Source organism: Pinus tabuliformis, chromosome 4_1 (assembly GCF_031772625.1).
Source record: "Pinus tabuliformis cultivar Carrire ecotype Pingquan chromosome 4_1, CPIR1, whole genome shotgun sequence".
In the NCBI taxonomy this organism is placed as follows: Eukaryota; Viridiplantae; Streptophyta; class Pinopsida; order Pinales; family Pinaceae; genus Pinus; species Pinus tabuliformis.
The window spans coordinates 343,997,198-344,285,555 of NC_142303.1; the positions used below are offsets into that span (position 1 = coordinate 343,997,198).

At 37.8% G+C, this 288,358-nt stretch overlaps 3 protein-coding genes and 1 pseudogene across 8 annotated transcripts; all 4 read left to right on the forward strand.

Moving 5' to 3' along the window:
• Positions 1-32,834: 32,834 nt before the first annotated feature.
• Positions 32,835-227,732, forward strand: LOC149175677 (LEAF RUST 10 DISEASE-RESISTANCE LOCUS RECEPTOR-LIKE PROTEIN KINASE-like 1.2). 3 transcript variants are annotated; one of them, XM_089422926.1, is made up of 3 exons: positions 32,835-33,601; positions 226,376-226,471; positions 226,597-227,732. In XM_089422926.1, the coding sequence occupies exons 1-3, from the start codon at positions 32,869-32,871 to the stop codon at positions 227,616-227,618; spliced, it is 1,851 nt and encodes a 616-aa protein (XP_089279052.1). In that variant the 5' UTR covers positions 32,835-32,868; the 3' UTR covers positions 227,619-227,732. The 3 variants fall into 3 exon arrangements, with proteins under 3 accessions (XP_089279052.1, XP_089279053.1, XP_089279051.1); XM_089422927.1 differs by lacking the exon at positions 32,835-33,601 and adding an exon at positions 225,402-226,212 and having other exon boundaries at positions 226,382-226,471; positions 226,597-227,730; XM_089422925.1 differs by lacking the exon at positions 32,835-33,601 and adding an exon at positions 225,404-226,212 and having other exon boundaries at positions 226,597-227,729.
• Positions 33,851-35,311, forward strand: LOC149175678 (LEAF RUST 10 DISEASE-RESISTANCE LOCUS RECEPTOR-LIKE PROTEIN KINASE-like 1.1 pseudogene; annotated as a pseudogene). Its single transcript, XR_016258576.1, has 2 exons — positions 33,851-33,940; positions 34,068-35,311. The product of XR_016258576.1 is annotated as an LEAF RUST 10 DISEASE-RESISTANCE LOCUS RECEPTOR-LIKE PROTEIN KINASE-like 1.1 pseudogene (transcript).
• On the forward strand, positions 139,589-142,005 carry LOC149175679 (LEAF RUST 10 DISEASE-RESISTANCE LOCUS RECEPTOR-LIKE PROTEIN KINASE-like 1.2). 3 transcript variants are annotated; one of them, XM_089422923.1, is made up of 3 exons: positions 139,589-140,483; positions 140,653-140,703; positions 140,829-142,005. In XM_089422923.1, the coding sequence occupies exons 1-3, from the start codon at positions 139,748-139,750 to the stop codon at positions 141,848-141,850; spliced, it is 1,809 nt and encodes a 602-aa protein (XP_089279049.1). In that variant the 5' UTR covers positions 139,589-139,747; the 3' UTR covers positions 141,851-142,005. The 3 variants fall into 3 exon arrangements, with proteins under 3 accessions (XP_089279049.1, XP_089279050.1, XP_089279048.1); XM_089422922.1 differs by having other exon boundaries at positions 139,590-140,483; positions 140,647-140,703; positions 140,829-142,004; XM_089422924.1 differs by lacking the exon at positions 140,653-140,703.
• Positions 227,733-249,469: 21,737 nt separating the features above from the next.
• On the forward strand, positions 249,470-252,274 carry LOC149175680 (putative receptor-like protein kinase At5g20050). The gene is made up of 3 exons (XM_089419734.1): positions 249,470-250,296; positions 250,460-250,516; positions 250,787-252,274. Exons 1-3 carry the CDS (start codon positions 249,561-249,563, stop codon positions 251,908-251,910), a joined length of 1,917 nt encoding a protein of 638 aa, XP_089275860.1. The 5' UTR covers positions 249,470-249,560; the 3' UTR covers positions 251,911-252,274.
• Positions 252,275-288,358: the final 36,084 nt, after the last annotated feature.

Sequence of the window (288,358 nt, forward strand, 5' to 3'; positions counted from 1 at the left end):
CTCTCTTTTACTAAAGCAAACCTGTGTACAAATTTGTAAATGGTAACTTAAAACATCACAACTATTCTAGACTTCAATCATACCTAGATCATCACATTTACAGAATAAAGAATGTGCCAGTATTCAAATCTAGATTGTTCAAGATCAAAACACATAATGATAATACTTTTAAGCCTTTATAATCTCGGTCCATCAACCTTCATCAACCATATAGGTGCATCCTTGAATCAGATCAAGCAACCCATCAGAAGCTCATTCACCTGCATATATGATCCAACACTTCATAAGATATTCAAATCCCTTGCACACACCGGCCTAATGATCTTTACTCCTTATATAGTTTTAGGCATTTCTCAATACCATAGACCAAAACTACTTAAGACCAATACTTTGGACCAAATACCTCAGACCAATTACCTTGAGTCAAATACCTTGGACCAAAAGCTTTGGTTTTCCAAGATATACACACTTTTCCTTCGGTGAAAGTGCGTGTGTACACATACACTACTTTTGTTTAGTAAACCTGCATGTATACGCAGCTTGGACAAGGTGAACCTGCGTATACCTCTCGTTCTTCATTCTTTGGAGTCTGATATGTAATTCTTTTCTATTTGACCTGCTGCACTGTGATCTTTCATCTGAGTGAGTTTCCATCAAGGAAAACACCTGTATCATAATGCCAACAATCTCACCCTTTGTACTTGATGGCAACAACAATAGGAAGTCACTGTACCCCTTTGACATCAAGGGCAAAGGGTGGACCAAGATATTCTCCTCTTTTGATATACAGTATGATGTACATGCTCCCCCTGAGTACATGCTGAATTCTCTGATTGAGCTACCCCTTTGTACATGTGTAGATGCACTAAACCGTCCATGCTCCCCTTGAGCATATACAAAGTCTTCAAAAATATTTTTTTTCAAAAGAATAACATGACTCTATAAGCCAACTAAGTGAGTATGGCTTTCCTATCACCAATGACTCATGCATACATCAATCTCCCAACCATGTGGGGATATACCATATTTGACTCATCCACCCAACCAAGTGGGGATATACCAATTGTTTATACATGACAAAAATATAATTACATCATCCTTCCCATGCAAAGTCGGGATACAAATTACATCATTTGTCCAATAGGACTCATTCAAATATATGAGAAGACATATCACACCCTAGACTTTTTCATGACATAAGCAACAAAAAGGTATAAGTATCTATAGCCATAGCTGGATTCAGCAACCATAATGCCAACAATGCAGAATGCGAGTGAAGGCTAATGCTCCCCCTAAACTTGTGCTACTTGTGCATTGTTAATAAGTCAATGATCAAGGCATCTTTGTCAGTCAGATAAAAATTAATGAACAGGGCATATCAATAGACTGTAATCATCAACATTAGACAGAACACCCATATCAGAGCTTGCCCCACTGTTTTTCTTATCTGAAAATTATATATACGCTTCTCAACCCACAGAAACCCACGTGTGTAAACGACTATACTTCATGAAGCACGCATATAATAACCTTTCTCTAAAGAATTGGATTTAACAGTAGGATGATGTAGCAAGTACTCCTAGCTTCTGTCTGAGATATTCAAATGTGTCTTTAGGTAGTGGTTTAGTGAATATATCAACAACCTATTCTTTGGAGGTAACATACTCCAATTTGACCTTTTGTTCAAGCACTTGTTCACGTAGAAAATGGTATTTGATGGGTATGTGTTTGGTCTTAGAGTGCATGACTAGATTCTTTGAAATACTGATGGCACTTGTATTATCACATAGAATGGAGATGGGTGGAGTATATGTGATCTGGATGTCTTGCAAGTTTTGCATCATCCAAAGTAGTTGTGTGCAGAAATATGCAGCAGCCACATATTCTGCTTTAGCTGTAGATAAAGCAATTGAACTTTGCTTCTTGCTGAACCAAGACACTAACCTAGAACCCATATAGAATGCACCACCACTAGTGCTTTTTCTGTCATCAAAACTTCTTACCAAATCTGCATCTGTATATGCATCAAGAGTAAGATATGTATCTCTAGGATACCATAAACCAAAGTCCTGAGTTCCTTGAAGATATTTTAAAATTCTTTTGACTACCTGAAGGTGTGATTCCTTTGGATTTTCTTGGAATCTTCCAACTATTCCTATTGGATGCATGATGTCAGGTCGAGTACCTGTTAGATAAAGAAGACTGTCAATCATGGATCTGTAAGTTGGTTGATGTACTGCTGCTGATTCATCATTTGAGCTGAGACTGCATCCTATTACCATTAGGGTACATACAGGTTTAGAATCTTCCATTTTGTACCTTTTCAAGATCTGTTTGAGATCTTTGGTTTGTGAAAGAAAAATACCATCTTTATTTTGTTGAACTTGTAGAACAAGAAAATAGGTAAGTTCACCAAGCAAGGGAATTTCAAATTATTGCTACATTACTGAAGCAAAATTCCGACTCATGGATTCTTCATAGCTACCAAAAATGATATCATCAACATAAACAATAATAATTAGCAATTTATCAGTTTTAATCTTTGTATATAGATTGCTATCTGCTGAACTTTTTGTAAAACCTTGTTGGTGTAGATATTTGTCAAGATGATAATATGAGGCCCTTGGAGCCTATTTCAGACCATAGAGGGCCTTTTTAAGTCTACATACAAGTTTTGCACCATTTCCAAGAATGAATCCTTTTGGATGTTCAATATAAACTTCTTCTTCTAAATCTCCATTCAGGAAGGCTAATTTTACATCCATTTGATATACTTTGAATTCCTAAAAGCTAGAAAGAGCAAGAAACATTCTTATGGCTTCAAGTCTAGAAACGGGTGCAAAAGTTTCTTCAAAATCTATACCTTCTTGTTGAGCATACCCTTTACAAACAAGTCTGGCCTTGTTTCTAATGACTTCTCCATTTTCATTCAACTTGTTTTTGAATATCCATTTTGTTCCTGTAATATTTTTATCATGAGGTCTAGGAACTAATTCCCAAGTATCATTCTTTTCAATTTGCTCAAGTTCTTCATCCATGGACTTGACCCAACATTCATCTTTACATGCTTCATTTACATTTTTAGGTTCAGTGGAGGATAGTAATGCTAGATAGCTTGAGGTCCCTGTAATAGTTCTTCGTGTCTGTAAACCTGCCTCTTTTTCCCCTAAAATTTGAGTTTCTGGATGATTTTTCTGAACATACCTAGACAAAGTCTTTTCTTCTATCATTATCTCTTTTTTGATGCTTCATTGGTTTCTTCTTCAATATCATTTTGATTTGATGTGGGAAAATAGTCCCTATCTTCTTCATTGTCATAATATTATATTTTTATATGTTTAGGATTTTTGCATGCTTCATCAACTATAACATCAACTCTTTCAACAATTTTTCCAAGTGTTTTATTATAACATTTATATCCTTTACTTCTGGAAGAATAACCAAGAAGAATACCTTCATCTGCTCTAGGTTAAAACTTACCAAGTTTTTCATCAATCCTTTTGACAAAACATTTTCTTCCAAAAAATTTAAAGTATTTTAGAGTAGGAGTCTTACCATACCAAATTTCATGTGGAGTTTGAGTGTTCTTTACTTGAACATTTGCTTGGTTGAGAATAGTTATGGTAGTGAATGTAGCTTCACCCCAGAAGGTTGCAGGAATTCCAAATTCATTTAGCATAGCTCAAACCATTTGTTGAACTGTTCTGTTCATTCTTTCAACCACACCATTTTGCCGAGGAGTCCTTGCAGTGGAGAATTTCCTTTTTATTCCATGTTGTTCACAAAAGTCAAATAATTCATCTGAGGTAAATTCCCCTTCTCTATTAGATCTGAGACATTTGATTTTTCGTTCTGATTCATTTTCAGCCAAAGCTTTGAAGGCTTGGAAATTTTCAAATGCTTCATCTTTATGCTTTAGAAGACCTATCCAACACATTCTGGAAAACTCATCACTGAACAAAATAAAGTATTCTTCTCCACGAGGTGACTTTTTCCTTGATGGTCCACATGAATTGGTATGGACAAGTTCAAGAGGCTTACTAGCTTACCCTTCTTTTTCCATGAAGTGAGCTCTGGTTTGCTTACCGATTTGACATGGTTTGCATATTGTATTTTCAAGGATGCTAATATCTGGAAGATCACAAACAACCTTGAATCTGCATGCTTTTCTTATTTGAGAAAAGCTTAGATGCCCCAATCTTCTATGCCACAACTAGTTTTCATCATTTTTGCTTAGATAACATTGTTATTGTCCTCCCTTGAGTATGTATAAGTTGTTTGGAGTTCTTGTACCTTTGATCACGGTATCTCTTGTATCAAGCTCACGAACAACACATCTGTTTGATCGAAACACCACTTCATTTCCTTGATCACACATTTGACTGACTTAATAGGTTATGCTTTAAACCAACTACAAACATAACATTTCTAGCTTTAACCTTTTCTTTCAAGGAAACAGAGCCTTTACCTTTTATGATAGCAGGAGTGTCTTTTCCAAATGAGATATTCTTTCCCTTTTCTAAGGCATTATAAGAGTGAAGTTTTTCTTTGTCACCTATTATGTGTTTTGAGCATCCACTATCGATGTACCACTGATTTTCTTGTCCTTCTGCATACAAGGCTATACCACATCTTTCTGTTTGAGATTCTTTCCTTCTCCATATCTTGGGATTTAATGGAGTTTGCTCCTTTTGAGATGTTTTCCAAAATTTTCTCCTACATTCAGATTCTTCATGACCAAAGTTGTTACAGATTCAGCATTCTATTTCATTTTCAAGAAGAGAAAAGTTATTATAAGAAATTTTCTTGATCCCTGTTACATTCCTTTGATTTCGTTCTTCTCTAGTCATGATGGTTTTGTAAGCAACACATTGAGCAGCTTTGTGTCCGAAATTATGACATTTAAAACATTGCCCATTAAAGAAGTTCCTACAATTATCGAATCTATTGACCTGGTGATTGTAGTTTCTATTGATATTCATCTTTGGAGCAAACTAAGTATGATTTACCTAAGGTTAGTTGTGGCTTCTATTAATCCTTGGAGCAAATTGAGCCTGATTTACCTAGTGATTTGCTTTATGCCTTTGCTAACGATTGTCATACTGCTCACTGGTCTTTGTTGCATCAAGATAGCTTTTGGTGGAGGTTTATGGCTTTTGTGATTGAGATGCTTGTTCAGTATATCCAAGACCTATCTTTATCAGAGGAGAACGCTGAAATTTGATAATTTCGTTCAAGGTTTCTAATCCTTTAGAAAATCTAAGATTGAGAGATTTCATTTTCTCAAGATCCTTTCTTAGACCCACAATTTCACATTCTAGTTTTTCATTGTGTTTTTCCTTTTCAGCAAGTTGTTATGTCAAGGTATCTATAATCATATTCTTTTCTTCTAAACAGATTTTGAGTTTAGACATTTCTTCATGAACGTATTCCTCTTCTAAAGCATCCCAAAAATTATCATCATCATAAGCCATGAGAAGTCTATAATATTGTCCAATTTCATCTTCATCACTATTAGATAAACCATCACTATCTTCATCAGTATAGTAGCTTCTTTTACTCACAACTTGTTTTCTATTCCCTTTTGCATATTCCTTTCCTTTTTCAAATTTTTCTTTATGAGGACATCTGGCAGCATAATGACCGACTATGGCACAAGAAAACATTTGAAGGGTAACTTACCTCTAAACCTTCCAGAACCCCATTAAAGCTTTTTGACAAAGTTTACCTCATCTTCATCTTCTTAAATATGTCCTGATTCATTGTGTTCTTCCTTTTGTCTTGCTAAAGCGTTGAATGCGGCTTCTCTCATATCTGATGGTCCTTATTTTCTCATCTCAAAGGCTATTAAGATTCCTTGAAGCCACGTCATAGTGATACTCTGCAGATCCTATTTTTCTTCTATGGCAGACACTTTGGATTCAAATTTAGTAGACAAGGATCTCAAAACTTTCTCAACTAGGGTAAATTCCTTAATTTCTTCACCAGATTCTTCATACAATTGACAACTTCATCTATTCATAGGAAGTAACTAGCTATACTTTCATCACTATGCATCTTAAGAGTTTCATACTGAATTCTGAGAGTTTGAAGCTTAGCATGTTTTACCTGAGAGTCTCCTTTGTAGCTTAGAATGATTTTGTCCCATATTTATTTGGCTAATTTGAGTTGCATGACTTTGACAAACTCTGATTGTGACAGACTTCCCAATAAAGTATTGACATCTTTGGCATTGGTTTCATATTGCTTTTTACCCGCCGTATCTATAGGAATTGTTGTTGGCAATGTATATCCTCCTTCCACAATTTCCCAGACATCCATTCCAAGTGATTGTAGATAGGCTATGGTTCTTATTTTCCAATAAGCAAAGTCGCTCCCATCGAAGATTGGCGGTCTGATGGATCCCATGCTTTCTTGATTATTCATAATGATGGATCTCCCTTCAAGCGATCAAGATTCTTCTGAAGGACCTGCTCTGATACAAATTGTTGGAAATAATACTGAGAGGGGGGTGAACTAGTATTATCAAATCAATAATTTTATCTCCCAAACAAATTTATATACGCAACTTCAGTGAAGTGAACTAGCATGTACATGCGACTGTGCTTAAAGAAACCAGCGTATATGTAGATAACTTGTAATTTAGATAGTTTATCATGTGTTGAGTTTAAACCAATATATCAAAGATTTATTAGACAGTGCAGTAAAAGAAAAATAAAGCATCACACATAAGCAACACACATGAACACCAAGATTTAAGGTGGAAACCCAATGTGGGTAAAAACCACCTGATGCTGTCATCTTTGTCTTCTTTTAATAATAAGAAAATATATTTACAATCTTGTGTTAGTGTAGACTCATACTAGTACGTAGGCTCCCACTTGCAGAAGGCTACAACCTTCTCTCGTTCTCCAGCTATTTCTAGAAGGGAGCTACAACCCCCTAGCTCTTGTACTAGCCAATATGTTTACTAGTACGTAGGGGCCACGCTACAGAAAAATTCATTCTTCCACCAGGGACCACGGTTCATGAATTCTCATACTGGATACTCCTGGAACACAACACCATAACCTGAAGGCCACGTTTCATCCAATTTTCATAATGGCCTCATCAACAACATTGAAACTCCGAAAATCATAACTACAATAAAACCATCACATACATCTGCATCAACCAATCACTGAAACTAAATAATCACTTTGTGAATCAACCACAACTGAATCAATCAATCACTGACAACCCATCATCACTAAAGCAAATCGCAATCAACCAATCTAATCATTCAGAACACTGTCACTAAAATACAGTCACTAGAACACAAAGCAGAACCCAGAACTCTGCAACAACAAATAGAAACAACTAAAACTTTAAAAATCATACTTCATAAGGTATACGCTGCTTCCATGTGTCGAACAAGCATGTATAAGCACTTTTATCAAGGGGATCCAACTTACAGATCTACAAATTCCAATTTATGATGTATACGCTACTTTGATATGCTGAACCAGCGTGTATACACTGTTTTACTAAAGTGAACCTGCATACAGATCTGTAAATGTGAACTTAAAGCATCACAACTATTCCATAGTTCAGTCATACCCATATCATCACATTTACAGAATAAAACATGGGCTAGTATTCAGATCTAGATTGTTCAAGATCAAACCACTTAATGATAATACTTTTAACCCTTTATGATTGTGGTCCATCAACCCTCATCAGCCATATAGGTGCATCCTTGAACCAAATCAAGCAAACCATCAGAAGCTCATTAACCTGCATATATGATCCAACACTTCATAAGATATTCAAATCCCTTTCATACACTGGCCTAATGATCTTCTCCTCCTTATATAGTTTTAGGCCTTCCTCAATACCATGGACCAAAACTACTTAGGACTAATACCTTAGACCAAATACCTCGGACCAATTACCTTGGGTCAAATTCCTTGGACCAAGAAATACCTTGGACCAAAAGCTTCAATTTTCCAAGATATACGCACTTTTCGCTCTTTGAAAGTGCGTGTGTATGTATACACTACTTTTGTTCAGTAAACCTGTGTGTATACGCAGCTTGGACAAGGTGAAACTACGTATACCTCTCTTTCTTCATTCTTTGGAGTCTGATCTGCAATTCTTTGCTATTTGACCTACTGCACTGTGATCTTTCATCTGAGTGAGTTGCCATCAAGGGCAACACCTGTATCATAATGCCAACAGGGGTCAATATTCTGCCCCAAAATAAATAAGTGTCGATGGATAGTTCTATTTGAATAAATAAATAAAGGAGAAAGAAGAGAAAGGCTTCCTATGCAGAGAGGTGAAGAAAGAAACTCCACCGGGGCATTAACCAGGCTCATTGGAAATGAAGCAATGTTTGTGTTCCTGCATGATTCCATCGGGGTATTGTTTAGGTCTATTGGTAGCGGAGCAACACAAAAGATGAAAAACTATACTCTAAAATCTTAAGCTCACTAGGTAAACTACCCTTCCCAATCTTTCAACTATGGTTGCATTGTTTGTTTTCTATTGCAAGGATGGACGTTGTACTGACAAATGAATCGACCATCGTATGATTTATTTAAATTTATGCAAAACCACTTGTTACTACTAGTATAGTTAAGATATTATGAATTTAATCCTTACAACCAAATAAATAGGGTTTTTATAGGTAACGCTATATGCCCCATATTCCCCCCTCCCCTCTTTCATTTAGAATATTCCAAAATTAATATCAATAGGCATACATAATGAACTCTAAAAAATCTTATTAGATGTAGATGTGAATCATTCCCAGTGTTCTTGATGCACATTAATATGGTTTCGTTACAATTTCTCGAAACAAATCCATTATAATAATAGGTAAATCTATTTTTCTCCCTTTTTCTTTTTCTCCCCTTTATGGCTACCATGAATTGGTTTCTATTATTCTCCTAGGGGTTTGTCAGTAATTGAATTGAGAGATAAATCTCTTCATTCCACAATAAGTTGTTTCATTGGAGGGTCTACACTTATAGTGAGACTATTCTTGGTATATTATTTGAAGAACACAAAACCTCCTCCTGACAACGTTCTTCGTAGACATTTGAGTGAACTGAAAATGGGAAATTTACAATTTATATTCTTTCTAATACAATTTATCTACTAGTCCCTTTGATATATATATATATATATATATATATATATATATATATATATATATATATATATATATATATATATATATATATATATATATATATATATATATATATATATATATATATATATATATATATGTATTGTTGGGCGCGAGGTCCCCCAAGGGACGTTTTGGGGCTTAAAGCCCATATTTTGATTAAATCCGATGTAAAGACTCCGCGTCTTGTAGGCGCGGAACGCGAGCTTGTGAATGAGTCATAGGGTTGTTCACCCTCATTTTTGTAATGTAATGTCAGCTTTAGAGATCTACCCATGGTCTGCGGACCATGGGATTGTATAAATAGAGCGAGGCTCTAAGTTGTAAATAACCGAAGAAATGATGATGGAATAGAAGCATAGCAGAAGATCTAAGTGTAGAGTCGAGTCTTTGGGTCATAGAGTAGAAGGCTCTGTAGCTGAGTGCGCAAAGCCCTATTAGTCTGCAGCTGAGTGCGCGAACCCCTATATCTGAGTGCGCAGGGCAAGTCGAGTCTGTAACCATTAGAGAATCAATAAAGAGAAGTTCCATATTATTTCTATGTATCTTTTTCCTATTTTATGCATTGAATGTATTGGGTATAACTTTCCATTTCACTGTTTATATGGTGTGTGAACTTATATGATTGTGTTGATTAGGTGATTATAAGATAAAGTATATGTTTACACGAAGTTAACTAACAGTTATAAGAAGATAAGTAAGATATGTGGTGTAACTTGGGGAAATATCACAGATCGCCGCCTTAGTAGTGTGAAAGCACCTCAACCCTTGGTTAGGGTTCCACAAAGGCGATTAAAATAGATCACGAAGGCCTCATAGGTTAGGGCAGTGCACGAAGTGACCTATGAAAAGCGATTCATAGTTGGACTAAATCGGCCCCTCAGATATCTCAAGGTTGTAGAAACTTGGTTCCAACATCCCCCCATATTGCTTCAGGTGAGACCTCAGTTCGCGCTTCACATGCTGTTGCCAAAGTGCCAATAGTGTAGGGATTTGTTTGGCTAATTAACTTCGAACCTGGGTCAGGCCCCATAGAGCTAAAAAATGGTTCCATTGCTGGGACTGGAATCTGCATAGAGATGTCTGATGTCATATCATTGGAATCCAACTAAGAAGGAAATTTCAAGTTGGTTGGACAAAAGAATTCACAAATTTGTGCCACAGGAGAACAGGAATCTGTGACTGACAAAAGAAGAATGGTTAGACTGCTACCTGTACACAAAGATCCACGAGATCTTCTTCGAATATTTCCCTACTGAGCTATATGAGTGGATCGTGAAGCTAGCAAATAGCTAAGGAAGGTGGAAACTCGATGATACTATTGTGTGGACCATAGAGGTGGTGTGTAGATTGGAAGTATCAGAAGATAAGATCATGTGCATTGTTGATCATTGGCTCAATCAGATTATAGGAGGATTCATCACTGAATTCGCGGTAGACACTTCAGTCAGCTATAGCGAGGTAGAGCGACCCTTTCTGAAAGGACCGTGAGATAAGCACGTAAAATCTCTACATAGTTGGATTAAAATGCTATTGTGCAAAAAGAGGATTATGTAATTACATTGATTTTTTGGGCTACGAGAAGTGGAAAAACCTACAGGAATGAAGGAAGTAAGGGATAAGAGAATAGACCTTTTGTTTCACCTCCGCGAGGGGACGAGGAAGAGTTTGCGAGGGTCTATCCACAAAATGCGATCCATTTGATAAGGTAGAGGATTCTACGCATACCTCCCCCACCCACATGCCACTAGCTTCACCACCAGCACCTCCATCTTCACCTGTACCACCTCTTCCACCGCCGTTATTCAGTATGGCAAGCACGATAAAGTTGCTTGTGTTCAAGGGATTGGGAAATGAAGATCCGGACCAGTTTTGGTTCATTGTAAAAACTGTATGGGAAGTGCAGGGAGTTACAGATGATAATATCAGGAAAGAAACACTAGTTAGCACCTTGCAGGATTGCGCGCTGACCTGGTATATTAATCATTCTAATGACAATCCGAATGCACGAATCACAGATATCCAAATTGCGCTAAATAAGGAATTTAGCCGGTCGAAGTCAGAAGTGTACTTGATCATTAGGTTCAAGGAGATCATGATGCTACTAGGCGAGACTCCTTGGGAGTTGGATTAAAGGATGAAGTGCATTATTCGTGAAGCTAATATGAATCTAACTAATGGACAACACTGTGAATGGTTTGTAGTGTCGCTAACACCACATTTGAGGAGTGCATTGTCAGAGCAAAATTTAATGACTCATGCAAGGGCCTTAGAGATCGCGATGATACTATATGAGACCCCAATGTAGGATCCTAACTTGGGAGTTCAGTAGATCCACACGCAGTTGAAAAGCTTATGCCTTGAGATGCAGAGTCTGAAATAGGATAGCATAGCTCGAACAGAAGTGCACAAAGAAGTGTGGTGCATAAAATGCAAGGGTCAGGGTCATGATAAGGACCACTGCCCGATGTTTGCAAATTACCTCGCGGGAGGAGGACCAATGTCATTAATACCGAAAGTGCAAGCAGGACCTAGCGTGGCACCTACTTTGTGGTGCGTGATTTTTCAAATAGGTGGAAAGCATGCCACAGACAACTGCCATTTGTTACAAAAGTACACACAAAATTTGCAATAATTGTTCTGTAATTTTTGTAGATCGGGTGGACATGATGAGCGCACTTGTATAATCTATTACTGATGATGGATATTAATCCCACCTACAAAGTTCAAGCTGAAACATGTCCCCTAGACCAGAACGTAGGAGAAACGCGAGCAAGATTTTAGTGGCGCGGATAGGGCCGAGGTGGAGGAGGACCTGGAAGAGGCCTTGGCCAACTGATATGCTACAATTGTGGATGGCCAGGACATTATGCCCATGATTGTATGAACCCAAGGAATCCATCACGTCTATATTGTACCTGTTTGATCATGAGATAGAGGATTGTCCTACGCTGATAGATAGGATATGCGACAAGGGAGCGCTACCACCTCCCCCGACTCAGAACATGTAGATGATGAGGTCTGAGGCACGCAAGGAAGACCCTAATGTGAACATTGTGCTCCGAAGTGGGATCACAATGGGAGATGATAAGGGAAAACAACCAAAAGATAGTACTTGGGTTCGCAAAGCTCCGACAAAAGAAGAAAAGTTTGATTTGGAGCGCACTCGAGAAACCTTTATGGAAGCTAAGAAGAGCTTCACTGATGCCTCCACTTTAGGAAGAAAAGATAGAACAGAGTCAGAGATGGGCCCATCTATGCTTATGATGTTCCTAGAAACATGCATGAATCTCCTACGCAATAGTAAGGTTGTAAAAGGATTGCAGGAACTCATTAACAGATGTGTTGGCACTGCACCAGGAGAACCGCGCATAGTTCGAAAGATTGGAAAGCATAAGACGAGGACGGGGAGAGAAATGAGGCTAACTGCGTAGATTGGAGAATATGAGATGGACCAAGTGATTTTGGACTTAGGATCGGACGTGAACTTCTTGCCGAAGTAGACATGGGAGTGCATGGGAGGCATACACTGCAGTGGTCTCCTATTCAGTTGCGAATGGCAAACCAACAAAATATAATACCCCTGGGGCGATTGCAGGGAATGACCGAGGATATTGAGGGAGCAAGTGGGCTAGAAGAATTTGAGGTGATAGAGATTGTTGATGGCAACAATCCTTAACTCATGCTCTTAGGAAGTGATTGGGCCACTAACATGAATGGGGTGATTAATCTGAAGAAGCACAAGATGATTTTTGAGAAGAAGTCTCTATGCATCATTATACCCTTGGACCCTACTGAGGGATCGCACTATAAAGAACCGGTGTGCGACTATGAAAGTGACAACAATTTGGATTGCATCTACAAGATAACTGTGTGCGAGCAAGATAGGGTAAATCCCACCACGGACGGATGGATCTCATGGGATCATGAAAGCTCCTGTACGACGGATTTGAATAAGGAGATAAAGTGATGGTACAACCAGTTACACGAGGTAACCACACCTAATTGCAATATGATGTTAAGATCACTACACTGCGTATCGACAGAAGTGAGAGATCTGCCTACTTATGATGGGTTAAGTGAGGTAGATGCCTTCTTGGATGGATTTGAAAGGGAGGTGCCAGAAAAACAATGTTTCTAGGCCTTGAATTGGGTACTACGCACTACGCCTTCAAGGTGGTGGGATACGCACAAAGGAAGCTTTGAAGACTGGCGCACATGTAGGAGGATGATGCACACATAGTTTGGAAAGCCTAGGGTGTGATTGGTCAATAAATACAATGTGCGGGATGGTTTGCATGCGCATCTGTACAGGTTGGTACAGGCAAGTGGCAAACAACCTGCACGGATGCACATGAACTTCGTGTTGGGAAATACAGTCAATACGAATGTGTTGGAGGGGAAAATTTGTAAAAGGCTCCTCGAGTTGCAATGACAGAGTGTGGAGAGAACAATCATGCAAAAGGTTATCGATGTGGAAGCATTTAACAAAGTGTGCAAAGTGTTGAACAACGTATGTAGTGCACAACGAAATGATTGGGACCTGCACATACCAATGGTTTTATGGGCTTATAGGAAAACGTGTGAGAAGCTGATGGGACAAACACCTTCTAAGCTGGTGTATGGAGTGAACACTGTAATGCCAATGGAGTATATCATGCCTAGTTCGTGCATAGCAGCGCCCATGGATATGATGGATTGAAAAACCTTGGAAGAAGGGATCGCACAGTTGGAAGAGCTCAAAGAAGAACGCTTGGGACCTGATGAAGAGATCCAGCACACTGGTCTTAAGCTCCAAGAAATCATGAATGAAGAGCTCAGTTGAAGTAGAAAAGCGCCTTGGAGAGAGCAGAAGTCCAAAATCTTGAGGAAGAAATAAAGAGGGACTTTCTTGATTAAAAAACCATGGTGATAGAACAGGATGAGCATGATTACATTGACAAACTTGGGGACTACCTCCGATATTTTATCAGTTTAATGCATTGGATGGGACCCTATGTTATTAATGAAATCACAAATGGTGGCACGGTGCAATTGGGAAAACTAAATGGCGAACTCTTCCCTGGAAAACTAAATGGTATTTGGTTGAAGCTGTATACAGGTGGCCCAGTTACCTGACCAGCTGTGGGAAGCATAGTCTTAGCACCTCAGGCAGCTAAAAGGATGCGCGGGACTATAAACTACTCTGCCAGAGAGCTGCGTGATGACAAGACTGTGTGCAGGAGTGAAGTATCACAAGGTCCGCGACAGCGCAAGGGTAGCTACGCTGCCACACAGGTTGGCTAGAAAGTGACCGTTGTAAGCACTATTCATGATGTAATGCTTGGTTTGAGATCAAATGGAGTGGGCAAAAAGCATTTAAGGAAGACTTTATAGGCTATATTTGGGAAAATCTACCGCCAAGGGAACATTAATGGACCGGATTTGGGGGGAACAGTCGAAATGAAATTAAAAAGGAATTAAAAATTGCAAAGGGCTACCCAGTAAACAACACTTGGCCATTTGAGAATTTAGCTCTCGTGCACCTAGAAATTTCTGAATGCAAACTTGTTTGACCTGTTGGATTTGAAGGCATTGTTTGAGCACCTACTTGAGCAGTTGAGAGATTCGTGGAACAATAAGATGGCAGCATCTCAAGAAGCCAGGGATATCGAAGAGATGACCACTGAATAGGCCGTGCAGGCCATGATAGTAAGAGATTCCCCTGAGGATGTCAGGATAGTTGTGGAAATCCCTAAATAACTGCGCATGTTGAGACCCAAGAAAGATAAGCATCCCATGGTTCTAGTGCCTGTGTCCCCTAGAAACCCGCTGTGAACTAAACTGACCATGGAAGAAAAGGGGAAAGCGGTTAATCTGGAAATTGATGAGGAAGAGGAATACCTTGACGACATCGTGATAGAAGAGGAGGAAGATGAAGACATGGAGGTGGAAACCGAGGGTGTGGACCCTCTAAGCCGACTTCTCGCATATGTTCCTCTACAGAAGGGGAAAGCAAAGGTGCCTAAGGACCTAGATGAGAGCAAGAGCTCTCTACAGACTTCACTGCTACCTGATGATATCGTTTTTGAGGGAGCGCACTTGGGATAGGTGCTGGGTCTAAAGTTTGAATACTGGGATCTCACAGACCACTCGAAATTCCCACACTCGGCAACTGCACAGCTCATGTGGCCAAAGAAAAACACTGCAGTGGGATTCCTAGAGTTGGAGACGCACAAGTGGTTGCGCGGAGTATAGGAAGTAGTGTTGTTAACCCTACTCTGGGTGTCGCATTACCATCACGCCCCAGTAACTATATTTTTCATCAGGTTTTTGCTCTGCCTGGTGCAGGATGGGTGATTGTGGTTAGAAGATCCCATCCCCATCACGGACCACGTAATTCATAGAATTACCTGACTCCCTTGCAAGGGGGAGGACCCAACGGATATTTCAGAGGGTAAGAGCATCGATTTAGCCATCGCAGAGGCCATGAAGAAAAAATTCAAGTAGGAGAAGAAGAAGAGGGGGTACGTGATCTCTAGTATCAATGATAATGCAGTCAGAGTTGTGACCGAGATACTGGCTGGCAAGCTTATGTGGAAGTGTTGCGCGGATGATGTTGAAAATGGCAACAAGAAATGCTAAAAATAACATTGCTATAAATAAAATTTCAGGATATACTCCAACTCTATTGGAAATACCAAAAAATAGAAATGTTATAAATAACATTTCAGGATAGATTTCAAATTTAATTAGTCCTTGAATTAAAATTGAGAATCAAAATTCGAATCTAGTCTCAAAAGATGTTTGAAAAATGATTAATTAATTCATATTGAGTTAATTAGTTGGAGAAAATCAAACATGAAGTCTATGTGGAGACATGCAACAATTATCCATTTGATTGAGGAAGTTATCCCTTAATTGTGATAAGGATGAGTTGTAATTAGTTAGCTCAGTTAACTGAGTTAAGTCCAGTTAAATTAGTTCCAAACAGTCGGAGGAACTAATTGTGAGTTTAGTTAGTTAATTCATGCATGCATGTAACTAGTGTTCTCCAGATAACTAAGCATTCTCTCATAAATAACTCATGCATGTCAGTTCAGAGAAAGACCTAGTTGAGATTAAAGGAAGGGACAATGTACTATGAGTTGCAGGAATATTCCATTGAGGATATCTCTTGCATGTAGAAGGAATCAACTCCTTCAGGATTACGCAGTTATTTCAGAGGTAAAAGTAGTGTGTGAGGGATTATTACACACAGGTGGCAGCTTGAGGACCCATGAGAAACTGCACAAGGAAATAGGAGGCTTGGAGGGCTGGAGGAAGGCATATGTGTTGTCTATTATGTCTATGAGCAACAGTGAGGGATTGTACTAAGAGCTAGATAGATTGATAGGTAAAGCTTTGTGTAATCCTGAGATATTTCCACTTGTATGATAATACTGATAGCGAGGTTTTTAGCTGAGGCTTTCCCTAGAGTATTATTTTGTGTTCATGTGTGATTGATTTCTTCTTCATATGTTATATGTGTTCTATTTTATCTTGCTCAAAATCGATTAAGCTTCCGCAAGTTTTTTTGCAGAAGTATATCAAGTATTTTGCTTTAGTATATTGCATTATCAGGTGATCTACAATGAGAGTTTCTACATGGTATCGAAGAAAAGGTGATCAAAGCAGAGAACATTATACAAAGAAGGGAGAAGTTTGAATTTTGAAGTTCTTGATTACAGAAATCAAATTCTTATCACATCTCAAAGTTCACAAATGGCGTTCAATGGTTTGAGACTCGAGTATGCCCTAGATGGCAGCATGAATTATATAGCTTGGAAGGATCGCATGGAAGAGGTATTAGAGGAAAATGGTTTGAAAGACTTTATTGATCAAGAAGTCCCCAAGCTAGCAGCAGCTAATGCCCAAGAATTGGCAGAATGGAAGAAATTGTGGCTAGAGCGAGGAGGATTCTTCTATAGGGAGTTTGAGACAATATTGTCTCGAGTCTCCATGAGAAGGAGACACCGTTTTCAATGTGGAAGACATTGAAGGATCTATATCAGAACAACAAAAATTAGAGGAAGCTGATGCTGAAAGACAAGCTTCGCAAAATCAAGTGTGAAAAGGGTGACACGATCTCTACATATCTGAACAAGCTCACCACCTGCAGGGATGAGCTTGGAAGTGTAGGAATCAGGACAACCAATGATGATCTGGTGAGTCTTACTCTCCTCGGTCTTCCTAAGAGCTAGCATAGCTACCAAGACTCAGTGAATGGAAGAGAGAAACTGCCAGATTGGGAACAACTGTGGTCAGATCTGATGCAAGAGGAGATCAGGAGAAGCACCAGAGACGGTTCTTCATCCAAGGAGGATGAAGACAATCTAGCCTTATCCAATAAGGCAAGGAAAGGGAAGGAGAAGGATTCTCATCCCAAATTGATTTCTTCTCATGGTGGGAAGAGGATTGACAAACCTAAAGTGTGATGCTTTAATTGTCATGAGGTGGGCCATTATGGAACTAATTGTCCATTGAAGAAATCCAAGAAGGGATCCTTGAAAGGATCTGAAGGTGAGGCACTGGCCTCTCAGTTCGAATTGGATTTTACCCTCATCGCATGCATGGTTGCATCGATGATGGGTTTTGGTTCGTCTCTTCACAGTGGAGCCTCATTCCACATGACCGTCAATAAGAGTTTGTTCAGTAACTTGGAGGAGAAATACCTCCAGATGTGCATAGAGATGGGTAATGATGAAAGGTATAGTGTTTCAAGAGTGGGAATTATTTCTTTTCAGAGGGAGCATGGAGATCGCATCACCTTGATAGATGTGAAGTATGTGCCAGGACTGAATATGAACTTGGTATCGATCGCGAGGTTGGAGGACAAAGGCTATGATGTAGTCTTCAGTAACGAAAAGGTTTTCCTTAGACACATCAGCACGGGAAAGATGAAACAGATTGGTGTGCTAGCGAAGAACCTGTATGCTCTTGAGGTTCAAGATGCATGCAAAGCCTTGAGGAACAAGGCAAAGGTTAGAGACTTGGTGGTTGAGAGAGAGAGAATAAATTACCTCTCAACATGTAGCCCCAGAAGAAGTCTCAGACAATTGTGGAGGAGCCACAATTGGAGATGCCAAGAGGAGATCGAGTGGAGGCATTCACTCATGCAGAGACCTCCAGTAGGGGGAAATTTCAAGCCAAGTGGGCAGAGGGATCACATGCAGCCATACCTCCAGGTGTGAGGTGGGGCGATGTGAAGTGATAGTCCTAAGAAGGCTAAAATAGGGGCAGGATCCTTGAGGTAACCAGCCTCTTTGATTAGACCTTGCTATGGGAGCCCTGATAAGGAGTAGTAGGACTAGATGAGTGGGTAGAGACGGATGTGGATGGAGCAGAAGAAAGAGCTACAGTGCAAGAGTTCCAAGACAACACATAGCTAGCATGCTGCAGTAATGTGAGAGGCACAGGAGTGTTGCACCGGTGCAGGATGGCACAGAGAGGTGTGCAATGGTGCAAGATGTAGGGATTTCTTGCAGTAGAGTAGAGGTAAGATAGGGAGCACTTGTCAGCAGCAGAGAGAGCTTCAACATCACAGGGTGTTTCTAACCCAACGGGGAGGTAAATTGGGAGATCAGTTACTTACTTCTTAGTATCTGAGTTGCAGTGCAGTAGTGGTCAGCACGATGCAACATGATGAGAGGAGTTCCAGTGTGGATGCAGTGCTAGGAGACAAGACCAGCAACACCACAGATGCAGCAAGAGGAATCAATGTGATTGATGCAGTCAAAGATCAAAGTGTCAAAGACTAGAGCAGTTAGATACTGAAGAGCACAAAGGTGCACAGTTTTTAGTCGACAGAGGCAATAGCAGTCAGAGACTTTGATGACAGAGGCATCATTCTGATTCAGGATGGATATTTTTTGTGTTCCTAGAGTTGTTGGAGCAACAACACTTAAGAGAAGTGTTGCAGGCAAAACATTCCAAAGGTTTAGGATCGGGTTCGAGTTGAATTCCTTTCTTGTTGAGAGGGAGTGCTGAAAATGGCAACAAGAAATGCTAAAAATATCATTGCTAAAAATAACATTTCAGGATATACTCCAACTCTATTGGAAATAGCAAAAAAATAGAATTGCTAAAAATATAAGTGCTATAAATAGCATTTTGGGATAGATTTTAATTTTAATTAGTCCCTGAATTAAAATTGAGAATTAAAATTCGAATTTGGTCTCAACAGTTATTTGAAAAATGATCAGTTAATTCATCTTGAGTTAATTAGTTGGAGAAAATTAAACATGAAGTCTATGTGAAGACATGCAACAATTATCCCTTTGATTGAGGAAGCTATCCCTTAATTAAGGAGATAAGGATGAGTTGTATTTGAGTTGTAATTAGTTAGCTTAGTTAAATGATTTAAGTCCAGTTAAATTAGTTCCAAACAGTTGGAGGAACTAATTGTGAGTTCAGTCAGTTAATGCATGCATGCATGCAACTAGTGTTCTCCAGATAACTAAATATTCTCTCATAAATAACTCATGCATGTCAGTTTAGAGAAAGACCCAATTGAGATTAAAGGAAGGGAGAGTCTATTATCAGTTCCAGGAATATTCCATTGAGGATATCTCTTGCATCCAGAAGGAATCAACTCCTTCAGGATTGTGCAACTATTTCAGAGATCAGAGCAGTGTGTGAGGGATTATTACACACAGGTGGTAGCTTGAGGACCCAGGAGAAACTGCACAAGGAAATAGGAGGCTTGGAGGACTAAAGGAAGGCATATGTGTTGTCTATTCTGTCTATGAGCAGAAATGAGGGATTGTACTAAGAGCTGGATAGATTGAGAGCTAAGGTTTTGTGTAATCCTAAGATATTTCCACTTGTATGATAATACAGATATCGGGGTTTTTAGCTAAGGCTTTCCCTAGAGTATTCTTCTGTATTCATATGTGATTGATTTCTTCTTCATCTGTTATATGTGTTCTATTTGATCATGCTCAAAATTGATTAAGCTTCCACAAGTTTGTTTGTAAAAGTAGATCAAGTATTTTGCTTTAGCATATTGCATTATCAGGTGATCTACAGTGAGAATTTCTACAGATGAGGTGCATGCGCCAGTGGTAGCACTTGTCGTGCAATGCACAGAGGGGGTCCACTTTAACTAGTTAGAGTACTTGTGCAAGGAGTTCAAGGAAAATTGTTGTGAGGCACAGGAATAGGGGAAGACTTTGCACTATGCATGGCTCCTGCTGTCCATAGTGCTAGTGGCTTGGGAATTGCCTAAGGATAGCCTGTTCCCCATGACTGCGAAGGATCTTCTGAAGGCAGCAAAGTACACTTCACTATGGGAAACCAAAGATGCACAAAGGATCTAAGACAGTAAGATATTCTGGGTGTTCATGGAGATGAACATCAGAATGGAGATTAATTGCAAGCTGTTGTTATTGGCCACTATCTATAATAGTCTACAAGGCTTCATGGAGTTCAAGGTGGACTTCCATCACGTATATATCAAGGTGCGCAAGGACCCCACAAAGAAATGGAATGAGCTCCCTTACCTAGCCATGGATGATGTTATCTTCATCCTGATGGAGTTGTCGCTGCCGGAGTGGCACACTCCAGCTAGCTCCACGTTGGAATTAGAGAAGTATGCTACACAAAGGAAGAAGGGGGAGGCAAAACAGCGGATGGCACAGTTGGGAGAGAAGAGAAGAAATGAAGCAGCAGCGAAGGCGTAGGAGGCGCAGGATGCTGCAAAGGCAGCAACAGAACAACAACATGCATCAGAGAAGGAGCACGAGGACTAGAAGTCACCCTCGCCTAAATAGGAGCTCGAAACAAAGGAAGGTTGCACCAATCCATAGACAACATCCACTTAGCTGAAGCGGCAGTGCCCGAGAGAGCAGGTGGGGCAATGAATGAATTTCAAAGCCTCCAAGACTTCTTTCGACCCGATCACCCTTACTGAGGGGGGTCTACATGATATAGGGGAGACGGTGTGTGACGTCACCATGGAGGCCCTCCAGTAGTTCGTGGAGGAAAATCAGGTGGTTTTGGGGGTCCTCTAGACACAAATACAGGAGTTGTAGGTGTGCACTCCTCAAGTTAGTACTCTATCGACTAACCTCGCAGTAGGCACGACCGCAACTGAGAAAATGTTGTGCGCCCGCATGACCAACACTATAGTGCTACCAGAGGGGGCACTAGTTATAGAAAATGAGACCGATAGGCCTACGGTCAGTGCACTAAAGGGAGTTGGGATCAACATGGATGCGCTCCCTCGAGAGACGCTTTATTCTTTGCAAGACAAAGTGACTACAGAACTACGAGCTAGGGAGGGCCGCGCTCTCCAGGTGATTAGCAAACAAAGAATTAACATGGAACAACTGAGCTTGCAGCGTGACGAGGTAGTGGCACAAAACTGGCAGATTGTGCAGGTGGTTGAAGAAGCTTGCGAGATGGTCCTTGAATTGGCCATCCCAATAGAGGCACCAGTAGAGGCACGCATCTAGAGGCTAGCAACATGGGTGCGTGAGGTGAAGGAAGAGATGGGTAAGGTTTAGTTTGAGCTAAACCTTCAGATAGTTGAGCTGTAGTTGAAGGCTCCACCAGAGGTGATGGAACGATGTGCCAACACCATTATAATCAGAATAGAGGAGATCTGCAGTGCAGTGAAGGATTGCACCAAATTATTTGAAGAGTTGTTTCAGGTCCTCACCACTGTGCAGGAGGACTTGAACATACAATTCTTAGAAACAGAGGTGCATGAGTTGCAGCAAAAGTATGATGACATAAAAGGGACAGAGCAGACGGTGGCACTTATGTAGAGGCTCGCGCAGATGCAACAGGAAAAAGTGCTCAAAGAGCAGGTAGCCGCGGCGCGACATAAGAAAGTGGTTTTGAAGGGGTGCATCCAACCATGGATCGATGAGGCCTTCGTCATTACAACCTCGTTCAAAGCCTAGCTCACACAAATGCGAGGGACACAAGAGCAGATGCAGGGAAGAAGTTCAGGTACCACGGTCTCTGAACAACACATCCAAGAGGTATAGCAGGAAGCAGCTCAGTGTGTTGTTGACCTTGGAGCGGTCCGGGCAGAGTTGGGAGGTCTCCACGTAAAGATCTTCACACCGGCAGAGTGACTCAAGGGCGAGTCATGATGTTTGTGTTGGGGGCTTGTTGGGCACGAGATCCCCCAAGGGAAGTTTTGGGGGTTAAAGCCCAGATTTTGACTAAATCTGATGTAAAGACTCCACGCCTTATGGGCGCAAAGTGCCACCTTGTGAATGAGTCATAGGGTTGTCCTCCCTCATTTTTGTAATGTAATGTCAGCTTTAGAGATCTACCCATGGTCCGCAGACAATGGGATTGTATAAATAGAGTGAGGCTCTAAGTTGTAAATAACTGAAGAAATGATGATGGAATAGAAGCATAACAGAAGATCTAAGTGTAGAGTCAAGTCTTTGGGTCGTAAAGTAGGAGAAGGCTCTGCAACTAAGTGTGCAGAGGCCTAGTAGTTCGCAACTGAGTGCGCGAACCCCTGCAACTGAGTGTGCAGGGTGAGTCAAGTCTATAACAATTGGAGAAGTAATAAAGAGAAGTTTCATAATATTTTTGTGTATCTTTTTCATGTTTTGTGCATTGAATGTATTGGGTATAGTTTGCAATTTCACTATTTATTTGGCATGCGAACTTATATGATTGTGTTGATTAAGTGAATATAAGATAAAATATCTCTTTACTCGAAGTTAACTAATATGTATAAGAAGATAATTAAGATCTATGGTGTAACTTTGGGAAATAATGCAGATCGCTACCTTAGCAGTGCGAAAACACCTCAGCCCTTGGTTAGGGCTACACGAAGGCGATTATAACAGATCGCGAAGGCCTCGCAGGTCAGGGAAGTGCACGAAGTGACCTGCACAAAGCCATTCACAGTTGGACTAAATCGACAGCTCAGATATCTCAAGGGTGTAGAAACTTGGTTCTAACATCCCCCCTTACTGCTTCGGGTGAGACCTCAGTTTGTGCTCCGCGAGCTATTTTGGAAAGGGCTAGTAGTGTACGGATTTTTTTGGCTAATCAACTTCGAACATGGGTCAAGCCCCATCAAGCCAATATATATATATATATATATATATATATATATATATATATATATATATATATATATATATATATATATTTTTACCATATTATTATGATATGTCTCTTTTGTCTCCACAAAATTTCACTATTTGAATCTTCCTAGAAAGGACATTGTAGTGAAAATAAAAGGATGAATCATTTGAGACTAATTTCAGAATTAGCCACTAACCCTAACTTCCATAGCTCATATCTCCTAAATTATAATGAAATGAAACTTGAAATTTATAACATGTATACTATTGACAGTGCTAGACCCGCAAACATTCAGGGGAGCTCCCCCGTATGAAGTTGCAACTAGACCTCACACCATTTGGTGTAGGATTCCCATCCAGTATGATGGCCCGATTGCCATTATCTTAAATATTTTCCTTAACTCTTGATTTTCAGCACATGAGAGTGGTTTTCTTTGTCTTCGAACAATAAGGATCGCGTGCTTATTGTTGCTTGTGTCAAGTTTCTTTCACTGCAGAGGGAGAGGGTGAGATTTAGTCTCAAGTTGAAAGGGAATAGTCCCAACTCTTTCAGAGACACACAACATAGAAGGACATGTGCAACTTCCAGCGGAGTAGTCCACAATAAAGAGGAAGTTAGAATACACAAGGTGAATGGATAGCACGTAAAACACCTAACAGAATAGTCCACATGAGTCTGATGGTCATTATAACTATTTTATGAAAATGAATCTATCGAGTGTCTGGAGGAATAGTCTACATGGGTGATACAATGTTGAAAATTGATACAATACATTTCTAATAGCATATGTACTAGAACAACCAAAATAGTTCAATTGTCTTAATACAGGTTAAAGAAATATTCATAACAAGCATTGAAAAAATATTCTTACAAATGAATACAATACATGTGTGAAAATGTGTTGGCCTATTAACAGGCTTCTGAATTAATCAAAAGTTCCAAAGCACATATGTACACCATTACATCACTAGCCCCGATAGTGGGGTGTTGCAGCCACTTCTCGCTCCCCAAAGAAAAGACTAGAGACTCTCAAGGCTATGTGGGAGGAGGTAAGGTGAAAAATCATTTTGCATGTACAAATGAGGGGTATATAGCCAAGGGTGAAACTAACCCTTATGACTTTTCGACTTCCCTCATGCCTGTTTGGCTTACATGACTCTTCAAATTTACATGTGGGTCTCTTGGACTTCCACATTACATTACATTGATTACAACAATATGGCCCATAGTAGTGATGTGGCTAAGATGACTCATAACAAGACTTGACAAGACAATGTTGGTAAGTTCATGTTGATGGTGTTGTCCATGTCGAGCCGCGATGCTGTTGCGTGATGGGTGTGATCTTGGTATATAATGGCTTCACCTCTACATGGCGAGGTGTGTGGAGTCTTCAATGGTCTTGTTGTTCACTTAATGTTGCACTGACATGTATCTCATTCGCTTCTACTTGGCATGTTTTATGTGTCCATCCGTTTGCAAACAAGTCTCCTAGCATGAGCTCCTTGTTCATCCCGTTCATCATCGCACCATGTATCATCCATGTACTTGTATTTGTGATCACTCATGAAAATATGACATAAAATTGAGAAATATCTTAGTCTACCATGATCCATCATATTTCGTTTTTGAGTGCAGGTGACAGGAGAGAGGACAAGACTCTGAAACTGCACATAGAACATTTCAGGCTGAGATTCAGGCTCCAAGGCACTGTCAAGGAGAATTTTGTAGAGTCCACTGGGAGGATTAGATGAGAAGTTCGAAACAACAGTGAGCATTTGCGAGATCTGGCTTGGCTGGAGGGCAGAGCTACACAAATTTTCAAGGGAGAAAACTGACAGTGAAAACTGTATAGATTCTCCAAGGAGGTTGGCAGCAGGCTGTGGGAGCTTCTTGGCCAAAACTACATAGACTAGGATGTTGGCGTGCAGGTCATGTCTACATAGTTTTTGGGCTCGGCAAGGTGTCGAGCAGTTGGAGGACAACCCAAGAAAACTGCGCAGTTTTCAGGAGGAGCAGCAGGTTAGCTCATAGGGGCACGAGATGATAGAACTGCACAAATTCCAGGGACAATGCAATGACAAGAACTGGGTGCCTGTACTTCATGTTTTTGCAATTTCTTCAGTTAACGGCGATAGACATGCTGGCGGCTCCTACACATTTTTTTGGAGGAGTGAAGCCTAGGATCACTACCTGGTCAAACTCTCTGGTTGACTAGCCAGAGACTTGATAGATTTTCTTACGGGAAGCACAGATTGACATGGCTTGCTAAGCAACTTCTGTGCTATTCTGGGTGACAGTTAGTTGGGTTGATTCCATGATTTCGTAGGGAAGAATGCCTGGGCCGCAACCTCAAGCTCTGTGCAATTCTGGGCAGCAGTACATGATCACTAAGGAATGAGATTGTGTAGTGAAGCTCAGTGGAGTTCCGGTTGATGGAGGGCAGTTCGTTTGACAAACTTTTTGAAAAATGGCTAAGTGTGTGATCCAATGAACTCATGAATACATGACCTTGTGAACACACACTCAACTTGACTCAACGACAAGAAATCTCAAACCAACAAGACAACATATGCTGAGTGCGATTCACTGTGAGACTGTCTAATGGTGAAAGTGACACATCTGACACTTTGTATAGACCTTCGGACGACTGTGATGACACTTGCACGACAGCTCTTACAACATCGTGTGTGAGTGCGATAGGTGTTTACATAGTGAATACAACTCAAACATAGACCTTCAACATCACTAGAAAAATTTCGCAAGCATGACATAGTAGTCAACATGCCGAAGATGACAGTTGGTCAATCGAGCGAAAAGAAAGCAAGACATGTAGATGAAACATGTGAGATGACTTTTTTGTGTTTGTGCACATGCATGTTACAGAGGATAGGATGATATGACAACGAAAAAAAGTCCTTCAAACTCAACTAAGAGGTGTTCTTCGAAAGGTGTTCTTTACTTACCATACTTACCCTCAAGATGATCATGCATCTGGCAAAGTTTGCATGTGGTCCTAATATTTTCCATTACTTGTTCCCTTGGTCCTTCTCCTCAAATCTTTAGGAGTTATCTCAACATGTCACCTTTTCCTGTAGTCATAGGGCGATAGATCGACATGGTTTCAATGGGAAGTGACTACTACCACGATGAGGCCATGGGAGGCCTCTCTGCACAGTTTCTGCATGCAAGACCGATAGGACAACATGGAAAACACTGCACTGTTTTGAGTCACATGACATTGTTGCGAGCTGGGTGTCCTCGGAGGACACCTCTATCCAGTTTCTGAATGGAGGGAAGCTGGAGCACTCTGCGCATTTATGGAGAGAAGTGTTGGTTGCCTTACTACTCAACACATTTCTGGAGAGTAATTTTGGCTAGGGTCTCAGCGAGATGTGGCATTTTATTAGGCAACGGAGGAAGCTTGATGTTTGTAGAAGAAAAGTGCAAAGTTCCAGGAAGCAGAATGAGGCTAGGTTGCTTGGGAAATGGCTAAGTGTGAGATGAGTGACATAGATGTAAACAGTGATAGGACTTGATTGTTACCACACGTGAACACTTAATGACACAACATAGACCATCCAGAATGCATAAGACATACTCACTTGATGCAACAACCTTCATGACAAGAGTGCGTAAAGTGAGTGTGAAACATGTCTATGTGATGACAACCACTCATACAGACACAATTCCCTTGAAGCAAAACAACATCCCCTTTGCATGACAAACAATGACCCCTATGCCCAAGATGACACATGCTTTATAAAGATGTGAACATGAACAACTCTTAAGGTCAAGGAGGGGAGCTTGAAATCATCAGTTTACCAACAAGTGACCAAGGATGATCGATCATAGGATCCCAGGCAGGCTCCAAAATTTGCATGTGAGTTAAAATTTTGGAGGGTGGTTGTAGCCGCTACAACATGTACATTGATATTTATACTAAATTTTCTCAAACTTTTATCTATCTAAATATTCCCAAAAGACTTATAACAAAAATTTCAATTTGGCTTATTTCAAACTACTTTTAGGACCATATACAAACCCTAATTTCAATAGGATATATCGTTGAAATTATAGTGTAACATAATGTGAAATTTTTACTATGTTTACATAGATATTTTTCCTCAAACTTCTCAAAATTTATATGACATAAGATCATCAAAAGAAATTTATAGTGAAAAATTCAAGATGACTTAATTGAAGTAGAAAAACCTTACTATAGGACCATAGCTCTGATAGCAAATGTTATGAACCATACACCTTAAAAAATATAAAAAGTCAAGGAATATAATGAAATTTGAGGGGGAAACTTTCTTTTACAATTGATTCAATATAGAAAACAAGATATAATCCTGTGATACTATGCCTCCTTGGTATATTTAAAGGAGGCGAGGGGTATAGTTATAATGAAAGGGTGCAACGAAAGATTCTAGCTAAATTACTACTATAACAGATAAAAGAATTATGAATGTCTATTAGGGCCTTAATATATGATAATATCCCTAAAATAAAGAAAAAGTTAACCACACACTATAGTCAACATTGTTAGCCAATCCAGATCAAATTCAACCACACACTATAGTCAGTCATAGTTAATCATATTTAACCAAACTCAACATACAATCAATAATAGTTAACCATTAACAAACAACCATAGTTAACCTATTGCAAGATGCAAACTACTAAACACCAACAAACACACACAATAATAAGCAAATGAGAAATAAAATTAAAACCCACAACCCCTAACACTCAATAGGGGAATTTTTAGGTCTAAAATGGGCATCCTAAGGAACATAATAAAATAATATAACATTTATGAATATTTAAAGAAAAAGAAATAAACTATCTTTTTAATTGTATTTTTGGCTTATTTTCCCTATAGGTTTACTCAAATATCAAGTTTAGAAACCTGTTAGATGCAGAATTGAATTCCATATCCAACGAGCACCCACTTCGCATACTTCTGAGTAGACCCACATTGAAAAAATGAAAATACATGGAAAAAGTGTGTTCAATTATTTTCTTGCATTTTCAATTTTTTTTTTTTTAATGTAGATCTACTGAAAAGTATGCAGAGTGGGTTCTTGTTGATGTGGAATTGAATTCTGTATCCAATTGATGTATACACTTGACATTTGAGTAAACATATAAGGAGATAAGCTAAAAATACAATTACAAAAAAAAAAAAATTCTTCTTTCCCTCCAAAATATTTTCCCCAAGGATACCATCATCATCTTGAATCATATTAGTTCTTTTAAAGTTCATTTTGTCAGTACACTTTTGTTTTGAGGCCCATTTTTTACCTCAAAATTCCCCTAATGACCACAATCCATATTAGAGACATAGTACACCCAGAATGTGAACCACATTACCTATACACCACTATAGAGTCACCAAGACCAAGCACTCTTCCAAAAGAAAAATAATAAAAGGGCAATGAAAATAAGTTGAATAATTATTGAACACCATTTCAAAGTTGAAGTAGTAGGTTCATTTACCTCAATTAATGTTACATACTTTTTATGGACCTCAAAACTAGGCACATGAACCACCTCTACAATTCTTAATATTTTTTTGTTAAAAAACAAGATCCAGAGGTGGGAAAAAAGAAAGAATGAATTTTCTCTAGTGAGAAGATGGAAAGACATACCATTTCAAAGGAAACTAGAATTACTGTTTATCTTCTAAAAAAAGTATATAAGCCACCTCACCAATCCTTCAAATGTCAACAACTCTTACACTCTTAGGAAATCATTAAGCCCAGACCCACAGAGTGAAGATAAATAATAGAAATAAAATGGAACCATAAAAGTGAAAACATATCACAAATATAAATTAGTAATAGTTGGAAGGAATTTTCCACATAGGTAGACACAAGTGTATTGAAGGATGGGCAATAAAAAATAAAAGGATATTAATCCTTAAAAGGATTCCATTAATGTGATCAAGCTACGACTTAAGGTGATAACTTAAGAGAAACATATTTTGAGAAAAATCCAAATTTGAGATCAAGAAACCCACTACTCGAGGATTGGTTATAGACCACCCCACCTATATAGTACACCACTTCAACTCATAAACAATGTTATCTCACCACTACACCGTGGTATCACATGTCAATTTTTAAGCTTAAATAATTTATAGTTATTTTAGTATGTGGTATTGATAAATTATGATGTTGGCCAATGGTATTGTAGCAAGTCCTATTAACATGTTACGAATTTTCATGGTATAATAAGAATGGATCCCAGAATGTCATCTCACCACCTGTGCTATCACATGCCAAATTTTAAGCTAAAATGAATTATGGTTTATTGAGTATATGGTACTGATAAACCATGATATTGGCCCATGTTATTCTATGAAATCCTCTTAAAATGTTAGAATTTTCATGGAAAAATAAGAATGAATATCTATAGTTAAGATCTAGAGCAACCGTCTAAATAAAATGTCTAGTAAATGTTGATAGTCATGAATTCATTATAAGCATCACAACAGTTACTTCAGAATACATCTCACATTTTCCCCATATATATATATATATAACTTTATTTTAAATTATTATTATGAATTATAAAGAGAATTAATATATGAGTTAAACAAATTTCTTAACCATGGATATTCACCCCCAATTTAAAATGGAAATTATTAACTTGTAAATAGTTTTTGTTACAATATCGCTGGTTATCAATGCCACATACCCAATAAACATGTGTTGATATGGCATTTTCTTGAGATAAATTAACTAAAAAGTCATAACTAACTTGGAAATAAATCTTAAAACTTGATTATGAATAATATTATGAATATTTCAACATATTCATGGAGATTCAATCTCTACCATCCCGTCAAGGTCTATTCTTAAATAAGAATGTCTATCGACATAATTAGTAATAATAACAATAATGATAATTTAAAATAGAGTTATAATTTAATTAATTTTTACTTTTTTTTTTTTTAAATTGGGTATATAAAATGTATAATAAAATAAGTGTTTTTATCATGGATTTATATCTATCTAAATTTATCAAAGATGATATTTCACTTAACCTATTAGTTTCAATGAATCGATGGAGCTTTGCAACATCTCTCCATTGTGGTAGCTAAGGTTTGGCCCTATTCGACCACTTTCATTCTTTCATCCTCCCATGGCTTCCTTCATCGATGGCAACAACCCCCTTCTGTAGCGACATATCTGTTAGTTTTTTTTTTTTTTTTTATTCGAGGTTTGGATCTTCGATGGCTCCCATGGCAGTAGGAAATTTGAAACAGTCCTCTACTTTGAGTAAAGGTATTCTCTCTTTTAAACATGCGGTTAACTCTAGATCATGTTCTCTTCCTCTTGTTTAGGCATTAGATGAATCCTTTGTGATCATAATTCCGTTTGGGGTTGAAGTAATCAAAGAAGCAATGTGCTTTTCAAAAAGAGTTTTATATTGTAGATTAAATGGCCCAAGCTTCATTTAGGTGATTTTCATTAGTGGATCTCATAGAATTGGAAACTCTTTCTTTTTTATGATCTTATTATTTACATTCTCGCTAGTGATTTTATGTGTGGTGATTTTTAAAGAGTTAGAAAACAGGAACGCTTTCTTTAATAATGGTCCCTTTTTTTGCGAAGCATAATGAGTTTTATGTAGTCATGGTCTCCCTCCTTAGACCCTCTTATAACCATAATTTGTTCTTCTCCAGTCTGCATCATACTCCTAAATCTGCCCATGCATCTTTGGAATCTCTCTTTACTTAAGGAAATTGGGGATGCAATTGGAGTCTTCCATTGTCAAAACCTAGAAACAAAAGATTATCTCAACCCCACATATGCCCAGATCTGTGTGGAGATGGATTTTAGAAAGGGATTTTTAGTATAAGTGAATTGTCAAAGCCTAGAAACAAAAGATTATCTCAACCCCACATATGTCGAGATCTGTGTGGAGATGGATTTTAGAAAGGGCTTTTTAGTATAAGTGAATTTGACTAACATAGATTATTTGAGGGTTCAAAAACCCTCTTTAGGTGTTGAGCGTGTTATGAGACAAGGCATATAGTGAAAAACTACCCTAGAACCATGAAAAACAACAATACACAGATAGCCCAGAAAAATAATTTGAAGCCCAAATGGTGCGTAGGCGCTTAGAGAAAGCACTATACAATTTATAAGGAAGAAGATTCCTAGGATAAGGCAGAGGATACACAAGAGGAAAAATATGAGCGAGAAGATTCAGAAGTAATTAAAACTCCACCAGACCTAGAAGACGAACTGCTCAATGGAGCCCTAAGAATAATGTTTTATACCGTGTTTCTCATAAAGTAAGACTTAACAAGTAACTTCCTGGGCTGACCAAACATATGAGGAAGAGTCATTAAGAAGGCAAAATGACTAAGTTGCTAGTAAAGATCATCACCAAGCTAAAAATATCTCACCAAAGAAAACAAGAAGCCAGTGAAAATTAAAGTGACAAATAGTTAAAAATAGAATGCAAATATATTTGGATCTTAAAGGTATTTTGGAAAATACTTCCATACAATAAAAACAAATTTTCTGTACTGTAAGGTTCTCGATTGGCAATTTGCATTGAACTTGTATACTAAAAAAATCTCAAATCCGGATGCCGGTTCTTTTAATATAAACTATAAAATATCCATTTTTATTATTAAAAAAAAAAAGTATTTATCAAAATTTATCCAGAGTAACTAATCTACCCTCTCTTTTATCTAAAGGTTTCATGTATAGACTTGAATAAGGAAGCCTTTTCTCCTGTTTTACCAAAATCTTATTTCTTTCTTTCTCATCTGCACTCTTTTCGCTCTTTAGTCTTTCGTTTATTTACTCTGTTTTTCAGTCCAAATAGCTTATAATGTCTACATCCATGTGGTATGCAGCTACTTTTCAACATTTTGATTTTTCGGTTCTAACTTAGACTTTTCAAATTCTGCTTATTTCCACGCTCCCAATAGTCATATACATGGAATGAGCTAGCTCTACGGATATTTATACTTTTCCACATTTGTGTGGACGACATGGCCGGAAATACCATTCTCAAATTTGTGTGGATTGGTTATCGTGTCAGCCTACCATCTCTGTTATATTCACTCGTGACTCATGATCACGAAGTTGCCAGTCACGGAGACTTCTGTTGCAGACCTCAAAGACTTCGCCGTCTGTGAATTAAGGGTGGATTGATTATCGTGTGAGTCTACCATCTCTGCTCTATTCACTCATAACTCCATGATCATGAAGTTGCCACATTCACGGAAACTGGTGTTGCCGACCCTTGCCGTGATGTTAATTTTCCACAAGTATTTTCAATAACAATTGTCTTTGTGTCGGAAATTTCCGAATCTGTCCCGCCGTGTGATGCCTTATCTTACCCCTCCTTTACGGCATCAAATGGTGATTTATGGGCCACGGAGATACTTGGGGATGCTGTTGACGGGGAAGCAATGGAACTAAATTAGATTATTTGATGTTTATGCTAAAAACTAATTTAAAGTATTGATTCTTTCAATTTAATACACGTTCTTGAATTACAATAGCTACGCTTCAATGTCGCTCATTCTGTTGCAGTTGGGGGATCATTTTTTTCTTTCCAACGCTTATTCGATGCCTATCATCTCGTCTTCTCCTCGTGGAATTGTCTGTTCATTTCATCACCTTCTGCCTTCCATACCTCAACACCTCTTCTTCCTTATCGTTATTGTCGGATGTGCCTCTCTATTCCCCTGCTCCTTAAGCTTGGACGCGCAATATCAGTATTGCCGAAATAATAGTAAATGTGGGATTTTCAAGATACGGTATCCTTTCGGTGCAGGAAATCGTGGATGCGGCCTCCGTAGCTTCCAGATCAACTGTATCCAGAACTCAACTTCTGTTATCCGGATTCGTGGCCGGAATTACACAATAGAAGGGCACATCACTCCCAAGACATTAGTTATTACCAGAGGTCAGGATTGTCAACTTTTGAAGAATCATAGCATTAATAATCCTATAGTGTCTTCAGAATTTGCAGACACGGTCTTCAAATTAAAGGCTGCTGAGAACCTGACTCTATACGTCTACAAGTGTAAGGAACAGGATCAACTACATCTCCCGAAATGTAATGCTACTGTCTTTTACTCGTACGAGAAGGCCAATTTGACCTCGGCGTGTTCTATGTTACAAGTACCAGTTTATGGGGCATTAATACAACCCGTTGCAGTTCTCAAAAATAAAAGTTGTAGGTCCTGTGAAGCAAGTCATGGGATATGTGGTTACAACACTTCCGTTTCAACTGTGGCTTCGCCCTTCGTTTGCTATTGCAAGGATGGACCCAGTACTGACAAATGCCCTGGCCATGGTATTCTTTATTTTAAATTTACACAAAATAGTATAGTTAAGATGTTATGAATTTACCTTTGCTATTTTTTTTAGAAAGAAAAATCAGAATATATTATATTGAGAAAATATAAAAATCTTGGGTACAAAGAAGACCCTTTGCTATATGTAACGCTATATGACCCATCTTCCTCCACGTGATTATTAGAATATTTCAAAATTAATATCAATAGTTGTACATAGTGAACTCGAAACAATCTTATTAGATGTACTGTGTACATGTGAATCCTTCCCGGTATTCCTGATGCACGTTAATATGGTTGCGTTACAGGTCCTCGAAACAAAGGCATTATAATAATAGGTAAATCTATTATTTCTTCCTTTTCTGTTTCTCCCCTTTGTCGCTGCCGTGAATTGATTTCTGTTATTCTCTTATAAGGGGTTTGCCGATAATTGCATTGATAGATCAAACTCTTCATTCACCGCAGGTTGCTTCATTGGAGGAGCTGCGCTTACGGCGGGAATGTTCTTGGTATATTATCTGAACAATAGAAAACCTCCTCCCGACGTCGTTCTTCCTAGAGATTTGAGTGAGCTAGAAATGGGCACTTTACCAATATTCTCTTACGAAGAACTTCGTCGGACTACAAATTGCTTCCACAAGGACAACGAACTTGGCGTTGGAGGGTTCGGGTCGGTCTATCTCGGTAAACTTTGGGGCGGAAGACTTGTGGCCGTAAAGAGACTTTATCAGGACAACTCTAGGAGATTCGAGCAGTTCATCCATGAGGTGAAGATATTTTCAACCTTGAACCATCCACACGTCGTTCGTCTTTATGGCTGCACTCCTCTAGACAGTCCAGAGCTGCTGCTCGTATACGAATTTATCCCAAATGGCACCCTGGCCGATCATCTTCATGGCGATCACAAAAATCCCACAGGATTGCCATGGAATACTCGCTTCAAGATTGCTACTCAAACTGCCAAGACCTTGGCTTTCCTTCATGCCCTTGATCCGCCTATATTACACAGAGATGTAAAAACCTCGAATATTCTCTTGGACGAGAATTCAGATATCAAATTGGGTGATTTTGGGCTTTGCAGGATTGTGCCTGTAGATGCCTCACATGTCACTACGATCCCACAAGGCACACCAGGATATGTTGACCCAGAGTACTATCAGTGCTATCGGCTGACGGAGAAATCCGATGTCTACAGCTTCGGGGTCGTTTTGCTGGAGATTATATCTGCTAAACAAGCGATGGACATAAATCGGAAGAGAGGGGAAATCAACCTTGCTAACTTGGCGATAACGAAGATTCAAGAGGGGGCCTTGAATGAACTAGCCGATTCGCAGCTGGAGATTGAGGTAAATCAAGAGGTGCAGATAATGGTAAGCGCAGTTGCAGAGCTGGCCTTCAGATGCGTGGCGTCAGAGAGGGATGACCGGCCGGATATGGAGGAAGTTGTCGTTCGGCTTGAGGAAATCGGGCATTCGTGTGGTAGATCAACTGATCTAGGTGCACAACATCAATTGGAATCCTTTCCGAACATGAAAGAGCCAAACACAGCTCCATTGCTTCCCATCTCTGTGCAAGACAAGTGACCGAGGATAAGCTCCACTCCCAATAACAGTGCATAAATTTCTCAGTAGTTTAATCTGCATAAAATTCTCAGTAGATTTTAGTCTGCAACTTTGTCTTTGCTTAAAATTCAGTCTTACGGATATAACTCCCTGGTCTAACTCTCGCATTTAATTATGACTGGTTTTGTATTTCATAATGTTTTATCGAGTTTTCTTATATCAGATGTCAAAAAAAACACACACATCCACATTTATATTTTCTTTTAAATATTCTGATTAAAATAAAAAAATAAAATAGCTTAACTTTTTCAAACGAATTTTTTTTACAATTTTATAATTTATAAAATTTTAAAGTAATAAAGAAAAGGTTCTTTAAAGATAATTTGAATTTACCTTTTCTTGGCAAACTTCGACAAAGTTATGTTCAATATATGAAACCGATGTGACCGCTCCAGCCCTGTACTTCTCAAATGTGAGAAACAAATTGACCATGGGAGGAATCCATTTACGCATCTAATACCTGTGAAACCCATTTAGAACTCTCATGAAAGTGGAAATATTTTTTTTTATATTTTATCTTATTGAATTTGTCAATATAAATATATTTAGACTATAATTTGAAATAATAAAGTTATTTTGTTTTTTTCTTGTTTTTTAAGAAACCAGTAATTTTGTATTAATCTAATTGGAAATAGGCTAGCACGTTTACATTCAAAGATCACACCTCTTTAGAAGTGTTCCAAAATTGTTACTGCATATTCTAAAGTATAGCTCTAACTGTATTGATCTTGTAATGTTTCCAAAAGACTCCGTTGATTACAACAAAATGACAAAGCATTTATGTAAACAGACAATAAACAAGATGCTACCCGTTGCCTCCAATCTCCTCACGAAGGTTTCCTTCCTATGGAGCTTGGTCATTATCCTCTTGGAGAGAGGGTTCTGCTTCCCCTCCTTGCTCTTCGTCAACCTACATGACAGCCTGATCACCAGGAAGAGATGCTTCGATAAGCCAAAAACCCTCTTTCATAACCCCCACTATGGCTATTTCCACCATTAATTCTATCTGGCCAACTTTAGAACTAAGATTTTCCAACTTGGTGGCCAAATTGTCAACCGAGGACTAGAGTCAATCTATCCCCTCCCGGATCCGTGAAAGCTGGTTGGAGACCAATGTGAAATGGGAACGGGTCTCTTGAAAAATTTGTTCCCCTACCTTGTCGACCAGAGTCGACATCTCATCTTTAATTGATGCCATATGTTCCTCAGTAAAAGCGATATTACCGTTTCTATTAGATGATGCCATTCTGCAAATTGCCCGACCTTGAATTCAAATCATTAGCTCTTGATATATCCCTTAATATACTTGTATTGATCAGTGTCGCCTATTGTATACATCCTTTCACATTGGATGCTAACATCTCGTCTCTTATCAAACTCGGCTCAAAGCTCCATTCCAATCACTGTCACTCTGCCCACATTGATATGTCTGTCAAATTATTGAGTCCCTGCTCTTTGTTGAGTCCCTCCTCTTCCATCCATGATGCTAGGTCCCGTACGCCTTTGTTTTCGCTGGCCAGAAGGGTTGATGGAACCTGATCTTTCCACAGATGGACGTGTCTTTCGTTCCATGACTGCCAACTTAGATGATCTAGTAGAACAGGTGATGCGGTTTTACATAACTTCCAGATCTTTGAGCTTTGTCCTTCCCAAATCTCTTTCTCCGGTCTAAGCAGCCTATTCTTAGGAAAATATCTTAGAACAAATGCTTTCTTCCACCACTCTTTTGAGTTAGAGAGGATTCACCAAACCAACTTTGCACCCAAGGATAAGTTCATATATTCAGAGTATTTTATGGCTCATCCTTCTAATCTTTTTGGTAACCTGACGATATACCAATTGACCAGATACAAGCAACTATGACTATTTTTTCCGCCTGCCATATCAATTTTCTGATCATGATACCTATGTTGTGAATAGCATTCTTTGCGGGGAAATAAGCCCGGAACCTATATATACAGGGAGAGAGGACAAAACTGAGTTAATAAGAACGACTTTCCCTGCCACATTCAACCAGTGAGCTCCCCACGATTGGATTCTTTTTTTAATGTTTTGAAGTACCACTTCCCAATCCTCCCCATTTGAGAGGCCTAAAGAAATAGGAATATCGAGGTATGTGAATGATTTCTAGTCCTTAATTACAAGAAATCCCAAAATACGAGATATTTCTTACATAGGGACCTCAAAGCAATTACAATGATACAATCTATCAATTGACTTTTCCTTTTATTTACTAGCCCACCTGACAGTAGCAAATAGGTATCCATAATTTTTTTGAACTACTAGGCTATAATCTTAGAGGCTCCACCAAGTAGAACAGTGTCATCTGCAAACTGAGAGTGGTTAATATCTTTGAAATTCCTCGCGATACTCAAGCATGGAAGATGCCCATCCTATCTAGATGCTTCCAGATTTTTCGGCTAATAATTTCCGCCATGATTATGTATAGCAAGGGAGATGTTTGAGATTTTTATGGTAAAATCCAAAAAATACACAAATAAAAACTCAACACATAGGCAATGCTTTGTTTCTCTCTCCACAAGATCTTTTGCACAGGGAAGTTTTAAAAAAAAAAAAACTTGACAACAGAGTATTACATACCCAGAAAAAGATTTCTATTCATTAAAATAAAATGCCTCATACATATTGGGATTCATCAAAAATACATTCAACAAAACTCTCTCTCCACCTGTGCTGGAAAATTTCCCATTTTCTTTTACTGCTGTAAAAAGATTTTACACAAACTGTTGTAAAAATAACTTACATATGCAACTCCAAAAAACTCATACTCCCCACAGTGCTGTGCATATATCCACCTTTTAAAAATCAACAATACAATAAAAATTTCATGCTGCTCCCCGCATTCTTTAGCTGCTGCTAGCTTCTATTTCATCCATGTGCAAAGTATTACCGCAACAAAAAATAACAGAGCACGTTTTTCACTTGGCTCGTAATATGAAAAACTTAAAACAAAACATTATGTACTGTCGTGGGTTTTAGGACATGTTCACAATATACATATGGTCAACGCTTTAAAAAAAATATAATATGTATGCCTTACAAAAAAAATACGTAATATGCATATGCCGACATGTTCACAATATACATATGGTCAACGCTTTAAAAAAAATATAATATGTATGCCTTACAAAAAAATACGTAATATGCATATGCCCCCATACCTCCAGTGTAATTAAAATTATTGTTCTACCAAAAACTTACGAACCACAATAACTATGCATTGAATGATTTTACGGCGGTCAACTCAAACTTCAATTCACTCCAGGCAAAGTCATTAATGCTGGCTCGAATGCAACTTTGAAGCAATCGACGGCTGAGAATGATGAACCTCAACGGATGGCTGTGGAGGATTTCGGGAGGCCTTTTGTGCTGATCGTTAGGCTCCGAAATGTCAGATCTGCTAACGTATATAGAGGACCACGTGGTTGAGTATAATTGTATCGGGCTCGATTATACGGAAACTACTTTGTGACCAAAAGCGGTCCGATATGCTCTGGTGGTTTTGCTGAAGCGGTTTTGGCAAATTAAATGTTGCACGTTAATTTCCTTAATGCTGCTGCATGGGTCCACTGATGTGCGGTTGAAATTACATTTTCAACGCTCCCCTTTAATTTCAACTGCTGGGCATTCAGTCATACCCAGACACTTCCTCAAAAATTCAAAGCTTTTCTAATCCAATGGCTTTGTCAAAATGTTTGCTACCTGTTCTTGAGTCCTGCAATGTTCTGGGATAATTTCTCCATTGTTCACCAATTCTCTGATGTAGTGAAACCTTGTATCAATGTGTTTCGTTCTCTTATGAAACACTGAATTCTTTGACAATGCAATAGCTGAGCTATTGTCACAAAAAATCACTGTCGCTTTTTCCCGCTCTTGGCCTAAGCTCCTCAACATTCTTCTCATCCTAACTGCTTGACATGCTGCTGCTGTAGCTGCCACATATTCAGCCTCTGTTGTAGACAATGCTACAATAGACTGCTTCTTAGAAGCCCATGAAATGGCTCCTGAACCCATGTGAAAAACATAACCGGAAGTGCTTTTCCGATCATATACACTTCCAGCCCAATCACTATCAGTGTATCCAATTAAATCTGAACTTTCTGAGACACTATATAATATGCCAAACATTTTGGTACCTTTGACATACCTCAAAATTCTTTTTGCTGCCTGCCAATGTGCCTCCTTTGGCCTCTCCATGAATCTGGAAATTAAACTAACAACAAACATAATGTCAGGCCTAGTTGTTAAATACATAAGGCTGCCAACAATACTCTTGTACAAACTAGGATCAAAATCCTTGCTGCTGTCCTCTCCACTGAGTTTTAATCCCATTACTGTGGGAGTGATCGCAGCTTTGCATTCTTGCATATTAAATCTGCCCAACACTTGATTTACATATCTAGCTTGTGAGATAAAAATTCCTTTTTCATTTTGATCTACTTCTATGCCTAAGAAGTATATCAAGAAACCCATGTCAGTAATTTCAAATTTCTCTTTCATGACTGATTTAAAATTCTTAATGAGCTGATCATCATTACCTGTGAAAATAACATCATCAACATATAAGACAACAATTAAAATTTTACCATCTTTTTCTTTGATGTAGACTGTGGGTTCTCCCTCACATTTTTCAAATTCATTATCCAATAGATAGGAATCTATCCTGCTGTACCATGCTCTTGGCGCTTGCTTTAGCCCATAAAGAGATTTATTCAATTTGCACACTTTGTGCTCTTCACCTTTCTTCTCATAGCCTAGAGGTTGTTCAATGTAGACCTCTTCCATTAACACTCCATTTAAGAATGTTGACTTCACGTCCATTTGGTAAACTTTCCACTTGTTTTGAGCTGCTATGGACAACACTGCTCTCACGGTTTCCATTCTTGCAACCGGTGCGAAAGTCTCCTCATAATCTCTCCCATACTGCTGCTTGTACCCTTTGACAACCAGCCTTGCCTTGTGTCTTTCTATTTTACCTTCAGCATTGCTCTTGGTCTTGTAAACCCATTTCACTCCATTGACTTCTTTGCCTTTTGGTAGCTCCACCAAATCCCATGTTTTGTTTCTCTCTATGGCATTCATCTCCTCATCCATAGCTTCTATCCATTTCTTATCTTTAATTGCATCTTCGAAATGAATAGGATCATCAACATGACAATACAAGGCAAATAAGGAATTCATTCCTTCATCATAAATGTCACTTAGATTTCTAAACTTCTTACCTCATTCATTTGGTGTACAAATGCTTGAAGATGCACTTGAATTTCCTCCTTATGATGTGCGTAGAGAAGCACTTTCATTTATCCTCAATGGTGTCCCTTGCTATCCTTGTGTTGGAACTGCTGTTTGGGGATGCATTTCAGCCACCTCCTCATCATCTTCATCATGAGACAAACAGTTGTTAACATTCACTGTTTTCTCTATGCTTCCATCCCAAGCTTCCTCCTCAATGAATTGAACATCTCTTATGACAAAAAACTTCTTGGTAGATGGGATATACAACCTGTAAGATTTGGATTCCTCACTGTATCCAATGAAAATACATTTCTCCCCTTTGCTGTCCAACTTCCTCCTTAGCTGATTTGGTATGTGTGTATAGGCCACACATCCAAAAACCTTCATGTGGGTGACTCCTTGCTTTATCCCACTCCATGCTTCTTCCGGCACTTTGTTCATGACTGCTTTTGTAGGACACCTGTTCAAGATGTAAACTGCACAATTTACAGCTTCAGCCCAATAATCATTTGGCAAATGCTTTGCCTTCAGCATGCTCCTCGCCATATCCATGATGGTCCTGTTCTTCCTTTCAGCAACTCCATTTTGCTGTGGGGTGTACCTAGCTGTAAATTGTTTGTGAATTCCATTTTCTCTACAAAATCGTAGGAATTCCTTGGAGATATACTCACCTCGTCTATCAGTTCTCAGAACTTTTATATGTAGCCCGCTTTGGTTCTCCCCAAGTGCTTTGAAATTTCGGAATTTTTCAAACACTTCACTTTTGTTTTTAAGAAAATATACCTAGGTTTTTCTTGTAAAGTCATCAATGAATGTTAGGAAATATTGGCTGCCTGCTAATGATAGATCTTGCATCGGTCCACATAAATCTGAGTGGATGATCTCTAAGGGTGCTTTTGCCCTTATGCTTTTCCCTGATGGAAAACATTCTCTATGTTGTTTACCCAATATGCAACCTTCACAGACACTGTCTGGTTTCTCTATCAATGGTAATCCTCTTACCATTCCTTTTCTGTTTAACAAGTTTAGACCTCCAAAATTGAGATGTCCAAATCTCAAGTGCCACAACCAATTTTCATCCTTTGGCACGCTTTGGAAAGCCTCTTGGGTGACTGCTGCAATTTCTCCTTTGTTTTTCCAATCTGCCCTTATTCTAAGAGGGAACATCCTGTTCCTTGTCATCTTCACTTCAGCAATGCATCATTTGCTGGGTGCTATATCCGTGATGGTGCATACATCATTTTCAAAGAAAACATTGTAACCCTTTTGAACAAGTTGTCCAATACTCAAGAGGTTACATCTCATTCCAGGGACATAGTAGACATCTGCTATGGTTTTCTTTTCTCCTTGCTTTGTAAATATTTTTACCTCTCCTTTTCCCATAACAGAAATTTTGCTATCAGTTCCTAGTGTGACTTCTGATTTCACATTTTTATCTATGGCAGAAAAGAAGGCTATGTTTCCTGTCATATGGTTGCTGCAACCTGAGTCTAAAAACCATATGTCTTCACTGTTTGTTTCAGCCATGTTACAAGCTAACAACACATTATCTTGGCTGATGTTTTCTCTAGTGACATTTGCATTTTGTCTATTACTTATATCATGTTGCTTCTTCCTACATTCACTGGCATAATGCCCATATTTTTTACAATAATAGCATTGGACATTGGATTTTTCATACTTTTGTCCTTGAGCATGATGTTTTCCTCTTTGGTGGTTGCTGCCTTGGCCTTGGTTCTGATTTGGATTGCTGCCTCTTCCTTGAGCATTTGCTGGACTGTTCCTTCCACCTCTATTCTGGCTTCTACCTCTTCCTCTCTTGTTTCCTCTGCCTTGACCTCTTCCTCTTCCAAAGGACATCTGGGTCTTGAAGGCTTGCTCTAGAGATGAGTTTTCATTTCTACTCAACCTCTGCTCATGTGTTATCAGTGATGCATGAAGCTCATCAAATGAAAAGTTTGAGAGATCCTTTGTCTCTTCTATGGTGGTGACAATCACATCAAACTTTGAGGGTAGGACCCTCAATAATTTCTCCACAATCCTCCTTTCTTCAACGGTTTCTCCATGAGTCCTTATCTGTGTGACCAGACCAATTACATGTGTGAAAAATGAGTCAATGATGTCTGACTCCTTCATGCTCAGATTTTCAAAATCTCTCCTCAGCGACTGTAGTTTTGTTGTCTTTACTTTCTCCATGCCTTGATAGGCAGTTTTTAGGGTTTGCCATGCTTCATTGCATGCCTTAGCTGCTGCTATCCTTGGAAACACACTCTGGTCCACTGCTTGATACAACAATACAATGACTTTTGCATCCTTCTTCTTATTGCTCTTCAACAGATCTCTCTCTCCCTGAGTTAAGTCGTTAAATTGATTTTCATCTGCTGGTTCTTCAAACCCATTTTCAACAAGTTCCCATAGATCTTGTGAGACAAACAGGCTCTCATGGTTATGGCCTAGTAGTCATAGTTTTTCCCATTAAACTGTGGGAGTTGGGTATTAAACATACCCATACTAATGCTGGTGCTAGCCATTCCTTGCATCCTCAACTATGCTTTAAATTCTTGACTGTGTATTTTAAAACACTGACTGTTTCAGCAGTAACAAAAAGAAAACTTTGAGGAATACCTGAATCTTTTGCCTGAGACTTCACTTTGCTGGAGAAGATTTACTGCTGCAACAAAAGACTCCTCCCTTCAGCTTCTTGAACACCTTCAAAGAGCCTAAACCTGCTCTGATACCACTGTTGGGGATTTTTCTGGTAAAATCCCAAAAACACACAAATAAAACTCAACACAGAGGCAATGCTCTGTTTCTCTCTCCACAGGATCTTTTGCGCAGGGAAGTTTAAAAAAAAAAAAATCTTGAGAACAGAGTATTACATACCTAGAAAAAGATTTCTATTCATTAAGACAAAATGCCTGATACATATTCATCCTCTTTGCTGAGAGGGATTCACCAAAAATACATTCAACAAAACTCTGTCTCCACCTGAAAAATTTACACTGCTGGAAAAATTCCCATTTTCTTTTACTGCTGTAAAAATATTTTACACAAACTGCTGTAAAAATAACTTACATATGCAACTCCGAAAAAATCATACTCCCCGCACTGCTGTGCATATATCCACCTTTTAAAAATCAACAATACAATAAAACTTTCATGTTGCTCCCCGCATTCTTTAGCTGCTGCTAGCTTCTATTTCATCCATGTGCAAAGTATTACCACAACAAAAAATAACAGAGCACGTTTTTCACTTGGCTCGTAATATGAAAAACTTAAAACAAAACATTATGTACTGTCGTGGGTTTTACGACATGTTCACAATATACATATGGTCAACGCTTTAAAAAAAATATAATATGTATGCCTTACAAAAAAAATACGTAATATGCATATGCGCCCATACCTCCAGTGTAATTAAAATTATTGTTCTACCAAAAACTTATGAACCACAATAACTATGCATTGAATGATTTTACGGCGGTCAAATCAAACTTCAATTCACTCCACGCAAAGTCATTAATGCTGGCTCGAATGCAACTTTGAAACAATCGACGGCGGAGAACGATGAACCTAAACGGACGGTTGTGGAGGATTTCGGGAGGCCTTTTGTGCTGATCGTTAGGCTCCGAAATGTCAGATCTGCTGACGTATATAGAGGACCACGTGGCTGAGTATAATTGTATCGGGCTCGATTATACGGAAACTACTTTGTGACCAAAAGTGGTCCGATATGCTCTAGTGGTTTTGCTGAAGCGGTTTTGGCAAATTAAATGTTGCACGTTAATTTCCTTAATGTTGTTGCATGGGTCCATTGATGTGCGGTTGAAATTACATTTTCAACAGGAGAGACATGATAACCTAGCCATAGACCTCTTGAAGCAGAGAAAAAATTTGCAGGTCTCCCATTAACCAAGGGGGAGATCCAAGGAGCCTCAATGCAAGCCTTAATCCACTGGATAAATTCTTGAGAAAACCCCAATTTTTTGAGAAAAACAAAAAGGAAAGAGTGAATTACCCAGTGAAATGCGTTGGCCATATCCAACTTGATAACCATGACTTCTTCACCTGCTTCTTTACTTGAACGAATAGCTTCCTAAACCAGTATGATGTAATTGAAAATATTCCACCACTACATGATGCCCCCTTGATTGTCAGACATGAAAGAGGGTAGCAACTTTTTTAGATGACTAGCAATTATTTTTGTTACTATTTTGTAGGCAAAGTTGCAAAGAGAGATTAGATGGAAAGCGAGAAGTTGACAGGGTTCGACTCCTTCAGAATGAGGGTTAGGAAGGAGGAATTATTTCCTCCTCCCAACTTATTTTGTATTCTTGAATGATTGAGAATGCGAAGGAGATCCTTTAATTTGATAAACAACCAAAACAGTCAGAAAAAGTTGATTGAGTAACTATCAGGGACGGGGACCTTTTCAGAATCTAGCAACCATATTTATTCACAGACTTCATCCTCTTCAATCTCCTTAACAAGATTATGATTTGAGAGAGGTGAGATCAGCTTAGGAATAACCCCAAGAAACTCATTTGTGTGATCTACGAGTATCTGTTATGCATCATATATCATTTTATAATGGATATATGCTTCCTTCCTTAATGTGTTCAAACGAGTTGACTCTCGACCTACCCTCTCGTGTAATATCCTTTATTATATTTCTTGATTCCCTTACATTTTCCTGCATATGGAATAACGAGGTGTTCGAGTCTCCAACCTTTAACCACAAGCTATGGGATTTTAGGCACGAAAGATTTCCTTCCTACCTGCTTGCGGAGAATATTTGTCGAGTTAACTCTGTTTCTTTTTACAAATTCCTTTCCTCAACTAGGGCATCCTCAATTGATTTGTAATGATCTTTTAGTTTTTGAACCAGAACTTGCCTCCTTTATCACAGAGGTTGGTAAGAGTCCTTCAACCATTTTATGAGGGCTTGTTTTAGATTTCTAAGTTTCGATTCCCAAACAAATGTTTGGGATCCTTGCATTAGAGAGATCCAATATGACTTAATCTGATCGGTTACTCCCTATTCTTGAATCGAAGCTACATTAATGAAAAAGGAATTGGACTAAGATTTTTCATCTTTTCCAGCTGCAACACTATTGGATGATGATCAGAATCACCTTGAGCCCTGATAGAAAATCTAGCCCTTTTAGGAGGCAACCACTACTAATTAAGAATCTATTTAATTGGGCAGTGATATGACTGTCCCTCGATCTCCAATGCGACCAAGTATACTTTCCAACTTGTGAGATTACATAAAAAAAATATCCCAATCAACAATTAGGTCCTCCATTATATCCCTAAAGGGATCTTGAACAATATTTCCTCCTCTTTTTTTAGCAGAACTCAAAATGTTATTAAAATCGCCTCCTACGACGCAATTCATATGCAGATATTTACTTTTAAGTTCCTAAAGAGAATCCCATAATTATTCTTTGTGCTATATGGAACAGGGGCATAAATAATAATGTATGGGATCAATTCCCCTTTTCCCTTGCACTCGAGTAGAGCCATAATCTAGAACTGATATTTTAAACTTTCCATGAGGGAGAAATGTTTATCTAACCAATAGATTCACAGTCGTCATGAAGCCCCCCTTAAGAGTTGATCCAACCTAGAGATTCCTTTTAAAATACATTCACTCCTTTGCAAACTTGCTTTTCATCCAAATTGGTTTCTTGAAGATAAAGAATCTAAGGGATTTCTTGTTTTACCGTATCTTTTAGTGCTAGGGATTTTTTAGGGCTCCCCAAACCACTTATATTCCAACATAAAATTTTCATTTAGAATTAGGGTTTTGAGAGACCCCACCTTTAACTCCTCAGCCTTTCCCTTCTTTCCATTTTAAAGCATTGATTATTAAGGGTTGTTTCCCAAACTTTTTATTTTTTTCTAGTTCTCTCTCCCTTACATTTTTTGGTTTTCCTGAACCTCTTTTCATTGTTCCTTCTATCTTGTGACCACTTCCGCCATGAAAGATTCTAGGCCATATGATAGGTGACAACCCTCAATTTCCTCTGTTACACTAGAAGGAGGATTATGAGGCTAAGTCGAACTTTAAGATGTTTGCGGAGATTTTTCTCTAAGAGGCTCAGAAGACTTTTAAGGATGGATTTCCTCATTAATCTCCCCTTCTTTTGACTCCTCATACTCTTCTTCATTCTTTATTTCTTCATCATTCCTGGGAAGATTTGGATATGCAGGAATGGTTTCATCATGATTACTAAGGACATTGAAATGGCTTGAGGAAGTGGAGGCTGAATTATTACTTCGAATATCTTGGGGCTTTTGAGCTGGTCCCTTCCCTCGGATCCCTCCTTTCTTTTGCATTTGTGATTGGTCCTCCTGAGGAATAGATTGATCGGGAGCTTTATTGCTTGGGATCTTGGAGAAATCCCTCATGAGGTGACCATATTCATGGCAATTCCAACACATGAACGAGATATGTTCATAGTTCAGGGTCTGCCTATGCTTCTATTCTCCCAGGGTTATATTGATCTCCGTTGGGAGCCCTTTCTTAAGATCTATATCGACATAGATCTTCGAACAGGAAAATTATGAACCTTTAGGTTCTACTTTACCACACTACAAGGAAAATAGCTTCTAGCGGAGGTTATAACAAAGGTTTTTAGTTTTATAAAATTGGAAAAAATTGCCAAAAAAATCCACTAAAACTTCTGTTTGTGGGAACAGATGTTTTATAAGAGCTTATATCTTTGTGTGATTTATGGAACGATAAGCCTTGGTGCACTACTTATAGAAAAGTATCAGAATTTATACATACTTAAAAGAAATGAGGCATTTAACTTAAAGAGAACCGGAACGTGAAACGTATACCACCCTAGTGCTTACAACAAAAAAATTCTCGGCGTGTTCAACACAAAGAGCATTGAACTTTGAAATATATACCGTGCGAATGCTTATATAAAAAAATGCCTGATAGTTCTTTGATGAAGGAACGACTCTAGGGCATGCAAAAAATAATTGCAGTTCCAGTGCTTTCTCTTAAACATGCAGCACTTGAACATCTTGTTTACATAAACGCACCGACGCATTTTTTATATAGAGTGTCCAATGCTATTAATTTTAATAGTGCACCGGGAATGGAAATAATATTGTGTAGAACTCAGGGGTGTTAATTCTATGAAAGTGTTGATGCATTAAGAATTACAATGCACCGGGGCATTAATAAAAAACAATATACGTGCTTGAATACCTTAAAGCCCCAATGCTATTATTTTCTAAAAAGACACTGACTATGCTGAAAGATGACGTCATAGTACTTTTATTTAAGATAAAGCATGAGTGCGTTTTTATGTTATGGATGCACCAATGTTTTATATGAGATTTTCTCTTTTTTGGAGACATCGACTTGTGACAGTGAAATTATTGTAATGTTTTAAATTCATTATTCATTGAGAAATCGACATATATATTATAAACTTATTCATATAAATTAATATTTGATTAGTGAATTTGTATATGATGTTTGGATTGCATTGTTATATTATCATATTTCACGTCTCTTCATTATAATATTTAATCATCCATATATTTAATCAATGGTGTAATATTTGACAATGACATTGGATAACACAACGTTATAGGCCATTTTGTCACATCTGGTCAATAGGCCTACAAAATAGATCAATCAAGATCCATTAACACCTTGTCATCTTCCCTACACAAAGCCCTAAGCACGACTCTCTCAATCCATGAGTTCCTAACCTTTATTGCTTCATTCTAGGGCTTTTAAGGGCAAGCACACCCTAGCCCTTTGGAGACATACGTTCAGCAACAGATTGCTCAGTTATGCACCTACTCTGATTAGAGCAGGCTTTTTCTTGTTGGGGGTGCCCTCATTCTAGAAATTTGGGAAAAATAAAAAGAATCCCAAAGATTCCTCTTCCAGAAGCTTCCACGAGTTGTTAAAATCAATTAACATGGATAAGAACTTCAAATCCTATATTCCTACCTTGGAGTTTTCACCTATTATCCCTTGAGCTCATCCTCCCATCAAGAGTGGATCTTAAGCCTAGATTGGTAAATGGAAAAGAATTTCTAAACTACCATCCTCTCCTATATATTTAATACCGTCCACAGAATAGGAGTTGGATTTTAAATAATAATCATACCCTTATGTTGTTGCTTTGATCATAAGAGAGTTATCATTCCCATGTATTATGGTGTCTTTAAGGTGTACATTGTGGCAAGGAAGGAAAAATCAACTCAGGAGGATCTCTACAAGATCAGCTTCCACTTTTGGTTGTAAACTCTCTCCCATTCATATTAATACAAAGATTATACCATTTTCCTACATGTGCTATGTTATGCTTATGTACACATGTTTCAATGCTATGTTGATCCATTGAATAGAATGATTGGATAATGCTACATAGATGTCGTAGATCTTTGGCTTGTGTTGTTTGTTTATGCAGGTTCTAATTATAGTGATCAGAGCTATGGTTGGAGCTTACAAGATAAGGGGATAGAAGAGTTTGTGACGAATCACAAAGAAGCATTTTTCCATTCTCTAATTCTTCTAAGGAAAAATTTATAGTCTTTGATTTTTGTTGGGCCTTGAAATTGTTATTCACTTCCATTACATTTTCACCTATATTTCCATATTCTCACCTTCACTCCACCTCTATTTCATTACATTTACCTCCATTTTATTACATTTACCTTACTATTATCATTATTGGGTCACATTTATGTCTTTCCAAACATTATTAATTCTTAGCATTGTTAAGTGAATTTATGATTAAAAATTAGAAAATAATGTGCATATGTTTATACCTAACAAGTGGGGTGAGATTGTTGACATGTGTAGGTCAAAAGGAAGCTTCTAAAATAACCTTATGTGGCCTCCAAAAACCAAATTCGAATTTGAGTGGAGAAGATCATGGGATCATAAGGATATGTATCTCATTTCCTATTTGTATTGAAACTCTAAGAAGACATGTGTCTTTATCATTTTTTATTTTGATTGTAACTCTAGAGATATAGGGAGAGATTTATGGACTCTCATTAATGAGATAGCTTCTCATCTTTTTGTATAAATAAGGGAATTTTTCTCTTATCATTGGGATATGAAAAGTTGGGGAAATTATTTTGTTTTGAATATAGAATTTGGATTTGGCACCATACTCATGAGCGATGTTCACTTTGATTTGGTTACGCTTGTATTTGGAGCCTCTCAAATTTCCATCCCTCATGATTTTGGATTGGCCATCTATAATGTGTGAGATTTATTGTTTTTCATAGATTGAGATTTATTGTTTTTCATAGATTAAGATTTATTTATTTCATATATTTTCCTATGTGAGAGGTTAAGCGTGATTGTTTTTATTTTCTTTCATATTTAGAGGTTAAGAATTATTGTTTTTTCTTTCATTTCATATCATGTGGTTTTGATTATTCATTTCATAGGATCCTGATTTGATAATACACACATGATCCCTTACAGTAGATTTCATTTCATGCAATTTCATTTTTGAAAAGAGTGGTGTGATTTTCTATTCCCACAAGTGTGGTAGATTAAGACTTCAATTCCTGCAAGTGTGGTAGATTAAGATTTCAATTCCTGAAAGTGTGATAGATTAATATTTCAATTCCAAACACTGTACTATAATTTCCATTGAATTGATTGTTGAATTAAATTAGGTGAATTTGGTTTGTCATTATTTGGTTTAGTAGTTAGATTAATCTAAATTGGAAGTTAATTTCTAGCATATATAGTGCACGCATGCTTCGCAAGTTTTACGAAACCACCGGGTTGACAATTAAATAATAGGTAATTAATTTGCCTCAACATTTTGGCATCATTTCCAGGAAAGTGTGCATAGGAACTAGCTTTCAGTTTAGAGTATATTTTATTTGTTTTTGCTTTTACTAACCATTTATGGACAAAGGGTCTAGAATGCAGCCCAAAGACTACATTGAGGAATGGTATCTGTTATCACCCGAAGAAACTCTCTTAGGTTGTATCTCGGAGATGCTCGGGAACATTACAAAACTCAACAAAAATGTTGGAAGTGAGTGGATGAATGGAAGAGATGATGCATATTCAAGCCAGATAACCACTTCTACTATGCTTAACCCTAGACATTGGTGAACACCCCCAGACTACAAGGCTTTAGACCACCAATTACTCACAGTTTGAGGATTAAGTGGACATGGAGAATACTGACCACACCAGTAGATGCACAAGACCATGTGATGGTCGGCTGCAACCAGTAAAGAGGTCTGTAAATCTATTTCCTAATGCACAGACAGGATGACATCTCTCTGGCATTAAACTAACAAAAACCTGCATACAAATTCAATGATACATAATAGATTCTAACACAGAGGTGGGATGACAACCCATCTAATGCTAAACATCAAGAGCACATGAAAAATGCATAACAGGCACAACCTGGAACAGAGAAGAAGTGGAAAGTGAGCAATTAACAACAAAAGAATCTTGCATTAGCTGCAAATGAAGACCAGATGCTGCAGGTATCACAGTAGTTACAGTCTCTAGAAGTTGAACCTTACATCAAAACAATATCCTCAACCTCATTACCTCTTGCTTCTGGGTATATATAGAGGTTGATTACAAAATTGCTTTGCATAACCTATGCGTGGAGGGGTCATAACTTACCACCAACCACATTTACTATCAAGAATGGGCCTCTGCTACAATCTCAATATCTTAATGAAAAAAATCGACCTTTTCTGGTGCTCTGCAGTCCTCCTCTGAGAAGGTGGCGTAAAATATGGAACATGCTCCATCATTGATAAATGCTTGAATTGCTCGAGAGTGTACTTTTTGTCCTTCGGCCATTTTGGCTTTTAAATGCGGTTGCTGAGGATTTATTACACAGGGTACAGGTAGCTGGCCTCCTTCCTTCTTTGGCAGCAAAGAGCAGTCGGGAGTGATACAGACACTTTGACGGGAGCAGACCGAACATAAGAACCTATCTCAATCGTCGGATCGCACAGATTAACTGTGTAGATCACTAGATGCGTGTTGGGAGTTAGCAGACAGGTGAATGTGGGCCATCGGATCTGGACACAGCAGATCCGACGGTTGACGGAAGCAGAAGACGCACGGAGATTAACATGCGAGAAAATGGTTTGGTGGCGGGAAGCGGTTTTATCGCACCACCTATCGGAGGAGGCGGTATCTGTATGTGATGGAGTGATCCTGTAATATTACGATGCGTGGCAGACGAAAACTGCCGCCCCCACTGGTTAACACGTATGCAGGTTGCGCGATCGGGGCTTGCGACTACCGTTAGATCTTGCGATGGACGTGATCAACGGTGGGGAAGTGAACGATGCTTAGCGCGCGAGAAAAAGGCGGCAAAGGGTTATGGAGGGGTGGGTCACATGGGCGCGGGCTCATACGTTGAGCACCCGGGGCTTAAAGAAAAGGGGCTATGCAAAGTTTATAAAGACAAAACAAAGGCAGCGGGGTAAAGGAATTAAGCGGGGAATAGGGAAAGGCGAGGGATGAAGAGGTTTATGAAAGAATCAGAGACAACGAAGGTTAAGAGGGTGTGAGGAAACTGAAGGAGAAGGAGGAGAACGACTGCTGCAAGCTCCCTTCTCAGCACAAACCAACCACTAGTCCTGAAGTTGACCTTTAAGCACTGAAGTTTATAGTAGAGCTAACAGTATCAAAAAGCGATTACGCCACAATATTCATCAATTCTTCAAGAGATCTTTGCAAAAAATTGAAAGGTCAAGTCGATTTTGCATATCCTTACAAACAATCAAGTACATTTTTCAAGTTTGGATATGAGCATTTCAAAATTATAATATGTAAATGGCTTGATTGGAAGCATAAATATACTTAAAAAAAAATAGTTTCTAGATAGATAGGAAAAATAAAAATAAATTTTTATAGTTTTTAGCATAAACTTGATGTTTCGTGGTGCAGTAAGAACCACCCATCTACTATCCCTTAGCAGGAAATATTTGCAATAAAACAAATGATTGAGAACAAGAAGCGCAAGCAAAGATCAGGAATGATAATTTAAGGTATGAGATCAATCCTTTTCATTTTATTTTTGCAAAATTTACAAAGGAATCGATTGATAAAATCTTGACTATGCTAACAAAATAAAAATAAAAAAATTCTCAAGTATGCTCTCCTTATGCACTTCGTGTGACCTTGAGGATAAAAAAAAATTGTTTTGTTAGTATATCGTAAAAATTATTTAGCTACAGAATGCAATTTTGCAGCAAATTTCTGTTTTCATGATTTGATTTAATTTAATTTGATTTTTCAATAAACTTATATATATATATATATATATATATATATATATATATATATATATTCCAAATGCATTTTCTTTATTAATAGATTGTTTTGTTTAAATGAAATATATATGTATATATTTTTAATTTAAGAAAAATGTAACATATATAATTTAAAAAAAAAACATTTAAAAAAAAATGTTGGTCAACATTATGAAAAAGCTCAAAGCATAAAATAGAATGAGATTAAAACTCTGAATGAATAAGCTGGAAACAACATTTAAATGGCCTTGTTTTGTGTGCTAGTCGGGCTTTGGCCTTCAAATTCACATCAACATGTAAATTCGTTCCTAACGCTCTTGCAATTGTGATGAAAATATGCTGGGATAAAATCAACTGAATTATTCAAAATGATCATTGGTTTTGATGTTCCTCAGTATATACTACTTACAGGCTTTGCTGTGAAGGTTGTTTCTCTAGTATGAAACACAAACACCTAGCTTGGATTCTATTGCATTTGCCTTAGCACATGCGATTTTTCTTGTTACTTCATAGGTTCCAATTGCAATGGATCTTGTGTTACCAAGTTTCATAAGGCTTACATATTTACTGTTCCAAAATATATTCCATATTCAAAGAGTGCTGAAGCCTGAACATCAAGTGTATTTACTGGCTCTAGAAAGGCATTAATGTGCATGCACATAGGTTGGATTGAACTAAGCAAGAAGCTCGTGATAATCATCTCTCTGCACAACAAAGAGATCATCAACAATGTTCTCAGATAGAAGAGCGTAGAATAAGGAAGACGCTGCAGTTGAAGAAGCAGAGAGGAAAGCCAAGGGAGAAGAGAAATTTGCTCAGAAACTACAACGAAACTGGAGGCATAATTGTTTAACAAATCCAAAATTGATTTTTGCAGAAAATGTAATTGTGAGAAAGCGTAACTCTCTTGAAACTTGATTTTAAAATGAATTTTCTGAGAAAATCAGGGCAAATATGAAAAAATGGGAAATGGGTTTTTCCCAAAACTGGATTAGTTTAATAACCCAGAAACTGTTTCCTTAGATTCCTAACCGTTCGGGAGAAAATCGTGGTTCTTCGAGACCCTGTTGGTGGCTCCACGAAGGAAAAATGGATTGCAAAGACAAAAACAAGATTTGCTGGTAGTGGAGGATATCTATACAACCATCAGTCCAAATGGAACATCTATCAATGCCTCAAGTGCATAAGATTTCAACTGTTTTGATGTTTGAACAGGTTCTGTGCAAAAAATCAGGGAATGGGCCAAGCGGATGATTGAGGAATGATTTAAAAATAAAAATCCTCCTATCCAGCTGTTTGAATTCTGCAGGAAGACTCTTTATGGTTTTGCCAGTTCACGAATCAATCAACAGAAATCAATATATGGCTGGCGATGATATGAGCAAAAGAGGAATAATTCAAAGGAAGATTTTACATTTAGAGGAATCATTGAAAACAATTCAATTTGACAGATTGAATAATGGCTTGCAAAATATTTGAAAGATTATTTAGATGATTTTTGAACATTTGGCATTAAAAAAATTATAATATTGTTCTTTGTGATGCGAATCGTTTTACTGAGCACAGTGCATGAAGTCATCTGACAACAGGGAGTTAATTTATTTTTTATGGTTATTTCTTAAAAATGGATTGTTATCTATATCCTGAATTGGATTGAATATAACACTTTTGATTTTCCTTAGTCTGTGCATTTGACATTTTTTGTAAGAATAAAAAAGGAACTGATCATTTCTTTTTGAACACACTTATGTTCTTTATGTCAAGTTTTTTTTGCAGGTTTGGGATGATCAAATGATCATTGAAGAAAACTAATTGTGCGCACAACGGTTCTTCAAAGGACCAATTCCATGAGAAACATAAGAACAAGTCCATCTCCATATCCATCAAAACCATTACCTTTCCTCCCTTTTGAATTATAAATCCAACCAAGCAATTCAAAGCAAGCCACAATCATTTTTCCCAGCAAGAGTCAGTTGTTCATTTTCCTTTATTCACATACACTTCCCATTACTTTTTGTCTACTCCTGACCCACAAATAAAAGAAAGAAGCTCACTGACATGCTTATTGCCCATTGTCATTATTATTTTCCATTGTAATCCTCCATTTTCATTTTTCCTTTCCTATCCTTTTCATTTCGCAAATAAACCCTGCTTCAATGCAAATTGTTGAGCCCATAGTCCTTTGAGTCTAAAATACTTGCAAAAAAAAACATCTTGAGGCCTGCATGCCTTAATGGCAAGTTCTCATGCCAATGAACAATGGGAATACATCAACGTCCCTTATTCATCGAATCTTCTAGGTACTCGACAACAACAAAATTATTCGTACCTAGCAAGATGTGTTTGGGCATCTTGACTCTCATTGTAATCAATGGTGAGAGTTCTCGTGTTGACTAGTGGCATCCATTAATGGCCACTAAGTCAACAATTTCCTGTTATGTTTGACATTAGAACATCTATTTACATAGCAGGAATTGTGCCAATGAGTTTTGAAGACATGAAGACTATCATTTTCAGCATTTTGGAGCAAATGTAGAAGACATCCAACTATGGAATCAGCTAACAGCTGTAGAATCAAATAACAACTGCGGAATCAGATGTCAGCAGCAGAATGAGAACCATTCCGCAACAGATTCAGCAAGTTTTAATAAAAACAATAAAAAATCATCTTGACTCTTTTCTCCATAATTTGTCCAACCACTTGAAGAAGATTATGATCAAAATTTCGCAGCCACCACACATGCAGCTCATCCATTTTTAAAAGGGTAAGTTAAGGTACGTCATTTTCTAACTTTTTACCATAGAATTCCTTGAAAATATAGAATGATATTTTTTGGAAAAAACACTCATTTTCCTCATATCATAAAATTGTCAACACCGTCAGTTGTGGTGGGGGGGGGGGGGGGGAGGGGAATACATTCATATTCATATTTTTCCATGTTCATTTCACATTCAGAAGCCCACATACTTTCAAAATCATATTAACTATTACATTATTATTATGAGCATACAATGGGTTTTCAAAAGTACTTCAAAAGATAATTGAATACAAACAAAATCAAGGTTGTCACATAAGAGTCAATCATGATGCAATTCAATAAAGATATACTTTTCAACAATAATCAAATTATCATTATGCAAAGTTAAAAGATAAAAAATGAATGCAACAACAAAATATGGTTGTATCACAAGAACCAACCATGTTGCAATTCAACTAAACGATTTTGCAGAAGTATGAAATTATCAAATGATATCATGCAAAGTTAAGCCAAATCTCAAGGATTAAAAATAATTAATGTAATAGATTGCATGAGAACATGCAATAGCTTCAGTTGGGGGGTATGTTGGGCCTTGAAATTGTCATTCACTTCTATTACATTTTTACTTATATTTCCATATTGTCACCTTCACTCCACCTCTATTTCATTACATTTACCTTACCATTATCATTATTGGGTCACATTTACGTTTTTCAAACTTTATTAATTCTTAGCATTTTTAAGTGAATTTATGATTAAAAAATAGAAAATAATGTGCATATGCTTATACCTAACAAGTGGGATGAGATTTTCGACATGTGTAGGTTAAAAGGAAGCTTCTAAAAGACCCTTAAGTGGCCTCCCAAAACCAAATTCGAATTTGAGTGGAGAAGATCATGGGATCATAAGGATATGTGTCTCATTTCCTATTTGTATTGAAATTCTAAGAAGACATGTGTCTTTATCATTTCCTATTTTGATTGTAACTCTAGAGATATAGGGAGAGATTCATGGACTCTCATTAATGAGATAGCTTCTCATCTTTTTGTATAAATAGGGGAAGTTTTCTCCTATCATTGGGATGTGAAAAGTTGCGGAAATGATTTTGTTTTGAATATAGAATTTGGATTTGGTACCATACTCATGAGTGATGTTCACTTTGATTTGGTTATGCTTGTATTTGGAGCCTCTCAACTTTTCATCGCTCAGGCTTTTGGATTGGCCATCTATAATGTTTGAGATTTATTGTTTTTCATAGATTGAGATTTATTGTTTTTCATAGATTAAGATTTATTTCTTTCATAACTTTTCCTGTGTGAGAGGTTAAGAGTGATTGTTTTTATTTTCTTTCATATCTAGAGGTTAAGAATTATTGTTTTTGCTTTCATTTCATATTATGTGGTTTTGATTATTCATTTCATAGGATCCTGATTTGATAATTCACACATGATACCTTAGAGTAGATTTCATTTTTGAAAAGAGTGGTGCGCTTTTCTATTTCCGCAAGTGTGGTAGATTAAGACTTCAATTCCTGCAAGTGTGGTAGATTAAGATTTCAATTCCTACAAGTGTGATAGATTAAGATGTCAATTCCAAACACTGTAATATAATTTCCTTTGAATTGATTGGTGAATTAGAATAGGTGAATTTGGTTAGTCATTATTTGGTTTAGTAGTTAGATTTATCTAAATTGGAAGTTAATTTCTAGCATATATAGTGCACACATGCTTCGTAAGTTTTACGAAACCCCCGTGTTGACAATTAAATGATAGGTAATTAATTTGCCTCAACACTTTCTATTGTTCTAGGCTAAGCCACTAGGTCTAGGGAATATAATTCTATCTGTAGTCGTAGATTCCGTATGACAAATCGACAACCATATTGGGGATCGATTCATTCCCTTAGTGGTTTCCTCCACTTTTTCCCTTATTACACCTCTTGAACAAACCTCCTGTGCCTCAATCAACTTGAATTGAGCCTAGGAAGACCTCCCAATGAGTTGCATTTATTTTTTTGTGTCAGAAAATCTCGTTTCATTGATCAGCTCACCCCCTGGCCTATCGATAGAGAGTTGTTGAGCACCATGGCCTTCTTTGCACCTACATTGTAGAGAACTTGTAGCCTCTTTGAACCTACACTGATCCCTATTTCATGCAAAAATTCCTTTTCATGCTTTTCTCTCTGATTGACTGAATTCTAATTGGTCCTCCTTGTTTCCCTGAGTGTGTTTAGCCCTCTCAGAAGCCTTCATATTGTTTTATTTTTGTTTTGAGTGCCTTTCATAAGAATTTATCTAGGTTTTACTTTCTTATTGCCATTAGGTCATTAGCAAATTGATTGATTGATCATTGGATTGGTTGAAAGAATTGGTGTTTCAGTCATCATTATAAAAAGTGGTTTTTAGAAGTGATTAGGTGGATAACTTAGTTTTAATCTGAATATTAAGTGGAATTAAAAAGAGAAATCTTATGCATTATGCATTACATCTAGGGTTTTGTGAGTGAAAATTGTAGTTAGAAAGAATTGCATTAGGGGAACTTCTTAACAATCTTGTTTGTTGCATCTTGTATGTTGCATATTCTTTATTCTCTTCCCTCCCAATATAGATTTTCATTGAAATCAAAAGTTTCATTTTATCATGCTAGTTTGCATTTTAGGATATTCAGGTGAAATTCGTGGTGAGCTCTTGAAAACTGAAAATTAAATCAAGATAAACTTTAATTTTACTGAATTAACCTAAGGAGCATTTGTAACATTAATGCAAACATCTAGAGGTCTAGGCTAGAGACATGTTTCAATGTCTATAAACATAGGAGTTGTCGTTTTTTACAAGCGTTGCATTCTGGGGGTGATATCTCGTTCCACATATGTTAGTGTATCCGATCATTCTTCATGTACCTTCTAGTATATTGGATGACGCTCCACACATGAAAAGTATATCAGAATTCTCTCATTGTACAGTTACGCATTAGACATCACTAACACAAACTTTACTTACATATACCGCCGAGTACTTTTTGGAAGTCCACCATAGTTTTCTATCCTCGCCATAGGTAACCAAGTCAGTTGCCTTATACACTAGATACACTGAACACAATATTTGGGGATATTTCATGCCCGTACGTAAATCTTTGGTTCTCCAAGGTTGTTTATTACAGTTCGTCGTTGCTTGGTAAATCTATATGCCTCTTTTTCCCTCTTTGATTTATTTTTTGTGTTAATTGTTAAAATTTATCAATCCAACGTGGAAGAACAAAGCCCTTTACCCCATCATTAACGTAGAGTGCGAAATAAGCCTCCTCTTCCACTAGAGGCAACTCCTGGTTGTCGTCAGAAGCATAAGAAAATGAAAACTATGAAATATGGTACTTCATGGGCTATTACTTCTTGTCCTCCATCTAAGAAAGAGTCACCAATATCGCATTTTCCTGTGAGTAGAGAGCCCGAGATTACCTCTCAATTTGTTGGTGCCTCACACATAGTTGAAAGTAAAACACCTAAAATATCTTTACCTGAGGTTATTGAACTTGAATTTCCCGAGTCAGAGACAACTCAACCTAATGTTATACAACCTGAGGTACCTCATCCATCTACACCTATCACTTCAAGACCTTCTCATTCTCTTCCACTGTCTCAGACATAACCCCAAACTATATATAGTGAACCCGACGATGAATCCCTTCCACCTGGCCTTATAAATATTGAAGAGATTCCACAGGAAGAGCCTCAACCCTCCTCTCCCATTCGATCAAGGAATAATTTTTATGAGGCCCATCCTTTTATGTCTCTGCATACTCTATTTTAGACTCATTTGTTTGATTATTTTCCTTTCAAATTACCTTTGAGTTTCCCTTGGCAGTCATCTTTGGGATTAACCATGAATGAGGCTGTTATGGTTTCCCAGCATGTATCTTCTACCATGGCTGAGACAACTCAAGTTATAACCCCATCTATGTTTGTAACAACACTAAAGGCACATTTGTATGGTGGCCCGTCTATCTTTCCTAGCTACCAATCCTTATTTGGTACCTTCCCTGGTGGAGCATCTAGTCCATGGACCTCTCCCATGACATCTACATTTGGAATTCCATATGGAACTCCATTAATGAGAGCTACATAGTCTTCTCCTCTTCCACCATATACACCTACAGTTCAATAGTAGAGTAGCCCTTATGTTAGTACACATGGTCATTTACAACAACCCAATCCATCTCCCATTGGGAACCCTCCTCTTGGGGGAAAGTTTCCTTTGTATTTCCCTCCTATTTCCGCTGAGGGGAAACCTATTATAGGTTCATTTCCATCTCCTTAAGTTAGTGCTCAGCCTCAAATGGGACCTCCCTATACAGGAATGGATACTAATGTTTGGAAACCTACTTTTCCTATTCAACCCAGTTCAGTTGTGGCTTCATTTTTAGCCTCTGAACATGTTCCATATACCCCTAATATTTATATTCAGAAATCCATGTCTGAACCTATTCAAACTCAAATAAATGTAAGCCAAACTTTAAAGGTTGTACCTTTAACTCAACCCATTCTACCGGTATCTGGCGCATCTCAAGCCATGTATAACCAACCTCTTGAAGGTAAATTACAATCATAACTATTTGGGCATGCCATTCCTTAAGCGCAGATGGGTCATAATATGTATTGTATAGCACATGAACAACCACAAACGAATCCACCTTATGTTGGGATTGTTAACACTCAGGTTGTCCCTTGGATCCTTTAAGGGATACAGCCGACGTAACCACAAACCAATCTTTGGGCTGCAGGTCCTAGCCTACCTGCAGTCAGAGAGGGCTCTCTCTTTATGGTTTAACTTTTTTTTTGGGTTGATTTTAGGCTAGTTATGGTGTACAAGGGTTTTGTTTTGATTTTGGTGGGAAGGAGATGTTTTCAAGTAGAGTTGGGATGCATATTGTGAGAATTTCAAACCATTGGGCATGGAGTCATGGATTAGGGCTTGCTGTTGCGTTTTCTTGGTCACAAGAGGAATATAGAGCAGGATAGCTACACATGGAACAATATTAAGCTGGAATAAAGATGGAATGAAGGTCAGAAATGAAAGACAACTAAGAATCTTTCATTAGCTAACATAGAGGGAAGGTGGATGCAAGTTTGTCTAGGAGCAGTAAAGAATTCCTAAAAAACAGTCATATATGAAAGAAACAGGGTAAATATGAGCATTTAAGTATGCATATTCATAACCATTTCTGAGGAAAACATATAGAAATAACAAGAACTGAGCATAAGGTGCAGTCAAGCAAAACCTAAGCTATTCTTTTTTCTTGCTATTCAGATGGTAACACAATTGTGCATGAAAATAATAAAACTGTAAACAGAGGTAGAAAAACTTATTGAGCCATGTAGTAGCACAGGAATTCCACAGTCACTCTTTAACCATTAATAACACAACAGTCATTTCTTCATCCAAAGCATTCCAACAGTCTTTGATTACAGAGCTTCTCAAAAATACAGCACAAGTCCAGCATGAGGAATATCAGCCAACCAACCCTTTAAACAAAGAATTAGGGTGGTTTATATAGGGAAAATATCTAAAAATATCTATTACAGCAGACCTAAAACAGGTCTGAGGGAAATAACTTCTTTAACCTAATTTTTATCCTGAATTTAATGCAAAAAAATATCTTTGAGCTGCGCTGGAGGCAGTGGAATCAAAATGAGTTAATATGGTGTCCTTTTGGCTCTGTTCTATTCATTTAGCCATAACTATGCTTTGGGTTTTGATCCCCTGCTCTTGAGTGGTTTTGATGTGCATTAACTGTGATTTGAGAGCCTTAAATGGCTTCACCGCTTTCTTTGACTTTGCTTTGGGGGTCTTTAATGTTCACCTGCTTTAGTATTACTGATCTAATACTCTTTTCCGCTTCACTGATACTCTTTTAATTTAATCTGGGCTTCGTCTTTCCTCTGATACTATTTCACAATTGAATCGGACCGTTTTCTCTCCCTTGATGTGTTTGAAACTATCAAATCACCCCTTCTCTGCCCTTTCAAGGAAAAAATGGCTACTGCAAATGCTTTTTGTGGCCTCTGGAATGATATCGGCGCTGGCCGATTTGAATATGAATATAAATGAAGAAATCCTGTCAAACTGCGCATTTTCGGGTTTTGCAGGTAGCCGAGCCATGAGAGGCCCTCCATTTTGACCAATTTTTCTTATAAGCACTAATCGTGCATCAAAAACTGCCTCAGTTTTTCATTTTGGGCATCCTTCACTGCGATTTCGCCCTTCGTGCCTTTTTTTGGTGATGACGTCAGCATGACGTTAGCGGTGGGTCCCGGTACGGTAGTGACATCGCAGTATGGTAGGGTGATGTAGTGGCAGTGACACATAACAGTGGGGGGTTGACACAGAGGTGACGTGGCACTGACCTGGTGCTGTCGTCAGGGGAGGAGAGAAAAAAGGCGGTTTGTGGTTTCATCGGACCGCCTTCTGTACGAGAGTGGTAATTGTCAGAGCCCGCCCGATGCAATAAAAGGTGGACATGCGTCCTTCTATATGACGGCAAAACTGCAAGGCTATCGGATGCTAACTGTCGAGTGACGGGGCAGCTTCGAAATCGCCGAGAGCCATCGGATCTGGGAGGGCGGATCGGAGGGCTGACAGAGCACAGAGCTAGCGACAGGTTTTTGCGTGGGGCCCGCTAGAATATTCGAATAATTTATACAATGCCATGGGGGTTTAGACTTTGGGTTTGTGGGTTTTTTGCGGGTTTTACATAGTTTGTGCGCCGGGGGTATAGTTTAATCAAAACATTTAAACCAAACCCGAAAATGTGAGCGCGAGAGGGTAAAAATGATGAAATGTTATGGGTAAAGGGGTGAGGAAAGAGGTTATTAACTTTAACTGAATGTTAAGTTAATCCCAGGGTTAGGAAGTGGAAGGCTAATGCTAAGCCCCAAATGAACTCAACATTTCCTCAAACAGATGTTATAGAGCTATAGTACCAGGGGATGGGAATATGTACATAGGGGAGTTATTTAGTGCTTTTAGTAAGGGGAAGGGGAAATAGATAGGGATTTACATAATAATGTTAGAAGTTAATATGGATTTGTGAGGTGAAGTGTAGGGGGCAGGCTAAGTTTGTGAACTGAAACTTAGACATAGGAAATGAATGGACTATGGAGAAGTGATTTTTACACAAGAAATGTGGCTTCTTTTCAATGAAGAAAGTCAAAGCTTGATTTAGTATTTTACAAAAATGAAGTGATAACAGGACTGGTTGGGCAGATCCCAAGGTCCTCAAGGGGATGTTAGTGAGTGATTTGGATATTTAGAAGAAGGGGGAACTAGACATGCCTCGCTTGAGCTCATCCAAAGGGAAATTGCCTTGTACTTGTGATCTGAAATAGATATAACATTTGAAAACATGAAATGGATCACATAGCTTGATTCTGCAACCACAAAACTACTTACCCAGCCTACTTACCTAGCATTTTTTCTTCTTTTTGCATGAGTGCACTTGGACTTGTAGACCCTGATTATCCCTTTTTTTTTTTTGACTGCCCTCCTATCTGAACGTACCCTTATATCATCTAGGGGCTCAGATTAAGCTGTTGAGCACCCTTGTTTCTCTAGCTATCTACAAATCTGCCAAGATTAAGCTGTTTGGACAGATATTCATTCTCTATATTCTACAACAAGAAATTGAAACCTAGGGAAGCAAAGATTAAGCTGTTTGAACTTCCCTTAACTGAAAAACTCATCAAAATGGATTAACTCATCAAAATTTGGAATACAGCAGTGGCATTTAGACTGGCACAATTTCATGGCCTCTTCTTTGGCCTCTGTAGCAAATATGGAACGTTGCAGCATGCAAAGTATGACATATTTGGCATGTAAAAATGTCGATCATGAAAGATGAATACCTGGTACAACAGGAGGCTAATAGTGGCTCCACTTGGGGATGGATTTTCCTTGTGAAAAGTCAAGAAAGGCAGGTCAGAATGCCTTAGTCTTCAACTGTTGTTGTACTCTGAAAACTTCCCTTCGCTGGCTGCTTTATTTAGATATATGACAACAGACTTGAAGAGCTTAGGGCCTTCACTTCGGGCTTCAACTGCAACAAGCTTGCCATCTAAACAAAAAATACCAAAATCCTACCTACTTACACTAATCAGCCTTCTATTTGCTGGTTAGGTAAAATGACACAGCCAGTGCAACCACTTAAGCAATTGTAGAAAGAAACGAACTGCTTGACTAACAGTCGGTGAAATCAGAAACATTATTCGGTCATGTGCCCCCATGATCAAAATTGTGACATATAAAGGCCACTGCTGATATACTTGGCCCTCATAGAGAAAACATGTTAAAGATTTTGAGCTGAGAAGATCCTCCATGTAATCTGCTACAGGATCAACAAAAGCATCATGTGGGATAGTTTCTTCTGGGCCTTCTTGGTCTGATGGAACAGCTGTATCCTTAGTAACAAACCCTGCAACCAATACTTCAGTCTTTGTCTTGAAAGCAAGATTATCCTCAATCTGTAAGTCAGAAGGTAGTACAATTTCCTCATGACTTGGAGAAGGAAGATTTTGGAAGAATTCTTTAGGATCACGAAAATCAAATGACTGAATTTGAGAATGCACAAGTTGAATTTCATTTTCATGTTCTTCCACAACTAAATCAAGAAAATACATTTTGATTTGAGGCTATTGTATTGCTTTGACCTTTAACAACACCAATCTAAAAAAAATTTCATCAAGCTCATATTCAGATAACAGCTTCCTGAATTCATCTAAAGCTCGAGCTATTGCAAGATCTTCCACACACCCGGTCATCCTGTCTGACTATTAAATCTTTGAATATGGACTATTTGGTTGTAGAATTGATTCTATTTCTCTTTCGGGTTCGCTCCTCCAGTGGAGTCTTGTTTGAAAAGATGATGTGGAGTCACCAGGTGGATGATTTATCTTTTGGTGTGTCTGATCCCTGTCCACCATCACAGATCAGATCTAAACATGAAAAAGTTCTGAAGAAAAAGAGCACTTTCTTCAAAAAACAAGATTTCCTCTTTGGAGCAACCTTCCAGGTTGTTTCTTGGATTTTTCTGAGAATGTCCCCAACGGAGTCGCCATTATGTTAACACTCAGGTTGTCCCTTGGCTCCTTTAAGGGATACGACCGAGGTAAGCACAAACCAATCTTTGGGCTGCAGGTCCTAGCCTACCTACAGTCAGAGAGGGTTCTCTCTTTATGATTTAACTTTGTTTTGGGTTGATTTTAGGCTAGTTATGGTGTACAAGGGTTTTGTTTTGATTTTGGTGGGAAGGAGATGTTTTCAAGCATAGTTGGGATGCATATTGTGAGAATTTCAAACCATTGGGCATGGAGTCATGGATTAGAGCTTGTTGTTGCGTTTTCTTGGTCACAAGAGGAATATAGAGCAAGATAGCTACACATGGAACAATATCAGGCTGGAATAAAGATGGAATGAAGGTCAGAAATGAAAGGCAACTAAGAATCTTTCATTAGCTAAAATAGAGGGAAGGTGGATGAAAGTTTTTCTAGGAGCAGTAAAGAATTCCTAAAAACCAGTCATACATGAAAGAAACAGGGTAAATATGATCATTTAGGTATGCATATTCATAACCATTTCTGAAAAAGACATATAGAAATAACAAGAATTTAGCATAAGGTGCAGTCAAGCAAAACCTAAGCTATTATTTTTCTTGCTATTTAGATGGTAACACAATTGTGCATGAAAATAATAAAACTGTAAACAGAGGTAGAAAAACTTATTGAGCCATGTAGTAGCACAGGAATTCCACAGTCACTCTTTAACCATTAATAACACAACAGTCATTTCTTCATCCAAAGCATTCCAGCAGTCTTTGATTATAAAGCTTCTAAAAAACACAGCGCAAGTCCAGCATGAGGAATATCAGCCAACCAAGCCTTTAAACAATGAATTAGGGTGGTTTATATAGGGAAAACATCTAAAAATATTTATTACAGCAGACCTAAAACAGGTCTGAGGGAAATAACTTCTTTAACCTAATTTTTGTCCTGAATTTAATGCAGAAAAATATCTTTGAGCTGCGATGGAGGCAGCGAAATCAAAATGAGTTAATATGGTGTCCTTTTGGCTCTGTGCTGTTCATTTAGCCATAACTGTGCTTTGGGTTTTGATCCCCTGCTCTTGAGTGGTTTTGATGTGCATTAGCTGTGATTTGAGAGCCTTAAATGGCTTCACTGCTTTCTTTGACTTTGCTTTGGGGGTCTTTAATGTTCACCTGCTTTGGTATTGCTGATCTGATACTCTTTTCCGCTTCACTGATAGTCTTTTAATTTAATCTGGGCTTCGTCTTTCCTCTGATACACTTTCACAATTGAATTGGGCCGTTTTCTCTCCCTTGATGTGTTTGAAACTGTCAAATCTCCCCTTCTCCGCCCTTTCAAGGAAAAAGATGGCTGCTGCAAATGCTTTTCGTGGCCTCTGGAATGATAACGGCACTGGCCGATTTGAATATGAATATAAATGAAGAAATCCTGTCAAATTGCGCATTTTCAGGTTTTGCAGGTAGCCGAGCCATGAGAGACCCTCCATTTTGACCAATTTTTCTTATAAGCGCTAATTGCGCATCAAAAACTGCCTCAGTTTTTCATTCTGGGCATCCTTCGTTGCAATTTCGCCCTTCGTGCCTTTTTTCGATGATGACGTCAACATGACATTAGCAGTGGGTCCCGGTACGGCAGTGATGTGGTAGGGTGATGTCAGCAGGGTGACGTGGCAGTACAGTAGGGTGATGTAGTGGCAGTGACACGTAGCAATGGGGGGTCGACGCAGAGGTGACGTGGCGCTGACCTGTTGCTGTTGTCAGGGGAGGAGAGACAGAAGGCGGTTTGTGGTTTCATCGGACCACCTTCTGTACGAGAGCGGTAATTGTCAGAGCCCGCCAGATGCAATAAAAAGCTGACACGCATCCTTCTGTACGATGGAAAAACCTCCAGGGTATCAGATGCTAACTGTCGAGTGACGGGGCGGCTCCGAAATCGTCGAGAGCCGTCGGATCTGGGAGGGCAGATCGGAGAGCTGACGGAGCACGGAGCTGGCGGCAAGTTTGTGCGAGGGGCCCGCTGGAATATTCGAATAATTTATACAATGCCGCGGGGGGTTTAGACTTTGGGTTTGTTGGTTTTTTGCGGGTTTTACATAGTTTGTGCACCGGGGGTATAGTTTAATCAAAACATTTAAACCAAACCAGAAAATGTGAGCGCGAGAGGGTAAAAATGATGAAATGTTATGGGTAAAGGGGTGAGGAAAGAGGTTATTAACTTTAACCGAATGTTAAGTTAATCCCAGGGTTAGGATGCAAAAGGCTAATGCTAATCCCCAAATGAACTCAGAATTTCCCCAAACAGATGTTATAGAGCTATTGTGCCAGGGGATGGGAATATGTACATAGGGGAGTTATTTAGTGCTTTTAGTAAGGGGAAGGGGAAATAGATAGGGATTTACATAATAATGTTAGAAGTTAATATGGATTTGTGAGGTGAAGTGTAGGGGGCAGGCTAAGTTTGTGAACTGAAACTTAGACATAGGAAATGAATGGACTATGGAGAAGTGATTTTTACACAAGAAATGTGGCTTCTTTTCACTGAAGAAAGTCAAAGCTTGACTTAGTATTTTACAAAAATGAAGTGATAACAGGACTGGTTGGGCAGATCCCAAGGTCCTCAAGGGGATGTTAGTTAGTGATTTGGAGATTTAGAAGAAGGGGGAATTAGACATGCCTCTCTTGAGCTCCTCCAAAGGGAAATTGCCTTGTACTTGTGATCTGAAATAGATATAACATTTGAAAACATGAAATGGATCACATAGCTTGATTCTGCAACCACAAAACTACTTACCCAGCCTACTTACCTAACATTTTTTCTTCTTTTTGCATGGGTGCACTTGGACTTGCAGACCCTGATTATCCTTTTTTTTTTTTACTGCCCTCCTATCTGAACGTACCCTTATATCATCCAGGGGCTCAGATTAAGCTGTTTAGCACCCTCGTTTCTCTAGCTATCTACAAATCTGCCAAGATTAAGCTATTTGGACAGATATTCATTCTCTATATTCTACAACAAGAAATTGAAACCTAGGGAAGCCAAGATTAAGCTGTTTGGACTTCCCTTAACTGAAAATCTCATCAAAATGGATTAACTCATCAAAATTTGGAATACAACAGTGGCATTTAGACTGGCACACTTTCATGGCCTCTTCTTTGGCCTCTGTAGCAAATATGAAACGTTGCAGCATGCAAAGTATGACATATTTGGCATGTAAAAATGTCGATCATGAAAGATGAATACCTTCTGCAGCAGGAGGCTAACAGGGATGATGAAAAATCCCATAGTGAAACCATATCCACTGTATCAAGGTACCCCTTAGATACCTTACGGTTAACAGGTCCAAACTCAGTCGTTTCAACCCTTGCAAGGATATCCTGGAGTTGGACAACAGGGTTATGTATACACTGGATATCAAAATGATCCTTATCTCAGGACACAGATACCTATTGCTGAAGCCATCCCATATTATCTAGGATATCCTTCACTGGACCATAACAAGAATTTTCCATTCGTGGCGACTCTCGAATTGTTATATTTGATCAGGCTCACCAATGATCCCATTACTCATTCTCCTTGGTGGCTAATTATTCCAAGCAAGTTTCCTTTTGATATTCCTAAATTTAATGGAAATATTAGAGAAGACCCATCCATGCACATAATGATTTATCATTTGTGATGTTCTTCGAACTCCTTAAATGATGATTATGTTTATTTTCTTCTTTTCCAAAGTACACTCACTAGTACGAAAATTAAATGGTACATATAATTACCTTGAGCTTCATTTCATAACTTTAGCACCTTGGCTACTACATGCCTAACACATTTGTAGCTACCCATCAGATATGAGACTGGAACAAAACTCTTAACCAATTTCAAATAGAATAAAGAAATTCACATCTCTGATCATATTCTTTAGTGGCGATGTTGACATCATTTGGTTAAGAATTTCATTCCTAACTAATTGTTAGCTAAATGGTTATTTAAGTCTTCGTTACCGTCTATCACAGAAGACATAGACAAAGGTGGAGTCGTATTCGAAGAACAGGTGATCATTCGAGCCCAGTATTTGGATCTCATTTATACCCAATATGGCATGTAATATGATACGATACAAGATGATCTGCGACTGTTAGGGCCTTCGTTTAAATTTTGAAAAGGTTTTGACCAATTTTGACTAACCAAGGGACGAGAAGGAAACGGTGGTAGCAACGATTAGTTGGCGGAACAAGCAGTTGCGCAAGAGTTGCAGCAAGGTGGTAGCGGAAGGCAAAGGCAGTCGAGGGGCGAGAAGGTGCAGAAGTAGCCGAGGGGAAGAACTGGCAGTCCAAGTAACAAAGAAGGGATATAAAAGGAGAAGACTAGGAAAGGAGTGGCGTTAGATTCGAAAAGGTTAAGGAAAGGCAAAAAGGATCCTTGTTGCGGCTGACGGAGAGAAGATCGCAGGAGCTGAGAAGTCATGGTCCATGAAGATGCACAATCCCCGCGGACTTGAATCGGGTATTTCATGTAATTGTTTACGGAGGAAGCCGAGTGATGTTGTAATGGTGATTGTTATGATTAATATAAATATATGCTAAGATCAGTTGTGGTTTGTTATGTATCAGGGCCCTGTGTATAAGGGATCTTAAATTGTTTTGAATGACTTAACCATTGCATGTAATTGATAGTTCATGTGATATCATGAGCATGTTTTTACCTCTGTGTTTTATAAAATGTACTCATGTATTTGATTTAATGCAAATCAGTTAAGACTTCCATGAATCCATACTGAACCCTTCTCCCTTTTGGTCGTGGTGCACCTCGAGTGAGACTCCTTGCCCTTTGGGATAAGGTGAAAATTTCAGTGTTATCCTAGACTACAACGGACCATTGTTGGCCTCCTATGCTCGAACCCAGGGTCTTCCCTCTAATGACTCCCATGAGCCAACAAATGGTTCTATTGCCGGGACCAGAAGGTACATGAACTCGTTTAGACTATGGTGTTGAGGATATTTAAAAGAGAGATCAGGGATTGGTGGAACCATCGGGTAGATCAGTTTGTAGCGAAGCAGGCCACCCATAGAAGTCAACCAATCAGTAAGGTAAGTGAGGAAATTTTATATGATGATGACACTAATGATCAGTATGAAATTTTCTGGTGTAAGTTCTCGGAGGATCTGTACAATTGATTAAGAAGGTTGAAGGAACAGACTCAACCAGGTGCATTGGTGAAAGCTTTCTGAAGCTGGACCTCAGCGGATGTCGCCTTGCTGAAATAGTTGGATAATGATCTGACCAGAGCAGTCGGCTTTTGGGTAAGGACTATGGTGGAGGGCTACGTATTTGAGTTTTCCGCAGAGAGTTACCAGTCATTTTCAAAAGCAGAAGCTGTGTTTGGCTCGGGACTGAGAGGTGAGTTGATGAGGGAAGTCTCGATGTGGATCAAGATGTTTATGGTGGAAGAAGTATTATTGTCTTTGCCTGTTGCAGGGATGGAAGTGTAAATCCCCGGTACCGAGGGGAGACATGGAGGGGGGAATGCTTCCGGTTGAGGGATAGGGATGTTGTTGAAGGGATGGATGTTGAAGAACTGAAGAAAGCAAGAGATGTTAGGGCAGAGAGAAGGGCACTGCTAGCAGATAAGTGGCAGGCGAGAGTGATTTAGACTCTAGTGAGGAAAAGGATGGGGCCCCACCAAGCAGGAGCAGTGAAGGAAGAGGGAAGAGTTGGGGAAATGGGGATGGACCTTCCCTGTAGGTTTCAGAATCTGTATCGCTAGTACAAGTTGCGACAGATGGATCGCAAGAGAAGAGGCCACATGGGCATGAAGAAGGAAGGATGAGGTTATTCAGTGAAGAGGAAGCATCCATTAAGAGTCAGCAGCAATACCCCCAAGATGTAGGTAGCGTTTCCCCTGATCTTCCTCTAGTACTTTATCACAATCCAGAGGAATTTATTATTAGCCTAGCTAAGGTAGTGCGAGTATATAGCACGTGGGAGAAATATCGAGTCCAATTCAACATTGGGAGTGGCACAGGAGCCAGTAATATCAATAACTTAGGATTACAGGGATCCCAGTAGTCGAGGAGCAAAGGGTTCATGTTGATAGTGCCTACTCAGATAAATATGGCGGGATCTTTTACGAGATATCCTGAATTTGCAAGAAGACGTAATAGGATGTAGAGCAGTTTTCGTATCTCTGCGAAGCTATTTGGAGGGCCCGTCAGAATCTAGACAATGTAACGGCAGAAGAATTCTAAACCACGCTGAGGGAAAGTGCTCTGTGCTGGTTTATAAGTGGGTGGAGCAAAATCAGAACCCCACGGTAGATGACGTGAAGAGAGGATTTATGCAGGAGTTCAAGGTACCACAGATGGATTAGCAAGGGCTGTCGTAAATTTGGGAGATTAAGCAGAAGGAAGGAGAGACGGGTTGTGAGCTTATGCAAAGGTTTAACGATGCCATTTCCAAGTTGAGTTACACTCTGGACCCAAACCACCAGTGGGACTAGTTCATTAAGGCACTATTTCCTTTCACCAGAACGCCACTAACATAACAAAAGATAGGAACCCTCTAGGATGCATTGGAAGAAGCATCACGCATAGAAGCTATGGAGGGATACCCGCATGAGTACAAGGGGGGCAAGCCTACAAGACCCATCGATTTTAGGGCTTCAGAACCAGATTGCAACCTTGACGGAGAAATTGAAAGATCTTCATCTAGTGCGTCCAGCTAGACCCAACGTTTGGTGCACCCACTGCATGGTGGAGGGGCACATTGTGACAGAATGTCCAAGGGAGTAGGGGATTAATCATACAGGTGGGGTTGCAGTGTCGTCAGGAGCCCAACCGACTGTTGGTGTTGCGGCGGTGGGAGCACAAGGGGCCTTCCCAGGGAGGAATACTCAGGACTTTTGTGAAGTCTATAGAGCATATGGATACCTACCATGGATGTGCCCCATTTTGCAAAATAAATCTAACGTCCCCAATAATATTTATTGTGAGTTTTGCACATCAACAGCACATCACACCAATCAGTACCGAGCACTGGATGCTCTAACAGAAAGGCTAGACAGATCCACATTCAGGATCAATGAATCAAACCCCGGGGGACGAGGAGGAAATGGGCGAGGGGGAAGAACAGGAGGAAGAGGGCCTATGAGGTGTTACTACTGCGATCAGGAAGGGCATGTTTCCAAAGAATCTCCACTGCCAAGGAGACCCTAGTGCTCGAAATGTCGAATTAATACCCATGAAATGCAGGATTGTCCAGAACTCATTACAAAGTGGGAAGAAAGGACTAGATAGAGAGGGTACAACTTGGTGAATGTTGAACTCCAAATTGATGACGACCTCCCTACAACCAATATTAATATAGTCACAAGGGGAGGGAAGAAGACAGGGGAGGATTGCTACACGGAGGACACCCCTTAATCCTTAAAGCGACATCTCCATAGAAGGGGTATTAGCCTGAATGCCAAAAGAAGTACTATCAGGAGGCAACTAAGCTGTTTGAAGGGATGACCACAGAGAAGGATACTAAAAAACTGCGGAACCACATGCCTGATCACCCCCAGCTGATTGGAGAATGGTTTAAACCGTTCTTAAAAATTGTTGAGGATGAGGATATGTTGAAGGAATTGAGAAAAAGTGTAAAGGTTTTGGTATCCATGGAGGAAGAGGAAGTGGATTGACCAAGCACATGGTTGCTAGAGAAGGCTTCCAGAAGAGTGAAACGGAACAAGAGAAGAAGCGGCAAGGAGTTCTGAATCAATGCACAAGTAGCAGGATTCCAGATAAGGGACACCATGTTAGACTTGGGGTCGGATGTAAACATCCTACCTAGGAAAACTTGGGAGGCAATGGGGAAGCCTCAATTAAAATACTCGTCAATTCAACTAAGAATGGAAATTCAGTAATGCATACTGCAAATTGGGAGATTGGAAAATGTAGAGGTTGATGTGGCGGGGGTGAAGACGCACATAGAATTTGAGGTGATTGGCATCATACCCGGCACTCCTGGGGATTGATTGGGCATATGAGAACTACGCGGTGATAAACCTGAAGAAAGAACTGATTATTTTCAAAGAAGACAGGTTAAGGGTGATCCAACCATTAGACCCCTACCAAGGGCCCAGGTTCACAAAACTAGCAGATGACAGGGATGAGCCAGGAGAGTTAGACCAACTATACGAGCTCACAGCAAGGAAGAGGGAGGACTACATCAACCCCGTGGTAGGAGGATAAGTAAGTCGGTGAAGTATCCAAAGCTCGGAAGCCAGCTCAGAAGCTACATGGGAGGCATGGGAACAGGGGGGATACGAATCGACCACTAGACGGTGTTCGATGATAAGCCGAGTAAATTGAGGAGAAATGGAGATAGATGACTACCCGAGGTACCATGGCCTTGAGCTAGTGGACACTTTCTTAGATAGAGTAGACCAGAAAGTAACAGAGGATCACAGGATCTCCTATCGAAGTATCGACCTCATGGCAACTCTGGAAAGATGGTGGAGAATGCATTACAATACAATGAAAGACTAGCCAAGCATCAAATAAACCATGAAGGAAAGGTTTTCCCGGGATGAAGATCAACCACAGGATAAGGAAAAATGCAAGGGATATTCAAGCCCCAAGGAGCACATCAAGGATTTCTTGGTCAATTGGAAAAATAGAGGAATTCCAAGGGATCGGTGGGTACATGCATTTATACATACCCTTATACCTGTTCCTTGAGTGTGGTATGTCCAAGAGGAGCTCCGTGGGGAGATAGCAGATTGGGATACCATGGAGGCACAATTTGTTAGCAACTTCTCATTCCAAGGGGACAAGGCACAAGTGACAGGGACGCTCCAAGCAATAAAGGGTGTTTTGTTCACATGGAGTCGTTGGGTGAAGGAGGGCTCGACGAAAGTTTTCTGCAGTATTTGTATGCGATAGAGCTGCCAGGATATGCACTGTGTGATAGGGTAGACACAGGACCAGATGATGATGATGGAATGGAGGGATTGAGACATCTAGCCTTCGAGGAAACGGAAGGGGAGAGGGATATCCAGGAGAGCCCCCTAACGGAAGGTGCTCACCTTCTACCAATGAAGCTGAGGAAGCAGAATGTTGGGTCAAAGGATAAACCTAATATTGCATCCATGGGAGATTACTGGGACAAACAAGCCACCATGGAAATTTTCAACCTATTGATGATGGTGGTGGTTAATGTCCACTGAGACCAAATTGGTCTATCGGACCTATAATTTTCTTAGTTCTTAATTGTCTGGCTTCTCTTCTTTCTTGGCGAGATTGGTGATATAGCTTTCTTTTTTTTCTCTACGGTCTTCCAACTTCCTTTATCTTGCATCTCCTTCATCTCTTCTGGTTCTTGGGACATTTGTGTCTTAGCTTCACGATCTGTTGTGTTCGTCCTTTTGAAGATAGTCAGAGAAGAAGTTTGGTCTGGGAGATCTGCTTTGTTGTTAAATGAAGATTTATTTTGTGTGGTATTCAAATCCTCATAACTATTTCTTGAGGGGTTGTCGAGTTCACTTTTTTGCTGTTGGGCGAGGCTTCCCCTGCTTGTCTTGAGAGTTGTTTATTTCTTGCCCGATTTCTTTCAATTCCGAGTTTTCTAGAGAGTATTCTTCCTTGATGACAGTGTAATGTTCTTTTTATGCTCCTTCCCACCATGTAGATCTGTGGTGATTCTTTCTAGAAAAAAATTTCAAGGACTCTTTTGGGCAATATTTGGCTAGATGGTCTGTCTCAAAGCAGGATTGACACCTAAAGAGGACACTTTCATAATCGAGTTTCTGGTTCCACACATAGTCTTTACTTGTTAGGTTTATTTTAGTTGGGAATCCAGTGTTGAAGTCCATTTCCACACGGATGCGTGCATAGGTGGTTCTAGCATATTCCTCTATTTTTGGGCACCTACAGTAAAATTTCCCAATTGCATTTCCAATGGCTTTTAGCGAGGAGAAATTCGAGAGATGCAAGGGTAGATTTGACAATATCACCCAAACTGGTGCTGAGGTTATGACCATTGTTTAGGGATCGAATGATGGGTTCCATAGCTTCATGAATAGGCTTGAGTTTTCCCAAAACCAAGGGCCGGAATATAGAATGCATTGTCTCATTTTAGGGTTTTCAAAATATACTATAAAGAAACCCCTAGCACAGGGGTAGATATTAATTTCATTAGAAATGATAGGCTTCCATACCTCTGAGATCCATCTGTGGAGAGCTGTCAGTCGTGGCCAAAAACCATTGAACCAGCAAATTAGGGCACTTTCAGAAAACTTCACAGCCTCATCGAGTGAGGCCTGGACCACCTAAACAGTGGGAGCTAGGGCTTCACTAACGATATGGGCAGGACCTTTCCCCCTAGAGGTGGACAGAATTGAGCCAGAAACTATCTTTGTGAAGCTGGGAGCCATCTGGATCGAGGCCGGTCGATGATTCCCAAGCTTATGTATGCCTTGTACAAGTTTGTTGAGGGTTTGATTTGAAGAAGAAATCCAGGAATCTACGATACCATCGGCTCTGGCGTGATGGTTATTAGGCGGCTTTGCAGTGCTTTCCTCCAGATTCGATGTTGGGATTCGATGCAGGGATATTGCATGAATATCAAGACCTGTTCCAAGCTTCAGTGCCAGAAATGAAGGGAATAAAAGGAAACCTTGGAGAAATGAAAATTGTCTTGAGACTCGATGCTCGACCGGTAAAACATAGACCATACAGATTAAACCCAAGGGTGAAAGAGAAAGTTAAGAGGGAAATTGAAAAAATATTGCAGGAAAGAATCATATTCCCTGTGGATGAAGTTGAATGGATAAGTCCGATAGTTATTCAGAACAAGAAGGCCGCAACTGAAATTAGAGTATGTGTCGACTACAGGGGCCTGAACAACATATGTGTGCATGACCCATTTCGCATGTCCTTTAGTGATGAGGTCCTAGACAATGTTGTGGGGAATGAAGCATATTCATTCACAGATGGTTTCTCAGGTTACCACCAAGTTATAATATCTGAAGAAGATAAGAGGAAAACAACATTCACTACGTAGTGGGGGTCATATGCCTACAATGTCATTCCATTCGGACTGAAGAATGCACCAGCAGTCTTCTCGAGAATTGTCATAGCCGCATTCAAAGATTATATTCATAAGTTCCTAGAAGTTTACATGGATGATTGGACAATATATAGTCTGTTGAAAAAACACACCAGCCTATTGAGAATAATGTTTGAAAGATGCAGACAATTGCAGATCTCTTTAAACCTCAAGAAATGTATCTTCGTGGTCCCTTTTGGAAATCTGCTAGGGCATATCATCTGCAAGGATGGAATACGTGTAGACCCTGCAAAGGTTGCAACAATTATCCACATGGAACCACCGCGCAACGTCAAACAACTAAGAGCAACTCTGGGGCACATGGGGTACTACAGGCGATTTATCAGAAATTACGCATCCATCATAGCTCCATTGGAGAAATTACTGAAGAAAACAGAGGAGTTCATTTGGACTATGGAATGCCAGACAACCCTGAATAACTTAAAAGAGAGAATAGTAAGCGCCCCTATATTGGTGTATCCTGACTGGAATAAAATATTCCACATGCACATTGATGCGTCAAGAATAGCACTGGGAACCGTATTAGCATAGCTAGGGAAGAAGCCCCGACAATGGTTTACTCTCTCCAAAATTTCAGACACTACTTACTGGGCGCGCCATTCAAATTTTTCACAGACCATTCTGCACTCAAGTATTTAGTAAACAAGACAGTGCTAGAGGGGAGAATATGCCGATGGTTGTTGTTGTTCCAAGAATTCATGTTTGAAGTAGTGGTAAAGCCCAACAGACTCAATGTGGGACCAGACCACTTGTCGTGGCTGGAAATAGGGGAAAATGAAGGAGCAGTAGATGATCGGTTGCCTGATGCCAATTTATTCAAAGCAAAGGCAATTCTGGACCACCTGGAAGAAATCGCCTCATTCTTAACAACTGGTCACTACCCAGCAGAATACATACCAACACAGAGATGACACTTAGTAGTTAGGGCATAAGATTACCAGCTGATTGCAGGACACCTTTATAAGATGGGCTTAGATCAAATACTGAGGAACCATGTCCTTCGTCATGAAAGGAATGATGATTTATGGGAGTGCCATGCAGGGGTCATAGGAAGTCGTGTAGGAGGGAAGGCCACCACAAGAAAGCTACCCCATGCAGGACTGTGGTGGCTGACTATCCATAAGGATTCTAAAGAATTTTCCAAGACATGCGACATTTGTCAAAGGGTTGAAAAGCCATCGAGATGTGATGAGCTACCTCTACATCTGATCCACACAATGAAAATATTTAATAAGTGGGTGGTAGACTTCATTGGACCCATTTCTCCACCAGCGAGACATTCACGAGCAAGGTACATCATAACACCAATGGAATACCTCCCATGGTGGGCAGAGGCAGCACTCGTAATGGACTGCACAACAGAAACAATGGCAAGGTTCATATTTGAGAACATCATTTCATGGTTTGGATGCCCGAGGAGTCTCACAAGCGACCAAGGCACGCATTTCCTATATATATATATATAGGTGGCAAATATCAATAAGGTTGTGACAAAGTTTTCTCTTACCGCAACCCATTTGTGGTTGGGGGGGGAGAAGTAGTGTCAGTGGGCACACAAGTATTCCCCGTCAGCAGAGTCAGTGGGTGGGTAGCAACACTAGATACACATGTAATCCCAGTCTGTAGAGTCAGTGGCCACATACGTAATCCTAATCAGCAGAATACACATAGGCATGCACTTTTTCCAACATTTATGACCACACAGATACCCGTCCCGTCCGCTGTACCAGTAGTCATTTCCTGATTAAGTAACTAAATAAGTAGCTGTCAGAGGAGCTGCAATATCTTTTTCCATTAAGCATAAAGTTAGTTAATAAATAAACACATCATGGAAAAATAAATACGTCATGCATCCCACTTTGTACCTTCGAGTCCACGTCAGGGTTGTCATGTCTAAGTCGGCCGGCGGCCGCAAAGTCTAGCCAAAACGCATGGGAAGATTGATGGAGTAATTAGTTATTAAGGCCTCATCAGTCAGGGAACGTCATGTTAGGACTGGCTACTTAAGTCACAGAAGGATGAAGGGAATTCCAGAATTCCAATTGCAAACAATACAAGAGTTACAAGTTCACTTTCAAGAACAAGAGAAGAGACAGAAAACCAGGAAGCCTCTAGTGTAGATAGTTTATCACAGGAGAAAGGAGATGGACAAACGACTTGTATCAGTTCCATAGGACGCATTGGATGCATGAATTGAAGCAGTCGACAATTTATATGGCAAGTATGACAAGGCGAACCTAATAGATATTGACTTCAAAGACTGTTTCCAACTCCCAGCAATGAAGATAGAAGTTTACACATGGGATTTCCTAAAGGAGGATGACACTATGTCCTCCAGGGTCAGGGAATAATTCGAGGGATTATAGAGATCAACAATCCTCCCTTTGAGGAGCCTGTAGAAATTCCCACTGTAGATCAACAGATTATGCAATATACTAAAACACAATACAAGATCTACTTCTACAACAATTTGTGGAAGATTAATTGAATTGAGAAAGATCAAGAGAACACATATAACTGAGAATGAGAAATCAATCACACATAACACAGAAGAAATAACCCGGGGAAAGCCTCAGCCTAAAACCACAATCTATGTATTATCATACAAGTGGAAAATAGTCATAGAATTACACAAAGCCTTAGCTTGGAAGCCAACCAGGTCTCAGTATAATCCCTCTGCTACTCATAGATAGTCAAAGGCCTCTCACAAACCTTATCCTCTGCCCTCCAAGCCTCCTATTTCCTTGCATAATTTTTCTTGGGGTCGAGTGCTTCCACACATGTGAATTCCCACCTCACACTGCTCACCTGGCCCAGTAGTAACTGCGCAATCCTGAAGGAGATAAATCATTCTGCATCGATGAGTTCCCTTTATAGGAAAAATCCGTCCAACTGATAGTACGCTGTCCCTCCTCTGATCTCAATTGGGTCTCTGTCTAAACTGACATGCATGAGTTATTTATGAGAGAATATTTAGTTATCTAAAGTGCAACAGTTACATGCATGCAAGCATTAACTAACAAAACTTACAATAATTCAACAAACTGTTTGAATTAATCTAACTGGATTTAACTCAGTTAACTGAGTCAACTTATTACAACTCATCCTTATCTCTTTAACTGATGGATAAATTCCTCAATCAGTGGAGAAATGGTTGCATGTCTTCACATAGACTTCATGTTTGATTTTATCCAACTAATTAACTCAAGATGAATTAATTAATTATTTTTCAAACAACTAGTGAGACTAAATCCAAATTTTAATTCTTAATTTTAATTCAGGGACTAATTAAAATTGGAATATATCCTGAAATGCTATTTATAGAAATGCTATTTTTAGCACTTCCATTTTTCATTCCTTGTTTCTATGTCCAACACTAGTACCCAAACTACTATTTATAGCAATGCTATTTTTAACACTTCTATTTTTAGCATTCCTTGTTGCCATTTTCAACACTCCCTCTCAACAAGAAAGGCATTCAACTCGAACCCGATCCTGAACCATTGGAATGTTCTGCATGCAACACTTCTCCCAAGTTTTATTGTTCCAGCAACTCTAGAAACAAAAAATCTCGCAACTGACCTCTCTGTTGGGCTAGAAACATACTCTGATGTTGAAGCTCCCTCTACTACTGATAAGTGCTCCGTCTCTGACCTCTGATCTGCTACAACATCTCCATGCATCTCACGCTGTTGCACACCCCTCTGTGCCATCTTACACTGGTGCAACACTCCTGTGCCTCTCGCATTACTATAGCCTGCTAGCTCTACACAGTCTTGGGACTCCTGCAATGTAGCTCTCTCTGCCGCTCCATCCACATCTGCCTCTACCCACACAGCCAGTCCTGCTACTCCTCGTCGAAGCTCCCGTAGCAAGGTTGAATCAAAGAGGTTGGGTACTTCAAGGATCCTACCCCTATTCCAGCCTTCTTGGGATGGTCACTCCACATCATCCCACCTCCGACCTAGAGGTATGGATGCATGTGATCCCTCTACCCACTTGGCTCGAACTTTCCCCCTACTGGAGGTCTTTGCATGAGTGGATGCCTCCACTCTATCTCCTCTCATCTTCCCTAGTTGTGGCTGCTCCACAACCTCCTAAAGGTGCTTCACCAATCGTGGCACCTCCACAATCGTCTGAGACTTGTCCTGTGGCTGCATGTTGAGAGGTAATGTACTCTCCCTCTCATCCAACAAGTCTCCATCAGTTGCCTTGCTCCTCAAGGCTTTGCATGCATCTTGAACCTCAAGAGCATACAGGTTCTTGACTCTTGAACTGATATGCTTCACCTGTTTTGTGGTGATGTGTCGAAGGAAAACCTTTCCCTTACTGAAGACTACATCATAGCCTCTGTCTTCTAGCATTGCGATCGACACCAAATTTTTCTTCAGTCTTGGTACATACTTGACATCGGTCTAGGTAATGTGAGCTCCATGCTCCCTCTGAAAAACAATTGTGCCTACACCTGAGACACTATACTTTTCATCATTACCCATTGCGATCGGCATTTAGAGATCCTTCTCCTCCAAGGTACTGAACAAACTCTTGTCGCCGGTCATGTGGAAAGAAGCTCCACTGTCAAGAAACCAACCACTTCCCGCCATGGATGAAACCATACATGTGAAAAGTGTGAAATCCAACTCGAACTATGAGGCTAGTGCTTCACCTTCTGATCCTTCCACGAATCCATTCTTGGATTTCCTCAGTGGACAATTTGTAGCAAAATGGCCCACTTCATGACAATGAAAGCATCCCACTTTCGATTTGTCAAAATTCTTCCTACTATGGGAAGAACTCAATTTGGGATGAGAATCCTTCTCCTTCCCTTTCTTTGAATTACTCGCTAAGGCACAGTTTTCTTCATCCTCCTTGGATGAAGAAGATCCATCTCTGGTGCTTCTCCGTATCTCCTCCTGCATCAAATTTAACCAAAGTCGTTCCTAATCTGGCAGTTTTTCTCTTCCATTAACTAAGTCTTGGTAGCTATGCCAGCTCTTAGGAAGACTGAGGAGTGCAAGACTCACCATGTCATCATTAGCGGTCGTGATCCCTACACTTCCAAGCTCATCCCTGCAGGTGGTGAGCTTGTTCAGATATGTAGAGATCATGTCGCCCTTTTCACACTTGATCTTACGAAGCTTGTCTTTCAGTGCCAGCTTCCTCCAGTCATTGTTATTCTAATATAGAACTTTCAATGTTTTCCACATCGAAAATGGTGTCTCCTTCCCATGGAGGCTCGAGACAACGTGGTTTTGAACTCCCTCCAGGAGGATTCTCCTTGCACTAGCCACACATTTCTTCCATTCCTCCAGTTGAGTAGCATCAGTTAGCTTGGGGAATTCTTGATCAATGAAGTCCTTTAGACCATTATCCTTTAATACTACATCCATGCGATCCTTCTAGGCTAAATAATTCAAGTTGCCATCAAGGGCATTCTCGAGTCTTAAACCACTGAATGCCATCAGTGAAATTGAGATGTGATAAGAACTCGATTTCTATATTCAGGAACCACAAACTTCGAACATCTCCTTCCTGTATACTATTCTTCGCCTTGATCACCTTTGCTCTAATACCATGTAGAAATTCCCACTGTAGATCAATAGATTATGCAATATACTAAAACACAATACAAGATCTACTTCTACAACACTTTGCGGAAGCTTAATCGAATTGAGCAAGATCAAGAAAACACATATAACTGAGAATGAGAAATCAATCACACATAACACAGAAGAAATAACCCGTGGAAAGCCTCAGCCTAAAACCTGAATCTCTGTATTATGATACAAGTGGAAAATAGTCACAGAATTACACAAATCCTTAGCTTGGAATCCAACTAGCTCTCAATATAATCCCTCTACTTCTCATAGATGGTCAAAGGTTTCTCACAAACCTTCTCCTCTGCCTTCCAAGCCTCATATTTCCTTGCGCAATTTTTCTTGGGGTCCAGTGCTTCCACACATGTGAATTCCCACCTCACACTGCTCACTTGGCCCAGTAGTAACTGTGTAATCCTGAAGGAGATAAATCCTTTTGCATAGATGAGTTTCCTTTATAGGAAAAATCCATCCAACTGATAGTACATTGTCCCTCCTCTGATCTCAACTGGGTCTTTGTTTGAACTGGCATACATGAGTTATTTATGAGAGAATATTCAGTTATTTGAAGTGTAATAGTTACATGCATGCAAGAATTAACTAACTGAACTTACATTAATTCAATAAACTATTTGAATTAATCTAACTGGACTTAACTCAGTTAACTTATCCAACTAGTTACAACTCAATATTACAACTCATCCTTATCTCTTTAACTGATGGATAAATTCCTCAATCAATGGAGAAATTTTTGCATGTTTTCACATAGACTTCATGTTTGATTTTATCCAACTAATTAACTCAATATGAATTAATTAATTATTTTTCAAACAACTGCTGAGACTAAATTCGAATTTTAATTCAGGGACTAATTAAAATTGGAATATATCCTGAATTGCTATTTATAGCAATGCTATTTTTAGCACTTCCATTTTTCATTCCTTGTTGCTATGTCCAACATTGGTACCCGAAGTGATATTTATAGCAATGCTATTTTTAGCACTTCTATTTTTAGCATTTCTTGTTGCCATTTTCAACAGAGCCTACCTGTGTTCGACACTCAATTCATCACAATGCAATGTACCAAGCTACTAGTGAGCAGGATGCATGGAGGTTCATTGTTGTTGGATAGGGAGTACCCTATCCATGTGGAATATATCAGTCAACTCACAGGACTAGCCAAGGGTGGAAATGCAGTTAGCACTGCATTCCAGGTAGGGGCGAAGCGGGGCAAGAAGCAGAGTGAAGACAACATTTATGCTAGATATGGGATTGAAAGGGGTGAGAGAGGAGCGAAGGTAGATAAGATCAATAAGGATGACATTAGATTTTCATGTTACCTCATTGTAGGCAAAACGATGAGGCACTTCACAAAGAAAAAATGCACCTTAGATGCCATCTCAATTGTGGAACATTGTTGCCGAGGGGAGGTGCTCAAATGGTCTGCCTATGTTCTCAACGAGTTGTTTGAGGCATGTGAGGATGTATACAAAAGGGGTATTAGGTTTGTGTTTGGATATCTATTGATGTCGCTGGCAATGTGGAAATGGATGCCACTGAAGGAGAGGCAAATAACACCCATCCTTGAGGGACAACCAATTGCGCTCTGGTATGACCCCTGGAAGGCATCAGGAGACCCCAACACAAAGGAGATCAACAAGATAGCCTTCAGGGACCGGTATGAGCAAATGTTGGCCACTGTCATGTCAACAGAAAGGATACTGAAGGCTCTGTTAGACGAGTTCTCAGAAGAACTTTGGTTTGGCGCATCCCATGCGCATACATACCTACGGCCAAGGTGCACCCATCCTCAAATGTTTAAGGTGAGACCTCTGAGGTTTGTCCTAACTAAGGAAGCACTACACATAGAAGTGGGCTCATGGCCAGGAGTGGCCTGTGAGATAAAATAAGGCAAGAATAAGTACCTCTTTGGAGTGCTGAATCCATAGGGACAAGGTGAAGATTGGGCCGAGAGTAGTAGGAAGTGGCCAGCCAAGGACAAAATCGAGCCAGTGGTGCTCCAGATCGAAGAAAGGATGTTTGAGCTCCGATGAGCAATTGCTAGCTTCGAGTCGGGTGAGAGCAACTACCCTGCCATATTTTAGGGCTCCACCATGTTTACATCGATCATCACAACATTTATGGCCATGAAGCTCCCAAAAGGAGTAGCACAAACCCTCTCTTAGCCCCAGGTCCCCAAGTCCAAGAAGAAAAGAGTCACCCAAATCGCAATTTTCAAGAAACCGAAAGTTAATCTGCCAGCTACCATCATTGCCCTCACTGTGGAGGTCGAGGAATCAATCCCCGTAACCACCATCATTGAAGAGATCCCCAACACCACCTCCACCATATTACACCAGTCGCGGGAGTCATCCCCACACACCACGTCAACCTCCATGACTTTATCTGAAACCCTTCAGCCTGGCCGGCAAGGGACAACTGTGGAAGCAGAATTCTTGTCAGCAGGGAAGACAGAGGGCACCTCTCATACCATCGGTAACCTACAGAACTCACCAAATTCCTAATGCTTGGGTTGGACCTGCCAAAAGGGGGAAAATTGGATTCTACTCTATAGGGGGAAGGGTTGAGCCATACCTGCCACCCTTCCCCATAAGTCTCACAGTCCATCTGATTCCTAGCATCATTCCACCCACTCCATAGTTCACCTGCCATCACAGCAAGCACATTCACCCGCCTCCAATTCCGACAAATCCATCACTAGCGGCCTACCCCTACAGCAGCAGTTCCTAGACCCTAACACAATGTTGGCCGAGATGCTCCCGCACTGGTCGTCGGCCCAATTGTTTTAATTTATTAAACAGGCAACACACAGAGCTGAAAGGCTCCGTGAAGACCTGGCCCAGGAGTATGAACGGCAAGCAAAGTAGTTGTAGATGGTGACTAACGAGCGTGATCACCTGTGGAAAACTAATGCTGGATTGCAAACCCCGATCAACCAAGTCACACAATGGTTCAGATCACTATGGCCGACCATCACCGAGGCGGATGTCGAAGTACCAACAGAAATGGTTAATTGTACACTGGTCAGCTACTGCGACCACATCCAGGTGGCATACTCGTGCCTGGTAGCCAACAATGCTAAGATTAAGAGAAAATTGGAGACAATGAGATCTGCATTACTGGATCTAGTAGCAATTTACGCAAGGACGGTTGAGGGGCAGGTCAAGGAGATGGAAGCCAAGAAGCATGCTTTATCTGACACCCTCATCGACGGTTATGCCCTAATAAACAATGTCCATGACTATTCTAGCAGTCTGGCACTGAAGAACCACTTGGTCGACCCCCTCAGGGAGTAAATATAGACTCTATTTGCCAGCATGAAAGAGTGCACAGACCCCGCCCAAATGTAGCAAATAAACGATCACATGGATACCCTCTAGGCTCAGGTTGATAGTATAGAGGACGAGTTTGCATAGACGAAGAAGATCATTATGGATCTGCAGCCACTGGTCTGAATGGAGGTGTTACTTCTGAAGGAGCTGAATGACTCCAGCGGGCAACAATGGAGTGACATCGAAATCCAACGGCCAACTAAACTGACGTCACACTCAGCCGAAGTGTTTACTTAGGCCTCCGATGAAATTCTCGCCCGATGGGACACCATCGTTCAAAATTACACAATGTTCAGGCAGCAGACGATGGCCTCTGTCTCGGATTTGGAGCCTTCGTTTGGAATGCGGGAACCACAGGAGCGAGAAGGTGCAAAAAAATCATATTCCACCCCACAAGCAATGATCAAAGCAGAAGAAGCACCTGCACAGAAAATGGTAGAACCAATGTAGGAAATAGTGCATCCACCACCTGCAGGATCAACAGGACCGATAGAGGATGAAATGACTTGACTCAGGGACGAGTTAAGGAATTGTGGTCGGGCCCTGTTGGGGCCTTCATTTAAAATTTTAAAAGGTTTTGACCAATTTTGACTAACCAAGGGATAAGAAGGAAATGGGTGGCAGCAACGGTTGGTTGGCAGAGCAAGCAGTTGCACAAGAGTTGCGGCAAAGTGGCAGTGGAAGGCAAAGGCAGCTGAGGGGCGGTAAGCTGCAGAAGAAACCGAGGGGAAGAACTGGCAGTCTGAGTAATAGAGAAGGGATATAAAAGGAGAAGACCAGGAAAGGAGCGAGGTTAGATTCGGCAAGGTTAAGGAAAGGCTAAAAGGATCCTTGTTGCGACTGACAGAGAGAAGATCGAAGGAGCTGAGAAGTCATGGTTTGTGAAGCTACATAATACCCATGGAACTGATCCGAGTATTTCATGTAATTGTTTACGATGGAAGCTGAGTGATGTTGTAATTGTTAATTGTTATGATTAATATAAAGATTTGCTAAGATCAGTTGCGGTTTGTTATGTATCAGGGCCCTGTGTATAAGGGATCTTAAATTTTTTTGAATGACTTAACCATTGCATGTAATTGACAGTTCGCGTGATATCATGAGCATGTTGTTACCTCTGTGTTTTATATAATGTACTCATGTATTTGATCGAATGCAATTCGGTTAAGACTTCCATGACTCCATACTAAACCCTTCTCCCTTTTGGTCGCAGCACACCTTGGGTGAGACTCCTTGCCCTTTGGGGTAAGGTGAAAATTGCAGCGTTGTCCTAGACTATAGTGGACCATTGTTGGCCTCCTGTGCCCGAACTTAGGGTCTTCCCCCTGATGACTCCCATGAGCCAACAACGACCTACTGATATTGTTTCTCAAACTCCTAGTAAATAGTCACATGATTTCAATGGCGTGATTGGTGGTACCATCTAGGAGTCGACGAGTAAACCATATGGTTCAACTCTTGTTTTCATTAATCAAATCCCTCCTTCCACTCCTACGGCCTCTAGTTCTAACATCAATGTCGTTCAATAACCTAAAGGAAAATCTTCGCAAACCGGAAATAAGAAGGAATGCAAAGGGAAGAAGAAGGAATACAATGCTCTACAAGATAAACAAAAAAATCAGTCTCCTAAAGAGAAGAGGAAACCTCATTACCCATGTCTAATCTATAATGAGGAGCATTTCACTCGTGATTTTCCACACTTGGCCGAGGCGAATCAATTCCTTAAATTGTTCACTACACGTGCTGTGTTGACAGACACATTTCCAAATCAAGAGACCAATTTGGTTGTCTGGGACACTACTTCCTCTAGCTCGGTTTTTATGCTTTCCTATACTAAGTTTAAAAATGATATTTTGGTGGCTACCCAAAGTAAGGAGTATGATAATACGAATTCTTTGAACAATCAAGCTACTAATCAACCTACCAATTTGACCACATCTCTATCACACTCTACTCCAAATGTCGGCCCTACTGAATTAATGATTAAGCCTCCCATGGTTGTTATCCACAAATTGACATTCAACCCTCATGCAAGAGCTGCTCAAAATTATAACATACTTGAGGACCTGGCTTAGTATCCATCAGCTATGTCAACTCTTGAGGTGTTGGAAAATTTCCCCACCCAATAAAAGGCTTTTCTCTCAACAATTGGATGTATTTATCCTTCAGATTCCAAGCTAGTAGTCTTTAACCATGAGAACCATACACCTTGACTTCCAAATCAATTATCTTGCATGATCCAGTTTGTTGTTCGTGGTAAGAATATTCACAATTCCACTGTGGATGAAGCTGCCTCAACCTGTATTATGTCCATGTCTTGTTGGAAGGCTATTGGTTCTCCCTAATTAATCGAATCACCAATTACTTTGAAAGCTTTTGATGGAAGAACTTATAAACGATGTGGAATTTTTAATTCTCTATAGGTAGAATTATGTGGAAAGACTGTATTAGTAGAAGTTTAAGTTATCGATGGACCTCTATATTATAATATTTTACAGGGTCATACATGGGTCTATTCCATGGCTACGATTGTTTCCACATATTTTCGAATGATCGATTTTCCTCATAAAGGTGGTATCATAGCCATCGATTAACTCAATTTCATTGTCGTTGATTATTAAGTTACTGGAAGTGTCCCTCTGGTGGGGGAAACTCTTCACCTATATCAATGTGTTGGAGTTGGATTGCTTAAGGATTCCTTTCTCATGGGAATATTTCTGCTTCCTCCTACCCCACTTCCCGACAAATCTACTGCGGTTTCCTATATTAATATGATATCTTCATTTATTGCTCCAGTTGATCCATGGGTAGTACCAAATCAATCTAATATCGATAGCTTTGGTGACTGCATGCCAGTCACCCTTGTTGAGCTAGATTATGAAGCCATCCATTCGACTTACGTGACTTATTCTGATCCTTCTTCTTCGATCAATTGGGTTGATCTTTCTTTAGATTATGGTACATCATCTGGTTCTTTCTCTCGTATATTTTCTACCAATGAGAGAAACATGGATATCATGATTCTGGATGATGTACCATGGGATGATCATCATCATCATTCCTCCATGTCATATTACTTCGAATTAAGAATTAAGCTTACTATGTCCTCACAACTATTATATCATAGATAATTGTTTCAACAGAGCTTTGTTGAATCAAGAATCTCTAAGTTATTTGTATTTCAATTTAGGAACCTAAAACCATTAAATTCAGTATTTAAAATTTTTATTTGAAACATTCATCTAATTTACTTTCTATCTAAAATAAGCTACAATGAAATGACTAGCTAAAATGTTCCTATATTTATAATTTAGGAACCTCAAACCCTTACAAATTCATTATTTAAAACATTCATCTAATTTACCTTCCATCTAAAATAAGTCACAATGAAATGATTAGTTAAAATGTTACTATATTTATACTTGGGGAAACAATTTCTTCATAGTATACCTTTTCCAGACATTAATATATGTTGGGAACAGAAAAATATTTTTATCTATCAACATAATTTAACATTAAAAATCTCTTTATGGCCATTATATTTTATGAGTAGAGATAATATTAAATGTAACCGAGTCACGATTTTTTTCTTGCACATCTTTTGGCTTGATGAAATATTTCTATAGAGATTTTCCTTTGTATTTGTCAAATGTGGTAGCTGAAAATACCTACATATTAGCAAAAATAAAAATAAAATTTATGTCCTCAATACATTACACAACTTGTTCCCATGATACTTTAGATCAACCCTTCAATTTTGTGGGTAATTCATCGTTGCAAACATCATACGTCATGTTATTGTATCACTTTTATATCTATTCTTGGCCTTCCCAGTTAGAGAGGAATGGTATTTTCTCATCTGCAACAACATCTCTATTAATCACAATTGATTTTGAAGCAAGGGCATCTAGTAATGAATATACTTTAGGCTTTCACTATAGCAGCCAAACATATACACATTGTTTTTTTCATCAAAATTACCTCTCTTTTTCTTAGGAATATTTTCTAAAAAATGAAAATGTAATCATGAAAATGTTTTTTCATCAAAATTAGCTCTCTTTTTTTAGGAATATTTTCTAAAGAAATGAAAATGTAATCATGAAAACGACTTACACAAGATTTTCAACCTTACTAGAACTCCTTAAGAGTGATATTTTTCATTTTTTTACAAAGAAATTTGTTATGAAAGTAGGCCACGATATTTACTTCTCCTTACATAGTATTGATATGGTACGTTCTACTTGGGAAAGCCCTATTTCCAACCCTATTGCATAGTAAATGCGGCCTGACATGGGGCCGATATAACACGCTGCTATTTTTTTCTCTCTCATCACCGCATGACGTGTTATATCGTGTTATATCGGCCCCATGTCAGGCCGCATTTACTATGAAATAGGGTTGGAAATAGGGCTTTCCTTCTACTTGTGCGACATTCACATTTCCATCACCATAATTATCCTATTCCTCCTTTCCATGACTCCATTTTTTTATTGAGTGAAATGAGTGGTATACTTTTTATTTGAAAATTCCAAACATAAGAGGTATTTCCATAATCCTCGAGCTTACGTGGATTGCAATGTACCACAAATAACAAAGGACAAAAATCCATGAGAGATTGATCATTAAATTTGATAGTAACAATGAAACACATCCAATTACATTTTCATGTGAAAATAATTAAGCAACAATGTTTTTTTCAAATTAACATTGAGATGTTGCAATATTTTTTTGTTGTTATGGACCTTAAATATTTTATTAGCATACTTTCAAGACACTTTCAAGAGTAATTTTCTTTCAAAATAATGTTTAGATGTTGCAATATTTGGTTGTTTTTGTGGACCTTAAATATTGTATTTCCATACTTTCGAGACACTTTCAAGAGTAATGTTCTTTCAAATTAACATTCAAATGTTGCAATGTTTGGTTGTTGTTGTGGACCTTAAATATTGTATTTCCACACTTTTGAGACACTTTCAAGAGTAATTATCTTTGAAATGTTTATATGTGAGATTATTTCGATCCTCTTGTGATAAATTTAATATAGAATATATTAAATGTTAGAAAACTAGAAAGAAAAGAAATGAATTGAATTAACCAGTAGCTCACAGGTGAGCACGCTGCACCTAGAGGCTGAACAAACTTGAGCATACACACTCTCATCAATTAACCAAAGATGATTCAATAAATACATAAAAAAGGAATAAGGTGGTCAGAACAAACTCCTAAAACCTAGGAACTAATCCTAACTTAAGGAGTTACATTACAACGACGTAACCATTTCTCCATTAATACAATATAATATTAATTATTTTCAACTCTCCCCCTTAATGGAGAAAGGATTATCCTGAAGTCATAACACCCCCCCTACATAATACAAACTTCACTTTCCCAAGAGGCTTTGTAAAAATATCAGCCACATTGACACACGTTTTACAGTATTCAATAAAAATTTGTTTTGACTGGACTTTTTCTCCAACAACGTGAAACTAAGTATCTATGTGTTTCATTTTGTTATGAAACAATGGGTTTTTCGCCAACCTAATGGAACTTTGGCTGTCACATTTGATGATGGTCGCTTCTTTCTACTCTTCTCCTACATCATGGAGAAGCCTCCTCAACTAGATAGCTTCACATGTCGTTGCGCATACTACTTGGTACTCGTCTTTAGTTAAATATAAAGACATAGTGCTCTGCTTTCTACTACTCCATGCTATGACCCCAGATCCAACACTAAATGCATAACCTGTGATAGATCGTCGATCATCCAGGTTACTTGCCCAATCAGAGTCCGAAAAACTTGCTAAAGTAACATCAGATGTATCAGTGTATAAAATACCATAATCACAGGTAGCATGAAGATACCTTATTACACTTTTTGCTGCTACCCAATGAATTTCAATAGGTTTAGACATAAACTGGGTCAACACACTAACATAGGATGCTAAGTCTAGTCTAGTTGTAGTCAGATATATCAGACTACCAACTAGTTTTGTGTACAAAGTAGCATCCACCTCCTTAGAGCCATCGTCTCTGCACAATTTCAGGTTCTGTTGCAAAAGTACTGATGTTGTCTTACATTGTTCCATTCTAGAATTTCTAAGAAGACCTCTAACATACTTCCCTTAAGGAAAGTCTTCTCATAGTCTCTCCACACTTCCAAACCTAGACAATAATGTAAATTTTTGTGGTCTTTCATTTCAAAAACATGTGACATCTGCAATTTGATTTCTTTGATTAATGCATATGCATTACCTATTATAATCATGTCATCCACATACAGGGAAATCTAAATTATCTTCCCCTGTTCATCATACATGGTATATAGATTTGGATCATTCTTACTCCTATGAAAACCGGGCTGTAAGAAAAATGAATCAATCTTCTCGTACCAAGATCTCGGTTCCTGCTTTAAACCATAAAGGGCCTTTTTCAATCTACAAACTAAATGCTCTTGCCCTTGCTTAACAAACCCTTAAGCCTGCATTAAATAATCCTCTTCCTTTAAATCACCATTCAAAAATGCAGACTTAACATATCTGGTCTAGCTTCCACTTATGCTTTGTAGCTATGAAAATTAGCATTCTAATAGTATTCAGTTTGGCTACAAGAGCAAAGGTTTCTTCATAGTCAATTCCCTCTTTCTATTAATAACCCTTTTCTACCAGTCTAGTTTTAAACTGTTCTATACTCCCATCTACATTAAATTTAGGTTTGTAACGCCACTTGTAACCTATGGGTATTTTTCCTTCAAGAAATTCAACTAGTTTGCAAATATTATTTCTAATAATAGATTCAAAATTCTTCATTCATTATAGCCCTCCACTCATGAGATTGACTACCTTCTTTATAATTTGTGGGCTCTATAACATTTAAAATATTTGACATTAAATCATAGTCTTTCAATCTGGCTAGTAGTTGAGTCTACATACCTAATCTTCTTGGTAAGGGATTCACCTCAAATTTGTCTGCTTCAAACCTTAGTGGGCTTGACTTACTGATTACATCACCTGCTTCTTCCTCTTTCTGTTGTTTTTGTTGCTACTGCTAATTGTCCTCACTGTTTTCTTCCATGAACAATGGAATGTGCCACTCTTCAAGGTTGTTCTCCTTATTTCCTTCCTCAGCCTGCTCATGAAATAACACATCTCAACTGGAAAAATCTTTGAGTCAAAGGATTAAACAACTTATAAGCTTTAAACTCAGTGTCGTATCCTACAAAAATTCATTTCATGGCCTTATGGTCTAACTTCATCCTATCATCCTTGGGAATATGGGCAAAGGCTTTTGACCCAAAAACCCTTAAATGATTCACTGCAAGCTTATATCCATAAAATGCTTCAAAATGAGTTTTAAAATTGAGACATTTAGTTGGAATCCTATTTTTCAAGTATATTACAATGTTGATGGCTTCAGCCCAAAAAACCATTGGATAGACCCTTACCTTGAAGCATACTTTGTGCACACTCCACAAGGGCTCTATTCTTTCATTATGCAACTCCATTTTGCTGCGGAGTGTGAAGTACTATGAACTGTTGAATAATCCTATGATTCCTGGAAAATTTCATGAGCTCTCCAAAATTGTATTCTACCCTTTGATCAGAGCAGAGAATCTTAATGAATTTCCCTATCTGCTTCTCCACCATATTCTTAAATTCTTAAAGCATTGAAATGTCTGACCCTTTGTTCAGATAAACTATACCCAGAAGAATCTAGTGCAACCATCAATAAAGAGTAGAAAATAATATGCAGCACCTAGTGTTATAGACATTTTTGTGCCCTACAACTCCAAGCATGAAATGTCCATAAACCAAGGGCTCCTAAGTCCCTAAAAGTGTTTTTCTAACCCCTAAAGGAACAAGGTCAACAGATTATAGCTTCTCCCAGAAGTTCTCCACCAGAAACTGCTCACAATAAGTCAAAACAGGATCATTTCAGCTGCTCCACTGGCTAGGTGCGTTGCATTGCACCTAAATACACTGTGAGGGTGCGTTGCATTTCAAAAGTCCCTTCTGTGGGGTGCGATGGGCGAGAAATGACAAATGGAAGTGTCATTCCACGAGGTGGAGAGACAATGGAAGCTTCCAGAATCTTCTCCTGTGACACTTGCCTCACTGAATTCGACCAAGGATGAGTAAGAGGCCTTCAGTCTCCAAGTGGAAGCAAGAAATGACAGAGAGAAGACACTAATCAAATCACAAACTGACTCATCCTCCTTACACATATCTATATATGGATCCCTCATCTCAGAGATCCAGAGGCTGGAATTTTGCATATTGTAAGGAATTATTGTTGGTTTTTGAAACAAACATCAGAGTATTGGGTGATCTATGCTTTGTTTGAGGTGAAGAGGGGCTTCTTTGCTGGGAGGTTGATGGTGGGTCAGGACCCACCGATTGTAACTCCTCCTGGATCTTTTCTTGTTTATCAATAAAAACTATTTGAGTTTTTCCTCCATGCTTTTGTATCATTGATGCTTGTTACATTTGTATGGTTAACTTAAATATGATCCTAAGTTGTTTATGAATATAGATCCACATCTTTGTATAGTGTTCTTCTTCTGTGATCTTATAGGTACTTTGTGAAGCTGGGCAAGTAAGGGAGCAGGTAGCTGGAGACTGTCAAAGAAGAGAGGGATTGGATCAAAGGATTAGCGCAAGACACATGTTGGTTCTTTCTATTCCTCTCTATCTATAGTTCATAAAGGAAATACAAAAGTAGTTTTTCTCTGTTTGTTTCTAAGGCAACTGTCACACCTTAGTGGGATAGAGCAGTTCTAAATAGACACTTTTCCCTGTAACACTTAGCAACCTATTCTGCATAGGTCTACATATATCTGTATGCACAAGCTCCAGAATATCTCTTTTCTTCCTATAAGCATTCAAAGGAAACTCTTCCCTATGCATTTTCCCTAATGCACATCCATCACAATCTAAATGAACATTATGAAAAGTAGGAAAGCCATTAATCATACCTTTTCTTTGTAGCAACATGAAACCTTATAGGTTAAGATGACCAAATCTATGATTCCAAAGATTCTCGATTGTAAATCCTGTTGAAGCTAGAGCTTGGTGTGGCATGCTCTTTACGTTCCACCTATACAGGCCTCCCACATGCACTCCTAATGCAATTGGTTCCTTCTTGTTGTCCTTTATGACACAATATGTTCTGAAGAATTCGACTTGTAGGTCTTGATCTGCCATCATTGAAGCAAAGATAAATTTCTTGATCCCGGGTACGTACATCACATTTTTAATATATATGATATTACCATCAGGCAACATCACTAGAATATCACTGTACCCTTTAATATGATAACCTCTGTCATCACCTAGATAAATGTTAGCTCCACAAGTAGTTTCTTCAAAATTTTCGAACAAATGTCTATTACTTGTCATATGTGATGACATACTTGAATCTACGAACCATGTTTCAGCCTCATCCTCCTCAATAGCTAAAAGAGAATAATAAACTACAAATAATCGAAGACCGTGACGGTGACCTTCATCGGCAAAGTTCCCTGTGTGATTTCTCTATTTAATTATAGCCTCCTTTGTCTGCCTCTTAAAACAAAAATTAGCTAAATGACCAATTTTCCCACAATAAAAACATTTAATGTCATATTTGTTACCATTGCTACTCAGAGACATACCTCTAAATGGTATCTTCTAAAAAACACCACAGCCTTTCTGTCCCTGTTGTTGTTTCCCTTTATGTGGCTTCTTCCTTGCCATAGGAGCAATATCGTCACTTTGTGGTCTCAAATTCTGTCAAACTTTTCTTCCTGTATCATGATTCCTTTTAGCTCTTCAAATGCATGGGTTTTGACACTTGCAGAAAAGCCTGTGACGAACATATGGTATTCATCCTTCATCTTGTTCAATGTCATCGCGATAAGATTGGAATTAGACACTTTCTCCTCGATGTCACCCAATATTTCCTTTAGGTCCTTGACCCATGCAATGAATCTTACAATAGATTCATTCTTCTCCATCCTCATGGAAAGCAACTTGCCTTTGAGTGACAAGACGTGATTGGTTTTCTGTGTCTGGTAAAGGTTCTTGAGTTTAGTCCATATCTCATTGGATGATTTACAGTCTTCGATATGTTGGATAATGTTATCTTTAACATGCATCTTCAATAAGACTTTCATCTTATTCTCCCTTTTATCCCAATCATGTATTAGTGTTTCGTACCACCTGCTGAAATGGTCGTCTTCTGCTCATCGTCGTTGTCGATCGACCATGCATTGGATCCCTCAAGCAACGTCTGTAGGTTGAATTTCCAATTGGTATAATTGGTTCCCATCGAGTTTGTTAATCTGGTTGAGATAAGCTTCGGTGAAATTGTTCATTTTTGACTGATCGGATTCCAGACGCCCGATCTTCCATCGATTCTAACGAAGTGAACAATTACAAGCTACATTTTAAAAACAAATCTCAACACATACTAGATCTTTTGAGTCGATCAGAGATCTTCCACCAATCTACCACGATCTCTGTGTCTGCAACTCATATCCATCACTCAACTAGTAAGATCTCATGCATAGAACCATAAAACACATCAGCGCTCCTTCACACTAAAAAATAACAATTTTTGGGCGTGATGATCAAAATTGCTCTAAGGAAAGGCTGATCATCGTGGGTTTGACCCAGAAATCTGCAATGACCATGGCTTCTGTTACGCCAAAATTTTGATGATCGCCTTGTGCTCAGTTGGAGATACGCTGAGACTTGTGAGAAAGAAAATTTCTCCTACGAGTAAGGTATGTCACTCCCGACCACCTAGACCTCGAAACTGTGAGCACTAAGGCTCCTATGTTGCCACTAGGGGCATTGTAGCCATGAAGGCTCTATAGCCACTAGGTCCCTAATGTAGCCAATAAGGTTTTGTAAGTAAATGAGGCTCACTAGATCTCCACTTTGATACCATGTTAGGAAACTGAGAAGAAAATAAATGAATTGAATTAACCAGCAACTCACAGGTGAGCAAGCTGCACCTGGAGGCTGCACAAACTGGAGCATACACACTCTCATCAATTAACCAAAGATGATTCAATAAATACATCACAAAGGAATAGGGAGGTGAGAAAAAAATCCTACAACCTAGGAACTAATCATAACTTAAGGAGTTACGTTACAACCATGTAACCATTTTTCCATTAATGCAAAAAAATATAAATTATTTTCAACTTTAAATTAATTTTCACATGTAGAACCTCTACTGATAAATTCAAGATGGTTTTGAAAATGTCTCATTTTCTAAGAATTCATATTTACAAAGACAAATATTTTAGCGAGTATATGTATGTTTTGATGTGTTTCTTCTGTGCTATGGATAATGGCATCTTACTTGTCATTATCATGTGACTTTTTACTTTTGTTTTGATTCTCCCCATGTATGTGATTGTGGGGTCATCAACATTAATGCATTTGATTAAAAATTTTGGTGTTTGTTTGTGAGGTGATTATAGGGTCATCAACATTAACACATTTGTTTAATAATTTTGGGGTTAGTTTGTCAAGATCTTCGTAACAATGATTGTTAGTGAATTTTTAATGAATCTAAATCAAATATTAATTTAATTTTAACCTGGATTGAATTGAATTAGTCACCAGTCAAATATAATTATATTGTGGAAGATAACATTTTTATTTTTGCTACTCAGCCTTGTTCCCCATTTTATTAGGCACTATGTTTCTTTAATCTAAGTTTATCTAGGGTTTCGTTGCATTTATCTAGAGAAATAATTCTTTGATGATTTGAACTGAAGTTTTTAAGATTTGAGTTGTGTTTGTAGATACATATAATAAACATTTATGAATTCAAATTTGTAGATTAATTTAAGAAAAAGGTCCAAAATTTAAAAAGTCACCCAACAACAACAATGATTTCTCTTTCACTCAAACTGGGCTACATTTACATTTACATCAAGTAACATATCACATTTTTCTTCATCTATGTTGACCATTTCTTTGTAATATGTGGTGCAAATACTAGTTTTATATTATAATAATAAAATAATATTGTTTTATAAATTTAAGGGAACCATTATATTGATATACAACTAACATCCATATTTTATGTATAAGCCTTCATATAGGCTAAAACATAAGGGTTGTCTAGTTTATTTGAAATAGAAATGAAGTTTGATAAAAGATTAATTTAATTGAATGTATATGTCAATCGAAATACCATGGTATAAATCCATTTTACACATAATTTTTCATAATAATTTCACCTTCACTCATTTTGATAAGTGATACCAAATATCCATAACCGACCACCGACCACTTGTCTTAGGGATTTCATGCATTGATCTACATGCTCGCATGAAGTGGTGGTCCATGTAAACGCATTGATTTACATGCTCACATGAAGCGTTGGTCCATATCCATGCATGGAACTACATGCTCGTAGCAAGTGTTGGACAAGTGCACAAAAGTAATGGAAATGTATACCAATACATGGCCATGTTCCTAACAAGGCTGGGAATTAAGAAGGCATACACTATTGGAAGAATGTTGGGAAGAATGCAGGGGATGAATGTTTCAAATACATTGACTAGAGGATAAGTTTCCAAATATGCTCTACGAATGTTTGTAGGTACAAATTTAGGAGCTAGGAATGCTAGTGGGCATTGCAAATTTGAACACCGATAATGTACCTTCTTTCAAATTGTTATCTTAGTGTATTCAAACCTCAATGACCCTATGGTTATAATTCTCTAACTATTGTAACGGAGTTGAGATGATAAGATCATCTCTTGAGTTCCTTAAGAAAGGGAAAATGAATAAATGAATAGGAACAATGTGATTTTTGTGTAGTAATTGAGTATTCCTCCAAACTCTTAGGTTTTCCAGTTTTATGTTCAAAACTTTCCATTGACCTTTCCATAGTAATGTTGTGTTGTAGATTCTATTTCTTTGATTTGATACTAATTGTTACAAGATTTGGGAAGATTTTGGGAAGATACAATTTAAGGTGATAACTTAAGAAAAATACTTTTTGACTCAAATCCAAATTTGAGATTAAGAAACCCACCATCTGAGGACCAGTTATAGACCACCCCTCCTGTGTAGTCCAATACTTCAACCCATAAAAAATGTCATCTCACTACCACAACCTAATATCATATGTCAAATTTTAAGTTCAAATGAATTATAAAATTTGAATATGTGGCATTGATAAACCATAATATTGGCCCATAGTATTGTAGAAAAACATATTCACATGTTTAGAATTTTCATACTATAATAAGAATGAATCTAGCAATGTCATGTCAAATATTAGCGAATTATGGCCTTTTGAGTATATGATATTGATAAAGCATGATTTTGGTATTGTTACAAAAACTATTAAAACGTTAATAATTTTCATGGTAAAATAAGAATGAATAAAGACTTTTGTAACCATATAAGCTAAATACCTTGTAAATGCCAATAGGCATGAGTTCATGATAAGAATTACAACACTTACCTTGATATATTTCACATTGTCCACATTACTAAAAAAATCATAAAAAATAACTAAATCATAACTTTATTTTAAGTTATTATTATTAACTATAAAAACAATTAATATGAGTTAAACAAAATTCTTAACCATGGCTATTCACTCTTACTTTACACTTTTAAATAGTTTTTGTTACAATACTATGGCTTATCAATGCCACATACCCAATATGACATGCGTTGAGATGACATTTTCTTTAATTAGTTAATTTGAGATAAATTAATTAAAAGTGCATAACTAATTTGGACATAACTATTAACCCTTGATTGTGAGTATTATTATGAATATTTAAACATATTCCATGGAGATTAAATCTTTACCATCCATATAATTAAATTAAAAATTTGAAAAGTCTATTATGAAATAAACATGCCTATTAACATAATTGATAATAAAAATAATATGAAATAAAATTCTAATTGTTGAGGCTTCAAATTTGATTAGAAAACCATGGAGGCTTCTCCATTTTGTAAGAATTTTTTGTAAATTCAGTTTAAAGTTGTAAAGCTTCAAGATTTTGGGTGCTCTAAGCATTTTTCATAGCATTAAATCCATTTCCACCCTCAAAATTAGTTTCAACCCTCCTACCAGGTTCTTTGGAAAAAATATTACCAGATTCCAGCCAATTATGACTATGGTGGCCATTATAATTCAATCAATTTCTATTTATTATTATCTTATTTTTTAAATTTTGACAAAGTAAAATATACATAAAATAAATTTATTATGGATTAACATATATCTAATTATATCCACTTTTCACTGCATATAATAAATCTCTTTTTTCTAAAAGTTTCATCTATAGACTTGAATAAGGAAGCCTTTTCTCACGGTTTACCAAAATCTTATTTCTTTCTTTCTAAGCTGCACTCTTTTCGCTGTTTAGTCTTTGGTTTACAGGACAAACAGCTTATGATGTCTACATCCATGTGGCGTGCAGCTACTTTTCAACATTTTGATATTCGATTGAGGAAACGTGACTCTTACGTCCTAACTTAGACTTTTCATATTTTGAATATTTGGACGTATTAGCAAAGTCTACCGATATTTATACTTCGAATACTGTAATCTACATTTATGTGGATGAGAAATCCAGAGGCCCGGAAATACCATTCGACCATTCATATCTATGAATTGAACGTTGTATTGGTTATCGTTTCGGCCTACCATCTCTGTTAAATTCACTGGCGACTCCATGATCACCAAGTCGTTGCATTCACGGAAACTGCTGTTCCCGACCTCAAAGTCTTCACCTTGATGTTAATTTTCCAAAAGAATTATCAATAATAATTGTCTTCGTGCTAAAAATTTCCGAATCCGTCCCGCCGTGTGAGCCCCCCGAAATGCATATACTTGGACGGGGAAGGTAAATTATTTGATGTTTTGCTAAAAAGTAATTTAAAGTCTGCACTTGATTCCTTCAATTTAAGAGACGTTCTTGAATTATTTAAGAATTACTATCATCTAAGAATACCTAGCTCACTCTGTTGTAGTTCCTGATCATTTTTGTCTTCCGAACGCGTATTCGATGCCTATCATCTCTTTTTCTGCTCATCGAATCATCTGTTCATCTCAATGCCTTCTTCCTTTGTTGGAAATTTCAAGTGATTTCAAACTCAAAAGCCCAGAGAAAAATGATCGTATACCACTGTTGGAGATTTTTCTGTCAAAATCCCAACAACAATATCACAGAACACATAGACAATGCTATGTTTGTCACACATAGAATATTTAACACAACGGAATGTTTTAAAAAAATTATTTGTAGCTGACAGGAATTACACAGGAACATTTGAGTTGAACACAAAAATTACTCTGTCCCTCCTTTTAAAAGGATTTACACTGCATTACAAAAAAAACTTTTGTCTCTGCGAAAGAGATCAACACACTGCTGTGTGGAAATTACACATCTATTTTCTGCGTTCTATTTTTACTTCGCACTACTGTGCATTACAATACAATTTACACTGGTGTGTATATTTTAATAAGCACTGCTGCGTTCTTCCTACTTCTCTCCTCAACACACAAAAAAACATTACATCTATATATATATGACAACGGAAAGAACTTACTTCACGTTTTCACTTCCCATGTCTCCGTAAAAGAAATAATAAAAATTAAATGGTTTTACCAACCTTTTCTTGTGCCCATACTCCAGGTGAAATAAAATTAAAATCCTTACCAAAACTTACCAACCCACAATAAATTGCATTTACTGTTCTACTCACATTTACTGGCGGTAAAGAAACTTTTACTTCACGTCAAATTCATTTGGTGCAGGCCTGTACTCAACCGTTGACTTCAATTGGATCGCATCGCAGAATCACAATCGGCAGCCATCGAAGCAAAACCTTAAAACACATATGGTGTGATCTGCGATATGCGATCGCATCGCATCGCAATCACAGAAAACACAGCACATAACAGAGGGTGACAGTGTGAGTTTGTGATTTGCGATATGCGATAGATCGCATCGCAAATCAAATAAACCTACAGTTGAAATTATTATTTCAACACTCCCCTTTAATTTCAACTGTTGGGTATTCAATCATACCCAAACATTTCCTCAAAAATTCAAAATTTTTCTGTCCCAAAGGTTTGGTCAAAATGTCCGCAACCTGTTCTTGAGTGCTGCAATGTTTTAAGACAATTTCTCCATTGTTCACCAATTCTCTGATGTAATAGAACTTTGTATCAATGTGTTTCGTTCGCTTGTGAAACACATAATTATTGGACAACGCAATAGCAGAACTATTGTCGCAGAAAATCACTGTTGTTGTTGCCTGCTCTTGGCATATACTTCTTAACAGTCTCCTCATCCAAACCGCTTGACACGTTGCTGCTGTAGCTGCCACGTACTCTGCTTCTGCTGTAGACAACGCCATAATTGGCTGTTTCTTGGAAGCCCATGAAATTGCTCCTGAACCCATGTGAAAAAGATAACCGGATGTGCTTTTCCGATCATCCACACTTCCAGCCCAATCGCTATCTGTGTAGCCAACTAAATCTGAACTTTCTGAGAAGGTATATAAAATGCCAAATCTTTTTGTACCTTTGACATACCTCAGAATTCTTTTTGCTGCCTGCCAATGTGCCTCTTTTAGCCTCTCCATGAATTTGGAAATCAAACTAACAGCAAACATTATGTCAGGCCTAGTTGCAGTTAAATACATAAGTCTGCCAACTATGCTCTTATATAAGCTAGGATCAAAATCCTTGCTGCTATCCTCTTTGCTAAGTTTTAATCCCATTACCGTGGGAGTGTTTGTTGCTTTGCATTCTTGCATATTAAATCTGCTCAACACTTCATTTACATATTTTGCTTGTGAGATAGAAATTCCATTTTCATTTTGATCTACTTCTATTCCTAAGAAGTATCTCAGCAAACCCATGTCAGTCATTTCAAATTCCTCTTTCATGACTGATTTGAAGTTTTCAATGAGGTAGTCATCATTACCTGTAAAAATTACATCATCAACATACAAGACAACAGTTAAGATCTTACCATCCTTTTCTTTGATGTAGACGGTGGGTTCTACCTCACATTTGTCAAATTCATTTTCTAGGAGATATGAATCTATCCTACTATACCACGCTCTTGCGCTTGCTTCAGCCCATAAAGAGCTTTCTTCAATCTGCAAACTTTGTGTTCTTGGTCTTTCTTCTCATAGCCTAGTGGCTGTTCAATGTAAACCTCCTCCTTTAACACTCCATTTAGGAATTCCGACTTCACATCCATTTGGTAGACTTTCCATTTGTTTTGTGCTGTTATGGACAACACTGCTCTCACGGTTTCCATTCTTGCAACCGGTGCGAAAGTCTCCTCATAATCTCTCCCATATTGCTGCTTGTATCCCTTGACAACTAGACTTTCCTTGTGTCTTTCAATTTTGCCTTCAGCGTTGCACTTGGTCTTATAGACCAATTTAACTCCAATAACTTCTTTACCTTTTGGTAGCTCAACCAAATCCCATGTCTTGTTTCTTTCTATGGCATTGATCTCCTCATCCATAGCTTCTATCTATTTCTTATCTTTAATTGTATCTTCGAAATGAATAGGATCATCAACATGAAAATACAAGGCAAATAAGGAATTCATTCCTTCATTATAAATGTCACTTAAATTTATAAACTTCTTACCTCTTTCACTTGGTGTGCAAGTGCTTGAAGATGCACTTGAATTTCCTCCTTGTGGTGTGCTTGGAGAAGCACTCTCATTTCTTCTTAAAGGTGTTCCTTACTGTCCTTGTGTTGGCGTTGCTGTTTGGGGATGTATTTCAGCCATCTCTTCATCATCTTCATCATGAGACAAACAGTTTTTAACATTCACTGTTTTCTCTATGCTTCCATCCCAAGCTTCCTCCTCAATAAATTGAACATCTCTACTCACAAAAAACTTCTTGGTGGATGGGATATACAACCTGTAAGCTTTGGATTCCTCACTGTATCCAATGAAGATACATTTCTCCCCTTTGCTGTCCAACTTCCTCCTTAGCTGATCTGGAATGTGTGCATAAGCCAGACATCCAAGAACTTTCATGTGGGTGATTCCTTGCTTTCTCCCACTCCACGCTTCTTCCGGCACTTTGTTCATCACAACTTTTGTAGGACACTTATTCAAGATATATACTGCACAGTTTACGGCTTCAGCCCAATAATCATTTGTCAAATGCTTGGTCTTCAACATGCTCATCACCATATCCATGATGGTCCTGTTTTTCCTTTCAGCAACTGCATTTTGCTGCGGAGTGTACCTTGCTGTAAATTGCTTGTGAATTCCATTTTCCCTGCAAAACCATAGGAATTCCTTGGAAATATACTCACCTCCTCTATCTGTTCTCAAAACTTTGATGCGCAACCCACTTTGATTTTCGACAAGTGCTTTGAAATTTCGGAATTTTTCAAACACTTCACTTTTATTCTTCAAGAAATAAACCCAAGTTTTTCTTGTAAAATCATCAATGAATGTTAGAAAATATTGGCTTCCTGCTAAAGATGGATTTTGCATCGGTCCACACAAATTTGAGTGGACAATTTCTAAGGGTGCTTTTGCCCTTATGCTTTTCCCGCCTGGAAAACTTTCTCTGTCTTATTTCCCCAAAATGCAACCTTCACAAAAGCTGTTCGATTTCTCTATCAATGGTAAACCTCTTACCATTCCTTTTCTGCTCAACAAATTAAGACCTCCAAAGTTGAGATGTTCAAATCTCAAGTGCCACAACCAATTTTCATCCTTTGGTTGGCTTTGGAAAACCTCTTGGGAAACTGCTGCAATTACTTCTTTGTTTTTCAAATCTGCTCTTATTCTGAGAGGGAACATTCTGTTCCTCGTAATCTTCACTTCAACAATGCATCTTTTGCTGGGTGCTCTGTCCATGATGGTGCATACATCATTCACAAAAAAAACATTGTAACCCTTTTGAACAAGCTGTCCAATACTCAAGAGGTTACATCTCATTCCAGGAACATAATAGACATCTGCTATGGTTTTCTTTTCACCTTGCTTTGTAAATATTTTAACTTCTCCTTTTCCCATAACAGAAATTTTGCTATCAGTTCCAAGTGTGACTTGTGACTTCACACTTTGATCTAGAGCAGAAAGCAGGGCTATGTTTCTTGTCATATGGTTACTACAACCGGAGTCTAGAAACCATATATCTTCTCTATTTGTCTCAACCATGTTACAAGCTAACAATACATTATCTTGGCTGATATTTTCTCTAGTATATTTGCACTAGATCTATTATTCAAATCATGCTGCTTCTTCCTACATTCACTGGCATAATGCCCATATTTTTTACAGTGTTAACATTGGACATTGGATTTTTCATACCTTTGTTCTTGAGCATGATGTTGTCCACTTTGTTTGCTGCTGCCTTGGCCTTGATTCTGATTTGGATTGCTGCCTCTTCCTTGAGCATTTTCTGGATTGTTCCTTCCTCCTCTATTCTGGCTTCTGCCTCTTCCTCTCTTGTTTCCTCTGCCTTGACCTCTTCCTATTCCAAAGGTCATCTGGGTCTTGGAGGCTTGCTCTAGAGATGAGTTTTCATTTCTACTCAACCTCTTCTCATGTGTTATCAGTGATGCATGAAGCTCATCAACTGAGAAATTTGTGAGATCATTTGTCTCTTCTATGGTGGTGACAATCACATGGAACCTTGAGGGTAGGCACCTCAATAGTTTCTCCACAATCCTCCTTTCTTCAAGAACATCTCCATGAGTTCTTATCTGTGTGACCAGACCAATTACGTGTGTGAAGAATGAGTCAATATTGTCTGACTCCTTCATGCACAGATTCTCAAAATCTTTCCTCAGCAACTGTAGTTTTTCTATCTTCACTCTCTCCATGCCTTGATAGGCTGTTTTAAGAGTTTTCCATGTTTCTTTGGATGTCTTAGCTGCTGCTAACCTTGAAAACACGCTTCCATGCACTGCTTGATACAAGAAGAAGAGGGATTTTGAGTCCTTCTTCTTGTAGCTCTTTAATAGATCCTTCTCTCCCTGAGTTAATGCATTAAACTCATTTTCATCTGCTGGTTGTTCAAAACCATCCTCAACTATTTCCCATAAGTCTTGGAAGAAAACAAGGATTTCATTGTTATTGCCCAATAGTCATAGTTTTTTCCATCAAATAGTGGGAGCTGCATACCCATGCTATTGCTGGTGCTGGTGCCAACGATTTTTGCACTACTTGACTATGCTTCACATACTTCACTGTGTATTTAAAATAACAGACTATCTTCAATAGCAACAAAAAAAAACTTGAGAAATACCTTGGATTCTTTTTGCCTGATTCTTCACACTGCGAGAGAAGTTGTTGCAGTAAGAATCCTTCTTTCATCTTCTTTGAACTCTTCAAAGAGCCTAGACCAGCTGTGATACCAGTTGTTGGAAATTTCAGGTGATTTCAAACTCAAAAGACCAAAGAACAACACTCTGATACCACTGTTGGAGATTTTTCTGTCAAAATCCAAAAAACAATATCACAGAACACAGAGACAATGCTCTGTTTGTCACACACAAAATATTTAACACAGCGGAAACTTAAAAAAAAAAATATTTGCAGCTGACAGGAATTACACAGGAACATTTGAGTTCAACAAAAAAATTACTCTGTCCCTCATTTTAAAAGGATTTACACTGCATTACAACAAAAACTTCTGTCTCTGCGAAAGAGATCAACGCACTGTTGTCTGGAAATTGCACATCTATTTTCTCATGCTGTTGCGTTCTATTTTTACTTCGCACTGCTGTGCATTACAATACAATTTACACTGCTGTGTATATTTTCATACGCACTGCTGCGTTCTTCCTACTTCTCTCCTCAACACAAAAAAAACATATATATATATATATATATATATATATATATATATGACAACAGAAAGAACTTACTTCACGTTTTCACTTCCCATGTCTCCGTAAAAGAAATAATAAAAATTAAATGGTTTTACCAACCTTTTCTTGTGCCCATATTCCCACTGAAATAAAATTAAAATCGTTACCAAAAATTACCAACCCACAGTAAATTGCATTTACTGTTCTACTGACATTTACTGGCGATAAAGAAACTTTTACTTCACGTCAAATTCATTTGGTGCAGGCCTGTACTCAACCGTTGACTTCAATTGGATCGCATCGCAGAATCACAATCGGCAGTCATCGAAGCAGACCCTTAAAACACATATGGTGCGATCTGCGATATGCGATCAGATCACATCGCAACATCACAATCACAGAAAACACAACACATAACGGAGGGTGACAATGTGAGTTTGCGATTTGAAATATGCGATAGATCGCATCGCAAATCAAATAAACCTGCAGTTGAAATTATTATTTCAACATCATTCACTGCCTCAATACCTCTTCTTCCTTATCGCTACTCTCGACTGTGCCTCTCTATTCCCCTGCTCCTTAAGCTTGGACGCGCAATATTATTATTTTCAAAATAATAGTAAATGCGGGACTGCACATCTACATTATCCTTTTGGTGTAGGAAGCCATGGATGCAGCCACCCTAGCTTCCAGATCAACTGTGTGTGGAACTCTAGTTTTGTTATCCCGATTCGTGGCCAGAATTACACAATACTAATGTTTCTCCCTCCTATACTAGTTATTACCAGAGTTCAGAATTGTCAATTCTTGAATGATAGCAAAAATAGTTGGATACAGTCTTTAGAATTTGCAGGCACGGTCTTCACATTTAAGGCTACAGTGAACCTTGCCCTATACGTGTACAAATGTAAGGAACAAGATCACTTATCTCTCGTGAAATGTAATGCTAGTAGTAGTGTCTATTACTCGAACAAGAAGGAGAATTCGGCTTCGGCGTGTTCTATGGAACAAGTACCAGTTTATGCGGTAGTAATACAACCAGTTGCAGTTCGACTCCAACATGAAAGTTGTACATCATGTCAGGCGAGTGATGGAATATGCGGTTACAACACTTCGGTTTCAACTGCGCCTCCTCTGTTTGTTTGCTATCGCAACCATGGACCCCGTACTGACAAATGCCCTGGTCATGGTATGCTTTATCTTAAATTTCCGCAAAACCACTTACAACTGCTAGTTTAGTTAAAGTGTTATGAATTTAAGGTGTTATAGGGTTCATCTTCATTCCCGTCATTTTAAAGATTTCAACATTAATATCAATAGATGTACATCTGAACTAGAAGCAATCTTATTAGATACAAATATGAATCCTTCTAGCTATGGTCCTCGAAACAAAGCAGATATGAATTTTTCTAGTAATGGTCCTCGAAACAAAGCCATTAAAATAATAGGTAAATTTATTATTTCTTCCTCTTCTGTTTCTCCGCTTTATCGCTACCGATAATTGGTTTCTGTTATTCTCTTGGGCATTTGCCGATAATTGCATTGATAGATCAATATCTTCGTTCCACCGCAGGTGGCTTCATTGGAGGAGCTGCACTTACAGCGGGACTGTTCATGGCGTATCATCTGAAGAACCGAAAACATGCTCCTGACGACGTTCTTCCTAGACATTTTAGTGAGGTCGAAATGGGCGATTTACCAATATTTTCTTACGAAGAACTTCGTCAGAATACAAATTGCTTCCACAAGGAGAACGAACTTGGCGTTGGAGGGTTCGGATCGGACTATCTCGGTAAACTTTGGGGCGGAAGACTTGTGGCTGTAAAGAGGCTTTATCAAGATAACTTTAGGAGACTGCAGCAGTTCATCCACCAGGTGAAGATATTTTCGACCTTGAACCATCCACACTTGGTTCGTCTTTATGGTTGCACTCCTCTAGATAGTCCAGAGCTGCTGCTCGTATACGAATTTATCTCAAATGACACCCTAGCCGATCATCTTCATGGCGATCGCAGAAATCCCGAGGGATTGCCATGGAATACTCGCTTGAAGATTGCTACTCAGACTACCGAGACGTTGGCTTTCCTTCACGCCCTTGATCCGCCGATATTACACAGAGACGTAAAAACCTCTAATATTCTCTTGGACGAGAATTCGGATATCAAATTGTGTGATTTTGGCCTTTGTAGGATTGTCCCTGTAGAATCTAGATGCCTCACATGTCACTACGATCCCACAAGGCACACCAGGGTATGTTGACCCAGAGTACTATCAGTGCTATAAGCTGACAGAGAAATCTGATGTCTACAGCTTCGGGGTCATTTTGTTGGAGATTATCTCTGCCAAACTAGAAATGGACATTAATCAGAATAGAGGGGAAATCAACCTTGCTAACATGGCGGTAACGAAGATTCAAGAGGGAGCCTTGAATGAACTAGTGGATCCTCAACTGGAGATTGAAGTAAATCAAGAGGTGAAAATAATGGTAACCGTGGTTGCAGAACTGGCCTTCACATGCGTGGCGTCAGAGAGGGATGACCAGCCGGATATGGAGGAAGTTGTTACTCAGCTTGAGGAAATCAGGCATTCTTGGCATTGTTAAAATTCGCATAAAAATATTTTTTCCCTTCAAATATTTTGTTTTTTTCAATATTTAGATATTTAATTCAATGCTTCGCATCTTCTTTTCACGAGCACGTTTCATGAGTGGTTGTCGTAAAGCATGTACAAACGACTTGATGTAACACGTGGTGATCCCTTTCTCAAAAAGCCAATGCTAAATTTAAACACAAAATCTCCAATTAACAAGATAATGATATTGTGCCTTGTGCCTGATTGCGGATCCAAGAGTTGCTTTTCCTTATTCACTAATTCATTTGCCTCTGCAGTGTTTGAAGGAAACAATGCAACAAGGATTGTTTAGGTCACTACAACAAGATGTGATGGTTATGGTTGGAAAGTGAATTTTTTATTTTTTGAAATTCGATAACTCATTTTCTAGCCATTATAACTCATTTTTTAACAATGATGTCTGAGTTCATATATGACAAGGGTATGGGATGGGGATGCATTAGTACATAAGAAATAGTAGACCGGAGAATAACATAGTAGGGCTTATTGATACACTGAAGAACATGAATATGTTGAATTTTACACCTTGAAAAACATGAACATGGTAGGGGCTATTGATACAGTGAAAAACGAATCTTACACCCTCAAAACATTACACAGAAACACCTAATAAAAGAATCTTGAAAACACAAATCAAGAATTTCACACTGAATTATAGTTTTCATTGACAATTCAACAACCTAAAGCATATGGGATATTGATATTTTGGATATTTATTTTAATTTTTATTGTCAATTCAACAATCTAACACATATGGGATATTGATATTTGTTGTGATTGTGTATTTTGGTAGTCTAAAATGTGTTTTTGAATGCACAAATGAAGTCAAAATCCCGAAAATCTCTTGGGGCACTTGGATTACACAGATTTCATAGATAAAACTTAAAATTCCATGAAATCCCTCGAGGATTTCATGCAAAATCGATTAGAAATTATATCTAAAAAAGGTAAAAATGTCAAAAAATTATGCTACACTAAATAAAAGAGATAAGAACCAACAAAAATGACTAACACATTGTTTGGGAATAGAAAATGCCCACAATGACAATAATCACCCAAAGAATCCTAGTAACAGAAAACAAATGAATTGTAATGAGTCATCAAATCATAGAAAATATTCCAAATTGAGTATTCAACCAACGAGAATTATATACCAAAAAATTCACAATTATCATTAATAATTGTGAATCAACAGATTTAGTATAAATATAGTAATCACCATAGCTTCACGCATAATAAATATAGGGATCTGGATTTGGATTTGTTTCATTTGCAGGACAAGGAACTAATATTTCCATTACATAAAATTGCAGCAAATATTGATATAAAGATTCAATAACAATTGTTCTCTGTGTCAAAGTGCCCTTTCAATTCCCTATGAAAATTCTTATTTGCCCAAGGATGAAGAGACTGATCTGACTACACCGAGACACAAAGAAATGACATACTAGGCATTAATGCTATAGATGGTTTTGAAATCTCTATCATCGTAATTGCAATAATCCTCACCATGCACACTCTCTTCCTCATCACTCAAAATAATTGCATCTTCATTCCATCACATTCTCTCTCTTTTTATGTTTTCATTTCTCGGTGAACCATCCTATTCCATAGATTTTGACTACGTTTGCAAGGACCATTCTATTTCATTTTTTCCATTTTGTTGCCCCTTTCTACTAAATCATAAATCATTTAGTACATAAATACAAACAAAATTAAAAGGAATAATGAAATGATACATGAATAGGATATGAAGTTAATCTTTGAATAAATAAACTCATAAATATATATGTTATACATGAATGTTTACAAAATCAAATAGATAGCCATGAATTCTGAGACATTCTTCGTAGACATTTGAGTGAACTAAAAATGGGAAATTTACAATTTAAATTTTTTCTAATACAATTTATCTACTAGTCCCTTTGAATATATATATATATATATATATATATATATATATATATATATATATATATATATTGTTGGGCGCAGGATCCCCCAAGGGAAGTTTTGGGGCTTAAAGCCTAGATTTTGACTAAATCCGATGTAAAGACTCTACGTCTTGTAGGCACGGAACGCGAGCTTGTGAATGATTCATAGGGTTGTCCGCCCTCATTTTTGTAATGTAATGTCGGCTTTAGAGATATACTGATTGTAGAAATAGAGTGAGGCTCTAAGTTGTAAATAATCGAAGAAACGATGATGGAATAGAAGCATAGTAGAAGATCTAAGTGTAGAGTCGAGTCTTTGGGTCATAGAGTAGGAGAAGGCTCTGTAGCTGAGTGCGCAGAGGCCTAGTAGCCTGCAGCTGAGTACACGAACAATGTGCAGGGCGAGTCAAGTATGTAACCATTGGAGAATTAATAAAGAGAAGTTCCATATTATTTATGTGTATCTTTTTCCTATTTTATGCATTGAATGTATTGGGTATAACTTGCAATTTCACTGTTTATATGGTGTGTGAACTTATATGATTGTGTTGATTAGGTGAATATAAGATAAAGTATATCTTTATGCAAAGTTAACTAATAGTTATAAGAAGATAAGTAAGATATGTGGTGTAACTTGGGGAAATAATGCAGATCGCTGCCTTAGCAGCGTGAAAGCACCTCAGCCCTTGGTTAGGGTTGTGCGAAGGTGATTAAAACAGATCGCGAATGCATCACATGTCAGGGTAGTGCACGAAGTGACCTATGCGAAGCCATTCACAGTTGGACTAAATCAACCCCTTAGACATACCAAGGTTGAGGCAACTTGGTTCCAACATCCCCCCATACTGCGTCGAGTGAGACCTCAGTCTGCGCTCTGCGGGCTGTTGCCAAAAGGGTCAGTAGTGTAGGGATTTGTTTGGCTAATTAACTTCGAACCTGGGTCAGCCACCATCAAGCCAACAAATGGTTCCATTGGCGGGACTAGAATCTGCATAGAGATGTGTGATGTCATATCATTGGAATCCAACTAAGAAGGAAATTGCAAGTTGGTTGGATAGAATAATTAAAAAATTTGCGCCACAGGAGAACAGGAATCCATGATTGACCAAAGAAGAGTGGTTAGGCTACTACTTGTACATAAATATCCATGAGATCTTCTTTGCATATTTCCCTACTGAGCTATACGAGTGGATCGTGAAGCTAGCAGATAGCCAAGGAAGGTGGAAAATCGATGGTACTCTTGTGTGGACCCTAGAGGTGGTGCATAGATTGGAAGTGTCAAAAGATAAGATCATGTGCATTGTTGATCATTGGCTCAGTCAGATTATAGGAGGATTCATCACTGAATTCACGGTAGACAATTCAGCCAGCTATAGCGAGGCAGAGCGACGCTTTCTCAAAGGACTGTGAGGTAAGTACATAAAGTCCATGCATACTTGGATTAAAATTCTATTGTGTTAAAAGCAAATTATGCAGTTACATTGATGTTCTGGGCTACGAGAAGTGAAAAACCTATAGGAATGAAGGAAGTAAGGGACCAGAGAATAGCCCTTTGGTTTCACCTCCGTGAGGGGATGAGGAAGAGTTTGTAAGGGTCTCTCCACAAAATGTGATCCATTTGATAAGGAAGAGGATTCTTCACATACCTCCCCCACCCACACCACCACTAGCTTCACCACCATCACCTCCATCTTCACCTGTACCACCTCTGCCACCACCCTGATTCAGTATGGAAAGCACGATAAAGTTGCCTATGTTCAAGGGATTGGGAAATGAAGATCCAGACCAGTTTTGGTTCATTATAAACGTTGTATGGGAAGTGCAAGGAGTTACAGATGATAATATCAAGAAAGAAACACTAGTTAGCACCCTGCAGGATTGTGCGCTGACTTGGTATATTAATCATTCGAATGACAATTCGAATACGGGAATCGCGGATATCCAAATTGCGCTAAATAAGGAATTTAGGAGGCCGAAGTCAGAAGTGTACTCAATCATTAGGTTCAAGGAGATCAGGATGCTACCAGGCGAGACTCCTTGGGAGCTGGATCAGAGGTTGAACTGGATGATTCACGAAGCTAATATGAATATGATAGATGGACAACACCGTGAATGGTTTTTTAGCATCGCTAACACCACATTTGAGGAGTGTGTTGTTAGAGCAGAAGTTAGCGACTCTCGCAGAGGCCTTAGAGATCACGATGATACTACATGAGACCCTAATGCAAGATCCTAACTTGGGAGTTTAGTAGATCCACATATAGTTGAAAAACTTATGCCTTGAGATGCAGAGTCTGAAACAGGATAGGACAGCTCGAACAGAAGTGCACAAAGAAGTTTGGTGTGTAAAATGCAAGGGTTAGGGTCATGACAAGGATCACTGCTCGGTGTTTGAAAATAACCTCACGAGAGGAGGACCGATGTCATTAATAGCGGAAGTGCAAGTAGGACCTAGTGCGGCACCTACTTTTTGGTGCGTGATTTGTGAAATAGGTGGAAAGCATGCTACAGACAACTGCCATTTATTACAAAAGTACCCACAGAATTTGCAACAATTGTTTTGTAATTTTTGTAGATCGGGTGGACACGATGAGTGCACTTGTCGAAACTATGAGTTGATGATGGATAGTACTCCCACCTACAGAATTCAAGCCGAAGCATGTCCCCTAGACCAGAATGCAGGAGCGACGTGAGTAGGATTTCAATGGCGCGAACAGGGCTGAGGTGGAGGAGGACCTGGAAGAGGCCTCGGACAACTGATATGCTACAATTGCGGATGGCCAAGACATTATGCCTGCAATTGTACAAACCCAAGGAATCCATCGCATCTATACTATACCTTGTTGATCATGAGACAGAGGATTGTCCTACGCTGATAGCTAGGATATGTGACAAGGGAGCGCTACCACCTCCCCTGACTCAGAACCTGTAGATGATGAGGTCTAAGCCACACGAACAAGACCCTAATGTGAAAATTATGCTCCAAAGTGGGATCACAATGGGAGATGATAAGGGAAAATATACAAAAGATAGTACTTGGGTTCACAAAGCTCTGACGAAAGAAGCATAGTTTGATTTGGAGCATGCTCAAGAAACCTTTATGGAAGCTAAGAAGAGCTTCACCGATGCCTCCACTTTAGGAAGGAAAGATAGACTGGAGCCGGAGATGGGCCCATCTATGCTTATGATGTTCCTGGAAACATGCATGAATCTGCTACGTGACAGTAAGGTTGTAAAAGGATTGCAGGAACTCATTAACAGATGCGTTGGGATTGCGCCAGGAGAACCACGTGTAGTTTAGAAGATTGGAAAGCATAAGACGAGGACGGGGAGAGAAATGAGGCTAATTGTGCAAATTGGAGAATATGAGATGGACCAAGTGATTTTGGATTTAGGATCGGACATGAACGTCTTGCCAAAGTAGACATAAGAGCGCATGGGGAGGCCTACACTGCAGTGGTCTCCTATTCAGTTGCGAATGGCAAACCAATAGAATGTAATACCCTCGAGGTGATTGTAGGGAATCACTAAGGATATTGAGGGAGTGAGCATGCTAGCAAAATTTGAGGTGATAGAGATTTTTGATGACAACAATCCTTAAACCGTGCTCTTAGGAACTGGTTGGACCACTAACATGAATGGGGTGATTAATCTGAAGAAGTACAAGATGATTTTTGAGAAGAAGTCTCTATGCATCGTTATACCCTTGGACCCTGCTGAGGGATCACGTTATACAGAGCCGGCGTGACTATGAAAGTGACAACAATTTGGATTGCATCTACAAGATAACTGTGTGCGAGCAAGACAGGGTAAATCCCACCACGGACGGATGAATCTCATGGGAACGTGAAAGCTCCTATACGTCGAATTCGGATAAGGATATAGAGTGATGGTATAACCAGTTACACAAGGTAACCACACTTAATTGCAACATGATGTTAAGATCACTAGACTGCGTATCGATAGAATTGAGAAATCTACCTACTTATGATGGGTTATGCAAGGTAGATGCCTTCTTGGATGGATTTGAAAGGGAGGTTCCAGAAAAACAATATGTCCAAGCCTTGAATTGGGTACTACGTGCTATGTCTGCAAGGTGGTGGGTTATGCACAAAGGAAGCTTTGAAGACTGGCGCGCATGTAGGAGGATGATGTGCACATAGTTTGGAAAGCCTAGGGTGTGATTCGTCGATAAATACAATGTGTGGGATGGTCTGCATGCGCATCTGTCCAGGTTGGTATAGGTAGGTGGCAAACAACCTCCACGGATGCACATGAACTTCGTGTTGGGAAATACGGTCAATAAGAATGTGTTGGGGGGGAAAATGTGTAAACGGCTCCTCGAGTTGCAATGACAGAGTGTGGAGAGAACAATTGCGCAAAAGGTTATCCACGTGGAAGAATCTAACGAAGTGTGCAAAGTGTTGAACAAGGTATGTAGTGCATAGTGAAGTGATTGGGACTTGCACATACCAGTGGTTTTATGGGCTTATAGGACAACGTGCAAGAAACTAATGGGACAAACGCCTTCTGGGTTGGCCTATGGAGTGAACACTATAATGCCAATGGAGTATATCATGCCTAGTCTGCGGATAGTAGCGCCCCTGGATATGATGGATCGCGGAGCCTTGGAAGAAGGGATCACGCAGTTGCAAGAGCTCGAAGAAGAACGGTTGGGACCTGATGAAGAGATCCAGTATGGTGATCTTAGGCTCCAATAACTCATGAATGAAAGATCTCAGTTGAAGTAGAAAAGCACCCTAGCAAAAGCAGAAGTCTAAAATCTTGAGGAAGAAATAAAGAAGGACTTTCTTGATTAAAAAACCATGGCGATAGAATAGGATGAGCATGATTACATTGACAAACTTGGGGACTACCGCCGAGATTTTATCTATTTAATGCATTGGATGGGACCATATGTTATTAAGGAAATCACTGATGGTGGCAGAGTGCAGTTGAGCAAACTGAATGGCGAACTCTTCCCAGGAAAACTAAACAGTAGTTGGCTAAATCTATATACAGGTGGCCCCGCCACCTGACTAGCTGTGGGAAGCATAGTCTTAGCACCTCGGGCAGCTGAAAGGATGTCTTGGACTATAAACTACTCTACTAGACAGCTATACGATGACAGGACTGCGCGTAGGAGCGAAGTATCACAACGTCCGCGACAACACAAGGTAGCTACGCTGCCACAAAGGCTGGCTAGAAAGTGACCGTTATAGCAACTATTCATGATGTGATGCTTGGTTTGAGATCAAATGGAGTGGGCCGCAAGCATTTAAGGCAGACTTTTTGTGCCATATTTGGGAAAATCTGCCGCCAAGGGAACATTAATGGACCATATTTGGGGGGAAAAATCGAAATCAAATTCAAAAGGAACTATAAATTGCAAAGGGCTGCCCAGCAAACAACACTTGGCCATTTGAGAATTTAGCTCTCATGCACTCAAAAAATTCTGAACCCAAACCTGTATGACCTGTTGGAGTTGAATGCGTTGTTTGAGCACCTACCTGAGTAGTTGAGAGATTCGTGGAACGGCAAGATGGCAACATCTCAAGAAGCCAGGGATATCAGATAGATGACCGCTGAAGAGGCTGTGCAGGCCATGACAGTAGGAGATGCCCCTGAGAGCACCGGGATAGTCATGGAAATCCCTAAATAACTGCACATGTTGAGACCCAAGAAAGATAAGCAACCCATGGTTCTGGTGCCCATGTCCCCTCGAAACCTGTTGCGAACTAAATTGACCATGGAAGAAAAGGGGAAAGCAATCAATCTGGAAACTGATGAGGAGGAGGAATACCTTGACAACATCTTGATAGAAGAGGAGGAAGATGAAGACATGGAGGTGGGAACCGAGGGCACGGACCCTCTGAGCAGACTTCTAGTGTATGTTCCTCTGCGGAAGGGGAAAGCAAAGGTGCCTAAGGACCTAGATGAGAGCAAGAGCTCTCTACAAACTTCACTGCTACTTGATGATATCGTTTTTGAAGAAGCACACTTGGGATAGGTGCCAGGTCTAAAGTTTGAAGACTAGGATCTCATGGACCATGCAAAATTCCCACACTTAGCAACCGCACAACTCATGCGGTCAAAGAAAAACACTGGAGTGGGAGTCCTAGAGTTGGAGACACACAAGTGGTTGTGTGAAGTATAGAAAGTAGTGTTGTTAACCCTGCTTTGGGTGCCGCATTACCATCACGCCCCAATAACTATATTTGTCATCAGGCAGTTGCTCTGGCTAGTGTAGGATGGGTGCTTGTGGTTGGAGGATCCCATCCCCATCACGGACCATGTAATTCATAAACTTATCCGACTCCCTTGCAAGGGGGAGGACCCAACGGATATTTCAGAGGGTAAGAGCACCAATTTGCCCATCGTGGAGGCCATGAAGAAAAAATTCAAGCAGGAGAAGAAGAATAGGGGGTATGTGATCTCTAGTACCAACGATAATACAGTCAGAGTTGTGACCCAGATACTAGCTGGCAAGGTTATGTGGAAGTGTTGCACAGATGATGTTGAAAATGGCAACAAGAAATGCTAAAAATAGCATTGCTATAAATAACATTTCAGGATATACTTCAACTCTGTTGGAAATAGCAAAAAATAGAAATGCTAAAAGTAGCATTCTATAAATAGCATTTTGGGATAGATTCAAATTTAATTAGTCCTTGAATTAAAGTTGAGAATTAAAATTCGAATTTAATCTCAAAATATGTTTGAAAAATGATTAATTGGTTCATCTTGAGTTAATTAGTTGGAGAAAATCAAACATGAAGACTATGTGAAGATATGCAACAGTTATCCCTTTGATTGAAGAAGTTATCCCTTAATCGAAATAAGGATGAGTTGTATTTGAGTTGTAATTAGTTAGCTCAGTTAACTGAGTTAAGTCCAGTTAATTTAGTTCCAAACAGTTGGAGGAACTAATTGAGAGTTTAGTCAGTTAATGCATGTATGCATGTAACTAGTTTTCTCCAGATACCTGAGTATTCTCTCATAAATAACTCATGCATGTTAGTTCAGAGAAAGACCTAGTTGAGATTAAAGGAAGGGACAATGTACTATCAATTGCAGGAATATTCCATTGAGGATATCTCTTGCATGTAGAAGGAATCAACTCCTTCAGGATTGCGTAGCTATTTCAGAGGTCAGAGCAGTGTGTGAGGGATTATTATACACAGGTGGCAGCTTGACGACCCAGGGAAACTGCGCAAGGAAATAGGAGGCTTGGAGGGCGTAAGGAAGGCATATGTGTTGTCTATTCTGTCTATGAGCAACAGTGAGGGATTGTACTAAGAGCTGGATAGCTTGACAAGTAAAGCTTTGTGTAATCTTGAAATATTTCTACTTGTATGATAATACTGATAGCGGGGTTTTTAGCTAAGGTTTTCCCCAGAGTATTCTTCTGTGTTCATGTGTGATTGAATTCTTCTTCATCTGTTATATGTTCTCTACTTGATCTTGCTAAAAATTCATTAAGCTTCCGCAAGTTTGTTTATAGAAGTAGATCAAGCATTTTTCTTTAGTATATTTCATTATCAGGTGATCTACAGTGAGAGTTTCTACATGGTATTGAAGCAAAGGCGATCAAAGCAGAGAACATTATATAAATAAGGGAGAAGTTTGAAGTTTGAAGTTCTTGATTATAGAAATCGAATTCTTATCACATCTCAAAGTTCACCAATGGCGTTCAATGGTTTGAGACTCGAGTATGCCCTAGATGGAAGCTCAAATTATATAGCCTGGAAGGATTTCATGGAAGTGGTATTAGAGGACAATGATTTGAAGGAATTCATTTATCAAGAATTCCCCAAGCTAGTAGCATCTAATACCCAAGAATTGATGGAATGGAAGAAATTGTGGCTAGAGCGAGGAGGATTCTTCTAGAGGGAGTTCGAGACCATATTGTCTCGAGTATCCATGGGAAGGAGACACCATTTTCAATTTGGAAGACATTGAAGGATCTATATCAGAACAACAACAATTACAGGATTCTAGCACTGAAAGACAAGCTTTGGAAAATCAAGTGTGAAAAGGGCAACATGATCTCTACATATCTGAACAAGCTCACCACCTGCAGGGATGAGCTTGGAAGTGTAGGAATCACGGCATCCAATGATGATCTAGTGAGTCTTGATCTCTTCGGTCGTCCTAGGAGATGGCATAGCTACCAAGGCTCAGTGAATGGAAGAGAGAAACTACCAAATTGGGAATGACTGTGGTCAGATCTGATGCAAGAGAAGATCAGGAGAAGCACCAGAGACTCCATCCAAGGAGGATGAAGAAAATATAGCCTTAGCCAGTAAGGTAAGGAAAGGGAAGGAGAAGGATTCTCATCCCAAATCGAGTTCTTCTCATGGTGGGAAGAATATTGACAAACGTAAAGTGTGATGCTTTATGTCATGAGGTGGGCCATTATGGAACTAATTGTCCATTGAAGAAATCCAAGAAGGCATCCTCGGAAGGATCTGAGGGTGAGGCATTGGCCTCTCAATTCAAATTGGATTTTACCCTCATCGCAAGCATGGTTTCATCAATGATGGGTTTTGGTTGGTTTCTTGATAGTGGAGCCTCATTCCACATGACCGGTGATAAGATTTTGTTCAGTAACTTGGAGGAGAAAGACCTCCAGATGTGCATAGAGATGGGTAATGATGAATGTTATAGTGTTTCAGGAGTGGGAACGATTTCTTTTCAGAGGGAGCATGGAGATCGCATCACCTTGACAGATGTGAAGTATGTGCCAGGACTGAAGAAGAACTTGGTATCGATAGCGATGTTGGAGAACAAAGGCTATGATGTAGTCTTCAGTAAGGGAAAGGTTTTCCTTAGACACATCACCATGGGAAAGATGAAACAGATTGGTGTGCTAGCCAAGAACCTATATGCTCTTGAGGTTCAAGATGCATGCAAAGCCTTGAGGAGAAAGGAAAAGGTTAGAGACTTGGTGGTTGAGAGGGACAGTAAATTACCTCTCAACATGTAGCCCCAGAAGAAGTCTCAGACAATTGTGGAGGAGCCACAATTGGAGATGCTGAGAGGAGATCGAGTGGAGGCATTCACTCATGTAGATACCTCCAGTAGGGGAAAATTTGGAGCCAAGTGGGTAGAGGGATCACATGCAACCATACCTCCAGGTGTGAGGTGGGGCGATGTGAAGTGATAGTCTAAGAAGGCTGAAATAGGGGCTAGATCCTTGAGGTACCCACCCTCTTTGATTAGACCTTGTTATGGGAGCCCTAATGAGGAGTACCAGGACTAGATGAGTGGGTAGAGACAGATGTGGATGGAGTGGAAGAGAGAGCTACAGTGCAGGAGTTCGAAGATAGCATAGAGCTAGCATGCTGCAGCAATACGAGAGGCACAAAAGTGTTGCACTGGTGCAGGATGGCACAGAGAGGTGTGAAACGGTGCGAGATGTAGGGATTTCTTGCAGTAGCATAGAGGTCAGAGAGGGAGCACTTGTTAGTAGCAGAGAGAGCTTCAACATCACAGGGTGTTTCTAGCCCAACAGGGAGGTCAATTGGGAGATCAGTTACTTACTTCTCAGTAACTTAGTTGCAGTGCAACAATGGGTAGCACGATGCAACATGATGAGAGGAGGTGCAACATGGATGCAGTGCTGGGAGACAAGACCAGCAACACCATGGATGCAGCAGGAGGAATCAGTGTGATTGATGCAATCAAAGATCAAAGTGGAAGAGACTAGAGCAGTGAGATACTGAAGAGCACAGAGGTGCACAGTTTTTAGTCGATAGAGGCAATAACATTCAGAGACTTTGATGACAGAGGCATCATTCTGATTTCGGTTGGATATTTTTTGTGTTCCTAGAGTTGTTGGAGCAAGAACACTTAAGAGAAGTGTTGCATGCAAAACATTCCAAAGGTTCAGGATCGGGTTCGAGTTGAATTCCTTTCTTGTTGAGAGGGAGTGTTGAAAATGGCAACAAGAAATGCTAAAAATAGCATTGCTATAAAAAGCATTTCAGGATATACTCCAACTCTGTTGGAAATAGCAAAAAATAGAAATGCTAAAAATAGCATTTCTATAAATAGCATTTTGGGATAGATTCTAATTTTAATTAGTCCCTGAATTAAAATTTGAATTTGGTCTCAACAGCTGTTTGAAAAATGATTAATTAATTCATCTTGAGTTAATTAGTTGGAGAAAATCAAGCATGAAGTCTATGTGAGGACATGCAACAATTATCCCTTTGATTGAGGAAGCTATCCCTTAATTAAGGAGATAAGGATGAGTTGTATTTGAGTTGTAATTAGTTAGCTCAGTTAAATGATTTAAGTCTAGTTAAATTAGTTCCAAACAATTTGAGAAACTAATTGTGAGTTCAGTCAGTTAATGCATGCATGCATGTAACTAGTATTCTCTAGATAACTAAATATTCTCTCATAAATAACTCATGCATGTCAGTTCAAAGAATGACCTAGTTGAGATTAAAGGAAGGGAGAGTGTACTATCAGTTGTAGGAAAATTCCATTGAGGATATCTCTAGCATGCAGAAGGAATCTACTCGTTCAGGATTGCGCAACTATTTCAGAGATCAGAGCAATGTGTGAGGGATTATTACACACAGGTGGCAGCTTGAGGACCCAGGAGAAACTGTGTAAGGAAATAGGAGGTTTGGAGGACTGAAGGAAGGCATATGTGTTGTCTATTCTGCCTATGAGCAGCAGTGAGGGATTGTATTGAGAGTTGGATAGCTTGAGAGCTAAAGTTTTGTGTAATCCTGAGATATTTCCACTTGTATGATAATACAGATATCGAGGTTTTTAGCTGAGGCTTTCCCCGGAGTATTCTTCTGCGTTCATATGTGATTGATTTCTTCTTCATCTATTACATGTGTTCTATTTGATCTTGCTCAAAATCAATTAAGCTTTCAAAAGTTTGTTTGTAGAATTAGATCAAGTATTTTGCTTTAGTATATTGCATTATCAAGTGATCTACAGTGAGAATTTCTACAAATGAGGTGCCTACGCCGGTGGTAACACTTGTCGTGAAATGCACAGAGGGGGTCCACTTTAACTAGTTGGAGTACTTGTGCAAGGAGTTCCAATAAAATTTTTGTGAGGCACAGGAACAGGGGAAGACTTTCCACTATGCATGGCTCCTACTATCCATAGTGCTAGTGGCTTGGGAATTGCCTAAGGATAGCCATTCCCCACGATTGCGAAGGATCTTCTGGAGGTAGCAAAGTACACTTTGCTGTGGGAAACCAAAGATGCGCAGAGGATCTAAGACAATAAGATATTCTGGGTGTTCATGGATATGAACATCAGAATGGCGATTAACCGCAAGCTGCTATTATCGCCCATAGTCTATAATAGTCTACAAAGCTTCATAGAGTTCAAGGCAGACTTCCATCACGTATATATGAGGGTGCCTAAGGACCCTGCGAAGAAATGGAATGAGCTCCCTTACTTGGCCACGGATGATGTTATATTCATCGTGATGGATTTGTCGCCACCAGAGTGGCACACTCTAGCCAGCTCCACATTGGAATTGGAGAAGTCTGCTACATAAAGGAAGAAGGAAGAGGCAAACAAGTGGATGGCACAGTTGGCAGAGAAGAGAAGAAATGAGGCAGCAACAAGGAAGGCGCAGGAGGCGCAGGATGTTGCGAAGGCAACAACAGAACAACAATAGGCAGCAGAGAAGGAGCATGAGGACTAGAAGTCACCCTCGCCTAAACAGGAGCTCAAAACAAAGGAAGGTTGCACCGACCCACAGATAGCATCCACTCAGCTGAAGCGGTAGTGCCTCAAAGAGCAGGTGGGTAATGAAAGAAGTCCAAAGCCACCAAGACTTCGTTCAACCTGATCATTCTCACTGAGGGGGATCTACATGATATAGGGGAGATGGTGTGTGACGTCACCATGGAGGCCCTCCAGCAATTCACAGAGGAAAATCTGGTTGTATTGGGGGCCCTCCAAACACAGATACAGGAGTTGCAAATGTGCACTCCTCAGGCTAGTACTCTATCGACTAGCCTCGTAGTAGGCACGGCCGCAACTGAGGAAATGTTGTGTGCCCGCATGACCAACACTATAGTGTTGCTAGAGGGGGCACTAGTTATAGAAAATGAGGCCGACAGGCCTACGGTAAGTGCGCTAAAGGGAGTTGGGATCAACATGGATGCACTCCCTTGGGAGAAGCTCTATGCTCTGTAAGGCAGAGTGACTGCATAACTATGGGCCAAGGAGGACCGCGTGCTCCAGGTGATTAGCAAACAAAGAATTAACATGGAACAACTGAGCTTGTATCGTGACGAGGTAGTGGCGCAGAACTGGCAGATTGTGCAGGTGGTTGAAAAAGCCTGCTATATGGTCCCTAAACTGGCCACCATAGAGGCACCAGCAGAGGCAGGCATCCGGAGGCTAGCAACAGGGGTGCGCAAGGTGAAGGAAGAGATGGATAAGGTTTAGTTTGAGCTAAACCTTCAGATAGCTGAGTTGCAGTTGAAGGCTCCACCAAAGGTGAGGGAACAATGCGCCAGCACCATTATAATCAGAATAGAGGAGATCCACAGTGTAGTGAAGGATTGCACCAAATTATTTGAAGAGTCCTTTGAGGTCCTCACCACTCTACAGGAGGACTCGAACATACAATTCTTAGAAACAGAGGTGCTTGAGCTGCAGCAAAAGTATGATGACATAAAAGGGACCGGGAAGATAGTGGAGCTTACGCAGAGGCTCGTGCAGATGCAACATGCGAAAGCGCTCAAAGAGTAGGTAGACACAACACGACATAAGGAAGTGGTTTTGAAGGGGCACGTCCAACCATGGATCGATGAGGCCTTCATCATTATAGCCTCCATCGAAGCCTAGCTCGCATAAATGCAGGGGACATGAGAGCAGATGCAGGGAAGAAGTTCAGGTACCACGGTCTCTGAACGGTGCATCCAGGAGGTACAACATGAAGTCATTCAGTGTGTTGTCGACCTTGGAGTAGTTCAGGCAGAGTTGGGAGGTCTCTGCGTAAATATCTTCACACCAACAGAGTGACTCGAGCGCAAGTCACGATGTTTGTGTTGGGGGCCTGTTGGGCACGGGATCCCCCAAGGGAGGTTTTGGGGGTTAAAGCCCAAATTTTGACTACATCTGATGTAAAGACTCCACGTCTTGTGGGCGCAAAGCGCCAGCTTGTGAATGAGTCATAGGGTTGTCTGCCCTCATTTTTGTAATGTAATGTCATCTTTACAGATCTACCAATGGTCCGCGGACGATGGGATTGTATAAATAGAGTGAGGCTCTAAGTTGTAAATAACCAAAGAAATGATGATGGAATAGAAGCATAGCAGAAGATCTAAGTGTAGAGTCGAGTCTTTGGGTTGTAGAGCAGGATAAGGCTCTGCAGCTGAGTGTGCAGAGGCCTAGTAGTCCGTAACTGAGTGCACAGATCCCTGTAGCTGAGTGCGCAGGGTGAGTCGAGTCTATAACCGTTGGAGAAGTAATAAAGAGAAGTTTCATATTACTTTTTTGTATCTTTTTCATGTTTTTTGCATTGAATGTATTTGTATAACTTGCAATTTCACTATTTATATGGCATGCGAAATTATATGATTGTGTTGATTAAATGAATATAAGATAAATTATTTGTTTACGCAAAGTTAACTAATAGTTAGAAGAAGATAAGTAAGATCTTTGGTGTAACTTGGGGAAATAGCACAAATCACTACCTTAGCAGTGCAAAAATACCTCATCCCTTGGTTAGGGCTACGTGAAGGCGATTATAACAGATCATGAAGGCCTCGCAGGTCAGGGAAGTGCACAAAGTGACTTGCGCGAAGCCATTCACAGTTGGACTGAATCGACCCCTCAGACATCTCAAGGGTGCAAAAACTTGGTTCCAGCATCCACCATACTGCTTTGGGTGAGACCTCAGTCTGCACTCTGCGAGCTGTTTCAGAAAGGGCTAGTAGTGTACGGATTTGTTTGGCTAATTAAGTTTGAACTTGGGTCAGGCCCCATCAAGCCATATATATATATATATATATATATATATATATATATATATATATATATATATATATATATATATATATATATATATATAATTTTTACCATATTATTACGCTATGTCTCCTCTGTCTCCACAAAATTTCACTATTTGAATCTTCCTAGAAAGGAAATTGTAGTGAAAATAAAAGGATGACTCATTTGAGACTAATTTTAGAATTAGCCACTAACCCTAACTTCCATAACTCATATCTCCTAATTATAATGAAACGAAACTTGAAATTTAGATCATGTGTACTATTGACAGTGCTAGACCTGCAAACATTCAGGGATCTCCCCGGTATGAAGTCGCAACTAGACCTCACACTGTTTGGTGTAGGATTCCCATCCAGTATGATGGCCCGATTGCCATTATCTTAAATATTTTCCTTAGCTCTTTCTTTTCATCACATGAGAGTGGTTTTCTTTGTCTTCTAACAATGAGATCATGTGCTTAGTGTTGCTTGTGTCAAGGTTCTTTCACTGCAGAGGGAGAGAGTGAGAGTTAGTCTCAAGTTGAAAGGGAATAGTCCCAACTTTTTCAGAGACACACAAAACAAAAGCACATGCACAATTTCCAGTAGGGTAGTCCACATTGAAGAGGAAGTCACAAAACACAAGGTGAATGGATAGCACATACAACACGCAACGAAATAGTCCACATGAGTCCAATGGTCGTTATAACTATTTTATGAAAATGAATTTGTTGAGTGTCTGGAGGAATAGTCCACATGGATGATACAACGTTGAAAATTGATACAACACATTTCTAATAGCATATGTACTAGAACAACCAAAATAGTTCAATTGTCTTAATACAGGTTAAAGAAATATTCATAATAAGCATTGAAAAATATTCTTACAAATGAATACAATACATGTGTGAAAACATGTTGGCCTATTAACAGGCTTCTGAATTAATCAAAAGTTCCAAAACACATATGTACACCATTACATCACTAACCCTGATAGTGGGGTGTTGCGGCCACTTCTCGCTCCCCAAGGAAAAGACTAGAGACTCTCAAGGCTATGTTGGAGGAGCCAAGGTGAAAAATCCCTTTACATGTACAAATGAGGGGTATATAGCCAAGGGTGAAACTGACCCTTGTGACTTTTCGACTTCCCTCATGACTGTTTGACTTACATGACTCTTCAAATTTACATGTGGGTATCTTGGACTTCCACATTACATTACATTGATTACAACAATATGGCCATACTAGTGATGTGGCCAAGTTGACTCATAACATCACTCGACAAGACAATGTTGGTAAGTTCATGTTGATGGTGGTATCCATGTCGAGCTGCAGTGTTGTTGCGTGATGGGTGTGATCTTGGTATATAATGGCTTCACCTATCCATGGCGAGGTGTCTAGAGTCTTCAATGGTCTTGGTGTTCACTCAATGTTGCACCGACATGTATCTCATTCGCTGCTACTTGGCATGCTTTATGTGTCCATCCGTTCGCAAACAAGTCTCCTAGCGTGCGCTCCTTGTTCATCCCTTTTGTCATCGCACCATGTCTCATCCATGTACTTGTATCTACGATCACTCATGAAAAGATGACATAAAATTGAGAAATATCCTAGTCTACCATGATCCATCATATTTTGTTTCTAGGTGCAGGTGACTGGGAGATAGGACAAGACTTTGAAACTGCACATAACACATTTCAGGCCGAGATGTAGGCTCTAGGGCACTGTCAAGGAGAATTTTACAGAGGCCACTGGGAGGCTTAGATGAGAATTTCGGAACAACAGTGACCATTTGCGGGATCTAGCTCTGTTGGAGGGCAGAACTACACAAATTTTCAAGGGAGAAAACTGACAGTGAAAACTATGTAGATTCTCCAGGGAGGTTAGCAGTGGGCTATGAGAGCTTCTTGGCCAAAACTACATAGACTGGGAGGCTAGCCTACAGGTCATGTTTACATAGTTTTTGGGCTCAGTGAGGTGTCGATTATTTGGAGGACAACCCAAGAAAACTATGCAGTTTTTAGGAGGAGCAACAAGTTAGCTAATAGGGGCACTAAATGATAGAACTTCACAAATTTTAGGGACAATGCAGTGACAGGAATTGGGTGTTTGTCCTTCATGTCTGTGAAATTTCTTCAATCAACGGTGGCAGGCATGCTGGCAAATCCTACGCATTTTTTGGAGGAGTGAAGCCTAGGATCACTGCCTAGTCAAACTTTCTGGTTTACTAGTGAGAGACTTGATAGATTTTCTTACGGGAAGCACAGATTGACATGGCTTGCTAAGCAACTTCTGCACTAATTTGGGTGACAGTTAGTTGAGTTGATTCTAGGATTGCATATGGAAGAATGCCTGGGACACAACCTCAAGCTCTATGCAATTTTGGGCAATAGCACATGATCACTAAGGGTTGAGACTGTGTAGTGCAGCTCAGTGGAGTTCCAACTGATGGAGGGCAGTTCGTTTGAAAAACTTTTTGAAAAATGGTTGTGTGTGATCCAATGAACTCATGAATACATGACCTTGCAAACACACACTCAACTTGACTCAACAACAAGAAACCTCAAACCAACAAGACAACATATGCTGAGTGTGATTCACTGCGGGATTGTCTAATGGTGAAAGTGACACATCTAACACTTCAGATAGACCTTCGGATGACTCCGATGAAACTTGCGCGAAAGCTCTTACAACATTGTGTGTGAGTGCGATAGGTGTTTACATAACGAACACAACTCAAACAAAGACTTTCAACATCACCAGAAAAAGTTCGCAAGCATGACATAGTAATCAACATGCCAAAGATGACAATTGGTCAATCGAGCGAAAAGAAACATGTAGATGAAACACGTAAGATGACTTTTTTGTGTTTGTGTGCATGCATGTTACTGAGGATAGGATGATATGACAACGAAAAAAAGTCCTGCAAACTCAACTAAGAGGTGTTCTTCGAAAGGTGTTCTTTACTTACCATACTTACCCTCAAGATGATCATGCATCTGGCAAAGTTTGCATGCGGTCCTAATATTTTCCATTACTTGATCCCATGGTCCTTCTCCTCAAATCCTTAGGAGTGATCTCAACATGTCACATTTTCCTATAGTCATTGGGCGATGGATCGGCATGGTTTCAGTTGGAAGTGACTACTGCCACGACAAGGCCATGGGAGGCCTCTTTGCACAGTTTCTGCATGCAAGACCGAGAGGACAACATGGAAAACACTGCTTAGTTTTCAGTCACATGATATTGTTGCGAGATGGGTATCCTCAGAGGACACCTTTGTCCAGTTTCTGAATGGAGGGAAGCTGGAGCACTCTACGCATTTATGGAGAGCAGTGTTGGCTACCTTACTACTCAACACATTTCTAGAGAGTAATGCTGGCTGGGGTCTTGGCGGGATGTGGCATTTTAGTAGGCAAGGGAGGAAGCTTGATGTTTGTAGAAGAAAAGTGCAAAGTTTTGGGAAGCAGAATGAAGCTAGGTTACTTGGGAAATGGCTAAGTGTAAGATGAGTGACATAGATGTAAACAATGATAAGACTTGATTGTGATCACACACGAACACTTAGTGACACAACATAGACCATCCAGAATCCATAAGGCATACTTCACTTGATACAACAACCTTCATGACAAGAGTGCGTAAAGTGAGTGTGAAACATGTCTATGTGATGAAAACTACTCATACACACACAATTCCCTTGAAGCAAAACAACATTCCCTTTGCATGACAAACAATGACCCCTATGCCCAAGATGACACATTCTCCATAAAAATGTGAACATGAACAACTCTTAAGGTCATGGAGGGGAGCTTGAAATCATCAGCTTGCCAACAAGTGACCAAGGATGATCGATCATAGGATCCAAGGCAGGCTCCAAAATTTTCATGCGAGTTAAAATTTTGGACAGTGGTTGTAGCCGCTACAACATGTACATAGACATTTATACTAAATTTTCTCAAACTTTTATCTATCTAAATATTCCCAAAAGACTTATAACAAAAATTTCAATTTGGCTTATTTCAAACTAATTTTAGGACCATATACAAATCCTAACTTCCATAGGGTATATCGTTGAAATTATAGTGTAACATAATGTGAAATTTTTACTATCTTTACATAGATATTTTTCCTCAAACTTCTCAAAATTTATATGACATAAGATCATCAAAAGAAATTTATAGTGAAAAATTCAAGATGACTTAATTGAAGTAGAAAAACCTTACTATAGGACCATAGATCTGATACCAAATGTTATAAACCATACACCTTAAATAATATAAAAAGTCAAGGAATATAATGAAATTCGAGGGGGAAACTTTCTTTTACAATTGATTCAATATAGAAAACAAGATATAATCCTATGATACTACGCCTCCTTGGTATATTTATAGGAGGCAAGGGGTATAGTTATAATGAAAGGGTGCAACGAAAGATTCTAGCCAAATTACTACTATAACAAATAAAATAATTATGAATGTCTATTAGGGCCTTAATATATGATAATATCCCTAAAATAAAGAAAACATTAACAACACACTATAGTCAACATTGTTAGCCAATCCAAATCAAATTCAACCACATACTATAGTCAGTCATAGTTAATCATATTTAACCAAAATCAACATATAAACAATAATAGTTAGCCATTAACAAACGACCATAGTTAACCTATTGCAAGATGCAAACTACCAAACACCAACAAAAACACACAATAAAAAGCAAATGAGAAATAAAATTAAAACCCACAACCCCTAAAACTCATTAGGGGAATTTTCAGGTCTAAAATGAGCATCCTAAGGAACATAATAAAATAATATAAGATTTATGAATATTTAAAGAAAAAGAAATAAACTATCTTTTTAATTATATTTTTGGCTTATTTCCCTATAGGTTTAGTCAAATGTCAAGTTTAGACACCTGTTAGATGCATAATTGAATTCCATATCCAACGAGCACCCACTTCGCAAACTTCTGAGTAGACCCACATGGAAAAGGTGTGTTCAATTTTTTTCCTGCATTTTCCATTTTTTTTTCTTTTTTTTTTTTTTTTTTTTATGTAGATATGCTGAAAAGTATGCAGAGTGGGTTCTTGTTGGATATGGAATTGAATTCTGTATCCAATGGATGTATACACTTGACATTTGAGTAAACATATAAAGAGATAAGTTAAAAAGACAATTAAAAAAAAAAACAATTTTCTTCTTTTCCCTCCAAAATATTTTCCCCAAGGATGCCATCATCATCTTGAATCCTATTAGTTATTTTAAAGTTCATTTTGTCTGTACAATTTTGTTTTGAGGCCCATGTTTTACCTCAAAATTCCCCTAATGACCACAATCCATATTAGAGACATAGTATACCCAAAATGTGAACCACATTCTCACTAATATTTGGAACTACGACAACCTATACACCACTATAGAGTCGCCAAAACCAAGCACTGTTCCAAAAGAAAAATAATAAAAGGGCAATGAAAATAAGTTGAATAATTATTGAACACCATTTCAAAGTTGAAGTAGTAGGTTCGTTTACCTCAATTAATGTTACATATTTTTTATGGACCTCAAAACTACGCACATTAACTAACTCTACCATTCTTAACATTTTTTTTTTTTTTTTTTGTTAAAAATCATGATTTAGATGTGGGAAAAAGAAAGAATGAAGTTTCTCTAATGGGAAGATGGAAAGACATACCATTTCAAAGGAAACTAGAATTATTTTTAGAAAGTATATAAGCCACCTCACCAATCCTTCAAATGTCAACAACTCTTACACTCTTAGGAAATCATTAAGCCCAAACCCACAGAGTGAAGATAAATAATAGAAATAAAATGTAACCATAAAAGTGAAAACATATCACAACTCTAAATTAGTAATAGTTGGAAGGAATTTTCCACATAGGTAGACACAAGTGTATGGAAGGATGGGCAATAAAAAATAAAAGGATATTAATCCTTAAAAGGATTTCATTAATGTGATCAAGCTACGACTTAAGGTGATAACTTAATAGAAACATATTTTGAGAAAAATCTAAATTTGAGATCAAGAAACCCACTACTAGAGGATTGGTTATAGACCACCCCACCTATATAGTACACCATTTCAACTCATAAACAATGCTATCTCACCACTACACCATGGTATCACATGTCAATTTTTAAGCTTAAATAATTTATAGTTATTTTAGTATGTGGAATTGATAAATTATGATGTTGGCCGATGGTATTGTAGCAAGTCCTATTAATATGTTACGACTTTTCATGGTATAATAAGAATGGATCCCAGAATGTCATCTCACCACCATACCGTGCTATCACATGCCAAATTTTAAGCTAAAATGAATTATGGTTTATTGAGTATATGGTACTGATAAACCATGATATTGGCCCATGTTATTCTATGAAATCCTCTTAAAATGTTAAGAATTTTCATGGAAAAATAAAAATGAATCCCTATAGTTAAGAGCTAGAGAAATTGTCTAAATTAAATTTCTAGTAAATGTTGATAGTCATCAATCCATTATAAGCATCACAACAGTTACTTCAGAATACATCTCACATTTTCCACATTAATATATATATATATATATATATATATATATATATATATTTATTTTAAATTATTATTATGAATTATAAAGAGAATTAATAATATATATATATATATATATATATATATAATAAATGATAGCTTTATTTTAAATTATTATTATTAATTATAAAGAAAATTAATATATGAGTTAGACAAATTTATTAATCATGGATATTCACACCCAATTTAAAATGGAAATTATCAACATGTAAATAGTTTTTGTTACAATATTGTTGGTTATCAATGCCACATACCCAATAAACATGTGTTGATATGGCATTTTCTTGAGATAAATTAACTAAAAGGACATAACTAACTTGAAAATAAATCTTAACACTTGATTATGAATATTTCAACATATTCATGGAGATTCAATCTCTACCATCGTGTCAAGCTCTATTCTTAAATAAGAATGTCTATCGACATAATTAGTAATAATAACAATAATAATAATTTAAAATAAAATTGTAATTTAATTAATTTTTACTTTTCTTTTATTTTTTAAATTGGATACGTAAAATGTATAATAAAATAAATGTTTTTATCATGAGTTTATATCTATCTAAATTTATCAAAGATGATATTTCACTTAACCTATTAGTTTGAGTGAATCGAACGAGCTTTGCAACATCTCTCCATTGTTGTATCTAAGGTTCGGCCCTATTCGACCACTTTCATTCTTTCATCCTCCCATGGCTTCCTTCATCGATGGAAACAACCCCCCTTTGACAGATCTGTTAGTTTTTTTTATTCCAGGTTCGGATCTTCGATCGCTCCGATGATAGTAGGAAATTTGAAAACATCCGCTACTTTGAGTAAAGGTATTCTCTCTTTTAAACATGCGGTTAACTCTAGATCATGTTCTCTTCCTCTCGTTTAGGCATTACATGAATTCTTTGTTATCATAATTTCGTTTGGGGCTGAAGTAATCAAAGAAGCAATGTGCTTTTCGAAAAGAGTTTTAGTTTGTATATTAAATGGCCCAAGCATAATTTAGGTGATCTTCATTAGTGGATCTCATAGAATTGGAAACCTTTTCTTTTCTATGATCTTATTATTTACATTCTCGCTAGTGATTTTTTGTGTGGTGATTTTTGAAGAGTTAGAAAACAGGAACACTTTCTTTAATAATTGTCTATTTTTTGGGAAGCATAACGAGTTTTATGTAGTCATGGTCTTCCTCCTTAGACCCTCTTATAATTATAATTTCTTCTTCTCAACCCCACATATGCCCAGATCTGTGTGGAGATGGATTTTAGAAAGGGATTTTTATTATCGGTGAATTGTGAAAGCCTAGAAACAAAAGATTATCTCAACCCCATATATGTCCAAATTTATGTGGAAATGGATTTTAGAAAGGGCTTTTTAGTATAAGTGAATTTGACTAACCTAGATTATTTGTGGGTTCAAAAACTGGATTACGAGGATATCCTCTTTAGGTGCTGAGCGTGTTATGAGACAAGGCATACAGTGAAAAGCTACCCTATAGCCATGAAAAACGACAATACACAGATAGCCAAGAAAAATAACTTGAAGCTATAGCCATGAAAAACGGCAATACACAGATAGCCCAAAAAAATAATTTGAAGCCCAAATGGTGCGTAGGCACTTAGAGAGAGCACTATACAATTTATAAGGAAGAAGATTCCTAGGATAAGGCAGAGGATACACCAGAGGAAAAATATGAGCGAGAAAATTCAGGTCATTAAAACTCCACTAGACCTAGAAGACGAACGACTCAATGGAGCCCTAAGAATAATGTTTTATAACGTGTTTCTCAGAAAGTAAGACTTAACAAGTAATTTCTTAGGCTGACCAAACATATGAGGAAGAGTCATTAAGAAGGCAAAATGACTAAGTTGATCATCACCAAGCGAAAAATATCTCATCAAAGAAAACGAGAAGCCAGTGAAAATTAAAGTGACAAATAGTTAAAAATAGAATGAAAATGTATTTGGATCTTAAAGCTATTTTGGAAAATATTTGTGTGAAATAGAAACAAATTTTCTGTACTGTAAGGTTCTCGATTGCCAATTTGCATTGAACTTGTATGCTAAAAAAATCTCAAATCCTCAAGCTCTCTTTTAAAAGGTATTAGGCCAGATGCCGGTTCTTTTATTATAAACTATAAAATATCCTTTTTTATTATTAAAAAAGGTATTTATCAAAATTTATCCACAGTAACTAATCTACCCTCTATTTTATTGAAATGTTTCATGTATAGACTTGAATAAGGAAGTCTTTTCTCCTGTTTTACCAAAATCTTATTTCTTTCTTTCTAATCTGCGTTGTTTTCGCTATTTAGTATTTGGTTTATTTACTTTGCTTTTCAGTCCAAACAGCAGATTATTTCTACATCCACGTGCTATGCAGCTAGTTTTCAACATTTGGATTTTTCGGTTCTAACATAGACTTTTCAAATTCTGTTTATTTCTACGCTCCCAATAGTCATATACATGGAATGAGCTAGCTCTACGGATATTTATACTTTTCCACATTTGTGTGGACGACATGGCCGGAAATACCATTCTCAAATTTGTGTGGATTGGTTATCGTGTCAGCCTACCATCTCTGTTATATTCACTCGTGACTCATGATCACGAAGTTGCCAGTCAAGGAGACTTCTGTTGCAGACCTCAAAGACTTCGCCATCTGTGACTTCAAGGGTGGATTGATTATCGTGTCAGTCTACCATCTGTGCTCTATTCACTCATGACTCCATGATCATGAAGTTGCCACATTCACGGAAACTGGTGTTGCCGACCTTCGCCGTGATGTTAATTTTCCACAAATATTTTCAATAACAATTGTCTGTGTCGGAAATTTCCTAATCTATCCTGCCGTGTGATGCCTTATCTTACCCCTCCTTTACGGCATCAAATGGTGATTTATGGGCCACAGACAAGCCCATGAAACACAGATACTTGGGGATGCTGTTGACCGGGAAGCGATGGAACTAAATTAAATTATTTGATGTTTATGCTAAAAACTAATTTAAAGTATTGATTCTTTCAATTTAATTGACGTTCTTGAATTATTTAACAATAGCTACGCTTCAATGTCGCTCATTCTGTTGCAGTTGGGGGATCATTTTTTTCTTCCCAACGCTTATTCGATGCCTATCATCTCATCTTCTCCTCGTGGAATTGTTTGTTCAGTTCATCACCTTCTGCCTTCCCTACCTCAACACCTCTTCTTCCTTATCGTTACTGTCGGCTGTGCCTCTCTATTCCCCTGCTCCTTCAGCTTGGACGCGCAATATCAGTATTGCCGAAATAATAGTAAATGTGGGACTTTCAAGATACGGTATCCTTTCGGTGCAGGAAATCGTGGCTCTGTCATTACCTAGATAAATGTTAGCTCCCCAAGTAGTTTTTTCAAAATTTTCGAACCAATGTCTATTACTTGATGATGCCCCTGAATCTACGAACCATGTTTCGGCCTCATCCTCCTCAATAGCTAAAAGAGCATAATCAACTACAAATAATCGAAGATCGTGACTGTGATCTTCATCGGCAAATTGCCCTATGTGATTTCTTATAGCCTCCTTTGTCTGTCTCTTAAAACAAATTTTCCCACAATAAAAACATTTAATGTCATATTTGTTACCATTGTTACTCACAGACATACCTCTAAATGGTATCTTTTAAAAAACGCCACAACCTTTTTGTCCCTGTTGTTGTTTCCCTTTTTATGGCTTCTTCTTTGCCATCGAAGCAAGATCGTTACTTTTTGTGCTCTCAAATTTTGTCGCACTTTTCTTCCTGTATCAAGATTCCTTTTAGCTCTTCAAATGCATGGGTTTTGACACTTGCAGAAAAGCTTGTGATGAACATATGGTATTCATCCTTCATCTCGTTCAATGTAATTGTGATAAGATCGGAATTAGACACTTTCTCCTCAATGTCACCCAATATGTCCTTTTGGTCATTGCCCCATGCAATGAATCTTGCAACAGATTCATTCTTCTCCATCGTCATGGAAAACAACTTGCCCTTGAGTGACAAGACGTGATTGGTGTTCTGTGTCTAGTAAAGGTTCTTGAGTGTAGTCCATATTTCACTGGATGATTTACAGTCTTCGATATGTGGGATAATGTTGTCTTTAACATGCATCTTCAATAAGACTTTCATCTTATTCTCCCTTTTATCCCAATCATGTATTAATGTTTCCGTACCACCTGCTGAAATGTTTGGCTTCTGCTCATCGTCGTTGTTGATCGACCATGCAATGGATCCCTCAAGCAATGTTTGTAGCTTGAATTTCCAATTGGTATAGTTGGTCCCATCAAGTTTGTTAGTCTCATTGAGATAAGCTTCGATGAAATAGTTCATTTTTGCCTGATCGAATTCCACATCCCCGATCTTCCGTCGATTCTAACCAAGTGAACAATTACAAGCTACATTAAAAAAAAAATCTCAACACATACCAGATCTTTTGAATCGATCACAGATCTTCCACCAATCTATAATGATCTCTGTGTCTGCAAGTCAGATCCACCACTCAACTGGCAAGATCTCATGCATAAAATCATAAAAACACATCAGCGCTCCTTCACACTAAAAACGACAATTTTTGGGTGCGATGATGAAAATTGCTCTAAGGAAAGGTTGATCATTGTGGGTTTGACCCAGAAATCCACGATGACCATGGCTTCTGTTACGCCAAAATTTTGATGATCACCTTGTGTTCAGTTGGAGATACACTGAGACTTGTGAGAAAGAAAATTTCTCCTGCGAGTAAGGTATGTCAATCCTGACCACATAGGCCCCGAAACTGTGAGCACTGAGGCTTCTATGTTGCCACTGGGGCACTATAGCCATGAAGGCTCTATAGCCATTAGGTCCCTAATGTAGCTAATAAGGCTCTGTAGGTAAATGAGGCTCACTAGATCTCCGCTTTGATACCATGTTAGAAATCTGAAAAGAAAATAATTGAATTGAATTAACCAGCAGCGCACAGGTGAGCAAGCTACAACTGGAGGCTGCACAAATGGGAGCATACACACTCTCATCAATTAACCAAAGATAATTCAATAAATACATCATAAAGGAATGGGGAGGTGAGAAAAAAATCCTACAACCTAGCAATTAATCATAACTTAAGGAGTTACGTTACAACCATGTAACCATTTCTCCATTAATACAAAAAAATATAAATTACTTTCAGCTTTAAATTAATTTTCACATGTAGAACCTCTAGTGATAAATGTAACCATTTTTCCATTAATACAAAAAAATATAAATTACTTTCAGCTTTAAATTAATTTTCACATGTAGAACCTCTAGTGATAAATTCAAGATGGCTTTGGAAATGCCTCATTTTCTAAGAATTCATATTTACAAAGACAATATTTTAGCGAGTATATGTATGTTTTGATGTGTTTCTTCTATGTTGGATAATGACATCTTACTTGTCATTATCATGTAACTTTTTCTCTTGTTTTGATTCTCCCCATGTGATGTGATTGTGGGGCCATCAACATTAACACATTTGATTAAAAATTTTGGTGTTTGTTTGTGAGGTGATTATAGGGTCATCAACATTAACACATTTGTTTAATAATTTTGGGGTTCGTTTGTCAAGATCTTCATAACAAGGATTGTTAGTGAATTTTTAATGAATCTAAATCAAATATTAATTTAATTTTAACCTGGATTGAATTGAATTAGTCACCAGTCACATTTAATTATATTGTGCAAGATAACATTTTTATTTTTGCCACTGAGCCTTGTTCCCCATTTTATTAGGCACTATGTTTCTTTAATATAAGTTTCTCTAGGGTTTCGTTGCATTTATCTAGAGAAATAATTCTTTGATGATTTGAACTGAAGTTTTTAAGATTTGAGTTGTGTTTGTAGATACATATAATAAACATTTATGAATTCAAATTTGTAGATTAATTTAAGAAAAAGGTCCAAAAATAAAAAAGTTACCCAACAACAACAATGATTTCTCTTTCACTCAAACTGGGCTACATTTACATTTACATCAAGTGACATATCACATTTTTCTTCATCTATGTCAACCATTTCTTTGCGATATGTGGTGCAATTACTAGTTATATATTATAATAATAAAATAATATTTTTTTATAAATTTAAGGAAACCATTATATTGATATACAACTAACATACATATTTTATGTATAAGCCTTTATATAGGCTAAAATATAAGGGTTGTCTAGTTTATTTGAAATAGAAATGAAGTTTTATAAAAGATTAATTTAATTGAATGTATATGTCAATGGAAATACCATGGTATAAATCCATTTTATACATAATTTTTCATAAGGATTTCAGCTTTACCCATTTTGATAAGTGATACCAAACATCCATAACCCACCACTTGTCTTAGGGATTTCATGCATTGATCTACATGCTTTCATGAAGTTTTGGTCCATGTAAATGCATTGATTTACATGCTCACATGAAGTGTTGGTCCATATCCATGCATGGAACTACATGCTCGCAGCAAGTGTTGGACAAGTGCACAAAGGTAATGGAAATGTATACTAATACATGGCTATGTTCCTAACAAGGTTGGGAATTAAGAAGGCATACACTATTGGAAGAATGGAGGCGATGAATGTTTCAAATACATTGATTAGAGGAGAAGTTTCCAAATATGCTCTAAGAATGTTTGTAGGTACAAATTTAGGAGCTAGGAATGCTAGTGGGCATTGCAAATTTGAACACCAATAATGTACCTTCTTTCTAATTGTTATCTTAGTGTATTCAAACCTCAATAGCCCTATGGTTATAATGCTCTAATTATTGTAACAGAGTTGAGATGACAAGATCATCTCTTGAGTTCCTTAAGAAACGGAAAATGAATAGGAACAATGTGATTGTTGTGTAGTAATTGTGTATTCCTCCAAACTTTTAGGTTTTCCAGTTTTATGTTCAAAACTTTCCATTGAGCTTTCCATATTAATGTTTTGTTGTAGATTCTATTTCTTTGATTTGATACTAATTGCTCCAAGATTTGAGAAGATTTTGGGAAGATACAATTAAAGGTGATAACTTAAGCAAAATACTTTTTGACTCAAATCCAAATTTGAGATTAAGAAACCCACCACCTGAGGACTGGTTATAGACCACCCCACCTGTGTAGTACACTACTTCAACCCATACATAATGTCATCTCACTACCACAACCTAATATCACGCATCAAATTTTAAGTTCAAATGAATTATAGAATTTGAATATGTGGCTTTGATAAACCATGATATTGGCCCATGGTATTGTAGCAAAACCTACTCACATATTAAGAATTTTCATACTATAATAAGAATGAATCTAGCGATGTCATGTCAAATATTAGCAAACTATGGCCTTATGGCCTTTTGAGTATATGATATTGATAAAGCATGATTTTGGTATTGTTACAAAGACTATTAAAAGGTTAATAATTTTCACGGTAAAATAAGAATGAATAAGAACTATTGTAACCATATAAGCTAAATAGCTTGTAAATGCCAATAGGCATGAGTTCATGATAAGAATTACAACACTTACCTTGATATATTTCACATTGTCCACATTATTAAAAAATCATAAAAAATAACTAAATCATAACTTTATTTATTATTATTAACTATAAAAACAATTAATATGAGTTAAACAAAATTCTTAACCATGGATATTCACTCTTACTTTACACTTTTAAATAGTTTTTGTTACAATACTATGGCCTGTCAATGCCACATACCCAATATGACATGTGTTGAGATGACATTTTCTTTAATTAGTTAATTTAAGATAAATTAATTAAAAGTGCATAACTAATTTGGACATAACTATTAACCCTTGATTGTGAGTATTATTATGAATATTTAGATATATTCCATGGAGATTAAATCTTTACCATCCATATAATTAAATTAAAATTTTGAAAAGGCTATTATGAAATAAACATGCCTATTAACATAATTAATAATAAAAATAATCTGAAATAAAATTCTAATTGTCGAGGCTTCAAATTTGCTCAGAAAACTGTGGAGGCCTCGCTATTTTGTAAGAATTTTTTTTAAATTTAGTTTAGAGTTGTAAAGCTTCAAGATTTTGGGAGCCTTAACCATTTTTCATGGCGTTAAATCCATTTCCACCCTCAAAACTAGTTTCAACACTCCTACCAAGTTCTTTGGAAAAAAAAATTACCAAATTCCAGCCAATTATGACTATGGTGCCCATTATAATTTAGTCAATTTTTATTTATTTTTTTATTATAAATTTTGACAAAGTAAAATATATCATAAATAAAATAAATTTATTATGGATTAATATATATCTAATTATATCCACTTTTTACTGCATATAACAAATCTCTTTTTTCTAAATATTTCAAAGGAAGCCTTTTCTCATGGTTTACCAAAATCCTATTTCTTTCTTTCTAATCTGCACTCTTTTCGCCGTTTAGTCTTTGGTTTATTTACTTTGTTTTTACAGGACAAACAGGTTATGATGTCTACATCGAAACGTGATTCCTACGTCCTAACTTAGACTTCTCACATTTGGAATATTTGTACGTATTAGCAAAGTCTACCGATATTTGTACTTCGAATCCTCTTATCCACATTTATGTGGATGACAAAGCGGGAGGCCCTAAAATACCATTCTACCATTCATATCTATGAATTGAAGGCTGTATTGGTTATCGTGTCGGCCAACTATCCCTGTTATATTCACTGGCGACTCACCAAGTCGTTACATTCACGGAAACTGCTGTTGTCGACCTCAACGTCTTCGTCTTGATGTTAATTTTCCAAAAAATATTATCAATAATAATTGTCTTCGTGCCAAAAATTTCCGAATCCGTCCCGCCGTGTGAGCCCCCCGAAATGCATATACTTGGACGGGGAAGGGACAGGAGAAGCGATGGAACTAGATTAAATTATTTGATGTTTTGCTAAAAAGTAATTTAAAGTCTGAACTTGATTCCTTCAATTTAAGAGACGTTCTTGAATTATTTAAGAATTACTATCATCTAAGAATACCTAGTTCACTCTGTTACAGTTCGTGATCATTTTTGTCTTCCGAACGCGTATTCGATGCCTATCATCTCGTTTTCTGCTCATGGAATCATCTGTTCATCTCAACGCCTTCTTCATTCACTGCCTCAATACCTCTTCTTCCTTATCGCTACTCTCGGCTGTGCCTCTCTATTCCCCTGCTCCTTAAGCTTGAACGCGCAATATCAGTATTGTCGAAATAATAGTAAATGCGGGACTGCGCATATATATTATCCATTCGGTGTAGGAAACCGTGGATGCGGCGACCCTAGCTTCCAGATCAACTGTGTGCAGAACAGTTTTGTTATCCCGATTCGTGACCGGAATTACACATTACTAACAGCGCTTCTGCCTGGTACTACATTAGTTATTACCGGAGGCCAGAATTGTCAATTCTTGAATGACAGCAAAAATAGTCGGATACAGTCTTCAGAATTTGTAGGCACGGGCTTCACATTTAAGGCTACAGTGAACCTTACCCTATACGTGTACAAATGTAAGGAACAGGATCACTTATCTCTCCCGAAATGTAATGCTAGTAGTCGTGTCTATTACTCGTACGAGAAGGAGAATTCGACTTCGGCGTGTTCTCTGGAACAAGTACCAGTTTATGCGGTACTAATACAACTAGTTGCAGTTCGATTCCAACATGAAAGCTGTACGTCATGTGAGGCGAGTGATGGAATATGCGGTTACAACACTTCGGTTTTAACTGCGCCTCCGTTCGTTTGCTATTGCAAGGATGGACCCCGTACTCACAAATGCCCCAGCCATGGTATGCTTTATCTTAAATTTCCGCAAAACCACTTACAACCGCTAGTTTAGTTGAAGTGTTCTGAATTTAAGGTGTTATAGGGCTCATCTTCATTCCCGTCATTTTAAAGATTTCAACATTAATATCAATAGATGTACATCTGAACTGGAAGCAATGTTATTAGATGCAGATATGAATTCTTCCAGTAATGGTCCTCGAAACAAAGCCATTAAAATAATAGGTAAATTTATTATTTCTTCCTCTTTTGTTTCTCCGCTTTATCGCTACCCAGAATTGGCTTCTGTTATTCTCTTGGGCATTTGCCGATAATCGCATTGATAGATCAATATCTTCATTCCACCGCAGGTGGCTTCATTGGAGGAGCTGCGCTTACAGCGGGACTGTTCATGGCGTATCATCTGAAGAACCGAAAACCTGCTCCTGACGGCGTTCTCTCTAGACATTTGAGTGAGGTCGAAATGGGTGATTTACCAATATTTTCTTACGAAGAACTTCGTCGGACTACAAATTGCTTCCACAAGGAGAACGAACTTGGCGTTGGAGGGTTCGGGTCGGTCTATCTCGGTAAACTTTGGGGCGGAAGACTTGTGGCTGTAAAGAGGCTTTATCAAGATAACTCTAGGGGACTGCAGCAGTTCATCCACGAGGTGAAGATATTTTCGACCTTGAACCATCCACACTTGGTTCGTCTTTATGGCTGCACTCCTCTAGACAGTCCAGAGCTGCTGCTCGTATACGAATTTATCTCAAATGGCACCCTGGCCGATCATCTTCATGGCGATCGCAGAAGTCCCGAGGGATTGCCATGGAATACTCGCTTGAAGATTGCTACTCAGACTGCCGAGACGTTGGCTTTCCTTCACGCCCTTCATCCGCCTATATTACACAGAGATGTAAAAACCTCTAATATTCTCTTGGACGAGAATTCGGATATCAAATTGTGTGATTTTGGCCTTTGCAGGGTTGTGCCTGTAGATGCCTCACATGTCACTACGATCCCACAGGGCACACCAGGGTATGTTGACCCAGAGTACTATCAGTGCTATAAGCTGACAGAGAAATCTGATGTCTACAGCTTCGGGGTCGTTTTGCTGGAGATTATCTCTGCCAAACTAGCCATGGACATAAATCGAAATAGAGGGGAAATCAACCTTGCTAACTTGGCGGTAACGAAGATTCAGGAGGGAGCCTTGAATGAACTAGTGGATCCTCAGCTGGAGATTGAAGTAAATCAAGAGGTGAAAATAATGGTAACCGCGGTTGCAGAACTGGCCTTCAGATGCGTGGCGTCAGAGAGGGATGACCGGCCGGATATGGAGGAAGTTGTTGCTCAGCTTGAGGAAATCAGGCATTCTTGTGGTGGTTAGCTCATCAACATGAGCTGGAATCCTTTTCGAACATCAAAGAGCCTAATCACTGGTTTTGTATTTCTTTCACTGGTTTTGTATTTCATAATGCTGTCGTTTTAAAAAATAAATATTAAATTGAATATTTAGAAAATTATAAAATAATTTGTTTACTGATCACTGGTTTTGTATTTCATAATGATGGTTTTGTATTTCATAATGATTTAGGTTTTAAAAAAATATTTATTAAATGAAATATTTTGAAATTAGAAAATAAATTTTTATTTGAAAATTAGAAAATATGTTTTTTTTTCTTGATAGAAATTATTATTTTTAATTGGTTGATGACTGTTTTAAATTTAAATAGGAGATATAAAGATAAGTAAATAGGTTTATATTTAATCTCAAAGATAATTTATGTTTTGACTTGTTGTTTATAGATAGTCAATTATAAAAATGAATTATTTTTTTTAAGAATCCACTAAATAAATTGAATGAAGAGTAAAAAGACTTATTGTTGTCAACTTGAGAATAAATATCAAGTAAATGTTAATTTTATCTCTAACTTTAATTTATTTATATTTTATTTTTAATAAATATAATTTTGTAAGAAATTTCTAACACATAATTTTGTAATGATAAAAACATAAAATAACAATTAAAGCATAAAATAATGATACCAATTAATGTATTAAATTTAAGTTGTACTTTAGTTTAGTTTTTAGCATTTCTTCTCTCAATATTAAGATTAATCTTTAAAAAAAACTTTTGGTTTAGTTATTATTTATTGAATATAAATATTATTATAAAATATTTTTAATATAAAAAATAAAAATAAATTTTTTATTTTTTATTTTTAATATTAAACATTATAAAAGGAAATAATCAACCCAAATAAAATTTTCATTTGACAAATTTGAAAAATCAATCACTATAAAATAATTATAAATATTTATTAATAGTACCTCAAGGCTTTACCACTTCACACTCTTGTTCACCGTTTAAAAAAAATTAAAAAATTACAGACTTGCTCCAAAGTGAATATTTAAGCAGATTGCAACACAATGTTCATAAGCTTCAACAGCAAGATACAAGGGATACCTGCTATTTCAACTTTTAACCCTTTTTATATCCTGCACATTACATCATCCAACTTCGTCAAAAGGCAATAGGTGGTTCAAATGGAACATGTCACCAACTAAATTCCAGATCGGTGAAAAGATAACACAATCATCAAGAAAGGTAACGCTTCCGATGGGCATATAAGATACAGATCAAATTCCTATTTGTATATGTATTTTCTCATAAAGAAAAAATTGTGACAGGTGGTGATCGAACTTCAATACATACCTCACCAGAAAAACTCTTATTGTTTATAGTATGGTACATTTGAAATAGACAACTATGAAATTTGCAGGGAAATATCTTTTTTCTCGGAATGTTTGGAATGTTCCATTTGATTTTTTCTTTAATATTTGGATACTGTTTCCATGGCCAAGAAAACTTTTATGGTTTATGGTAGCGTGCATTTAAAATAGAGAACTATGAAATTCGCATAAAAATATTTTTTCCTTCAAATATTTTGTTTTTTTCAATATTTAGATATTTAATTCCATGCTTTGCATCTTCTTTTCACGAGCGCATTTCATGAGCAGTTGTTGTAAAACATGTACAAATGACTTGATGTAACACGTGGTGATCCCTTTCTCAAAAAACCAATGCTAAAATTAAACACAAAATCTCCAATTAACAAGATAATTGTATTGTGCGTGACTGCGGATCCAAGATTTGCTTTCTCCTTATTTACTGATTCATTTGCCTCTGCAGTGTTTGAAGGAAACAATGCAACAAGGATTGTTTGAGTCACTACAGCTAGATGTGATGGTTATGGTTGTAAAGCGAATTTTTTCATTTTCTAACGATCATAACTCATTTTCTAACAATGATGTCTGAGTTCATATATCACAAGGGGATGGGGATGGGGATGGGGATGCACTAGTGCATAACAAATGGTAGACTGGAGAATAACATAGTAGTGATTAATTATATACTAAGAACATGAACATGTTGAATCTTAGGGCTTATTGATACACTGAAGAACATGAACATGTTGAATCTTACACCCTCCACCGATGTATGGGAGAAAAACATGAACACATGTTGAATGTAGGGCTTAATTATATACTACGAACATGAACATGTTGAATCTTAGGGCTTATTGATACACTGAAGAACATGAACATGTTGAATCTTACACCCTCCATCGATGTATGGGAGAAAAGCATGAACACATATTGAATGTAGGGCTTATTGATACATTGAAGAACATGAACATTTTGAATCTTAGGGCTTATTGATACACTAAAGAACATGAACATGTTGAATCTTACACCCTCCACCGATCTATGGGAGAAAAACATGAACACATGTTGAATATTGTTGAATCTTACACCCTCCACTGATCTATGGGAGAAAAACATGAACACATGTTGAATATTGCACCCTCCGCCGATGTATGGGAGAAAAACATGAACATGTTGAATCTTACACCCTCCATAAACACCTAATAAAAGAATCTTGAAAACACAACTCAAGAATTTGATACTGAATTATAATTTTCATTGACAATTCAACAACCTAAAGCATATGGGATATTGATTTTTTGGATATTTATTTTAATTTTTATTGTCAATTCAACAATCTAACACATATGGGATATTGATATTTGTTGTGATTGTGTTTCTTGGTAGTCTAAAATGTGTTTTTGAATGCACAAATGAAGTCAAAATCTCGAAAAACTCTTAGGGAACTTGGATTATGCAGATTTCATAGATCAAACTTAAAATTCGATGAAATCCTCGAGGGATTCCATGCAAAATCAATTAGAAAATATATCTAAAAAAGGTAAAAATGTCAAAAAATTATGCTACACTAAATAAAAGAGATAAGAACCAACAAAAATGACTAACACATTGCCTGGAATAGAAAATGCCAATAATGACGATAATCACCCAAAGAATCCTAGTAACATAAAACAGATGAATTGTAATGAGTCATAAAATCATAGAAAATATTCCAAATTGAGCATTCAACCAACAAGAATTATATACCAAAAAATTCACAATTATCATTAATAATTGTGAATCCACAAATTTAGTATAAACATAGTAATCACCATAGCTTCATGCATAATAAATATAGGGATCTGGATTTGGATTTGTTTCATTTGCAGGAAAAGGAACTAATATTTCCATTACATAAAATTGCAGCAAATATTGATACAAATATTCAATAATGAGTGTTCTCTGTGTCAAAGTTCCCTTTCGATTCCCTATGAAAATTCTTATTTGCCCAAGGATGAAGAGACTAATCTGACTACACCGAGACACTAGGAAACGACATACTTGGCATTAATTCTATAGATGGTTTCGAAGTCTCTATCATCGTAATTGCAATCATCCTCACCATGCACACTCTCTTCCAAATCACTCATAATAATTTCATCTTCATTCCATCACATTCTCTCTCTTCAATCATCCTCACCACGCACACTCTCTTCCTCATCACTCAGAATAATTTCATCTTCATTCCATCACATTCTCTCTCTTTTTATGTTTCTGTTTCTCGATGAACCATCCTATTCCTTAGATTTTGACTATGTTTGCAAGGATTATTCTATTTCATTTTTTCCATTTTGTTGCCCCTTTCTACTAAATCATAAATCATTTAGTACATAAATACAAACAAAATTAAAAGGAATAATGAAATGATACATGAATAGGATATGAAGTTAATCTTTGAATAAATAAACCCATAAACATATATGTTATACATGAATGTTTACAAAATCAAATAGATAACCATGAATTCTCAAAAATTTTCACTATTGTGATGCATCTTCAGACTTAATTCTCATACATACCAAATATATACATGAAAATGTTAAAAATAAATATTTAAGAAAATCAAATAGATAACAACTCAAAAAAGTCATTAAATATAGAAAACAAAGAAATAGACAATTTTTAGATTATTTTTGTTGAGTTGAGATAAAATGTTCCATGAATAGATGAGAGAATGCCTTACCTTGGGCAGTGTTTGAATGAACCTCCTAGGGCTTGAAGAAGAGTTGTGTTGTCGATCCCCAACTTTGGCAAATATTCAACAAGAGAGGCCATTATTTTTTGTCTTGCAAAGCGTTCATATGATCCACTATATCAACTATTTGATGTTTACTCTCTTTGGCCGTGCAGTAACAATAGTACCAATAAGTGTTTAAAAGTATCATAATGACATTATGACATAATTTTGAGATCTTTGATAGAGGATTTGGCCTTATAATTTCATAATAATGTGTTGATTTAGAGGAAAATTTTCATGTAGCAAGATATAATCTTTGCTAGATGATTAATGGTCATATCACTCCATATGAAGTATGACATCAACAATTTCTTACACAATGTGGAATTTGATAAATGCATAAGAGAAGAAGTCAAAATATACAATGTAGGCATTGTGGTCAATTTTGAAGATGCCTTAGGAAGATATAGAAAACAATTTCATCCATGGAGTGGTAATAGTAACAACAAACTACTTATATGATGTATCAAGTGCTTTTATTTACATGGTTTCACCTATGGGACATTTTTTGTGCTATGTATAAGATCAATGATATAAGACGTTAATTTCTTCAAGTACATGGTCATGCACCTCCAATTTTGTTATTTTTATTGTATATTCCATCTATGGATTGAATTATTTATATTTTATTCTCTTTCGAGAGTTGTGGTTTCATATATGAAGTCTCTAGCAACTCTGGTCAACAAACACAAGTAGCAGCTCCAACTATATCAACATTCAACCTTTTCGTACAATGATAATATTTGCAATATGCTCAAAGTATCAAACACTGGCAACATAAAATCATGCATCAACTGGTTCTTGCTTATACACTTATTATCACCAACAACTTGATTTAATCTCTTATCATCCTTAGCAACATACTCAAGGGCTACAAATATACAACTCCCGAGGTTTCATTCCTTGTAATGCAAACATTGTCTTGTAATACTAGACTTGGCAGCCGAAGTCAATTATCAACAAACAATACAAAACATTACCAACAACAATACTTTGTTGCTGATGATAATTTGTTGTCACAGGATTAATATAGACAACTATAATGATGACGTTCTCATTCAATGCACGACATTCACATAGTGTTTGATCTCATTAGCTCATTCGATCCACATGTGAATATATTTTCTAATTGTACTCCATCCAATCTCTTGATAATTCCACACGCACTCCATATGAATTGACTCCTTACACATTCTATGTAGAGGGGTCTAGTGCATAGATCACTCGATCTCAGATGCTCAGGAGTATCAACTTGTAAACTCACTTTTTTCTTAGATTTATTCCAGTCACTGTTAGCCTTAGACATTTCCTCATAAATAAGGTCTCTAACTATTTTATTAGCTAATTCTTCTTCCCTTAAGATAAAACTTAAAAGACCCTTAAAAGTGAACCTTTAAGTAGGGATAACATAGGCCTTAAATGGCCCTACTTCTCCTTGTATAAGGTTATCATAAAGGAAATTTGACCTCTTATGGATGGCCTTAATTGACCCAAATATTTTTGGCTTCCAAAAATATTTATTATGATTAATATAGTGCAGGATTTCCTTTAGATAAAGCTCTTATTGGCCTAAAAGACAAACATATTTTTTTTTCCTTAGACAAACCTCAACAACCTTGGTTTTGCTTCAAGAAAGCCTTCAACTAAAGTTAGATATTATGCCTCAGGAACTCGGTGTAGTTTGCTACCAAATTCCATTGAATCAACCTCTATCTTGCCCTTAAAAATGCATAAGGTGTGGCCTTATTCTGCCTTAGTATGACCCAAAACAACCTTAGGAAGGGCCTCAAAATAGGTCAATTTTGTCCTTTAGAGGAGGCCAAGAAAAAATTAGAAGACAGGCTCTGCCTCCAAGCTTTACCCTCAAGAGGGATCTGAAATTCACCCCCAGTCATAGGCCAAAACATGCCTTAGACAAACATCCCTTAGACAATGTTGAAGTATGCTAAGAAAATCTGCCCTAGAACTCATCTTAGTCCCAGTGAAAAACCAAAACAAAAGAATAAACAACAATGGCCAAAAATACCTTAGGAACTCAACCTACTCCTTAGATAATCGTTCTGCCCTCGCCTCAACCATCTTTGCGAACTCTTGATGTGTGATCTAATGGAACTTGCAACACATGGAGAGAAAATTAAGGAGAGATATTTTGAACAAGTATAGAATTTTTATATTAAATGAGACAATTGTGGCCAGTATTTATAATTCTGAAATGTATCTATAAATTTCATGGATCTTACTCATAAATATTTGAAGAAAAATAATAATCACCTAAAAGCTTACTTATGGTGCATAAATTCCATATAGAATTATTCTATTGTAATAATAAAATATGTTTTGAAGGACTTATAAGTCATCTACTACATCCGCTGAAAAAATTCAATATTCACTCAAAAAATGCTACTAGTGATTGTATAAAAGCTTGACATAATTTTGAAAACAAATATAAAGGAAGAAGAAGAATTTATTACAAGAAGAAAAACAACAATTTTTTCATTTAGATATAATTTGTCTTCAATATCTATCCCAAACTCTATTCGTCTCAGTAGTATTTGCACAATATCTTATGAAAAGGCCAACAAAATTGTCATTGGAAATTATGATATTGATAAATTATGTTGAAAAACCTTGAAAGCATGCTTTACAATTTCTTTGTCTCCATGATTTTCAATAATTGAAGCTAGTTTGTTTGTTACAATATAAAAAGGCTTTAGGCACAGTATTGTTAACACGTTGGGATCCCAAACTCATCCCCACAATAGATTCAGGTCTGGTAGTCCAACAATTGATAAGCTTCCCTTGAACGAATTGGCACAGCTGATTGGAATGTTGTGATTGCATCCTCAAAGGCATGTTTCTTATTGTTCATAAATGAAGGGTTGTCTCCATTGCTACTCATTTCTTTAACGTGGAGGTGGTGGAAATAACAACAATATGGGCAGGAAAATTGATGGTATTATTCATATTGGCTTCTTCCTTGGTTCCTTAAGACCGATTTCACATTTGGTAACCCGTAGACAAAATTGAATGGGCCCTGAGGGATGTTAGAAATATTTAGGAAATTTAATTTTCGCGGAGGGGCAAAAGTCTTTGACTTTCGCAAAGCTACTTTCACGTAGCTATCTTCGCGCACCGCAAAGCTGATTTCGCGCAGCTATCTTCGCACACTGCGAAGCTATTTCACAGACTTCAGTTTCATGCACTGCGAAGCTTTTTCAGAGACTTATGAATAATATTTACTCACGGAAAAAATGACAAAGTAGGTTTGGAGCATCACAATAAAGACTTAGTATTATATTCTAAAACATGAAAATGCATTCACATGAGGCTGCAGCTCATTCACTAAGTAAAAACTAAAATTTCATGAACACAGTAGAATACTGTAACAATTGTTTTCACGCACCTACGAAAATTTTCTCCACCATTTTCTCCCTAGAGACTTGTGCTCTTCTTCTCCAACTCTCTTACTCTCTCACATATTACAAAAATACTTTTACATTCATATATAACTCAACATACAATTTTACATTTAATTCATGACAGAGAAAATTAATATGATGTTGTTGTTGAGTGTGATCAGAATTGTGTAGGTGTTTCTATAGTGTGGGCAATATTTGTTGAATAAATGCTTGTCCATATCTATTTACCAAAGTAAATTGACTGCTTCAAATTGCTTGCTGTGTTTCAGAATGGTTCATGCCTGGCTTCAGTCCTTCAATCTTCAAACAGAGACACAACCTGCAAAAATACGTCTAAAAAGTATGGTTGCTGTCAGGTTGTTTATTGCGGTGATTGGGATTATTATTTCCAACACTCCCCCTTAATCACAATTGTTGCCATTAACAATTCCAAAACAGTTTATGAGATAAGCAAAACTTTCACATGCCAATGGCTTTGTGAAAATATCAACAAATTGTTCCTGTGACCTGCTGTGCTGCAGCACAATTTCATCATTGTTAATAAACTCTCTAATAAAATGATATTTAGCATCAATATGCTTGGTCCTCTTGTGGAAGACAGAATTCTTTGACAATGCAATTGCTGAGGTGTTACCGCGCCCTCTTGGCCATGACGAATATCCCTCAACATCCTTCTCATCCAAACTACCTGACACGATGTTGTTGTTGCTATGACATATTCAACTTCTGTTGTTGACAGTGACACTATTGGCTGCTTCTTGGAGGCCCATGAAATGGCTCCAGAACACAAATGAAAAGCATATCCTGACGTGCTCTTTATGTCATCAACATTACCTTCCCAATCAGTGTGAGTGTAACCAACTAGCTTGAAATCCCTTGTTGTTGTGTACAAAATTCCATATTGTTTTCTCCCATTAACATACCCTAGAATCCGTTTCGCTGCTTGCCAATGTGTCTCCTTCGGTGTCTCCATGAACCTTGACACCAAACTTACTGCATACATTATATCCGGCCTAGTGGCGATCAAATACATCAAGCTGCTTATCATGCTTTTGTATAATGTCGGATTGACATTGCTGCTGCAATCTTCTTTGCTCAAATTCAACCTATGACAGTTGCAGTTGCTACGGACTTGCTATTTTGTATTTTAAACCTCTGCAAAATTTCTGCCGCATACTTTTCTTGAGAGATAAAAATCCATTTTCTATTTGCTTCACTTCTATGCCCAAAAAATATCTTAACAATCCCAAGTCAGTCATTTCAAATTCACTCTTCATGACTTGTTTGAAATCAGCGATGAGGAAATCATCACTGCCTGTAAAAATCAAATCATCTACATATAAGACGACAATGAGAATCTTACCTTCACTCTCTTTGATGTAGAGAGTAGGCTCACCATCACATTTGTCGAAACCATTGTCCAACAAGTAAGCATCTATCCTGTTGTACCATGGGCACGGTGCTTGCTTCGATCCATAAAGAGCTTTCCTCAATTGATACACTTTGTCTTCTTGGCCTTCAATCTCATAACCAAGCGGTTGTGTGACATACACTTCCTCTTTCAGCACTTCATTCAAGAATGATGATTTTACATCCATTTGATACACTCTCCATTTGTGTTGCATGACAATCACCACAACTACGGGCATTGTCGCGTGACTAGCATGAATGTCTCTACGCAATCTATTTCATGTTGCTGCTTATATCCTTTGACAACTAGCCTTGCTTTGTGCCTTTCAATATTTCCCTCAATGTTGCTTTTGATCTTATAGACCCACTTCACTCCAATAACATGTTTTCCTTTTGGAAGGATCACTAACTCCCATGTGTCATTCCTTTCTATTGCTTCTATTTCTTCCTCCATTGCTGCAACCCATTTTTCTTCTTTGACTACATCTTCAAGGTGGATTGGGTAATCTACATGAAAAAATGATGCAAATAAGGAATTCAGACCTGTGCTACTATCAAATTCATCTTGCTCATAAATTTCATTTAAATTTTTGAACTTGGTCTTCTTGTTCTTGCTGAAGATGGGCTTGACATGTAACATAGTGTCGTGCTTCGTGGTGTGCTTGGGGAAGCACTTGCTTGGCTGCGCGAAACTATCCTATTATTTGTTGATGGCATTTCTTGCTGCCTACTTTGCTGCGCTTGAATAGGAGTAGAGGGAGTCACTGTTGAGGAATTAATTGTTGATGTTAATTCCTCTATGTCCTCATGTGGTATACATGCTTTGATATTGATTGTCTTCTCTAAGCTTCCATCCCATGCTTCCTCTTCTATAAACTACACATCTCTGCTGATTATGAATTTCTTGGTTAATGGATTGTAGAGTTTGTATGCCTTGGATTCATCACTGTATCCAACAAATATGCATTTCTCCCCCTTTCTATCCAACTTCTTTCTCAACTCATCTGGGACATGTGCATAAGCCACACATCCAAAAACTCTCATGTGAGTGACACTATGTTTTCTTGCACTCCATGCTTCTTCAGGAACTATGTTTTGGACACTTTTGGTTGGACATCTATTCAATATATACGCTGCACAAGCGATAGCTTCAACCCGATAATCATTTGGCAAATGCTTTGACTTCAACATACTCCATGCCATCTCCATAATGGTCCTATTCTTCCTTTTTTCCACACCATTTTGCTGCGGTGTATATCTTGTTTTAAATTTCTTGCAAATTCCATGCCCCCTGAAAAATCGAAGGAAGTCATTTGAGATGTATTCTCTACTTTGTCAATCCTAAGGACTTTGATATAGTGTCCACTTTGCTTTTCAACAAGAACCTTGTATTGGCAAAAGCACTCAAACAATTCACTTTTATGTTTTAGGAGAAAGACCCATGTCTTCCTTGTGTAGTCATCTATGAAGGTCAATACATAGTGGTTGCCACCAATTGATAGTGTCTGCATTGGTCCACATAAATCTGAGTGGACAATCTCCAAAGGTGCCTTTTCCCTCATTGACTTTCCTGTTGGAAATGTCTCTCTATGTTGCTTGCCCAAGATACATCCTTCACATATGTTGTATGGTTTTTCTATGAGTGGTAAACCCTTCACCATGTCTTTCCTATGCGGCAAATTTAAACCTCCAAATTTGAGATTTCCAAATCTCAAGTGCCATAACCATTTTTCATCTTTTACCTCTGCTTGAAAGTTTACTTGCGTGACAGTTGCCTCTTTTCTTCCATCTTCTTGTGAGTTGATAGATAGTTGTTCTTGTGCACCTTCTATCTGCAAATCTCATATTATTTTTTGGGGAAACATTCTATTGTTTGTGACCTGAACCATTGCAATCAATTGTCTTCTTGGAGGCCTATCCAAAATTGTGCACACATCATTTTTGAAGAAGACATTGTAGCCTTTCTTCATGAGTTTTCCAACGCTCATGAGATTATGTTTCAAACTGGGGACAAAGTAAACATCTGAGATGTATTTCTTCTCCCCCTTATTTGTTAGGATATTAACTCTTCCTTTTCCCATGACAGAGACTATGCTTTCAATCGCTAATGTCACTTTAGATTTCACACTTTCATCTAGATCAGAAAACATTTCTATGTTTCCTATCATGTGGTTGCTACACCCTGAATCTAGATACTATATATCACTCTATTTTTCTTGTGCTACATTACAGGCTAAAAAGATGCTATCATGGTTCTGATTTTCTCTTGTGAAATTTACACTTAGTTTGTTACTAATGTCATATTGCTTCTTTCTACATTCATTTGCATAATGACCATACTTCTTACAGTAATGACATTGGACTTGAGATTTATCATACCTCTGACCTTGTGCTTGATTTTGATTTGGGCCTTGAATTGGATTTTGATTGCCGCCTCTTCCATTTGAGCTTGAAGGTCTGCTTCTTCCACCTCTGTGTGGGCTTCTTCCTCTTCCTCTAGCATATGATCTTCCTCTGCCTCGACCTACCAAATGATACTTGTGTCTTGAAGGCATGCTCCAATGAGGAGCTTGCTGCTCTATTTAGTCTATGTTCATGAGGAATCAATGATGCATTAAGCTCATCCACTGAGAACTGTGAGAGATCCTTTGTCTCTTCTATGGCTGCAACAATGGCCTCAAACCTTGCTAGCAAACTTCTCAAAACCTTCTCAAATATTCTTCTTTCCTCGAGTGTCTCACCATGAGACCTGATTTGAGTAACCAACTGTTTTAGGGAAAACTAGTGTCGATTCGAACTGCTAGTCCCAATAAGACAGGTAGCTATCTTAGAAACAGACAATTAAAGCTTTTCAAGAGTTCCTTTAAGTGTGATAGATGGAAGAGAAGAGAAAAGGACCAACCTGGATCTTCCGCTTTGATCCTAGCTTGATTTCTCCTTTCCTTGATAGAATTTTCCACTCTTCTCCTACTTGTCCCGCTTGAAAGAGTACCTGTAGAGTTAAAGTAACAACAAACTATCAAAGCATCTCTATCTAAAACATCATAAACAATGCAAAATAAGAAACACATTTACCATACACTTGCATTTATAAACAATAAGATTCACAAATACGAAATCATATGGAGGAAAACTCAAAGAACTTTATTAATAGTAATGTAAGAGAGGATTACAACCCAGCTGTCTGATCTAGCATCATCCTCCTAGTTGTAGAAGCCCTCTTCACCTCATGAACAAGCAAATCACCCAACAATGCAATGTCTCTTCTCACCAACAAACCAACAACACTTCCTTACAAAATACAAAATTCTAGCCTCTAGATCTCTCAGATGAGGGATCCATTTATATATGTCTTACAAGGGTGTGAGTCAGCTCTGGGTTTTTGATTAGTGTCATTCCACTGATAGTTCTTGGTTCCACTTGGAGATTTCATGATCTCTTACTCATCCCTGGGCGAATTCAGAGAGGCAAGTGTCACAGGAGAAGTTTATGGAAGATTCCATGATCATCCACCTTGCAAACTGTCTCTGCCATTTGTCTATTCTCGCTCATCGCACCCTAGATAAGGCCATTTGAGTATGCATCACACCTGGCCAGTTAAGCGATCAGTATGCATCGCACCTTGCCCATGGAGCAGTGTGTATGGTCCAATTTTGGCCAGTTCTGAGCAGTGTTTTAGGTGAAACTTCTGGGAAATGATGTAATCAGTTGACCATGATCCTTTAGGGTGTGAAACAACACTTTTAGGGACTTAAGGAGCCCTTAGTTTATGGACATATGAGTTTGGGGTTGTAGTGCCCAAATATGTCTGTAACAACTGCCCCCTAAAGCATGAGGTCATAAATCTTTTGATGTCGGGTGAAATGTTTTATTCATGAGGATCCGAGGTATTCAAACTGGAAGGTGACCTGTATAAGATACAATCCAATGCATCATCATCATATTATTTTCATGATCTAGTTGAGGCGGGCATTCCCATGCTCAGATTTATAAATTAATTTTCATGTACATAGGACAGGAAATTATCTGTTGTTGCAGACTATTGATTGTTCGCATGAAGGGTCATCTTTCCTGGCTTAGATGACTATCTGTGCAACTTTTGTGTAAAATTGATGTCATTATTTTCCTAAATATATCACAGACCTAATGGATGAAACTAGATCCGAGGTCTTCAAAACATGTCCAATCTTCGCCCGATGTACAAGTCGATCCATGTGAAAAGATGTTCTAAAGTCGAACATGGAAAGACATCGTCTGATTACCAGCCAATGATGTAAGTTGTTAACAGATGCGAGAGGAATTACTGATAATGACGATGACCCTCAAGGTACTATAGTACAATTCACATGGTGTGAGTATATGAGCCGATGTCGAACACCACGCAAAGTCTTTCGGTCGAAGGTCATTGATGTAAACCTATCGTTGGAAGTGAAACTTGCCACTAAGGCATGCAAGCTTCAAAGTACTGAAAGGGTTGTTTCTAAGTCAACTTCTTGGATAATGAGTTGATGTCGACAAGAAGTTACCTACCGTAGGAGGGCCTTGATGTATCCCACATCTACGACGCGAAACAGAGCAAATGATTTTTGTGGAGGTGAAAATGATATGATGATATGAGGTTCACGAATGGCGGTCAAGAAAAATGAAGCGTGGATGTAATGCAGTGGATGAGGTGTTTGCTGGATGGTGAATTATCTGAATGATTTCTCTTGAACATATTGGCGACACTAATATGGACTGGTAGCTTTAACCCCATGGATGGCATGGTGGACCAATGGTGACGATGAACAGAAAAACCCAACCCAACTCAATCACGGTGATGGAGTGAAAGTGTCATGTTCAAGAGCGAGTTGCAACCAATAGAGTTCTTCAAGTTTTCTTCCCATTTTTCCCTAGTCATTGCTGACCAGTAGCTCTTTATTTTTGACAAGCTTGAAGAGGATAACATATGCTTGGTCTATAGTTTTCCCTTCGAGCAAACATGTCGCTTTGTGTTTAGCGAGCCTAGCGTCAGTGAGACTCGTTCTTATCTAGATGGACGAATTTTTTGCTGTTGTTTTAACGAGTTTAATGACAAAGATAACTCGGTCCTTTTCTTGTTTAGAGAGTCTGAAAATGGATGAAAAGGAGACTCCAACAGTATTTTTTCATGGCATAATCCCTTAAGTCTGAAAAAGTGTAAAATAATACGAAAGGGATGACTTTTCGATAGCTTTAACGAGCCGAAAAAGACAAGCGCTCGATATTTTTGTTCAGTAATCCCTCAAGTCCAAAAAGATTAAAATATATTAGAGGGATATCGTTCCCCTTATTTTAACGGGTTGGGAAGGCTAATAGCTCGACAATCTTTTTATATTTAATGAGTCTAAAAAGAGTTTAAAAGAGGCTCATTTTTGAGGAATGAGTGATATTTTTGGGTAGCAGTTAGTTCCAGGTAAGTTTGGAACTTCCCAAAACATGGCAGTGTGAAGAGGGTGGCAATCAGAATCACTCGTCGCAAATGTTCCTCAAAAGGTGAACAATCAAGTGGAAGCTTATGGTCAGCCGAATGAAATGGAGGTGACGGAAGGAACACAACCAAAGTTCACAAAGGGAAGATAGCAAAGCAATCACAAAGGTTATTTACCAAAGGCTGGTATGTTTTTTAATGAGCGTGAACCTTGTGCCAACACGTGCTCAGTGCAGGTTGATTTTTTAACGAGCTTGAACCTTGCGAGAACATTGCTCTTACCAGTCTTTTGATAATGTCTCTTGGTAGATTTATTTTTTAATGAGCTTGATCACTACTATAACATGTGCTCATGACCTTTTTATGTAAGCTAGAAATGACCGAGCTACAAGGTTAAAGGGTTAAGAACCTACAAACTAAGAAAATCAAAGGTTGTTTTTCACTTGCATGCAAAGGTTTTCATGCCCCCAGGTCTTTCAGTAAAAGGAGAGTTTCCAGGTTATCAAATGGAAGTCCTTGCGGTTAGGCAAGATCATTTCTGTTGGGAGACAAAAACTCTTCCTTTGCGATGTCCATCGAAATAGACAAAGGTGATTGTTGTGAGCTTCTAATCACATAACATACGAAGATGAATGTTGTGAGCTTCGAAATTGTACAAAGGAAATAATTACATTAGATTGATCACGTAACCTATACGGGAATGTTATTGGGTCTAAGTATTATGACCTTTCATGAAAATATCTCTTTTCCTTTGGATTCGCCTGCCGAAGCAGACTAGGGTGCATGCCCCCTAATCTTCATCACACTCACCGAAATACTCGTGGTAATTAGGTGGACAGGATGAAGATGGAAGAGACATTGTTGATGTGAAGAGACCATTTAGGGATGATGGTTGATTTATAGCTGTGTTTGAACCAGGAAATGAAAGTTGGTCGACAAGTTGCACCAGTCTGCCCTCATGTGGAAAACACATTACTCGAAAGAATGTGGAAATAATGGCTTCCATGCTATATATATAATCACATCCAAGGAGTAGTGTTTGGTCAATTTAGTGTGTCCTAAATTGCTAATTAAAATGTCAATTCAGGATTTGTAAACTGATGAGTGAGCTGTACTATATGTACAAGATAACCATTTTCTTAGTCTTTTATCGTTTTTGAGTTTTTTTTTAGTTTTTTTTTGGGTTTATCTTCTATGGATTCCCTAGTGTGTGATGGCGAAATTGAAAGTTAAGTATGGATGGTAATGGTGATTTCTACAATGATTTTCCAAACTTAAAAGTTTTCAAAAAGAAAGTTCCAAAATGACTGTAATGAAATCAATTCTCAAAATGAAGTAAATGTACCAAAACAGTGAACTAGTGACAATGGCCCAGTATCCTTACCACTATATGAAAAAGAAAGTAAAAACTAAACTTAAAGCAACTCAGAGACTGAAAGCAAAGCAAACTAAATCACACTACTTCAACCCCCGTTCTGACCCTTCACCTTTCGACTCACTCCGTCTATAGGAAGTAATCATAAACAAGTTGAGTAATATGATATCTAAATTGCAGGAAATGAAATTGCATAAAAGGAAACTAAGATTTAACTACTCATTCATATTTCAACTCTTGAAAATGACATAAGTAATCCAATCTCTAACTTGCAGGAAAGCAAACTAAATCATACTACAATAAGTAATATTATGATTCCTTACTAATAGAGTCACTTGACTATAGAAAGGAAATCATAAACAGATGAGTAATATGATGTCTAAGTAGCAGAAAAGTAAATAAGCAAAACACAACTTGAAAAATGACAGTGCTGGAATTAAACTCAGGAAATGAAAATCAGCAGAAAGGACAAGATGATCTCATGTCAGTAGTTATCAAAAATATGTAAATCTACCGAGGCTACCTACAAAAACCTATAAAAGAAGCACTGATCAGCTAATAGTTATAAAAGAAAACATAAAGGAAATATGGACAACAATGAACATCAGAACAACGCAATATATATACAAGCAATGATTTAAAAAAAAACAGTAAATGAAAGCAAGTAAGAAACTATACAAAGCTTTGGTGTACAGGGGCCCTCTGCAACCTCGGCCAGTCAATCACTTAGTCACAAATCAGATTCAGGAATGCTGTCTTCTCATGTATTTAAAGTGCAGTAATAAAACAAAGTGAAGCACAGTACAGTGGGCTGATAACAACAGTCGAGATTACATTTCAAAAACTAACTATCTAGTGTATATCAACGCGTTATTTATAAGTAAAGGTGCTGCAACTAATTCCTAGATTTTATGCTGCCAAGAGACACATAAATCTCCTTGACCTGAGATCTAGCGTGATGGTCATCATGATAGTTGAATCCATGGAGTGGTGGCTGCTCGATTCAGTTCACGGGCCGCTCTATAGGTGTGCCAGTACCTCCGGAAACTAAGGAGCGTGCCACGCAAACCTTCACGTGGGCAAAACAGAGTCGTGCCACCGCAAAACTCCTCATTTGGCCCTTCCTTTGACCGTCGTTGACCACGACCGTTTATGAGTGATTTGGATGAACTGAGGGGACACACTCCATGTACATGTCACTTGCACCTTACCCATGTGGCTGGTTTCTCCATTGGACACCTGTAGCATAGCTTTTAACAAAATGGTTACAGAAACTTGGGCTGGCCGCGGAAAGTGACAAGTTTCCGCAGCTGCTTGAACAAAAATCTAAATCAAACAATAGTCATAAACATAGTTAGGAAACCATTTCATAAGCTCTTTTTAGACTAATATGCAACGATTTGACAGCTTGGTGGATGAAGTAAATGGAAAAAGAAGGCTGAAAGGGTATATAGGGAAGTGCAGGTTTGGGACTCAACATACCCCCACTGTGAAGGTGTTGCATGTCCTCATGCAACCAAAATTTAGTCACTTCTCTCTAATCCATATGTTCTGATGCTTTTGCTAGGAAATCTAGCCCTCTTTTCTTCTTCTTTGGTGCTACCACCATTCTTGGTTTCCTTATTAGACATCTGAACTTGAGATTGATCAATGCTCTGCTCAACTTTTTGCACTTTTTCTTCAGTTTCTTGTTTTTCTTTTGCCATAGTCCTAAATGGAGCATAGTGTTATCATGAATAATTTTATCTACTTTGCTCTGCTCTTTGAGTGCTTCATTTTCCTGCTTGATATGCCTGTTTAGGACCTCTAATTCAAATACCTCCTGTTTTAAGGACTGAACTTGTGCATCTAGTGGCAGAGTGGTACTTGGACCTGCAGCTGATTTTTCTAATGATTCCAAGTAGTCATATACTTCCTGTTGATTGGGATCTACTTCAGGTGTCTTTCTTGGACTGAGTTCAAAATCTGGTGGAGGAGGAGGACTGCTCTCTAGCTCTGGCCGAGAAGGGCTTTCATCATGTGGAGGACTGGTTTCAATGCTTGACTGAGGACGTGGTGGACTACGGCCAGCTAGAGTTTTCTCAGGTGTCTCTCTACTAGGGAAAATTTTAAGAACCCCCCCTAAATTTATAAATATAATAAATGGGCGAATCTCCATGGTATATAGGAAAAATGGAAGGCGATTTTATCAATAATATAATATGTATATATAATTTTTTGGCGAATCTCTCACCAGGCATGGCGAATATTTTACTCAATTATAAAATCTTCTAAGATCTTGGCGAGTCTTTCACTAAATAATAAAACTTTGTAAAGTCCTAGTGAATCTTAGCATAGGCTACATGCTGGTTTAGTTCCCCCATTTAAATAGGCTACATTCCAGGTGAATACCATGGGTCAATACCATGTGCCATTTTGGTGAATACCATGTCAATACCATGTGCCATTTTTATTTTTATTAGAATATTTTACTCAATTAGAAAATCTTGTAAGATCTTGGCGAGTCTTTCACTAAATAATAAAACTTTGTAAAGTCCTAGTGAATCTTAGCATAGGCTACATGCTAGTTTAATTCCCCCATTTAAATAGGCTAAATTCCAGGTGAATACCATGGGTCAATACCATGTGCCATTTTGGTGAATACCATGGGTCAATACCATGTGCCATTTTTATTTTTATTAATTCTAATATTAGGGTTAATAATGGTTTTTTGCATGGTATTAATAACAATCTAGTCCATGGCATTTGTCCCATAGTATTTTGGCCATAGGTTTCACCTAAATATAACCCATTTTTTGAGTGTTCGTAAATATAAGGTGACTTATGGAGTAAATATAAAAAAATGTTTTATTTGTTTACCATACCTCTCGTTTATTTATATTTTTATTAATTTACCATACCTCTTTTACAAATATGGTATTTGGCCCATAGGATTCACTTAAATAAAACCTCTTTCTTGAGCCTTCATAAATAGAACGAGGGTTATGGACTAAATATAAAAAGAGGTTTTATTTAGTTACGATACGTCTAGTTTATTTATATTTTTATTTATTTACCATACCTCCACTTTACTTATATTTTTATTTGTTTACACCCTTACATGTATATAAGGTGACTTATGGAGTAAATATAAAAAATGTTATATTTATTTACCATACCTCTCATTTATTTATATTTTTATTAATTTACCATACCTCTTTTATAAATATGGTATTTGGCCCATAGGATTCACTTAAATAAAACCTATTCTTGAAAATGGGCGAATGGATTCACTTAAATAAAACCTATTCTTGAAAATGGGTGAATGGAAGGTTGTAAGTCCTAATTTCAAGGGCTAAATTTACCTTTTTTACCCTCTCCCTTAAAATAAGGTGGGCTATTTGAGGTGATTTGAAAAATGTACTATGATACAAAATATTCGCCCACTAAAAATTTAAAACCCCTTAATTTCGCCAAAGGGCGAACATTCGCCCCTAAAATTATCCTTGCTCTCCACCCAAGCTAATGAAGTGGGGCCGTTTTTTTTGTGTTTTACTCCCTTTTCCTCTTAACCTTGTGCTTCTCCTTAGGTATGGTGGACTAGTACTCTTTTCTTGTATACTCTATTTTCCTTTTTCCTTTTTCTTTGCTATAGCAGCAGCCTGAAGATGTACTAATCTTTCTAACCGTGGTTGATAATCCTCCTCTATGGATGGCTCAGGTGATTGGTAGACTTCTTGGATGGTCCTTTTGCCTTTTTCTTTCTTCTGTTTCTTGTCTTGAGTTCTGTCTTCTTCTTCTTTTTGACGAATTTCTTGAGTTTTTGTAGTAGGGGAGTCTTGGACTATGGTGCTCTTTTCTCTTCTCCTACTTTTTCTTGGTGTCTTTGGTGTACTACTTTCAGAGGCCTCAGATGGCTCTTGGAAGTAGTTACTTATCAAGAATTGTTCCCATGTAACTTTGTTTTTCTTTAGTTGGTCTTCAATAAGAATTTTTATAAGTCCATGATGGTATAGATGAGGGTCTATATTGCCTATGTGTTTTTGGACTATAATACTCATCTTCTTCAAACTCAACAGTAAGAAATAAGGCAAATTAAGAGTCTGATTCTCTAAGAAATTCATCAACATTCTAGCATGGTACATGTACATCGAACCAAAGCGTCCTTCACAAGTGACAAATTTTTGGATAACTAACAACAGACTAACCCATTCTTCCTTCAATGCGTGAACAAGAATTCCTTTAGTAAACACAGTGGTGTCCATACCTGGGTTTCTTAGCATAATTCTCCATGCCTGTTCATCCACGCTTTTATTTTTGAACCATCTCTCACCTTCTTGAGGTAAGCCTGTGGCAGCTGCTACTGTTGTTTCGGTCACCGTGAGCTTCAAATCTCCAATCTCCACCTTTTGACCATCGAAAGACCGTGCAAAAGCCTTGGTTACTTCTTTGTTATAGCCTTTAAACTTTTGAATGAAGCGTAACCATTTGGATTTCTTCAGTAAATCCTTGGCTTGAGGGTAACCTTCTAGATATTTCGGTCCTTCTGGCTCTGCCCTTAGTAGTTTTCCCATTCCTTTCTCTGTTTTAGATTTCAACTGAGGATGTAATTGCGTATGAGGATTTTAGCAGAGGGAAGTAGCTTGGTTGCAGGGTTTATGGTAAAATGCAATGGTTGCAATCGATAGCAGGTAACGGAGTGCTTCAGATTATAGGTGAAACAGAGGATAAGCAGTAGTGAATGAGTTCACAAATTGAAATGCATGTGTATGAGAAAGGAAGATCTTAAATGAAATGGTAAGTGAACGGTAGTGGAGGCGAGATTTTTTTTTTTGAATTAATGGCTGCGTACGGGAGATCACATGTTTTGATAGATGGCTGTGGGAAATACGATGAAGAAGAGCCGTAAAGGGATTGGTCACATCTGATGAGCACAGGTGGCAAATGAAAGTGCAGTCAACTTGAGTTTAAACCTGAAAACCCATCATGAGACCGTTAAGAAATGAATGCATGGTGTATGGAGTAATATCATGGAATAGGAGTGGGTAATGGAGCTATCATATCAAATCATTGCACATAGTAGAACTTTTTATGGTTTGATAACTATGCATAATCATGACTTTAACTGCTATTTGATAAAAAAAATTGCTCATACCTTTGGAAACTTTGTCATTTCTTGCTCATAGCTTTTAACCAACTGTTCTTTCTTTATGTCTTGGAGATGATCCATGTCTTCATGGCATTTGCTCACTTACACCTGCATTTTCATGATTTTTGTACTAACATTTTGACTGTGAATTTGAAAACCTGAGTGATGGTAGTTGCGGAAATCGTTTCTGGCTGCGGAAACTGCTTCCAGCTGTAGAAACTAGGACAGCACCCACTTAGCTGAACAAATATAGTTAGAAAAGAACTAACTGAGTGAAAATAGTCCTGAAAGGAACTTTTATTGATGAAATGAAAATGAAATGAGTGGAATGGAATGAAAATGAAGCGGAGTGAAGTGAAGAGAAAATGTGAATGAGATGGAGATGGAGTGGAATGGAAAATGAGGTGGAGTGAAGATGGAAAGAGAAGGAGAGGAGATTTTTGTTTGGAAAATATAGAGTGTCAAGTGTCCCTGATTTTCACTCTATATTTTATGTATAAGACTACCAATCTATGATTGGTTTTCAGGCTTATACAATTTTTTATTTTTATTTTTATTTTTTTAACTGAAAGAAACAAAGGCTAGGCTGGTGGGGAAGAAGGATTCTTCTCCACCAGCCTAATTGCAGAATTCTCTTGGAACATCTTGACAAATTCTTCTTTTGAGAGTGGCTTATGATAAATTTTCAATCGATGGCCATTCACAATAAGAGAAATCTAGAATTCATCAATGGTTTTGATTCTTACCGCTCCATTGTTAAAGACTTTGTCAATTTCATATGGCCCAAGCCAATGGGTCTGAAATTTACCTTTAAAGTCTTTGAACTTGGAATCAAACAGTAATGCCCAATCCCCCTCTTGAAACTTCCTCTCTTTGATGTATCTGTCATGCCACTTAGCTCTTTGATGTTGAACTAGATCAGTCCTTAAAATTGCTTCTTGTTTGATCTCATCTAGCTCATTCAGCTGCTCCATTCTGTGCTTTTGGGCTTCTGATAGATTCATCCCCAACTGGACTACCATCTTAAAAGTCTTGACTTGAAACTCAATGGGGAGTAGGACTTCTTTCCCATAAACAAGTTCATAGGGAGAATGTCCTGTTGTATTCCTCCATGTAGTTCTGTAGGCCCTTAAGGCTTCAAGAAGCCCTTCTGCCCAATCTTTTCTGTGTAGATGAACAATTTTGGTGATGATGCTCTCAGGAACTTTGTTTGTAGACTCCACTTGGCCATTTTCTTGCGGATGGTAAAGAGTAGATTTTCTATGCTTGATTTTGTATTCTTCCATCAGCTTCTCCATCAAGTTAGATGTAAATTGACTTCCCTGATCTGTCACAATTTCTCTTGGGACACCAAAATGAGTAAAAATATCCTCAAAAAGAAATTGAACAGCTGAATTTTCAATGGCAGAAGGCAATGCTTTGGCTTCTACCCATTTAGTGACATAATCAGTGCATACTATATATATATATATATATATATATATATATATATATATGGTGGATTAATGGGTCCAATGAAATCTAAAGCCCATTTTTCAAAGGGTTCGATGAGTACTTGTGTTTGTAATGGCATTTCATTTGAAAGAGTCGGTCTCCCAACTCTTTGGTAGCTGTCACACCTTCTGACATGTTGTTTTGCATCTTTTAAAAGGGAAGGCCAATAATATCCTAAAGAAAGGATTTTATAGGCCGTCCTTTTGTCAACAAAGTGTCCACCACATGGTTCATCATGACATGCCTTGAGGATGTCAGGCATTTCATCTTCCCGAACACATCTTCTGATCACACAACCTAGCCCTGTTTTAAACAATTCAGCAGAAATCCATGAATAACTTGAAATCTCCTGAATAATTCTTATTTTTTCACCAGGAAATAAATGTGGAGGTAACTTTCTTGTAACCAAATAGTTAGCAATATCTTCATACCAAGGAGTCTTAGTAGTTACTGCAAATAAATACTCATCTGGAAACTTATCCTCTATAGGAGAATCCTCATTAGTATTTTGGATTCTAGACAAGAAATCAGCTACTGCATTTTGTTTCCCTGGTCTATCCAACACAGTAATATTGAATTCTTGTAAAAGTAAGAGCCATATTGTAACTCTGCCATTAGTAACAGGTTTATTCATGAGATATCTAATTACAGAATGATCAGTATGGACAAAAGTTTCATAGCCTGTTATATAATGTCTAAACTTATTGATTGCATGAACAACAGCTAAGAACTCTTTTTCAGTCACAGTATAGTTTAACTCGGTGGGAGTCAAATTTTTACTGGTGTAGTAAATGGCATAAGGAACTAAATCCTTTTGTCCCAACACAGCTCCTAGAGCTGTATCTGAAGCATCTGTGGAAATATGGAAAGGAAGTTTCCAATTTGGCCCTCTCAAAATGGGTGCTTCAGATATTCTTGTTTTCAAAGATTCAAATGCAGATTGACAATCAGGATCCCATTTGAATTCACATTCTTTTGTAAGTAATTTGAAGAGTGGAGATGTTATTTTGGTGAAGTTTTCAATAAATATTCTATAGTATCCATTAAATCCAAGAAAACTTCTAACATCTTTTTGACAGTTTGGAATAGGCAACTTGGATATGACTTCAACTTTTGATCTATCAACTTTAATCCCATCCCCTAAAATATTATGTCCTAAAACAATCCCTTTAGTAAACATCATAAAGAATTTTTCATGACTCAATGATAGGTTTGTTTCTTTACATCTTATAAGGACTTTTCCCAAATTCTCTAATGCCTCTTCAAACGAATTACCATAAACTGTAAAATCATCCATATAAACCTCTACACAATCATGGATTAGATCAGAAAAGATTCCTAGTACTACCCTTTGAAATGTTGCGGGTGCATTACATAATCCAAAAGGAAGTACTCGGTAAGCAAAGGTTCCCCATGGACAGGTAAACGTGGTCTTATCCTAATCTTCAAGTGCTACCTGAATCTGATTATAGCCACTAAAACCATCCAAAAATGAAAAATACTTTTTGCCTACTAAAGTATTTAATACCTGATCGATAAAGGGTAAAGGAAAGTGATCCTTCAAAGTTGCTTTGTTCAATTCCCTGTAACATCCATTTAACATTCTTTTTAGGTACTATAACCAAAGGAGAAACCCATCGGCTATCTGAAATTGGATAAATGAAGTTTACATTAAGTAGTTTTTGGAGCTCTTCTTTCACTATCTCCCTAAGGTTTGGATTCATCCTTCTCTGAGTTTCTCTGATTGGTCTACTGTTTTCCTCAATGTAGATGTGATGAATGCAAGTCTTAGGGTCAATACCTTTCATATCAGTATATTCCCATGCAAATGCAGTAGAATGTTTTTTCAAGATTTTGGTTAGTTCTTCCTGTTTTGATATTTCCAACTTTTTGTTGATATTCAATGTTTTACCTGAAAAGATCTCAATGGCGGAACTACCAAACTCTTCCATAGAGAAAAGAGACATTTGTCTAGATGATAGATACTCAATGTCAGAATCTAACTGAAATTGTGTGTGGTCATATTCTGAAGATGTTTCAAAGTTTTCTAATGTGTTCAGAATTTGACTATCTTCACTGACTTCAGAAATGGTAAAGACAGGTTGTATAGTATCCTCATCATCAACCCACTCATTATCTCCTATTTCTATAATTTCTTTTGCTGGAGTATACATATTGAATTTCTTTGTCGAATTACCATCAGAAATATACATATCCCTGGACCTACAACTGGTGAAAGCATCAGCTATGGCTAGCCAAGGTCTTCCTAAGATGAGAGGGTGTCCTCCTAAATTACTCTTGGGGGTTAAAATCATGAAATCTACTGGATATTCCCAAGAGTCTAAGGATACTGAAATGTCTTCTAATACACCATCTGGTTTGATAATTGATCGATCTACAAGTTGCATTAAAGTAGGTGTAAAAAGAAGATTAGGAAGTTTCAGCTGTTCCATAGTCTGTCTACTCATAATGTTGATAGCAACCCCTAAATCAATCAAAGTATTTGGAATTTCTACCCCATTGATATGTGTTTTGACAATTGGACTACCAGGATCTACATACTTCTGCATAGTAATTTTTCCCATCATGATATCTGCAATTTTTCCTACCAGGTGGATTCTTCTTGTGTCTCTAGGTTTCCTTCCTGGTCTTTTAAGACTCAACTCCTTTATTGTTTTTGCTAGAATAGGAATCTCTCTAATGGCTTGTAACAAGGGAATCTTGATACAGACATTCTTCAATTCATCTAAAAAATCATAGTCAAGCAACAAGATTTGTTTTTCCACCCCTTTGTCAATTTGTAATCTTTTAGGAAAATGAGGTGTGGATGAAGATGCAAGTTGCTCAACTATAGGAGTTGTGGGGGTTAGCTCTTTTTCTTTTTCTTTCTGAGTGCTTGGGTTTTGAAGAGATGCTTCAGAACCTTTATTGGCTTCAAGAGAATCTTCCTCAGAAATGCTTTGCTTTTGGGCATCTATAGAAGGTTTATCTAAAACTCTACCAGATCTGAGTTGTACATCATTGAGAGGAGCAATCATATAGGTAGGAAATTGTTGACCTTCTACCATGTAAGCATTTTGAGGGTTTTTATTATTGGGGTTTGGAAATGACTGGGAAGAAAGTTGATTTGACTTCTGTTGGAATGGAAGCAAGAGTTGAGAATTTGAATTCTGTTAAGAAGGTTGTTGTTGTTGTTGAAATGGCAATGATAGCTATGGATTTTGATTTGGAAGTTGTGGAGATTGTTGGTTTTGAAAAGATGGAGGATATTGATAAAATTGAGCAAATGTCCCATAAGGATTTTGCATGCCTTGTACCCATGATTGAAAATGATTTTGAGGTTGGGACCAAGGTTGTTGCCAAGGATTCCAATTTGGTGGGGTTTGAAAGTTCATAGAGTTGTTAAACCCTTGGTTTTGTTGCCCCTGCCAAGGTCTCCTTGCAACAAAACATAGAGACTCAATTGTATTTGGATCTTCTTGGAAATAGATTTGAGCCCAAGAATTGAAGGACAATCCTTGGTCTCATGATTCTCTGAACAAATCACACATGTTTCTACAACTTTAGCATCCAAGGGACATTCCCTTAGAGCATGTTTCTTTCTACATTTTGGGCAAAAGATGGCCAAAGCTTCAGCTTCTGCTTTCTGCTTATTGTGTATCTTAAGAGTGTCTAGTTGCTCACTAAGACTCCCTAAGATATCAGTTTTGAATTCATCAAGCATATTGCCAATCTCAGACCTACTTACTGATCTAGTTGTAGATTTGTTTGCTCTGATGAGAGAAGGATCTCTAGGTATTTTTCCAGTTTTATATTTTCCTCTTGAGAGATGGACACATAGCTCTAATATATCGTGAAGTGGAAGTTGAGATATGTCTCCTTTTCCCATCATGCTCAAAATATCTATCCATTCATCTCTAATGGATTTTAATAGAAGGGATTTTAGGGTTTCCTCATTTAAGTTACTCATTTTTTCTCTTTTCAGGTTGTATTGGAATCTTTCAAGTAAATCCTCCAAGTTTTCATCTTCTCTTTGCACCATTTTGAATACTTCATCCTTGTGATTGGTGGGCATACAATAGTCCAGGTATCTATCCAAAAATGTTTGTTTCATATCATTCCAAGTCCTAATGGATTGAGTGAGTAATCCCATGAACCATTTCAAAGCAGCTCCTTTCAATGTTGAAGGAAACAGTTTGAGTTTTTGAGAGTCTTCTAGATAATCATAAGTTCGACACATGACCTCAAACTCAAATAGAAATGTTTCAGGATCCTCATTTCTTAACCCATGAAAGTTTGGGAGGACAGATGGTGAAATATTTTTCATTGTTTCTCGAGAATCCTCATCGACTATAGGAAATCCGAATGAGTTATCTCCATCCCTATTTCCCCCATTGTTACCTCTACCTCCTCCATTGTTTCCTCCTCCCCCTCCTCTACCTCTACCTCTACCAAATCCGTTAACTACCTCCTTTGTCATGATAGCTTCCTCAGAGATTTCAGAGTCCTCTGGTTCCTCTACTAATGGTGAACGAGGAGGAATTTCTCCCTCTTCTTCCTCAGGTGATTCTACTTCTTCAATTACAATGTGTCTCCCTGTGGAAGGAAAGAAAGGATCTTTTCCTAATTCAGATTCGATGGATGGTGTGGAAGAGTCTCCTAATTCAACTACTGCCTCTTGAATTCGAGGAATCCTAGGGCTAGGAGTGTGGGTTGGAGATGATTGAGGTGTCTCTTGTCTATTCCTTGAAGTAGATGGAGTTGTGAAAATCGAACTCTTTTCTCTAGCTAAAAACCTTCCCCTAGAATCTCTTGCTCTATGCATGTCATTTTTATTTTTCTTCAAGTCAGGCTAATAATTCTATTTCTGATCTTCCAGGTCACTCTAGGTGCAAGAAGAGAGCATACTTAAGAAACTATTAAACCAATAACTTTCTCTTTTCTGATCCTCCAGATCACGCTAAGTGCAAGAGGAGAGCATACTTTGAGAGGTTATCAATTTTCCTTCCTTGAATTTTTTTTTTTAAGAAATTGGCTACCTAGTTTCACTTCCCCGGGAACGGCACCAAATTGTTTAGTCAATTTAGTGTGTCCTAAATTGCTAATTAAAATGTCAATCTGGGATTCGTAAATTGATGAAGTGAGGTGTACTATATGTACAAGATAACCATTTTCTTAGTCTTTTGTCGTTTTTGATTTTTTTTTTTAGTTTGTTTTTGGGTTTATCTTCTATGGATTCCCTAGTGTGTGATAGCGAAATTGAAAGTTAAGTATGGATGGTAATGGTGATTTCTACATTGATTTTCCAAACTTACAAGTTTTCAAAAAGAAAGTTCCAAACTGACTGTAATGAAATCAATTCTCAAAAGGAAGTAAATGTACCAAAACAGTGAACTAGTGACAATGGCCCAGTTTCCTTACTGCTGTATGAAAAAGAAAGTAAAAACTGAACTTAAAGCAACTCAGAGACTGAAAGCAAAGAAAACTAAATCACACTACTTCAACCCCTGTTTTGACCCTTCACCTTTCGACTCACTCAGTATATAGGAAGTAATCATAAACAAGATGAGTAATATGATATCTAAATTGCAGGAAATTAAATTGCATAAAAGGAAACTAAGATTTAACTACTCATTCATATTTCAACTCTTGAAAATGACATAAGTAATCCAATCTCTAACTTGCAGGAAAGCAAACTAAATCATACTACAATAAGTAATATTCTGATTCCTTACTAATAGAGTCACTTGACTATAGAAAGGAAATCATAAACAAATGAGTAATATGATGTCTGAGTAGTAGAAAAGTAAATAAGCAAAACAGAACTTGAAAAATGACAGTGCTGGAATTAAACTCAGGAAATGAAAATCAACAGAAAGGACAAGATGATCTCATGTCAATAGTTATAAAAAATATGTAAATCTGCCTGGGCTACCTACAAAAACCTGTAAAACAAGCACTGATCAGCTAACAGTTATAAAAGAAAACATAAAGGAAATATGGACAGCAATGAACATCAGAACAGCGCAATATATATACAAGCAATGATTTAAAAAAAACAGTAAATGAAAGCAAGTAAGAAACTATACGGAGCTTTGGTGTACAGGGGCCCTCTGTAACCTCGGCGAGTCAATCACTTAGTCACAAATCAGATTCAGGAATGCTGTCTTCTCATGTATTTAAAGTGCAGTAATAAAACAAAGTGAAGCACAATACAGTGGAATGATAACAACAGTCAAGATTACATTTCAAAAACTAACTATCCAGTGTATATCAACGCGTTATTTATAAGTAAAGGTGCTGCAACTAATTCCTAGATTTTATGCTGCCAAGAGACACGTAAATCTCCTTGACCCGAGATCTAGCGTGATGGTCATCATGACAGTTGAATCCATGGAGTGGTGGTTGCTCGATTCAGTTCACGGGCTGCTCTACAGGTGTGCCAGTACCTCTGGAAACTAAGGATCGTGCCACGCAAACCTTCACATGGGCAAAACAGAGCCGTGCCACCGCAAAACTCCTCATTTGGCCCTTCCTTTGACCGTTGTTGGCCACGACCGTTTATGAGTGATTTGGCTGAACTGAGGGGACACACTCTATGTACACATCACTTGCAGCTTACCCATGTGGCCGGTTTCTCCATTGGACACCTGTAGCATAGCTTTTAACAAAATGGCTGCGGAAACTTGGGCTAGCTGCAGAAAGTGACAAGTTTCCGCAGCTGCTTGAATAAAAATCTAAATCAAACAACAGTCATAAACATAGTTAGGAAACCATTTCATAAGCTCTTTTTAGACTAATATGCAACGATTTGACAGCTTGGTGGATGAAGTAAATGGAAAAAGAACGCTGAAAGGGTATATAGGGAAGTGCAGGTTTGGGACTCAACAAGTAGATTGTAATCTAGTGGACCTTGGACTACCATCACGTTCAAATAAACGGTTTTGTTTCTCAAAGTTATCGGTAACTTTGGAAGGATCCCTAATGGTCGATTGGTTCTGTTGTTGAAGCTTGACAAATTTTGTTTTTCAGGCAAAAGTGATGGCGAACCAAGCGCTTTCCAAGCAGTTGAGGAAAGGAGACTCGCCGAAGCCCCTTCATCTATGATTGTGCCAGACACAATCATTTTGTAAACTTGTACTATGATTCAGAATGGTACATTAGATGGAAGGCGAGGTTTTGCTAGTTGATTCCAATCAAAGAAAACGACTAGACTTCTTGGAGGAGGTACTGGATAAATGTCCGGATAAGTTTCATTAACTGGGGGGTCTCTTCCTGTTGTGAAGGAATGGGCAGATTGTCCCCAAGATCATTAGACTCTATATCGACAAAAAGAATTTGAGTGGTGTCGTTCTCATCCTCTTTGGAAACTATATGATCTGAAGGTGGATTTTCTGAAGGCAAGACTGGGTCGACTGCCATCTCGACCAGTTGACTTTGATCTGATATGGAATTAGAAGGTTCACTTTCAATGATAGGTGATTCGATCGACAATTGACTTATGTCAATTGGGTTTTCAACTAGCGAAGGACTTGGTAAAAGTTTCTTGTATCTAGGTGGAAGTTGCTGTGGTGAAGCAGGCCGGTTATCAAAAATTCTTTTGGCTTCGTCAAGAAAAGGACAACAGTGAAGAGTATGATCACCTTCACATAACCTACATGGAACTCTGACTTTTCCTTTTTGTCTGCTAACCTCATTTTCACTAGTTGATGGTGTGTTGTCAACTTGACTGTCAGGGGTTGATGACACTAAATGGTGCAACCGGGGAGACCATTCTCTCAAGATCCGTGGAATGCAAGGGCAATATCGATGGTAATGGTTCTCATTGCAAATTGCGCATGGATTTTTTGGTTTGGAAACTTTAGTGTCCAGATTTTTGCCAAACGATGCATTGGTGTTCCCTTGTTTAGTTGGCTTCTTCTTCTTCTCCTCCCCTTTCTTTTTCTTCTCATCTACTTGGTTCTTAGTGTCACTAGTTTCACCAAGCGAAGAGGAAGAAGGGGAAGGAGAAATAAAAGAAGTAGAAGGTGAAGGGGTAACTTCAGTATCATCTGGTTGCTGATTAGATTGTTGAGGAATTGTGGTGTTTTGAACAACAGAGGTTGAGAAAAGCCATATCAGTAGGCCGATTGTGATTCCTAGAAGGGAAAATGTAGCCATATATGGAGAACGAATATCTCCCCAAGAGGAGAAAGGACTAGGATTCCCTCCATGAGGGATTCCTTGATTGGTAGACTCCATTATCTCAACCTCAGATCAACGAAGGAACAGGGATGTTATTCCGATTAAAATAAATTTTAAAGACACTTTAATGCAACTTGCTTTTTCAATTTTTAAGATTCGAGAAAAAGCTAAAGGTGACTCTAGTCGCCTTCGATTTTTAATGAGCTTGAAGTGACAAGTGCTCAGATGGACCTTTTCTCTTAAGGAGTCGAAAAGGAGCAAAACTGGCTGCTTTATAAGTCTAGACAGAGGGTTTACCAAATCGATCATAAAACTGCAAAATACACCTTGGTGATAAATGATAGAGAAATTACCAAGGACTTATGTATGGCAGTAAATCTTCCTGAATGATATGTTCAATGCATTATTATCGATAGGGCGGAAGACACGGCTTCCTAAGGATAAAGGATACCAGCCTATTGTGGTCTCCCAATATATACCCGATGGTACGGAGAGCACAAGTTTGTACTGGCATTTGTCGTATCAAAGAGGAGGAATCACCCAACCTTCGATGAAAATGATAGTTACCAGGTTTTACGATGCGAGAACATGTCTCTAGCCTAGACTTCTAGATGTGTTGCGTTAGATTCCAAAGCATTTTTATGTTCATTGAGATTTATTTTATGGTTGATCTTGCTTAGAAGTTTGTCTTTCACGGTTCACCGCGTGATGTAGATGTGAAATTCCTAAGTATGCAATCTAAAATGATAAACAGTCGTTTATGTTCTTTTAGCAATGAAAATCCTAGCTACAAAGGAAAGAATATAATGATCTTTCAGCAGAGAGCATAGAGAACACATTAAATGCACTTTCCTAAACCAAATTTCGCAAGCAGTCAAAATGCAGATGCACATGCATGTATTTGTTTTCCGCTTTCTAAATGTGTGAATGAAAAAAAGATAGCTAAGTACAGATCTAAACTTTTTTCTTTCAAAGCGACAGTATTAACAATTTTCTTTTCAAAAACGAAAGGAAGACTAAGACGAAACTTTTCAATTTCGAATTTAAAATTGTTTTCGACACTTGAAATACTAATAATTTCAAAATCAAGTACAAATGGCAAAAGTACAATCAACTATCTAGAAGAGGAAGACTTTACAACACTCTTCTTATGATTCAAAATGACAATTATGACACTTGCATCAAAGACTACAGTTCGATTAGGCTACTTTCGACAATGGAAGACTGTAAATGATTGACAAATACACAAAAACATTTACAATTCCTAACTGATGGAGGCTGAAATAATGTGAAGGAAGATGGTTTCAACAAGAAGGTACTGATCATGAACAAAAAAACTACTGAATAAAGCTGAAAACAAGGAGAAAAACAAAATTTTATAGAAGAAAAACAGTTCACTCAATCATTGCACATGTCACACAGGGAAACAGGGATGCATCTCACTTACAACACACAGGAGGTGCGATGCATCCAGGTTGCATAGTTACAGACAGTGCGATGGGCTAGGGAGCGAAACTGAGCTTGGTTTTTGCTCAAAACATGCAACTAAGTTCAGTGATTTTGGCTGAGTAATGATGGACAGTAAACACAAAGCATAAGGGTAGGATCTGATGAGGTTCTGAGCTACCACAAGGGCACTTAGGATGCTTTGTAAGTCAGATGTTCAGTTCATAAACCAACCTGGAGATTGACTCAAGCATCGTTTATCTACTTCAAAATTGCATAGCAAAGGCGTTTCGAAGGCTAGCTGGCTAACTTTAGGCTCCGTCTGTAGTTTATAAAGCAAATGATAAAAAAACAAAACAAAATATTCAGTCGCCAGTGGAGTCACCATTTTATTTCAGGGAAAACTAGTGTCTATTCGAATTGCTAGTTGCACTAAGATGGGTAGCTATCTTAGAAACAAACAATGAAAGATTTTCAAGAGTTCCTTTAAGTGTGATAGATGGAAGAGAAGAGAAGAGGACGAACCTGGATCTTCTACTTTGATCCTAGCTTGATTTCTCCTTTCCTTGATAGAATTTTCCACTCCTCTCCTACTTGTCCCGCTTCAAAGAGTACCTATAGAGTCAAATTAATAGTAAACTATCAAAGCATCTCTATCTAAAACATCCTAAACAATGCAGGATCAGAAACACATTGACCATACAATTGCATTTATAAATAATAAGATTCACAAATATGAAATCATATGGAGGAAAACTCAAAGAACTTTATTAATAGTAATGTAAGAGAGGATTACAACCCAGCTTTCTGATCTAGCATCATCCTCCCAGCTGTAGAATCCCTCTTTACCTCATGAACAAGCAAATCACCCAACAATGCAATGTGTCTTCTCACCAACAAACCAACAACACTTCCTTACAAAATATAAAATTCCAGCCTCTAGATCTCTCAGATGAGGGATCCATTTATAGATGTCTTGCAAGGGTGTGAGTCAGCTCTGGGTTTTTTATTAGTGTCATTCCACTGATAGTTCTTGGTTCCACTTGGAGATTTCATGGTATCTTACTCATCCCTAGGCGAATTCAGAGAGGAAAGTGTCAGAGGAGAAGTTTTTGGAAGATTCCATGATCATCCACCTTGTAAACTATCTCTGCCATTTGTCTATTCTCACTTATCACACCCCACAGAAAGCTATTTGAGTATGCATTTCACTTGGCCAGTTAGGCAGTCAGTATGCATCACACCTTGCCCATGGAGTAATCTGCATGGTCCAGTTTTGGCCAGTTCTGAGTAGTTTTTTAGGTGGAACTTCTGGGAAATGATGTAATGAGTTGACCATGATCCTTTAGGGTGTGAAAAAAAACTTTTAGGGACTTAAGGAGCCCTTATTTTATGGACATATGAGTTTGGGTTTGCAGTGCCCAAATATGTCTATAACACCAACCCACTTACATGTGTAAAAAATGAGTATATATTCTCATACTCTTTCATACAAAGTGTCTTAAAATCTGTCCTCAACATTTGCAACTTTGTTGTTTTGACTTTTGCCATGCCTTGGTAGGTTGTCTGGAGGGTGTCTGATGCTTGTTTAGACTTCATTACTGCTGTAATCCTTGGGAAAATACTTTCATGAACTGCTTGGAAAATATAAAATAGGGCTTTTGAATCCTTCTTCATGTTGTCCCTTAACAAATATTTTTCTTGTTAAGGTAAGGCATTGTATGTTGCTGCATCTATTGTTTCTTGAAAATCATTCTCCACCAAATCCCAAATGTCTTGAGAAGAAAACAAGGCCTTCATTGTAATAGCCCAAGAATAATAATTTTTTCCATTAAACTGAGGTATTTGAGGATTAGTCAAGCTTGTGTTTGATGTTGCCATTTCTGAGCGTAAAAAAAAAAATTCTACCTGTTGGTAAATATGCTAAAAAAGAATTTGTGCTCAAAACAATTTTCACTGTTACTAAGAACACTTCTTTTTACACTAACAGAGTTTAACCCACTATGATACCATGTTAGAAATATTTAAGAAATTTAATTTTGGTGGAGGGGGAGAGGTATTTGACTTTCATGAAGCTATTTTCGTGCAACTAGCTTTGCGCAGCTACCTTCGCACACATCGAAGCTATTTCATAGACTTGGATTTTGCGCATAGACTTATGAATAATATTTACTCATGGAAAAAGTGAAAAAGTAGGTTTGGAGCATCAAAATAAGAACTTAGTATTATATTCTAAAACATTAAAATACATTCACATGAGGTTGCGACTCATTCACTAAGTAAAAACTAAAATTTCACGCGGAATAACACACAGTAAAATACTGTAATTGTTGTTTTCACGCACCAACCAAAAGTTTCTCCACCATTTTCTCCCCAGAGTCTTTCTCCAACTCTCTTACTCTCTCACATTTTACAAAATGACTCTTGCATCCATATATAACTCAACATAAAATTTTACACTTAATTCATGACAGAGCGAAATTATATGATGTTGTTGTTGAGTGTGATCAGAATCACATAGGTGTTTTTAGAGTGTGGGCAATATTTGCTGAAGAAATGCTTGCCCATATCTATTTACCAAATTACATTGACTTCTTTAAATTCCTTGTTGCCTTTCAGAATGGTTCATGCCTGGCTTCAGTCCTTCAATCTTCAAACAGAGACACAACCTGAAAAAATATGTTTGACAAGTATGGCTGCTGTCAAGCTATTTGATCTAGAATTTATCCCAGAAAAAAAATTAAAGGTATTACAGACTCATGTGCATGGATGTGCCTATGTTAGTTTATGCAACGGATCTATAAAATTGTGAAATACATAGACATTGAAGAATTTAGAGAAAACACAACAGTAAAATATGTAAATACAACAAGTTTAATAAGGAGTTCACCCAATGCTCTTGGGCTATGTCTCCTGGTCTAGCCTTAATCTAGTTTTCAATGTAGAGTTTTTGTTAGGCCCCTACACTAGTAGTATAGGGGCGCCCCTATACTAATAGTGTAGGGGCCTAACAGTTTTTACAACAATGAGCTCAATTTGAGTCTCACTCAACAGATATAAATCAGTAGGACTAGAATTGGATCCCCCAAGTCTTTGGAGTACACAGACTCTCCTTACTGAAACTCGACCTCTATTGGTCACAGTAGTATGAGCCCAATCTAAGACTCATACATGACAGGTTTGTCTAGAGGAGTTCACTTGAACCTCCCAAGCCTTATCTGGAGTACACAGACTCTCTGACTCTCTCTGGATCTATCTGGCTCGATGTTGCCTTTAGGTCAGCTTGGCTTACATTCTCTGTTCTCTGCTCTTAGCTTTCTTACTCGCTTTTCTCACTGCATCCTTTGTTTATGTCAGTTCGTGGCTTTAAAGCCAATATTCTTTCTGATTATTCGTTTCTACTTCCCCACACTTTGGTTCACTTGCCTCTGTCCATTTGAATTCCTCTGTTCGGCGTCATCATCACTGTGTAATGCATTACAGGGGGGTGTCCACCTATTTCATAACGAACTGAGTGCCAATTCTCTTGAAAATGTTTGAACTGCCATTATTTTCGTTTAACTTTCCAGAATGCCCACTAACATGATTCCTCTGCCAGCTCATCGTTCATGCCGGACTTCAAACCTTTATACAATTTGGCCTATTTACCCCATTAAATCTGGTCATCCGTCGGATCGTATGTCCGCTGTCAATCTGGAGCCTCTAGATCCTACAGTCTTTGTCCATATCGAGCAGGTAAGTTGCATGACGTTTACCCATCCGATATGAGTGGTTTTCTCTCTCTTTCACTGGACGCGTGGCACCCAGTGTGTGGAATCGGGCGAGACTCAATTGAAACCGCTTACTACTCGAAGCCCTTCTGATATCCTGTTGGTTTTCGTGTGGGACCCACCTCTAACAGAATCAGCAAATTCTGTACGGTTTTTTACTTTTCGGGTCCGGTCGCTCGGGACTTTTTCTTCTCTAAGGGGTTTGCCCGACAATATGCGATTAGTGACTTATCGCTAATCGCATATCAAAAACCTCCCCTGTTTCTCAAAAAGGCTTCCCGTTTTGCTATTTCGTGATATCACACATTACCATGGGCCAATGATCGACATGCTTGATCAAGGGTCCTCGTTGCATGGTATTGCTCACAAATTACAACTGTTCGAGGATATTTCTGATAAGCTCTACCTTTGTAAGTCTTTGACACTTTGGCATGAATTTTACAGAGTTATGAAAACTTAGGGAGTTCTTTAGGATCAAATTCGGATCACGGCCTTCCCACTGAAAAATCTTTTGGACCACCAAAACTTGGTTTTTAAGCATCAATCAAGTGAGGGTACAGATTCCTCACTTGCCAAATTTCTATCCATTTCGAACCGCTTGGTTTTGAACCTTTGAGTCCAATCCTCAGGTACTCAACATCCCCCCTCATAGTTCTCACCTTCCTGTCCGGAAATGTATCTTCCTGCAACTCATTGAGATATTCAGGTAACATATCATCAATAAAAGGAAATTTACTCTGCTCTTCAAGATCTTCAATTAATGAAGGTTCAAATAGTCTCAAGTTGTCTGCATTAACAACTGAGTAGATGTGCATGTAAGCTAGTAAATCAAGGTGAAAAGCATTCTCACCAATCTTATCAAGTATCTTGAAAGGTCCATACCTTATTGGCTTCAGCTTCTTACCTTCACCCTGCATTCTGTCTTTGCTGATATACAACCAGACTTCATCACCAACTTGGAAACTATGCTCAGTCCAATGCTTATCATGCCTTGCCTTATACTTGGATTGGCTCTTTTACAGCTGTTCCTGTACTGCCTGGTGAATCCCTTGGATTTGTTTGATGAACTTGGTTTCCTTGTCCACATCACTGTATCCATCAACCGCTATGTCTTTACCAAAGACAAAATCCAAGGGAGGCCTTGGTGTGAAACCAAAACAGGTATCAAAAGGAGATCGTTTTGTAGAAGAATGTTTAGCTCGGTTGTAAGCATGTTGCACATAACATAAATGTTCATCCCAATGCTTGGGATGCTTGCAGCAATAGCCTCTGAGCAACTGGATCACTATCCTGTTGACCACTTCTGTTTGGCCATCTGTTTGTGGTTGAGAAGCTATGCTCTTCTTTAGTCTAGTGTCCATCAATTCCCACAAACTTGACCAAAATTTCCCAACAAATCGGGTATCCCAATAAGATATAATGGAGGTGGGTAACCCAAAATGAACCCATACATGCTGAAAGAACAAATTTGCAGTTTTTTCAGCTGTAATCTGTTTGTTACAAGGTATTAAAATACACATTTTGCTGAACCTATCTGCAACAACATATAAATAGTCATGACCTTTTCTAGATTTAGGAAGTCCCCTAACGAAGTCCATAGAAACACTTTCTCAAGGATGAGAAGTGACTGCTAGTGGAGTGTACAAGCCTAGTTTTCTATTGCTGGGCTTACTTTTAGCACACATGGTGCACCCTCTTACATATCTAGAAATTTTCTGATGCATTTTTGGCCAATAACAAAATCTTTGCAGTTGCACAACTATTTTACTTACACCAAAGTGACCTGATATTAGAGAAGTGTGTGCTTCTCGAATTATCTTTACTCTTTCTGTTTGAGGAATGCATAATTTTCCCAAATGATACAAGAGTTGGTCCTTAACATGATAATCCAATTCTTCTAATTGTTTGCCATGACTTAAAGTTGCATATACATCTTTAAAATATATATCTTGAGCATACAGTTCAATGTAGCTTTCATGCAATACTGAATTATGCTTAAGTATAGTGGATGAATTTATGATTGGTTTGGACAACATATCTGCAACTTTGATGTGTATGCCCTTTTTATATCTGATGAAAAGATCAAACTATTGTAGAAAACCCGTCCACCTATAGTGTCTTGATTGTTGCAACTTAGTTTGTGAGTGCAAATATTGAAGTGGTTGATGATCAGTATGTATAACTATCTCTTTTCCCATTAAATATTGTTTCCACTTTTTCACACTCTGTACTAATGCATACAATTCTTTATCATCTGTGGGATAATTAACTAATACATAATTAAATATCTCATAATGATAACATATGGGTTTACCATGCTGCATCAACACTGCTCCCATGGCATAGTCACCGGCATCCGTTTCAATCTCAAATGGTCTTTGAAGATCGGGAAGTGCTAGTACTGGTGTTGTACTAATATTTTCTTTTAAGGTGTCAAAGGCTTTCTGTTGTTTGCCTCCCTACTGAAACACCTTGTTCAGTCCTGTTAAAGCATGTAAGGGAGCTGCAATCAGGGAAAAGTTAGAAATAAACTTTCTCCAATACTGTGCTGCTCCTAAGAAGCTTCTAACTTCTGTAGTAGATTTGGGTTTAGGCCAGTTTACAATTACTCAACCTTAGAGGGATCTATATTCAATTCACCACCCCCAACAATATGACCCAAATAATTCAAAGATGTCTTGCCAAATTCACATTGTGAGATCTTAACATAAACATTCTCTTTTTTCAAAACATCTAGAGTCTGTTTGACATTATTTAATTGTTCTTCCCATGTTTTACTAAATATAAGAATGTCATCCAAATATACAATGAAAAAATCATCAATAAAAGGTCTGAGTACATCATTCATTATCGTAATGAAAGTGGCAGGAGCATTAGTTAAGCCAAAAGGCATAAGCAACCACTCATACAATCCCTGCTTTGTTTTGAAAGCAGTGTTCCATGCATCTTGCTCTGCAACTCTGACCTGATGATAGCCACTATGCAAGTCCAACATGCAAAAATGAACAACTTTCAACTAATCTAATATATCATCTATGCGAGGAAGGGGATAATGATTTTTGATCGTTATCTTATTCAGTGCTCGGTAATCAATGCACATTATCCATGAGCCATCTTTCTTTCTCACCAAGACAATTGGAGACCCACAAGGTGATGTGATATGTCTTATGAACCCTTTCTCAAGGAGCTCCTGTACTTGCTTCTTGATTTTTGCATTCTCTAAAGCGGACAACCTATACATTGCGATGTTAGGCAATGGAGCATATTGATGCAAATTAATATCATGTACTATTTCCTATTTGGGTGGCAGACCTTTTGGTTCTTGAAATAGTATATCATATTCTGAAACAACTTTTTCTAAATCAGCTTGTTGTTTAGCATTATAGCCCGCAAATACGTTGGTTTTATCAAGTTTCTTTTCCTTTACAACCATCAGTAAAAACTGTTTGCATGAATTTACAATTCTTTTCATCTGCCCGGAGTTTATGAGAGTATAATTATTCTTGAGTTTATGAGCTCTTACAATATATTCGATTCCATCTTTAATGAGTTGATGCTTGTTTTCAGCTCTATAGAAAATAGATTTTCTATCATACAAGTAAGGACTTCCTAAAACAATTCCACATATATCCAAGGGAACAATATCTAACTCAACCTCATCTACAAATGCTGACCCAAAAGAAAATCTAAGTTTACATTGCCTAGTCACTTGTAGCTGTGCTTTATCACATAACCAACCTAATGGATATGGCTTTTTGTGAGGTGTGGTTAGTAATCCCAACTTCTTTACAATTGCTTCAAAAATTAAATTTACTTGTGATCCACTATCAAACAAAGTATTAATCTTTTGATGCTTGGAAACAACTCGAATATGAAAAAGCTCATGTCTTTTCCTCTCGTTTATTCATTGTCAGCAGATTGTGCAGAATTACTAGTAGATGCTTCAGAATTTTTACCTTTTATACCTGTGGCTGCAATTGTTGTCCCATCTCCTGAATCTGACCCCAAATCCTTTTGAATAGCTGCAACAATCTTCTTCTTCTTGCCATCGTACTTCTTGGTGTTATAGGCATTTTTGTGCCTTACATCATGAAGCATGAAATGTCAATAATCTGAGGGATGCAAAGTCCCTAAACATGTTGTTCCTACCCCTAGAGGAACAAGGTCAGTAAACCACATCACTAAAAATCAGTTCTCCACCTGAAAACACTAAAAAACAAGCTAATTCTGGATCATGTCAGCTGCTCCACTGAGCATCTGCGCTGAATGTCAACTGCTCCACTCTGTACCTGCGTTGAATGTCAAATCTAATGAAGGATACCTGCGTTGGGCGAGATTGGCCAAGTGGCACAGTCATTTTGCAAGGTTTCAAATTCCCAGGAAGCTTCCAAAATGACACTTGGATCAGGGAATTCGCCTTGTGATGAGTAAGAGGATCTAGATCTCCAAGTGGAAGCAAGAAACTCCAAGTGGACTCAAGAACTGAAGTATAACTGAAGTGGGAGAGGACACTAGTCAGCTTCATGCCAAGCTCAAGCTGACTCATCCTTTCTCCAAAACTCCTATATATAGAGCTCTCTCATGAGGTCTATGGAGGCTGGAATCTTGTGAATGTAAGGAAGTGTTGTTGGTTTGTGCATAGAACTATTGGGTAATTTTCTTGAAGGGGGTGAAGAGGAGATTTCTTTCTGCTGGGAGGTGTTGCTGGATTGGGCCTATTATGGTTGTAACACTCTCAAAACTTTACTTCTTCCATTAATAAAGTATTTGAGGTTCTTCTATATGCATGTGTCTCTGTGGCGTATTGATACTTGTATATTTGATTTATTCTAATCCTTGAATCAATTATGGATGTATGTTTCTTGTAGTTTCCTTTCCTTGTGCTTTTGCAGGATCTTTGTGTAGCTGGGCCAGTGAAAGAGTAAGGAGCTGGGAGCAAGCAGCAAAGAGGGAAGATTGGATCAATCATTAAACGGAAGATAACGGTTAGTGGATCTCTTTCTCCTCTCTCTTACGTCTCATAAAGAAGTAATCTTGAATAGCTTTACATTCGGTTGTTGCTGAGGTACTATCACCCTTAGAGTGGGATAGGGTCATTCCGTATTGGATACTTTTCCCAACAACAAATTGGCGACTACACTGGGGATCGTATCTTGTTGGTTGTTTGTTTCTTTTTCTATTCATTTCATAAACAAAGGGGGTACCGAATCGAACTGTATTTGGATTTTTCAAATGCAAAGTAGAGGGCAGCTACTCTAGCTCAGTTTCTGGGCAAGTTTATGATTTGAAGATCTGATCCACAAGGACTCTAATAAGCTCTTACTGATAGCTTTTCATCCTCCTTGTCACCCCTTAGTGTGTCCTTGACTGATAGCTTCTGATTTGGCCAAAAACTGTGAATTTTTGAGCAATCTGTGACCCGGAAACCAAGAGAAACAAAAGTTTCGTTCTTCAGTGCAGCTGCTGTGAAGGTTGTCTGCATTTCAGCGTAGTTTCCGAAGGGGCTACCTGCGCTGAAGGTCAAACAGACAGTGTCCCACCTGCGCTGGACTAGTCTTGCCTTGTGCTACTGGGGTTTCCTGTTGTTTCTTGCCCTGTTTTCACTCTTGTTTTTGTTGTTTGTTACCAGTCAATGTGCCTATCTGAAACCAACTTTCATTGTCACTATTCCGCCTCGGTTGTATAAAGAAACTGTGTTTGTTCTTTGTGTATTTCTTGTATCATTTACAGTTTCCCATAACGAAAGTGAACTAGTCTTGTTGTGACCTCTTAGATCTAGACCTGTGATAAAGTGTCGTTTTGATCTTAAGAGTTAGTTTGTTTGCTGTTCACAGCTGATTGAGCTTTTGCTTTCGTCATATGGTTTGAATTCATATATTTCTGGTGTCGAAACAAGTAAATCTTAAGGTGTCTTTGGATTTTGGACAAGCTTTCTTTTTGTGTCGCACAAACATTAAGAAAGAGAAAAGAAATACCTGCATTTTGCATTTTGCATATAAGTTTGCTTGTTGATTTAGGGAAAAAGTGCATTAGTGAGTGCTCTTTGATCTGTGTGAAAATATTTTGTCTCTCTTTTCTCTCAGTAGTTAAGATTTTCATAAGTCGAAAAGATTGAAAAAGCTTGCTTCTCATCTTAGACTGCATTTAGGAATTTGTATCAAAACATCTCGTGGTGAACCTTGAAAGGCAAACTTTAAAAAGATCAACTTAAAATATATTGAATGAACCTAACAACGCTTTGAAACATAACGCAAACATCTAGAGGTCTAAGCTAGAGACGTGTTCCGGCGTCGTTAAACGTAGTGACTGTCGATCTCGACAAAGGTGGGTGATTCCTCCTGAGAGTCGGTGGCACTAATACGTACTTGTGCTCCCACGTACCGTCGCGTATATATTGGGATACCCCTATAGGAACAAAGCCTTTATCCATAGGAAGCCGTGTCGGCCGCCCTACTGATCGCAATGCAATGAACACAGCATTCACGAAGATCGACCACTCGTACCGTAAAACGTATTCTGTGGTTTTGCGAAAAGTTTGGCACACCCTCTGCCTAGATCTCCAGAGCAGTTTCTTTTGGCCTTTTTCAAACTCTATAACTGAAAGAGTCCAACCGAGCATTTGTCACTTCAGGCTCGTTAATACATCGAAGGAGACTAGAGTCATCTTTAGCTTTTTCTCGACTCTTAAAAAGTGAAAAAGCAAGTTGTGTCTAAAAGCGTCTAATAAAATTCATTCAATTCGGAAACACAAATTTCCCCTTTTAATATTTTAGTTGATCGAGTAATCCGCAATCGTGGAAGAAAGTCAATTGAAACCCCGTCGTTCGCGGAGGCTTACGAGTCAACCGTCTTTGTCTCCAGAATCGAAAACAGTACGGGCAAAGCGAACTCGTTTAACCGGTTCAAAATCTCCTTTGAAAGTTAGAACAAGTGTTCCAACTGCATCTGAGGTTCCGGTTACTCCTAACATTTCTGGAAACCCTGCCTCTATAGAAGAAGTTCAACAGCCACAGAAGGACAGTAATACTGATCCTAGTCTGGGGGCAAATACTTGTGTAACTGAACCAGTTCCATCTGTAACCGGTCCAGAAAGTTTTGTTCCCCAAACAATTTTCGTTGTCGAAGCAACCACTTCTTCGGCACCAGAAATATTTTACGGACCTGATGGTCTTCCTCTTCCACCGGGTTTGATTGCGATAGAGGAAATTGCAGAGGATCCACAAGCAAGTACTCCAACCCATTTTGGAGTCGGGATCACTCTATTTCCTTCATCAGAGGTTAATCCACCACAAGTGGAAGTCCCTGTAGAATCGCTAGGCAATCTATTGGATAGACTTAAAATGTCTGAACAACCGTCATCGTCTAGGACTGTGTCAAATGACACAGCGACAGCAGAAGCCCCTGCCGTCACTCCAACGATGTTTGCCGGCATACCAGCTGTCCCAACTAGCTCTCAACAGCTAGAAGGAGTCCGCCAAGGGACTATTTTGATAGTATGGTCTGTTCCAGTTTGTTCATCCGGAGTAATACCCGGTAATTCTTATGTTGAAACTCGACATATTGATCCTCATGGAGATCAATTTGCGCCATCTAGTCCTCAAGGACTAACAATCCCTCTGAGTTCTGGATTGCTACCATATGGGGGGCAGTATGCCCTTTCATTACCTCCTCCGGGAGGATATCCATATGGCAGTTCTCAACAGTATTCAGGTTATACTGGAGTTCCATCAAGTAGTTGGGTACCTATGCTACCACAACAACCAAGGATTGTATATTCTATGCAACAGTGTGTACCTGTGACGAACATCCCAACCACACCGGCTATTGTAACCGTGTCACAAGTTCAAGCGATACCTGTTACATGTCAACCTCAGATTTCTCAGGTTGTAATGCAACAGTCGCTTGACCATGGGTCACAACCACAATCGCCAACTGGTGGATCGACACAAGTACAAATGGGTACAATTACCCCACACCTTGGTCCAATGGGTAGCATGGCACAGCAAAACATGGCGTCACAACCATGGCTTGTACAATACCAACAACCACAATTCCAGCAAGTGTACCAAGGTTCTGAGCAGTAGATCTTTGCGAACAGTGGACAACCGTATATCCAAAACGGTCAGAACCAACCACTTTATAGTGGTCAAGTCCACCAACCGTATCAGTCATACCAACATCAATTACATTATGCTGGTATGCAAAGACCCACTGCTCAAGCGATTCCATCGTACCCTGGTTACGCTTCGCCTAACCTGAATCAACAGTTACCATTCGTGGCAACTTTAGAGTTACCCGATTTACACCGTTTAACCAACGATCCGATTGCTTATGCCCCTTGGTGGCCAGCGATTCCTCATAAACTTCCATCTGACATTCCTAAATTCAATGGAAATCCAGGTGAAGACCCGTCGAATCACGTGATGACTTTTCATCTGTGTTGTTCGTCGAACACCCTAAACGACGATTCGATAAGGCTTCGCCTTTTTCAGAGGACATTGACAGGTCCAGCGGCTAAACGGTATATTGAATTGCCAAGAGCCTCTTTCGACAATTTTAGTTCCCTAGCCACGACTTTCTTAACCCACTTTCAATTACCGATAAGGTATGAAATGGGAATAGAAATATTAACCAACTTCAAACACACAAATGCTACCCATATATATGATCATATACATGAATGGTGTCGTCGTCGTAGGATGGTGAAAACATATGTTCCCGATCAGCTATTAGTTGAATGGTTTATAAAGTCGTTACTTCCGGCTATTACGGAAGATAATAGAGTTTAGGCTTCTATGATCCATATTAAGTTAGAGAAAGATTTCGGCAAAAATCACATGGAATGACATTTGTCGACGCGTTTCGAACCAACCAGTGTGGTTCATCACTGGTTGGTTCGAAACGCGTCGACAAATGTCATTCCATGTGATTTTCGCCGAAATCTTTCTCTAACCTATTACGGAAGATGTAGCCAAGGGGGGAGTCGTAACAGAGGAGCAAGTTATTGCTCTTGCGTAGTATTTGGACTTAGTTTATACTCAGTCCGGCACACTCTATGACAAAATACCTGACACCCCTAGACCGGAATTTTCAATTCCTCCCCCTCCTAAATCAAATAGTGACTCTCATGCCGGTGATGGCGTGATTGGCACGGCAAACACTAAATCGATAAAGGCTTCGTCAAAGAAAGCCCGTAAGAATTCGGATCAAAATGCAAAAGAAGAAGTTCTTGCTTCAGAAGTAAATGTCGTATCGGAAGATAAAGGCAAAGAAACCAATCAACCAGGAAGCAAGAAGAAACAGGGTGAGTCATCCCCTGGGAAAAATTCTTCAAACCCTCCTGGGAAAGGGAGACAGAATTATCCATGTCTAATATGTGATGATAAGGATCATGGCACAAAGAATTGCCCATTCAAAGCTGAGTTAAAAAGGTTCTTTAAAAGTTCCGAAACATCAGCTGTGTTAACTGATCCATTTCCCAACCCAGGTCAAAATCTGGTTGATAGTGGAAATGCTTCCCCGTCACAAGTCCTTATGTTGTCGGTTTCGAAACAGCAGAATGATGCTTTGATTTCGACAAGGAACAAAGATTATGGTAATCCTCAACTGTCGAACGAAAAAGGTAAAGATCAACCAAGTAGTTCGACAACAACTTCGACAGCAGTTGTAACGCCCACCATCCCTGAATTAACAATAAAACCGCCAAAGGGTGTAGTACACAAGTCGACATTTAATCCTCGCGCCAGAGCGGCGCAACATTATAACATAGTGGAAGATTTGGCCCAATCGCCATCTGCTATGTCGACTCTTGAAGTGCTACAAAATTGTCCAACCCAAAGGCAGGCATTGTTATCGACAATTGGTGGAGTTGATCCTAAGGATTCCAATCTTGTATCCTTTGATCACAAGGGATATGATCCTCAGTTACCAGCTCAGCTAGCTTTCCTTATTCAAGTGAAAGCACTCAACAAAACTGTTCACATAACAATAATTGATGAGGGAGCCTCGACATGTATTATGTCAATGAGTTGCTGGAAAACTTTAGGATCTCCAACCTTGTCGCGATCTTCGACGACATTAAAAGCTTTCGACGGAAGGACTTATACCCCTTACGATATCCTTAATAACTTGAAAGTTGAACTAGGAGGAAAAACAGTAGAAATTGATGTAGAAGTCATTGATGGAAATCTTGACTATAACATCCTACTAGGTAGACCATGGATTTATGCCATGGCAGCTGTCGTGTCGACTTATTTTAGGAAGATCGCATTCCTGTTTGAAGAAGGGATTACGATCGTCGACCAACAAAATTTCCTCCCTAATGGTTCACAAGTTACAGGAAGCATTCCCATGATCCATGAGAGCAACCATTCAATTCAAGATATCGGAGTAGGATTATTGAAAGACCCCACATTGATGGGAACTTTCACGCTACCACCTCCTATTTATACATGAAATGTACCGTTTGTAGCAACCTGCAACATGATATCTTCCACGAAGGTCAACATGGATCGTTCAATGGTCTTGCCCCCAAGCCCTTTAGAAATATTGTAGCAATCAATGTTTCAAGCATGGGAGGCGAGCCCAAATCAACGCTCGTCAAGCGTTTGGGTAGATAGTTCTAGAGAATATGGAACCCCATTAGATCCTTGGTCGAAAGTACATGGGACTGACGAAGGAATCTTACAATCAATGATGATTGAGGGGGCACCATGGAATGATCACCACCATCGTTCCCTTCTTCCGGAATATGAAGAAGAAACCCAAAGTGACCTTTATCACCCTTCAGTATTTGAATTCCTAACAAATACTGTAAACACAGTGGATTCCGAGCGAAACCTATCCAATATTGAAGAGACTATAGCCATAAATATCTCGACTAAAACAGATGTTGTAGAGAATATTTATGTCGGCAAAGGTTGTTCCCCTTCAGAACTGGAAATATATAATGCTCTTTTTCGCGAATTTAGAGATGTCTTTGCTTGGTCATATGATGAAATGCCGGGCATTGACTCGAGTATCGTTCAACATGAAATTAAAATGTATCCTGATGTCAAACCAGTAAGGCAACGGCTTCGGCAAGTGCACCCGAAGAAAGCCGCTGCCATTAAGGCGGAAGTTGAAAAATTCCTCCATGCTGGATTCATCTACCCGGTTCCTCTAACCGATTGGGTATTGAATATTGTCCCTGTTATGAAGAAACAAGGGACGATTAGAGTGTGTGTCGATTATAGGGATGTAAACCAAGCTTGTCCTAAGGACAACTACCCTACACCCTTCATCGACCAGATAATTGATGAATGCGCCGGATGTGAAATCTTTTCATTTATGGATGGATTTTTCGGGTATAATCAAATAAATATCCGCCCACAGGATCAGTCAAAGACTGCATTTATTTGTCCGTGGGGCACATTCGCTTATCGAAAATTACCCTTTGGTTTAAAGAACGCAGGGGCGACGTTTCAGAGGGCAATGAATTATGCCTTCCATGACATCAAGAACATTGTTCAACCTTATCTCGACGATCTTCCAGCTCATTCGCGAAAGCGGACTGATCATCCGCAGCATTTAAGAGCGATATTTCTACGTTGCCGACACTATAAGATAAGACTCAATCCGCACAAATGTGTGTTTTGCGTCGGTTCTGGTCGTTTACTTGGCTTTGTAGTCTCTAAAGATGGGATTCGTCTCGACCCCTGTAAGGTTCAGGCAATCATTAATTTGCCTCCACCTTCAAATTTGCTTCAGATTCAGAAACTCCAAGGGAAAGCAAACTTTCTGAGGAGGTTCATTCCAAATTACGCAGAACTTGCTAAGGGTTATACTCGTCTTTTGAAAAAGGATGTACCTTTTGTCTGGGACCAGGTGGCGCAAGCTTCCTTTGATGCTCTGAAAGATTGTCTAGTAAAAGCATCATTAATGTACGCCCCAGACTATCAAAGAGATTTTAACCTGTATCTGGCTGCAGCGGATATGACCATTGCGATGGTTTTAGTTCAAGAAGTCGATGGAATTGAACATCCTATCTATTATTTAAGTAAAAACTTAAACGATACAGAAAGTAAATATTCTTATGTTGAAAAACTAGCGCTTGCGGCTATTCAAGCGATTCAAAGGTTTCGACATTATGTCCTCTTTCGGAAAACTACCATCTTGTCAGATTGCAACCCCATGACTTACATACTGTCGCGACAGTTGCTGGGGGGCAAATATTCAAAATGGATAGCGATCCTTCAAGAGTTTGATCTGGAATTTGTGAAATCCAAATCAAAGAAAGCTCTAGTTTTCGCAGAATTATTGTGCGATCTCCCATCATCGTCCAACGATGAAACATCGGAAGAGTCAATCGTGGACGAAGGTTTGTTTCTGATACCTGTAAGCGATGAGTGGTGTTTAGTCAATTTAGTGTTCCTAAATTGATGTCATTAATTGTCAACCCGGGGCTCGTAAGCTGATGAAGTGAAGGTGTACTATATGTACTTAAGCAACCTTCTTAGAGCTTTTGTCGTTTGGGGTGTCGTTTATGGTTAACTTATCTTCCTAAGATGGAGTGATGATTATAGACAGATGAGTGCAAGTGTGTGAAAAGTGAGTTCTAGATGAGTGAAAGTGTGTGAATGGTGATTTCTAATTACTTGCTGAATTTGTAAAGGAAAAGAACTTGAAAGAAGTAAATAGCTTGAAATGACTTAAAAGCAAATGACCACGTTCTAATGGCATTAGTCTCTACCCATATTGCTGCAAATAAAAGAATCAAGAAAATCACTTCAAGGACTGATGATAATGGTTATCTCTTCCTAACTCCCTGCTTCTACCACATAGTACTGCGTAAAACACGATTAGGAAGTAGCTGAAGACAAATCCAAGAATTGATAAAAACTCTAAGTGACAAATTATAGCACTACTAAGCCTTTTCCATCATACTGCTTCCTAAATGTGTGATTATGTGTAACAAGTGGAAAAAGTATTAGTGCCACAAGCCAAGACTACTTAAAAACAAGCTGCAATTAATTAGTGTTCTGTTCTCTTGAAAGATAAACCATTCATGATAAAGAGAACATAAATTAGTTAGCATCCAACTTGTAAAACTAAGCTAAAAACTAATCTAGAAAACAGAGTAAAAAGGGCAGCATTATGAATAAGAAAACTGCAACTACCATTAGATATTAAAGCAAATACAACACACTCAACCCCGGGTGAAAACCTGCAAAGAAGCAAATCTGATCAGTGAAAATAAAGGCTGCAGCAATGAAAAGAAATCAAGCTGTACATAACTCAAGAAAAGGAAATGATGTAGATGAAATAAAGAAATTGCAGAAGTATAAACATGAAATACTTATACAAGGGCAGTCATGAACGGGGGCCCTCCATCCATACAACCCACAGAAAACTCAGATGCTTTAAAACCTCAAAACAGCACTGTTTCCATTACTTTATATGCAGAAATACATAGTCAAAAGTGTTGGAACAGCTTTATAAAAACAGAGTTCAGAAAAGTGTTAAAATTCTCACAAGTCCATAAACTACAGTAGCTAAAAAGTTAACATAAGCGTACGCAGATGCAAGTATTTATAGGCATCTGCAAGATGGCCTAATGCGTAAAGCATAAAACAGAAAATAAACTGAATGTCATGCGTATTAAAGGTGCAGTGAACACGTCATGTGCTTTATGGTCGAGCTGAAGGTCCTGGTCGTTATGGGCAATGAATCCAACATTGGATCATGTTCCCCACGGCTTACAAAACACGGACAAGTCATCCTTTCCACCGACGTGACCAAACAGCTTACGCATCAACGTTAAGCTGCCTTTATTTGACCGTAACTTGACCCCCTTTGACCGGAGGTACAGATGACGTGGCTGGCTGAACTGATGGCACAGGAACCTCGAGCACATATATTCCAACATGCCCACGTGGCTCGTTCTGCAAAATAGCACGTGGAACCTTGAGATCAACAAAATGGCTGCGGGATCATCAGATGGCTGCGGAATCAGCAGATGGCTGCGGAATACCTGTAAGTATGTCAAAAACTAAACAAAACAATCACCCATTAGCAAAGCTCACTTGATCATGTTTAATGACAACTAATGTAATGATCTGGGTGGAAAATGAGGCAAAAGAGAGAGAAAAGTGATGAAAACAGTAGGTAATGATGGATGATAAGGTGTAAAGTAGAGACTCTACATACCCCCACTACGAGGGCATTGCATGTCCTCATGCAAAAACACTGATTAATCAACCTGCTGTGATGCCTCTGCCAAGACATCCAATCTCCTCTTCTTTCTCTGTGTAGACACATTGACCCTTGGCTTCTTTACTAAGCATCTGAACTTTAGGTTGATCAAGGCTCTGTTTAGCCTTTTGCATTTCTTCCTTAACTTTTTGTTACTTCTTTGCCACAGGCCCAAATGTAACATGGTGTTATCATGAATCATCTTATCCAATTTGGCTTGCTCTTTCAACTTTTCATTTTCTTGCATGATATGTCGATTTAGAACCTCATTCTCAAAAATTTCCTGTTTTAAGGAGTGGACTTGTTGTTCTAAAGGTTGAACATTGCTTGGGCCAGCGGCTGCTTGCTCCAATGTTTCCAGATAATTATACACTTTTTGCTGCTCCGGGTCAACCTTAGGTGACTTTTTGGGACTTGGTTCATAATCAAATTCAGATCCATGTTCATGCTCAAGTTCATGTTCAAAAGGACTTTCCTCACGTGGAGGACTAGTCTCAATGTGCTCAGCGTGTGAAGGACTTTCCTCCAAGTCAGGACTTATAGCACCTTTTTGAGGTGAGCTTAAGTCAATGAAGAATGACTGTTTACCCTTTGTGGCCCCTACTTTTCTGTTTTGTAATCTGCTGCTCCTTCTTACAGAGGTGGTACTCTGTTTTTCTTTTGGTACTTTTTGCTTTTGTTTTTCCTCCTTTTTGGAAAGGGCAGTTTTATGAAGTTTGGCCATTCTTTGAGCTAAGGGCTGAGTGTCTTCGTCACTAGTATTCTCAGGAGTGAGGTGAGTTTCTTGGGCTACAGATTTACCTTTATCTTGATTTCGTTTCTTCCTCCCTTTTTTTCTTTTCTGAGCAATTTCTTGAGCAAGTTCTGAAAGAGTTTCAGTGATAATTCCTTGGGCTGCTTGGTTATCATCTTCAGTAAATCCAGGATCAATTTCCTGTTCAGGATGCTGTATATCAGTTTCCTCATCAAACTGTTCTTGAACAGTTTCCTTTTGGGCAGTTGTTTCAGGAATAGTGGTATCAGGAACAATAGTTTCTGTTTGGGAAGTAGTTTCTTGGTTAACCCCCTCTCCTCTTTTTCTTCTACTTCTTTTTGGTACTTGAGGGGACCCTCCAGAAGTTTCTCCTAACTCCTGAAAATGATTTCTTATGAGAAACCTCTCCCATGTGTCTCTTTTTTATTTTAATTGTTCCCCAACTAGCAATTTCACAAGACCGTGATGATATAAATGTGCTTCAATATTTCTGGGGTTCCTTTGGACCATTGCACACATTTTCTTAAGACTTGAAAGTAGAAAGTATGGGAGGTTAATGTCATCTCCTAGAAAATGCATCATAATCTTTGCATGATAAACATATAAGACCCCAAATATTCCCTCACAAGTGAAATTTTTTTGCACTAACAAGAGTAAAGTTGTCCACTCCTCTTTAACATAAGAAACAAGAATCCCTTTGGTAAAGATGCTGGTATCCATACCTGGGTTTTTTTAAAATTTGTTTCCACTGCTGATCTTGAACTGACCGGTTCTTAAACCACCTTTCTCCAGTCTGTGGAAGTGAGGTAGCTTGTGCTATGCTGCTTTCAGTGACTGTGAATTGTAAATCCGCTATCTCCACGTGATTATCTTTTTCTCTTAAGGACCGTGCAAAGGCCTTCGTAACCTCCTTATGGTGGCCTCTAAACTTCTGGATGCATGTTAACCAATTTGCCTTTTGCAATGCCTCTTTAACTTGAGGGTAACCCTCCAGAAACTTTGAACCCTCCGGTTCTGCCCTTAAGAGCTTCCCCATTGGCTCTTACGGCTCTGTTCTATTTAAAACACGGCTTCAAAACGGCCTTACACAGTCAATTCACGGCTCTGTTTTGGAATCACGGCTTCAACAAGGGTCTTACACAGTAAATTCACGGCTCTGTTTTGGAACACGGCTTTAAAATGGCCTTGACTTAATGGTTTTACGGCCTCAACACAGTGGATTATGGTTTCAACTTTGAATACGGCCGTAACAGACCTCCACTGGTGATTAGAATTAGCGGAGAGGAAAAACAGAGTATGGTGAATGGTAGCAGCGTAGTGAGCACAGCGTAAATGGAATGAAACAGTGTGAGTGGAAATGAAACAGTGGAGGTGAAATGATATGAGCGTAAGAGGGTAGAAGGGTTATGGAATAATGAATGGAAACGGCTATGTCCTTAGATTTCGGTTTCAGAATTACACTTGGCTGTGTGAGTTAATGTCATAGAGACGTAGTACATTAGGTTATGTCACCTAAGTACAAGATCTTAATGGAAGAAGCAGTCGTAAGTGAAATTCAAAATCGTGGTAATCAAGGACTGATAGACTTGGGAGATACGTGGGTATATGGTCGCATGACTGGTAATCATTACACTTAGTGGCAAGAAACATAACCTAGAAAACTTTGCATAATGAAATAACTGTAAGTTTAGGATTTAAACCATACCTCAGATTCCCGCTTAGATTTGTCTTTGATGACTTGCCACTAACCCTTCACTGACTTATGGTTGTTGCATGATTATTTTCCATTTATTATTGATGACTACTGAGCTGTAAAGAAATTTCAAACTGACTGTGTTTTTTTTTTATGCAGGTACAGAGAGTTGCGGAATCATTAGATGGCTGCAGAATCTTCAGATGGCTGCGGAATCTGCAGTAGTAGCCTCCGACTGCACAAAAACAACTTTTAACTATCTAAAAATGACTTTATTGATGGAGTGGAATGTAGTGAGTGGATGGATGAATGAAAAAAATGAGGTGGAGTGAAAATGAATGAAATGGTGGATGAAATGGTGGTGATGATGAAATGAAATGAAATAAGGGAAGAAAGAGATTTTTTTTTTTTTTTTTTTTTTAGAAAACATGAGGTGTCAGGTGACCCTGATTTTCACCTCAGGTTTTCTGTATGAGACTGCCAATCAGAGATTGGTTTTCAGGCTCATACATTTATTCTTTTTTTCTTTTCTTTTCTTTTATTTTTTCCTTTTTTTTTTTTTTTTTTCTTTTTTTTTTTTTCTTTTTTTTTTTTTCTTTTTTTTTTTTCAAAAACCAAAGCTTTAGGCTGATGGAGGAGAAGAATCCTTCTCCACCAGCCTGATTGCAGAATCTTCTTTGAACAATCTGACAAACTCTTCTTTTGAAAATGGCTTTTGATAGATCTTCAAGCGATGGCCATTTACAATAATAGGAGTATGGAATTCATCAATAGTTTTTACTCGAACTGCTCCATTGTTGAAGACTTCATCAATCTCATATGGCCCAAGCCAATGAGTTTGAAACTTTCCTTTGAAGTCCTTAAATTTTGAATCAAACAATAGAGCCCAATCTCCTTTCTGAAACTTTCTTTCTTTGATATGACGATCATGCCATTTAAATCTTTGGTGCTGACTAGATCGGTCCTTAGAATTGCATCTTGTCTTATTTCATCTAGCTCATTTAGCTAGTCCATTCTGTGTCTTTGAGCTTCTGAGAGGCTCATTCCCAATTGGACTGCCATCTTGAAGGTCTTGATTTGGAACTCAATAGGAAGCAGGACTTCCTTCCCATAAACAAGTTCATAGGGAGAATGTCCTGTTGTGTTCTTCCATGTAGTCTTATAGGCCCATAAGGCTTCAGGGAGCCTTTCCGCCCAATCTCTTCTATGAAGATGAACAGTCTTGGTGATAATGCCTTCAAGAACTTTATTGGTAGATTCCACTTGACCATTGGATTGCAGATGGTAGGGAGTAGATGTTCTGTGCTTGATCTTATATTCCTCCATCAGCTTCTCCATCAAATTATATGTAAACTGGCTGCCTTGATCTGTCACAATTTCCCTTGGGACACCAAAACGAGTGAAAATATCCTCAAAAAGAAATTGAACAACTGAATTTTCAGTGGCAGAAGGCAATGCTTTTGCTTCTACCCACTTAGTAACATAATCAGTACAAACCAGTATATACTTATTTTGCTTTGATGGTGGATTAATTGGTCCAACGAAATCTAGAGCCCATTTCTCAAAGGGTTCGATGCATACCTGAGGCTATAGAGGCATTTCATTTGAAGGAGTTGGTTTCCTAACTCTTTGGCAGCTGTCGCACCTTCTAACATATTGCTTTGCATCTTTAAAGAGAGAAGGCCAATAATATCCTAGAGAAAGGATTTTATAGGCTGTCCTCTTGTCCACAAAGTGCCCGCCGCATGGTTCATCATGACATGCCTTAAGGATGTCACGCATTTCATCTTCCCGAACACACCTTCTGATTATACAATCCGGCCCTGTTTTGAACAATTCATTAGAAATCCAAGAATAATGTGAACTCTCCCGAATGATTTTCCTTTTCTCATTAGGAAATAAGTGTAGAGGAAGCTTCCCTGTAACAAGATAATTAGCCATATCTGCATACCAAGGAGTCTTGGTAGTCACTGCAAACAAGTATTCATCTGGAAACTTATCTTCTACTGGAGAATCCTCGTTAGTGTTTTGGATTCTAGACAAGAAATCAGCTACTGTGTTTTGCTTTCCAGGTCTATCTAACACAGTAATGTTGAATTCTTGTAAGAGTAAAAGCCATCTTGTAACTCTACCATTAGTGACAGGTTTGTTCATTAAGTATCTTATGGCAGAGTGATCAGTATGGACAAAGGTTTCATAGCCGGTTATGTAATGTCTAAACTTGTTGATTGCATGTACCACAGCTAAGAACTCTTTTTCTGTAACAGTATAATTTAACTTAGTAGGAGTCAAATTCTTACTTGTGTAATAAATGGCATAAGGGATGAAATCCTTTTGTCCCAAAACAGCTCCTAGAGCTGTATCTGAAGCATCAGTAGAGATGTGGAAAGGGAGTTTCCAATTTGGCCCCCTTAAGATGGGTGCTTCAGATATTGTAGACTTTAAAGCTTCAAAGGCAAATTGACACTCAGGATCCCATTTAAACTCACAGTCTTTGGTAAGCAATTTGAAAAGAGGAGATGCTATCCTAGTGAAGTTTTCAATAAATCTTCTGTAATACCCAGTAAACCCAAGAAAACTTCTAACATCCTTCTGGCAATTTGGAACAGGTAACTTAGAGATGACTTCAACTTTAGATTTATCAACCTTAATTCCATCTCCTGAAATATGATGTCCTAAAACAATCCCTTCAGTAAACATCATAAAACACTTTTCATGACTTAAAGAAAGATTTGTTTCCTTACATCTTACCAGTACTTTTTCCAAATTTTCCAAAGCTTCTTCAAATGTATTACCATAAACTATGAAATCGTCCATGTATACCTCTACACAATCATGAATCAGATCTGAAAATATTCCTAATACAGCGCTTTGAAATGTAGCAGGTGCATTGCACAATCCAAAAGGGAGTACTCGGTAGGCAAAAGTTCCCCAAGGACAAGTAAATGTGGTTTTGTCTTGATCTTCAGGTGCTACCTGAATTTGATTGTACCCACTAAAACCATCCAAGAATGAGAAATACTTTTTACCTGCTAAAGTGTCTAGTACCTGATCAATAAAAGGTAAAGGAAAATGATCCTTTAAGGTTGCCTTGTTCAATTCTCGATAATCAATGCAAACTCTCCATTTACCATTCTTTTTGGGCACTATAACCAAGGGAGAAACCCATTGGCTATCTGAAATGGGGTAAATGAAGTTTACCTTGAGCAATTTCTGGAGTTCTTCTTTCACAATTTCCCTAAGGTTTGGATTCATCCTTCTTTGTGGTTGCCTAATAGGTCTGCTATTCTCTTCAATGTAGATGTGATGAATACAAGTCTTAGGATCGATTCCTTTCATGTCAGCGTATTCCCATGCAAAGGCAGTGGAATGTTTTTGCAACAGTTTAGTTAATTCTTCTTGTTGTGGTCTTCCCAAGTTTTTGTTAATGTTTAATGTTTTTCCTGGGAGGATTTCAACTGTAGAACTACCAAACTCTTCCATTGAGAAGAGAGACATTTGTCTAGAGGAGAGATATTCAATGTCTGCATCTATCTGAAAATGTTCAGAGTCATATTCTAAAGATACTTCAAAATTTTCTAATGTATTTAGAATTTGACTATCCTCACTGATCTCAGAGATGGTTAGAACTGGTTGTATAGTATCTTCATCCTCTACCCATTCATCTTCTCCTATTTCTGTTATAGCTTTTGCTGGGGGATACAAGTTGAACTTCTTGGTGGAATTACCATCTGATATATACATGTCTCCAGACCTACAGCTTATGAAAGCATCAGTTGTGGCCAGCCAAGGTCTTCCTAAAATAAGAGGATGTCCTCCTAGATTGTTCTTGGAAGTTAAAATCATAAAATCAACTGGATACTCCCAAGAATCTAGAGAGACCGGAATATCTTCCAATACACCATCAGGTTTAATGATTGATCTATCTGCAAGCTGCAGCAAAGTAGGTGTAAAGAGAAGATTAGGAAGCTTTAACTGATCCATGGTCTGTCTATTCATGATGTTGATCGCGGCTCCTAAGTCAATCAGAGTATTTGGGATTTCAACCCCATTAATATGAGTTTTGACAATAGGACTACTGGGATCCACATACTTTTGCATGGTAATCTTACCCATCATTATGTCTGCACTTTTTCCAACTAGGTGTATCCTTTTGGTATCCCTGGTTCTTTTTACTGTTTTTTTCAAACTCAACTCCTTTATTGCCTTCGCTATAATGGGAATTTCCTTAATGGCTTGTAACAAGGGGATCTTGATACATACATTCTTCAATTCATCTAGGAAGTTATAGTCAGGCACCCATATCTGCTTTTCCACCCCTTTGTCAATTTGCAACCTTTCAGGAAAGGGGGGTGTAGCTAAAGGTGTAGGTTGCTCAACTATGGGAGTTGTAGAGGTTGATTCTTTTTCTTTTTCTTTTTGGATATTTTGGTTTTGAAGTGATACTTCAGAACCTTTATTGAGTTTGAGAGATTCCTCCTCAGAAATGCTTGGTTGTTGAACACTTGTGGAAGGTTGATCTAGGATTCTACCTAATCTAAGTTGTACTTCATTAAGAGGAACAACCATGTAGGTAGGGAATGGTTGACCTTCCATCATGTAAGCATTTTGAGGGTTCCTATTATTTGGATTTGGTAATGGCTGAGAGGGAAGTTGATTGGATTTCTGTTGGGATTGAAGTGCTAATTGAGAATTTTGATTTTGTGGAGGAGGTTGTTGTTGTTGAGGGTATGGCAATGATAGTTGTTGACCTTGGTTTGGAAGTTGTGGAGCTTGCTGATTCTGAAATGATGGAGGATATTGATAGAATTGTGCAAATCTCCCATAAGGATTTTGCATGCTTTGCATCCATTCTTGGAAAGCATTTTGAGGTTGAGGCCAAGGTTGTTGCCAAGGATTCCAACTTGGTTGGGATTGAGAATTCATAGAGTTGTTAAACCCTTGATTCTGTTGTCCTTGCCAAGGTCTCCTTGCAATAAAACAGAGAGATTCAAGTGTATCTGGATCCTCTTGAAAGACTGCTTTGAGGCCAGGGATTGAAGGACAATCCTTGGTCTCATGAGTTTCTGAGCAAATTACACATGTTTCTACAACGTGTGCATCTAAGGGACATTCCCTTAAAGCATGTTTCTTTCTACATTTCGGGCAAAAGATAGCCAAAGCCTCAGCTTCTGCTTTTTGTTTATTGTGAATCTTAAGGGTATCAAGTTGTTCACTAAGACTCCCTAAGATGTCAGTTTTAAATTCATCAAGCATACTGCCGATTTAAGCCCTACTCACTGATCCTGTTGCAGATTTATTCGCCCTAAGGAGAGAAGGATCTCTAGGCCCTTTTTGAGTTTTTGATTTGCCCCTTGAGAGATGGATACAAAGTTCTGCTATGTCATTGAGAGAAAGTTGAGAAATATCCCCTTTCCCCATCATGTTTAATATGTCTATCCATTCATCCCTGATGGCTTTTAATAAGAGGGCTTTTAAGGTCTCTTCATCCAAGGTATTCATTTTTGCTCTTTTCAAGTTATATTGAAATCTTTCAAGTAAATCTTCTAGACTCTCATCTTCTTTTTGTACCATTTTAAAAACCTCGTCCTTGTGATTAGTAGGCATGCAATAGTCTAAATACCTATCCAAAAATGTCTGTTTCATCTCATCCCAAGTCCTAATGGATTGAGTGAGTAACCCCATGAACCATTTCAAGGCTTGATCCTTCAGTGTTGAAGGGAACAACTTGAGTTTCTGAGAGTCATCCAGGTAGTCATAAGTTCGACACACCACTTCAAACTCAAATAAGAATGTTTCAGGGTCCTCAGTCCTTAACCCATGGAAGTTAGGGAGGACAGATGGTGATATGTTTTTCATAGTGGCTCTGGAATCCTCATCAACAATGGGAAACCCAAATGAATTATCCCCATTTCTATTTCCTCCTCCAATGGGACCTCTACCTCCATTATTGTTATTGTTATTTCCTCCTCCTCCTTTACCTCTACCTCTACCTCTACCTCCTCCTTCTTCCTCTGCCATGATGATTCTCCTAGGGATTTCAAAATCTTCTGGTTCCTCTACAAAAGGTGAATGACAAGAGATTTCTCCTTCTTCTTCAGATGATTCCAATTCCTCAATTACAATTGGTCTTCCTGTAGGAGAAAGAGAAGAGTCTCTTCCTGGTTCAAACTCAATAGAAGGTGTAGGAGAGTCAACTCTTGGCTCTTGAATTCCAGGAATTCTAGGACTAGGAGTTTCGATTGGAGATAAGGGGGGTGTCTCTTGTCTATCCCTTGAAGCAGATGGACTTGTAAAAATTGAACTTCGAGCTCTAGCTAAAAACCGTCCTCTAGAATCTCTAGCTCTATGCATGTCATTTTTTATTTTTTCTTCAAGTCAAGTTAATAGTTCTTTTTCTGATCTTCCAGTTCACTCTAGGTGCAAGAAGAGAGCATACTCAAGAAACTACCAAATCAATAACTTTCTCCTTTCTGATCCTCCAGATCACTTTGAAGTGCAAGAGGAGAGCATACTTGGATAGGTTATTAACTTCTTTCCTTGAAATTTTTATGTTTTTTTTTCTAAGTATGGCTACTTAATTTCACTTCCCCGGCAGCGGCGCCAAAATGTTTAGTCAATTTAGTGTTCCTAAATTGATGTCATTAATTGTCAACCCGGGGCTCGTAAGCTGATGAAGTGAAGGTGTACTATATGTACTTAAGCAACCTTATTATAGTTTTTGTCGTTTGGGGTGTCGTTTATGGTTAACTTATCTTCCTAAGATGGAGTGATGATTATAGACAAATGAGTGCAAGTGTGTGAAAAGTGAGTTCTAGATGAGTGAAAGTGAGTGAATGGTGATTTCTAATTACTTGCTGAATTTGTAAAGGAAAAGAACTTGAAAGAAGTAAATAGCTTGAAATGACTTAAAAGCAAATGACCAAGTTCTAATGGCATTAGTCTCTACCCATATTACTGCAAATAAAAAAACAAGAAAATCACTTCAAGGACTGATGATAATGGTTATCTCTTCCTAACTCCCTGCTTCTACCACATAGTACTGCGTAAAACATGATTAGGAAGTAGCTGAAGACAAATCCAAGAATTGATAAAAACTCTAAGTGACAAATTATAGCACTACTAAGCCTTTTCCATCATACTGCTTCCTACATGTGTGATTATGTGTAACAAGTGGAAAAAGTATTAGTGCCACAAGCCAAGACTACTTAAAAACAAGCTGCAATTAATTAGTGTTCTGTTCTCTTGAAAGATAAACCATTCATGATAAAGAGAACATAAATTAGTTAGCATCCAACTTGTAAAACTAAGATAAAAACTAATCTAGAAAACAGAGTAAAAAGGGCAGCATTATGAATAAGACAACTGCAACTACCATTAGATATTAAAGCAAATACAACACACTCAACCCCGGGTGAAAACCTGCAAAGAAGCAAATCTGATCAGTGAAAATAAAGGCTGCAGCAATGAAAAGAAATCAAGTTGTACATAACTCAAGAAAAGGAAATGTTGTAGATGAAATAAAGAAATTGCAGAAGTATAAACATGAAATACTTATACAAGGGCAGTCATGAACGGGGGCCCTCCATCCATACAAGCCACAAAAAACTCAGATGCTTTAAAACCTCAAAACAACACTGTTTCCATTACTTTATATGCAGAAATACATAGTCAAAAGTGCTGGAACAGCTTTGTAAAAACAGAGTTCAGAAAAGTGCTAAAATTCTCACAAGTCCATAAACTACAGCAGCTAAAAAGTTAACATAAGCGTACGCAGACGCAAGTATTTATAGGCATCTGCAAGATGGCCTAATGCGTAAAGCATAAAACAGAAAATAAACTGAATGTCATGCGTATTAAAGGTGCAGTGAACACGTCATGTGCTTTATGGTCGAGCTGAAGGTCCTGGTCGTTATGGGCAATGAATCCAACATTCGATCATGTTCCCCATGGCTTACAAAACACGGACAAGTCATCCTTTCCACCGACGTGACCAAACAGCTTACGCATCAATGTTAAGCTGCCTTTATTTGACCGTAACTTGACCCCCTTTGACCGGAGGTACAGATGACGTGGCTGGCTGAACTAATGGCACAGGAACCTCGAGCACATATATTCCAACATGCCCACGTGGCTCGTTCTGCAAAATAGCACGTGGAACCTTGAGATCAAAAAAATGGCTGCGGGATCATCAGATGGCTGCGGAATCAGCAGATGGCTGCGGAATCAGCAGATGGCTGCGGAATACCTGTAAGTATGTCAAAAACTAAACAAAACAATCACCCATTAGCAAAGCTCACTTGATCATGTTTAATGACAACTAATGTAATGATCTGGGTGGAAAATGAGGCAAAAGAGAGAGAAAAGTGATGAAAACAGTAGGTAATGATGGATGATAAGGTGTAAAGTAGAGACTCTACAAGTGGTATGGAGATATAATAGTTTATCTCCAAACCCAAAAATTTAGGCTTAACACCTCTCGCTCCGAACAAAAACGTATACGATACTAAGCAAAAGACTACATGATGGTCGGTGATACACTTACCGTCGTGGTGTCGATACAGTTCTGAGGAGGTGCCTCACCCATGAAGAGGCCGAAAAAGCCCTGAATGATTGTCATGCAGGCGCGTGTGGGGGGCATCAGTCTGGATATGCAACAGCACAAAGAATCTTACGAGCAGGATACTTCTGGCCAACCATGTTCAAAGATTGCATAACCGCAGTCAGAAGTTGCCATGCTTGTCAAATCTTTGATAGCAAAACCAGACGACCACCTGCACCTTTACAGCCGATAGTTGCTGTTGGGCCCTTCGCCAAGTGGGGCATCGATTTCATGCAATGTAACCCCACCTCGACCTGGGGGCATGGGTATATTATAGTCGCTGTTGACTATTTTACCAAATGGGTCGAGGCGATGCCTACATTGGATAACACTGGTGAAACAACTGCCCTTTTCTTTTTCAATCATGTAGTCGCGAGGTTCGGCGTACCACAGGCTATAGTTATAGATCATGGATCGCATTTTCGCAATCACATGATGGTCGAATTAGCTGCCAAGCTAGGGCTATCTCACGACAGCTCTACCCCATATTATCCGCAAGCCAACGGACAAGTTGAGGCAATCAACAAGGTCCTGAAGCGTATGTTGCAAAGGATGATCGGGGTTCATAAAAGAAGATGGCACCTAATCCTGTACTCAGCTTTGTGGGCTTACCGGACCTCGGTAAAGAATGCAACCGGGTTCACACCTTTTCAACTAGTGTATGGCCTGGAAGCAGTCTTACCAATCCAGTGCGAAATCTCATCGCTTAAACTCGCAATCGATCTTCTCCCCAGAACTTCAGAAGAAGAGACTCGTTTCTTGGAATTAATCCAGTTGGATGAAACCCGTCATGACGCCGCTTTGGCTAACGAGGCCCATAAGAAACGAGTCAAGGCTCAGTTCGACAAAAATGTCAAACCCCGTGTCTTCTCAGAAGGTGATTTGGTCTTGCTTTATGACCAAGAATCCGATAAATTGGGAGCAGGTAAATTCAAGTCCTTATGGATGGGCCCCTATATTGTTAAAAGGGTGTTAGCAAAAGGAGCCTACGATTTAATGGATTACGATGGAATTCCACTGGCGCAGCCCCGTAACGGGTTGTACCTCAAGCGTTACTATGCTTAAATAGTAACTTGCATGCTTTTGTTGTGTTTTGTTTTCGCTAAAGTGTTTGTTCTAGTCGAGTGATCCACCTTTTTCCGTTGCAGATGTCGAACCTTCTGGAGACATGTGTTGGATATGCCGACGGAGCGAGTCATAGTTCGCGGAACCTATCCTCCGCAGCCTGGGCCATTTTTTATCCAAGCGGCGAGTTAGTAAGTTTCAGAGGTGTATGTATTGGGAAATCAACGAATAACATCGCTGAGTATAGCGCATTGATAGAACTACTCTCTGATGCCATCACACGTGGAATACGCCGACTAATTGTCAGGCTAGACTCACAGCTCGTAATATTACAGCTCAATGGTATATATTCTGTTCGCAATCCAGCTATTTATCGCATGTTCCTAAGGGTTAAGATCTTGGAAAGACGATTTGATTCAATTCAATATCAACATATTTCAAGAAACTTAAACACATTAACTGACTCATTAGCGAACTATGTGTTAGATAGACATTTGCAACATTTATAAAAAGGACACATCATTAAAGATTGTACATATGGATCACATAAATCAACCAGAATGAAACCCGAAAATCAAAATACATATAAGCTGTTTATATAAGTTCATACATAATGTTCTATAACCAAGACAAAATTGGTCATATGACCTAAAAACTCAAAAAGATGCTAGGGGGCACCCTAGCCTAGTGGTGCTCATGATAGTACGTCACGGCCTGTGCAATCATGCGCAAGAGACGAGTCCATCATCTAGGCACGCCGATAGTATGTCGTTGCAGCTGTAAAGGTAACTCGTCAATCTGTACATCAGGAAGACCGCGAGTAAGGCTCTCAACCTGCTCCTGCACAGCTGTAAGGGTCTCAGTATCGTCAAGATCGCGAATAACAACTCTCATAGCAGGCTCCACTACCGGGGCAGCAACTGGCGATCTCGGACGAACAGGACCAATATCTGCATGCACCCAAGAGTACAATTAAAAGTCTTGATAGAATAAAGCACAACAACATTATGAATAAGAACAGTAAGCAGTAATATGGTCAAAGATTTTACCAATGGCGCCCCACTACTCACCATCCGGTAGCACCAAATCCGGATTGCCTCGGAAATCCATACCCACATATGGATACTCGGAAAACGCCATCTCCTGACGCTCGAACCACCTAAAGAAGGCCTCAGTAAAAGTGATCTGAGGTTGACCAGCATGCCTAGACATATGGTCGACCCACCTCTGCATGCGTGGCTCGGTCGGAGAAGGAAAGTCAAGTATGATGTACTGAGGCTGCATCAGTGGGATTTTCTCCAAGGCAAAGGCAGTCAGAATAGAACCAAATCCAAAGTTCTTCAGCTTCCCGTCCTTTACCTTGGTCAATTGACTTTTCATCTGAACAAGTACTGCATCGCACCAGTTGAATACTTTCGGTTGGAGACACTCCAAAGCGTGCTGCATATAAGACCTGTTGGCAACATGTAGAGCTGCACTGCTGGCCATCCTACCAATAGTGAACAGAATGGACCTGAGAGACCGATCAGTAATCTCACGGATAAAAATCTTGTCGTCTCTGCTCGGCTGAGAACCTTCCCTGCAATACTGGCAGACATAATCTCTGGTGGAATCGGTCCCCCGGGCCGTACCTGACAAGGAAATGGGGGCACCTCGTCTTGACAGTCCAGTCAAGAAGTACATGTCCTCTATGGTCAAGGGGATGGCCTTTCCCCTAATCTGGAACACTTGGTTAACAGGATCCCAAGCATCAAGCATGTACTGCAGTAAAGAAATCTGTGCTCTCATGCTAGAGATACGGAAGAACTTCAGCAGGCCACAGTTCCGCAACGCGTTCACCGTGACAGGGTCATGGAGGGCAATCATGTCCTCCTCTTCATGTTCTCGTTCTCGCCACGTAAGAGACATTTTGTTCAAAGTTCCCTGCAAGGCAAACAAGAGAAGGAGTAAGTTCCTGATTTTGATGAGAAACTAGCGAAAAAATCATCAAAAAATGACCTAAAAAACTCAGTTTTTGAGCCCAGCGCAGGCAGGAAGTCTCCCACTTGCGCTGAGGGTCAGGCTGCCTTAAGGCAGCTTGACCTTTAGCGCAGGTTTCGAAAGGAGAACCTGCGCTGATCCTAGGGCGCCCTGGAAAAACCCCAGGGGCTCAGAAATACTGGAAAACAGGCACGAAACAGGAAAATGAAACCATGAAAAGAAAGAGCTAGGGTTTAGCTCCTACCTGGTCCAGACAGCGCCAAAAATAGTCCGCAGAATCTCCCGGAATCAACTGATGAAAATCAAGGGGGAAGAGGCACCTCCAGAACTCCAACAAACCAAATGCAAATGAAATGGTAAATGAGAGGTAAAAACACCTTTTAATGGCTTTTTACACAGTTTAAAGTGAAATATTAGGGTTATAATCTCATTTTCATGCAAATATTATTCATTTCTAACAAAGTTTGTTGCAGCAATTGAGAAAGCAGTACTATATTTGAAAAGAGAAAAGCTAGTAATGGTAAAAAATCAAAATTTAACCAAATTATCGAGCAGTTTTACTGCGGAATTTATGCTCTTTAAAAAATAGAAAAGCGAGATCCGAGCAGTTTTATACATAGTTCATGCTCGTTAAAAAATAAACATAAGATCGAGCAGTTTTACCGTGGAATTTATGCTCGTTAAAAAAATAGAAAAGCGTGAGCAAGAGTTTCCTCCAGAGTTTAAGCTCATTAAAAAATGAACCTATTCCGGTAAATAACCATTGTGATCGTAAATTTATTAGCCATAAAAAGCCTTGGTCGTGTTTGCACTTGCCACCTCCATTTCATTTGGCCGATCGTTCACCCCCATATGATTGTTTACCTATTTTGAGGAACAGCTGCGAAGAGTGATTTCACCTAGCCATCCTTGTGACACTGTCGTGATTGGAAAATTCCAACATGTACCTGGAATCTACTGCTATCCCTGTTTATCACTCGTTCTTCAAAAGACGAGTCTTCTTTGAGCTCTTTTCATCTGACTCGTAAAATATGAAAAGTTTGCCGAGTTTTGGCCTTCCAGCTCGTTAAATTGACCGGAAGAGCTATCCCTCCTCTAGATTTTAATCTTTTTGGACCCGAGGGATTATTGCACAAAAAGGTCGAGCGCTTGTTTTATTCGGCTTGTTAAAATTATCGAACACTCATCCCTTCTGTATTGTTTTATACTTTTTCGGACTTAAGGGATTAGATGACGAAAAAGGAATTTTGGAGTTAACTTTCTGTACCTTTTCAGACTCTCTAAAAATGAAAAGGACCGAGTTTTCTTTGTCGTTAGACTCGTTAAAATGATTAAATAGCGACAAACTTGTCTTTAGACGAGAACGAGTTTCCCTATCTCTAGGCTCGTTAAAACATAGCGATGGGCTTGCCCGAAGGGCAGGTTATAGAACAAGCATATGTTATCCTCCTCAAGCTTGACAAAAATAAAGAGGTACTGGTCAGAAATGACTGGGGAAAAATTGGGAGAACCTCAAAGCTTTAATGGTAGCAAGTCGCTCTTGAACATGACACTTTGTCCTCCGTATCACATCGGGTTGGGTTGTTTCATTCACCGGTCTCGTCACCATGGTCTTCGCCAAACCATCCACATTTGGGGTAATGCTACCGATCCATCACATCAGTGTCGTTATATGTTCAAGAGATGTGTTCAGAAAGAGTCAACCGTGTCCCATCCACTGCCATACATTATCCTTCATCCACCCATGATCGCCACCCTGAATCATATCTCACAGATTGTTTTCACCTCCACTAAAATCATTAGCTCCGTTCCGTGTCATTGATGTGGGATTCATTAAGGCCCTCCTTTGACGGATCGCTTCTTGTCGACTTCAGCTCATTATCCAAGAAGTTGATCTAGGAACACCCCCCCCAGTACTTTGAAGCTTGCATGCCTCAACGGCAAGTTTCTCACTTCTGGCGACAGGTATACATTAATGACCTTCGACCAGAAGATTTTGCGTGGTGTTCGACGCCAAGTCCTTTATTCACACCACGTGAATTGTACTGCAGTACCTTGAGGGTCATTGTCATTATTGGTGATTCCTCTCGCGCTTGTTAACGGTTTACATTATTGACCGGTAATCAAGCGATGCCTTTCCATGTTCGACTTCACCGCAATTCTCACATGGACCGACTTGTACTTAGAGTGAAGATCGAACGAGTTTGAAGACCCCGGATCTAGTTTCATCCATCCGGGCTGCGATATATATTCAGGATATAAATATTAAAGACATTTGATATGTACATCATTGCAGCAGATGATCATCCTACTCAAAGGATGATAATTTCAGCAGAGAATTATCAGTCTACCATCAGACGATCGTCTGTTCTATGTACCAAAATGAATTTATAAAGTTGAGCATGGGAATGCCCGCCTCAGCTAGATCATGAAAACAGAATGAAAATTAATGTATTGTATTGTATTTTATTACAGGGCACCTCTCAACGATTGAATGAACTTCGGATCCTCCTGATAAAGCATTTCACCCGATAAACGACCTCATACTTTAGGGGGCAACTGTTATAGACATTTTTGTGCCTTACAGCATGAAGCATGAAATGTCAATAATCTGAGGGATCCAAAGTCCCTAAACATGTTGTTCCTACCCCTAGAGGAACAAGGTCAGCAAACCACAGCACTAAAAATCAGTTCTCCACCTGAAAACACTCAAAAACAAGCTAATTCTGGATCATGTCAGCTGCTCCACTGAGCATCTGCGCTGAATGTCAACTGCTCCACTCTGTACCTGCGCTGAATGTCAAATCTAATGAAGGTTACCTGCGCTGGGCGAGATTGGCCAAGTGGCACAGTCATTCTGCAAGGTGTCAAATGCCCAGGAAGCTTCCAAAATGACACTTGGATCAGGGAATTCGCCTTGTGATGAGTAAGAGGATCTAGATCTCCAAGTGGAAGCAAGAAACTCCAAGTGGACTCAAGAACTGAAGTATAACTGAAGTGGGAGAGGACACTAGTCAGCTTCATGCCAAGCTCAAGCTGACTCATCCTTTCTCCAAAACTCCTATATATAGAGCTCTCTCATGAGGTCTATGGAGGCTGGAATCTTGTGAATGTAAGGAAGTGCTGTTGGTTTGTGCATAGAACTATTGGGTGATTTGCTTGAAGGAGGTGAAGAGGAGATTTCTTTCTGCTGGGAGGTGTTGCTGGATTGGGCCTATTATGGTTGTAACACTCTCAGAACTTTACTTCTTCCATTAATAAAGTATTTGAGGTTCTTCTATATGCATGTGTCTCTGTGGCGTATTGATACTTGTATATTTGATTTATTCTAATCCTTGAATCAATTATGGATGTATGTTTCTTGTAGTTTCCTTTCCTTGTGCTTTTGCAGGATCTTTGTGTAGCTGGGCCAGTGAAAGAGCAAGGAGTTGGGAGCAAGCAGCAAAGAGGGAAGATTGGATCAATCATTAAACGGAAGATAATGGTTAGTGGATCTCTTTCTCCTCTCTCTTACATCTCATAAAGAAGTAATCTTGAATAGCTTTACATTCGGTTGTTGCTGAGGTACTATCACCCTTAGAGTGGGATAGGGTCATTCTGTATTGGATACTTTTCCCAACAACACTTGGGTTGTAGCTCCAGATGCAGAATCCAACAGTGTTCATCATAATGCCCATCCTTCTTACAGTGAGTGCATGAATATTTGGTCTTTTGTATAGTATTTGTCTTCCTCTCTTTCCATTTCCGTTTCCTTTTCTCCTTATTCTTGCTTGCAGTGGGTTTTGATGATCCCCCAACTTCTGGGTTCGCATTCTTGCCTCTAGCCTCTATATTTGTAGCTTGAATAGATACCTCATCTATGCTAGTGGGATTAAACATGAGAAAAATGTGCCTTAAGTAGCTGTGTAGACCACCTATATACTTCAGCAGAGTTTTAGGTGAGTCTAAAGAAATTCCTAGAATCAAAGCTCTTTTCCTAAATTCTTGGGTGTAACTTTGTACACTTTTCCCTTTAAATTATCAAAGAGTTTGTTAGCTCATCATGGCTTGCTGCACATAGGCTAGTGGATAGAATTTCTTTTCAATTGCAGAAACAAATTCACTCCAGACAGGAATAATTTTAACACGCTTCTTCATGTCAGTTTGTGTCCTAGCTTCCCACCATACCAAGGCAGTGCCTCCAAGGCGTAGGCTGGCCAGCTGAATCTTACTACTGTCTGAATCAATGCTCTGCACCCTGCAATACACATCAATCTGTCTAATCCAATTATCCAGCTTCTCTGCATTCAACTCTCCATCATATATTGGTAAATCAAATTTAACATCTAATTTAATCAAAGATGTCTTCTTTTTGCTTTTAGGGCTACTAGGAGGTGTGGGAAGTTTTTCTTCTTTCCCTTTGCCTTTAGATTGGTCATGGAGGAGAGATTCTTCTGCTCCTTTACGTCGTTTGGATTTTGATGAATCTTCCTCTCTACCTTTCTTAAATTCTCTATACACTTCCTCTACCATGGCTCTCATGGTCATGAAACTATCCATGAACTGAGGGTTTGATTCCAAGGGACTTTCTTCTGACATTTTCCTTTTAGGATAGACTCTTCCAATTTCAAGGTTAGTTTCAACCAACTCTACTTCTCCTAATTTAAGCTTTGATCTAGTTAGCATTCAACAATAAAATCCAGTACAAGCTTGTGTAACCTTAGTAACCTAAAGCTCTGATACCACCTGAACTGGAATTTATCCAAGACAAAGAATTAAAGGTATTACAGACTCATGTGCATGGATGTACCTATGTTATTTTATGCAACAGATCGATAAAATTGTGAAATACACAAACACTGAAGCAGTTAGAGAAAACACAATAGTAAAACATGTAAATACAACAAGTTTAATAAGGAGTTCACCCAATGCTCTTGGGCTACGTCTCCTAGTCCAGCCTCTAGTGGTGGCGTCTCTATTATGTTTTCAAAGCAGATTTTTTACAACAGTGAGCTTAATTTGAGTCTCACTCAAAAAATATAAATCAGTAGGACTAGACTTGATCCCCCAAGTCTCTGGAGTACATAGACTCTCCTTACTAAAACTCGACCTCTATTGGTCATAGTAGTATGAGCCCAATTTGAGACTCATACATGACAGGTCTGTCTAGAGGAGTTCGATTGAACCTCCTAAGCCTTCTCTAGAGTACACAGACTCTCTGACTCTCTTTGGCTCTGTCTGGCTCGATGTTGCCTTTAGGTCAGCTCGTCTTACTTTCTCTTTTCTCTCCTCTTAGCTTTCTTACTCGCTTTTCTCACTACATCCTTTGTTTATGTTACTTCGTGGCTTTAAAGCCAATCTGCTTTCTGACTGTTCGTTTCTACTTCCTGGCGCTCTAGTTCTCTTGCCTCTATCTATTTGAATTCCTCTGTTCGGCATCATCATCACTGTGTAATGCCTTACAGGGAGGTGGCCACCTATTTCATAATGAACTGTGTGTCAGTTCTCTTGAAAACATGTTTGAACTGACATTATTTCCATTTAACTTCCCAGAATGCCCACGAACATGATTCCACTGCCAACTCATCGTTCATGCAGGACTTCAAACCTTTATACAATTCTGCCTATTTACCCCGTTGAATCCGGTCATCCATCGGATCATATGTCCACCGTTGATCTGGAGCCTCCAGATCCTATGATCTCTGTCCATATTGGGCGGGTAAGTTGCATGACGTTTACCCATCCAATATGAGCAGTTTTCTCTCTCTTCCACTAGATGCATGGCACCTAGTGTGTGGCATCGGGCAGGACTTGGTTGAAACTACTTACCACTTGAAGCCCTTCCGATATCCTGCCGGTTTTCATGTGGGACCTGCCTCTGACGGAATCGGTGAATTCTGTATGGTTTTTGACTTTTCGGGTTCGGTCACTTGGGGCTTTTTCTTCTCTTAGGGCTTTGCGCTTGTCGCTAATCGCAACAAAAACATCCCCCGTTTCTAAAAAAGGCTTCCCGTTTTGTTGTTTCATGACAACGCATGTTACCATGGGCCAATGGTCGGCGTGCTTGACTGAGGGTCCTCGTTGCATGGCGCTGCTCACAAATTACAACTGTTCGAGGATATTTCTGATAAGCTCGACCTTTGTAAGTCTTTGACACGTTGGCATGAATTTTACAAAGTTATGAAAACTTAAAGAGTTATTTAGGATCCAATTTGGATCACTATTTATTACAATGGTTGGTATTATTATTTCCAACAAGGGAGCTCAAGATGGTAGGCTGAGAGAATATTATAGTCATTCTCAATGGCCTGATTATTGGTATTGCCCAAATTTTTCATTATGCTCAGCCTTAGAGCTATGGCAACATCTTATTCAACAGTATTTGCATTATTATTACTATTCATCTTGGTTCATCATCAATCAATTGACATTCATATAGTTCATATCCTCATGCATTTCAGTTGGCTCAGGTTGGACTTTGGAAGTTGTGGTGGTAATAATTGCAGTAGTAATTGCAGTATTCAGAAAATAATTTGTAGCTTTTCTCATGTGATTCATTTCGTCTGAAGCAACTTGGAAGTTATTTGCCATAAACCACATTACATTAGATGATGGAACAGAGATACTTTTTGTAGATTTCTGAGTTTGCTCGAGACTATTGTAGCCTTGAGTTTCATGAGGTTGGTCAGATTGGAAAACTTGTTATGGGATACAAGCATTAAATTCTCAAGAAATGCATGATTTAATGACATTCTTAATAAATCAATTCCATATTCCATGACACAATTGCTGAGGTGAGTTTCATCAGGTTGATTAGATCGGAAAACTTGCCAAGGGATACAAGCATTAGAATATCATGAAAAGAATGGATTAACAACATTCTTGACAAATAAATTCCATTTTTCATGACACAACTGATGAGGTACTGGAATATGATCAGAGGGTGACAAAAACCCTCATATCATTGCATCCTAATATTAATTTTTATACAAGTTGGCTATATGACTATGAATGGAAAAGAAAACCTAAAAAGATCAAGCATTCTAGAACCTATAAAACCACTAAATATTCTGAAGAGAACACAGAGAATAACGATATAGCAGATAAAATAAAAAGCATAGAACTTTCATATGTTCCTAACATAGTGATGCAAATCATCTTAGTGAAATAACAAGCTACCATGTGAACCTAGAACACAACCTGCAACTTAAAAGTGAAACCTACATTACCATCTTGAAGATAAAAATAAAAAATGAAAAGGAAAAATGAGTTAAAACAAAGAAACTGGGATTATACCTCCATTTTCAAGTGCACCAAAGATTTCCTTATAGGGCAATGACCCTCCATTATTCCTCAATGGACTTCCATTTGTTCTTTCTAGTGTTAACATGATTGATTTTGAAAGGAGCTCCTGATGGGCATCTACGCTATTGTATCCTATGATCGTGTGAGGAAAATTTGATGTAACCAACATGTTCAAAGTGCTTTGTACTGCTGGGAACCTTGAGAGGTCAGGGGAGTGAATCCCACCATGAAGAAATGAAGACATGGAAGGGAATTAGGTTCACTGCAACCTTCCTCACATCCAAGTTCAGCTGGCCAGGAAATCCTAAACAACTGCCACTCCACTCATGGTCATAGAGATTAAATGGTTCAAATGTTCGACTACAAAGCCAAAAACCCAGATAAGAAATCCACAAACCCTAACCCCGATTGACTCATCTATAAACACTAAACCCTAATCTCAATTAACCCATCTATAAACCCTAGACCCTAAGCATAAGATGAAATAAAGTGAGATACAATGCTACTTACAACTAGGAGAAGTGAGCTTGAGTGTCCTGAAGTAAATACCATACAAGGCCTCATTTTTAAGAACCATACACTCATCTCTGTTTTCCACCAGCTAATCAATAAAGTGTGTAACATAGTAGGGTTCCACTACTATATCTGAGACCTTGGATGAAGAAAAGACAGAGAATGTGAGCATCATCCTATGTGGTGTTCTTTTTTTATATTGGATATGAGCAATGTGCCCATTCCAGACCCTGTTCCACCCTTAGGGAATGGCATGCTTGAAATCCTGCATGCACCACAAAACCTCAAATTCCTCATATAGACTCAAATTTTTTCTTTTTTTTTAGGAAAAGGGAAATACAAAAAGGAGAGAACAAGATGAAGTTTGAATCTTTGTAAAGCATCACCATCAAGCGCTTTCGGTGCTTACACTCTTGATATTATTTTGATCTCATGGTCCACCACGGTCACCTAAACAGAACTCATCCTCTTATGAATCCTCATTGGGCGAAATACTGAAATGCCAAAGGTAGCCTTCGAATTCACATCGAGGTCTCCAATTTGAGGCTTTGTCCCCAGGGCATAACTCGTGCACTTGTGAATCTTCAGTGGAAAGAATGATGTAATGCCAAAGGCAACCTTCAAATTCACACCAAGGTCTCTAGTTTGAGATTTTTTGTTGAGAGCCAACATTCTCTAGAGCGTGCATAGGTGAGCAGGTTGTTGGCTTGGGTTAAAGGATTTTGACGGGAGGCGCAAAACGAACTATATATTTCTTTCTAGTCCATAATCATATTATGGAATACCAAAACCTGGTTGCAGTCAGAACCCCTGCTAGCGGTCGATCTGTTTCATCAGATGGATGCACCAAGACGCAGATGTCAAAATAAAAAACTAAACCCCTCAATTGCGGTGATAGAGGTCCGCACATTTCAAATTAACGATTAAAATTACTTTAACTGATAACATGGAGCAGGGAAAAACGGTAGATGAATGCTTGGCCCGACCATTTAGAAAAAATACGCTTATTAGTGTAATTATATTAAAAAATCAAAAATAAAAAAAAAAGTTTCCATTAACAATTAGAATTACAACATTTTTTTTATGAAAAATATTGACAAAATCAAAAATTTCAACTAGAAAAAAACAATTAAAGCTTTTTTAAGTTTTTTATTAGTCACAAGTCTTTTTGCTTCCTCTTTCTATTTAGTTTATTGTCTTTTCATTTTAAATTTTCTATTTTTAATGATACTCTTAGACATTTAAAACTTTTGCTAAAAATTAATAATTATAACTTTTGTAATTTTATAATTTTAATAAAATTCATTCATTTTTATTTTGATGGGGAATTAATAAAATTTTAAAAAATATTTTAGATTTTATATATAGATACACTATGCAAATATTTCTATAAACAGGTCTCTGTACTTTCATGACTCATAGAATACGTAATATGAATAACTTGTAACTTTTCTCATCAATTACTTTTTACATATTAAAAAAAAAACAATACACAATAACACTCAATATTAAACTGGTCAATGTATTAAATTTGTTTAATATTTTATTCTTTTATATTTTGTAATTATTATAGCTTTTAGCATTGCTATCTCATATACACCACTAATCTATAAAGTATGTGAAATTTGTTTTTACGTTGGGTTATAGATATAACTTTATCTCATTTTTTTTTTTTTTTTTAAATATCATTTTTCATTTACAAAATTTTAAGATAATTAAAAAAATACTTAATAATTTGAAATTACCCTTAATGGTCAACTTCAACAAAGTTAATTTCAATATATGCAACGTTGACCCATTCCGTAGGAGTTGATGACAGCTCCGGCCGTGTACTTCTCAAATTTGACAGACAAATTGATTGAGGAATCCATTTACGCATAAAACCCATTCAGAACTTAAATTACATGGTTGAGAGTAAAAAAATTAATTTAATTTTAAAAAATCTTTAAAAAAATAAAAAAATAAAAAAATAATGAAATTAATCGATAAAATTAAAAAATAAAATAAACGCAAAACATTTAGATAAAATATATTATCGATAAAGTTGGAGAAATAAAAAATTTCTGAGAAAACATAAAATTGCCTAATTTGTTTTGAGAAATGAGAGTACACTTCATGTTTTTCAAAACGCATAGTTTCTTGTGTTCAACTTTATCTTAGTTTATTGTTTTCAACTTTATCCGTGTGTATTAAAAATTAAAAAGTTTAAATAGGTAAGGGTAAGACTTTTGGAAATTAATATACAATTATGTTTTGGAATTTTAATTAAAAATTTTAATATACAATTATGTATTTTTTAAATATAAGATTAAACAAAGCTAAAACAAGATTTAGCAAATATCACTTTATACACTTGTAATTGGCTTCATATTCTTTAAATTTAACATACATGTCATGGAAATCAAAAGAATTAATATTGAATTGATGGATCCTCTTTAGGCTGTCGTTTTATTTTCGGAACAATTTTTGAATTTACGGAGGTATTGTAAAGAAAAGTGTGACTAGCAATTGTGGTAAAAGGTGTAAAGAAAGATCAATAAAACTATTAAACTGGAATGGATGAATTGGAAATGTTGTATTTTAGTTTGAAATAATAATTATTGTTGTATTAGATTTAGGTTGTTTAGTGTATTTGTGTTAAGTTGGTCATACACAATAGATGGTGAAGGTTGATCAAGATATAATTTACCACTTATTTTACCAATGAAAGATTTAGAACTATTGTGAAGAAATATCAATTTTCTAGAATCAATTTATACAGTGAGGAAACCACAGGTACAGATCAATTTTGTCTCATTTTAGGTATTCTATGGTGTTTGATGAATGATATTCAACATTTTTTTTTTGCCAATCTATGATATGGTGGCATTCAAAATATAAGTTGTATTCTTATTTCCATTTGTATTCCTCATTATTAGTGATTATATATTTGCTGTAAAAAAATAATGATTTTTTTAAAATACTAATAAAGATTTATATGATAATTATATATTTGATTTATCAACCATATTAATAAAATTTACATTTTGAAAAATTCCATTTTCTATATAATTATAATTCAAAAAATTTAAATAATAACTACACATCAAAATAAAAACATACAATTTAAAACAATATTTTATAGTATTTCTTAAATTCTCATATGTATATGTGATATATTTTATTTAAAAAAATCATAATCCAATATGGAAACGCTCTTTGTCATACCATTTCATTGACATTTGAGGGTTATTGAAATTTTGCAAGTGATTTGCTCTCACTCTTTTAAAACTAGTCCTTATGGGATTTCTTTTATCAAAATCCTAGATTTGTATTTCAGTAATCCTGTCATCGGGCTTTCCATTCTTCTTTAGCACCAACATTAAACCATTTTCCTTTGAAAAATATAAATTAATCTTAACCCAATATCACTTTTAAAATTAAAATTAATCTTAACCTAATACCACTTTTAAAATTAAAATTAATCTTAACCTAATACCAATTTTAAAATTAAAATGCAAGAGAGAAAAACATGAACAATATAGTAACAACCCCTAAGAGAAGAATATGTTTTATTATCATTTGTCAAAGTAAGGATTTGGAGTTATAGTACATGTTATTCAAACTATCACTATAAATTAATAATTTTTAACTCTATGACAAGGTCATATTTACCTAAAATTTTCTTAATGTGGCATTTAAATAATGAGTAGGCTCGTGTTGGGAGTTGGAATAGCTTATGGACCATAACCATATGCATGAGTCCCTGCCACTGCAATAATTTAGATTAATTCATTGGGTATTTTTTTTTTGCTTAATAGATATGGTATTAAGCAGTAATGTAAACAGTGACATTGGTCCCTTTCACACATCTCAATAATTTTATATGCACTGATTTGATCTATCGAATCAGATGCATTAAAATTGTTGCAAGTGTAAAGAAACTGATTTTTTTTAAGCAATAATGTAAGTGACTTTGGCCACCTTTTGACCCATCTTAATAATTTTATGTGCACCGAATTGATCTATGGAATCATATGTATTAGGGACATTAAAATTGATGCCACTGTAATGTGAGCATTATTATTCATAGCGAATCCTCTCCAAATATTCCATCAATTAAACCCAGTTGGTGTACAACCAAATGTGTTGTTAATAAATTTTTATGATTCATCGTGACTCTGCAAATCAATCATTCCTTAAGATCCAAGTTGGTGTATAACCAAATGTCTTCCTTAAGAATGATGCATTTTAATAATTTTTATTCTATAGCAAACATTGTGCGCGAGGCACATTGACATCTTTTATCGTGCATCAAGATCTTGAGCTGTTTGCACAAGGCACATTAACAATTTTTATCCTACACCAAGATTTGGAACCGTCTATAAAAGTGTTGACGGTGTTGGACTCGCCAACCTTAAGGGGATCTCCCCGATATGAAGTCCCAACTAGACCTCACACCATTTGGTGTAGGGGTCTCATCCGGTATGACAACTTGATTGCCATTATCTTAAAAGTTTTCCTTAGCTCTTGCTTGTTAGCACATGAGAGTGGTCTGCTTTGTCTTCAAAAAATGAGGTTTGCGTGCCTAGTGAGTGCTTAGTGTTACTTGTGTCAAGGTTCTTTCACCGTAGAGGGAGAGGGTGGAAGTGAGTCTCAAGCCGAAATGGAATAGTCCCAACTCTATCAGAGACACACAACACAACAGGACATGCGCAACTTCCGGTGGAGTAGTCCACATGGATGCGACAATCACAACCATACAATGAATGGGTAGCATGTACAACACCCAACAGAGTAGTCCATATGAGTGTGATGGTTGTTATAACAAGTTTATGAGGATGATTATGTCGATTGTCTGGTGGGATAGCCCACACAGGCGAGACAATGTTAACAACTTATACAACACAATTTCGTAAGAATATGTATTAAAACAACCGAAATAGTTCGATTGTCTTAATACATGTTAAAGAAACATGCATTACAAGTGTCCAAAGAAGAGTCTTACAAACAAATATAATACATGTGTGAAAACATGTTGGCATGTTATCAGGCTTCTGAATTAAGTGAAAGTTCTAAGACACATCAGTACACCATACATCACTAACCCCGATAGTGGGGCATTGTAGCCACTACTCACTCCTCAAGAAAAAGATTACAGACTCTCAAGGCTATGTGGGAGGAGACAAGGTGAAAAGTCCTTTGCATTTACAAATGAGGGGTATTTATAGCCAAGGGTAAAACTAGCCCTTGTGGCTATTCAACTTCCCTCGTGACTATTTGACTTACATGAATTTTCAACTGTACATGATAATTCATACTTACATGTGGGTCTCTTGGACTTCCATGTTACATTACATTGATTACAACAGTATGGCCCACAATAGTGATGTGGCCGAGATGACTCATGACATGACTCGACACGAGAGAGCTGGTATGTTCATCCTATAGGTGGTGTGCATGTAGAGCTGCAGTGATGCTGAGTGATGGATGTGTTCTTGGTGTATCAGAGCTTCACCTTTGCATGGCAAGCTGTGCAAAGTATTCAATGGTCTTGGTATTCACTTGATGTTGCATGTTCATGTCGCTCCTTCACTTTTACTTTCGCATGCTTCACCTGTTCATTTGTTCATGAAAATGTCTCCTTGCATACTCTCCTTGTTCATTCCGTTCATCGTCGCACCATGTCTCATCCATATACTTGTATCTGTAATCACTCATGATGAGATGACATGAAATCTAGAAATATCCTAGTGTACCATGATGCATTGTCTTTCGCTTTCGAATGCAAGTGATGGGAGAAAGGACAAGGCTCTACAACTGTGCAAGGAAGATTACAAGCTGGGATGTGGGTTCTGGGCACTGTTCATGAAAATTGCGTAGAGGTCACTAGGAGGCTGACATGGGCAATCCGGATCGACAATGATTTTCTGCGGGATCTGACTCGGGTGGAGGGAAGATCTGCACAATTCTTTCAGGGAGATGGTGTAGGAAATAGGGGGAGATTGGCAGCAAAAACTGCGCAATTTATTCGGGGAGTTGACATCGGGTTGCTAGAGGCTGCCCACAAAAATTGCACAACTTTTTTGGGGAGGTGGCAGCGGGCTGCGGGAGGCTACTGAAAAAACTACGCAGAGCTAGGAGACTGGCCTGCTGGATTGCTCATGAAAACTACGTAGTTTTACGGGTGAGCACTAGGCCAACTGACTGGGTGACTGGCTGGAAAAATTGTGCAATTTTCGAGGGCAGTCTAGTGACAGACACAGGGTGTCTATCTGGAATGTCTACATAGTTTCTTCAGTCAGCATAATAGGGCATCCTTGGTAGCTTCTAGGAAACTTTTTGGAGGAGTGAGGCCAAGGGTCATTGCCTTGACAAACTCTCTCATTGACTAGCTGGGCTTGGTTGATGTGCTTGCAGGTATTGTAGATTGAGATGGATTGCTGGGAAAATTCTGCGTTGTTCTAGGTGACAGTCAGTCGAGTTGATTATAGGATTGTGTAGTGAAAACTGTTGGGAGACATCCTCAAGCTTTGTTGAATTTTGGGTAGTAGTACATGATCACTGAGAGTTGAAACTACACAATGCAGCTCAGCGGATGTCCGAATGTTGGAGGATGGTTCAGTTGACATAGTTTCAAAAAAATGACCAAGTGTGTGAACGAGTGACTTCGAACATGCATAACCTTACAAACGCACACTCAACATGACTTGATGATAAGACACCTCGAACCATCAAGACAACTTACACTCAGTGTGACTAACTGATGGTGTGAGCAACAAGCGTGACACTTGTGATAGATCATTGAACGACCACGAAGACATTTGCATGACAGTGCATACAACTTCATGTGTGAGTGTGATGGATGTTTACATAGTGGACAAAACTTGTACACACGAAGTTGGACCTTGTGGATGGCCACGACATGACTGCAAGCATGACATTCTCAGCAACATGAAAAAAGATGTCTGATGAATGGTCAAGTGAGGAGGGTGCAAAGACTCAACATGGGATCAAGGGATGAGCTCAAGTGCTTGAAAAAATCATGGAAAAACCTAAGGCTCTAAAATTGGATGCAGGACAAAATTTTTGGGGGTGTTGTAGCCGCTACAACACTTGGTGACACAGTGGTTGAACTCTAGATTCTCTATTTTGGTACATTGACAACACAGGGCCTTGGCCTTTCAATGAGTGTTGAATCGTTGAGTAGGTTACTTCGACTTCCCCATTTACCCCATGGACAAACATGGTTCACCTTTCGCCAACTCAGTCAAACACAACAACAAGTTTAGCTTGATCACAATGTTTTGAAATTGGGAAGGGTAGTTTGGCTTGTGAGTTAAAAAACTTCAAAGGATAAGTTTTCATCTCTGGTGTTACTTCGCTGCCAACAGGCCTGGATAGTACCCTGATTGATTCATGCATGAACACACACATTGCTCCACTGCCAACGAGCCTGGTGAGTACCCCAGTGGAGTTGCATGCTTCACCTCTCTGCGCAGGAAGCCTTTCTCTTCTATTTGCTTATATATATATATTTAAGAGGACTGTACATCGACACTTTTTTTTTTGGGGCAGAAGAGTGATCCCGACTTATTGAGAGAAGAAGAGGTTGTTCCTTAACACATTTGATTAAAATTTTTGGTGTTTGTTTGTGAGGTGATTATAGGGTCATAACCATTAACACATTTGTTTAATAATTTTGGGGCTGTTTTGTCAAGATCTTCGTAACAAGAATTGTTAGTGAATTTTTAATGAATCTAAATCAAATATTTAACTGGGATTGAATTGAATTAGTCACCAGTCAAATTTAATTATATTGTGCAAGATAACATTTTTATTTTTGCTACTGAGCCTTGTTCCCCATTTTATTTGTTAGAAAAATTATATATATGACAGAGAAATGCAAGACATATAATATGCAGAAAAACACAAACACATAAAACCAAAGAGACATAGATATATGTGGTTCACCCTGTTTGGGCTACGTCCACCTCGAATAGCCAGTCCTTCCTTTCTATTATCCAACAAAATGAAGAGACACAACCTACAGCAGATCCGTTGTAATATCCTCTATTTTCTACCGTCATACAAAGGGAGGGGTTGCCTTCTAGGGCAAAAAACCCTAAAATAAACATAAGTTCTACCGTCAGATCATCCGCCTAATAAATGGCCCAGATTGACTAGAAATTACTATGCTTTTACAAGGCAATTTTACATTTGTTTTTAGCTTCGAGGGCGCTGCCCCCGAAACCCCGTCGGGGGACTGTTGGCCCCCAGACCCCCCAATCAGGGGGGATTAGCCCCCCTGGACCCTTGGGGGGGGGGGGGGGTACAAGTCCCCCCCGGGTGGAGGGCTGTACAATCTTCCTGGGGTATACATCCGGCTGAAACAAAGACCTTTAAATAATCATGCTCCACACCCAACATTATTAGGCACTATATTTCTTTAACTTAAGTTTCTCTAGGGTTCGTTACATTTATCTAGAGAAATAATTCTTTGATGATTTGACCTGAAGTTTTTAAGATTGGAGTTGTGTTTGTAGATACATCTAATAAAAATTTATGAATTCAATTTTGTAGATTAAGTTAAAGCAAAGGTCCAAAATTTAAAAATTTACCCAACAACAACAATGATTTCTCTTTCACTCAAACTGGGCTACATTTACATTTACATCAAGTAACATATCACATTTTTCTTCATCTATGTCGGCCATTTCTTTGCAATATGTGGTGCAATTACTAGCTATATATTATAATAATAAAATAATATTGTTTTATAAATTTAAGGAAACGATTATATTGATATACAACTAACATCCATATTTTATCTATAAGCCTTGATATAGGCTAAAACATAAGGGTTGTCTAGTTTATTTGAAATAGAAATGAAGTTTGATAAAAGATTAATTTAATTGAATTTATATGTTAATGGAAATACCATGGTATAAATCCATTTTATACATAATTTTTCATAAGAATTTCACCTTTACTCATTTTGATAAGTCATACCAAACATCCATAACCCACCACTTGTCTTAGGGATTTCATGCATTGATCTACATGCTCGCATGAAGTGTTGGTCCATGTAAATGCATTTATTTACTTGCTCACATGAAGTTTTGGTCCATATCCATGCATGGAACTACATGCTTGCAACAAGTGTTGGACAAGTGCACAAAAGTAATGGAAATGCATACCAATACATGGCCATGTTCCTAACAAGGCTGGGAATTAAGAAGGCATACACTATTAGAAGAATGTTGGGAAGAATGGAGGGGATGAATGTTTCAAATACATTGACTAGAGGAGAAGTTTCCAAATATGCTCTAAGAATGTTTGTAGGTACAAAATTAGGAGCTAGGAATGCTAGTGGGCATTGCAAATTTGAACACCAATAATGTACCTTCTTTCTAATTGTTATCTTAGTGTATTCAAACCTCAATGATCCTATGGTTATAATGTTCTAACTATTGTATTGGAGTTGAGATGACAGGATCATCTCTTGAGTTCCTTAAGAAAGGGAAAATGAATAGGAACAATGTGATTGTTGTGTAGTAATTGTGTATTCCTCCAAAATCTTAGGTTTTCCAGTTTTATGTTCAAAACATTCCATAGTAATTTTGTGTTGTAGATTCTATTTCTTTGATTTGATACTAATTGTTCCAAGATTTGGGAAGATTTTGGGAAGATACAATTTAAGGTAATAACTTGAGAAAAATACTTTTTGACTCAAATCCAAATTTGAGATCAAGAAACCCACCACTTGAGGATTGGTTATAGACCACCCCACCTGTGTAGTACACTACTTCAACCCATACAAAATGTCATCTCACTACCACAACCTAATATCACATGTCAAATTTTAAGTTCAAATGAATTATAGAATTTGAATATGTGGCATTGATAAACCATGATATTGGCCCATGGGATTGTAGCAAAACCTATTAACATGTTAAGAATTTCCGTGGTATAATAAGAATAAATCTAGCAATGTCATGTCAAATATTAGCGAATTATGGCCTTTTGAGTATATGATATTGATAAAGCATGATTTTGGTATTGTTACAAAAACTATTAAAACGTTAATAATTTTCACAGTAAAATAAGAATGAATAAGGACTATTATAACCATATAAGCTAAATAGCTTGTAAATTCCAATAGGCATGAGTTCATGACAAGAATTACAACACTTACCTTGATATATTTCACATTGTCCACATTATTAAAAAAATCATAAAAAAATAACTAAATCATAACTTTATTTTAAGTTATTATTATTAACTATAAAACAATTAATATGAGTTAAACAAAATTCTTAACCATGGATATTCACTCTTACTTTACACTTTTAAATAGTTTTTGTTACATTACTATGGCTTATCAATGCCACATACCCAATATGACATGTGTTGAGATGACATTTTCTTTAATTAGTTAATTTGAGATAAATTAATTAAAAGTGCATAACTAATTTGGATATAACTATTAACCCTTGATTGTGAGTATTATTATGAATATTTAGACATATTCCATGGAGATTAAATGTTTACCATCCATATAATTAAATTAAAATTTTGAAAAGCCTATTATGAAATAAACATGCCTATTAACATAATTAATAATAAAAATAATCTGAAATAAAATTTGAGGCTTCAAATTTGATCAGAAAACTATGGAGGCTTTCCCATTTTGTAAGAATTTTTTGTAAATTCAGTTTAGAGTTGTAAAGCTTCAAGATTTTGGGTGCCCTAAGCATTTTTCATGGCGTTAAATCCATTTATACCCTCAAAACTAGTTTCAACACTCCTACCAGGTTCTTTGGAAAAAAAATTACCAGATTCCAACCAATTATGAGTATGGTGGTCATTATAATTTAGTCAATTTTTACTTATTATTATCTTATTTTTTAAGTTTTGACACAGTAAAATATATCATAAAATAAATTTATTATGGATTAATATATATCTAATTATATCCACTTTTTACTGCATATAACAAATCTCTTTTTTCTAAAAATTGCAAAGGAAGCCTTTTGTCATGGTTTACCAAAATCTTATTTCTTTCTTTCTAATCTGCACTCTTTTCGCTGTTTAGTCTTTGGTTTATTTACTTTGTTTTTACAGGACAAACAGCTTATGATGTCCACAACCATGTGGCGTGCAGCTATTTTTCAACATTTTGATATTCGATTGAGGAAACGTGATTCCTACGTCCTAACTTAGACTTTTCATATTTTGAATATTTGTCGTATTAGCAAAGTCTTCCGATATTTATACTTCGAATACTGTTATCTACCATTCATATCTATGAATTGAAGGCTGTATTGGTTATCGTGTCGGCCTACCATCTCTGTTATATTCACTGGCGACTCCATGATCACCAAGTCGTTACATTCACGGAAGCTGCTGTTCCGGACCTCAAAGTCTTCGCCTGCTGTTCCCGACCTCAAAGTCTTCGCCTTGATGTTAATTTTCCAAAAGAATTATCAAAGTCTTCGTGCTAAAAATTTCCGAATCCGTCCCGCCGTGTGAGCCCCCCGAAATGCGTATACTTGGACGGGGAAGGTAGATTATTTGATGTTTTGCTAAAAAGTAATTTAAAGTCTGAACTTGATTCCTTCAATTTAAGAGACGTTCTTGTATTATCTAAGAATTACTATCATCTAAGAATACCTAGCTCACTCTGTTGCAGTTCGTGATCATTTTTGTCTTCCGAACGCGTATTCGATGCCTATCATCTCGTTTTCTTCTCATCGAATCATCTGTTCATCTCAACGCCTTCTTCATTCACTGCCTCAATACCTCTTCTTCCTTATCGCTACTCTCGGCTGTGCCTCTCTATTCCCCTGCTCCTTAAGCTTGGACGCGCAATATCAGTATTGTCTAAATACTAGTAAATGCGGGACTGCGCATATACATTATCCTTTCGGTGTAGGAAGCCGTGGATGCGGCCAACCTAGCTTCCAGATCAACTGTGTGCAGAACTCTAGTTTTGTTATCCCGATTCGTGGCCGGAATTACACAATACTAATGTTTCTCCCTCCTAAATTAGTTATTACCAGAGGTCAGAATTGTCAATTTTTGAATGATAGAAAAAATAGTCGGATACAGTCTTTAGAATTTGCAGGCACGTTCTTCACATTTAAGGCTACAGTGAACCTTACCCTATACGTGTACAAATGTAAGGAACAAGATCACTTATCTCTTTCGAAATGTAATGCTAGAAGTAGTGTCTATTACTCGTACAAGAAGGAGAATTCGACTTCGGCGTGTTCTATGGAACAAGTACCAGTTTATGCGGTAGTAATACAACCAGTTGCAGTTCGACTCCAACATGAAAGCTGTACGTCATGTCAGGCGAGTGATGGAATATGCGGTTACAACACTTCGGTTTCAACTGCGCCTCCTCCGTTCGTTTGCTATTGCAACGATGGACCCCGTACTGACAAATGCCCCCGCCATGGTATGCTTTATCTTAAATTTCCGCAAAACCACTTACAACCGCTAGTTTAGTTAAAGTGTTATGAATTTAAGGTGTTATAGGGCTCATCTTCATTCCCGTCATTTTAAAGATTTCAACATTAATATCAATAGATGTACATCTGAACTGGAAGCAATCTTATTAGATGCAGATATGAATCCTTCTACTTATGGTCCTCGAAACAAAGCAGATATGAATCCTTCCAGTAATGGTCCTCGAAACAAAGCCATTGAAATAATAGGTAAATTTATTATTTCTTCTTCTTCTGTTTCTCCGCTTTATCACTACCGAGAATTGTTTTCTGTTATTCTCTTGGGCATTTGCCGATAATCGCATTGATAGATCAATATCTTCATTCCACCGCAGGTTGCTTCATTGGAGGAGCTGCGCTTACAGCGGGACTATTCATGGCGTATCATCTGAAGAACCGAAAACCTGCTCCTGACGGCGTTCTTCCTAGAGATTTCAGTGAGGTCGAAATGGGCGATTTACCGATATTTTCTTACGAAGAACTTCGTCAGACTACAAATTGCTTCCACAAGGAGAACGAACTTGGCGTTGGAGGGTTCGGGTCGGTCTATCTCGGTAAACTTTGGGGCGGAAGACTTGTGGCTGTAAAGAGGCTTTATCAAGATAACTCTAGGGGACTGCAGCAGTTCATCCACGAGGTGAAGATATTTTCGACCTTGAACCATCCACACTTGGTTCGTCTTTATGGCTGTACTCCTCTAGACAGTCCAGAGCTGCTGCTCGTATACGAATTTATCTCAAATGGCACCCTGGCCGATCATCTTCATGGCGATCGCAGAAGTCCCGAGGGATTGCCATGGAATACTCGCTTGAAGATTGCTACTCAGACTGCCGAGACGTTGGCTTTCCTTCACGCCCTTGATCCGCCTATATTACACAGAGATGTAAAAACCTCTAATATTCTCTTGGACGAGAATTGGGATATCAAATTGTGTGATTTTGGCCTTTGCAGGGTTGTGCCTGTAGATGCCTCACATGTCACTACGATCCCACAAGGCACACCAGGGTATGTTGACCCAGAGTACTATCAGTGCTATCAGCTGACTGAGAAATCTGATGTCTACAGCTTCGGGGTCGTTTTGCTGGAGATTATCTCTGCCAAACTAGCGATGGACATAAATCGAAATAGAGGGGAAATCAACCTTGCTAACTTGGGGGTAACGAAGATTCAAGAGGGAGCCTTGAATGAACTAGTGGATCCTCAGCTGGAGATTGAAGTAAATCAAGAGGTGAAAATAATGGTAACCGCGGTTGCAGAACTGGCCTTCAGATGCGTGGCGTCAGAGAGGGATGACCGGCCGGATATGGAGGAAGTTGTTGCTCAGCTTGAGGAAATCAGGCATTCTTGTGGTGGTTAGCTCGTCAACATGACTTGGAATCCTTTTCGAACATGAAAAAGCCTTCCTTTTCGAACATGAAAAAGCCTAATCACTGGTTTTGTATTTCTTTCACTGGTTTTGTATTTCATAATGCTGTCGTTTTAAAAAATAAATATTAAATTGAATATTTAGAAAATTATAAAATAATTTGTTTCCTCGTCACTGGTTTTGTATTTCATAATGATTTAGTTTTTTAAAAAATAGTTATTAAATGAAATATTTTGAAAATTAGAAAATAAATTTTTATTTGAAAATTAGAAAATAAGTTTTTTTTTCAGGAATTTTTATTTTTAATTGGTTGATGACTGTTTTAAATTGTAATATGAGATATAAGGATAAGTAAATATGTTTATATTTAATCTGAAAGATAATTTATGTTTTGACTTTTTGTTTATAGATAGTCAATTTTAAAAATGAATTAATTTTTTAAAAATCCACTAAGTAAATTGAATGAAGAGTAAAAAGACTTATTGTTGTCAACTTGAAAATAAATATCAAGTAAATGTTAATTTTATCTCTAACTTTAATTTATTTATATTCTATTTTTAATAAATATAATTTTATAAGAAATTTCTAACACATAATTTTATAATGATAAAAACATAAAATAACAATAACAATTAAAGCATAAAATAATGATACCAATTAATGTATTAAATTTTAGTTGTACTTTAGTTTAGCTCTTAGCATTTCTTCCCTCAATATTAAGATTAATCTTAAAAAAACCTTTATTATTTATTAAATATAAATATTATTATAAAATATTTTTAATATAAAAAATAAAAATAAATTTTTTATTTTTTTAGTTTTAATATTAAACCTTATAAAAAGAAATAATCAACCAAATAAAATTTTCATTTGACAGATTTGAAAAATCAATAACTATAAAATAATTATAAATATTTATTTAATAATACCTCAAGGCTTTACCACTTCACACTCTTGTTCACCGTTTAAAAAAAATAAAAAATTACATACTTGCTCCAAACTGAATATTTAACCAGATGACAACACCATGTTCATAAGCTTCAACAGCAAGATACAAGGGATACCCTGCTATTTCAACTTTTAACCCTTTATAAATCCTGCGCATTACATCATCCAACTTCGTCAAAAGGCAATAGGTAGTTCAAATGGAACATGTCACCAATTAAATTTCCGGAGAAAAAAAACGCAGTTCCAGTTACAATTCCAGATCGGTGAAAAAATAACACAATCATAAGAAAGGTAACGCTTCCGATGGGCATATAAGATACAGATCAAATTCCTATCTGTATATGTATTTTCTCATAAAGAAAAAATTGTGACAGGTGTTATCGAACTTCAATACATACCTCACCTGGAAAGCTCTTATTGTTTATAGTATGGTACATTTGAAATAGACAACTATGAAATTTGCTGGGAAATATCTTTTTTCTCGGAATGTTTGGAATGTTTCATTTGCTCTTTTTTTTTTAATATTTGGATACTGTTTCCATGGCCATGAAAACTTTTATGGTTTATGGTAGGGTGCATTTAAAATAGAGAACTATAAAATTCGCATAAAAATAATTTTTTCCTTCAAATATTTTGTTTTTTTCAATATTTAGATATTTAATTCAATGGTTTGCATCTTCTTTTCACGAGCGCCTTTCATGAGCAGTTGTTGTAAAGCATGTACAAATGACTTGATGTAACACGTGGTGATCACTTTCTCAGAAAACCAAGGCTAAAATTAAACACAAAATCTCCAATTAACAAGATAATGGTATTGTGTTTGATTGTGGATCCGAGTTGCTTTCTCCTTATTAGGCTTGGGATTCTTAGCAATCGATGGTGCGTTGACTGCCTATTAATCTCTTGTTTGACCAAAAAATATTGCTATACATCACAATTTTAACCAAAGTTTTCATATTAAAAAATAATATAAAATTTATTATGTAATTGCTGATTGGCCAATAAAGTTGAGGGTCTTATTGCGGGCTCGCAGGTTTCAAGACGGGTAAAAGTAAGATATCCTAAGTTTTTGGTATCTCTTCTGCGTGTCCTTGCGGCAAACTTTTCTGATATCCAAAGTTTTCAGGTGCTCGTGCAAAAGATTTTTATATTATAAATAAAAGTTTTATTTTCTAGCAGCTACTTTGAATTGATATATTTCATTTTTTTACGTCATATTTTAGTAAATTTTTAACAATTATCTCTAATAATTTCTTTAGTCAAAATATTACTATTTTTCCATATTTCGATTAGAGCCCTAAAAGGGTAGCATCATTGTGGAATCTCTTGTATTATGTTTTTTTGGGCATAAATTTGAAGTAACCACATCAAAAATATGAAATGTTATAAACCATAGAAAATTTAATATTTTTTCCTTTTTCCTAATATCTTTTTTACCAACAATTTAGAATATATCACACATACATATAAATGATAGACATTCAAAGTTAATTTTGTAGATAAAAAATATTATTTTTCTTATTTTCCTTTCTGGTAATATAATGAAATAATGCAAAAACTAAATATTTTTTCATTTTTCCTAATATCTTTTTAACAACAATTTAGAATATATCACACTTACATATATATGATTGACATTCAAAGTTAATTTTGTAGATAAGAAATATTATTTTTCTTATTTTCCTTTCTGGTAACATAATGAAATAATGCAAAAACTAAAATATAGATGTTTCTTCTACTACTTTTTCATTTCGTAGTGATTTCAAAATCAAATATCATTTTTTCTGTACCATTAAACCAAAAATAATCCATTTTCATTCATCTTGACAAACATATTATTTTTGAATTCATATTCATAATTTAAAATAATATTTTTTCTTTTTTAATATGTAAACAAAAGTTTCGATGATAATCCCTTCATTTAAATATTCAAAAAAATATCGCTCTTGTTTATATTTTGTAAAATATATAAAATATATGTTTTTCCATTCTATGTTTTTTCCATTTATACTTTACTCTTTTTTTCTTTTTAATCTTTTTCTTTATTTACTTTTATTTTTAATAACTATGTTTTAATTTATAATTATCAAGATTTAACTTTGAAATTTTTATAAACTTATTGGAACCTATTACCCTTTCCTTTACTATCCATATTTATTTATTTTTCAGATATTCCCTATTTTCATACTATAAAAAAGTTTAATAAGTATGTGATTATCAATTTGATTATTTCTCATGTTTTGATGCTTACTTAAAGCGGATTTTGTAAATTCCTAGTCCAAACTAAATATAATTCACTAAATATTTTTATATCCAAACTACATATAATTCACTGACACAAACTTGCCTTCATTTTATCCAAAGTTCATTTTATCCAAAGTGCAGTTGGGGCAAAGTTTTGTATCTGCCACATGTCTATCTGCATGCATGCAACTCTAGTGCTATCTACAAGTCAGCAAGCCAGTTTATTATCCATCCCAACCTTGGGTTGATTCTTTCTTTCGACCAGCCGTTGGATTCTATCGTCCAGAACAAGCAGTCACAAGCAGTCGATTATCATGTAATCTCAGTCACCGGGGGAAATTAGCTATGGAAGGGCGTAAGTTATGGTAAGGTTTGTGACCTAGACTACAAGATTACTGTTACTGTTTTTTGTTAATATTCTGTTGATATATCAGTGATCAATTTTTTTGGTTATATGTACGAAGTTTACAATCTAGCTAAGGCACAATCTTCACATCTAATAAAACATATTTCTATTTTTTTTCTTCCGAAAAGAAAGAAGTTTTCTTATTTATTTATCCCAATTTATTATCTTTTTGACTTATAATTTAGAGATCCATTAGCAATAATGCCCGCATTTTTGTGTTTTATGTATGTGGGTTTATTCATGTGACTGAAAACGAAATGTATCGTTATTTTTTGCACATGAATAATAAAATTCTCATTCAGGGACTCAGCCAACCTGCCACGGACTCAAAGGATTTGTGTTTCGAACGGAAATTTGGTCAATCCTTTGCCGTTCAAACCATGGCTTGTTTTTGGAAGCAACACTGGTCGTATTGGTGAAATCCTCAGTACAACACCGTTCGACTCATTTTCACCTTTTGCTGTGCCCTAATATTTGGCTCTATTTTTTTGTAGAGTTGACCAGAACATGTAAACATTACTTTCTCCAATTCTAATGTGTTGTTCGATGTAGACAAAACGATCCAATTCTTATGTGTGGTTGGATGTTGTTTGCAGGCAGAAGCAACAAGATATATTCAATGCTTTGGGATCCATGTTCTCAGCTATTATCTTTCTGGGCTTCTCTAATGCCGTCTCTGTCCAACCAGTAGTTGATGCGGAAAGGACAGTTTTCTATAGAGAAAAGGCAGCAGGGATGTCTCCCGCTCTTCCCTATGCTACTGCTCAGGTAACTATTTTTAATTTTTTTGGTTAGGGCCGTTCGTATTTTTTTGGGTGCGTGTATTGTAATTTTTGGTGTGTGTATCATTTTTGTTGATGCCCTAAGATTTTCATTCTATTCTTTATTGGTCTGAATTTTTAGCATTTTTCTTTCATGAATTTATGTGCTACACTTTTTTTTTTTTTTTTGGCATTTCCATGATTCGAAATCAAATAAATCCAAAAAAATTTTGTGCTAAAGTTCTTCATTTCTTTCATCTTGTCATTTGCATGAAGCGCGATAAAGTCATATGCCTGCGGTAAATTTACCCAAAAATAATTATGAATTGAAGTTCTTAATTACTCAGCAATTATTTCCTTCCCACATTGTACAGAGTTTAGATTGGTATTTATCCAAAAATCAATTATTTGTTTTACATATGTTAAAATAATGTAATCACCGGGTTTACATTGTTATTCACTTTATAATTTCTGAGTTCAATCTTTAATTATTTTTACCTATAACATTGTTGTCTTTATTTTAGATAGCAACCATTTTTCTATGTATAGTAAATAAGTTAATTTTACTCTTGTATAGGTGGAAGAAGCCATTAAAAATTTTGTAACTTATTTTCAAGTTATTTTTATAACCCTCTTCACATTTGTTCCTTTAATGCTAAATTTTCTTTGTGTTATTTATCCAGTTCTTGTTTACTAATTATTAATTTCGTATATGCTTACTAATTATTAATTTCGTATATGCTTATTTCAGGTACCAATTTCTCTTTTGAACATAGCGTTTTCATTTAACTTTTCCAAATTTGGCATGGCTTGATTTTAACTTATTCAACTCTTCCGCCACGTCTAAGGTACCGAAATTTTGGTTTCTCATTCTACATGGGTGTGATTTCTCTTGTTTGAAGAGGAATGTCTCCAAATTTGGCATGGCTTGATTTTAACTTATTCAACTCTTCCGCCACGTCTAAGGTACCGAAATTTTGGTTTCTCATTCTACATGGGTGTGATTTCTCTTGTTTGAAGAGGAATGTCTCGACTGTTAACCTCTGAAATGTTTGTTAATTGTTTTCTTTCACGTCTTTTGGGACATGTAGTTCCTATGAAACATAATTATTTATAAAATGATATGAGCCTCTCATGTATTGAGTATTGTTTTCGATTATGAAGAAAACATTTAAGTTATATAATTATTTTTCTAATTACATGTTTCTTGAGGTTGGTTAGAGCTCTTCCAAATCTTGTCTCCATGTAATGATATTTTTAGATCATAAATGAAACTTTGTATAATTTTGGAAAACAATACCATTGTGTGTTTTCCAATCCTGTATTACTAGGTGCGGTGTGTGTTGAAATAACACATATAGATAGACTTGTATACATAACCAATACCTATCTAGTTTCAACAAATACCTTCATGTTTAATTTCTCAATTAACACATTAAATGTCTACTATGTATGCGATTGTTTTCTTTAGCATAATTTCTAGTTTTCTTCCTTTAATAGTCCTCCACACAATATTTATGAATAAAAATATAACCATAAGTTTTCTACTATATAAAATTTATAAAATAAAGCAAAACAATTAGCCCTTTTCTCTTTACGGTTCAAAATTCTCTAATAAAATTATAACTAACTCTTTTCCTTTTCTTTTACTATGGAAAATGAGTAAGTAAAATGTAACTAAATTATTTTCTTTCTTCTACATAGAATTTTCTAATGAAAAACATAATTATTTACTTTTTCCAAAGAAAAAAGAACAATAGGTAAGGACACTGACTTCAAAATCAGTAGTTTGGGAAAACTAGTAGTTGAGTACTTGGCTCCTCTCAACATTGATATTGCATCCAACCATTATCCCCTCAAGGATATTGCTTCTCTTTAGCATTTTCTCTCACAATGAGCCAAAAGAAATCAAACACAAGATTTTTATCAATTTCCAATCTACCACTCTTTTGTGGTTAGTAACTACTTCCACCTCACCAAAAAGTGGCAGGTAGTTGCTAGATCATTAATGAGATTTTGTTTCCCACTCCCAAATACAACCTCCTATTTTTTAGGGAAACAATTAATTGGTCAATTTCATAACTTCTGGATAGACAGTTTGCTAAATTTTAATTTAAACATTTTATAAGCATATTCATTATATAAAATAATGTTTTAATTTAAATATCTTAATAAATTAATGTAATAGTTTACGGAAGTTCGATTTTTTTGTTTTTAAATTAGAAGTTTTATTCTTAACAAATATTTAGACAGTAAATTATATTACAATAGAAATATAATATTCGTATCACAAAGCACAAAACTGAGTTTTATGTTGGATGGAATGTGATTGCCGCACCCACCAAACTCTTCATTAATCACATTTGGTCATCCAAAGGCAAAGTTAAATATGGTTTCTGCAAGGTTGCCACCTCCTCTAAGTTCCCTGCAGACCCCAGCAGGGACTACCGCCACGACAGTGGCTCCTTGTTTACTGATTGATTTGCCTCTGCAGTGTTTGAAGGAAACAATGCAACAAGGATTGTTTGAGTCACTGCAGCGAGATGTGATGGTTATGGTTGGAAAGTGAATTTTTTATTTTTTTTAACTCAATAAACTCATTTTCTAACAATGATGTCTGAGTTCACATATGACAAGGGGATGGGATGCATTAGTACATAAGAAAGGGGATGGGGATGCATTAGTACATAAGAAATGGTAGACCGGAGAATAACATAGTAGGGCTTATTGATACACTGAAGAGCGTGAACATGTTGAATCTTACACCCTGCACGATGTATGGGAGAAAAACATGAAAATGGTAGGGGCTATTGATATAGTGAAAAATGAATCTTACACCCTCAAAACATGAACATGGTAGGGGCTATTGGGAGAAAATATTACAGCCTCAAAACATGAACATGGTAGGGGCTATTGGGAGAAAAACATGAACATGGTAGGCGCTATTGGGAGAAAATCTTACACCCTCAAAACATGAACATGGTAGGGGCTATTGGGAGAAAAACATGAACATGGTAGGCCCTATTGATAGCGTGAAAAATGAATCTTACACTCAATCTTACACTCCACGGACACTCCTGAAACACCTAATAAAAGAATCTTGAAAACATAACTCAAGAATTTGATACTGAATTATAATTTTCATTGACAATTCAACAACCTAAAGCATATGGGATATTGATATTTTGGATATTTATTTTAATTTTCATTGTTAATTCAACAATCTAACACATATGGGATATTGATATTTGTTGTGATTGAAGTTTTTTGGTAATGTGTTTTTGAATGCACAAATGAAGTCAAAATCCCAAAAAACCCTTGGGCACCTGGATTATGCAAATTTCATAGATAAAACTTAAAATTCCATGAAATCCCTAGAGGATTTCATGCAAAATCAATTAGAAAATACATCCAAAAAAGGTAAAAATGTCAAAAAATTATGCTACACTAAATAAAAGAGATAAGAACCGACAAAAATGACAAACACATTGCCTGGGAATAGAAAATGCCAATAATCACAATAATCATCCAAAGAATCCTAGTAATAGAAAATAGTTGAATTGTAATGAGTCATCAAATCATAGAAAATATTCCAAATTGAGTAAATTCAACCAACAAGAATTATATACCAAAAAATTCACAATTATCATTCATAATTGTGAATCAACTGATTTAGTATAAATATAGTAATCACCATAGCTTCATGCATAATAAATATAGGGATCTGGATTTGGATTAGTTTCATTTGTAGGACAAGGAATTAATATTTCCACAGCATAAAATTACAACAAATATTGATATAAAGATTCAATAACAATCGTTCTCTATGTCAAAGTGCTCTTTCAATTCCCTATGACAATTCTTATTTGCCCAAGGATGAAGAGACTAAACTGACTACACACACCGAGACACCAGGAAATGACATACTTGGCATTAATTCTATAGTTGGCTTCCAAGTCTCTATCATCGTAATTGCAATCATCCTCACCACACACACTCTCTTCCTCATCACTCATAATAATTTCATCTTCATTCCATCACATTCTCTCTCTTCAATCATCCTCACCATGCACACTCTCTTCCTCATCACTCAAAATAATTGCATCTTCATTCCATCACATTCTCTCTCTTTTTATGTTTCTATTTCTGAGTGAACCATCCTATTCCATAGATTTTGACTACGTTTGCAAGGATCAATCTATTTCATTTTTTCCATTTTGTTGCCCCTTTCTACTAGATCATAAATCGTTTAGTACATAAATACAAACAAAATTAAAATGAATAATGAAATGATACATGTATAGGATATGAAGTTAATCTTTGAATAAATAAACCCATAAATATATGTGTTATACATGAATGTTTACAAAGTCAAATAGATAACCATGAATTCTCATAAATTTTCACCATTGAGATGCATCTTCAGACTTAATTTTCATATACCAAATATATACATGCAAATGTTAAAAATAAATATTTAAGAAAATCTAATAGATAACAACTGAAAAAAAAGTCATTAAATATAGAAAACAAAGAAATAGACAATTCTTAGATTATTTTTGTTGAGTTGAGACAAAATGTTCCATGAATAGATGAGAGAATGCCTTACCTTAGGCAGTGTTTTAATGAACCTCTTAGTGGCTTGAAGAAGAGTTGTGTTGTCGATCGCCAACTTTGGCAAATATTCGACGAGCGAGGCCATTATTTTTTCTCTTTCAAAGCCTTCATAAGATCCACTATATCAGTTATTTGATGTTTACTCTCTTTCGCCATGCAATAACAATAGTACCAATAAGTGTTTAAAAGTATCATAATGTCATTATGACATAATTTTGAGATCTTTGATAGAGGATTTGGCCTTATACAAGTAGTACTGCTGTTAACTACAAGTCTTGGGCAGCCAAGTCCCTAACTTTTAGGAGGACTGTTGGGTCCTCAAATTGTATAAATAAGAGGGCTTGGGGCCTCATTTTGGTTAGCTAGTTGGTAGTCATTTTTGGTAGCTAGTAGTTAGTCATTTCGTAGCAGCTAGTTAGTCAATTTGGTTTTCGCTCTTTGTAAGCCAGTTTTGGCATGACATTAGACTTTTGATTATGAATAAAAGCAAGCAGTTTTGGATCAGATTTTGAGTTTTTAAAGGAGCCTAAAGCTCTCGGGGTTGGGCCCAACCTGAGAGCTCAGGCCTCCTTCCTTTGTATCAATATTTTTCCTTTCGCATTTCGTTTCCATTTTCCTTTACATGCATTCGAGTATAGTTGCTGATTTGGATTTCCTGTAGAAGTCAAACAGATTGGTTTTATCAGTTAGAATTGTTGTAGTTGTTTGGAAGTAGGCTGAGGCATTACTTAGATCCATTCATGCACTTTTATATTTAGCATTACTTCTTCATTCCACTGCCATGCATGAGTTTCCTTCACAATTTATATTGCTGTTCATTGATTTTATGTCACAGGTAGCTCAGGTTGAAGCATTCTCGTTTTGGTGACACTCATAAACAATTTGTTTCATCTGCACTGCTCCATACCACTCCATTACCTTCCTCCTCTTGTCAACCACACCTAAAGCCACTCAGCCACTCTCTGTTCAGCTCATTCAACCTCCAGCTCTTCTATTACTCACATAGCCCCATCTACTTAACCTTTCATAGATACCATCCTTCCATTCACCAACCGACTCCCTACACTCACTCCCTATCCCATTCTTCCACTTCTGAGCCATCACCAACCTTATTCCTACCTTACACATCTCCCCCTACCATTCCATCACTCCTCCATCACTTCAAACACTCATGGTAGGTCATCCTGTAGCCGTTTGTAGACATCCTGTAGAAACCAGAGTATCCTGTAGGATCCCCTGCAGACATCCTCTAGGAGGCCACTCACTCGGTTGCTGAGCTTCTGAACGTGAGGAACCTCTGTGGATGGATGCTAAGGATCACTAGGGACCTCTCCTAGCCTCCCCAACCTTTCCCACGCTTTCCTTCCTTCTTCATCCCATCTGCACAACCAAACCCTAGTTAGCACAAAATCACAATCATTCCACACACTTAAAGAAAAAATACAAAAACATGTCTTTCATGATGCAAGTAGCTTAGATCCATGCATTTGCACTTATTAGAGGTAATGACAGCATTAGTAGAAGTTGCATTCACATTCTTTGCATTATAGAGGTTAGACTAGTTAAATTAGGGTTTCCTAGGTTTACATGCTTTGATTTGCTTTCAGTCATTTTTGTCAAGTAGAGTAGCTTTCCTCTGAGATTAGCTTTCGTCCATCAATTAGAAAGCTTCTTCTTCTGAGAGCCTATAGAAGTTGGCTTGAGCCCTAGCAGACTTGTGCCAGCTGACCAAGTGACAGCTGCGACAAGAGCTAGTACTTGTGCATATAGCACCGCCGCTTCCAAGTTTGTACGAACTACCGGGTTGATAAAATTAAGAGACAGGAAGCCCCAGGAGTTGTAGCATTATTGCTACAATACTGGACCTCACCAACAGACCTAATGGATGAAACTAAATCTGAGGTCTTCAAAACTCGTCCAATCTTCACCCGATGTACAAGTCGATCCATGTGAAAAGATGTTCTGAAGTCGAACATGGAAAGACATCATCTGATTACCAGCCAATGATGTAAGCTGTTAACAAACGCGAGAGGAATCACCGATAATGATGATGACCCTTAAGGTACTACAGTACAATTCACGTGGTGTAAGTATATAAGCCGATGTCGAACACCACGCAAAGTCTTTCGGTCGAAGGTCATTGATGTAAACCTGTTGTCGGAAGTGAGAATCTTGCCACTGAGGCATGCAAGCTTCAAAGTACTGAAAGGGTTGTTTCTAAGTCAACTTCTTGGATAACGAGCTGATGTCGACAAGAAGTGACCTGTCGTAGAAGGGCCTTGATGTATCCCACATCTACCATGCGAAATGGAGCAAATGATTTTTATGGAGGTGAAAATGATTTAATGATATGAGGTTCAGGAATGGCGGTCATGAAAAATGAAACGTGGATGTAATACAGTGGATGAGGTGTTTGCTAGATGGTGAATTCTTTGAATGACTTCTATTGAACATATTGGCGACACTAATATGGACTGGTAGCTTTAACCCCATGGATGGCACAGCGGACCAATGGTGATGGTGAACGGAAAAACCCAACCTAACTCAATCACGGTGATGGAGTGAAACTGTTGTGTTCAAGAGCGACTTGCTACCAATAGAGTTCTTCAAGTTTTCTTCCCATTTTTCCCTAGTCATTGCTGACCAGTACCTCTTTATTTTTGACAAGCTTGAGGAGGATAACATATGCTTGGTCTATAATTTTCCCTTCAGACAAACCTGTCGCTTTGTGTTTAGTGAGCCTAGCGTCAGTGAGACTCGTTCTTGTCTGGATGGACAAATTTTTTGCTATTGTTTTAATGAGTTTAACGACAAAGATAACTCGGTCCTTTTCTTGTTTGGAGAGTCTGAAAATGGACGAAAAGGAGACTCCAACAGTCCTTTTTTGTGGCATAATCCCTTAAGTCCGAAAAAAAAGTGTAAAATAATACGAAAGGGATGACTTTTCGACAGTTTTAACGAGCCGACAAAGACAAGCGCTCGATCTTTTTGTTCAGTAATCCCTCAAGTCCAAAAATATTAAAATATATTAGAGGGATAGCGTTCCCCTTATTTTAACGAGCTGGGAAGGCTAATAGCTTGACAATCTTTTTATATTTAATGAGTCTAAAAAGAATTTAAAAGAGACTTGTTTTTTAGGAACGAGTGATATTTTTGGGTAGCAGTTGGTTCTAGGTAAGTTTGGAACTTCTCAAAACATGGTAGAGTGAAGAGGGTGGCAATTAGAATCACTCATCACAGATGTTCCTCAAAAGGGTGAACAATCAAGTGGAAGCTTATGGTCGGCCGAATTAAATGGAGGTGATGGAAGGAGCACAACCAAAGTTCACAAAGGGTAGATAGCAAAGCGATCACAAAGGTTATTTACCAAAGGCAGGTTTATTTTTTAATGAGCTTGAACCTTGTGCCAACATGTGCTCAGTGCAGGTTGATTTTTTAACGATCTTGAACCTTGCGGGAACATTTCTCTTACTAGTCTTTTGATAATGTCTCTTGGTAGATTTATTTTTTAATGAGCTTGATCACTACTATAACATGTGCTCATGACCTTTTTACGTAAGCTAGAAACGACCGAGTTACGAGGTTAAAGGGTTAAGAACCTACAAACTAAGAAAATCAAAGGTCGTTTTTCATTTGCATGCCCCCAGGTCTTTCAGTAAAAGGAGAGTTTCCAGGTTATCAAATGGAAGTCCTTGTGGTTTGACAGGATCATTTCTGTTGGGAGACAAAAACTCTTCCTTTGCGATGTCCATCGAAATAGACAAAGGTGATTGTTGTGAGCTTCTAATCACATAATGTACGAAGATGAATGCTGTGAGCTTCAAAATCGTACAAAGGAAATAATTACATCAGACTAATCACGTAACCTATACGGGAATGTTATTTGGTCTAAGTATTATGACCTTTCAAGAAAATCACTCTTTTCCTCTAGGTTCGCCTGCCGAAGCAGACTAGGGTGCATGCCCCCTAATCTTCATCACACTCACTGAACTACTCGTGGTAATTAGGTGGATGGGATGAAGATGGAAGAAACATTGTTGATGTGAAGAGACCATTTAGGGATGATGGTTGATTTATAGCTGTGTTTGAACCAGGAAATGAAAGCTGGTCGACAAGTTGCACCTGTCTGCATTCAGGTGGAAAACACATTACTCGAAAGAATGTGGAAATAATGGCTTCCATGCTATATGTATAATCACGTCCAAGGAGTAGATTGTAATCTAGTGGACCTTGGACTACCATCACGTTCAAATAAACGGTTTTCTTTCTCAAAGTTATCAGTAACTTTGGAAGGATCCCTAATGGTCGATTGGTTCCTTTGTTGAAGCCTGACAAATTTTGTTTTTTAGGCAAAAGTGATGGCGAACCAAGCGCTTTCCAAGCAGTTGAGGAAAGGAGACTCATCGAAGCCCCTTCAGCTATGATTGTGCCAAACACGATCATTTTATAAACTTGTACTATGATTTAGAATGGTACATTAGATGGAAGGCGAGGTTTCACTAGTTGATTCCAATAAAAAAAAATGACTAGACTGCTCAGAGGAGGTACAAGATAAATGTTCGAATAAGTTTCATGAACGGGGGGGGTCTCTTCCTGTTCTGAAGGAATGGGTCACTTTTAAAATTAAAATGCAAGAGAGAAAAACATGAACAATATAGCAACAACCCCTAAGAGAAGAATATGTTTTATTATCATTTGTCCAAGTAAGGATTTGGAGCTATAGTACATGTTATTCAAACCATCACTATGAATTAATAATTTTTAACTCTATGACAAGGTCATGTTTACCTAGAATTTTCTTAATGTGTCATTTAAATAATGAGTAGGTTTGTGTTGGGAGTTGGAATAGCTTATGGACCATAACCATATGCATGAGTCCCTGCCACTGCAATAATTTACATTAATTTATTGGGTAATTTCTTTTTTTTGCTTAATAGATATGGTATTAAGCAATAATGTAAAGAGTGACATTGGTCCCTTTCACCCATCTCAAGAATTTTATATGCAACGATTTGATCTATCGAATCAGATGCATTAAAATTGTTGCAAGTGTAAAGAAACTGATTTTTTTTAAGCAATAATGTAAGTGACTTTGGCCACCTTCTGACCCATCTTAATAATTTTATGTGCACCGAATTGATCTATGGAATCATATGTATTAGGGACATTAAAATTGCTTCCACTGTAATCTGAGCATTATTATTCATAGCGAATCCTCTCCAAATATTCCATCAATTAAACCAAGTTGGTGTACAACCAAATGTGTTGTTAATAAATTTTTATGATTCATCATGACTGTGCAAATCAATCATTCCTTAAGATCCAAGTTGGTGTATAACCAAATGTATTCCTTAAGAATGATGCATTTTAATAATTTTTATTCTATAGCAAACATTGTGCGCGAGGCACATTGACATCTTTTATCGTGCATCGAGATCTTGAGCTGTTTGCACAAGGCACATTAACAATTTTTATCCTACACCAAGATTTGGAACCGTCTACAAAAGTGTTGACGGTGCTGGACTTGCCAACCTTAAGGGGATTTCCCTGATATGAAGTCCCAACTAGACCTCACACCATTTGGTGTAGGAGTCTCATCCGGTATGACAGCTTGATTGCCATTATCTTAAAAGTTTTCCTTAGCTCTTGCTTGTTAGCACATGAGAGCGGTCTGCTTTGTCTTCGAACAATGAGGTTTGCGTGCCTGGTGAGTGCTTAGTGTTACTTGTGTCAAGGTTCTTTCACCGTAGAGGGAGAGGGTGGAAGTGAGTCTCAAGCCGAAATGGAATAGTTCCAACTCTATCAGAGACACACAACAGAACAGGACATGCGCAAATTCCGGTGGAGTAGTCCACATGGATGCGACAATCACAACCACACAGTGAATGGGTAGCATGTACAACACCCAACAGAGTAGTCCATATGAGTGTGATGGTTGTTATAACAAGTTTATGAGGATGATTATGTCGATTGTCTGGTGGGATAGCCCACACAGGCGAGACAATGTTAACAACTTATACAACACAATTTCATAAGCATATGTATTAAAACAACCGAAATAGTTTGATTGTCTTAATACATGTTAAAGAAACATGCATTACAAGTGTCCAAAGAATAGTCTTACAAACAAATATAATACATGTGTGAAAACATGTTGGCATGTTATCAGGCTTCTGAATTAAGTGAAAGTTCTAAGACACATCAGTACACCATACATCACTAACCCCGATAGTGGGGCATTGTAGCCACTACTCACTCCTCAAGAAAAAGATTACAGACTCTCAAGGCTATGTGGGAGGAGACAAGGTGAAAATTCCTTTGCATGTACAAATGAGGGGTCTTTATAGTCAAGGGTAAAATTGGCCCTTGTGGCTATTCAACTTCCCTCATGACTATTTGACTTACATGAATTTTCAACTGTACATGATAATTCATACTTACATGTGGGTCTCTTGGACTTCCATGTTACATTACATTGGTTACAATAGTATGGCCCACAATAGTGAAGTGGCCGAGATGACTCATGACATGACTCGACACGAGAGAGCTGGTATGTTCATCCTATAGGTGGTGTGCATGTCGAGTTGCAGTGATGCTGAGTGATGGATGTGTTCTTGGTGTATCAAAGATTCACCTCTGCATGGAAAGTTGTGCAGAGTCTTCAATGGTCTTAGTATTCACTTGATGTTGCTTGTTCATGCCGCTCCTTCACTTGTACTTTGGCATGCTTGACCTGTTCATTTGTTCATGAAAATGTATCCTTGCATACTCTCCTTGTTCATTCTGTTCGTCGTCGCACAATGTCTCATCCATATACCTATATCTGTAATCACTCATGACGAGATGACATGAAATCCAGAAATATCCTAGTGTACCATGACGCATTGTCTTTCGCTTTCGAATGCAGGTGATGGGAGAAAGGACAAGGCTCTACAACTGCGCAAGGAAGATTACAAGCCGGGATGTGGGTTCTGGGCACTGTTCATGGAAGTTGCGTAGAGGTCACTAGGAGGCTGACATGGGCAATCCGGATCAACAATGACTGTCTGCGGGATCCGACTTAGGTGGAGGGAAGATCTGCACAATTCTTTCAGGGAGATGGTGCAGGAAATAGGGGGAGATTGGCAACAAAAACTGCGCAATTTATTCGGGGAGTTGACATCGGGTTGCTAGAGGCTGCTCACAAAAATTGCACATTTTTTTTGGGGAGGTGGCAGCGGCCTACGGGAGGCTACTGGAAAAACTACGCAGAGCTAGGAGACTGGCCTGTTGGATTTCTCATGAAAACTACGTAGTTTTACGGGTGAGCACTAGGCCAACCGACTGGGTGACTGGCTGGAAAAATTGTGCAATTTTCGAGGGCAGTCTAGTGACGGACACAGGGTGTCTATCTGGAATGTCTACATAGTTTCTTCAGTCAGCATAATAGGGCATCCTTGGTAGCTTCTAGGAAACTTTTTGGAGGAGTGAGAACAAGGGTCATTGCCTTGAAAAACTCTCTCATTGACTAGCTGGGCTTGGTAGATGTGCTTGCAAGTATTGTAGATTGAGATGGATTGCTAGGAAAATTCTGCGTTGTTCTAGGTGACAGTCAGTCAAGTTGATTATAGGATTGTGTAGTGCAAATTGTTGGGAGACATCCTCAAGCTTTGTTGAATTTTGGGTAGTAATACATGATCACTGAGAGTTGAAACTACACAATGCAGCTCAGTGGATGTCCGAATGTTGGAGGATGGTTCAGTTGAAATAGTTTCAAAAAAATGACCAAGTGTGTGAACGAGTGACTTCGTACATGCATAACCTTACAAACGCACACTCAACATGACTTGATGACAAGACACCTTGAACCATCAAGACAACATACACTCAGTGTGACTAACTGATGGTGTGAGCAACAAGCACGACACTTGTGATAGATCATTGAACGACCGCGAAGACGTTTGCGTGATAGTGCATACAACTTCATGTGTGAGTGTGATGGATGTTTACATAGTGGACAAAACTTGTACACATGAAGTTGGACCTTGTGGATGGCCAGGACATGACTGCAAGCATGACATTCTGAGCAACATGAAAAAAGATTTCCGATGAATGGTCAAGTGAGGAGGGTGAAAAGACTCAACATGGGCTCAAGGGATGAGCCCAAGTGCTTGAAAAAATCAAGGAAAAACCTATGGAACGCTCTAAAATTGGATGCAGGCCAAACGTTTTGGGGGTGTTGTAGCCGCTACAACACTTGGTGACACAGTGGTTGAACTCTAGATTCTCTATTTTGGTACATTGACAACACAGGGCCTTGGCCTTTCAATGAGTATTGAATCGTTGTGCAGGTTACTTTGACTTCCCCATTTACCCCATGGACAAACATGGTTCACCTTTCGCCAACTCAGTCAAACACAACAACAAGTTTAGCTTGATCACAGTGTTTTGAAATTGGGAAGGGTAGTTTGGCTAGTGAGTTAAAAAACTTCAAAGGATAAGTTTTCATCTCTGGTGTTACTTTGAAGCCAACAGGCCTGGATAGTAGCCTAATTGAGTCATGCATGAACACACACATTGCTCCACTGCCAACGAGCCTGGTGAGTACCCCAGTGGAGTTGCATGCTTCACCTCTCTGCGCAGGAAGACTTTCTCTTCTTTTTGCTTATATATATATTTTTAAGAGGACTGTACATCGACACTTATTTTTTTTTGGGGCGGAAGAGTGTTCCCGACTTATTGAGAGAAGAAGAGGTTGTTCCTTAACACATTTGATTAAAATTTTTGGTGTTTGTTTGTGAGGTGATAATAGGGTCATCAACATTAACACATTTGTTTAATAATTTTGGGGTTGTTTTGTCAAGATCTTCGTAACAAGAATTGTTAGTGAATTTTTAATGAATCTAAATCAAATATTAATTTAATTTTAACTTGGATTGAATTGAATTAGTCACCAGTCAAATTTAATTATATTGTGCAAGATAACATTTTTATTTTTGCTATTGAGCCTTGTTCCCCATTTTATTTGTTAGAAAAATTATATATATGACAGAGAAATGCAAGACATATAATATGCAGAAAAACACAAACACATAAAACCAGAGAGACACAGATATACGTGGTTCACCCTCTTTGGGCTATGTCCACCTCAAATATCCAGTCCTTCCTTTCTATTATCCAACAAAATGAAGAGACACAACCTACAGCAGATCCATTGTAATATCCTCTATTTTCTCTCACAGTCTCACCTCTTTGTTTCTCGCTCGAAGAATACATGTCTATTACACAGCCTCAATACAATACCCTCATACAAAGAGAGGGGTTGCCTTCTAGGGAAAAAAAACCCTAAAATAAACATAAGTTCTACCGTCAGATCATCCGCCTAATGAACGGCCCATATTGACTAGAAATTACTATACTTTTACAAGGCAATTTTACATCTGTTTTTAGCTTCGAGGGCGCTACCCCCGAAACCCCCGTCGGGGGACTGCTGGCTCCCAAACCCCCCAGTTAGGGGGGATTAGCACCCCTGGACCCCGGGGGGGGGACAAGTCCCCCCTGGGTGGAGGGCTGTACAATATTCCTGGGGTATACATCCGGCTGAAACAAAGGCCTCTAAATAATCATGCTCCACACCCAACATTATTAGGCACTATGTTTCTTTAACTTAAGTTTCTCTAGGGTTCGTTACATTTATCTAGAGAAATAATTCTTTGATGATTTTACCTGAAGTTTTTAAGATTGGAGTTGTGTTTGTAGATACATCTAATAAACATTTATGAATTCAATTTTGTAGATTAAGTTAAAGCAAAGGTCCAAAATTTAAAAAGTTACCCAACAACAACAATGATTTCTCTTTCACTCAAACTGGGCTACATTTACATTTACATCAAGTAACATATCACATTTTTCTTCATCTATGTCGGCCATTCCTTTGCAATATGTGGTGTAATTACTAGCTATATATTATAATAATAAAATAATATTGTTTTATAAATTTAAGGAAACCATTATATTGATATACAACTAACATCCATATTTTATCTATAAGCCTTGATATAGGCTAAAGCATAAGGTTTGTCTAGTTTATTTGAAATAGAAATGAAGTTTGATAAAAGATTAATTTAATTGAATGTATATGTTAATGGAAATACCATGGTATAAATCCATTTTATACATAATTTTTCATAAGAATTTCACCTTTACTCATTTTGATAAGTGATACCAAACATCCATAACCCACCACTTGTCTTAGGGATTTCATGCATTGATCTACATGCTCGCGTGAAGTGTTGGTCCATGTAAATGCATCTATTTACTTTCTCACATGAAGTGTTGGTCCATATCCATGCATGGAACTACATGCTTGCAACAAGTGTTGGACAAGTGCACAAAAGTAATGGAAATGCATACCAATACATGGCCATGTTCCTAACAAGGCTGGGAATTAAGAAGGCGTACACTATTGGAAGAATGTTGGGAAGAATGGAGGGGATGAATGTTTCAAATACATTGACTAGAGGAGAAGTTTCCAAATATGCTCTAAGAATGTTTGTAGGTACAAATTTAGGAGCTAGCAATGCTAGTGGGCATTGCAAATTTGAACACCAATAATGTACCTCTTTCTAATTGTTATCTTAGTGTATTCAAACCTCAAGGATCCTATGGTTATAATGTTCTAACTATTGTATTGGAGTTGAGATGACAAGATCATCTCTTGAGTTCCTTAAGAAAGGGAAATGAATAGGAACAATGTGATTGTAGTGTAGTAATTGTGTATTCCTCCAAAATCTTAGGTTTTCAAGTTTTATGTTCAAAACATTCCATTGAGCTTTCCATAGTAATGTTGTGTTGTAGATTCTATTTCTTTGATTTGATACTAATTGTTCCAAGATTTGGGAATATTTTGGGAAGATACAATTTAAGGTAATAACTTAAGAAAAATACTTTTTGACTCAAATCCAAATTTGAGATCAAGAAACCCACCACCTGAGGATTGGTTATAGACCACCCCACCTGTGTAGTGCACTACTTCAACCCATACAAAATGTCATCTCACTATCACAACCTAATATCACACGTCAAATTTTAAGTTCAAATGAATTATAGAATTTGAATATGTGGCATTGATAAACCATGATATTGGCCCATGGGATTGTAGGAAAACCTATTAACATGTTAAGAATTTCAGTGGTATAATAAGAATAAATCTAGCAATGTCATGTCAAATATTAGCGAATAATGTCCTTCTGAATATATGATATTCATAAAGCATGATTTTGGTATTGTCACAAAAACTATTAAAACATTAATAATTTTCACGGTAAACTAAGAATGAATAAGGACTATTATAACCATATAAGCTAAATAGCTTGTAAATGCCAATAGGCATGAGTTCATGACAAGAATTACAACACTTACGTTGATATATTTCACATTGTCCACATTATTAAAAAATCATAAAAAAAAATAACTAAATCATAACTTTATTTTAAGTTATTATTATTAACTATAAAAGCAATTAATATAGGTTAAACAAAATTCTTAACCATGGATATTCACTCTTACTTTACACTTTTAAATAGTTTTTGTTACAACACTATGGCTTATCAATGCCACATACCCAATATGACATGTGTTGAGATGACATTTTCTTTAATTAGTTAATTTGAGATAAGTTAATTAAAAGTGCATAACTAATTTGGACATAACTATTAACCCTTGATTGTGAGTATTATTATGAATATTTAGACAAATTCCATGGAGATTAAATCTTTACCGTCCATATAATTAAATTAAAATTTTGAAAAGCCTATTATGAAATAAACATGCCTATTAAGATAATTAATAATAAAAATAATCTGAAATAAAATTCTAATTGTTGAGGCTTCAAATTTGCTCAGAAAACTGTGGAGGCTTGGCTATTTTGTAAGAATTTTTTGCAAATTCAGTTTAGAGTTGTAAAGTTTCAAGATTTTGGGTGTCCTAGGCGTTTTTCATGGCGCTAAATCTTTTTTCACTCTCAAAACTAGTTTCAAACACTCCTGCCAGATTTTTTAGAAAAAAAATTACCAAATTTCAAACAATTATAACTATTGTGGCCATTATAATTTAATCCATTTTTACTTATTATTATTATTAATTTTCAGAAAGTAAAATATATCATAAAATAAATTTATTATGGATTAATATATAAGTAAGTATATCCACTTTTTACTGCATATAACAAATCTACCGTCTCTTTTTTCTAGAAGTTCATCTATAGACTTGAATAAGGAAGCCTTTGCTCATGGTTTATCAAAATCTTATTTCTTTATTTCTAATCTGCACTATTTTCGCGGTTTCTTTGGTTTATTTACTTTGTTTTTCAGTACAAACAGCTCATGATGTCTACATCCATGTGGCGTGCAGCCACTTTTCAACATTTTGATATTCGATTGAGGAAACGTGATTCTTACGTCCTAACTTAGAGGGAAGGGATTGGCATGAATTAGCAAAGTCTACCGATATTTATACTTCGAATACTGTTATCCACAATTATGTGGAGAAAGCCGGAGGCCCTGAAATACCATTCTACCATTCATAAATTGAAGGGTGTATTGGTTATCGTGTCGGTCTACCATCTCCATGATCACCAAGTCGTTACATTCACGGAAACTGCTGTTCCCGACCTCAAAGTCTTCGCCTTGATGTTAATTTTCCAAAAGAATTATCAAAGTCTTCGTGCTAATAATTTTTCAAAGTCTTCGTGCTAAAAATTTCCGAATCCGTCCCGCCGTGTGAGCCCCCCGAAATGCGTATACTTGGACGGGGAAGGTAGATTATTTGATGTTTTGCTAAAAAGTAATTTAAAGTCTGAACTTGATTCCTTCAATTTAAGAGACGTTCTTGTATTATCTAAGAATTACTATCATCTAAGAATACCTAGCTCACTCTGTTGCAGTTCGTGATCATTTTTGTCTTCCGAACGCGTATTCGATGCCTATCATCTCGTTTTCTGCTCATCGAATCATCTGTTCATCTCAACGCCTTCTTCATTCACTGCCTCAATACCTCTTCTTCCTTATCGCTACTCTCGGCTGTGCCTCTCTATTCCCCTGCTCCTTAAGCTTGGACGCGCAATATCAGTATTGTCAAAATCATAGTAAATGCGGGACTGCGCTTATACATTATCCTTTCGGTGTAGGAAGCCGTGGATGCGGCCACCCTAGCTTCCAGATCAACTGTGTGCAGAACTCTAGTTTTGTTATCCCGATTCGTGGCCGGAATTACACAATACTAATGTTTCTCCCTCCTAAATTAGTTATTACCAGAGGTCAGAATTGTCAATTTTTGATTGATAGCAAAAATAGTCGGATACAGTCTTTAGAATTTGCAGGCACGGTCTTCACATTTAAGGCTAGAGTGAACCTTACCCTATACGTGTACAAATGTAAGGAACAAGATCACTTATCTCTTTCGAAATGTAAAGCTAGAAGTAGTGTCTATTACTCGTACAAGAAGGAGAATTCGACTTCGGCGTGTTCTATGGAACAAGTACCAGTTTATGCGGTAGTAATAGAACCAGTTGCAGTTCGACTCCAACATGAAAGCTGTACGTCATGTCAGGCGAGTGATGGAATATGCGGTTACAACACTTCGGTTTCAACTGCGCATCCTCCGTTCGTTTGCTATTGCAACCATGGACCCCGTACTGACAAATGCCCTGGCCATGGTATGCTTTATCTTAAATTTCCGCAAAATCACTTACAACCGCTAGTTTAGTTAAAGTGTTATGAATTTAAGGTGTTATAGGGCTCATCTTCATTCCCGTCATTTTAAAGATTTCAACATTAATATCAATAGATGTACATCTGAACTGGAAGCAATCTTATTAGATGCAGATATGAATCCTTCTACTTATGGTCCTCGAAACAAAGCCATTAAAATAATAGGTAAATTTATTATTTCTTCCTCTTCTGTTTCTCCGCTTTATCGCTACCGAGAATTGGTTTCTGTTATTCTCTTGGGTATGTGCCGGTAATCGCATTGATAGATCAATATCTTCATTCCACCGCAGGTTGCTTCATTGGATTAGCTGCGCTTAATTGCCACTCTTAAAGCTATGATTTCTTCAAATTGAAAATCACTCTTAAGTTGTATCTTGTTAATTTCTACTATTCTCATGGGGTCAAATTCATACCAATCTCTCCATTCTACTGCAGGTTGCATCTTCGGTGGAGTTGGGCTGATAGCAATAGTATCGCTGTTCTTAACGTCTTATGCCAAGAAGAGAAGCCATCCTCCTGATAGCTCTACTACAAAGGTTGAGAAATTCCTACAGGATTATGCTTATGAAGCGCCAATGCCAACCAGATATTCACTCTTAGACCTTAAGAAGATCACGAACAATTTTGCAGAAAAGTTGGGAGAAGGAGGTTATGGGGTGGTGTACAAGGGAAAGCTTTGGAACGGCGCTTTAATGGCTGTTAAGCTTCTTGATAGTCATAGGCACAGCCAAACAGAATTCATGAATGAAGTCACCACAATTGGACGGGTCCATCACATCAATTTGGTTCGGCTGTTGGGATACTGCTTCGAAAGCCGTACAAGCGCACTGGTCTATGAATACATGGTTAATGGATCTCTAGAGAAGTTTATATTTGCCAAAAGAGAGAATGGGGAAATTTTAAGGTGGGAGCAATTGTATTCAATTGCTTTGGGTGTGGCTCGTGGAATTGCTTATTTACATCACGATTGCGAAAAACGCATCATACACTTCGACATCAAACCTCAAAATATATTGCTCGATGCCGACTTCACCCCTAAAGTTGCTGATTTTGGTCTAGCAAAACTGTGTGGGAAGGGAGAAGATCATATTTCGATCACGGTGCCGAGAGGGACGCCCGGATATGTTGCGCCAGAGGTGTGGTCGAGAGATATGGGTCCTGTTACTGATAAATCAGATGTCTATAGTTTCGGAATGTTGTTGCTAGAGATTGTTGGCGGCAGAAAGAATATCGATGTCCAGGTAAACCGGTCCAGTCAGTTATACTTCCCCGAGTGGGCCTTCAAGCTGATTGAGAGCGGCGAGTTGGGGATGAGATTGAGAGGTGGGGAAATAGAAGCTGCAGATGAGGAGAAGGCGAGGAGACTTGCAAAAGTTGGATTGTGGTGCATTCAGTACAACTCCAGAGATCGTCCTTGTATGACGAGGGTTGTCCAAATGTTAGAAGGAAATGGAGAGGACGTTCTCAATCCTCCGTTACCCTTCAATTCCTCGGCTACGCCTGAAAATCCTATGCTCTCTTCCAGTGTAAATTCTTCTTCAGTTGAATTTATATCGTAGCTTTCCATATTTGATCGTCTTTTGCAAACCAGTCTTCGCACTGTTGCGAAATCGATCCCCGGAAAACCATGGAGAAAGCTAATGACCTCCAACAATGTGCAGTGACAGTCCCCAAGCCATGATTTGTTTCCTGAGAACATGCAGTGAGTATGTTCGCTTCCTAAAAGCCTGTAGAGCAAGCTATTTCAAAGTCTCGCATTGTTGCGAAATCGATCCTCTCACTCCATGCCATACTTTGTGAGAATGATTCGGTGACAATTATAGGGAAAGTTGAATACGCAGTGACAGCCCCCGAGGTTTGATTTGTTTCCTGAGAACATGCAGTGAGTATGCTCGCTTCCTGAAAACATGCAGTGAGTATGGGAGTATGCTCGCTTCCTGAAAACATGCAGTGAGTATGGTCGCTTCCTAAAAAGATGCAGTGAGTATATACACCTCAGACCGTGCATATTGTAATATTGTCTACAATCGCCTGAATACAATAATCGTTTTCATAACTTTTTGTTTACAATCGCCTGAATAGAATAATCGTTTTTATAATTTGTTTGTTTGTTCTTCATCGAAGACGTGGCACACATATATTGTTGGAATTTGAATGTCATGTGGCCACATAAATGGTAGCAAAGGAATTTACGTCTATATCCCCCAATGGGGTCAGGAATAAATCCGTCGTAGGGTTGGGGTTGAGACAAACTGTATTGTACGAGTTGTTTAAGCTCAAAACCGAAGGTCATATTTCCATCGTATATTAATTTGGAGCCCGTATATCATTAAAGAAACAAAACTTTGGTGGCTTTCAAATGTACCTGATTTTGATTTTTTTTTTTTTTTTAATGGAGTAATAGGAAAGAGTACATTGTTCACGCATAACATTATTCCACATATTTATACATTAAGCTTAACTTAAGATAGATTGAATATCTCAACTACTCAATTATTTTGCTGAGAAAATGCAAAATATATCTCAACCACCTATTTAAATGGAATCTAAAAGCTCTGGTAGTTTTAACAAACTTCTGAACAAAACAAATATGAGTTAATTATTTTTATTTTATGAAATTAAAATTTATGAAAAAATAATTTACCATAAAAATTATAAATATATTATTAAATATATAATTAAAATAATATGAATAATATAATAATTAAATTACTCATTATATCTATATAATGATTGGATGACTAGAATTCAAATAAAATAAATTGTAATTATATTGTATATTTTTAAAAAAAATATTATATATTTTAAAAAAATCATGTATTTTATTACAGATTTCCTTTATATATTAAAAGAAGTTATTCATTACCCCGATGGGGTAGAGGACCTCGACTTGTGTGAATGATAGACAACGACTACAAGGGAGGTGATCACCTTGACTTGTGTGAATGATAGACAGTGAGTATAAGGGAGGTGATTTGGACAACTCGCAAGTGTGGCTAATAATCTTTGAGAAGGCCACAACAAGTTTTAAAGAGTGTTGGTATGTCTGGTTTTTTTTCTTTTTCTTTTAGGTTATCGGAGATATGGAGGGTGGTGTAAACATCGTGGAGTATGTATAGGTTACCAACTTGTGCATGATCACTCTCTCGAAAAACTTACTATGGGTAGTTACTATTGGTGCTAGGGTTCTCAATGTTCCTCTAATAGTGGAATTTGTCATTACATTTAAGACCCTCGTGATAAGGCACCCGAAGCCTCTCTTGGTGGTTGGCTATCAAAACTGAGTGGAGTTGAAGCGCTCTTTTTGCCTGTGGTGATAGTTCTAGAAATGCTTTGAAGGTTGCTAGTAAGGTTTCTTATTGGTTCCCCTACTTGTACTTGGTTCCTTCTGGCCCTTTCTGTGGTGGTGTGTTTCAATTGTGCTTTATATATTTGTTTTGTAGTGAATTCTGTTTGGCATGTGCATAACAAGCCAAGACAATTTTGGCTTTGGGTTTCTAGTGGCTGGAGTTTCTTTGGGGTTTGCAGAAGTGCAAGGGTCCACTCTAGAATAGGTTGTCTCCGCTTGGGTGTGACCCTGGAGCACTTGTTAAGCGGGGGTATTTTACCTGGCTCAAGGTGGCATTGGTGTATTTTGGTGTGACTGATAATGCAATCCTTGAAATTGGGCTTCAAGAGGTAGAGCCTAGGTAAAAAATCATGGAGTATAATTAGTGTGGTAGCCCTATGGTTCGGGTTGTTATGCCATGGTAGAGAGGCCAGGCTTGGAGGGTGATGGAGCCTCATGGCCCACCAAGGGGAAGAGGTGATCAAGTGTAGAAGAAGCCATGGGGATCGACCAAGTAGAGCTAGGTGAATACTTGGAGCATGACTCGGTCCAATCCCCATGCCATGTCGTTTAGCCATTTTCTTTGGATTGCTTGACATGCAAATTCATCTTATCTTGACCACGCTTGAGGACATGCATCGACAATGCCATGAAAACAGGAATGAAGTGATTGCATTTCTTAATGATATGCAACAAAATCATTGGGACATTCATGATCATCTAAATTCCCTACTCAGAGGCCAGAGCTGAACCAATAACAATTTAGATGATTTGAAGGCATGTCTGACCCATGTTGAGTTCGAGGCCCATCAAGATTTTGATCATCCTGGTCCTAGTGTTAGTAATGCACCAAATGTACCTCCAGTTTTGTGAAGTCGGTTGGTTGTATATTCATTTCATGTGTCTTATGGGCTATCTAGCTAGTTAGTTTATGGTCTTTATGTGAAGCATGGCAGGTTTTCCTTAAATTTTGCATTCTTATCCTTGCCAACAAATCTAGTTGGACTGAGGCTTGGAGAGCAAAGGTTTTTCTAAGTATCAAATGTAATATTTTGCAGAATTAATAGAACTTTTTTTACTCACAAAAAAAGCATAAGCTATTCATTGTTTAGTTTATATTATAAATTTACAATTAGTTATGTTGTGCCGAAAAATTTATCAATAATTTAATAAAAAAATTGTATTTTATTAGAGATTTCCTTTGTTACTCATTCTTTATTTTATATTATAAATTTGAAATAAGCCTATTGATTTTGGATTAATAAATCATTATTTTATTATATAAATGATAAATATTTTATAATTTTAATAATTTTAATTTTAATTTTAAAATATAGAAAAAAATAGCAATAAAGTATTTATAATAACATTTTTCATTAATTGAGATTTAGAAGAAACTTAATATTTGGAGCTAGTGTTCAACTTAGAAAAATAAATGGGGTTTAAATGTTAACATGGTCATATGTCATATGGGGTTTCAAAAAAACAACATTAGTCATATGTATGCAAACATTCTGCTAAATACTGAACATAATTCTACAATATTCCTGTAATGTGGCAATGGTACAAAAAATTATGCCATTCTGGTGTTATTGTGTCTCAACTAAGAAGCATTGTTATTACAGTACAACATTGTATATCATTCCATTATACAATTTCTAGTTGTACTCTTGCAAATAATTGCCCTACAATCTTACTTACTACTTTTGTTGCATACAATTCCTACATGCAATTAACAGTTAAAATTAGAGAAGTTTTGACGAAAAAATGGGCCCCAAAACAAAAATGTAAAGCCAAAAAAATCTTTATAACAACTAATAGGGTTGAAGATGATGATGTCAACCATGGGGGATGATTGGCATTTTTTGGAGTAAAAAAGTAAAAAGATTAAAAAAGAAAACATTTTTTTCAACTTGTATTTCCAACTTATATCCCTATAGTTTTACCCAAATTTCAAGCAAGACCACTTGTTTGATGCATAATTTAATTCCTCATCCAAAGAGTACCCATATTCCATACTTTTGGACCCTACTGTGTAAAAAATGAGAAATACATGAGAAACGTGACTGCAATCACGTCTTTTCATTTATTTCTCATTTTGGTGAGCGCTTGTTTGATGCATAATTTAATTCCTCATCCAAAGAGTGCCCATGTTCCATGCTTTCGATGGACACTACTACATGAAAAATCAGAAATAAATTAAAAATGTGTTTGCAATCACGTTTTTCCATGTATTTCTCATTTTTCGTGTAGCAGGGTCCATAAGAAATATGCAACATGAGTACTCCTTCGATGAGAAATTAAATTCTACATCCAACAAGTGCTCCCACTCAAAATTTGTGTAAAACCATAGTGAGATAAGCTGAAAATACAAGTTGAAAAAAGTAGTTTTTTTTTTTCCCTCTAAAATTTGATGATGTAATATAGTCTTATTTTATTATTTCCACTAAAATTTTAAAATATTCCTTAGGAGACCCATTTTAGACTCCAAAATTTCTCTAATGCATGCTCAAATGACATAATTGTTGTAGATGTTTTCCTATCATTTGATTTCCAAAACATTTGTAGTCTGTTAAAAGAATTTCAAGCTTCTCCTTGCTCTAATTCTTTGCATTTCTATTCAATTTTAAGCATTTTCCTCTCTAAATCTACACTAACTTGACTATTTTCTTTATGACAGTGATTAATCATAGCTTGAACTTCTAGTAAAACTTTAATCGAATTTGTTTCCGAAGTTGTACCAAACCTATTATGACCTATGGTATAACCTTTCCCCAAACTATCAATAATTGTTTCATACTTTTGCATGGTCCTATGACTTGTCAAGGCCTATCAGAAGTCTAGTAACGACTTGCATAGAAAACCTGTCATGACATGTCAAAGGTTTGTCTTAACCTATGACATACCCATTACCATCTTGCGATAACACTTGTTATAATCTTGTATAACGAGTTGTAACACCTATTACAAAATGTATTGTAGTCTTGCTACAACCTATGCCCAATTTACTAGGGAGACTAATTGGCACATGTACTAGTATATTTAGTTACTAGCCAACAATAATTTTTCTACCCATTAAATCAATAATCTATCCATAATATTGTATTATTACATATTTTAACACATAATCATATATCTTCAGTATGAAAGAATAGAGTATGCAACAAAATTTCTACTTGTCTTTCAAGAGTCAATGGAATGATGACTCCACAACTATTCAAGCCCTAAACCTGAGCCACCAAGCTCCCAAAACTACTTATGAGCTTACATAAATAGGAAGCGTCCAATTTAGCATGGGTAACTAAATGACTTGGCTTCAGTCAGTTATAGATTCCATTCACAGGGTTCACCGACTAATTAGTCAGTTATAGAGTCTAAACTGAGGACTCATTGACTCTCATCAAATTAAGTCCATGTTAGAACTCCATAGTTACCATAGCTATAAAGCAAAGTCCCAAGCTCTCAACCACCTAGGCTCTCAACAAAGATGCATCAAATCAAGTATGATTAGTTGAATAATCACACTTCTGTTACTTTTAGAGTTCAAACCCATAACTCACTGCCTAATCCACTACTAAGTACTTCACTTAATTGAGGTGCTCCAGGTCTTATTCCCTTAACATATACCCACATGACTCAACAAATAAACCATCACATTATTTTCATGTCTGCACCAAGAATATTGTATCCTTATAATAATTTTGATTCATAAATAAAGCACATATATACTAATACAATAGGTTGAAACCAAGAATTATCCGTAAGGGATGATATGCTACTAACTTCATGGGTATCTATTTTCCCATTACTAAATGCATATTTAGTATTCTTCACTGGCCAGGGTACCAAGCCATAATAGCCTCCAACTACTCCTTTTCTTAGGCCATCCAGATAGGCCTCTAGGTACCGTTCAAGCCCTTAAATAATCCTCTTTGCATTCCAACATATTAATCATGTTGTCAAGTTTCACTCGCCCTTCCAGGCTAAGGCATCCCCTTCTTTGAATAATAGTCTCTTGGGTGATCCACCTTGCTAAGTACTTCATGATCATAGACCCAAAAGGCCTATGTCACATATATTGTAGCAATTAGTTGTCAAACAACATGCAACAAACATGCACATGCTTACTAATTGACATAAAAATATTTTTGCACATATATATATATATATATAATAGCCATGTGGGACCTTGTCATGCATGGCTCTAACCACGCGCGCACCATTATCAAATCATCATACTTTAAACAAAAATAATGTGTGGGCCTACCCTTCGCCATATGCTTAATTATTTCAATACATACATTGAAATAAGTACTTTTAAAATAGAATGGGCCCACAACAACCCCTCCATAAGCATCATACTCAACCACATGCTCCATGTGACCATAGGTTAACTCTTATATGTATATAACATGACCCATATAGCATACCAATATAACGCACAATTACATATATGTTCCCATATATTATATTATAAATATATATTTAATTAATTAATACTTATGGCATATAAACATATTATACATATTATATGGTATTCCAACATTATATATCTATAATATGATAAATAAATAAATTGGCCCATTATTATTCATGTCACTCGAAGGATATAATGCAATTGAATTGCGTTGACTCTTTAATTAATTGCTAGTTGACCAAAAATTAAAGAGAAAATTTATAAAGTGAACATTAGAAAGAAAAAACAATTTATTTCTTAAATTTTTTTGAACTATATTTATTTACATTCTCATTAGTTGAGATCCCTTGAGTCTTATTTCGTAATGATGTTCAATGTATGATGAGCAGGGTAGACCGCCACCGAATCATCTATTTGTAGGGAAATAAAGATAATGTAATGTACGATTATGAGCATAATATTAACAGTGACATTTACTATCTGACAGTTCAATAAATAAACTTGTGTTAGCCTGCGTACCTTGAATGTTTAGTTGGACGTCTTATTCCAAGTTAACACCATATTATGTGTACGAAGTTCTACCTAGAAGAAGTTTTTACTGTATTAAAAGTCAGAGACAACTATGGTTTACCTATGTGGAATTAGCTTTATTCTGAATGATTGACTATTGACTATGTGATGGTGTCATGGTCGTTTGACCTATTTCAACCATTGTATCAAGTTGGTCCACATGTTTGAAACTTCTTTATGTTCACTAATGCATTGTTCGTCATCTATGGCCGGTCTTCCTATTGTACAAGACGTTTACTCTGCGTCGGAACTGACCTATGATTAATGAAAAAGACACAATGTGCCATGTGGCATGATAGAATTGTAAGAATATTGTTCATGGTTCATGTGGTAGTGGTTCAGTGGCCCAGGTGGCATTAGTTAGCTGAAGGACTAGTCAAAGTTGGCACTATCCAAGAGGGCTCTCAGTTTCATTATTTCTATGACTAATACAAATGGGGCCAAAATATGATGACTATTAGTCGGATATGCGAATTATTGGAATCGGATATCCGACACATAGGTTCTCATCAAATCATTGCTAGAATTGGGTCGAGTAGTCGAAATTTTAGTAACCATCAGATATTCGACGACACAGATGTCTATTATCTGACACATAAAAAGGCCAAAATGGTCATTAAAGAAGTACTGGATTTGTTCCTCAAAGAAGTCACATTTTTTGTATTTGGCATACAGTTGGTGCTCTCTTAAGACTTGCAGAACAATACGGAGATTCTCCTTATGTTCTTCCATGCTTTGAGAGTAGATTAGTATGTCATCAATAAAGATTAATATAAACTTATCTAAGTATTGATGAAATATGTTATTCATGAGACACATGAAGGTTGCTAGGGCATTAGTTAGTCCAAAAGGTAGCACTACAAACTCATAATGTCCATAACGAGTTCTAAATGTTGTTTTTTCTATATCCTCCTCCTTTATCCAGATCTGATGATATCCTGAGCGGAGATTGATCTTTGAAAAGACCGTTGCACCATTTACTTGATCAAATAACTCATCAATTATGGGTAAAGGGTATTTATTTTTAATGGTCAGTTTCTTTAACTGATGGTAGTCCATACACATCCTCAATGTTCCATCCTTCTTCTTAAGAAAGAGCACTGGAGCTCCCCAAGGGGACACATTGGGTCGAATATACCCTTTATCAAGCAGCTCTTGTAGCTGCATTTTCAATTCAGTTAGCTCTGGTATGCTCCTGCAGTAAGGGGCTTGGGAGACTAGGGAAGCTCCTAAAATTAACTCAATGGTAAAATCTATGTCTCTTTTTGGGGGTAGGCCTAGGATTTCCTTAGGAAAACCATCCAGGAAGTTTTGTATCACTGGAATACTTTCTATAGAAACATATTTATCTTTAGAATCAGCGTACCCCACTTGTATTGCATAGACTTGGCAGCCTTTTCTGATGCATTTTTCTAATTAGGAGGCTGTTACAGGTCTTATATGCAGAGGTTTTTGAATACCTTGAATTTCCTGCCTTTCTCCTTGCTCATCCTGGTAATTAATGGTTTTGGTCTTACAGTTAATAAGGGACTAGTGCTTTTCCAACCAGTCCATACCTATAAGGACATCGTAGGACCCCAGGGGTAACACATTAAGATCTACCATAATAGAATGGTTAGCTAAACTTAGAGGGCAATTACTGACCTTGGACAAAACTCTTCTTTTTTCTCCTGTGGCTAGTTGTACTAACCATGGATTTTTAAATTTGACAGATTGCAGTTTACATTGTTCTACAATTTTGGGGCTAATATAACTCAGGGTAGCCCCTGGATCGATTAAAATAGATATAGATCTGTCAAAAACTTTACCTTCAAATTCAACCATGGTTGGCTGAAATTCTGCCTGATGGTCTTCAAGGGCGGCATTAATTTTAGGAATGCTCCTTTCCACCTCTCCCACGATAGATGCTTCTTGTATCTGCGAAATCTCATAAGCTCCTCTGCGTTGTGGGCAGTTTTTGACATAATGCGGGCCTCTGCACCCCCAACACTGTATAGGTGGTCTGTTATTTAATTCTATTTCATATCTACCAGCTTGTTCATTCATCATGTTTTCGTCTAGTACCTTAAATCTGGGTTGATTTCCATTCGTTTTCCGATTAATTTGACCTTTAAATGATCCTTTGTTGCATGTACCCTTGTTCCCTTTGTGGTTGGGAACAAATTTACTCCCCTTTTTATCAACCCACCTCTTGCTCAAATCTCCCTTTGGTTTGTTTTGTTGGTAACAGATCTGTGGCTTACGAATAACTTCATCCATGGTTTTTGGGTTGTCAAACTTCGGTCATTCTTTCATGAATAGTGGAAGATTGCTGATGAACCGCTGCACTTTTGTTTTTTCTTCGCGTATGTAAGGGACATACCGAAGTAGTGACATGAACTTGGTTATGAATTCATCCATGGTCATTTGATCCAATCGAAGATCGTGAAACTCCTTCGCTTTTTCATCATAAAATCTTTCTGTTAGATATTTCTCCTTAAAATATCTGTGAAAATTTTCCTAGGTTATGTTTTGTTCATTAACTCCTTAGACTGTTTTTACTTCCTCCCACCATAATGTAGCTTTTCCTTGTAGTTGAAAAATGGCTAATCGAGCCTTTAGATTATGGTCATACTCCTATAGCTGGAAATACTTGTTCATGTTGATGAGCCATGCCTCTGTTGCCTCTTCCTATTCACCATCGTAGAGAGGAGGTTTTATTTTTCGAAATTCTCCTTGAAGTTCTGATTTCTGTCTTTTCTGTGTCTTGTGATTTGACACATTATTTGATTCTTCTTCATGATTTTCTTCACCTCCTTCTGTCTCCATATTCTCAGTTCGATACTCTTGTTCTCCTGTCATATTTACGTGTTCAGGCCTAGGGGCTAGTGGCCGATAGTTCAGTCAATCTGATAGACCTTTCATAATTTTCTCTTCCTCCTGCATCAATCATTCATTATCTGTCCATAGCCGAGCAATCTCATCTTTTAGTTCTTGTACAGTTTCCAGGATAGTTGTATTAGTATTTCGTGGCTCATCTCCTAACTGTACCCATACTTTAGGATTACCTTCTTGAAATGATGTTGGTCCTGTTCCCATCACTGTCTGGTGTGGAGGGTTCCCAGCTCTCCTCATGCTGACTGCTACCTGCTTCCTAAGTGCATATCACCAAAGTTGTTATTTCGTTATTCCAAAGGCCTCAGTTTAGCAACCTGAGCACTCTGATACCATATGTCACACATCTATTAGTCAATTTACATATATATAAGAAAAAAGTATCTTATTCCCTAAGACAACCTTAGAATTCCTATTTAGCTCATGAGCATTAACATTCCAAGGAAATCTTTTACACATAAATTGATGCATATCGAACTTTATTATGAATAAGATCTATTATCCAGAATTACATTAATGTTACCTCTCTAGCTTTAATCTAAATATTTACACAGAGATTATGAAGTCGAGATGAGGACAGCTGTCCAACTCTCGTGGTGGCTCAGCTTACTAAGTCCACTTGTTCGTTTCACGATTTTTCTAATTAAATGAACCTGGCACTATATGTTAACATCGTCGTTGATGGAGGTACGGGTTCTGTCCTACAATTAATTCTTACCTCATGGTTCTCCATCTTGCATTAACTTTGGCTGACCGTTGCTCAACGTAGGTGGAGGTGGTGCTTCGCTAGAGTCATTACTGCAGTACCTTGTTCATTATAACTTTGGTATCCACTCCGGATCAACGACATCAGTTTCCCCACTGGATCAAACAGAGGAGAGGGTTCTTGGGGTTTCTAACCTCCGAATGGGTATGCTCGCCATTCATTTTTCCTCTTCGGTTAATGTTTCTGGTATCTTCTGGGATGGTTTGTATTCAAGGTTTGAGAACCCCTTGCTAGATGTTTACTGAGCTCTGAGACTTCTTACTACCCGTGTTCGTTGCTAGGAATACTTGAATGTCCGGGTTTCACTATTCAGCCATTGGGGTCTACTGGCAAACATGGTGTGAATTTATCAATAGATGATTCGCCCTTTCGAGTTAACCAAGTAATTTAATTGAGTTTTTGTTTTTTGTTTCGTTCTCTGTCGATATAAATTGCTAGAGAAGCTTATTAATCTTTGTTTTCCCCACCCAGTCGGGGTGGAGGGTTTTGCAAAGACAACGCGATGGACAAGATGCTGGTCAAGACCATTGTTCGGCTCCTTGGTCGACTTGAAAACTGGTTTATTTACATTCCGGGTATGCAAGGTTTCTGGCTTGATTCTAGAAGTTAAGGTTATGACTCCGTAGGGAGCTTGGCACTTATTTTTTTGGTGACTGCAATATCGAATACCCTCTGTAATTTGAATTTAGTTTAAGTTTATGAAGCCTTTCGGCCATGAACATCCTTCAAGGTTATACAACTTGTTGACCGGGTTTAGTTATTTGTATATTTATACTTAAGGCCGAGGGTGAAGTGATTTGAACCCTAGCTGGAATGGTTATAATTTTGGTTATGAGATTGTTGAATGAATATATATACTCCTCTTTATGTCTTTAAGCAATTTTTGGAATGCAATATTCGTCACTGTTATTTGTTTTTCTTATGGAATTTATCCCTACATCATTTCTGTGTGTTTTTGCTATCTTTCTGCTTGCGTTCAATGGTCGAGTGGTTCCACATTATTGTGTATTTAACTGTTTAGAGGATTTATATATATACTATGTCGTCTCCAGCAGTAAGGGTTTGAAGTTTAGAAAGGATAAGACCTCGGTTTCTATTTTGCAATGTAATTTAATGTTTTTAAGAGAACTCAGAGATTATATTTCATGTCTTATATGTATATTGGGGAATCTTAGTCGAGCTCTTCGTTTTTTCTCTCGATTGGAAGTTCTTGTTGTAAAATTTTCCTTACTTATTTAACTAATTCCTAAATATTTCGAAATGGAACCTCATTTCTATCTTTCTGGGCTCTTAGTATGAGTTATGGTTTAGGGCATGTCTGTGGCTCGGATATCCTCTTTTCCTCTGAGTTTCTAAAAGGTTTGCTCAGTTGTATATTTTAAGCAGTACCTATCAAAATATATTTCTTTATAGTGAAAAATCTCTTCGTTGTTTTCCTAACAGAGGGTTTAGTAATCTGGTCTTAACATGTTGGTAAATTCTATTGAGAAAATTCCAACTATGAAATGAAGTTTTGTTCTTTGGTTCATAATTATGTTTAGATTCATATCTATGTTTAACTTTATAGCATAACTTGTTCGGTTTCTATGAAAACCATGAGATTCACTAATATTAGCATATCTTCCCTTTGCATGAATTTATCTATACACATACTATCATAATAAATTTAACATAATAGTTTACCATCATTAATCAAGCTATCTCATCCTAAATCAATTAGAATGATCATTGTATTTTCATCATAAACATAATAGAATCTATTCTAATAAGCAACAGATAATATTACTTATCTGAACCATTGTCTAGCTTGAAATTTCCCTATTTCAATCTTGCAACCAGACCTGAAATTCTCTGAATCTTTGCCTCCCAACCTTGAGACTACTTCAGTAGTCTCCCCCTGAGTTGTTCCTGATCACAGGAACTCTCTATTTTTCTTGAGACTTACAGTCTCACCGCCCTCTGGTCCAAACCAGACATGGCCTTATAAGTCTGCTTGACATTTCAGCACAACATGTTCCTTAGTAACTTTTTCTTTTCTTTTCCTTGATCTCAGATACCTCTATCCTCTTGATCTCTTGAATAAATCCTCAAGAAATTAGTTCCAAGAACTTAGTTAGGAACATGTCACTGTTTCACTAACTCATTATTAAGTAAAAATAATATTTACTTAACTGTTGACTTCATTCAAAAAAGAATTAACTTCCTATTTTTTTAAATTAAGAAAATAAATAGTTTGTTCAAATTGAAGTAAATAAAATATTTACATGGTCCGGGGATATCACATGAAATAAATAGATGAAGAGAACAACTAGTTTGACTAAAAAACTAAAATAAATAATTAAGCTAACTAGCCATTAGAAAATAACAGCTAGTTTGACTAAAAAAGTGAAATAAATAATTAAGCTTGACCAAGAATTAAAAAGAATTTTAATTAATAATTAATATTATTTTTGAATTAAGTTAATTTTTTTTTTTTTTTTTATATAAATAAAATCAATTTAAGTTATAAAATTATATGAAAAAATTAGAATTCTAAAAATCTCAATTTGAATATTATTTATTACTAATATTGTTAAATTAAATTCTATTTGTATTATAAAAAAAAATCAATTTGAAAAAATATATTATTATGGAGATACTATTAATTAGAATTGGTATTCTAATAAATAATTAATAATAGAGTTGTTAATATATATATATATATATATATATATATATATATATATATATATATATATATTTGAACTAATAATAAGGAAAGAGTAAGAAGATAAACACGAAAACATGAAAAACTTTAGGAGAAAGGGCATGGACCCAACACGTGCTCATATTCTAGTGATCAACTATTCTACGGCCTTTTTTTCAGTTTCTAAGGCCTCTCTAAATTTACAATGATGAAAATAGTCAATCCTAGCGATAACCCTAGCCTCTTCTATGCAAATGTGATCTTTCATACTTTCAACTCATATAAATGTTGTTTGAGAGCTATCCTTTGTCTAGGTTCATTCCTTGGAAACGTCATTGATGGATAATCTAATAACTTTGACTAAATAATTTAGTAAAGAATTTATGCTTTGTTAGTTGGTGGTTAAAAAAATAACTATTAATAGTGATATAATTTTAATGTTTATAAAAAATAATCATTTAATATTATATTAATATTTTTAAATTAAATTTGAAAATAATATTAAAAGAGATGATGATGTTGTTTAATTTCCATTGTATTCCAAATTCATTATAGTTCAGCGAAAAATAGTTTGAAAATTAGATTCAATATTTTAAATATTAATATCAATTGTGAGATGCAACTCATTTTCAATATTTTGATATTCGCTGGACATCACTTAGTTTTCGTATTCTGCTTATTTCTACGCTACCACTCGTCATATACATCGTATTAGCAAGCTCTACCGATATTTATACTTCAAATAGTGTTATCCACATTTGTGTGGATGAGAATGCCGGAAAATTCCGTTCTCCCATTCATATCTATGACTGGTCTTCAAATAGTGTTATCCACATTTGTGTGGATGAGATGGTTATCGTGTCAGCCTACCAGCCCGGTCATATTCATTCGTGACTCCATGATCACGGAAGTTGACATTGTCAGAAGGACCATTCTCCTATTCATATGGGAGTCTGGAGGAATTGTCCGCACAGTTAAAACTGGTTGGAATTCGGGCAAAATAAATTTAAAAAATCTTGTAGAGGTAGTGTTAGAGGCAGTGTTTGAATCCTGTTTTTGATGGTAGAAATAGATTCAGCACCATCAAAAATGTCTATAATACCTAAAATTTTGAAGTTTAACAACTATAATTTGGATTTACAATTTTTTTTTCTCTAAATATGATCAAAATTTCGTAACTTTCTGGACAATTCCTCCCACTAAGACTAAGGCATTCATATCTATCAGCCCACCATAGCTGTTATATTCACTCTGGACTCCACGATCACAAAGTCGTTATATTCACGGAAACTGCTGTTGTCGACCTCAAAGACTTCCACAAGTATTAGGTCTCAATAACAATTGTCTTCGTGCTGAAAATTTCTCAATCTGTCCCACCGTGTGATGGCATATCTTACGCCTTCTTTACGGCATCACATATAGATTGATGTGCCATTGACAAGAATTTCAATTATTAGTATTTTTATTTTTTTTATATATTTAGATCCAATTTTAAAAAATTGCTCAATCATTTTAATTTTACGAATTACAAAACTTAAATTTACCATTACAATTTTTCAAAGAAACTTAGAAAATTTGACAAAATGTGTCATAATTAAACTATGCTATCTAGAAGATGGTCGACTGGAAATTATATTCTGAAGAGTATTTTCTCAGAATTGGAGAGAGCGGTTTAATGCGTTCGGTCAAGATTCTATACAGTGTTGACGATTGGACATAAAGTCGTGTTCTATGAAAATTCCTTCGAGCAATGCTTCATAAAATTTTAACAAAAAGAGATAAAGATGGAAAAATAGTGTTGCGTATCAATGGGAATGGTGGACTAATTATTGATCAAAGGTGTTAGGGCTCAACGTAGGATTTAAGTTATGGAAATTTAATTATGAAATAGAATTTATCATTAGAGATAAGAAAGAAGGATGACAATCTAATACTAATAGTTTTTTTAATAAAAAATAATTCAATTAAATGGTTAAAAAGTAATAAAATAAGATATTAAGAATTAATTAAATCAAACTAATGAGAATAAAAAAAATATTAAAAGATTTAAAAGGATAAAGGAGTAAACAAAAAAAATCAAGGATTAAGAAATTTGTATAATATGAAAAATAATTAAAAATAAAAGAAAATATAAAATGATATAACAAAACATAAATGAGGAAAAAATGTGAGGGGAAAAAGGGATAAGGGAAATTAATGAGGGTAAGAATTAAATTAAATAAAAACAAAAAATGCTCATACAAGATAGATGCATTGGAATAAGAAATCAAAGACAGAAAGGAAATTAATAATGAGAGATTGACCATGGTCAATTATAGTCAATCATGGTAAACTATAGTCAAGTATGGTCAATCATGGTCAACCATTGTCTACCATGTTTTATAAATTCAATCATGGTCAACCATTGTCTACCATGTTTTATAATTTCAATCATGGTCAACCATGGTTCAATGTCATTGTGCTACAAATATTGTCTCAATATGAGAACCAACCATGGTCATCCATGGTCCAATGTCTCATTGTGACAAAGATTCTCCTTATTTGAAAATCACTCATGCTCAAGCTGGTCAACCATGGCCTGACATCACATTGTGATAAGGATTGTCTCAATATCAAAATCAATCATGGTAGACCACATTTATTTTAGTGTTTATAATATTTATCTTAGGGTTTATATACCATGGCTTTATAATATTAGTCCTTTCAGTTTAATATTATTCTAGCAAGGTCAACCATGTTTTATAAAATCAATTATGGTCAACCATGGTTAATTAGGGCCAACCACAGGCCAACATCACATTGTGACAAAGATTGTCTCAATATGAAAAGCATGGTCAACCATGGTGAGGCATGGTCAGCCATGGTTGATCATGGTCAACCCTGTTTTATAGAATGAAACATGGTCAACCATGGTCAATCTCAAACATGATTGAATGTCTCATTGTGACAAATGTTCTTTCGATATGAAAATCAATCATGGCCATCCATGGTTAACCATGGTCCAACATCACATTGTGACAAATATTGTCTTCATATGTAAATCAACCATGGTCTCGAATGTCACATTGTGACAAAATTGTCTCCATATGAAAATCATGGACAATCATGGACAATCATGGCCAACCATGTTTATTTTAGCATTTATAATATCGATCCCTTGGGTTTATTATTCATTTGCATTTATAATATCAATCATGGTTAATCATGGTCAATCATAGCAACGTATGGTCAACCATGGTCAAATCTCACATTGTGATAAAAATTGTCTCCATATGAAAATCATGGACAATCATGTTCAACCACAGTCAAACATCGCATTGCAACAAGGGTTGTCTCGATATGAAAATCAACCATGGTAAACCATGGTCTAACGTCGAATTGTGAAAAAGATTGTCTCGATATGAAAATCAACCATGTTCAACCGTGGTCTAATGTCACATTGTGACAAAGACTGTCTCGATATGAAAATCAACCATGGTCTAACGTCACATTGTGACAAAGATTATCTTGATATGTAAATCAACCATGGTCTAACGTCACATTGTGATAAGAATTGTCTCAATATGAAAATAAACCATGGTCAACCATATGCTTATAATATTTATCTTAGGGTTTATATACCTCGGGTTTATAATATTCATTCCTTGGGTTTAACATTATCCCCTTGGGGTCATAATCCCTTGGTGTTTTAGTATTAATTCATTGAGTTTATAATATTAATCCCTTGGGTTTATTATTCCTTTGGGTTTATAATATCAATCATGGTCAATCATAGCGAGTCATGGTCAACCATGGTCGAATATCGCATTATGACAAAAATTGTCTCCATGTGAAAATCATGGACAATCATGGGCAATCATGGTCAACCATGTTTTATAGAATGAAACATGGCCAACCATGGTCAATATTGGTCAACCATGGTCAAATGTCGCATTGTGACAAAGATTGTCTCAATATGAAAATCAATCATGGTCAGCCATGGTCAACCATGGCCAACGTTGCATTGTGACAAAGATTGTCTCAATATGTAAATCAATCATGGTCTCAAATGTCGCATTGTGACAAAAATTTCTCGATATGAAAATATACTAGGGTTTCCATCATCTAATGTCGCATTATGATAGATATTGTCTAGATATGAAAATCATCCTTGGTTAACCATTGTCCAACATCGCATTGTGACAAAGATTGTCTCGATATGTAAATCAATCATGGTGAACCATGGTCTAATGTCGCATTCTGATAAGAATTGTCTCAATATGAAAATCAACCATGGTCAACCCATGTGTTCATAATATTTATTTTAGGGTTTATATACCTTGGGTTTTTAATATTTGTCCCTTGGGTTTAATATTATTCCTTTTGATTCATAATCCCTTTGGCTTTTAGCATTAACCCCTTGGGTTTATAATATCGATCCCTTGGGTTTATAATATTAACCATGCTTAATCATGATCAATCATAGCCAGCCATGGTCAACCATGGGCGGATGTCGCATTGTGACAAAAATTGTTTCCATATGAAAATCATGGACAATCATGGTCAACCATGGTCGAACATCGCATTGTGATAGATATTGTCTCGATATGAAAATCAACCATGGTCAACCATAGTCAACCATGGTCGAACGTCGCATTGTGTCAAAGATGGTCTTGATATGAAAATCAACCATGGTCCAACGTTGCATTGTGACAAAGATTGTCTTGATATGTAAATAAACCATGGTCAACCATGGTCCAATGTCACATTGTGATAAGGATTGTCTCAATATGAAAATCAACCATGTTCAAGCATGCTTATTTTAGTGTTTATAATATTTATCTTAGGGTTTATATACATTGGGTTTATAATTTTTGTCCCTTGGGTTTAATATTATTTCGTTGGGCTTATAATCCCTTGGGGTTTTAGTATTAATCCCTTGGGTTTATAATATCAATCCCTTGGGTTTATTATTCCCTTTGGTTTTTAATATTAATCAAGGCCAACCATGGTCAACCATAACCAACCATGGTTAACCATGGTCGAATGTCACATTGTGACAAAGATTGTCTTAATATGGAAATCAACTGTGGTCAACCATGGTCCAACGTCGTGTTGTAACAAAGATTGTCTCGATATGAAAATCAATGATGGTCAATATGGAAATTAACCATGCTCAACCATGTTTATATTAGTGTTTATAATATTTATATTAGTGTTTATATACCTCGGGTTTATAATATTTGTATTATAAACCCAATATATTGATATTATAAACCCAATGGGTTAATAATAAACGCAACAAGGGGTTAATAATAAAACCCTAAGGGATTATAAACCCAAGGGATAATAAGCCCAAGGGATTATTACTAAAAACCCTAAGGTTTATATTCCCTTGGGTTTCTAATATTAATCCCTTGGGTTTATAATATCAATCCCTTGGGTATATTAATCTAAGGGTTCATATTCATAGGGGTATAATATTATTCATAGGTTTATAATATTAATCCCTTAGTTTCAATATAAATCATGGTCAACCAAGGGTTTATATACATTGGATTTATAAATATGGTTGACCATGGTTGAAAATGGTTTATTTTCATTTTGATACAATCGTTGTCACAATGTTGGATGATGGTTGATCATGGCCAACCATGTTTATTCGAGGGTATTTAATATCTTAGGGCTTATATACCTTGGGTTTATCATATTAATTATGCTGGTTTAATTTTATTCCATTGGGTTTTATATTAAAAAGTCAATGGTATAATATTCCCATGGTATAATATTATTTATTGGGTTTGTAATTAATATTAATCCCTAGGGTTTAATATTATTCCCTAGGGTTTATAATTCCTTGGCATTTTAGTATTAAACCTAAGGGATTATAAACCCAAAGGAATTAATATTATAAACCCAAGGTATATAAACCATAAGATAAATATTATAAACCCTTGAATGAAGATGGTTGATCATGGTCAACCATGGTCCAACGTTGCAGTGTGAAAAGGATTGTCTCAAAATGAAAATCAACCATTGTCAACCATGAACAACCATGTTTATTTTAGGGTTTATAATATTTTTCTTAGGGTTTATATACCTTGGGTTTATAATATTAATCCCTAGGGTTTAATATTAGGTTTAATATTATTTTGTTGGGTTAATAATTCCTTGGGATTTTGGTATTAATCCCTTCGGTTTATTATCCATTGGGTTAATATTATTGTCTTTGCTTCATAATCTCTTAGGTTTTTAGTATTATACCCTAGGAATATGAACCCTTAAATTAGTAAATCGAAGGGATTGATATTATAAACCCAAGGGTTAATACTAGAACCCCAAGGTATTATAAACCAAAGGGACTAATATTTTTTTATTTTTTATTTGTAAGCTTGGTAGGACTACATATTCTTCATGTCCAACTTCTCACCCTCATCAGGGGGATAACACAAGATTTGAACCCAAGACTTCTGGTTCGGCAAGACTTCATTTCCATAGCCATTGCCAATTGAGCTATCCCAAGTGGACCAAAGAGACTAATATTATTAAACCCAAGGGAATAGTATGATAAATTTAAAGTATATAAACCCTTGGTTGACCATGATTTATATTGAACCTAAGGGATTAATATTATAAACCTATGAATAATATTATACCCTAGGAATATGAACACTTAGATTAATATACCCAAGGGATTGATATTATAAAGCCAAGGGAATAATAAACCCAAAAGATTAATACTATAAACCCTATTGTTTTTTAGTAATAATCCCTTGGTTAAATATTATTCCTTTGGGTTTATAATCCCTTAGGGTTTTATTATTAACCCATTGGGTTTATTATTCTCTTAGGTTTATAATATCAATCTCTAGAGTTTATTAATCTAAGAGTTCATATTCCTAAAGTTCATATTTATATTAGATAATTTCAAATTAAATAATAATAAATAACATTTAATAATAAACAATAATAATTATTTTAATTATGACGATAATAATAATATTTCTTTAATAAATATAAATGGTGTATTTATCAATGATAATAATATTTCTTTAATAGATATAAATAGTGTATTTATCAATGGTGAATACAAATTAAACTTTCCACTCATATAAACTACATTAATACTTTTAATGTAATTATACTTATATATCTAAATTAATCCACTTTAATATTTATATAAATAATCTACCATCTCATTTTTCTAGAAGTTTCATCTATACACTTGAATAAGGAATCCTTTTATCTTAGTTTACCAAAATCTTCCTTTTCTAATCTGCATTGTTTTCGTTGTTTAGTCTTTGGTTTATTAGTCCCTGCCCTCCAGGCATGGACTATAGTAATCGTTCCCGACAGATATAGCATTAGTTGACCTGCTTTTAGTCCTCGGTCATCAGCAATTAACCAAAGTTTTATTCCCGATCCTGATTTTACATCTTATTTGGCCTCTTTCCAAAAAACCGAAGGTAGCCGTCAAAAACCAAAGCTAATAACTATATATTATCTTGCATTTTCACCAGTCTTTCTCATTCATCCTTCACAGCTGCATGAAGTAATGTTATCTTTGCGTTAGCATTAATTTGAAACATTTAATGTTAAGAAAACTTATGATGCGGATTACACTAATTTATAAGTAGCTGAAGTTGCCACTTGTTGCGATCGGTTACTGCATGTTGCATGCTTCGGTGTCTGCATGTTCTGTTCATGTTCAGTTGCTCGTAGTATTTACGCTAGCTTCTCTGGCTTCTTTATGCAAGTAGGTCTGGATTCTTTCTGCAACTCGCATCATCAATGAGTGAGGAACTAAGAGCACCGTGCAATGAAGCGCTGCAAATTCTCAATACTATTGACCAGTGTGACTCCTCTGTTTATACTTCTTTGCTGTACGGATGTGTCAAGGAGAAAGCCCTTGCAGATGGTAAACGCGTCCATGCCCACATGGCTCAGACGGGATTTCAGGCAAGCTTCTTTATAGAAAACACGCTGCTCAATTACAAACACAGAATAGTGGCCAGAGAAACCAACAAATATCAGTCAGGTGAATTTTTTTGTTCATCTCCCTGTTCTTCTGATTTTGTTTAAATTTTTGATATAAGATGAATTCCATAGTGGTAACGAAAAGCAAATAGTAAAAAATATATAACTCACCTCCGCCAAGACAACGTCCAGTTCCACTTGCTTGTCGCTGAGAGGCTTAGCCGTATAGAGGCTCTTCTGCCCACTGGAAAGGGTTTTCATCTTTTTCTTTATAACTGCTTGGTCCATCTGCTGCTTCTGAGCAACAGATTTCTGCTCCTCAACAGCAGTAGCCGCTACCTGACCGGCGAGTGTTAGCTGCTTGCTTTCCACCTTCTTGCTGTGCAAACAGCTGAATGCAACACACTTTTCAGGTTAAATCAACTGGTATATGGAAAAGCTCGCTTCCTATATGATATTGTTTGGCTAAATTTTGTTCTGAATGCAACACACTTTTCAGGTTAAATCAACTGGTATATGGAAAAGCTCGCTTCCTATATGATATTGTTTGGCTAAATTTTGTTTGGCTAAATTTGCTTCATGTATATGATATTTTTGGCTAGATTCACTTCTTGTACCATATTATTCTGTCTATAGAAAAGACCATATTATTCCTGGCTAGATAAGACTAGAGGCATAGGAGCAAAAAACATAGTTTCGATTATCAACTACAAATACAATAGCCATAAACCAAAAGGATCTAGATTTTCTTGACACCAAGCTTTGCATGGTTTTGGATCTAGATTTCCTTGACACGAGGCTTTGCATGGGAGAATTAGGTGGCAATGCAGGTGTAGTAGGTGGCAATTCATAATGGAAGCTTTAGATATCTTAAATTTTTAGGCGAGGTCATTTTGACACTAATCTTAACTTGAAAGTTAGCATTAGTTCTTATTCATATGTATAATACTTTCGGACTTTGAATAAAAATAAAATAATGCTCGACTTTTATTTCATACTTTAGATAAAAATAAAATTGGATATTTACATGTGTCTCGAAACACATGAAGGTGCCGCCTTGCGCATCCTCAGCTGGCTTGCGAGGAGCCTGACCAACTTAATGAACCACCGCAACATATATAAGATATTGGGTTATTTAATTAACTCTAAGAAACTGTTATTCAAGCCGTGTTTTATTCGGTAGACACAAAATTTATAAGATTTACTGTACCAAAGACAAAAAACAAAATAATATTGATTGAGAAATAATTAACCCTGATAAAATTGTTATGCAAGCCGAGGTTATTTGGTGTTTTCTGTCTTTCGGAGAGTGAAATATAATCTTTATCTTATCCGCTGAGAAAAAATAAAAAATAGAAAACTAGGAAAGAAACCTACATGCAGTTGGGTTTCTTGATCTCTACCTGCAGTTGGGCTGAACCAGGTTTCCTGGGCCGTCGTGGTATAGCTATAATCACTGATGTCAAGGGAGCAGCAGCAGAAATCCAGAATAGCTTGGGATTCCTCTTGCTCTGCCATACAACAAAAAATAATGAAAAACTGGATCATTTCAGCACTTGCATGTTGCGTGATTCAAATTCAAAGTTTAACAATGTTATTAACAAACGTTAGAAGAAAATTACACTTACAATATAGCGTGCAGTGAGCAGCAATGCTAAGAAAAATAGTCCCATCACAACTGTCTGCCATGCCCACTGTACATAGAAGGATAAAATTTGTTGGGCAGAGTCAATAAAATGTATGTAAACTCAAGGCAAATTTACTAGCCAAGTAAACTAAACTAAACCAGCCTCGTTTTTACGTTCCAAAACAGAATGCAAAACAGAAATCATGTCCATCTTGGTAGTGAAGTGTTGAATTCCCAGAAGGCCTTGCTGCAGGGAAACTATAACAGCTGCACCTGCCATTGAGCAGATAGAGCTCGTTCTGCAACAGCTCCAGTATTCGACAGTGAAGGCCATAATGACAATGGTTACAGCGAAGGCGATAATGGCAATGCCACAGACAACTCGTTAGTCTTGCTGAAGCCGATACCTGGGCATAGTGATGACGGAGTTAAAGCGAATTTGACATGTTACATTAACCATGCATGCAGCCAATGGTTTATGTGCACGGTGTTATGCTCTGGAAAAACATGCGGCCAATGAATTATCAGCACAGGTGTTATGAGCTGTGTCATGCCAAAACCTAAATTGAGATGGTTTTAGTAATGACTGGCCCAAGCAAAGCGTGAACCGAAGGAAAAAAAGGTCTAATCAAACGACCCCACGAGAAGCATAATGTTTCATTAACAAAATACCATCGAATCGTGCACCAGCTCATGTTTGGCCTTATTATTCTTTATCCACATGACAGGAAATTAAAACGAAGGGAGTGCGGTTACGTATTTCAAATTACTTTTTCGATCACTTCCAATCACAACGAGTGTTACACCGGGACTTCACACACGCCTTCCTTACTTTCTAATCGTAATGAATACTTTAACTATTCTTTACTCGTATCTACTTTAACATACGTGGGCCTTTACTAGGTAAATATAGTAAATACCATTTTTATAGTGATTATGAAACACCGATTTCGTTGTGATTATTGAGTAATTTTATATCCGTGGAACCCCATTTTGTCATAGGGAAGGACAACGGGCCCGTCATTGTTTGACTATACAGTGACGATTAGATTACCAGAATCTAGAAAGACCGTATTTGGTTTATTTCTGTCGTTGTCTGCGGAAAAACTTCCAACCTATATACTAAATCAATCAATAAAACAAATCACAGACCATATACGCGTACCTAGAATTAGCATAGTTGATTATGGATTTGCATTGCCTTCAAACCTGAGAAAATATCATACATGTTATCGTTTCATAATTCTAAGCCGTTTGACTGTTGCAATCCGTGGAGGGCTAAAATAACATATTCTTATTGGCCGTCTCATTCATGGGTTACATAATTCAACTCACTTTTTCCAGGAAAAGCAGTAGTGGTTCAGTGAAAATAAACCGTGCGAATCTTCCTTTTCTCAGCAACCAATGTTAAATGATCTATAAATTGTGTCAACATGTAATGAATTCTCTGTTCAAAATCAGGTAAGAAAAGCTCTGCTCATAAACACCCCTATTAGGAATAGCTTTACCATTAGAATCATTTAATGAAATAGCTGAGCCAACACTATAGGATACATCATCTCCTTTTGGGATTTTCATGACATAACCTATTGTAAATTTCCCATGAGATAACCCAGGATGGTAAACGTACTTCATTAAAAGTCGCATCACAGCTAATGAAATCACTTCACAGTCAGCACATTTGACGTAAGGTCTAAATTTGAGTTCGACTACCCTCAACCCATTATATGGATCCCGGCAGTGTTCACTCTCTATACTACTGTTCAAACGGATAAGAGCTGCCTCTAATAAGATATCGAAAATTGTCTTCATTGGATTGTTGCAGTTCTAATCAAAAGTGAAGGCTGTAGTTATAATTGAGATACTCCCAGGTCTTGAGAGCAGAACGAAATCGATTCAACTTATTAACATAACCCGTCACCATTTTTTTATCGCACACTGTATCGACATATGCATGGTAACAGGCTTCAGTCTCACCTAATTTTTTCTCCCATTTAGCTGTATCTATTCTTTTATCCTCAGGCACCATAGCTATTAATAGCTTTCTAAGAACCTTCTCGGGAATAGGCTCATTCAACCAGTCCTCGGAGTTTGTTTGAAGAAACACTTTTGTTGTTTTAACATGTGTTATGAAGTGAAGCCTTATCCTTAGCATCATTAACTGGAGTTTGCATTGGTTAATGCAGATTGCAAGAAAGCATGCGGAGTTAAGAGCTTGTGGCACCTGTTGTGGCAAATGCAATTGTGTTCCGCCTGGAACATCTGGAAACGAGGATCTCTGCCCTTGCTATGCGAGCCTGAAAACACATCGCAATTGCATCCAAGCTGGTCGTTCAACTATGGATTATGGCAGGGACTAGCTGCCTCGCAGCCCTCCTTGTTTACTTTGTTTTTCAGTACAAACAAGAGATAATGTCTACATCCATGTGGTGTGCAACAACTTTTCAACATTTTGATATTTGCTCGAGGAAACGTGCTTCTTACGGCTTAACTTAGACTTCTCATATTTTGAATATTTCTACGTTCCCAATAGTCATATACATTGTATTAGCAAGGTCTACCGATATTTATACTTCGAATAGTGTTATCCACGTGTGTGGATGAGAACGCCGGAGGCCCGAAATACCATTCTAGCATTCATATCTATGAATTAAAGGGTGTATTGGTTATAGTGTCAGCCTACCATATCTATTATATTCACTCGTGAGTCGTGACTCCATGATCACCAAATTGTTACATTCACGGAAACTGCTGCTGTCAAGCTCAAAGACTTCGCCGTGATGTCAATTTTCCAAAAGTATTATCAATAACAATGGATTTGTTTTTTTATATTTTTTTGGATGTTTTTATGGTAGGTTTTTTCGTTTAATTTCTTTAAAATTTGATGAATAATACTATGCAATCAAAGTGCAAGGATGGTGAATCCATATATACCCTAAAAAAATAGTTTAAATAACACAAATCAAAATTTCATCTCAAAATCTTCCACAGAATTTAAAAACCCTAAAATCCAAAAATCACACTAAAACAACTCCAATAACAATGTTCTTCTTGCTAAAAAAAAATTCCGAATCCATCCGCAGTGTGATGGCATCTCTTACGGCATATGTATCTGACAAGCCCCCGTCCGCAGTGTGATGGCATCTCTTACAGCATATGTATCTGACAAGTCCCCGAGATACATATACTTGGATGGGGAAGGGACAGGAGAAGCGATGGAAATAGATTAAATTATTTGATGTTTTGCTAAAAACTAATTTAAAGTCTGAACTTGATTCCTTCAATTTAAGAGACGTTCTTGAATTATTTAAGAATAACTATCATGTAAGAATACCTAGCTCACTATGTTGTTGTTCGTGATCATTTTTGTCTTCTGAACACGTATTCGATGCCTATCATCTCGTTTTCTGCTCATGGAATCATCTATTCATCTCAACGCCTTCTTCATTCCATGCCCCAATACCTCTTCTTCCTTATCGCTACTCTCAGTTGTGCCTCTCTATTCCCCTGCTACTTAAGCTTGGACGCGCAATATCAGTGTTGTCAAAATAATAGTAAATGTGGGACTGCGCATATACATTATCCTTTCAGTGTAGCAAACCGTGGATGCGGCCACCCTAGCTTCCAGATCAACTGTGTGCAGAACTCTAGTTTTGTTATCACGATTCGTGGCCGGAATTACACACTACTAACAACGCTTCTCCCTGCGACTACATTAGTTATTACCAGAAGTTAGAATTGTCAATTCTTGAATGATAGCAAAAATAGTCAGATACAGTCTTTAGAATTTGCAGGCACGGTCTTCACATTTAATGCTACAGAGAACCTTACCCTATATGTGTACAAATGTAAGGAACAGGATCACTTATCTCTCCCGAGATGTAATGCTAGTAGTAGTGTCTAACTCGTACGAAAATTCGACTTCGGCGTCTTCTATGGAACAAGTACCAGTTTATGTGGTACTAATACAACCAGTTGCAGTTCGACTACAATATGAACACTGTACGTCATGTGAGGCGAGTCATGGAATATGCAGTTACAACACTTCGGTTTCAACTGCGCCTCCTCCGTTTGTTTTCTATTGCAACGATGGACCTAGTACTGACAAATGCCCTAGCCATGGTATGCTTTATCTTAAATTTCCGCAAAACCTCTTACAATCGCTAGTTTATTTAAAGTATTATGAATTGAAGGTGTTATAGGGCTCATCTTCATTCCCGTCATTTTAAAGATTTCAACATTAACATCAATAGATGTACATCTGAACTGGAAGCAATCTTATTACATGCAGATATGAATCCTTCTAATTATGGTCCTCGAAACAAAGCAGATATGAATCTGTCCAGTAATGGTCCTCGAAACAAAGCCATTAAAATAATAGGTAAATTTATTATTTCTTCCTCTTCTGTTTCTTCACTTTATCGCTACCGAGAATTGGTTTCTGTTATTCTCTTGGGCATTTGTCGATAATCGCATTGATAGATCAATATCTTCATTCCATCGCAGGTTGCTTCATTGGATTAGCTGTGCTTAATTTCCACTCTTAAAACTATGATTTCTTCAAATTGAAAATCACCCTTAAGTTGTATCTTGTTAATTTCCACTATTCTCATGGGGTCAAATTCATACCAATCTCTCCATTCTACTGCAGGTTTCATCTTTGGTGGAGTTGGGCTGATAGCAATAGTATCGCTGTTCTTAACGTCCTATGCCAAGAAGAGAAGCCATCCTCCTGATAGCTCTACTACAAAGGCTGAGAAATTCCTACGGGATTATGCTTATGAAGTGCCAATGCCAACCAAAAATTCACTCTTAGACCTTAAGAAGATCACGAACAATTTTGCAGAAAAGTTGGGAGAAGAAGGTTATGGGGTGGTGTACAAGGGAAAGCTTTGGAACAACACTTTAATGGTTGTTAAGCTTCTTGATAGCCATAGGCACAGCCAAACCCAATTCATGAATGAAGTCACCACAATTGGACGGGTCCATCACATCAATTTGGTTCCACTGTTGGGATATTGCTTCGAAAGCCGTACAAGCGCACTAGTCTATGAATACATGGTCAATGGATCTCTAGAGAAGTTTACATTTGCCAGAAGAGAGAATGGGAAAATTTTAAGGTGGGAGAAATTGCATTCAATTGCTTTGGGTGTGGCTCGTGGAATTGCATATTTACACCAAGATTGCGAAAAACGCATCATACACTTCGACATCAAACCTCAAAATATATTGCTGGATGCCGACTTCACCCCTAAAGTTGCTGATTTTGGTCTCGCAAAACTTTGTGGCAAGGGAGACGACCATATTTCGATCACGGTGCTGAGAGGGATGTCGGGATATGTTGCGTCAGAGGTGTTGTCACGCCCCTACACCTGCGGTAGTCTTTCAACTTCTTATAGTGAGGTGCAGCACCACTGAACACTTTCTTTTCACCAATACTAATGTTTATGGACTACGCCTTAACATTTGATACTTAGTTGGTTTTTCTTTACCAAGTATTTAGATTAGCCTTTATACTAATGAACACCCATACACATTCATTATCCACAACAATTATACAAATACAACACAATTGCAACAGTATAAAGGGAGGGGCAACTCCCTGAGTAAGAGTCTGCCCGATTTCAATATATTTTCAACTTTCATAAAATTACAAGTATACCTTGGAAACACCAAGTTTCATACTTAGAAAAATCTCAGACTTCGTGTCTTGCCCACGAGCTGCCCACCTCGTGCACGCTTGCACAGTGGTCACATCCACAATCCACACTTAGACAAATTCCAACTTATGCAACCGTTGGGCAACACCTTCGTGCAACCTCACCCGAACTCATTCACCGTGGGTAGGCCCTTCATGCAGCCTCACCTGAACTCGTTCACTGCAGGCGAGCGCCTTTGTTTCACCCTCCACCCGAGTTTGTTCAACCGTGGGCGGGCGCCTTCGTGCTCCCTCCACCCAAGTCCGTTTCACCGTCGGGCGAGCACGCATTCGTGTGGCCCTCCACCAGAGTCAGCTCAACCGTGGGCAGGTACGTGTTCGTGCGGCCCTCCACTCGTGTCCATTCAACTGCGGGCACCTTTCGTGCGACCAACTCCAACTCGTTCACCCGGCAGGCGCGCCTTCGTGCGGCCTACCTACAAAACTCGTTCGACCTTCGGGCGGGTGCCTTCGTGCGACCCACCACCCAACTCACCCTATTCAACAAACTCGTGCAGCCTTCGTGCAAGCCTGCCTGGCGGGCAGGCACATAAACCCGTACGGTTCTACACCTCTACGCCTGCTCCTTCGCACTCGTCTTGCACTCCAAATGCCTTCGCACCTTTTCCTTGGATGCTTGAGCTCCTTGGATGTTCGTTGGATGGTTTCCGAATGCCTTTGTTCCACCTCTCATCCGCCTATGTATACGGTTGTGAGGTGAAGTCGTGCCACCTGGCCGACCTACCTTCCTTCATGCAGCCGACCTCTGAACTACATGTTTAGCTCGCCCGTGAGGGGAATCGCCCCACCCAACTCATGGGACCACCCCCTCATCCTCGCCCAACATACTCCATCATTCGGTCGGCCACGGGTGACTCACCCAGCTCGTCCTCGCCATATAAACACATAGCCAATACCAATCCCACACGCATTTCGCCATCGCATGCCTTTGTTATGACTGCAGCTCGTCTCCTTCGCATGGTGGAGTGTGTCCTACCCATCAAATGGATTGCCGGTCCTTACATCCTCCTCCACCTAAAGTCAGTGTCGTCCTCGACAATATGCCATCCTGGTAACCATCTGCTCCCAAGATCATCATCTCATCCAAGATAACCATCTCATCCCTGCAAGATATGTAAAACAACTATCTCCACCATGTGTTGTCTCATCCTGTGAACTGTCGTCAGATACTCCAACATAATGCCAACATCTCTCTAGTACACTGCTAGCCCTCATGACTCGAACTAGTCGGGTGATCAGTCCAACTGTCACGCTCAAATCATAAGAATGCCCATCCTTATGTCTACACCAGTCTTTCTCAGACTCTGCCACATCCTAGACTCACCAAGAATCTCTCCCATGCTCAGGTCCATGGAAACTCCATCCCATCTGCAACATGCCATGATGCTAATGCCAAACCATTCCTGCATCACCTGTCATACCTACTCAACCTGTTTTAAGGACTCACTGGCATGAGCAGCTAACAATGAGCCCCATATTTGAAGTCATCTAAGAATATGTAGAGGGAGTAGAGCCTGAAGGCTCACCCTCACTAATAAGCTCAATCCATCTGTCAGGATCCTCTATCTCCATCCTCTGCAGATATGTAACCCGATCCTCCTCATGGACATTCGTTCTCACATAAATGTCCTCGTCATCATCATCATCAACCTCCTCTAGCCTTCTTGACAAATCTAAGATACTATCAGATAGTGTCCTGATAGCCAATGACTGCTTAGTAAGCTTTGCCTTAGCATTAGGCAACTGCTTACACACATCATCCATGCGCTTCTCATCCTCCATTTTCATCACTGCTAGTTTACAATCAGGTCTGGTCACACCAATGGTTGGAACACCAATGGGTACATCTTCCCTTCCATCATAAATGTACTTCTTCTTCAAATGTGGAACAATCATAGCATCATATTGTTTCAAGAATTCCATCCCTAGCACAACTTCATAGTCATCAATCTGCACTATAGTGAAGTCGACTTTCCTGGTCTACTCACCTAGTGTTGTGTCCACCCTTTCAGCTACACCAAGTAAAGAATCAGGAGGAGAATTCACTGTCTTCATTTGTGCCTTCACCGGTACGAATTTCAACCCAATCCTTCTCACAACATCTTCACTCATGAAGTTGTGAGTAGCCCCATTATCCACCATAGTGAGCACATCAGCACCCCCAATCTTCATTTGAACATACTCCAAACTGTTCCTCTTAGGATCTCTCCGAGAGACCACTTCTGTAGCAACAACAGCTCCAAGAATCTGCATCATCCCCACAGAAGCTTCTTCTTTCTTCGTATTAGACTGTGCAATAGCGCCCACATTCGATCTTGAAAGACAATTATTCACCGTATGTGGTTTAGCACATATCCAACACTTCAAGGCTTTCTTCATCTTCGTCTTCTCATCCGATTTCGAAGCATCATCCTTCTTCTTCTCTTTCGGCTTATCGAACTTCTTCTTTTTCTCATCAGAAGTTTCGTCATAATGCTCCACCAGTCGATCCACAACAGCAAAAGCTTCCTCAAGTGTCTTAATCTTCTGCCTCTTCACTTCATTGCGTGCCCAAGGTTTCAATCCAATAATGAAGTTGAACACCTTGTCCCTCTCCGCCATGTCAGGAAGTTCCAGAACTACACTTGAAAACTCCCACTGATATGTCTCTAGGTTCCCTGTCTGCTTAATAAACTTAATCTTCATCCTTGCTTCCCATGTTTCATCCTGAGGACTGAAGTGGGTCTGGAAAGCCTTCTTCATGTCATCCCATGAAGTTGTGTCGTCAGCATTGCCACTGGTAATCTGATCCATTCTCCTTCGCCACCACATCTTAGCATCCTTCATCCAGAATTGAGTAGCTACCTTCACCTTTGTCTCATCATCAGATAGACCCAAGCATTCCAAGTATTGCTCCATATCCCAGACAAGGTTACCAAGAGTCTTCGCACTTCTTGTACCATCATAAGATTTCGGTTCCTTGATCTTCCACCTGAGTTATGCCTCACGACCTTCTTTAACACCGCGATCTTATCATTTGCTTCATTAAGAGATTTCTGCAAGTTCAAGATTTCTGCCAAACCTTGGTCCCTTGGTTCTCCAATCTCCTTGACTTCATCTTCAAGTTGTGTACACTTAAGATCAGTGTACTCATGATGAGTTTGGAGTTCATCGAGTTCTTCCCTCATCTTCGCATTGGCTTCTTGATCTCTCATGACCACATCCATCTTCGTAGTCGAGTAAGACTCCAATTCCTCCATTCTTTCCAATATCCTTTCAATGAAAGCTTCGGTTGCATTGTGGCTAGATTCATCCGATACCACATGAGTTTCACCTGCCATTTCTACCAATAGCTTCCTTCTTTGTGATCTAATATAGACCATCCACTAGATTCACCAAGTTCCCTGCAAAACCGAACCAGCTCTTGTCCCACTTGTATGTGAAACCATCTTCCTTCACCTACAAGTACCCTGTTTCCACTGTCACTTCGTCAGGTACGAGCTCCAACCTTGAGCTCTGATAGCTCTCACCAAGCTCTGATACCAACTATTACGCTCCTACACCTGTAGTAGTCTTTCAATTGCTTATAGCGAGGTGCGGCACCACCAAACACTTTCTTTTCACCAATACTAATGTTCATGGACTACGCCTTAACATTCGATACTTAGTTTATTTTTCTTTACCAAGTATTTAGATTAGCATTTATACTAATGAACACCCATACACATTCATTATCCACAACAATTATACATATACAACACAATTGCAACAGTATAAAGGGAGGGGCAACTCCCTAAGTAAGAATCTACCCAATTTCAATATATTTTCAACTTTCATAAAATTACAAGTATACCTTGGAAACACCAAGTTTCATACTTAGACAAATCTCAGACTTCGTGTCTTTCCCATGAGCTGCCCACCTCGTGCACACCTTGCATGGTGGTTACCTCCACAATCCACACAGCCAAATTCCAACTCGTGCAACCGTTGGGCAACACCTTCGTGCAGCCTCACCTAAACTCGTTCACCGTGGGTAGGCGCCATCATGTAGCCTCACTCGAACTCTTTCACCGTGGGCGGGCACCTTCGTTTCACCATCCGCCCAAGTTCGTTGAACTGCGGGCGGGCGCCTTCATGCTCCCTCTGTCGCTGGAAGGATCCAGCTTGCCTTCCCGTGGAGGCTGACCTCGGGACTCGTAACAGAAACAACCACCAACTGTAAATTAAACTCCGTGTTGTAAATCGAAGGAGAAAGGAGCCTGGGTAACTTATACCAAAGGATAATGTAACCACTCAAAGTTTGCCATTCTTTAAAATTCCAACCAAAGTATTGTGTTTCAATTTGCATAAGAAGAATCATTCCGTGTCTTTCCCCCTGGTCCACTGTCTAAAAATTTCTCTATCCTCTGCCGCTTGTTCATTGTAGAGAGCTTTTAATCTGCTCTGAGGCGACTCCTGCCACTTCATCTCAATCCTGCATCCTGAATTAATCACTCCTTGGTTGGCTAGTAAATCCGCTAGTTTATTGGCTTTCTGACGAACATGATTGAAGCTAACAGTTTGAAGACTCCAAAGATGATTTTGAATTCTTTGGTACACTTGAATTAGTTTCCAGTGTTTTGAGACCCTTTCTGGTGTTGTTCCACAACTGATTCTCTTTATCACATTTATTGATATCTCTGAGTCTGCTTCGATAATGACATTTGCTCTGTGATTTAGTTTGAGAAGATCTAGACAATGTTCCAATGCCATTAGTTCATCCATGTTGTTGGTGGCTATGCCTAAATGGTAGTGGAAAGTAAATATTATAGTTCCTTCTTCATCTCTAAACACCCCACCATAACCTGCTGTTCCAGGGTTTCTTTTTGAAGCACCATCAATATTGCATTTTAGAAAGCCTTTGGGTGGAGGATGCTAGAACTCCTTTTCCATTTCCAAATCTCTTTCCTTTCTGCTAAGTCCCTGGTGAATGATCTCTTGCATGCCCAGATGCTTGAGAGTTCTCAATTCATTCGTTGTGGGAGGATTCTTGGGATAACTGCGCATAGTGGTGGAAAATGTCTCCTTAATCTATTTCAAGATCAGATCCATTAGGCGAAGAGGAGTAGTTTTTTCATCCTTGAAAATTATTTTATTCCTTTCTTTCCAAACATTCCAGATAATAAAGCTTGGCATTAAAGGTCCAGGACAGATTAAGGATCTCATACTCTGAAAAGTTTTTTCTCCACCTGTTTAGGGTATTAATGATGCTATCTTTATCCTTGTCTGTTTGCTGAAACATGGAGTTGAAAGAATCCCACAGCCAGGTGGTGTAGGTGCAGCTATTAAGAATATGATCCATTGTCTCCCCTTGAGCTTCACATAGCTAACATCTAGAAGGCCCCATAACCCCCATTTTCTGAATATTATCCCAAGTTAGTATTTTATTTTGATGAACTAACCACATGAAAAGCTTGATCTTCATCCACCCTTGGTGGCTCCAAAGTTGTTGCCAGGATTTTGCCAAAACACAGTGATCTAGGTTCAAGATAATTCTTTTTGCTTCCTTGATGTTAAAGGTCCCTTCTTTATTGAGGCCCCATCTTAGTTGATCCTGCCCCTCTGTTACCAAGATCTTTCTTTGTTTTAACATGCTCATAAGTTCCTCTACTTTTGTTTTTATGGGGTTGTCCTCTCTACAGTCTATTTTCCTCCATTTTCTCCACTTTACGGAGTCATGAGGAAGATTCCAGAAATCTTTAGCTTTTATTAATCCTTGGGAATCTATTTCCTGCTTGAGGCTTATAAAGTCCTCTCTTATCAGTGTTGGTTCTTGTTGCCATTTGTATTCCCAGAAGAGAGCTAGATCTCCAGCTCTAATTTCCTAGAAACTGTTGTTTTGTACTAGGCTTTTGTTTTCCCAAGCTTTATTCTAGATGTAAGAGCCTTTTATGTGTCCAGAAATTCTAATAAGATAACTTGTTTTCCAGATGCTTGCATATTTTTCTTTCCAGAGTTTAGCCCATTGAGCTCCTGGTTCTTTAACCCACCTCCACTAGAGCTTGGCTCCTAAAACATTACTCAGAATCTCCTGATCATCTAAGCCTAGACCTCCGTGACATTTGGGTTTACAAATTTTATCCCAGGAAACAAGGGCCCATTTCTTCCTTGTTTCCTCCTTGCCCTAAAGGGAAGTCTCTCTAGATGTTCCTAAATTGTTGTAAGAACCCTTTGGGAGCTGGAAGGGCTGATAAAAAGAAAATAGGGATAGACTGTATAATGGCCTTTGTCAGAATCAACCTTCCAGCTAGGTTCAATGATCTGATAGTCCATTTTTTGACTTTGTCATGCATCTTGTTGAGAACCGGTTCCCAAATACTTTTATGCAATGGTTTAGCTGTCAGAGGAATTCCCAAATACTTTGAAGGTAGGGAATCCCTTTGAAAGCCCAGAATTCTGGATATATTCCTCTGAATTTCAATATTAGTATTTAAGAAGAAAATTTTTGATTTGGAGAGATTAACTTCCATACCTGTAGCCAAGGCAAAGTCATTTAGGATTTGTTTGTACACTGAAGCTTCTTTGACTGTGGGGATACCCTGCAGCATGGTGTCATCCACAAATTGTTGGTGAGTAATTGCTTGACCACTCTCTGTTAATTGGAGGCCCTTGATCTTTCCTGAGACTTTGGCTTGATTAATGGATCTGCCCAGACCTTCCATCATGAGAATAAAGAGAAAGGGGAAGAGCGGGTCTCCCTGCCTGAGGCCTTTGGAAGGAGTGAAGATCTCTGAGGGCGAGCCATTCACCAGAATTGAAAAGCTGGAAGAAGTAACCAGAGCCATAACCCATCGGACCTAGTTGTGATCAAACCCAAAAGCATTAAGGACTTCCTTAATGTAAATCCAGTTCACCTTGTCATATGCTTTTGCAATATCTAATTGCATGATCATACTAGCCTGCCTTTTGCTGGTAAGCGTATGGACTACCTTGTGGGCTTGGATAATGTTGTTTAGAATTTGTCTTCCTTACACATAACCAGATTGTTCCCCTGAAATTAAAGACATAAGAAGAGGTTTGAGTCTGCTAGCCAAAATATTGGAAATAATTTTATAAACAACATTGCATAAAGCAATGTGTCTGAACTTATCAGGAGTCAGGGTCGAGTCCTGTCTGGGGATCAGGGAGATGAAGGAGGAGTTGGGGGCTTTTAGAATGGTCCTGTTTCTTCTGGAGTCTTCTACAACATTCAGAATATCATGTTTGACAACATTCTAGTAGGCCTTGAAAAAGTCCACATTAAAACCATCTGGACCTGGAGCTTTGCCATTCTGCATATCTTTGATAACCTCACTGACTTCTTCTTCGGTTACTGGTTTATTAAGGTTAAAATTATCCTCTCTAGACACCATTTAAGGGATATTTTTTGTAATTTCTTTGATGTAATGTTCTCTGTCTAGTTTATTTTCCTTTGTGATTTCTTTGAAATGTTGTACCAGCACCGCTTTGATATTCTTATGGGAGGTCTGAAGCTCCCCATTCTCATTCAATATCGAAGAGATTCTATTGTGTGCTCTGTTGGCCATGGTAGATCTGTGGAAAAATTTGGTGTTCCGTTCACCTTCTTTGAGCCATTGAACTCTAGACTTTTGTCTCCAAAAGATTTCATCCTTTTTGCATAAATTCTCCCATTCTTGATTATGTTTATCAGCCTGTTCACTTTTGTCTTTATCAAAACCATCTATGATCAATGCTTGGTTTAGTTCCTGTAGTTTAATTTCCATTGATTTTTTGTCTACGAAAATATTACCAAACACCTTCTTGTTCCAATCTTTGAGTTTGAGTTTGATGTGCTTTAATTTTTTATGAAGGGGGAACATTTTGGTGCCTTGGATCTGCAGATCTTCTGACCACCATTTTTCAATGTTGCTGATGAAATCTGGGTGGGAGAGCCAGATGTTCTCAAATCTGAAGGGTCTATTCCTGGAAGCATCGATCCCTTTTATCTCTATTTGAATTGGCCAGTGATCAAAGCCTCCAAATGGGAGCACACTGGCAGTTATTTCTTTATTAGTGAGCATCAGCTCCTCTGAGGTCAAAAATCTG

Bases quoted from the DNA above. Each gene is read 5' to 3' on its own strand.
- LOC149175679 (XM_089422922.1), top strand. From the start codon at position 139,748: ATGCCTATCATCTCGTTTTCTGCTCATGGAATCATCTGTTCATCTCAA. The intron at 140,484-140,646 runs GTATGCTTTATC...CAATGTTATTAG, and splicing joins TCACAAATGCCCCAGCCATG to ATGCAGATATGAATTCTTCC. The intron at 140,704-140,828 runs GTAAATTTATTA...ATTCCACCGCAG, and splicing joins CAAAGCCATTAAAATAATAG to GTGGCTTCATTGGAGGAGCT.
- LOC149175677 (XM_089422925.1), top strand. From the start codon at position 225,477: ATGCCTATCATCTCGTTTTCTTCTCATCGAATCATCTGTTCATCTCAA. The intron at 226,213-226,375 runs GTATGCTTTATC...CAATCTTATTAG, and splicing joins TGACAAATGCCCCCGCCATG to ATGCAGATATGAATCCTTCT. The intron at 226,472-226,596 runs GTAAATTTATTA...ATTCCACCGCAG, and splicing joins CAAAGCCATTGAAATAATAG to GTTGCTTCATTGGAGGAGCT.
- LOC149175680 (XM_089419734.1), top strand. From the start codon at position 249,561: ATGCCTATCATCTCGTTTTCTGCTCATCGAATCATCTGTTCATCTCAA. The intron at 250,297-250,459 runs GTATGCTTTATC...CAATCTTATTAG, and splicing joins TGACAAATGCCCTGGCCATG to ATGCAGATATGAATCCTTCT. The intron at 250,517-250,786 runs GTAAATTTATTA...ATTCTACTGCAG, and splicing joins CAAAGCCATTAAAATAATAG to GTTGCATCTTCGGTGGAGTT.